At 44.2% G+C, this 288358-nt stretch overlaps 4 protein-coding genes across 6 annotated transcripts; 2 read left to right on the top strand and 2 right to left on the bottom strand.

The window, feature by feature from the left end:
• Positions 1-76378: 76378 nt before the first annotated feature.
• On the bottom strand, positions 76379-181903 carry ITIH5 (inter-alpha-trypsin inhibitor heavy chain 5; the record flags this gene model as incomplete). The annotated part of the gene is made up of 14 exons (XM_080717217.1): positions 76379-76671; positions 77931-78308; positions 81805-81921; positions 85088-85141; positions 88374-88930; positions 92727-93036; positions 96915-97083; positions 122114-122230; positions 123563-123732; positions 143522-143772; positions 147676-147777; positions 149472-149635; positions 168878-168922; positions 181814-181903. The coding sequence occupies 14 exons, from the start codon at positions 181901-181903 to the stop codon at positions 76379-76381; spliced, it is 2817 nt and encodes a 938-aa protein (XP_080573343.1).
• A 19785-nt stretch (positions 181904-201688) lies between these two features.
• ITIH2 (inter-alpha-trypsin inhibitor heavy chain 2) lies at positions 201689-236903 on the top strand (the record flags this gene model as incomplete). Its single annotated transcript, XM_080717112.1, has 21 exons — positions 201689-201772; positions 204237-204317; positions 206520-206552; positions 209215-209384; positions 211061-211165; positions 213897-214059; positions 215038-215145; positions 216281-216409; positions 219046-219162; positions 220943-221111; positions 222518-222643; positions 224060-224241; positions 224880-225065; positions 225694-225833; positions 227932-228101; positions 229684-229821; positions 230838-230951; positions 232069-232267; positions 233067-233244; positions 234116-234222; positions 236756-236903. 21 exons carry the CDS (start codon positions 201689-201691, stop codon positions 236901-236903), a joined length of 2847 nt encoding a protein of 948 aa, XP_080573238.1.
• A 3468-nt stretch (positions 236904-240371) lies between these two features.
• KIN (Kin17 DNA and RNA binding protein) lies at positions 240372-263752 on the bottom strand (the record flags this gene model as incomplete). 2 transcript variants are annotated; one of them, XM_080717255.1, is made up of 13 exons in its annotated part: positions 240372-240434; positions 242383-242483; positions 244724-244823; positions 245809-245877; positions 247697-247747; positions 250464-250593; positions 251450-251510; positions 252928-252976; positions 253469-253650; positions 254625-254747; positions 254830-254873; positions 259190-259284; positions 263639-263752. In XM_080717255.1, 13 exons carry the CDS (start codon positions 263750-263752, stop codon positions 240372-240374), a joined length of 1182 nt encoding a protein of 393 aa, XP_080573381.1. The 2 variants fall into 2 exon arrangements, with proteins under 2 accessions (XP_080573381.1, XP_080573382.1); XM_080717256.1 differs by lacking the exons at positions 254830-254873; positions 263639-263752 and having other exon boundaries at positions 259190-259283.
• Positions 263753-264021: 269 nt separating this feature from the next.
• Positions 264022-278940, top strand: ATP5F1C (ATP synthase F1 subunit gamma; the record flags this gene model as incomplete). Of its 2 annotated transcripts, none has more annotated exons than XM_080717071.1 (8): positions 264022-264077; positions 273197-273231; positions 273743-273874; positions 275784-275988; positions 276895-277038; positions 277149-277213; positions 278442-278597; positions 278840-278940. In XM_080717071.1, 8 exons carry the CDS (start codon positions 264022-264024, stop codon positions 278938-278940), a joined length of 894 nt encoding a protein of 297 aa, XP_080573197.1. The 2 variants fall into 2 exon arrangements, with proteins under 2 accessions (XP_080573197.1, XP_080573196.1); XM_080717070.1 differs by having other exon boundaries at positions 264022-264092.
• Positions 278941-288358: the final 9418 nt, after the last annotated feature.

Here is a 288358-nt window from a genome sequence, read left to right as displayed (position 1 = left end):
CTCAGTAGAGTTTAGAGTCCAGTCACCTGACAACCAACCCTAGATGTTTAACCCTCTCTCCCTTTCATCAGACTCCCCCCCCAATGAAAGTCCACTTGCAAAATGAAATTATCTTTCCCTGAGTGGATAGATTTCTTTTCTATGGCTGGAGTAACAAATTACCCAAAATGTGGTGGCTTAAAACAGCACTGATTTATTGTATTGTATTTTTGTATGCTTTGATTTGGTGTGTTGTAATTATACATCATCCTGGGGTAGAGTGATAGAAACATTCCCACGCGTGACCGTGGAGCACTGGCCTTGGGGTACCAACCTCCCCCCCTCACTGCACCCCTCTCCGTACAAGTCTTTGAAATTGGAATTGGTAATTTTGTGTACAGATGTAAAAACATAGAAGCTTCACCAATTTGTGTGGCCGTCTTGTGTGGCAGCTGTTCTACTCTTTCCTCTATAGTCCCAACTTTAGTATACATGCTGCCAAAGTGAGCACCGTGTCATGGTTTTGAAGGTCAGAAATCAGAAACAGATCCTATGGGCTAAAATAGAAGTATAAACAGAGACGAATTTTTTTCTTGAGACTCTAGGGGAGTTTATTTCTTTCAATTTTCCAGCTTTTAGAAGCTGCCTGCCTGCCTTGGCTGGTGACCTCTTCTTCCATCCTGAAAACACATCACATCAACCTTTGCTTTGGTGGCCACATCTTCTATCTCACATTGACATCCTGTCTTCCTCCGACAGGACCCTTATGATTATATTGGGTCCCCGGGATAATTATATAATTATATAATTAATAATTATATTGGATCCCTATCTCAAGATCCTTAACTCCATTATATCAGCAAAGTTACTTTGCCATGTGAGGTAGCATGTCTGCAGGTCCCAGAAATTGGGGTATGGCTATATTTGGATGGGACATTATCCCAAGATAAATAAGGAACTAATAAATCCACAAACTTATTTGTCTCATAGATTCTCTAACAGGGGAAAATATTATAATCCAAGTACTTGGGAGACTGAGACAGGAGGATTACAGATTTGATGCCAATGTCAGAAAGTTAGTGAGCCCCTCAGCAATTCAGTAAGATCCTATTCTGATAAAATAATAATAATAATAATAATAATAATAATAATAATAAAACGAGGAGGAGGATGAGTAGAAGGAAGAAGAGGAGGAAGGAAGAAAGGAAGAAGAAGAAGAAGAAGAAGAAGAAGAAGAAGAAGAAGAAGGAGGAGGAGGAGGAGGAGGAGGAGGAGGAGGAGGAGGAGGAGGAGGAGGAGGCGGCAACGACAAAGGACTGAGATGTAGCTTGGCACTAGAATTCCTCTGGTTCAACATCACTGGATTCAATACCAAAAAAGGAGGGGCCCGGGGAAAGGAGAAAATGGGGAGGGAAAGGTGGAAAAGAGCTAGCTTTCTATTTTATTAATTTTTCTCCATCAATCTTTTTTCAATTTCATTGATTTCTCCTCTAATTTTTCATTGACTTCTCCTCTAATTTTCTTCATTTCTTTTCTTCTGATTCCCTTAGTTTCAATTTGTTCTTCTTTTTGTTTCCTAAGGTAGACACATAGATTATTGAGTTTCAATCTTTATTTTTAAATAGATACCTTTGATGCTATTCATGTCTCTCTAAGCACAGCTTTTGCTGCATCCCATAAATTTTGATAATTTCCCTTTTCATTTAGTTGAAAATACTTTTAAATTTCCCTTGAGATTTCTTCTTTGGCCCATGTGTTATTTAGAAGTGTGTTGTTTAAGCCAGGCATGGTGGCGCAAGCTTGTCACCCCAGCATTCGGGAGGCTGAGACCAGAGGATTGCTGTTCACGGCCAGCCTCAGCTACTTAATGAGGCCCTCTGCAACTTAGTGAGACCCTGTTTCAAAATAAAGAATTTTTAAAAATAGGGCAGGGGGTGTCACTTGAGGTTGAATGCCCCTGGGTTCCATCTCCAGACCCTAAAAAAAGTGTATTGTTTAACTTTCATGTGTATCCCAGTTATTTTTTCTGTTATTCATTTCTAGTATAACTCCACTATCCACACAGAGAGCAGACATCGCATAAAGTGAGTAAGAGATTTCTGTCCTTTTCCATGTGTTGTGGTGTGTGCGATGGCCCAGGATGTGGTCTTTCTTGATGAATGTACCATGTGTGCCTGGGAAGGGTGTGGATCCTACCGTCATTGGCTGAAGTCATCTGTGAATGTCAACTACATCCAGTTGATTGATTGATGGTGGTGCTGAGTTCAACTACGTCTTTTCTGAGGTTGCTTCTGCTGCGTCTGTCAGTTTCTGATGTGGGAGACTGAAGTCTCTGACTATAGTGTCAAAATTTCTCTTTGTGGCTCTAGTAATTTTTGCCCCTAACTTTTTGGTGCTCTGTTAGGCACATGCACATTAAAGACTGTTACATCTCCTTGGAGAACTGACCCCTTATCATTATGTGATTCCTCCTTTATCCATTGGTTCCTTTCTTTGCTTTGAAGTCGTATTTGTCTGAAACGAATATAGCATCCCTGCTTTTCTTCGTGAGTGCAGGCATTGTCTGTTTTTCTCTACATATTTACTTTTAATCTATATTTGTCGTTGATTGAGCTGTTCTCAGACCTTTTAACCTCTACATATGTTGTTAACATACCTGAAATTTTTGTTGTGATGGGATTGAATTTACAGACTTCACAATGTTAAGTCATTTTATCTACAATTATAGACTGCATCTCCATTTACTCAGACCATAGGCATGAGTCTTGTACATAGTTGGCTAACTTGTCTGTTTTATGGCTTTAAAATCATTGTGCATAACATCTTATTTTTATTATGTTTCCTAGTAGGTTATTGCTGCTTTAAGGAAATTTTAAGTATTTATTTTCGTTGCTAATCAATCACGATTTTCTAAGTATCTTCTTGCTTCAAACTGTTGAGAAATCTCAAGCCATTCTGAACCCTGATCCTCTGAATGTCACCAGCTCTTTCTCTCTAGAGACTTGTAAAGTCTTCTTTAGCTTTCTTCTATTCTATTCCTCTGATCATTATCTCTATTCTTTTGGGTCTTACTAGTACAATAACCACTTCATAAAACCCTACAGGGTTCCTTTGCCCTCCTCCACCCGTGCACATCCCCCACTACCACTTACCATTCCCTCCGCAGGCATTTGCATTTTACTTGAGTATTTATAGTAATTAATTACTTTTACTCCCACTTTATAATACCAATTTGATAGAAAGTCCTTGAGGACAAAATCAAGCCCATTCTTCTTGGTGTAGACCTTACCCCATAGCATGCTTTACAAGATATTTATGCAATTAAAATATGTGTGGGTTAAAAGAGAAGAATTATATTTTATAGACTGTAGGCTTCAACAAGGCAGCAAATGTCAAAACCTAAACTTTTGGATACAGCCAAGTCAGACTGATGTGTTTGAGTGATGCATTTCAGTGGCCATAATCATCAACAGGGAGTTCCCTGGCTCTTCTGAGCCTAATTAACCAAGACCTCTACAAGAAAAATAACTGTGGAGTCTATCTTCACAGCAACAGGTCAAAATTGCTGATCTACGACTCTTGGCAGGAACGCCTGGCCTTCTGCCAGGGGACACCTCGGTGGCCGCCAAAGAGCCCATTGATAATCTCCAGCCAGATCCACCCAATTTACTCCACTGCGCAGACAGCGCTCCAGGCCCCCACTGCTCTGGATTTGTATAAAATGTGATCGTCAGAAACTCTATAGAGTTTAGGCAAAGATAAGGGTCACCTGGGAATAGCCAGGGCCAGCTATCAGCTAAATCAACACTTCCCATAGTTTACCTCCCAACCTTTGCTCCCCAGTCTCCTGCCCAGGGTCTTTTTACTGCCAGGCTTCTGGTGCCTGCCTGCTGATCCCAGCTGTTTCTTCCCACTCAGCCTGGCAACCATTCAACTCTCAGGTTCTTTTCTTTTATAAAAGCCACAAGTCTCCCTCTTTCCTTCAAGGAAGGGGACTAGAAACCATGCCCTGGTGAAAATTTTCACACCAGAGTGGTTTTGGTCAAACATACTCCTCGCCATGGATGTCTCATTTGAAATGCTGCTTTCTGGACACTGCTTTAATTTTGAGAAATGAAACCTTAGTGGACATTTATATTTTAGAAAAAAAAATGGAGTAAAAATGGGACCTGCCGGCATCTCTTGGAATTTCATTTTCAAGTAAACTTGTTTATCAAGTAAGGCCAGTTTTGTTGGCAAACTAAAATGCATGAAGGGAGGGATTGGGGGAGCGATTAGAAGCACATGTTCAGGTCAGTAGCCTGAGAGCAAATAGGTGAGGAAATTGAAGGGCGAGAATTGTCCTTCAAATGATAACATAGACAGTGTCTACAGCAGACAGTCTTGTTCCAACCACTGGAGCACTGTAAGATTCTTCTTCTCAGCCAGTATTCTTCTCCCAGTACTTGGGAGACTGAGACAGGAAGGTTACAGGTTTGAAGCCAGCCATGGCAACTTAGCGAGATCCTGTTTCAAAATTTTCAAAGCTTCAATCCATGGGTCATATGTTTTCTCTCAGATTCAGAAACCGCAGAGTAACGAGAATACAAGAAGGACTTTATATCATGGGAAAGAAACCTAAGTGGAGTGGTGGAGGTGGTCCACGGGAGGGTAGTGGTGTGTAGGAGGGAGAATTAATGAATGAAACACTTTGGCTGACGGTATACACCGAGGTGAAAACACCACCGCCAATCTCAGTCTCTATGTGAAGGGGGGGGTTAGGGACTGAGCGGGAGGAAAGCCCAGCACACGCTGTGTGAATGTATGCTACCATCCCTCTGAGCCAGATTATGATGAGAACCGAATGCACCAGTAAATGTATTTTAAAGACTTTTAAGAGAGGGTTGGGGTGTAGCTCAGAAGTAGAATGCTCCTGGGTTCAGTCCCCAGTATCCAGTACTCTTCTAAACTTACACATTTTCTCAATATCTTTAATACCTTTAAGAGGCATATAAAAGTTTTTCAAAACTCTTACTCTTATGGAGAATTTTCTAGATGAAATATTTTCTTGCTCCTTCTTGCCCATGCTCACTAAGTAAAAACATAGTACATTTTAGAGAAAAAAAGGTCTCTTTGCTGCAAGATAACCCCAGTGTTACCCACCCTGCTATTATGGTCTGCTCAGTTAAAAATAGCCTTCCATTAACATTAATGTGATAATTAACAATGATTAGTTAATTGCTGATATTATTCATTAGCAATTAATAATGGATTATTATTAGTAATTATGTCATTAATGGATGGTTCGTAATTAATGAGATGATCAAGTGTTCATTTAGGATCTTAACTCTTTTCTCTCTTGCCATTTAAAGTCTGTGTGTCTTTATCATATTTATTTTTCTTCATTAAAATGCACATTTGCCAGGCGTGGTGGCACATATAATCCTAGTACTTGGGAGACTGAGACAGGAGGATCACAGGTTCGAGGGTAGCCCCAGCAACTTAGCAAAATAAGAGTAGCCTCAGCAACACAGTGAGATCCTGCTTCAAAATAAAAAATAAATAAAACAGCCTGGGTTGTACCTACAGAGGTAGCACGCCGCCCGGGTTCAATCCCCAGTCTCCATCCCCAATCGGTACATTTTTCCTGAGCCTTGCATCATGCTGGTTTATTACACAAAAATTAGAAAACAGAGACCATAAAAAGAAAAATTAATTCAGAATCTCATCATCAGGAATTTATTGGAATCATCTTCCAATAAACAAGTATATATCAGGATCACAGTATATTAATGAAAGCTTTCTTCACTAAATAGAGTGTGAATATCTTTTTTATATCGCTAAATATTCTTTTATATAAAATACATGCCAAATCTATCTCTAGTGACTCTATTCTTTCTTCTCACTTGGGACCAAAAAAGCCCTCATACATCATGTGGATGCAACTCACGGCATCTCTTCAGATTCACTTTGCCCCCCACATGTTTTCAGCACTCACCCTTGGTTACACTGAGACTGGATCTGACGCATATCGGGCCAATCCGAGTCCCTTCCCCTGTAATTTGCAATCGAGTCACTGCTAAGGACTGAATGTCTCCCTTAGAATTCACGCAATGAAATCCTAATCCCAATGAGCGGTACCAGGAGGAGGGGCCTTTGGAAGGTGATTAGGTCATGAAAATGGGGCCCTTGTGAATGAGATTAGCAAGAAGACAGGAGGTTGCTCCCTGCCATGTTCCTCAGTCGAAACTAGATCCTTTGCAATTCATCCTGGACTTCTTAGTCTCCAAAACTATGAGAAGTACATCTCTATTGCGTCTAAGTCTCTGGTTTATGGTATTTTCTTGTAGCAGGCAAAGTTGGCTAAAATAGCCATGAGAAACCAAGTCAGTTCGACCATGATGGGGAACTCTGTACTGAACAGTCATGTAGAGTCTGGGCTGGGACTAGTAAAAGCCAAAGGATACACTGCACACAGATGGAAGGTCTGAGGGAGCAGAGGTGTCAGGAGACCAAGCCAGAGGACCAAGAACTAGAGCAGGATGAAGGTAGGGACAAGAGCACAGCGGCCTCGGGAGAAGCACTGAACAGCCCGGGTGTCTGATTCTCACCGGCTTCCACATGACAGGTGGGAGTTGGTGTCTTTAGATGAGATTACTTGTTTTAAACTTTCTATAATGTGTCATTTTACTTAATTTTACTCATTAAGGAGGATTCTACCAGAAGACCATTAAGTAAGACATTCCACAGTGTGTGTGTGTGTGTGTGTGTGTGTGTGTGTGTGTGTGTGTGTGTGTGTTTTACTGGGGATTGAACTCAGGGGCATTCTCCCTCTAAGCTATACCCCAGCCCTTTTTATTTTGTTTTGAAACAGTGTCTCACTAGGTTGCTTAGAGCCTCAGTAAGCTGCTGAGGCTGGTCTTCAACTTGTGATCATCCTGTTTCCGCCTCCCAAGTACTGAGATTACAGGCATCTGCCACCACGCCCAGCTTATAATGCCATTTTTAATAACTGCATGATTTTATATTTTACAAATACACTGTAATTCATTTAATCAGCTTTTGATTAAATGAGTAACAACTTCTTAACAACTTAGTTTATAATAAATACAGTTGGAATTAGATTTTTGCAAAAACTTCCTTAAATCACTAGATGAGGAATTATGGGCTAAAGGAAATTAGTATAACTCATGCATTTTATTGGAAGTTGTAGAATGTCTGAAAATCCTATTTTCTGCATCCTGGGTCAATACCAAGTTGATAATAGAAAGAAAAAGGAAGATTCTACCAATTAAAATAGCTGAAAATGTTGTCTCCAAGTATTCGTTTAGATTTCTTTGGTCCCTGAGGTTTTCAATACGTTCCCATATTGTTGCTCAGTCCCTTTTCCCCCCGTTACAAAATTCATGTTTGTCTTTTACTCATTTTCCTCTAGGTATGTGTTTATTTACATATTCTTGATATGTGAGTGCTCTTATAAAACTAGGATATTAAAATTGTGATACTCGCATGTTTTAACTTTGCCTTCTCCTACTTAGCTATTTGCCTCTTAATTTTGTCTAATAGATATTGGATACACATTTAAGTGTATATAGTTACATGTTAAAGTATGTATACCTATACACATTTAGTATGTATAGTCATGTGTAGAACTATTTTCCCTTATAGAATATATTTTTATGTCATACCTAGAAAATAGTTCATGTACCTAAAAGTATATAATTTCATTTATGGTGGACATATTAAAAACAATAAAATACCATAGCACTTAAAAATCAATATTTATATGGCATAAAATAAAGACACCAAAAGCAACATATGCTAAAGTTAACACAAAATACATCACCAAAACATCTTTAAATTTTAGGCACCTTTGAAAGTCACCAATTATGAAACCATTAGAAAAGCAAGGTGGTTTCAACTCAGAATTAAATTTATTTAGAAAGTTTTTTCTATCCTTAGGTGTACCTGTATTATTTAAGTCATTAAAAATTACCAGGGGAAAAATAGGGCAAGAAGACATTAAGTAATTCATCAAGCAAAATCTTTTAACTATTTCTTTTCTGCGGATAAAGCTAGAGGTAACGACGACAGGAAATTTACTCTAAAACTCCGAATTCATAAGATGCCCTTCCTATATGTGGTACAGTCAGAACTGTCGTGATCCGACTGTTAAATACTGTCACCCAGCGGATCGCAGAGTTCCCTTGACCTGTTTCCTGTTCTGCAAAGTCCCTGGAGAATCTGAATTATTGGTAGCAGAAGTCAGCATGCCATCTCTAACTCACATGATTATCCTTATTATCATCTGTTGTCTTGTGGCTAGAAAGAAAAATATAGCAACACCCTGTAGGTTGCAGGAGTTGTTCCTTTCTGAGATAAAGCAGGAATCAAGGATAGGAGGAGGGGTATAAAAGGCAAAGAGAAAACCAACAATACCAAGGACATATTGTGGACTAGCTGTTGTGAGGTGTTCCGCATCTGATGAAAGTATTAGTGTCCTGTTTTATAGATGAGAAACAGAAATCCAGACGGTCTAGCAACTTCCCAAGGTCATACTCAGACTGGGAGTGAAGGAGCTGAGATTTGAAAAAGCAAGATGCTGGGAATAACAGGACCTAGTGAAGACGCAGAAGATCAAAATCTAACCTGAGACGTGTGGTAGGGAATGGCTTTCTGCTGAATGCTCAATTCTTTGCACTCAAACATAAAAGTGCAAAGCTTAGTAAGAATGCCTTCAACTCTTATTTTCGCGGTCCCTTTTCAAGACGCAATCACTTTATTATTTATTTATTTATTTATTTATTTATTTATTTATTTTTGCATTACTGGGGATGGAACCCAGGGGCGTTCTACCTCTGAGTTACACCCCCAGTCCTATTTTTTATTCTTTATTTTGAAACAGGGTCTCACTGAGTTGCAAAGGGCCTCACTAAGTAGCCGAGGCTGTCCGTGAACCGCGATCGCGATCCTCCTGTCCAGCCTCCCGAATGCTGGGATGACAAGTGTGCGCCACCACACCCGGCTAAGATGCAAGCACTTTAGTGATCTCATTTTATTCTGAGGCCAATCCCAGGGGATGCCCCTGGATCTATTACCAACTCTTTTGCTCCAGAGTCAAAAGTGCTCATTAATTGATTTTATGTAAGAATTTTTAGGGATATGTTAAAATGTTATACTTGAGTATTAAACAAGACCCACGCCTAGGTCCGGATCTTCCTTTATGGAAAATGAAGAGCTATTAGCTTCCTCGGTAATAAACATGTTCCAGGAGGGCTACACACTCCTGTCTACGTTACAGGGTTGCACACAAATGCTCCAGGCATCTCTAGTTTATCTCCTTATTTCTATTCCGTGTCTGCTCTGCTTTTCTCCCCCAAAATAAATGCATTTCCAGGAGAGACACATCTCTTCTTGAGCCTCCTGCTCGGCAGGGTGAATCCTGCTCATTTACAAGCTGCACGGAGTTGTAGAATGGCTCAGGGTTCCGTGGCTGCTGCGGTTCCGCAGTCACTGCAGCAGCCAGATGTTGCCCTTAATTCTCAGCTCATCGCTTCTGCGAAACTTATTGGTTCTGGCTGCTCACACAACACTCAGATCAAAGGAGCTTTAGTTGTCTTCATTTTAGAAAAGGGGAAACAGAGTCCTTCCTTTTGTGAATTACTGAGCTTGAAGCCCTGCTTTCCTTATGGTTCACTAACTCAGATTTAAAATAGGACACGATGCCTCCTAGGCATATATTATTATTTTCATAGTGAAGTAGCTCCCCTTGACCCCTTTCTTCTCTCATATGCAGAACCTTTTCTATTTAAATAAAACCTTTACAGGGAAAGAAGATATATATATATATATATATATATATATATATATATATATATGCCTATGATATATGCCTGTGATGACAATTCCTTCCCTAATCTAATGCTAGAATTTGTGGAATGAATGTCACTTCCCTAAGAGCCTCTGAAATCATTTGGCATTAACCACTTTATGTGGATTAATACTGCCAAGATATGTGCATGCGTGCATGTGTGTATAGGCGTGTGCGTCCGATAAGTTGGGTAAAATTTTTGAATCTTTGCAATATGCAAAAGTAACACCGGCACCTAGGAGTTTTGTTTTTGTTGTTGTTTCTGGAAATAGGTCTCAAACCCAAGGACATTCTATCTCCAAGCTACACCCCTAGCCTTTTTTATTTTTTTTTTTAATTTTGAAACAGGGTCTAGCTAAATTGCTGAGGCTGGCCTTGAACCCGTGATCCTCCTGTCTCAGGCTCCCACGTGCTAGGATTCCAGGTGCGCTCCACCACTTCTGGGTGGCACCTAGTTGTATTCACTTTCTTCCTCTCAGCTGACATGGCTAGTTCTGTCACCATTCAATGGACAAAAGGAGGAAAGAGGGTGAAGAAGAAGGAGGGAAGATGGAGGAGGCACCAGGAGCCCCAACCACAGAGGCTTTCTGCCTGGCTCAATTTCCCACAGCTGCTGTCTTCCCTTTTTTCTGGACTTCCATCCACAACCTGGGACTCTAGATGGTTGGTAATGAGAATCCAAGGAAAGTTTTATTTATTTGTTTGTTTGTTTATTTATTTATTTATTTATTGCAGTACTGGGGATGGAACCCAGGGACATTCTACCTCTGAGCTACACACCCAGCCCTATTTTTTATTCTGTATTTTGAAACAGGGTCTCATAGAGTTGCAAAGGGCCTAAGTAGCTGAGGCTGTCTGCAAGCCTTGATCCTCCTGTCTCAGCCTCCCGAATGCTGGGATTACAAGTGTGTGCCGTCATGCTCAGCTTCCGAGAAATGTTATTGCCTTTCCTCCTTTCTGGTACCTGAAGGCATTATTACCCTTCACAGTAGGGTGCAAGTGTTAGGTGATCTTAATGTATTAGACCCAGAGAACACGAGGGAAGACAGATGGGGTTCCCCATAGCCTTCCACAGCTAACAAGTATCGGGCTAGGGAGAGAAGGCTGATCTCCTGACGCCTCCCCATCCATTCCTGTTCAACTCTTGCACCATGACCCTGGATACTCAGCTTGCCTCCGCAGCATCGCCTAGCTTTAGTCACACCTGTCACACAAAGTGGGGAGCAATTATCACCACATTTAAGGACACACCGGAGCAGGGGTTCCAGTACAGGATGATTTTGCACCCTTAGGGGATTTTTGACAGCATCTGGAGATCATTTTGGATTGTGACGACCAGAGGGAAGGTGTGTGCCACTGGCATCTCATGGGTAGAGCCCAGGGATACAGCTCAGCCTTCTACGGTCCATGCGACTTCCCTCTCCAATAAAGACCCATCCAGGCCCACTTGCCAGTTGTGCTGAGTTGGGGCAATCTGCCGCTGAACATCCCAAGTTCAGTTGGACAATTCTGGAGGCAGATCTGTCCCTGGGATCTTCTGCAGATCTGTACACACCTAAGAGGTTTCGAGGGTTGAGAGAGGGTGAGGATGTCTGAGGTGAGGTCCTGGCCCTGGGTCCACGGGGCACTCAGGAAGACACTGGCTCGGTTCAGATTTCACTGAAAGATCTCTCTGCTCCCAGAGTGGTCACCATCACAGAGATCTGTAGTCATCCCAAGTGGATCGGAGGAAACACTTGGGCAATATCTGCGGCCCTTACTTGGGCTGGGCCAAGGCTGAAACTGCAGGCAAGTTGTTCCCGTTGGCTTTCACTGCAGCCGGGCTCTACGGGCTCCCGGACCACTCACCCCTGCACCTGGCTGCTGGGAGGCAGGCTGCAGCCCTCGCACACACCCCTTTGGAAGCTCTCAGCTTTCCAGCACAATTCCTTCTCTCGTTTTCTGTTCCATGCTCAGCCCCCCAATCCCTTTCTTTACCATCACCATTAGTACCAGGTGAGCCTCATTCAATGCCTCCTGTATCTACTCGTACTGGTGCATTGTACTTATACATTATGGCGAGGTTCGGGTGATACAGGCGCGCACACGGCGCTGGGCATGTTTCCTCTGGCCCCTGCACGCCCCCCACCCTTCCCTGCACACGAGCGGGATTGGTGTGCGACCTACATACAGACGTAGCATTATTTGAACTGTTCATCCGTTCTCATTTCCCTCCCCACCCCTTTCTCCTGTGTCCTTCCACGACATCTAAATAAACTCATCTAACTCATCTAAATAAAGTCTTTCCATTTCCCGTGTACTCTCTAGCTTCTACAGATGAAAGAAAACATTTGCCCCTTGAGTTTCTGAGACTGGCTCATCGTAACATAATATTCTGCAGCTTCGTCCATGAAGGTGCATCCCAGTCCCTGGGAACAGACCCACAGGTCCATCCATTCTCCCACCAGCGCTGCGGCCAGTCCTCAGCGTCACTATGGAAGCCTGGAAAAGGAGGGTTCTTCACCCTCTGGCCTCCCCGGCTCTGGCCAGGCCACCTCCAGTGCTGGGGCCACTCCTGGTGTACCTCAGGACCTCTGTGTCACTGGATTCCCTTCAACTGAAGCTCTTCCGGGAGGACCCTCAAGGTTCTTTGAGAACTGTCATTCAAAACAAAGGTCCTCTTCTAGAAAATTTCTGAGGCCCATAGTGGGTGTATATGGTAGCTTAGGAATGAAGGCTGTTTAGCAAAGATCTGTAACTTAATTTGATAAGTTTCAGCGCCGACAAATGTCAGGCATCCTATTGCTCAGTGTTATAATTGTCTTACTTCTGGACCATGTAGCAGGTTGTAGTTTTCTTCCCATGACTGTGGCACAGAGAGATATTTTGTGTGTGTGTGGTACTGGGGATGGAACCCAAGGGCATTCTACCTCCTAGATACACCCCCAGTCCTATTATTTTAGTCTTTTTATTTTATTTTATTATTTGTGTGTGGTACTGGAGGTAGAACCTAGGACTTTTTCTACCTCTGGGCTATACTCCCAGACCTATTTTATGCTTTATTTGGAAACAGGGTCTCACTAAGTTGCTGAGAGCCTCACTAAGTAGCTGAGGCTGGCTTCGAACCTGCGATCCTCCTGTCTCAGCCTCCCAAGCTCTGGGATTACAAGCGTGCACCACCACGCCTGGCTGTCTTTTTATTTTTTGAAACAGGGTCTCACTGAGTTGTGGAGGGCCTCACTAAGTAGCTGAGGCTGGCCGTGAACCATAATCCTCCGGTCTCTGCCTCCGAATGCTGGGATTACAAGCCTGTGCCATTGCTTTCAGTGAGAGACAGTTCTTACTTCCTCCTATTACTGTTAGTTCCTTACCCACACACCAGAAATTCTCAAAACAGAGGGGAAGACAGAAAACAAACTCAGAAAGATAAAGAAGAAAAAGATGGAAACCAGCCACAAGTTAACACTGTTACTGACCGCAATTCTGAGTTTCACAGAGCATGGCTCTGATTCAGAGACTTGAATTACTTCTTTTTCTCCCCGAGATTTATCCCACAGCAACACTAAGTTAAAAAATAAGCAAGAAGAAGCTTGGCTCTTCTTTTGTATCTTTTTTTTTTTTTTTTTTTGGGCAGGTCTGGGGATGGAACCCAGGGGCATTTGACCTCTGAGCCACATCTCCTGCCCTATTTTTTATTCTTTATTTTGAAACAGGGTCTCACTAAGTTGCAAAGGGCCTCGCTAAGTAGCTGAGGCTGTCCACGAACCACGATCCTCCAGTCTCAGCCTCCCAAATGCTGGGATTACAAGCGTGCGCCACCACGCCCGGCTCGTATCATTTTAAATATACAGATAAGAGCCAGGTATGGTGGTACACACATGTAATCCCAGTACTTGGGAGGCTGAGGCAGGAGGATTGCATATTCAAGGCCAGGCTCAGTAATTTAGTAAGACCCTCAGCAACTTAGATCCTGTTTCAAGCTAAAAGTAAAATAAAATAGGGCTGGGGGTATAGCTTGGAGGTAGAATGCCCCTGGATTCAACCCTTAGTACCAAGAAAAAAATATAGACAGATAATGACACATCCTTCAGGAATCCCCAAGCTCTGAACTCGAGGCAGGAACAATCGCACCAACCTGCTCCCGTGGCAGCTGTGGTTCAGAGCGTGTTCACATGGGAAGCCATGCTCCTCCACCCAGTCTATTCTTTTAACTAATCGATCTCCCCGGGGCAGGAACCAGGGCCACGAATGTTACAGCAGAGAGTCAACCGCCGTGGGCACTTAGTCCCCCAAGCCGTCCTTCCTTCTCCCCAGCAGCGGCTGACAATGGCAGCCGGGAGGCAGCGGGGTTGTCTCTAATTGCAGGGCTCCCCCAGGACGCACTTTGCTTTTGCTGACTCTTCTGCACGGCCGGCCTTCCTGCTTATCCGCCCCACTGTTCTTAGGGCACGTCCGACTCAGATACAAGGGCTTGTCTTTTACTATTCAAAACCAGAAAGGACCAGAACATTTTAAATCAGACCCCCCCCCAAAAAAAAATAGCAGCAACATAAGATGTGTTTTTCATTAATTATACACATTTACACATTTTCCGGGATCCTTACAGTCCCAGAAAAATAAGGGCATGTGAGCACAATTATTGGGCGATCATTTTTGTCCGCGCAAAGCTGTCTTCTGCCAGATGCCCCGGGAACTGACAGGAAATGGCAGGACCGCGGCTTCCTAGTCACTCCCCTGGGGCATGATTTAAACCAAGAAATCTGTTGTTGGGAGAGATGAGGAGGACAGCTCCAGGAATAGCTCCGGAGTGAGGACGAAGGAATTCGGCTCCTTCCCAGTCCCACAAGACTAAGTGAATCTGATCTCTGATTGATTATTAAACACTTGGTGTTAAATGGCTGGAGGATATTCAGCTCATTAAACCCACGACTCTCGGCCCGAGCTATTTCTGCTGGGTTACGTTGTTGGGTACCAGGAGGGGAACACGGATAATGAGGAAGGGATAGTAGTAACTTGGCCAAACTCCCCAGGAAGTTAGAAAACAAAACCCCAAAACTTCTATCAAAAACCTTGCCTGCAATAGAAACACCATTCTTTGCAAGAAGAAGGAATTTGGGGGAACAAATATAAGCCAATCAGCTGGGCATGGTGGCGCAGGCTTGTATATCCCAGTACTTGGGAGGCTGAGACAGGAGTCACAGGTTCATAATCAGCCTCAGCTACTTATGAAAGCCCCCAGTAACTTAGTGAGATCCTGTTCCAAAATAAAATGGGACTAGGGGTTGGCTCAAGAGATATAACATCTCTGGGTAAATTCCTCAGTGCCACACACACAAGAATGTGTATACTCCCATCTGTATCTATATATATGTCAATCACTTTTACTAAAGAGGCTACTTAGCCAGATGTGGTGATATAAGCCTATAATCCCAGTATTTAGCAGGTTGAAACAGGAGGATTGCAGGTTTGAGGCCAACCTCAGCAACTTAGTGAACCCTAATTTCAAAAGAAAAAGAAAATTTTTAAAAAAGACTGGGGATATAGCTGGAAGGTAGAATGCCCTTGGGTTCAATCTCTAGGACCAAAATGAATAGATGAATGACTAAATAAATTACTCAACACAATAAGTGGAAAATGTCAACTGTAATTCCTGTCATTTATTTAGAAGGAACATTGGGTGGGACATTTCTCATCCCTTCAGATTCTTTGCATTAGTAATATAGTAATTTTTTAAAAAGAGGGTTAACATGTTTCTCTTTATTTCGATCATGAATTATTATTTCTGTACCGCTTATTTATGCTGTGTGTGTGTGTGTGTGTGTGTGTGTGTGTGTGTGTGTGTGTGTTTGACTGGGACTTGAACTGAGGGACATTCTACCTCTGAGCCATACCCTCCAACCCTATTTTATTTATTTATATATTTATTTATTTATTTAGTGGTACTAGGGATTGAACCCAGGGACATTCTACCACCAAGCTACACCCCTAGCCCTATTTTTATTTTTTATTCTGAAAAAGTGTCTCACTAACTTGCAAAGGGCCTCACTAAGTAGCTGAGGCTGGCCACAAACCTGCCATCCTCCTGTCTCTGCCTCCCACGTACCAAGATTACAAGTATGTGCCCCCATGCCCGGCTTTTATTTTTTTATTTTGAGATAGAATCTCACTAAGTTGCTGAGGCTGGCCGCCAATCTGCGATCCTCCCGTCTCCACCTCTCAAATATTGGGATTATAGGCACTGACTTCTTTGTGCTTTTTAAAAGAGTTTGCACACCAGTGTCTTACACCATGGTATTTTATTTGTGTGTGTGTGTGGGGGGGGGGTACTGGGGGTGGAAACCAGGGGCTTTCTAACTCCGGGCTATACTCCCAGACCTATTTTATATTTTATTTGGAAACAGGGTCTCACTAAGTTGCTGAGAGCCTCACTCAGTAGCTGAGGCTGGCTTTGAACCTGTGCCATCCTCCTGTCTCAGCCTCCCAAGCTCTGGGATTACAAGCGTGCGCCACCACGCTCAGCACATGATATTTAATTTAAATGAAGGTTCCTGGATCTGAACAGAACACTCACCTTGGCATGTGTGGACAGAGGCCCCATTGTGTCCTTATTTACTTGGTTATTTTTCTTTCTGTTTTTGTGGGTTTTGTACCCCCCACACACACACACACACAGACTTTGCTTGGAATAACATCATCTTCTGTCTATCTGGGGATAAAAGATGATTACGTTTTTGTTCAGCATCCACTGAACTAATACAGTTAGTCTGTGTGTTGCTAGGCAACCGAGCTGGGTTACCCAGAAGTAGCTGACTCTGCTTAGTGTTCCTCCTGTCTTTTTGGATAAATGACCACGGAGAGAGAGTGCCCGGTAGGGAGAAAGAACACGGTCATCAAGACATTTGAGGAACTAGGAACAAAAGAATTAACTGTCCCAAGAGCTGTCAAAAAGTTCTCTCTTAGATAAACCAATTATAGTGCACTCGCACAATAGAATAGTGCTCAGCCGTAAAAGGCAAGACACACCGCAAACTGGATGTGATTCGAACGTACTAGGAAGAAGGTAGACACAAAAGGCCATCTAGCTGGGCGTGGTGGCGCACACTTGTAATCCCAGTGCTTGGGAGGCTGAGACAAGGAGGGTCGCAAGTTTGAAGACAGCCTCAGCAAATAGTGAGACTCTCATCAATCTAGACAGACTTTGTTTCAAAATAAAAATCAAATGGGGCTGGGGGTGTAGCTTGGAGGTAGAGTGCCTCCACGTTCAATTTCCAGGACAACACACACACACACACACACACACACACACACACACACACACCATTTAACAGATGCATTATATCACATGCAAATTATCCCTCAATAAAGAAACCAAAGCTATTAGTGTGCATCGTAATTTACTAAACTTTGACCTTGTTAGATTATTTTTTAGGGGGAAAATACCTTTTCTGTTCAAAACCCTTTTTTTAAAAAACAGGGGAAGGAAATTCGTGACATGTAAGTAAACTGCAATTTCATTATTAAGGAGAGTTTTACCTATTTTTAAAAGGATGTTTACTTGAGAAGTCCTGTAATTAATATTTTTCACTTGACTGCTTTTTTCCCCGTGAATTTAATTTTCATTAAAATTATACATGCAAATCATTTGAAGTCTCCTACTCCTTAGAAACAAGTACCTTCAACCCTTTGCAGCTCTTTCTTTCTTCCTTCTTTATTTTCTGGTGCTGGGAAAGATATTAATTTTTAGTGCTTTGGTGATGATATAACCAGTACTTATTTCCCTGTATCATGTTTCAAGATAGATCCGGAATCCTCCATAGACATTCTACTCCAGAATCACGTGTTTTTGTATCTTGAGTTGACTTATCCTCAACGGATATGTCTTAATTATTAGTATCCAGGAGAGGAAAAAGTCCTACAGCTTACCAGCCTGGGCTGGTAATGGTAATGGTAAATAGGTAATGGACCAGGTACTTAGAAAGCCAGTCATTCAAGTTTCCAGGGCTATGAGTCTAAAAAGATGAACAGCTAGAAACCGTTGGCAGGTGGCCAAGGTCTGGCCCCATGCCTGTTGGAAGTGCATGTCCTTGACTGATGAGACCCTACAAATTACCTGCTAAGTATCAGTATTTTGAAACTGGAGGGGAGTGGGAAAATTTAGACGACTCATCCCTGAGAGGATGAATTCAAGAATTTGTAACAAGAGCTCGAGTGTGGGAATTTTCCATTAAAAAGTACAATTATAGCAATTTGTAACACTTAAAAAAAATACACAGTTGTTCCTTTGGTTGTTGGTGCCATAATCTGGTTTTCTAATTGTGGGCTCAGTGGAAGAGATTCATCTTCAAAGGCTTCCTTTGAAATCGGTCTACCCAGGAACCAAGACGGAAGTCAAAGAAAACTCACTGAAGAATTCATAATTATATGTCACCATTTCTGGAGCAATTATGTTGTAAAGCCCTATGCAAAAGACATCTAAGCAACCCCAAAAGTAAGAGGGAGAATTCTCACTTTGTGAGAAATTAAAGACACCAAACCAACAATCAGCCACCCTTTGCAAACCTACCTATATTATCAATATTACATATCTCTATATTTTTATATATTAAAATATAAAATATTATAAATTATAAGTTGCATATTATAAGATATTATACTATATTTTAGGGCTGAATTTAACATTTTATAGTTCAGTCCCCAGCATCAAAAAAATAAAAATAAAACAAAAAAATAAAATACAATAAAAATTAAAAAGCGTTGTTTATAAGGAGTCTAAAAGTAATTCACACCAAAGTGTTAACTCTATTTTTTTTTCTCTCTCTTAGTACGTGGGATTGAACCCAGGAGCATCTACCTCTGAGCTACACCCCCCAGTCTTTTTTATGTTTTATTTTGAAACAGGGTCTTGTGAAGTTGCTGAGGGTCTAACTAATTTGCTGAGGCGGGCCTCAAAACTGTGATCCTCATCTCAGCCACATTAATACCTGGAAATGAAGACGAGGAATCTTACAGCAGAGTTTCTGGTAAGAGGGGAAATCAGACACTGGAAAACTTGAAAGGACCACAGAGATCATCTGGCCGAGGTCCCTCGCTTTGCGGACAAGCCCTGTGCATAAGTTTGAAGGTGGTTCGCTGGTAAGTAGAACTTGAATTGTCTGCCGACTGCCCCTGGGTTGGTTCCTTTAAACCAGCTCGGGTCTTTCTATGGGAGGGAGGATTTCTCTGTGGCAAAGGAACCTATGACATCCCATAACTGAGGTTTTTTTGAGGGGAGAGGGTTGGGAAGCCCTCAGAGAGGAATCTGAAAGACTGGGTGACCCTAAAAGAGAAAGCTAACACAGAAATGTTCTCAACACTGTAGTCTCCACCCAATCTTCCACGAAGAGGCAGGTAGGAAAGGTTTTTGTTTTTGTTTTTGTTTTTTTGGTGGTACTGGGGGTGGAAACTAGAGGCTTTTTACCTCTGGGCTATACTCCCAGACCTATTTTATATTTTATTTGGAAACAGGGTCTCAATAAGTTGCTGAGAGCCTAAGTAGCTGAGGCTGGCTTTGAAGTGTGATCCTCCTGTCTCAGCCTCCCAAGCGCAGGGATTACAAGCATGTGCCACCGCGCCCGGCTGGAAAGGCTGTATTAAAGTCAAACCTTGGCTATAAAGACTTTGACCTGTGAGCACAAGAAAACCCTTTAAACTGTCTAAATACTTTGATTAATCTTTATTTTTTCTTTTGCAGCACTGGGGACTGAACCCAGGGCCTCACATCTTCTAGGCAAGTGCCCTGCCTCTGAGTTACATCCCCATCTTTTATTAAGCTTATTTCTAATAATGATAGAAAATTTATAGCTCATATGAATTATGATTAATTTCTGAATGCATTAAAATTTTACATTAAAATGCAAAACTATGTTTTCTTTTTAGAAAAGGTTTAATTCAATAGACCTTGTAATGATATCGAGTTGAACCTCCTCAGAGAGGCCCGCAATTTTCTGGTCTTTCTCCCTCTTCTGATCTTTCTTTTTTTTTCCCCCCCTTCATATTCTTTTTACGTACTTAGGTATGGACTATTAACGGCTTGGAATACCAGTGAACTATTCCTACTTATTCTTGTGGCAAATTCAAAATCTTATTTTAAAAAAGCCCAAAATAATTCATTCACTTACAGAAAGATGTAATTCTAGGAAAGATAAAAGAAAAAGGATGTCAGCAACCTATTCTTCCGGAGGCATGAGTAATTTAAAGAAAGATGCCCTTGAACCTGTGATCCTCCTGTCTCTAGTCTCTCAGATACCAGGATTACAGGCATGATGACACACATGTGTAAATGCAATAATGAATGTCCATGCTCCTTAGTAGCGGAACATACATTTTTACAAGTTATCGATTTTGATGGAGCCAATAGTAATGACATGATCAGAACGAGTTTAAACATGCTATTTTCCAATTGTAACTTATGATAGAAATTTTAGAATCTATTCAAAACCCCTTACAGAGCCGGATGTGGTGGCACACACTTGTAATCCCATATTTGGGAGACTGACAGCCTCGGCTACTTAGTGAGGCCTTCCACAACTTAGTGAGGCTTTGTTTCAAAATAAAAAATACAAAATGGGGCTGAGGGTGTAGTTCACAAATAGAATGCTCCTGGGTTCAATCCCCCCAGGAAAGGGGAGGGAAGAGGGAACCCTTACAGTTTTTCCTTCATTTCTAAGTCCATCACCAACATAAGGTTCCCGACTTCAGAGACAACAACCTGTTTCACTTAAGATCATATTCCAGTTCCTCCCCATGTCCTCAAAAATTGTATGAAAACATATGCACACTTTTCAATATGTCATGACTTGCCAAAATTTACTGCAGCATTCTTCCTATAGTTGGACACCTATATTATTTCTTTTTTTAAAAAAATAAAATTGTAAATAATCATGTCTGTTTTTGCATAGTACACATTCCCACAATAGGACAGCTGGATTAGAAGAAAAGGACACTTTTGAAGTTTATAATACAATATATTGCAGACTCACTTGTAGCGGTATCCCAGTTCTCCCCAGAACTGAGAGATTCATCCCAAATCTCTTTGTGGATTTCCATGCCTCAGGGCTGCCCCCGCAAACCACCTCTATGATCACCCATATGGTTCCTGTACTTCAGAAACCCTGTTTCCTGTCTGAATACGTGGGTGAACTGGGGAAGAACGTCCCAAGACCTTTTCAAGGCTGTGTCCCACTGTAGAAGTATAGGCTTGCGTCTCTCCACCACACCCCTGGTGGCTCCCCTTCCTATACCCATGTCTCCCAAGCAGGTGGATGCTAATTCCTGCATCCCGGCCCCAAGGCTACATGAGGATACTGTTGGACCAATCCAGGGCCATCCTACAGAGGCCACTGGAAAACCTCTATGAGTAAGTAGAGAGCTTCCTTTGCCATGGGAAGAACTGTAATGTTAAAATCTCAATACTAGCCGGGCGTGGTGGTGCACGCTTGTAATCCCCGCGCTTGGGAGGCGGAGACAGGAGGATCGTGCAGGTTCGAAGCCGGCCTTGCTGGCTTAAGGGACCCTGTTTCCAAAAAATATAAAATAGGTCTGGGAGTGTAACCCGGAGGTAGAATGGCTTCCAGGAACCCCAGTACCACCAAAAAAAAAAAAAAAAAAAAATCTCAATACTAGAAAAGTGGTCTGTAAGGTTACTGTGAGTTTGGCCTAGACTTGAGCTGTTTGCAAATATATCCTCAAGTACATAAGGAGTTACTGGTCACGATTTGTGTTTAGGATTTGAGGGGTATCATCAGTGTAAGCAGGATGTAGGGCTGGGGACTGCTACTTGGCAAGTTTCCCTCTGAAGGAGGACAGTGTGAGAACTGACTGGGACTTAGTGCCCCAGGACTCCTGTGGAGAACAGGGCCCATCTGGAAGCTAAGTCCTCCTACAGGATCTCCACCCAACAGTGTGCATGGATACGTTGGTGCTGCCAAGAAGCATGTCTGCCAATGATCATGGGTTTATGGTCCCTGGGTCAGTCCTAAATAGAGGGGCTGATTTCCTTTTAGAGATGACAGCCTTTCAGCTAAGCCAAGATGAATAGATGTGATTGCATTTGTCCCTGGGAACATTTGTGTTTCTTATTCTTCGGCCTGTGATTTTCTAGGTCAATAATATTATTTCTCCAAGTTGTGAATACAATCTAGCAGTTTTAAAAATCGGATTGAATGCCAATGGCTTAATATATACTCTTCTCCTGATCTGCTACTATTAAGTCCTCTGAGAGGTCTCTTAGAATGAGAAGTCAAGAAGTGATTTTTTTTAATTGTACAAAGGCTGGATATGTGGAAAATGATTGGTCAGATATAAATGGAATCTTTTCAAGATTAAGAATAACTATATCCTGTTATCTGAAATAGAAAGAAATAGTACAATGGTTGGATATTAACTCTATCCTGGTTTTTTTTTCCCCCCAGAGGATTTTCCAGTGCTGGATTCCAGCATTGTGGAAGCAGAGACTAACAATGAATCAAGACTGGGGTGGCCAGGCATGGTAGTGCACACCTATGATCCCAGTACCTGGGAGCCTCAGACAGGAAGATTGCAGGTTTGAGACCAGCCTAAGCAACTTAGTGAGACCCTCAACAATTTATTGAGACCCTGCTTAAAAAAGGGGGGGGGGGCTGGGGATATAGCTTATTCTTCGGCCTGTGATTTTCTAGGTCAATAATATTATTTCTCCAAGTTGTGAATACAATCTAGCAGTTTTAAAAATCGGATTGAATGCCAATGGCTTAATATATACTCTTCTCCTGATCTGCTACTATTAAGTCCTCTGAGAGGTCTCTTAGAATGAGAAGTCAAGAAGTGATTTTTTTTAATTGTACAAAGGCTGGATAGAACATCACAGGGTTCCATCCCTAATACCACCACCAATAAACAAATAAAATAAAGACCTGAGGGACGAGACATCAGATGGCCAGCCTGGCAGTGTATAACTGAGAAAGAAATTTGCTAAGTGGTGTTGTCAAATGTTTCTTCCCATTTTTGACCTGCTCTTTTTTTCCAAGTCTTTATTAAAAATATTTTTGAGCAATCACAACAATAACAGAATATTCAATAAGAGAAGAACAAGAAAGTTTCACAGTGGGATTTCCTTCTCTTACTCCTGTGCCATGAATTTGCCTGGAAATCATTTTATTCATTCTGACAAATGTCAAAGCACCTCCAATGTCCCAGGCCTCCCCACAGACCATCACACTTGGTGGCCCTGGATTGCAGAGCAGGAAGCTGAGAGCACCACGGGTAGAAGATTGTGGGTGCAGAGTTGGTTTGAACCCCATAAAAACTTTGCATTGACTCCTGCTTTGTGACCATGCCCATCCATGGGCACAGCCCCAATGTGGCTTTGTTGCTGAAAACAGGAGTAAAATCTGAACTGTTCAGTCAGTAACGTGTCCCCACTCACTCAGGTTAGACCAAGACTTAGGCTTCTGTTGAGCCTGGATCCATGTTCTCTTGACTGAGAAGTTGCCCACTGACCTCATTTTATATTTGTCTTTGGCTCTCTGTGTTGTAAACTCCCCGAGGGCAGGATGCTTCTCTCCCAGTGAGCCTCCGGCGTGAGGAAGAAATTCATCCATCTTCTGTTTGCACTGTTCGTAAATGTTTCACTAAATCATAAATATATTAGTGACGGAAATCATTCTTTCTCTTTCTCTCTTTTGTTGTTGTTGTTCTTGGTAACGGAGATAGAACCCACGGGCATTCTACTTCTGATCTACACCTCCATCCCTTTTTATTTTTTATTTTGAAACAGGGTCCCCCTAAGTTGCTGAGATAGGCCCCGAGTCTGCAATTCTCCTGTCTCAGTCTCCTAAGTACTGGGATTACAGGTGTGTGTGGGATTACAGTGTCTCTTTTGTTTAGTACCCCAGAGCAACTGGAAGAATGTTTTGCAACTTTCACCCTCAGGAAACTGACCATCTATAGGTGAGAGTGATACACTCTCTTGTCTTCCAGGTGGCAGGAAGCTTGGAGAACAGGAAACTGGCTGCTGTGAGTTTCCCTGTATGTGCCTGAACGTAGACCTGGGCATTGGGATGCAAGGAGCAGGCTGGGAAATCAGTGTTCCATCTATCCGCAAATCACAGCTGAAGGTTCCCTCATTCTTGACATCCATTGAAGGGATGTAACATGTAAATCAGTCAGTCCCCCACCCCGAATCTGAATCCTGACTGCCTGCAGAGAAATTAAGGATGACTGGAGTCCACGGGGTCCAATTCTCCTGTGAAGCGTGGACTGGGAGGAAAGCCCAGAGTGGGTCACATCTCCATCTCTGTTCTCTTCTGGGCTTTTGGATTGATTGATGTATTTACCAACTTTGGCTGCGTAAGTCAAGCCAGACCATTAGATGCTACCATATTTATGCTCACTGATAAAGAAGTGATGCGTAGCTAATGTAGTAAGAGGCCCCAGACCTGGGATGGCTCCAGTTGATTCTGCTCATACGTATTAATGAGAACTAGTTACCTAGCCATACCTAGCTATGAGGGAGGCTCAGCCATTTAGACGCACCGGGCAGCCCTGCGCACAGCCTTGACCTTATTGTTGTTAATGGACAGAAAGTGGAGTTTTGTTGACAAGCAGTGGTTTCTACTACACTGGCCAAATTTAATGAGAGAGCTGGCCTCATTCCATTTTGATTCTTGCATGCCCTGCCCCTAACACAGGGCTTGACCTTCAGAAAATGCACAAGTAAATATTTGTTGAGTACATGCATGGATGAAAATCAAAGCTGAGGTGCGTGCTAAGGTTTCCTCACCAGCCACGTGTCTTGCTCTAACACAATAGCATTCCTGTTCAGAAAATCCAAGATCACGTCTCCGCAAAGTGAAATTGACCGCTGGTCACAGACTTGCTAATTCAGACCACTTGTTAATTTGGAGAGTGTCAAAGGTTCTCCTTTTTCTCTGTAAATAACAATTATGAGACATTTACATTGTGTGTGTGTGTGTGTGTGTGTGTGTGTGTGTGTGTGTGTGTGTGTGTGTTGAACCCAGGGGTTTTCTACCTCTGAACTACACCCCCAGTCCTATTTTATTTTGTTTATATTGAAACAGAGTGTCACTAAGTTGCTGAGACTGTCCTCAAACCTGTGATCTTCCTGTCTTAGCCTCCCAAGTACTAAGATTAAAGACAGTGTCACCATGCCTGACTCATCCGATATCATAATCTCAAGGTCCCCTTGTATGGGAAGTTCCTATACTTATTACATTAGCACGGAATAAAGCAGCTGACGCTCCCAACTGGCTCAGAGGAGGAGGAATTAGGATTCAAACTTAAAAGGTAATGACCTGGATACTTCTGTTACGCTGCTTCGAGAGTCTATTTAACTCATTTGGTGTAATTCCAACCATTTAATTATTTTTATAATTTAGAGACAGCTATACATGATTAATTCAGAAGAAAGTGATATTTTTCCTAATGTGATTTTTATAACATCCCAGCAAACTTATTCCTTGCTGGTATTTCATCACATTTAAAGATTATCTTGCATACCAGGCTTTGAGATAATAAACTGGATGCAGAGTAGCCTATTTTGAGCAGATTATAAAACTTGTCTAAGAAGGAATTCATGAAAATAATTGTTTGAAAGGGCACCATAAATTATAAATAGAAGTTGTAGCCGTGAGACATCTGAGAGGTTATGAGATTAAAACTTCATAAATTCTCAGAGGCTTCATGGACTCCAGGCTAGTTTAAAGGCTGTTCAAAATCATTTATTTTTCAGCCAAGCATGGTAGTGTGCACCTGTAATCCCAGTACATCGGAGGCTGAGACAGGAAGATCACAAATCCAAAGCCATTGCACAATAACTTAGCAGGATTCTATTTCAGAATTTTAAAAAGTAGAAAAGAAGCCGGGCATTGTGGCGCACGCTTGTAATCCCAGCATTCGGGAGGCTAAGACCTGAGGATCGTGGTTCACAGACAGACAGCCTCAGCTACTTAGTGAGACCCTCTGCAACTTAGTGAGACCCTGTTTCAAAATAAAGAATAAAAAAATAGGGCAGGGGGTGTAGCTCGGAGGTCGAATGCCCCTGGGTTCCATCCCCAGACCCGCAAAAAAAAAAAAAAAAAAAAAAGAAAGAAAGAAAGAAAGAAAAAGAAAAAGAAAAGAAAAAAAGTAGAAAAGAGTCTGGCTCTTTAAAAGTGTGGCTCAAAGGTAGGATGCTCCTAGGTTCAGTCCCTAGTACCAATAAATAAATAAATAAATAATCATACAAGATAGTTTCACCACCCTGAAAATCTAAAAATTCTTTCTGCTTTGCCTATTTATCCCTCCTACCCCCTCACTCCTGGGAGCTACTGACTGTCCTACTGTCTATAGTTTTGTATTTTCCAGAATGTTGTATAATTAGAATCCTATAGTAAGTAGCCTTTTGAGATGGCTCTGTGTGGGTGTGTGTGCACACGTGTGCGCACACACACACATACACACACACATGCTCTACTGAGGATTAAACACAGGGGCATTCTGCCTCTGAGCTAGACCCCCAGAGCCCTATTTAAAAAAAAAAAAACAAAAAAAAACAAAAAAAAACAAGGTCTCAGCCAGGTGTGGTGGCGCACGCTTATAATCCTGGCGCTTGGGAGGCGGAGGCAGGAGGATTGCGCAGGTTCAAAGCCAGCCATGCTGGCTTAAGAGACCCTGTTTCCAAATAAAAAAGTATAAAAACAGGTCTGGGAATGTAGCCCGGAGGTAGAAAGGCTTCCAGGAATCCCAGTACCACCAAAACAACAACAACAAAAAACAAGGTCTCACCAAGTTACCATGCTAGCCTTGAACCTAGAATTCTCTGTCTTAGCCCCCTATGTACTGGGATTACAAGCCAGACTGGTTTCTTCTTTTTGTGTAACTTTTTAGTTTGCACAATCATTTCTAGACTTTCATTGGTGCTCTGGAATCATACCACCTCCTCTGTCCCCTCACATGTTAGTGAAGTTGGCAGCGATACCGTCATATATACACAGTTCCCATGATGTAAACTACTTCCTTCCTCAGTCTTTCTCTCCCTCCGCACCTCCCTCTCCCAATCCCTTCCCTATTTTTCTGGTCTCTCTCCTCATTTGTCTGAAGACCCTTTGTTTCATATTTTCTTTCTAGCTTTTACATGAGAGAAGACATCGGGCCTTTGACTTTCTGAGACTAGCAGTACAACAGGCTCTGGTGCCATCCATTTTCCTGCAAATGACATCTTTTCACTTTTCTTTTTGGCTCAGGGAAATCGCATTGTGTGTATATGTCCCACTTTATCCATTCATCTGTTGATGGACACCTAGGCGGGTCCCGTAATTTGGCTGCTGTGAATTGTGCTGCCTTTAACATGGGTCTGCATGTATCACCACAGTATCCGGCTTTAGAGATTGGCTTCTTTCACCTGATAATATGTGTGTAAGTTTCCTCCCTGTATTTTTACGGCTTGAGAATTCATTTCTTTTTAGCAGTGAATTAGTAATGGTGCATCCATTATCTGGATGCACCATAGTTTCTCTGTTTGTTCACTTACTGAAGGATGTGTCGTTTTCTTCTAAGTGTGGACAATTAGGTATAAAACTGCAACCAATCTCCCTAGGCAGGGTTATGAGTGGACAGAAGTTTTTAATGCATTCAGTAAATACCAAATAGTACAAATATGGGATTGTATGGTAAGTGTATGTTTAGCTCTGTGTGAGACTGCCACACTATCTTCCAAAGAGGTTGTACTGTTTTCTTTTTTAATTTTTCTGGTGGTACTGGGGGTGGAACCCAGGGGCTTTCTACCTCCGGGCTGTACTCCCACACCTATTTTATATTTTATTTGGAAACAGGGTCAAACTAAGTTGCTGAGAGCCTCACTAAGTAGCTGAGGCTGGCTTCGAACCTGTGCGATCCTCCTGTCTCAGCCTCCCAAGTGCGGGGATTATAAGCGTGCGCCACCATGCCTGGCCGGTTGTACCATTTTCTATTCCCACCAGTAACAACTAAAAGTTCCTGTGGCTCCGTGTCCTCACCAGCATTTGATGTCAGCATGTGGACTGGGGCTATTCTAATACATGCAAAGTGTCACCTCATTTTAATTTGCATTTCCCTAATGCTGCCTCATGTTAAATATCTTTTCATATTTTTCTTTTCCTTCTGTGTATCCTCTTGGGTAAGGCATCATAAATTTTTGTCCCGTGTTTTAATTGGATAGTTAGTTTTCTTATTGTTGGGTTATGAGGGTTATTCATATATTTTAAATAGTAATCTGTGACTCCTTGATCATGGGTGTCTTTTACAAATAGGTTCTCCTGGTCTGTGAACCCAGGGGCATTCCATTGCGGAGTTAAACCTCCCAGTCCTACTTTTTATTCTTTATTTTTGAAACACTACATTGTGGAGGGCCTCACTAAGTAGCCGAGGCTGGCTGCAAACCTGCGATCTTCCTGTCTCAGCCTCCCAAGTACTGAGATTACAAACGTGTGCCACCATGCCCGGCTGACAGTGTCCATCTTAAAGCAGAATTTTTAATTTTAATGAAGTCCAGACTGTCAGTTACTTCTTTCATATTTTATACTTTGAGTGTTGTATCTAAAAGTCATCGCCAAATCCAAGGTCATCTAGATTTTCTTCTACATACTAGTTTTTTCTTTTTACATTTAAGTCTACGATCTTAGGTGTCTGTGTGTTACTAAGGATCAAATCCAGGGGCGTTCTCTGAGTTCCACCCCCAGTTCTTTTTATTTTTTTGCTTTTGAAATACGGTCTTACTAGGTTTCTGAGAGTCTTCCTTCAATCTGTGATCCTCCTGTCCCAGATTTTTAAGTACTAGGATTACAGCTGTGCACCACCACCCCTGACGCGATAATCCATTTTGAGTTAATTTTTCCAAGAAGCGTTAAGTAAATTCTGAATATAGATTTTTGTGTGTGTGTGTGGTGCTGCGGATGGAACCCAGGGGCTTTCTACCCCTGGGCTACACTCCCAGACCTATTTTTATATTTTATTTGGAAACAGGGACTCACTAAATTACTGATAGCCTGAGTAGCTGAGGCTGGCTTTGAACATACACAGTCCTCCTGTCTCAGCCTCACAAGGGCTGGAATTACAAGCATGTGCCACCACACTTGGCTAGACTTTTTAAAAATATGAATTCCAATTTCTAGTTATTCCAGGATCATTTGTTGAAAAGACTAAAAAGGTGATTTTTTTGCCTGTTTGTTTTGAAGTACCTTTTACTAGACTCTAGCCTTCTGGGTAGTCAAAGGCATAATACCGAGCATGGTCCAGAAAAAGCTGTTTTCTACAGATGGGGCTAACCTGCATGATCTTATTATATCTGATTATATCTAACTATATATATAAAACCTACATTTATACATATCTGATTATATATAGACTATATGCATAATATATATGATATATGATAATATATTTTATATGATTATGTATTTAATTATATAGAGATATGATATAGATCTGTAACCTGGACTCACATTCTCCAAACCCTACATACTGACTGATATCCCCTGCCACACATCTCCCTGGCCCTGGTTCTCGGAGCCCCTGGTCCCCATACGTCCCAGGTCTACTCATGGCTCAGTGCCTTGAACATCGTTATCCGCTGACTCCTCGGCGACTTCAGCTGCATGTCCACCCCCAGAACATCCCTGGTCTTGCAACTCATTCGATGATGCTACTGCACAAACTCCTGAAAAGATGGCTACCTTCCCTCCCCGGCTTCATCGCTCGGTAGTACCAAGAACAGTGTCACTAACTCGCTGCCTTCCGTGCGGCTTCGTTAGCACAGACCTTGACACACCGTTTAATAAACACTTGTGAGTTAATTGACTGGGAAATTTCTTGTGGGAAAGGATGGGTAAGTAGCTGCTGACCTGTGGAGAAAGCTATTTCACCACGATCATAAACACCGCACAAGAACCCATGGCCTTTATCAAAGCAAGTGAACCCAAGTTCTTTTTTATGGGCAGCTGTATGACTTTGCAAATGTCAGAGGTGCAACAAGATGGCTGTCAAATAAAAGAGCTTTTGCTTCTCTCTCTCTCTCTCTCTCTCTCTCTCTCTCTCTCTCTCTCTCACACACACACACACACACACACACACACACACACACACACACACAATGAAGGGGAGGGGAACGGCATATAGAAAAAAATTCCAATAAAAAAATTTTAAAAGTTTAATAGATGTGTAGGGCTTTAGGGTATTAAAATTTTCTCTGATTTCTCTCTCCCTTCCTCCCTTCCTCTTTCTCTCTTTCTATATATAGAATATATGTATGAAAATATATATATATATATATATGTGTGTGTGTGTGTGTGTGTGTGTGTGTGTGTATGTATGTATATATACTAGGGAAATATTTGATGTTTTCTTTGTACATAGTAATGATTCAAAACTTAGCACAGTTCCCAAAGTTAAACATGTTAGCGGTACACATTATCCTAACATTCCCTCTGGTTTGAGAGCCAGACTGGCACAGATCCTATTCTGTGGATTTAAAGTATGCTGCTATTATTAAAAAAAATTAATGTATCTGAAGTAATTAATACAAGATCAAAAGAGAGCGTTTTATGTGCATTCTATTGATCCAGAAAGAAGGCTGTCCAAAGATTTAAAAAATGCTTCCTGCCACCCTTTCCTCCTGGTCTTCCCCGCGCTCTGGTCCAGCCTCGTTTGCTGGGAGTCAGACACGTCCCTGGGCTATTCAGCAGAGGCCCCCCTCGGCATAATGTCTTGTTTCCCGTGTGCAGATAAATGCACGGCTTTTTAACAACATGTTGTCGCAGCCGCAGAGAGATCTCCAGCTCCAACAAAGCAGGCCGTTTTTCTTTCCCTCTGTGTGGACAGGAACTGGATCAATAAAGTAAAAGTCTAATGACTTGCTCCGCTTTATTTTAGTAGGTTATCTGATACTGTTTGCTTTTTCAGTCTTCGTCAATATTGGTGTCTCCGGGGAGGTGGGCCTGATAACTCTTCCCCAAACCCATTTTCCTTCACAATCTAAAATAAAAAGCCAGCCCGGACAAAGGACGCTGGCCGGGGCCGGGGATTTTGAGAGGGGTCTTGCGGCTGATGACAGCTCAGGCTCATTTCTATCATAACAACATCCTCCACTCTTCCTGTGAGCAGGGAGCTCCCTCTCGGTCCAGTTAACAATTAGGACGAGGTTTTGAGGGTAAGGAGTGAATGCATGGCCAGTTTCTAACAGAGGAAAAAGGAAATTCCCCCACTAGCACCCTCCTTTTCTCAGACTACAACAAGCTCTTTAGTTGTGGGGGGTGGGGAGCAGCAGGCATTCCCCTCCCTCAATCTCAATTCTGAAAAAAAAATCTCCTTCCCTCTCTCCCCACCCCCAACTCCTGATTTCTATAAGCCCTTATTTCAAAAAATTAAGATTTTCTTTCTTTTTTTTTTTTTTTTTGTGTGTGTGTTACTGAGGATTGAACACAGGAGCATTCCACCTCCGTGCTACATCCCCTCACCCCTATTTTATTATTTTGACACAGGGTATCTCTAGATTGCATACGCTGTCCTTGAACCTGTGATCCTCCTGTCTCAACCTCCCAAGTACTAGGATTACAGGCATGTGCCACCACGCCTGGTTTAAGAGGTCCGTTCTTTCTTTCTTTCCTTCTTTTTTTTTTTTTTTTTTTTTTTTTTTTTGTACTGTGGATGGAACCCAGGAGCATTCTACCTCTAAGCTACACCCCTAGACCCATTTTTTATTCATTATTTTGATACAGGGTTTCAATAAGTTGCAGAGGGCCTCACTAAGTAGCTGAGGCTGTCCACGAACTATGATCCTCCTGTCTCAGCCTCCCAAATGTTGGGATTACAAGTATACGCCACCACACCTGGCTAAGAGGTTCTTAAATGAAGAAGAATATTGCCCCCCCCAAAAAAAAGAATCACTTTTCTAGGGATTAATTTCTAGGACTTGACTCATTGAAAAATTATTATTTCTTTTTTTTCTGTTGTTTTAGATGGATTATTGGATTTGAAATAAGGTCTTTATTTGAACTGCAGTATGCACAGTTTAGAAAGATCCCTAAATTTCTGAAATGTCCACTTTGTATATTAGAACTTTTACCAGTCCAGGAAGTTCTATTTGCTAAGTATCTCGTGACCCATTTAGTAAAGGTTAATATGCTGCATTCCTTGGTCTTAATAAAATTGCTTTATATAATGAATTGTGTAAGACCATGAGCACCCTGGGCCTTTAACTTCTTTTCAAAATACTTGGCTTTTGGGAACATGGTTACCTGTTTCTTCTTTCTTTACCGAGCAAAAATGTTATAAACCCTCTTTTCTGCTTTATGGCTGAACTACCAAATCTCATCTCTTTGGTGTAATATTTATAAATATATTATTTCTTCCTTTCTATATGCCAGTTTTGAATTTTGACCCATGCCAAATGAATAAAATGGGGGAGAAATGGGGAGAAATTGAGTAAATAAAAAGAATCATAAAAAATAATCTGACCCCAACAGAGTGATTTGTAATCTATTCCAGAAAGTTCTCTTCTACAGGACACAAAATTGAGTCATCCTTAGTATAGTTGCATTAATAAATTTGGACAATAGGCTTTAAACAGACTCCTCATGGACACTGAGATTTAAGAAAAGGATATACTTGGGAGAAAAAGAAAGTCATCCTTCTAGGCCAGACTGATGGAAACTTTGCTGGGTGTGTTCAGGTTCTTAGTGGAAATCCCGAGAGGCCAACACTGAGAAGGCTGAGTGAGGAAATGCTGGGCCACGTGACCCCAAGGCCTTCATCTCAGTGAGCAGGTGAGGCCCGTGAAACACCAAGGACGTGGTAGGTAGCTTTAAGGCAACTCTCATAATTCTACGGAAAGTCAGAAGAGGACTGAGCTGGGGGCCCTGAAGCAGTGTGTGTGTGTGTGTGTGTGTGTGTGTGTGTGTGTCTTAAACCCAGGGGAGCTCTATCACTGAGCTACATCCCCAATCCTTTAAAAATAATTATCACTTAATAACCATTATTAATAATAATGGAATAAATATTAAATAATAATTATTTAATGATTATAACTTTAATCATTATCATTATTGTGGTACTGGAGATTAAATCAGGGGCATTCTACCTCTGAGTTATACCCCACCCCTATTTATTTATGTATTTATTTATTTTTGTTTGTGCTTGGTGCTGGGGATTAAATCAGAGGCATTCTACCTCTAAGCTACACCCCCCAGACCTCTTTTTATTCTTTATTATGAAACAGGGTCTCACTTAGTTTTGGAGGGCTTAAGTAGCTGAGGCTGGCCAGGAACCCCGATCCTCCTGTCTCAGCCTCCCAAGTACTGGGATTACCAGCATGTGCCACCATGCCTGGCCATTTTTTATTTTTTTTTTTTGCTTTGAAACAGGGTCTCACTACGTTGCTGAGAGTCTGAGTTGCTGAGGCTAGCCTCAAATTTGTAAGCCTCCTATCTCAGCTTCCCAGATACTGGGATTATAGAAAGAAACTCAAATGTCCAGCTTTTTAATTATTATTTTGAAACAGGGTCTTACTCACATGCCCTCGATGGTTCCAAACCTGTCATCCTCCAGCCTCAGCCTCCCAAGAGCCCATGCGGTTAGAGGTAGGCGCCACCGCGTCCAGCTCCAGACAGAATTCTACAGATGGATGGGATGAGGCCCAAGTGTTGGAAGCTGGGCACCCACACAGCAGAGCCCATGAGACAGAGAGGTCCCCAGGAAGGGGTGGAGACCAACCGGGAAGTCACAAAGGAAGCTGGGGACAGGGTCTGCCTGGGGCTGCTGCAGGAGGAGGAAGGAAAGCCCCAGCCTCAGCCTCCAGGGAGACCTGGAGGTGCCACAGCAGAGAGAAAGAAAATACTGGAAGGCCCAGAGGGAGAGCGGGAGAACAGAAGATACAAGGTGAGCAGCCTTATCTACGTCCACGGCTGCCTGCTGCAGTCAGGGCTTCCCAGAGCCAGCTCGTTGGGGCGACTTTGTGGCTTTATGGAAAATGCTTCCCAGAAAGGCCTGGTAACACACACCTGTAATCCCCATCACCGGGAGGCTGAGACAGGAGGATTGCAGGTTCAAAGCCATCCTCAGCAACTTGGTAAGGCCCTCGGCAACTTAACCAGACCCTGTTTCCCAATAAAAAATAAAATAGGGCTGAGGGTGTAGCTCAGAGGTAGAATGCTCCTGGACTGGATCCCAAATGACACACACACACACACACACACACACACACACACACACACGCTTCTGTGGTAGCTTCTCAGATAATTAATATAACTCCCAGTGATATTTTGATCCTCTTAACCAGTTTCTTTCCAGGGACAGAGGACTCTGACATGGATAAACATCTTCACCCACTCCTAATCACTCAGCCGGTTACTAATATATACATGAATTAAACACAATTGATGTTCTCATCAATATAGTTTATTCAGGATGACTGATTTTTTTTTGCAGTACTGGGGATGGAACCCAGGACATTCTACTTCCAAGCTACATCCCAGTCCTATTTTTTATTCTTTATTTTGAAACAGGGTCTCACTGAGTTGCAGAGGGCCTCACTAAATAGCTGAGGCTGGCCACGAACCTGGATGCTCCTGTCTCAGCCTCCCAAAAGCTGGGATTACAAGCGTGCGCCACCACGCCAGCTGACTGATTTTTTTTTTAATATGGATTTCTTACCTTTGTCTCTGTGTACTATTCAGAGTCCATTTAAAAGGGCATGGTCCTGCTAGGTTTGGTGGCTCACGCCTGTGATCCCTGTACTTGGGAAACTGAGACCGGAGGATCCCAGGCTCAAGGCCAGCCTCAGCAATTTAACGAGACTCTCGGCAACCAAGTGAGACTGTTTCAAAGCAAAAAAAAAAAAAAAAAAGGTAAAAAGGGCTGGGAATATAGCTTGGAAGTAGAACACCCTGGGTACTACTTACTGCAACAACAAAAACAATAATAATAATAATAATAATAATAATAATAATAATAATAATAGTAATAAGGTGTGGTTCCAAATGATGGTGTTCCCAGGACCCTCCCCGCTGACAGGTGAGAGCCCCACCCCTGCTTCTCAGAGCCTGAGGCCCAGCAGCTCAGCAGATACCCTATTAGGCAGTTAATTATTTCTCTTTGATACTGCCTTTTTATCTTTTTTTTTTTTTTTTTTTTTTTGGTGGTACTGGGGTTCCTGGAAGCCCTTCTACCTCCGGGCTACGCTCCCAGACCTATTTTATATTTTTGAAACAGGGTCTCTTACGCCAGCCCGGCTGGCTTCGAACCTGCGCGATCCTCCTGTCTCCGCCTCCCAAGCGCTGGGATGACAAGCGTGCGCCACCACGCCCGGCGCCTTTTTATCTTTTAATGCAACAGTTTTACTGTCTCTGATCATTACTCTGCCTCCAATAACTCTTTTAAATCTAATGAGGCGTGGCGGGCTCTGCTAACAAGGCCACACGCCACTGAGTTCCGCCTCTTCATTTGCCAGTTCTCACCTCAATTACGGTGCCGGTGTCCGTGTCGCCAGCCAGAGGCTCAGCCCGTCGCTCGCCACCTGCGGAACGGTGCCAGGTGACCTGCTGTCGGGCCAGCTCGCTGCGCTACTTCATAAACTTCCAGGGGGCCACACAGGACCCCACATTTTACCCTGCACAGCCCGGCAGGAGGGGATGGCTGGCACTGCCCAGCTTACTATTTACTGCAGAGAAGATGCCTGGGCAGTGGCCGCTGGTTTCTCTTCTCCTACTTACGAATGTAAATATTATTATAATCATTTTGCTGTTGTTGTTGTTGTTGTTATTATTATTATTAATTATTTTGCAGTACTGGGGATGGAACCCAGGGGCATTCTACCTTTGAGCTACACCTCCAGCCCTATTTTTTTATTCTTTTTTTTTTTTTTTTTTTTTTTTTTGCGGGTCTAGGGATGGAACCCAGAGGCATTACCTCCAAGCTATATCCCCTGCTCTATTTTTTATTCTTTATTTTGAAACAGGGTCTCACTAAGTTGCAAAGGACCTCACTAAGTAGCTGAGGCTGGCCACGAACCACTGGGATTACAAGCATGAGCCACCACGCCTGGCTTTTTTATTCTTTATTTTGAAACAGGGTCTCACCATGTTGTGGAGGGCCTCACTAAGTAGCTGGGGCCCTCCACAACGTGATCCTCCTGTCTCATGATCCTCCGGGAACCATAATCCTCCTGTCTCAGCCTCCCAAATGCTGAGATTACAAGCATGCACCACACCCAGCTTTGAATCTTATTAAAAGGTTGTAATAGAACCAGGCATGGCGGCTCATGCTTGGAGGCTGAGACAGGAGAATTTAAAGTTTGAGGCCAGACTCAGCAACTTGGTGAGGCCTCTGCAACTTAGTGAGATCCTATTTCTAAATAAAAAAGGAAATAAAATAGGGGGGAAGGAATGGGAGGGAAGTGGGGAAGGGCTACATGCGTGATGTATGAATATATGCCTCTACCATCTTGTACCCCCATTAAGATGTATTATTACAATGTACTGATAAAAATTTTAAAAAAAGAAAATAGGGCTGAGGGTATAGTTCAGAGGTAGAGTGCCCCTGGGTTCAATCCAAAGGAAAGGAGGAAGGAAGGGAGGGAGGGAGGGAGGACAGAGAAAGAAAGGAAGGATGGAAGAAGAAAAGAAAGAGGGAGAGAAGGAGGAAGGAAGGGAGGAAGGAAGGAAGGAAGGAAGGAAGGAAGGAGTGTTATGTTTCTGAAGTCCCTGCTAGGAAAGCATGAGGAGGAGTGTCTGAGCAGCGCTGTAGTCAAAGGCTCCGCGTCTCCATCTAGCACGTCACCGCCTGTGTGGACTTAGGCAGACCACAAACCTCTCTGAACCTGTTCTTTATCCAATAGCAACATATATCTGAGGATTGTCTTGAAAGTTAGAAAAGGTGATCGCTCTCTTCATTATAAGCCAGTTACCCTGAAGAAAAAGAAACGTCGTTCCATTCATCTATTTGGGGATGAGTTAGACCATACATAAATATGGGGACAGCCGGGCGTGGTGGCGCACGCTTGGAATCCCAGCATTCGGGAGGCTGAGACCGGAGGATCGCAGTTCACGGACAGCCTCAGCTACTTAGGGAGGCCCTTTGCAACTCAGTGAGACCCTGTTTCAAAATAAAGAATAAAAATTAGGGAAACAGGGTCTGAGTCTCTGAGGCTGGCTGTGAACCTGCGATCTTCCTGTCTCAGTGTCTCCCGTACTGGGATTACAGGCGGGCGGCTCCCCTGTATTCTTATAAGGACATCAGCTGCCCTGCGTTACTCTCAAGACTCTTTGAAAGCCTCCGGGACTCTTTCCCATCCTCCCGTGTCTAGCGGCTGTGCCCGTTGCCTATGAGCTGGGGTGGTCCCCGCGGCCGAGGGAGGGACCACCGCACTTGGAAGCAAGCATCCCTGAGGAGTACAATACTGCAAATTCACACAAAGGGAAGAGAAACAGGAGGGTGAGTGCTCTCTGCTTCTCTGATCCCATTACCTAGAACAGTGAGGCCCGTCCTCTGTCTGCACTTCAGGGCCAAAGTCCTAATATGGATATGGTGGGTTTAGAGTGACCGCGTCCAGGGAGAGACGGGGAGGGTCACCAGATACTCTGGGGAACACTTTTGGAGAAAGGATGTGTAGTGTGGTGGCAAGTGTAGATTTAGGGTCAAAAGACTGGGTTCTGGTTTTCACTCCCACCGGCAGTGTAGAAGAGTTTCTATTCCCCACATCCTTGCCAACATCCGCCACCATGGAGATCAGTGTGGAGATTCCTTAGAAAACTGGGAATGGATCCACCATAGGATCTGGCTATACCACTACTAGGTATCTTTCCAAAGGGGTTGAAATCAAAGAACTACAGTAACATATGCATACCCGTGTTCATAGCAGCACAATTCGTAATAGCCAAACTATGGAACCAGCCCAAGTCTCCATCAACAGATGAATGGATTGCAAAATTATGGGAAATACACACAATGGAATTCTACTCAGCTATAAAGAAGAAGAAAATCATGTCATTCGCAAGAAGATGGAAAGACCTGGAGAACATTATGTTAAGTTAGTTAGCCAAGCACAGAAAGAGAAGGGGCGTATGTTTCTCTAATATGCCCAAGCTAGGGAGTATTAGGGATACCAGAGGGACTCCCGGTAATGGAGGAGGTCCTCAGTAGAGCCAGGGAGGAAGGATAGGGGAGGAGGAAGACGAGGTTCATTAATGGAAATAATGCCATCGACTGTGTGTATACATGTGAATATACCATTGTCAGTCTGGGTACTTGGGAAGCTCAGACAGGAGGATTGCAAGTTTGAGGCTAGCCTCGGCAACTTAGCAAGACCCTTATCAACTTAGTGAGACCCTGTTTCAAAATAAGAAATAAAAAGGGCTAGGAGTATAGCTCTGAGGTAGAATTCCCCTGGGTTCAATCCCTAGTACCAAATAACAAAGAAACAAAGACACACAGAAGTGGCGATGCCTCCATGCAGGATTTGAAATGTCTAAATGCTATAAAATCTAAGTTGTGATTGGAACTGTTAATACAAATTTGGGCCAAATTTCTTGGGCTAGAGGTCCCTAAAGGAATTACTTGTAGTGGAAAAGGGTGCTTTTAGATGATGTTAGCTCTGTCTGAATGACGAGGAGAACCACAATTTCACACAAAGAGCCCTCTCTCCCTCCGCCATCTTTTCATACCTGTTTTCTCCTTTTCCTGCCAAGATCCCAGCCAGGTCTGTTTCTATCAACGCACGCCAGAAGCAAGATTTTAAGGAAAACTTTCCACCTCGTTAGGATGGCTGCTGAGGGAGTGCGTGCGTGCGTGCGTGCGTGCGTGTGTGTGTGTGTGTGTGTGTGTGTGTTACTGGGGATGGAACCCAGGGGCATTGTACCTCCAGGCTATACCCCCAGCCCTACTTTTTCAGTCTTTTTTATTTTTGAAACAGGGTCTCACTGAGTTGCGAAGAGCCTCGCTAAGTAGCTGAGGCCGTCCGCAAACCGCCATCCTCCGGTCTCAGCCTCCCGAATGCTGGGATTACAAGCGTGCACCACCACGCCCGGCTGCCGAGGTTCTGAAATGAGTCTCAGGCACAGATCTTTAACAGAAGGTCCATTTTCACCTGAGCACACAGGCCTGCTGTTTCTGGAAGCTAGAACTGAGGTCAAGTCACTTATCACATATTTTTCAGATTATTGTCTTGTGAGTCCCATCGCTTTACAATAAAAACTAACGTTATGGATTGGATGTGCCCCCGGAAAAGCGCAGATGTTGGCAGTCACCAATGTTCAGACGCTAAATCACTGAATCTGAGCTGTGACCTCATCAGCAGACAAATCATCGGAGGGTTAATAATTCAAATGAACTTACCGTGTGGTAGCTGTAGGCATGAGGCTGTGACGGGAGGAGGCAGATCACTAGGGGTGTAGCCTTGGGAACTGTCCTTCAGCCTCTCTCTCTCTCTCTCTCTCTCTCTCTCCCTCCCTCCCTCCCTCTCCCTCTCCCTCTCCCTCTCCCTCCCTCTCTCTTTCTCTCTCTCCCTCTCTCTCCCTCTCTCTCCCTCTCTTTCTCCCTCCCTCTCTCCCCCCTCTCCTCCCTGGCGGCCATCATCTGAGCAGTTCCTCCACCACACACTGCCACCATGGTGTTTCTGCCTTGGAGCTGGCCAACTGTAGACTGAACCTCTGACCATGAGCCAAATAAACCTTCCCTTCTCTCAATTCTTCTTGTCCAGTATTTTTGGGCACAGCAATGAAAAAGCTGATTAACACAACCAAGAAAACTACTGTTTTATGCCTCATAATCGGGAAAGATCACAGGATAATCACCGTCAAACTCCCTTCCGTAGGCCGGGAAGAGGACCGCGTGGAGAGGGATAGGCGTGGAAATAGGGCCAAAGCCTTGCAAATGGTAAAAAAAGAAAATACAGGGAATATTGCTGGACCCCTCAAAGAAAACCACGTCCGCTTCTATCATGACTTCCTAAAGCACCCACGTGTTTCCCGAGTGCTCGTGTCGTATCTGTTCTCTATGACCCGGGAGTCTCTTTCCCCTTAGAGATGAAGGAAGCGGTGAGCTATTCTGGTCCCATGAGCATCGTGCCTTGTTCATGAGACAAGAAGCTTCACTACTCCACGCTCCCAATTTCAAACAGGAGCCACAAAACTCCGACTCGCCATTGGGATTTCATTGGTCTATACTCCTGTTCCTAGGACACTCGCCCCAAAAGAACTGGGCTGCAAGCCCAGCCGAGGGGTGCTGCCTGGGGAAATCCCCGGGAATCCCACCCACCTCATATGGAAGGCCCCTGGGCACCGGGCTACCTCTGTTACTTCTGTCCTGTCCTCCTGTTTATCCATAGTGCTCCCTGGAATGTCCGCATCAGGCAACCGCCAGCAAGTATCTCTGGAGGGAATGAATGAGGATTCCCACCTGAGTGCGATGAGTAGCCGTCCTTGAGTGCCGTACTACCCACAGCTGTGGGCCTTGACCATCTTCTCCACCCATCGGGTCCTCCATCCCAGATGCCCTTTAGAATGTTGTCTAATAGGAGATGCTGCGTACAGAAGCCTCTGCAGGTGCGATCATCGGTCCTTCTTACTGAATTCACCTGCTCATTCATTAATTCACTCTTTCAACAACATTCGTTGAAGCCCCTGCAAGACTATTCTTTTAAAAACCCATAATACAGCCGGATGTGGTGGCGCACGCTTATAATCCCCACGCTTGGGAGACGGAGACAGGAGGATCGTGCAGGTTCGAAGCCAGCCTAGCTGGCTTAGGAGACCCTGTTTCCAAATGAAAATATATATAAAAAATAGGTGTCTGGGAGTGTAGCCCAGAGGTAGAAGGGTTTCCAGGAACCCCAGTACCACAAAATAATAATAATAATAATAATAATAATAATAATACATTCACATGACTCAAGTTCCCAAAACAGAGGCTATCAACTAAGTCCTCCCATTAATAAGATATGACTTATTAGATTTTCATTGAGACAACAGGTTTAGCTCAGCCTGTCTTTGCCTGTTTTCTGTTGCTATGACAATACCACAGAGTGGGTAATTTTTAACGAAGAGAAATTCAGTTTGCTCATGGTTGTGCAGGGTGAGGAGCCCAAGGTTTAGGGGTCACATCTGGTGGGACCTCTGGACTGTCTTCACGGATGCAAGGGGAGCCAAGCACATGCAAAAGACCAGAGTCACGGGACCTAGACTCGCTGTAAAATGACCTGATACCCAAACAACAGCATCAGTCCCTCCAGGAGGATGTAGCCCCACAACCTCTTACAGGCCCCACCTGCTCTTGCTGTTAAGGGGCAATTAAACTTCCGTGTGAGTTTCATTGGGAACCCATATTCAAACCATCACAACCCCACCTACAGTATAAATTTGTTACACTTTCCCAACACCTACGAGGCATTCTCACAGCGCATTCCTTGTGAGAATCATAGTAAGGGAGATAATTCACAGCTTTGCGATTTTATCACTGATGGATGAATTTTAAAAATCTGTTAAGATACTTATCTAAAAGAGCAGTTGTACTGAGACCTCCTTTTTATGGAGATAGGTCTCAAACGTACCCAGTTCAATACAAAATAGATTCGTTTCAAATAAGTGAAGTGAGAACTGTATACACAGTGAAAAAAATAAACATATCCGTTAGTAATAGGACATGAAAGCCTCCATTTGATTTAGCTTCGATTTGGTTTAGGGTGCTCTGCGGCAACGATCCACTAGATGGTACCATTCTCCCGCGTATCTGCCTCTGCGTGGCGCTTCCATTGATTTGAACTCAATTTTGAGATTTGAAAGCTAGAGGGCAAAATTTCCTTAGAAATGACTTAGCAAGTTTACAAAAATGATTTTTTTTTCAAGTCCCGTGAAAGTTTAAAAAAAAGGGGGGGGGGAGGTCCTGAAGTTCCCAGATTTCAAGTTGCCAGGCTCAGCTTGCAGCTAGAGAACAAGACGGGACTTTGTAATGAAACAGGGGCCACCATTTTCTCGAGATGGGTCAGGAACCATTATGGGGGGAAGAACCCCCCCCCCCCCACACACACACACACACACGCGGTCCCCCGGCTGCTGCTGGAGCGAGGTCTCGGGTCCGCGCCCGCATCCCCGGCCATCACTCCTGCCAGGCGGGCGTCCCCACGCGGCCAGCGCGCCGCGCAGACCCCGCTGCAGCGGAGAGAGACTCCATCTGTCATCTGGAAGTCATAAAAACCACTCTTGGAAACACATGATGTCCCTTTGGGTGACCGTGGTCAACCAAAGGCCCCTCCTGGGGTCTGCCCCTGAGGCCGAGCCGGCCCAGGAGTCACGGGTCTCTGCGGGCTGCAGCTGCAGAAAGCCTGGACCCCAGGCTGCGCCCTCCAGCCCTGCGCGCCTGCCTGTCCCAGGGGTCACCGATTTTCCTCCAAGATTCACATTATATATATTAAGTGCTGCAAATTATACATATTATAATGTATATAATTCTCAGGTGCAAATATTATATATAAGTATATACTATATTAATGTAATATAAATATATTATACATATATATGTGTGTATATATACATATATATGTGTGTGTATATACATATATGTGTGTGTGTGTGTATATATATATTGGTGTGGAGATGGGTAGGTTATTTCAGATTCAGTGAGAGCCGAGCTGGTTTCCCAGCCCTCGCCCAAAGCCACTTCTTACGCTGGGAGTGGGGGGCGCAGAGGTCACCGAGGCCGAGGCGGGGGCGGGGCGGGTGCTGCTCTGTACCAGGCTGATGAGATGCAGGTGACAGCTCCCCCCAGACCACCCCGGCGCCGTCCGCTCTGATTAGCGTCAAAGGTCCTAATGGCAAAGCTGCTTAAGGTCCCCGGGAAAGGACTCCGACACAGACACACAGAGGAGAGGAATTCAGGCAAAACGACGAAGCCCCCACGCGCGTGTGGCCCCCACGGTCGTCTGTCCCGAGCCCCAGGCCTGGCTGACTTAGCCCAAGTTTTCTTAGGGTGCTCAAGTACGTGGCTTTGCAAAACTGGCTGTATTTATTTATTATTTATTTACTTATATATTTATTTATTTTAAGTTTTAGAAAATGGGAGGGTTTGGGGAAGTAGGAATAAGTGTCTGCAGCCTCCAAGATGTGAGCTGCAGTTTCTTTGCCTAAGTCAAATCCCTGGAAGAGAGAATTGAGTGTTTATTTGATTTAACAAAACATATAGATAAATAAGAGGATAGTATATAGATGATGCCTGATACATAAAGAATAATAAATGATGGACCGTGGATGATAGGTGTTAGATGACGTAGACAGGGTATAGACAGATAAGGAGTCAAGAGATGCATGGTAATAAACAGACGCTAGATACTGATAAACAAATATATAATAATAGATAATTGTACATTGATAGATTGGTAAGATGGACGGTAGATACAGACAGGTTATAGCAGGGTCTTTGGGAAGAGCCCTCCAGGGGCCACTGGTGTCCCTCTCTGCGGAGCCCTTGAGAGGCAAGTTGAAGGTCATCATGACCTGCAGGGCTTCTTTGAGCAGTGTGGACCCCAGAGTGCTCTGCTGGTCAGCTGACCACCGGGGGAAGATGGACTACTTTGACGGGGCATATCACTGATGGGGGGAGTTGGGACCCTGGTGTCCAGATGCTAAAATATTCAGCTTGAGGTCGCCTTAGAAAATGTCCTTGGTAAAAAGCCAGGCGTGGTGGCGCACGCTTATCATCCCAGTACTGTGGAGGCTGAGACAGGAGGATCGCAGGTTCGCGGCCAGCCTCAGCTACTTAGTGAAGACCTCCGCAACTTAGATCCTATTTCAACATAAAGAATAAAAATGGGGCTGGGGGTGTAGCTCGGAGGTAGAATGCCCCTGGATTCAATCCCCAATACCACAAAAAAAAAAAAGAAAAGAAAAAGAAAAAGAAAGAAAACAGTAGTGCTTTGGAAGACTTAGCCTCTGAAGCCACTTTAAAAAATAATCATGATTAATTAAGACTAGGCCCACCCAGCCGCTCTGCTTTGTTGAAAAGGACCCCCAAACAACAGATTTGTTGTTTTATGGGTTGGTTTAGACACAATGGGCTCACTTTATTACAATGCCACATGCTTCAAATATTTTTACTGAAAGCGATCAGGCCACAGGGCGAGTGTGGTGACAGGGCAGGCCTGAGGAAGCCCCAGGGAGGAAAGCAAGCGGGCTTCAAAGGTTTTGGTCTTGTGATTACGAAGAAGGAAAAAGACTCTACAAATGTCCAGAGTAGAAGTTCCGATTTTCTTTCTTTCTTTCTTTCTTTCTTTCTTTCTTTCTTTCTTTCTTTCTTTCTTTCTTTCTTTCTCTTTCTTTTAATCCCTCACTATGACTTTTCTACCTCAATGACTCTGAAAGCATAATTGTGAGGTTCTGAGTTGTCATTTTCCTTGTCTTCTAGTAAGACATGTTAAGGAATTGAAGGGCAAAAGGCGTCTCGAAGGGAGAAGGAAGTCCGTGGAGAATCTGGTTCACTTTCAGTACAAGGAACTGTACTGCCAGTGTCTGGAATTTCTTTCCCAGTGAGCTCCGTAGCTTGTTACCCCTGAGAGCTTCAAAGAAGACACATCTGGGGCAGAGGTGTTGATTTTTCTTAGATTACACGTTAGCCCTCACCACAAACCAAGTTCTGATTGGTGTTACATACCACGCCTGAAAATCAAATGAGGTAAACCGTGTGTCAGAAACTATTTCAAAAATATTTACCGATTTTCCTTAACTTCCGCTTAGTTTTCTAAAAAGTGCCATTGGTTTGGGTAGGTGAATGTAGCCCGGATTTTTATTTATCCACTGCCCTGCTATTAGTCTGAGAAGGATCTTAACCCCTTTATAACTCGATTTTGTGAAAAATAAAATGGCATTATTACTTATGACCAAAGTTACTGTGAAAAATTAAATAAAGTATAAATACTACAATTCACTTTCTCCAGCGAAGTCAGTGGAACAGACAAAAATTCTTAACACGTAGAGAGTTGTGATGTCTAGGTTTTATGGCCACCAGAGTCATTTTTAAGTGTTGGCCCCACAAATGACATGAAGTTGAATATTATCGGTAGATATATTACATAGAACAATACAATGTAGACTAGTCACAAAATTATTTGAAGAAACCTATTTCTAGATTCTATAGTACCTAGAAATTTCACTAACATCTACCTATCACATCTTATGAAACAGTTTGCAGAATCTCTCTTTAAAATATGCCATTTCGCCGGGCGTGGTGGCGCATGCTTGTAATCCCCACACTTGGGAGGCGGAGACAGGAGGCTTGCGCAGGTTCGAAGCCAGCCGCGCTGGCTTAAGAGACCCTGTTTCCAATAATAAAGTATAAAAATAGGTCTGGGAGTGTAGCCCGGAGGTAGAAGGGTTTCCAGGAACCCCAGTACCACCAAAAATAAAAAAATAAAAAATAAAACATGCCATTTCCCATGTAACCAAAATCAAGCACATTTTCCATATACACAAAAATGCATATGATGTACACGTTTCATTCATTATTGTACAGCAGAAAACTGGCTCAGGGTAGCAATTAACAGTATCGAGTGTGTTTATGACTGGCATCCAGTTTTCCTTTGGCACCACGTAGCGCTTTTTGAGCAGGACAACCTGGTGATAAGCTTCTCCTTTTCTTCAACCCTTATTTGACTAATAGCACTTACTAGTAAATGAACATGTCTTTGGAAAAACAGCTCAGTTCACTTTCGCCGGCTATGCTGCTTTGCAATCCGCCTTTCATCTGGGAAAACGGAACGACCAGTTTCTTTGAGAGCTATTGGAGAGATGGTCTTCATCAGAAATAAAACAAGCGGGCGTGAGAACATTCAATTCCACAAATATCGATCGGTGACAACCACTGCCCGCCAGGAGCTGTGCTGGGTGTGGAACACGTAGAAATTAATTACTCTCTGCTTCTGGCTCAGTAACTAGAGGCATCTGAGTCTTCTGGGTGTGAGGCTCCATCTTTGTCTATTTATTCCTAAGTATAATTAATTCCTCGACACACTTTCCTCCTAAAATTCATTCATCCCTTCCGTGGATCTCTATTTAATGCCAGGCACTGTGCTAAGTCCTAGGGAGTAAAACAAGGCGTGAATCAGACCTGGTTCCTGCTGGTAGAACTTGTACTTTAGCAGCGGAGAAGATGATAACCAAAGAGTCCTCCTGATCGATGTTAGATAGCACCACAGCAGGAATTTTGTAGGAGACGCAGGTCGGTGTGTGATGCTGGGACGGACAACACAGCCTGTGATCTGAAGGTAGAGGAGGGACCATGTCAGCACGGAGGGAGGGAAGTGCTCCCCAACCCTGAACAGAGACTCTGATAATGAGACTGAGCAGAGAGGAGATGTAAGAGCAGGAACATAGTTTGGGGCAAGAAAAAGGAGCTAGAATCTCACTGGTGAAGTAGTGACAGGCTCAGATTTTGACTGGGGGAAAAAAATCTCTGGCTGCAATGCAGAGAATCGTAAAAGGATGTTTGCAGGAGGTTGTAAGTCCAAGGGGTTTGTGACACCTGAGTAAGAGCGTAAGAACGTGTGCTCCACGCCCAAGCGAAGTGACCTCCATCGCCCCTCGTGCCTGAGGGGATACCACCCATTCTGCAGACAGGATGGCTGGCTTGCTCTTTATAACATAATTTGCAAGGTAGACACATATTTTCTCACGCTTCTTCGCTTACCACCCTGTTTTCTGAAACCAAATTACTCAGCACCCCACTTCTAACATCCTCTTATTTTTCAGTCAAGCCACTACCCCCCATTGTACTCAAAGCTACTACCATCATCCCCCTGGACCAGTCCAGCATCTCCTCACCTGGGTAGCAGTATCCCAACTTTGGAGGTGTATGGAATAGACCACTGACCCTGGGAAGGAATTTACCTCTAGTGGCACATGGATAATATGGCTTCTGCTCATTATCTTTATTTAGGAAGAAGTTATAAAAACATGGCAAAATGAATGAAATGGTAGGGGGAAAAAAAGAATATTGTGGGCTCCTAAAATTCTTCATCCTTGGCAGACTACTCTGTTCCCAGGGGCCACAGACGTATTGTCATTGTCTGGAAATGATAGCACCCTCGTTCTTTCTGCAAAGGATGATGGGGAAAGAATGGTCTCTTCAAATAATGCTAACCATTGCCATGATTAGAACTAGCTGCCAGTATCAAACCTTGACATTTGCCAATGTTTTAAGGACGGGGAGCCAGGGACAGGGAAGCTGTGTCCTCCACTGCAGAGATATATCTCTGTGTCTTTTTTTTTTTTTTAACCAGCAAAGCCTGGGACTATTTAAAAAGCAGTTTTTGTTCACTTTTCTTTTTGTTTAGCTGCTTGATGAATTTTCCTAGGAGACTGCTACTCGTACAGCCTGGGGTGAAGTTAGTGTTCCCACGAGCAGGATATTGGGATCATTCCTCATTGGTGTTTGGCGGGGATGGTCAGTAGCAAAGGAAATCCAGGTCGGGCAACTTGAGCCTTGTGTCATAGAAGGAGACAGAGAGACGCAGTTCCTGCGGGCTTGGGCTTCAGCTGAATTTCCCGCACGGTGGGCCTCCACAGAAGGCTCATTGTTGGATCGCTGCTTCACACGTGCTCAGCTCACAATAGGAGCTTCGGGATCTGAAATGACTGAAGTCTGTGTCGGTCAGGGTTCACTTGGAAAGAACACAGCTTGCCCTGGCTAGTTTACACAGAGGAGGGTTTATTACAGGTGTTACATGACTCCCGGGACCATTGGTAGGATGGAGGAAATTGAAGAAATTCCAGGCTGGGTTTTCAGGAACGACTCCCAAAGCCACACGGCAGAAATGAGCCACCAAGGAGCTGTGATTCTATCACTACCACAAAGTGACCTTCTACCTCAAGTGTGCTCTGGGTGTGCACCATTTCTGCTGCGTCTACACCAGCACCATGGGTACCTTGCATCCTGCCCCTCTCTCTAAGTCAGCTCAGAATTCAGTTTGCAAGTAATTGCTCCTGATTGGTGGAATGTAAATCACATTAAGGTTCTCCAGAGAAACAGAGTCGATAGGGGACTTGTGTCCATACTTATTAGAAGGCGTCAACTCACGCAGTTATGGAGCTTTGGCAAGTCTACAATCTGCAAAATTGGTTAGCACGGTGGAGACCCAAGAGAGCTGATGGTCTAGTTCAAGTCCAGAAGCCTTCTGCTGGAGGAATCCTTTCTTACTTGGAGAAAGGTCTTTTGTTCTATTTAAGTCTTCAAATGAGTGGATGAAACCCACCAATGGGGCAGATTCCATCTCTCAAAGCCTCTCCCTTCCCACCAGTATGGGTACAAACTTGTTTCTTAGCTCAATGCCTCTATTAAATGTCTTGGAGATATTGGTACAAGGATGCTTACTCTGCAGCATAAATAATTTCTGGGCTTTAGGAAAATTCAGTATCAGCCGGGTGTGATGGTACTCACTCCTGATCCCAGTACTTGGGAGGCTGAACCTGGAGGATGGCAGGTTTTGGACCAGCGTCAGCAATTTAGAGAGGCCCTCAGCTAAGTTTTGAGAGGGCCATCTGCTTTGTTCAAAGTCCATTAATTTAAATGTTAATCTGAATCTAAACACACCCTCACAGAAATATCCAGAATGATACTGACTACGTATCTAGGCAGGGCAGACCAAATAAGTTGTCAGATAAAATTAACCATCATGTGCTCCCCTACCAAGGAGTCTAACAAATGTCTCCATCCTCCCAAAACACACACTGTACCAGAAGTCACCCCAGAGAGAGGCTATCATCGATGTTGCGTGAACCAGTCTGTAGAATCTGCCAGATGTCCATAGAGTCATCCTTGGGAAATTTGAATAAGTCTTCTAGAAAAGTTTGTTTCTGGAATCTTCTCAAAACCCAAAGTTAAAGCATCCTTAGTAGGTTTTGGTCTGTCCCATTATTATGTAATCTTTTTATTTTTTATCTTTTATAGTACGGGGAATGGAACCTCTAAGCTACACCCCAACCCTCATTTTTAGTCTTTTTTTATTTTTTGAAACAGGGTCTCACTGAGTTGTGAAGGGCCTCGCTAAGTAGCTGAGGCTGTTGGCGAATTGCGATCCTCCAGTCTCAGCCTCCTGAATTATGTAATCTTAATGGAAGGTGAGCTATTCGATTTAGGTTCTAGATGTGGGGAAGAGCTATTTCCATCATTATTAGCAAGCTTGTTTAGGGTTACAGAAGCAAAAGTAAGGTCACAGTTACAAGATTATCAACAAGTCACCCAGCCTGAGTCCGCGGCATCCCCTCTGAGACAAAATTGGAAACTTTGCCAAAAGTTCACTTAAATTCATTCTTATTGAAAACGTATTTTAGGTATGCTCTCTTTCTGTTTCAATATTTCTCAGAGTCCCACAAGAGGGCAACAACAGTTCTTGGAATAGCTGGAAAGTCTGGCATGGGCTTTCTTACAATAGTTATTAGACATTCTTTATTCCTAACCAGATGAGCAAACTTAATATTTATGAGTTTCATGATAAAAAATTTAAGAAGATTTGCTATCAGTCACTTGGAATTCTGTTTAACTGACTAGTATGAATTGGTTTTTTTTCCTTTCTTTCTTCTTTTCTTTTGTGTGTGTGTGTGTGTGTGTGTGTGTGTGTGTGTGTGTTACTGAGATTGAACCCAGTGGTATTCTACCTCTGAGCTCCATCCTCAGCCCTATTTTACTTTTATTTTGAAACAGGGTCTTACTAAGTTACCGGGGTCTCACTAAGTTGCCGAGGGCCTCATGGAGTCGCCGAGGCTGGTTTTGAACCTGTGATCCTTCTGTCTCAGCCTCTCAAACTTTCAGATTACAGGCGTGAGCCACCACTAACCCTACACCCAAACTGTTTTCTATTAGAAGTATATGCTAGCCAGGTGTGGTGGCGCACGCTTGTCATCCCAGCATTCGGGAGGTTGAGACCGGAGGATCGCGGTTCGCCGACAGCCTCAGCTACTTAGTGAGGCCCTTCGCAACTCAGTGAGACCTGGTTTCAAAATAAAGAATAAAAAAGTGGGCAGGGGGTGTAGCTCGGAGGTCAAATGCCCCTGGGTTCCATCCCCAGACCCGCAAAAAAAAAAAAAAAGTATATGCTAAATGTTAAGGTTTATTCTCTCACCACCACCTCGTCTTTTCTCTCTCCTGCTGTGATTTTGTTACTATTTTCTGGTCTTTTATTCTATAAGGTTGTATGACATAATGTCATGCCACTCTCCAGCGTCAAGTTTCCGTCTGTCCCAGGAAGGACTATCTTCTCACAGGGACTCCTGCTCTCCATCTTTGGGGCTCACCCACCCCAGCCCCAGGCCTTCTCTGGCGGCACTAGTTCACAGTTTTCTTTCTCTTCTCCGAACTCTTACTCTATAGCACTGAAAGGGCCCTTCCTTCTATTACAAGTTCATTTTCCTGAGTGTATGTTTGCCTTTCAAGAAAATAACAAGTCCTGGCGTCTCTCACAAAGCCTCGTACAGAGTGGCCATTTGCCACACGGTTCTTGATTTTATGAAGCATCGCTACATCTTTGTAGAGATCTCTGCATCTCTGTAGAGTTGGTCTCCCTGTTATCCATCAGTATGAAAGAAATCCGTAGCCCCATCATCTATCCCGAAAGTATGCCATCTTACTGGAGTGCTTGGTTGGCCTTCAAAGACAGGAAAATAAATGCCAAATTTGTCTTGTTTCTTGATCTTCGTGTAATCATGCTTTGTATCTGTGGGGGTGGGAAGAATTGGAGTATTTCATAATTGTTCAGTTAGGCATAAAATCACTGTGGTATTTAGCTCTATGGTGATAAAAGGGAAAGGAACTGGGAAGGGTGGAATTAATGGAATCTGGTTGGGTGCTCCTCAAGTGCTCCTTTGTGTGGGAGAAGAGCAGATGGTGGAGACTAGAAGGATGGCTATTTCAAGTTGCTCCAGAAATTTGGGATGGGTGAGAACAGAGTCGCTCTCGGGTCAGGGTCAGACTGGTGAGAGTTAGTGCAGCCAATGAGGGAGAAACTTGGCATTTATTTCTTTGGAAAGAGTTTAAAAGTTCTTCCAACAAAGCTCTCCAACTTCATCTAATGAAATATTATGCCTGGTCACAGGCGATTTCCATTGACTTCTCTGTAGACTGAAGGTTATGTGTCTTTCTCAATCTGAACAGCCCGATGTGGTCGGAATTTCTCTTTCTCTCTCTCTCTCTCCCTCTCTCCCTCTCTCCCTTTTAAATCCATTTAAAGACAACAGATTTTTTTTGTATGTGTCTTTAGTTGACAAATAATAGGATACAATCGATTTGAAGGCTAGAAAATTTTTATTCTAGCACATTCGATATACCCTTCACGCCCTCCACATTGTTAAAAACAAAGAAGGAGGTCCAAGGCGAAGCCTCATTTGATAGTCTGCACTTTTGAAGGTGACCTCCTTGCAGAGAGAGAGTCGTCTCTTTGAAGAAAATTCCATGCCACGTCACACACCATCAGTCCTATAGCAGGTGTGTAGACGACAAGGACTTGATGTCACAAGCAAACAGCATGATGAAGCCGGGCGTGATGTTACACACTTGTAATCCCAGTACCTGGGAGGCTGAGACGGGAGAATCACAGGTGCAAAGCCAGCCTCCGTTACTAAGTGAGGCCCTCTGCAACTTAGTAAGACCCTGTTTCAGAATAAAAATAAAAAATAGGGCTGGAGGAATAGCTCAGAGGTAGAATGTCCCTGGGTTCCATCCCCAGTATAGAAAAAAAAAAAAAAGAGCAAAACAAGAGTGTGGCATAAACTCTTTTTCTGATTCAAGAATCATAATGAAGCGGGGCGTGGTGGCGCACGCTTGTAATCCCAGCATTCGGGAGCCTGAGACAGGAGGATTGCAGTTCATGGATAGCCTCAGCTACTTAGCAAGGCCCTTTGCAACTCAGTGCGACCCTGCTTTAAAATAAAGAATAAAAAATAGGGCTGGGGGTGTTGCTTGGAGGTCGAATGCCCCTGAGTTCCATCCCAATACCAAAAAAAAAAAAAAAAAATTGCCAGGGCTTTTTTAGGTGTAGTGGGGAACGCCTATAATCCTAGTGCTTGGGAGGCTGAGACAGGAGAATAACAAGTTTCAGGCAGCTTCAACAATTTAGCGAGACCCTGTTTAAAAAAAGAAAGTTTGGGGGTGTTGTAGATCAGAGGTAGAATGCCCCTGGGTTCTGTCCCCAGCATTGCAAAAAAAAAAAAAAAAAAAAGAATCCTAATGATATATTTTGTTCAGATGAAGATGGAGCTAAAACAACGCGTAGCTCTTGATCTTGCTTGTTTCCCACAACTCTGTCTATAGGTGTGGGCCTCGGCATCTGCAGAGTTGTCCACTGCCCCAAACACCTGGCGGTCACTCCTTAACTAAGTCAGGCGGGCTCTGCATGTGGCTGGTCCTTGGCAGTCATGCCCTGTGGAGGCGGGGATGCTGTTGGTGCCGTTGCTATGGCACCGTGCAGTGTTTCCATAACAAGGTCTTCCCACCGGCTCCAAAGCCAACTTGAACGGTCTGCTCCACATGCTGCTCGTCCGGCTGGACGTCGATCAAGGACCTTTCGGGGTTGATATTCTGGGTTTCGTGTCTGAACGTTTAACTCTGGCTAAAGTGAGGCGTGCACACAGGCCCAGATGCAAGCTCTAAAAGCGAAAGGACCGAGTGTGCTCTGCTTCCTTTCCTATCTGTGGTGCCGCTGGGAATTGTCAGGGTGTCCTCAGTGCTTGGGCCAAAGGGGTTCTCGTGAGAAGAAGAGACGGCGGTGAGCTCAAGACATGTGGATAGTCAAGGGCTGGCTTTTGTGACCCAAGAGTTTAGAAAGGGATTTTCAAAGCCAGATGTGGCATTGTATGCCTATAGTCCTAGTAAATGGAAGCCTGAGACAGGAGGAGCACAGGTTCATGGCCAGCTTCAGTGCCTTAGCGAGGTCCTGTTTCAAAATTAAAAAAAAAAAAAAAATGCAATAGGACTGAGCGTCTAGCTCAGAGGCAGAATGCCCCAGGGTTCAATCCCCAGTAGTGCAAAAATGGAATGAACAAATTTGTAAAATTCCCTGTTCCACCTAGGCATAACAGTGCACAACTGGAATCCCAGTACTTAGGAAGGTTGTGACAGAAAATGGCAGTTCAAGGTCAGTCTCAGCAATTTAGCAAGACCATTAGGAGCTTAACAAGACCCTGCTTTGGAATAAAAACATAAAATAGGACTGGGGGTATAGCTCAGAAGTAGAATACACTTGGCCGGGCGTGGTGGCGTACGCTTGTAATCCCCGCGCTTGGGAGGCTCAAACAGGAGGATCGCATGGGTTCGAAGCCAGCCTCAACTACTTAGTGAGGCTTTCAGCAACTTAGTGAGACCCTGTTTCCAAATAAAATATTTTTAAAAAGTCTGGGAGTATAGCCCGGAGGTAGAATACACTTGGATTCAAACCCCAGTACAAAAAAAAAAAAAAAAAAAAAAAAAAAACAGAACAAAACACTTCCTTAATTCAGGTTCGAAGCCAGCCTCAGCTACTTAGTGAGGCCCTCCGCAACTTAGTGAGACTGTTTCCAAACAAAATATAAAATAGTTCTGGGAGTGTAGCCCAGAGGTAAAAAGCCCCTGGGTTCCATCCCCAGTACCACACATACACACAAAACTTTCTTACTCTTTTCTTTCCAAAAAAAAAGAACTTTTTAAAATTATCAACAAAATAAATGTGTGTCTGGTTCAGGGACTTACACTTAGTAGACAGCCAGCAACATGCTCGCGTGAATAAGTAATCAAAAACCCCAAACTACCCGTGCAGCAGTGCGTCATTCTGGGGCCCTCTGGCCCTTTGGGGCACGTGCCCTACTTCGGGGAACTTGCCCTTCTCTGAGAGTCCTTCTTCTCATGTGGAAATTCTAGAGGGGCTTATTTCTTGGGGCCAAGTTTCAACAAGTTGACTTCGGTGTTCCCACCCTGATTTTCCTCATTCCTGGGGTCTGCTCCAGGACCCAGCCTTACTTCTTTTGGAGAAGGTCTTTTATTTTTTTGGTGGCACTGGGGGTGGAACCCAGAGGCTTTCTACCTCTGGGCGATACTCCCAGACCTATTTTATATTTTTATTTGGAAACAGGGTCTCACTAAGTCCCTCCGGGCTGTACTCCCACACCTATTTTATATTTTATTTGGAAACAGGGTCAAGCTAAGTTGCTGAGAGCCTCACTAAGTAGCTGAGGCTGGCTTCGAACCTGCGCGATCCTCCTGTCTCAGCCTCCCAAGTTGCGGGGATTACAAGCGTGCGCCACCATGCCCGGCTCTGGAGAAGGTCTTTTAGTTAAGAGTTCTGTAGTCTTTGAGGGAGACCTAGACATGCATGGTGGAGCTGCTGTGTAGGAAAGAGGTTTAGACACTTACTACTCAAAGTGTGGTCAGAGGGCATCAGCCTGCGCCTCCCTGGGAGATCTTGGAAGCGGAGAATCTCACATCCATCCTTCCTGGCCCCCAATCAGAACCTGCACTTGAACACGTTCTGCAGGTGATTATAAGCCTTTTAACACATTTGTTTGTTTGTTGATACTAGGGATTGAATCCAGAGGCATTCTCCCTCTATGCTATATCTCTAGCCCTATTTTATTTTTATGTTTTGAAACAGAGTATCACTAAGTTGCAGAGGGCCTCGCTTAATTGTTGAGACTGGCTGGGAAACTGCGATCCTCCTGTCTCAGCCTCCCAAGCGCTAGGATGGCAGGCACGCATCACCACGCCCAGCTTTTCTTGTTTATTTTAAAGTAATTCACATCCAGCCTGCAACCTGCAAGCGCTACATCAGAAAATAAAGTGAAAATTGGGCCTGAGAATTGCCTTCCTCCAAGACTGTACTAACGACAGAAAGCGGTGCTGACTCTGGAATCAAACCGCCCGCGTTTGAGTTTCAGCTCTAGTTATTTACCAACTGTGAGATCTCAGGAAAATGCCATAACTTCTCTCTGCCTCAGTCCCCTCAGCTGCAGAGCTGAGAGGTCGGCAGAGTTCTCATGAGGATTCAGACTTGAGATGTGAAGGCCCTTTAGAACCACGGGCACACATAATTTTTATGTGTTGGCTGTTTTCATTCTAATAATGTCATGATTTTTCAAGTTTAAAACCTTAATCCATTTGGTACTGCAGAGTTAGGAGTCTGGGAAAGAATTAAGAATTAATTCCCCTGGTAGGTAAAAAATGAGTCAGCTGTACCGACGCAATTCTTTGGCTCACCCCTTCTTTTGGGGCGGGGCACTGGAAATTGAACCCAGGGCGTTCTACCTCTGGGCTACAGCCCAGTTGGATTTTGTTTTTTATTTTGAAACAGGGTCTTGCTAAGTTGCTGAGGGCCTCTTTAAGTTGTCTGAGGCTGCCAGGCGTGGTGGCGCACGCTTGTAATCCCAGCATTCGGGAGGCTGAGACTGGAGGATCAAGGTTCGTGGACAGCCTCAGCTACTTAGTGAGGCCCTTTGCAACTCAGTGAGACCCCATTCCAAAAGAAAGAATATAAAAATAGGGCTTGTGGGGGGGTATCGCTCGGAGGTAGAATGCCCCTGGGTTCCATCCCCAGTACTGAAACGGGGGTTTCATGAGAGGAAACCCGGCATTTCCTTGAGATGAAAAGGAGTTTCCTAAGAAGTAATTTGACGTTTCCTTACCGGGTTCTTGTCTACGGTGAGCAAAGAATGACACCTGCAGACCTCAGGAAGGGGAGTAAAAGGTTTATTGGAAGCAGCAGGGAATGGGGGGAGGGTGGCTGAACACCCCCAAAGGGGCTGGAACTCTGGGTCCAGCAGCTGCCTTCAGGACAATACTTGAGAGTAGCCCAAGCCGAATTGCCTTCAGGTGCAGGCTGCTTTCCTCCAGAGTCCACGCGATCTGCCAGAAGGGAATAAAGAAAAGTGGCCGAACACCCCAAAGGGGTTGTTGGGTCTCTGTTGTCCAGTAGCTGCCTTCAGGGTCACTACCCGAGTGTCGCCCGAGCCAAGTGCCCATCAGTTGTAAACTACTTTCTCCTAGAGTTCACGCAATCTGCCAGAAAAGAGGTGCAGGTCACCCCTAGGGGCCTGGTCAGCCTTGATGTCCAGCAGAGGCCTTCAGGTTACTACTCGAGAGTCGCCCGAGCCACGTGCCCTCAGTTGCACTCTGCCTTCTCTCAGGGCCAACACAACCTGCGAGATAGAACAGCTCCCCAAAGGGGAGGGGGTCCCGAGAGGGAAAGCCCCAATTGCTGATCCCCAAGGGTCATTGCCCACCGCTTGCAAGTCCGCTTTTGGTTAGGGTGACTTTGGGAATTCTGGGAAGCAGCTTTCAGGATTTGCATAGGGTATTTGCAAGTCCTTTGAAGGGTCTCATCTCCTTTTATTCAGTAGGAGTGTCCCCTTGCTCTGTGCTGGCTCCTGGGTTTGTTGATTAGTAAACAGATGGCTTTGTGAAGCTCTGACCTTCTTATTCTGAGCCTTTGGAGTTTCAGGTATCTGTCGCCCCTCAGGAAACTCAGGAAATTAACTTTTTTTCTACTGAGGCCTTTTTCCTGTCTGCCTATTTCCTTTCTATCTCCTCAGTACCACAAAAATCAATCAATCAATTAATAAATAAATAAATTGTCTGAGGCTGGCTTCAAACTTACAATCCTTCTATGTCAGCCTCCCCAGTACTGGAATTCTAGACATGCACCACCATGCCCAGCTAATCCCTCTTTTCACATCTTAAGGATTCAATGTGTTACCCCAAACAATACACTGATGGACTCCAGGACCTCAGAATGTGACTTTATTTATTTATTTATATTATTTATTTATTTATTTATTTATTTATTTATTGCGGTACTGGGGATTGAACTCAGCGGCATTCTGCCTCTGAGATACACCTCCAGCCCTATATTTCTTCTTCTTTTTTTTAAAACAGGGTCTCACTGAGTTGCAGAGGGCCTCACTAAGTAGCTGAGGATGGCCACAAAACCAGGATCTTCCTGTCTCAGCCTCCCAGATATTGGGGTTATAAGTGTGCGCCACCACGCCTGGTTTGTGATCTTATTTAGAAACCATGTTGTTAACCAGGGATGGTGGCTCACGCTTGTAATCCCCGCGCTTGGGAGGCTGAGACATGAGGATCACACAGGTTCGAAGCCAGCCTCAGCTAACTTAGGCTCTCAGCAACTTAGTGAGATCCTGTTTCCAAATAAAGTATAAAATAGGTCTGGGAGTGTAGCCTGGAGATAGAAAGCTTTTGAGTTCCACCGCCAGTACCACCAATACATAAATAAATAAATAAATAAATAAATAAATAAATAAATAAATAAATAAAGTTGTGATTCGTTAAGACGAGACCATGCCAGAGAAGAGTTGGCCTCTAATCCTGTGGACGGGCCTCTTTTCTAAGAAGAGGAAAAGACAGAGACACATAGCATGGACAACCACATGAAGAGAGAAGTGGAGATTGGAGAGAGGCTTTGGTGGGCCGGGGGACGCCAGGACCACAGAGGCCTGGAAGGGCTCTTCCTGGAGGCTTAGAAGGAGCATAACCCTGCAGGCACCTTAATCTCAGACCTCTCGCCTTGGAACAGTTAGACAATACATCTCTGTGGCCTTAAGCCACCATGTGTGTGACAGTTTCTGAAGGCCACCCCAGGGCGGTGACTATGTAATAGATACGTGTTTGTTCTTATTCCTGCACCTTCTCAATAGGCTTTAGTGATTACCAAATTCATTGCAGAAGAAAGAGGTAATAAAAATTCCCAGGATTCCCTATAGAAAGCTTTTGAGATAAAAACTGACCTCTGGATCGGAGAGTGGCATATCTGTAATTGTTATTGCCTGTTGTAAAAATTCTTATGCTTTTCTGAAACTCTGTGTCCTGAGGCCCCCACTACTCACAGCCCAGGTCATTTCATGGCTCCCAAATCTGAGACTCTCTCCCGTATGACACTGAAATCAAGGATTTTACATCTGAGCTTCCTGATCCATGGGAACTTGTAAACCTTAATGGTATACAGTTGGTGATTAATAAGCTCTATTCCTAGATAGAAGTGAAGACAGTTGGTGCAGATGAAGTCTTCATTCCCCGGATTATGACGATACTCATGTTTGTAAAGTCTCTCAGCAGAGTTGGAAAGAAAGAGTACCAGTGCCAGGTTCTATTCCACTTGAGCCCCCCAAAATCAGATTAAAATAATGAATGACAACCCAGGAACTCAGCAGCTTCCTGGGGGAGCTAACGGTGGTCCATGGGACCTTGGCGTGAGACCCCCTCTGGGGCATAAATAGGGATGCATTTCACAGCAGCTACGCGTCAGGAAATATGCTTTTAATTATCACTTAAGATGTAACCTGTCAGAGGTATTAGTATCACCGGCGTTTAATGAGAATTGATTTTGAGATTGCCTTACTTGGGAAGCTGAGGGTTTATAATGGAAGGCGTTCACTCTTTCCTGAGACCTTTAGTCACCTTGCCATTCTATGCCTACGCGCCCCCACATCAGCAACCCCCAGATATCCAATCTGCCCGCATGCGGCCCGGGCAGAGCCCTGCACTGCCTCAGAGCATTGCTGATGAGCGAGACTCAGGAAGTGGAGCCTGGCAGTTTCACTGCAAGGTGAGAAAGCCCCGGAGAACACAAATTAGGGGCCGCAGTTTTTACTGAGGTTCCCAGACAGCCCTGTCCGTGCAGCATATAGTGCGGAAACAGCGCGTGGGAGAACCATGCAACTGAGCGATGCCGACCTTGGACTCGACCTTCCTCAAATGGTCAGGTGAATTCCGAAGAGACAAGACCGTGTGGATGTGTGGTGGACAGTGCGGAGAAGGGAGGGTGCTTTCCAAGTTCAATCACGATATTCACGATGGAGAATTATATTGCATGGTAGCAAAGATAGGCATTTTTATGTGTTGCTTATATTTTACCTCAAATTAAATTGTAGATATAGGGTAATAAATAAAATTCATCCATGCCTTTCAGAAGGGAGAGTGCTTTCCAAACTCAAGTCAAACCTATTCCTCCTCCTCCTCCTCCTCCTCCACTTCCTCCTCCTCTTCCTCTTCCTCCTCCTCCTCTTCCTCCTCCTCCTATTCCTTCCTTCTCCTTTTTCTCTTTTTTCTCCTCCTATTCTTTCTCCTCCTTTTCCTCCTCCTTTTCTTCCATCTCCTTTTGCCATGAACTTATACTACCTTGACAATTATTTGCTTAATATTTTCCTCAAAGCTGACTTGGTAGCCGGGCGTGGTGGCACACACCTGTAATACCAATACTTGGGGGGCTGAGACCCGAGGATCTCAGGTCCAAGGCCAGCTTCAGCAACTTAAACCCTCAGAAAATTAGTGAGACCCTGTTTTAAAATAAACCATATAAAATAAACCATATAAAAATACAATAAAATAGGGCTGGGGGTGTAGCTCAGAAGTACAACGGTACAATGACCCTGGGTTCAACATTTTCTCTTAGCTCACTGACCCCTGCTCCCCATCCTGGTGTTCTATGCCATTTGTAGGAGAATCTTACATGTGTGGAGATTTCACAGACAAAAAAGAATTGTAAAATACCAGCTATAAAAAGCTAGAGTATGTGATGGCATAGAGTTTTCATTAGCTTTATCACGATATTCACGATGGAGAATTATATTGCATGGTAGCAAAAATAGGCATTTTTATGTGTTGCTTATATTTTACCTCAAATTAAATTGTAGATATAGGATAATAAATAAAATCCATTCATGCCTTTCACACACTAAAAAAAATATTCTCTCTTATTCTCTATTTCTCTCATACACACGCGCGCACACACACACACACACACACACACGCACGCACACACAAACATAAGCTGAGTTGGTTAACTTTATAAGTTCATTTTGCAAAAGAGACTTATAACACTATAGTAAACCGTTCAGTTCTATTGGTTTGAAAAGAGCACATCTTCCACTCATGAGTTGATCTTGTTGCCTCATGGGCAGCCTTGTTCTACTCATCCCAAGGAGACCAGTAAGAACGCAGGGGATATTTCTGCCCACTCTATAGACCAGTAAGAATGCCTGGGACATTTCTGCTCATTCTATAGGCCAGTAAGAATGCCTGGTACATTTCTGCCCACTCTATAGTCTAGTAAGAACACCCGGGACATTCCTGCCCACTCTATAGACCAGTAAGAATGCCTGGGACATTTCTGCCCACTCTATAGGTGAGTGATTAGGAAAGTGGTAAGGTTGGAGCCAGGAGAAGGGTTAAGTCTGGCCAGCTCTTGGCTCTCAAAGCACAGATTACACAGATTTAACCTGCTGCTGACATTTGATTTGAATTATTTCTATGGTCCTCTAGGGAGCTAGAAACCAATCCCTCTTATGAATTGTGAAGCAGTTTGGGAGAAACATTTATTAGAGCAGAAAGTGAGCCCTCACTTACAGTTGCCCTGAGGTTGGGAGAAGTTTATGGGCTTTATGGATCACCTCTGCTCACATTGCTATTAATAACTGAGAATCCCCCTACCAAGTCTCAGTGAACTGCCCCCAAAGCATCACTCCTCCATTCGCCATCCTTAATTTGGAGCTCTGTGTTTAATAGTTCTGTTTCTTTGTTTCTTGGCAAGGTCCCCATCGAGAGGCTCCTAAGATTCCAGGATGGAGTCTATCCTTTGCTGTACCCAGTACCTTCAAGAGGTTTCTTTGGACTATATCTCAGACCCCCACCTGGGAAGGAGCAGTTGTTGTTCCCTGTTCTCATACGTGTGCCTGAAGAAGTTTCTGAAAACAAAATGAACAGCCGGATGTGATATCACATGCCTATAATCCTAGGACTTAGAGACTTCATCCCTTGAAGTAAGACATGCTTACATGCGAAACATGATACTGCCAACTCGTCCTTCAGAAGGGTGGCACCAGCGTTCCCTCCCACCATCAGCCTATACACTGTCCATTTTTCTGGGGATGATTCTGTCTAATGGGTGCTAGACCGGGGCTTCAAGTCCAGGGTGACTTAGAACAAGACCCGTGTATGTGGGGAGCTATCCAAGTCTCACTATTTTGTTTTGTGGCACCGGGGATTGAACCCAGAGGCATTCTACCTTTGAGCATATCCCCAGCTTATTTTATTTTGAAATATGGTCTTAAATTGCCGAGGGTCTCACCAAGTAGCGGAAGCTGGCCACAAACCTGTGATCCTCCTGTTTCAGCCTCCCAAGTACTGGGATTACAAGCGTGTGCCACCACACCCGGCTTCAAGCCTCACTATGGCTAAGCAAAAACTCTCTCTCTCTCTCTCTCTTGCTTTCAGAGTGCATTAAGTTTGGGATGCCAGTTATTATTATTATTATTTTACTAAAGGGTGTGTTTCTTCTCCTCTTAACCAATGGGGTCAGATCTTAATCATGGAACCAATTTGTAGCCAGGGCTCATAAAACATGTATTTCCACTCTATTGGTCTCCTTCCTAGTAGAAGAAGCCCATGGGGCCTAAGAGATTGACAGCTTTAGTGGACAAGACAGGAGTCCAAGCCTCCTCATTCCCAGCTGATTGCTTCTTTCTATGGTTGTTGGTCTAAATTGCTCTGGCATGGCTATTTCACGAGTTTCTTGGATTTAGGAATGACAGGATTGAGTTATAATCTACAACAAAGCCCATAGGAAGACTAAGCATCACATAAATGAACCAAGCATCACATAAATAAAACCAAGACAAAGGTTCCTCTACATAATAGACAGGAGTGAGGTCGCTGGCTCCCCAGGTGGGTGCAGATAGCAGAGATGCAGCCCACTGGCCCATGCTTTGCCTACTGTCCATCCCACTCCTCCGGGCTACAGCCAGCATTGGGCTGGGTTGACTCTTTCTCTGCTGATTGGCAGACTAGTGAGCCACTCAGTTCTGTTGCTGGAGCTTAGCTCCTCCCCTGACAGTGATATGTTGCCACAATGTGTGGGATGAAGTAATTATTTCCCCAGAGCTCAGTGCAGCAGGGAAAGCTTCACAGCATCCTCTCAACGCCACACACCCACCCTTCCTTGCATGTGGTCCAGGGGGTTGCACACTTGGTGTCCAGCAGGGCAGGAAGATGGAGGCAGGATGAGGATTCCTCCACACTACCACTATGCACACTCTTGGTCATTTGCCAAGAGTCTGAGAGCCTGAGGGAGGCGCATGGCCTCAGAATGAGAGAGAGAGAGAGAGAGAGAGAGAGAGAGAGAGAGAGAGAAGAGGGGAGAGAGAGAGAGAGAGAGAGAGAGAGGAGAGGAGAGAGAGAGAAGAGCGAGAAAGAGAGTGAGAGGGGAGAGAGAGAGAGAGAGAGAGAGGAGAGAGGAGAGAGAGGGAGGGAGGGAGAGAGAGAGAGAAGAGCGAGAAAGAGAGTGAGAGGGGGGGCGGGGAGAGAGAGAGAGAAGAGAGAAGAGAGAGGAGGGAGAGAGGGAGGGAGGGAGGGAGGGAGAGAGAGAGGGAGGGAGGGAGAGAGAGAAGAGCGAGAAAGAGAGTGAGAGAGAGGGGGGAGGGAGAGAGAGAGAAGAAGGAGGAGGAGGAGGAGGAGAAAGAAAGGAAGGAAAAAGGAAGGAAGGAAAAGAAAAAGAAAAAGAAAAGCAATACAGAAATAAAGAAATAATGAAAGAAAGAAAGAAAGAAAGAAAGAAAGAAAGAAAGAAAGAAAGAAAGAAAGAAAGAAAGGCAAAAGGCAGCCTATTGAGAGTGAGCTACCACCCCTTGGTTATACCCAAGTCTTTCAGAAAGGTAAGTTAGCACCAGGATCCTAAGTACCCAGAGGCTTTAGCAATGACCTCAGGAATATTTGACACATGTGTGCTTTGCAGAAATTCAGCCTCTTCCCATGTGTGGGCTGGGTATCTTTTTGCTTGTATACTTAGGATATGCTAGATACGGCACCAGGTTTTCTCCCTACATTGGCTCACTGATTTCCTTTTCCACAGCTGGGCACAGTCATTAGCATCTCTAACTTACAAATGAGGGCGCTTTCAAGGTGGTACTGACTTTTCCAGGCACATGGTCAGATATTGCCTTGGTAGAATGAGGATGTTGGTCCTTTATCTCTCATTGAGTCAATATGATGCTGTATTTGTCTCTTCTAAGGGTCAAACAGATATTTGATAGTGAGAAACAGGATCCAGCTTTTTGTGATAAACAGAAAATCCAATTATACTTGACTATTAGGAGCCAAATATTTTTATTTTAGCAAAATTTTTATGACTCTTTTTTCTTTCCATCCATCCAACCCTCCTTTCCTTCTTCCCTCCTTCCTTCTTTTCTTCCTATTTCTCTCTTCCCTCATCTAGCATTGGAAATCAAACCCAGGACCTTGTACTTGATAGCCAAATGACTGTTCTACATCCCCAGCCCACAATCTCACATCTGAGAAAACATTTCTTGACATTGACTGGCTTGGCTCCTGAAACTGTAAGGTAAGATGTTTTATTCCTGACAGATAATCTCCTGGAAATAGGTCTCTATTGAAAAAAATTTTTTTTTCCGAAAAGAAAAAAGATAAACGGTCAAATTAAAAAGAAATTGATTCTTTGTGGTCTCCTATATTTTCTTAGATTTCTTTTAACAGTGAATATGTATTATTTCACCATCAGATACAAACTGTGCTTTGTCACTGAAAATGGAGAGCTATCAGCCCGGCTACCAATGGGTAGCATTTCAGAATTTATCCCCCAACCATCCCCCATTTCATTTCTTGGGATGGCTGCTTGTAATGCTCATTTAGAATGCTAACATTTATGCAAGGTCTTCCAAACAAAGAGGAAAGCACCTCCACGCCCACTATCTCTTACTGGTTAATCACAAGCGAGAGCTAAGTCCTTCCCAAGAGTTAACGGATGACATATTAGAACGGAGCTCTAAACACCTTTGTTCTGTAACTTTAGAAGCAACTTTGGAAGTAGGGATATCTTGAGGGTCTCATCTCAGAAACCCACACTGACCCAGGACCTTCTAACTTTTTTTTTGGAAGGGGTACAAATGGTTCAATCGGTGATCTGAACAATAGTCCATTTTGATTTTTGTGGGGATAGTACTGAGGATAGAACCTAGGGAGGTTCTACCTCTAATCTACAATCCCAGCTTTATTTTATTATTTGGAAACGGTATCACTAAGTTGTGGAGGGCCTAAATTGCTGAGGCTGACTGCAAACTTGTAATCCTCCTGTCTTAGCTTCCCAAGTATTGGGATTACAGGTGTGTACCACCACGCCTGGCCATTTTGATTATTTCTAATTATAACAAATACCAGACATTAAAACGTTTTTTTTTGGGGGGGGGCAGGGTGTGGTGGCGCACACTTGTGAACCCAGTACTTGGGAGGCTGAGGCAGGAGAAGTGCGGGTTCAGAGCCAGCCTTGGCAACTTGACGAGACGCTCATCAACCTTGTGAGACCCTGTTTCCAAATAAGAAATAAAATCGGGCTGGGGGAGTAACTTGAAAGTAGAATGCCTTTGGGTTCAATCCTCAGTCCTAAAAAAAATGTTTGTCATGGTTTAGATCTTGCTTAGGTCACTCACGATGTTCTGGGTTCGTAGATGGTCCTAGGAGGTCCAGGAACCCCTCTCTTGATCACACCTAAGGAGGTCCAGGAACCCCCTGTCTTGTTCACATTGACACCGGGACATGGAAGCCTTTGCCTTCACCCCATATATGCAAGTGTGCCGTTTAGACTGAATCAAAAGGTGGAAATGTGAACTATGATGCTCTAAGGCAGATGTGCCAGCTGTTGAGTGGTTTAGTAAGCAGGACGGGCGCGGATGTGATCTGTAGGCATTTCATAAGGAGCACAACACTCGAAAGATGGAAACAAGCCAGGCATGGTGGCGCACGCTTGTAATCCCTGCGCTTGGGAGGCGGAGACAGGAGGATCGCACAGGTTCGAAGCCAGCCTCAGCTACTTAGTGAGGCTCTCAGCAACTTAGTGAGACCCTGTTTCCAAATAAAATAGAAAATAGGTCTGGGAGTATAGCCCGGAGGTAGAAAGCCTCTGGGTTCCACCCCTAGTACCCCAAAAAATAAAAATTAAAATTAAAAAAATAAAAAATAAAATAAGAAAAGAAAGATGGAAACAGAAAAGGAGGAGAAGAACCACCCTACTGTGACCTACAGAGACAGTAAATAATGCTTTTCAGACTTGCAGAAGTGTTTTTGGTTCTGTAATTCACTTACGTGTTTTTATTTTCAAGGGACTTTGTCCATAACAAGGAATTACAGATAAACTTTCTACTTAGTGCTTCTCACTAAGAGCCTGAAGGTCGCGACCTTTGTGCCAAACTGAACCCTGAGTCCCCAACACCCTAGCAGTGTGTGAAACTCTAGAGTCCACCCCGCCCCTCTGATGGAAGGTGCTGGACAGTTCCAGTGGTGCCTGCCCAGCTCACGGCCTCCATTCTCCAACCTGCTCAGCCCTTGAGAATTGGCTGAGATAGTAGAGAATTCAGAGGATATTTTTTTAACTGTGCGGAGGTACAGAAAACACAAAACTTACTTTTTAAATCATTTTTGTGTGTTTTTCTTTAATGTCATTAGATTTTGTTAACTAAGTGTTTTAAAATTTTGTATCAAGGTTCATAAATAAGTTGTCTATGATTTTCTTACTGTGCAATTTGCCAAGCTTTATTATTACTTTCTTTCTCTTTATCGCTCTCTTTCTGTGTGTGTGTGTGTGTGTGTGTGTGTGTGTGTGTGTGTGTGTGTGTAGAATGCTCACGCCAGGAGCATTCTACCTCCGACCTACACTCCCAGCCCTATGTTTTGTTTTTTTTTTTTTTTTTGCAGGTCAATTTTTTTTTTTTTTTTGCAGGTCTAGGGATGAAACCCAGGGGCATTTGACCTCCAAGCTACACCCCCTGCCCTATTTTTTATTCTGAAACCGGGTCTCACTGAATTGCAGAGGGCCTCACTAAGTATCTGAGGCTGACCGCGAACCGCTATCTTCCAGGTCTCAGCCTCCCGAATGCTGGGATTACAAGCATGCGCCACCACACCCAGCAACCCAGCCCTATTTTTTATTCCTTATTTTGAAAAAGGGTCTCACTAAGTACCTGAGGCTGGCCACAAACCTGCGATCCTCCTGTCTCAACCTCCCAAGAACTGGGATTATAAACATGTGCCACCACACCTAGCTTCTGTTATTTTCTTTTCTCCCACTTTTTTTTTTTTTTTTTTTTTTTTTTTTTTGGTGGTACTGGGAATGGAACCCAGGGACTTTCTATCCCTGAGCTATACTCCCAGACCTATTTATATATTTTTTATTTGGAAACAGGGTCTCACTAAGTTGCTGAGAGCCTCACTAAGTAGCTGAGGCTGGCTTTGAACCTTTGCAATCCTCCTGTCTTAGCCTCCCAAGCACTGGGATCACAAGCGTGCGCCACCACGCCCGCCTCCCCCACCTTTTTATGGTGGTAAAAACCACATACTGTAGACTTAGTCATCTTCACTCTTTTCCAGTGGACACTTCAGTGGCCTGAAGCATATTTACAATGTCTCTCTGGAACGCTCTCATCTTCCCAAACTGAAACTCGGTACTTACTGAACAAGACCTCCCCATCCCTCCCCACAACGCCCGGCAAGCCCTCTATTTTCTGTCTCTGTTACTACCGGGCTTTCCGTGCTGTCGCATGCTCCAGGATGTCCTTCTCTCGAGCTGTCCAGAGCAGCCACATTTTCCTTCCCCATTCATCCATCCATGGACTTTGTGCTTTGTTTTTGTAGAACTAAGGATTGAACCCAGGGACTTTCTACCTTCGACTTACACCCCAGCCTCTTTTATTTGACTTGTTAGGTTTCTGAGTTTCACTAGGTTGCTGAGGCTGTTCTCGAACCTGTCATCCTCCCGTCTCAGCCTCCCAAGTATTTGGATTACAGCTGTGCCACCAGGCCTGGCTCATCCGTAGACTCTGGGTCACTCCTACCTCTCAGTTATGGGAATAAAGCTGTTACAAACACGGGTGTGCAAACATCTCTCCAAGACACCACTTTCACCGGCATTCGGCGTGAGATTCGGTGGTGTTAAGCACATTTGCTGTGCTGTGCGTGGACGCTGTGCTCTGAGATTGACCACAGAAGTCCTGATTCCAATGGGAAGAGTCTGCCTCCAAATCCAGGTCTGGAAAGGGAAATGCGGGGCATTCCAGTGGCGAGCTGGGATCTTCCAAGGGTAAGTTTCTTTCTAGCTGACCTGGGTGACTCAGCAGCCATCAACGCGCCAAGATGGCACCCACTCCAGGCTGTGCTCAGGACCTGGATGACCTGGCGCGCCCACCTCGCCCTGTACCATGCAGACCATCACCAGAGCCAGAGGCTGCACGGCCCAACTTGGGGTCCTGAGCCGAGCTGGCCCTCCCCCTACCTCCGCCAATGCTTCCTCCAGCCCCATCTCCCCACACCCCTGCCACCCCTCTCTGCAGGGTGCTAAAGTTTCCTCTGGCTTCAGGGGTGCCTGAAAAGTGCCTTTGGGTTTATCAGAGTTCATCGGACTGTCTAACAGCAGGCGCCGGGCTGCCAGCATCATTGCCCAGACTTGAATTTCAACCCGTTTTCTCTACTTAACACCTCCCCAGCCCCCCTTCTGCCCCCACATAAAAAGCTCCATTCTTTCCTGGTAAGCTGAGCAGCCCAGGGACCTGCCGGGTGGGGACAGGAATTGACTCTACTTAACTTGCTGGTTTCTCTCTTTCTTTCTTTCTCTTCCTTTCTTTCTTTCCTTTCTATTTCCTTTCTTTCCTGGTTCCTTTCTTTCTCTCTTTCCCTCCCTCCCTCCCTTTCTTCCTTCCATCCTTCCTTCCTTTCCTTTTCTTTTTTTCCTGGTTCTTTCCTTTCTCTCTCTTCCTTCCTTCCTTCCTTTTCTTTTTCTTTCCTGGTTCCTTCCTTTCTTTCCCTCCCTCCCTCCCTTCCTTCCTCTCTTCCTTCCTTCCTTTCTTTTTCTTTCTTTCCTGGTTCCTTCCTTTCTCTCTTTCCCTTCCTTCCTTCCTTCCTTCCTTTCTTCCTTTCTTTCTTTTTCTTTCCTGGTTCCTTCCTTTCTTTCCCTCCCTCCCTCCCTCCCTTCCTTCCTCTCTTCCTTTTTTCCCCAGTACATTCAGCAGTAACCCCAGCAGGCCCCAGTCCAAGAGTGTCTTCAAGGCTGTGGCTTCTTGGAGGGAGGAGACGGGTGTGAGCCCCACCTAGACCTGCATTTTTTTAAAGTTTGAAACAGGGTCCCACTGAATTCCTGAGGCTCACTCAAACCTGTGATCCTCCCATCTCAGTCGCCCAACTACTGAGGTTACAGGTGTGCGCCACAACCCTGGCTGGCGGCTCCCAATTTGATTTGTGCCATGCCCTGTGAATGGGCTTCGGAGACCAAGGATGTGCAAGGGAGACCAGGCAATGACACAGGTCCTTTTTTCAAAGCATCTTCCCTTGGACCACAGTTTTCTTTGCCACGCTGTCCTTATCGCTGCAGCTGACAGGAACTCACCCTCCCATTTGCCAGTCACCCCATCTCAAATTTACATTCACCTCCTAACTTTCTGGCTCCCTGCAAAACTCCCCTGGACTTGCTTATCTTCTCCACAGAAAGTAGGGAGCATCCTCCAGCACAGTGGCAGGAGACTGACAGAACGGAAGTTCCTCCTGCCTCCACCTCCTCTGCTTGCCGCGCTCTCTGCCAGGTGCACCCAGCCGGCTCATTAATCACGCCAACAGTGGCATTGTCTAGGTCTCTCCCAAGAAGACAAGTGACATTTAAAAGCCACTCAATATGCATATGAGTTCTGCCCCGCTCTCCATGTATCTAACCCCTGCCTGGCTCTCCACTCCACGAACCCCACATCTTTCCATCTCTAACTGAGACTTGGTCGACAAGGCTAGTGACCGGGAGATGCTCCTTTTATGATGTAATTCCTGAGAGAAAGGGAGAAGGGCGGATTTGGAGCAGGCCTGTGGTCTGCTCCATAAAAAATTACACTAAAAAATTACCTACAGGGCTGGATGGGAAGGATCCCCTCTACATACCTAGTAGTCATTTAACATTATCTTTGAGTGGACGAGTAAGTGAATGTATCTCTTTTGAAGCATTTTCTCTGCTGGAAAAATTGCATGGGCATTTTGGAATGTTACTGTCATTTAATAATGTACAAAGTTCTAGCCTGTGATTTTTTTTCATCACACCACCTTAAAGCATTCTGCCTTAGATTTTCAGACAGGCAGATGAAGAGACTGAAAGAATGAGGAGTTATCTACACACCCTAGAGCTTTTTGTTTTTAGAATATTCCTAGACCTTAGCTCTCCTTAAAAGCAAATACACTTCACTTACGAGTTTTCAACTGTTTCTGCCTTCCCGTGAAAAAGTTTGGTTTTTTTCTGTAACTTTGCACAGAGGCCCTTGAAATAGAAGCTGGACTTTAGCGGCGTGAGCCTTTGTTTTTTAACATTTATAGAGATAATGTTGACTTCATGGCTGAAAGATCGTAGAAATGTGAGGCAGATTTCCAGTTGAAAACTTAACAGGACAACGGAGCATGTGGTAGCATTCAGGCCTTCATACACTCTCAAATATGCGGAATATTGTGTTTTCTACATTGCTTTTTATACTTCAAAAGACAACTTCTTTTTAAAACTATATTCAAATGTATTTACAACTAGACTTGGTGGTGTACACCTGTAAGCCCAGTACTTGAGAGGCTGAGTCAGGAGGATTGCAAGTTCAAAGCCAGCCTCAGCAACTTAGTAAGACTATCAGCAACCTAGCGAGACCCTATTCCAAAATAAAATAACAAAAAGGGCTGGGAGTGTTCATCAGAGGTAAAATGCCTCTGAGTTCAATCCCCAGTACCATGTACAAACACAAAACATGTGTTTACAATGAACTTTATACTCAGAGTTCAATAAAGTTATTTAATGGGCATGCCCATAAACATAGTACATGTGATTTTTCAACTTTTATAACTAGAAATTCCCAGTGGGCCATTAGGACATTGGGTCTTCTTTTGCACAAACACAGCTGTTGTTGTCCAAAAATAATATGATTAACTAGGAATTTTTCAGGAAAAACACCATGTTGATAGAAATTAACTTGGCTAGGTTTCCTATAAAATGCATCCAGCACATAAATATATATTTCCACATTTATTTGCAACATGAATAAAAAGCCAAGAATGGGACTAGAACTTTTCTTTCCTTTTCTCCCAGGCCTCCAATCCCAAATACTTCTATTGTCAATGTAGATTTTTTTTTTTTTTGGGGTGGTACTGGGATTCCTGGAAACCTATTTTTTATACATTTTTTATTTGGAAATAGGGTCTCTTAAGCCAGCGAGGCTGGCTTTAAACCCACGCGATCCTCCTGTCTCACCTCCCAAGCATGGGGATTACGAGTGTGCACCACCATACCCGGCTCAATGTAGATATTCTGATGATGGAAAGTTTGCTTTAGTTCTGGAATTTGAGATGAAGCCAGAATAACCAAAGGGAATGAAGTCCAAGGAGATATCCCCACTGCATATTCACATGCAGGAGCCATCTACATGTCCAGAGCCACGTGTAGAAACCCTCAAGGGGATGACATTACTAAAAGAGAGAGTGCAAGCCGGGCATGGTGGTGCACACTTGTAATCCCTGCGCTTGGGAGGCGGGGACAGGAGGATCACGCAGGCTCGAAGCCAGCCTTGCTGGTTTAAGAGATCTTGTTTCCAAATTAAAAAAAAATATTTAAAAATAGGTCTGGGAGTGTAGGCCGGAGGTAGAAGGGTTCCATCCTCAGTACCACCAAAAAAGAGAGAATGCAGGGGGCTGTGTTAGTCAGCTTTCCATCACTGTAACCAAAACGCCTGACAGGAGCAACTTAGAGGAGAAATTATTCATTTTGGCTCATCTCAGTCCATGATTGGCCGGCTCCATTGCTCTGGCCCTGAGGAGAGGCAGAAGATCATGACGGAAATGCATGGTGGTAGAGGCGAGCTGCTCTGCTCCTGACAGACTGGAAGGGGGAGGACGGCAAGGAGAAGATAAAGCCTTCTAGGGAGCACTACTCCTCCTACTTCCTAGTGACCTACTTCTTTCAGCTAGGTCCTATCTCCCCGTACTCCATTCAGTTATCAATGGATTAATCTATCAAATGGACCTATTCACTCTGACAAGTCCCCAGGATCCAATCATTGCCTAAAAGCCCCACCTGTGAACTCTGGGGGCTATGCTTCCAACACATGAGACTTTGGGGGACATTCCAGATCAAAACCATAACAGGGTCCAAGGAGGAACCTCAGGGAAAGGCCACAGGTTGCAGAGGGGAAGAAATCCACCAAAGGAGAGTAAGAAGGCTTTGAGAAAGGGTCACATGAAAGAAGCAAAGAGACCCAGCATTTTAAAAAGAGGACAAGGCCAGTGAGGTCTCGCTCAAGTTTCATGGCTTTCTGAGCCCTAATCAAGTGTTGCTTTATCCAGAATTTAACCCAGTTCAATCGGAAACTAAACAAGATGCAGCAGGACCATGTAGAACCGGAGGTAAGAATGTCAAAAGGACCAGCTAGATGTGGTACCCGAGGTCGGACATGACCTTGAGCTAAACACAAGAAGCAACAAGGAAGAGAGGGTAAAACATCTGCAAATGGGTGGCCCAGTAAGACAGTGATACGCATTTGGGATGCCGAAGTCCACAGATGGTGATGTGATGAGAGGTTTAAGTATGTGACAATTTGACAGTTTTATAGAGCGCACCTACCCAAACCCAGATGGTAGAGTTTATTATACGCTTACGCTATATGGTAGATTCTATTGCTTCTAGACTACAAGCCTGAACAGCACGTTACATTATTGAATCTCCTCAGAAACTGGCATATGGTATTTGTGTCTGTAAACACAGCTAATATTCAAAGGTACAGCAGAAATATGGGCAATAAAAATTTTTCATCTCTATTGTAATCTTATGAAACCAGCATCCTACACAGGTCCATCATTGACCAAAACATCATTATACAGCTTATGACTGTAATTCCGAAATTCCTGCAAACAAGCAACACAGTGAGAATCATCAAGTTTTATTCTCCACAGCCCCGATTCCCTCAAAAATTAAACATACAATGCTGTTTGTTTTAGATGACATTTTCTTACAAATTTTAAGAAGAATGCTTCTTGAAATTGAACTATCTTGTACCCTACCTATTATTTAAAGCAGACCAAAATAAATATTTAAAGTTATATTTCTAAGTATTTGCTTAGCTGCGTTGCGTCATTTGCTGTTTATTTTAGCTGGATTGTGTTCTTATGGTTCCAAGGGTTCTGTTCCTTCCTTCCTTCCTTCCTTCCTTTCTTCCTTCCTTTCTCTGTCTGTCTGTCTGTCTGTCTGTCTGTCTGTCTCTCTCTCTCTCTCTCCCTCTCTCTCTTTCTCTCCCTCTTTACTGAAGATTGAACCCAGGGGCATTATACCCCTAAGTTACAACCCCAGCTCTATTTTATTTTTATTTGAAACAGGATTTCACTAAATTGTGGGAGACCTTGCCAGGTTGCTGAGGCTGGCTGCAAACCTGCAATCCTCCTTGTTTCAGCCTCCCAAGTACGGGGATTACGTGGTGTGTGCCATCACGCCCAGCTCTTTCTAATTTTAATCATAGTATTGCTTGTGTACATTCTGAGTAGCTTCAAGAAAGGGGAAAATTATATTACTAATGATTTAGTGGCTTACTCAGCCTGGGCTGATATACCAAGCATACCCTACTAGATGGCTTAAATAATAAGCACTTATCTCTCATGGGTTTAGAGTCTGAAAAGCCAAGATCAAGGCTCCTGCAGATTGTGTCTGCCTACGGCTCGGCTCTCTTTCTGTTTGCCAGTGACCATTTTCTCATTATATCCTTACATGACAGGAGAGAGATCACCTGTCTCATGACCTGTCTCTTCTTATAAAGGCCCTAATCCCATTCAAGAGGCTCTGCTTTCAGGACCTAATCACTTCTGAGAGGTTCCAACTCCAAGTACCATCGCACTGGGAATTTAGACTTTAACCAAGACATTTTGGAAGGACACCACCATTCCGTTCAGACCACAGCATTCAGTTTAGCCCCAAGACAAAGAATCCTATTTCTAACCCACCCATAAAGATACACGACTCAAGTACATAGTCAATGTGACTTCTGATAGGAGGATGGAGGAGCTCTTTCCCAGGCCTGGACACTCAACTGTGACGGAGCGCTATGATGGTTTCTCCTTCCAAACACCCCAACCCTCCAGCCTGAGGTGGTAAATAATCAAGTCAAATGGAGGAATATAAAGCACCTACTATGGGTGGGTAGGAACGCTCAGTCCATTTTGTTCTAGGAGAATGAAACGTTGAAGGAGGAGGCCCTCGTTTGGACAATGCATGTGGATTCCTTTCTTTGTAGAGCACTGGACCCCAGTGAACTGGCTCCAAGACCCCAGTAGGTCCATTATGACTCTAACATTTGCTATTATGACAACAATGAGATTTATCTCCACGCATTTCTTCTATGCCTTGCAATTGTTTATTTAGTAACCTCCCACTTATTTATCATAAAGTTTAAGGAAAACAAATGATGGGCCGGATGGTGCAAAAACACCAAAACTAACATCAAAACTAACTAAAGGTTCAGCCCAGCCATGCTCTAAGCCTTTTCCATAACTTGAGGAACATCATTCAGCTGCATTCCGCCTCAGTTTCCGCACTTGAGAAATTTCCGCTTTTCTTTGCATTTTTTTTAGTGGTACTGGAGACGGAACCCAGGGGCATTCTACCTCTGAGCTATGCCCCCAGTCCTTTTTTCATTGTTTTGAAACAGCATCTTACGTTGCTAAGAGTCTAGTACATTGCTGAGGCCGTCCTGGAACCTGCGATCCTCCTGTCTCAGCCTCCCAAGTGCTGGTATGAGACAGGCAGGCGCCACCACACCCAGATGCATTTGATTTTTAAAGAGCTTGCTATTCCCAACATATATGACCGATAGAAAAATACCATTTTTTTAAATCAAAGTGAAGATCTGACATATTACACTGACACATTACATATTTTAGACTCACAGTATGAATAGCCAGGTAAAACATAAAACTAAATGGTAAATATCTTTTGCAAATGAAATCTACATACAGTTAAAGAAGAGAAAGAAAAGTGGTATTGGTCTAAAGTAAAAACATAGCTTTAAAAAATAAAAGCTCCCCTTTGATATTCTCTAAGGTTTTTTTTTTTTTTCTGAGTAGGAAGCTAGTCTCATTGTAATATATTTCTCTGCTCTTAGACAAGGAAACAGCAGAAGCCAGAGTAAGGGATCTTGCCCAATGATATCTCTCTGCATCAAAGGCCAACACCTGCAACAATATACCATGCTCCAAAGGCAACACAGTGGACGGGGCCTCTTGGCTCCAGGGCTGTCTGCCCAGCTGGGATTTATATACCACGAGAGTCCCGGGGAGCCTGGCCGAGCCCCAACTCATGCTTTCTGAGCTGCAAAATATGGAAGCATCTGTCAGCAGAATGCCCTGGTCATCTCTGCACCTCTGGCCCAAACAGGCAGCTGTGTTTGGGAAGATGGGATTAGACACACAGCACCGCTGGAGGCCATGGTCTAGCGGGTCGATCAAGCAGAGAGAGAAGGAGACCGAGAGGGGACAGTCTGGTCACCCAGCACTAACTGGTCCTTGAAGCCGCGGGGTCCAGCAGGAACATGCGGATGTCATCTCACTGCTCCAGTGTTTGCCATGGGAAGGTAAACATGACAATCTTCTCGACTCAGATCTCACTCCAAGTGCTAAGAACCCCTTTCCAGTTCCTGCGGTGGCTGCCCGGGCATCTTGCCTGGTGCAGGAGCCTCCCGTGAGGCTAGCACAAAGCCGTCGCTCTGGCCCCTCCAAAATACTCTTGTTTCCCTGACCACATTCTTTCTTTCTCTGCCATTTGGCTCAATTGCTCCTCGGGTCCATCTGCTTCCGCCCAGCGGCCCCGAGAAAACAACGCGGAGTCCAGAGTAAGAACTATTGAGAAGAAAGAATGGAGGAAGAGGGAGATGGAGTGTAGCACCCTGGTTTTCTCTAAGACTGTGACCACCCTTTACCAAGGGCACTCAGACGAGAAGGTAACCTTCATCCATGGGCCTCTTTGAAGGCCCTCTGAATCTCTGAATGTGTGTGCATGTGTGTGTGTGTGTGTGTGTGTGTGTGTGTGTGTGTGTTGCTAGGCATGAACCCAGGGGCATTCTACCTCCACACCCCCCAGCCCTATTCATTTATTTATTTATTTATTTTTATTTGAAACAGGGTCTCCCTAGGTTGTTGAGAGTCTTGCTGCACTGCTGAGGTTATCCCTGAACCTGTGATCCTCCTACCTCAGCCTCCCAAGTACCGGGATTACGGACACGCACCATCATGCCCGGCTGCCCCTCTGACTTTAATGTTGTTCCCCAAAGGATCGGGTTTGTCTGGAACCAATGCCCCTCGCCCACGCTGATTTCCTGGCCCATCTGAGAAGTGAGAATCTTTTCTAGATTCTCTGCGTCATGTGTGCTCTTCTCCCAGCTGACACTTGTAAGCACCTTCTTTCTCTCTGGAGGCAGATGCACTCGCTCTGTGCAGGCTCCAGGGCAGGTCCTCCCGGGCCAGGACCGAGCATGCGCAGTTTATCATCTCCTAGAGGACGAGGGTGAAAACGGTCCAAAAATTAAAACAAAACCTGAAGGGTTCCAAGTAAAAGACTCGCTGTGCAGCCGGCCAACTCCCCAGCACCGGGACAGGCTGATGAAAACCGTCTCGTGGAGCTGTCCTGTTTACTAACAGCACTTAGCTTACTGGAACGAATTGGACAAAGTCCACCAGCAGAGTTCAGTGGTCTACCAAGTCCTTAGTAAGAATCTGGTATCTGAAATGTAGATGCTTCCATTTTTAATCTCTTTTTTAAAATGAAAAGTACGTGTGTTTGTCTCACTAGGTTGTTGAGTCTCACCAAGCTGCCGAGGCTGCTCTTGAACCTGCCAACCTCCTGTCTCAGCCTCCCAAGAACTAAGATTACAGATGTGCACCACCACGCCCAGCTCAAACCTACCTTTTAAGGGTAAGATAACATGGCAGAAAAAAATCCTCTCCTAAGACTTAATCCTAGACAACAATCCAATTTACGTACTGTGTGAGGGACCAGTGGCCTAGATTCAGCTGGAAGTTTTGTCTGGGGAAGAGGTTCTTCACCCAGGAAACAAGGCAAAAAACACAGGGCTAACAAATTTTCTGGCAACTTTGCTTCCTCAGAAAGGGCTACTTATGGTCGGCTACCAGACGGACAAGCCAGACAATAGACAACATAGGTGGTCTTGCTTTTAACTGTGACCTTTCTCCTTTGGTGCTACTATTTTTCTCTAGATGGGGGGTTGGAGGAAGGATGGAGGAGGAGATGGAGGAGGAGGAGATGGAGGAGGAAGAGGAGGAGGAAAGAAGGAAGGAAGAGAGGAAGGAAGGACAGAAGGAAACGATGTTTTACCCTGGTGCCTGCCCCCAGCCCTTGCTCAGTGGACATCAGGCCTCTGCTCCAGCCCAGGGAGGCCCCCAAATCCAGCTCACAGCAAGAGCAGAGGCACACAGGTGCACAAGAGCTGCCACAGTGTCCCCAAAGCCTCTCCCCTCACACGCTCTCAATTAAGGCTGCCTCCTGCCCAGAGTCATCTCCGTGTCAAAGGGGTGTGAGGCCAGGTAATCTTTATAGTCCCCATCGATCAGCTTGGCCGCGTTGTTCCGGGCAAACCAGCAGTCTATCTGCTCTTCCCCGTTGTAAATCCTCCTCTGTTTCCACACCACGGGGACTCGGCGCCCTTTCACCTTTAGGATGGTCTCAGGAGCCCCCACGGCCTGGGGGAGGGGAGGGCTAGTGAGGTTCTTGCTGCGCCCTGTTGGCTCTTCAGTGAGCTTGGCATCCTGGTTCAGGAACTGACCTAAAAGGACAAAAATGGGCATCAGTGTCGGAGTGTGCGAGGGGTGGGGCGGGAGTAACCAGACGCAGCCCTACGCCAGAGTCCCCGGTGGCTCTCACACCATCCAGCCCAGCCATGGACTGAGCTCCTATGAGCTGGAGGAGAGGAGAGAGCTGCGTTCCATTCAGAGCGATCTGCCATCTCTGGATGCTGCCCACTTACTAGCACTGCCAAGTGCCCCAAGCACGGGCTCCTACGGAGACCAGAGTAAGGGAGGGGCAACAGAGATGGAGGGACTAGGGCCAGGTCCCTCTCCCTGTTGTGGGCCCCCACTCTAGTCCCTTGGGTGGGTGAGTGTGCTCCTGGTGGCTGTGCAAAATAGTCAGTTCGTTTCCTCATGTTCAGACACTCTCCAGGTCGAGCCGGGCATCGCTCAGGTCAAAGGGGCAGACCCGAAGCTGTGAGACAGGGCTTACGCCAGCAGCCAGGCACAGCGAAATATGGCCAGCTCAGAGGCCAGGAAATCCTGCTTCCTAAACTGAGCCCTGGCGATGGCTCATTCTTTATTTTGAAGCAAGGGGCCCCATGGAATTAGGTGTTGAAGGACACCCAGCAGAGTGGTCTGCGCAGCTCACAGGAGCAGTGCAGGTAACCCCTAAGAAAAGCACCCTCCCTACCCCCTCTTTTCATCATACTGGTTGCTGGGCCATGGGCTTCCCTTTGTCTCTATCTTCTAGACCTTAAGATGTTTATTCTTCACTGCCTTGTCCGTTCTCCCACGGGACAGGAGAGAACAGGCTTCTAACACTCATTCCTTTTCCACAGTCATTAGGAGGCAAAAAGAAATCTACTTTTCATATTATATATAAGGTTAGCCCTTCATTTGTATTGATTCTGCATCTGTGGATCCCATCAACTGTGTTGCAAAGATACTAGGGGAAATGCATCTGGAATTTTTTCTTTATCCTCTAAACTATACAAAATAACACGGTTCACACAGCATCGACACTGGATTAGGTATAGTAAGTACTGTACAGAGGATGCACCAAGGGTGTATAGGTTTTACACTATTTCCATAAGGGACCCGAGCATCCTTGCAGTTTGATGTCCTTGGGGATTCTGGAACCACACCCCCAGTGGCTACCGAGGGACAACTGTATATATGAACTGCATTCCTACTGAATTTTGCCATCAAGCTAAAGATACTGATGGTAAGGATTTCTGTTTGGGAAAGCTAATTCTATCCTCTAAACCCGACATGAGGAAGAGCGTCTGCCTACCCAACAGCCCGTGGCAGTGGCTGGAGAGACCTCCGCTGTTGGAGATGTAGAAGCCCAGGTGGTTTCGCTGGAAGGGTGCTGGATTTTTGTAACGGTGGATGAGGATGACGAAGACTATGGTGCCCTGGACGGTGACGGTGACGTTGGCATTGGCAGACACGGACACCTCCAGCCCCCGGCTCCCCACCACCACACTCTGGTTGCAGGGGAGGACCAGCCGGTCTCCACCATCCAGGATCACCCTGTTGGGAGTGATCTCCAGGTACGATCTCTCGGGCTTATTGACGAGGATGGTGATGGTGCCGAAGTAAGTGCGCTGTTTCTTGTGACCATTTGGAGGAGCGGGGGCCCCAATTAACTCTCCATTCACAGTCACACCTGGAAGGCGAGGGACAGAGAACGGTAGTTAGAAAACTACCCCTGAAGCCGGGCGTGGTGGCGCACGCTTGTAATCCCAGCATTTGGGAGGCTGAGACCTGGAGGATTGCGGTTCGCCGACAGCCTCAGCTACTTAGTGAGGCCCTCTGCAACTCAGTGAGACCCAGTTTCAAAATAAAGAATAAAAAACAGGGCAGAGGGTGGAGCTCGGAGGTCAAATGCCCTTGGGTTCCATCCCCAGACCTGCAAAAAAAAGAAAGAAAGAAAAAAAGAAAGAAAGAAAGAAAAGAAAAGAAAACTACCCCTGAGCCAGGCATGGTGGTGCACGCCTGTAATCCCAGTGCTTGGCAGGCTGAGGCAGGAGGATCGCAGGGTTGAAGACCTCAACAATCTAGTGTGATCCTGATTCAAAATAAAATATAAAGCCAAGTATGGTGGCGCATGCCTGGAATCCCAGTACTTGGAAAGATGACTGGAGGATTAGCAGGTGAAGGACAGCCTCAGCAACTTAGTGAGAGATCCCATTTCAAAACAAAAAAAAAATTTTTTAAAGGGCTGGAGGTATAGCTTAGAGGTAGAGTGCCCCTGGGTTCAATCTCCAGTACAGTCTCCCCAAAATGAAATAGATAAAAATACAGCCCTGTGGCTGAGCTCAGAGGTAGAATACCCAAGTTCACTTCCCAGTACCAAAAAAAAAAAAAAAAGACATCATAGAAGATGATTACACATCTGTGTTTTGATTCCAGTCATGGTGGTAAAACATTTTAATGGCCCTGACGTGTATTGTGTATCTACCAGTAGCCACTGACAGTAATTTAGAGGTCCTTTGGGGCTACTGAGCAGTGTGGTAGAATGCAGTTAGGATCTTTTATTACCCCTCAAATACCAGTTCCCCACTTACAAAGTGTTCATCCATTGACAAGTCATTTAAGCAAAATGAACCCTTGAATTACCATTCTTAAAAAATGGAAATAGAAAAAACTACCAAAGCCAGGCGTGGTGGCGCACACTTGTAATCCCCACGCTTGGGAGGCGGAGACAGGAGGATCGTGCAGGTTTGAAGTCAGCCTCGCTGGCTTAAGAGACCCTTTTTCCAAATAAAAATAATATAAAATAGGTCTGGGAGTGTAGCCTGGAGGTAGAAGGGTTTTCAGGAACCCCAGTACCACCAAAAAAAAAAAAAAAACCTACCGAAATTTTTTGTGGGGAACCACAAGGGTAGCATATGGATAGGCCGTCAATTGCCACTAAACACAACTCTTGCTTTCTCCTGTGCCATTATGAACACCATCATGGCCGGGAACCGAGCTGGCCCCGGGCTCTGCTGATGGGATGAATAGCAAACAGATACAATGGCATGAAAGATGTTTGGAAAAGAATTAGGTGACGCGTGTTCGGTGTGTTCTGCTCTCGGGCAAAGAGATTGCTGTATTATTGACTCTTATTTTCTCTGCTTTGAGGATAGTCTTCCCAGTGAAGCTTGGTTCCTAACTTCTTAGATATTCCAGGAGAAAGCGCATTCCCTGGAGCAAGGATGAGGTGGGGCCGGGGAAGGCGGCCTGAGCAGAGCCCCTGCCCCTCGCCCTCGAGCTCCAAGCATCTTCAGCTGTTCCTGCCTTGAGCCCCTTGCAGAACGCCCAAGTCATGAGACAGCTCCTAGGAGAGGGGGCGCTTCCAGGGAGGATCAGAGTGAGGCCCCTATATCTCTTGCACCCTAATGTGAGGCTACACTGCACCAATAAAAGATAAAGAAAAAAGAAGGAAACATTAGATATTTGGCTCTGAACCTAGAATGGCTCGCAAGAGAAGAACATGATACAGAAAACCCAGGATGGAACTTGACATAATTGCGCCATATCTCTCACCTGGTTGGGGGACCCACTGCAACCTGACCTGTCAAAACATTCACTTTCCCAGCACCAAGAAATAGCAGAAGGTCCACTCCCAAGCTTGTCCACACAAAGGGGCTGTGTGGCTGTCCACGGGGTTGTCCCGGAGCCCAGTTACCTGCTTTGAACTCTCAGATCTTTCTGTGCTAGTTTCTTACCCAGTCCCCTTCCAGGCCATTGGGGACCAGGGATCTTTAATATCTGTGCCCCCCACACCCAGGCTTTATGTCTGAGTCACTGAGGAACTAAGATGTCCAAAGTTAGAACTTTTGTTTTTGAGTTTCACGGCTTTTATTTATTTTTGAACTTTAAAGATCTGATTTACTTGGAGGAAAAAACACAAAACAAAAACCCCACAATCCCAAAGATGGGACTTTATATCTCAAGATGTCTCCCGCATAGTAAGTCTACAGGTTACAAATTACTTTCACAGATGGTATTTTTGTTTTACAAATTTTACATGTATTCAGAATGAGACATAAATCAATCTGTTTCCTGTTTTAAAAAAAACACAGGAGGGCAGGGGAGGGGAGGGCAGGGGAGGGGAGGGCAGGGGAGGGGAGGGGAGGGCAGGGGAGGGAGGAGAGTAGGACAAAGATTTTGTTGGACATAAACTATTTGGAAAGGGAGTAGATATGAAGGCCAACTCGACCTGATTATCTGCACCCAACGACTTAAAAGACAAACCGTGCAGTGTGAGGTATCTCTCTAAAAGCCCACTTCTAGCTCCTAACCGGTCCTGCCAATTACTTGAGGCTAATCCACTGGGAAAACCTTTGCCCACTCGGTAGGTCCGGTAGATACCCACCTCTGAGGCACACAGTAGCCTGGCAGGGCAACCCACCCTTCACAGCTTGTTAATGGAAAGACAGTGATAATAGTATGTCATGAATTTCTCCTTCTTTCCTCCTTTCCTTCCTCTCTTCTTTCCTTCCTTCTCTTCTTCCTCCCTTCCTTCTTTCCTTCCTTCTCCTCCTCCTCTTCCTCCTCCTCCTCTTCCTCCTCCTCCTCCCCCTCCTCCTCCTTTTCTCTCTCTCTCTCTCCTCTCTCCCTTCTTCTCCCTCCCTCCCTCCTTTTTTTTGGGCAGAGAAAGTACTGGAGACTGAATCCAAAGGCTTTCTACCTACGAGCTATGCCCCAGTCCTTTTTTCCTTTTAATCAAAGCCTCACTAAGTTGCTGAGAATGGCCTCAAACCTGTGTTCCTCCTGTCTCTGCCTCCCAAGCTCTAGGATTGCAGGCGTGCACTACCACATCCAGCTGCTGGGAATTTTATGGCACTTGAGAGTGTATGAAGCTATTTCACATCTATCATTTAGTTTAATCTACTTCATAAGGACCCCGTGCATCCAGCAGAAGAGCACCGTCTCTGTTTCCCAAGGGACACGGCAGCAGCCAGAGGCCACACAAGGCTAATGTCAAAGTGCAGCTTTGGATGTGCGCCTGTCTGACTCCAAGTCCAGGAACGAAGTCCACTTCCCTTCATCAATCACTGGCGGGACCCACAGAGCATCCTCCACATGTCCCAGATGAACTGGTCATTCCCCTTAGGAGCAGAAGGAAGACAGAATGCACCCTGGTCCTTCTACGAGGGGAGGGCGGTACTTACCGGAGTCCCTGTGATCAGACACCAGCCGAAGGATGTCCCCGGGCTGCCCGTCAATGTTAAAGCAGACAGTGAGTTTGCTCAAGGGGAAATCGACCACGAAATGAGGGTCACCATCCACTGCAGACCGGGGCAAAGAGAAGGGAAAGAGGCAGGCGTTAATCGGCTGTCCTCCATGCACAAGTACCACTTGATATTTTCTCACGAGTTATTTATTTATTCTCAACGAAAACACTGGAAGAAGAGCTGCCTGGATCTCTAAATAAAGAAGATGTGTGGGCCGGGCGTGGTGGCGCACGCTTGTAATCCCCGCGCTTGGGAGGCAGAGACAGGAGGATCGCGCAGGTTCGAAGCCAGCCGCGCGCGCTGGCTTATGAGACCCTGTTTCCAAATAAAAAAAAATATAAAAAATAGGTCTGGGAGTGTAGCCCGGAAGTAGAAGGGCTTCCAGGAACCCCAGTACCACAAAAAAAAAAAAAAGATGTGTGGGAGGGAAACGACCCCCAAAGCCACCCAGTTAGTTCATGGTCAGGTAAGTATTGACTTCAGAGCTCCTGGATTCAAATCTAATGCTCTTTTCACTATTCCTCAGCTAGACTCAGACAGCTAGGCTTGGAGCTGTACGGCGAATGTAAAAACAAAACAAACACAAAAAAAGCAAGGTATTTATTCCCTACACCTGCGGTGGTGACCAAGTCCAACTTTCCAGTTCTCTATGTGGTTCCCCAGATCATTTTCTTTGTCTTTTATTTATTGTTGTTGTTGTTGTTGTTGTTGTTGTTGTTGTTGTTATCAGCAGCAGCAGCAATCTTTGGTACTGGGGATTGAACCCAGGGCCCTTCTACTTCCAAGCTACATCCTTTTTTTTTAGTTGTTTTTTTATTAGCTCATTATAGTCACATCATCATGTCAATCATGTTGACGATGACATACACGTACACACTCTTGGTGCCCCCTCCCTGTTTCCCTCCCTCCCAATACGGAGCACCCAGATTGACGTTGGTGTATAATCACACATATACACACAGTCTACGGTAGAATTTCTATTAATGAGCCTCAGTCTTCCTCCACCCCTACCCTTATATCATCTCCTCCCTGGCTCCCCCGAGGTTTCTCCTCATCATCTGGAGTCTCTCTTGTATCCCAGTTACTCTATCCTGAGCATATTAAAGAAAGCATATGGCCCTTCACTCTTTGTGGTTGGCTAATCTGACTTAACATAATGTTCTCCAGGTCCTTCCGTCTTCTTGAACATGATGTAATTTTATTCTTCTTTACTGCTCAGTAGACTTCCATAATCCACTCATCTGTTGATGGAGACCTAGGTTGGTTCCATAGTTTGGCTATTGTGAATTGTGCTGCTATGAACACAGGTATGCATATACCCCCCTATCCCTTTTTATTTTTGTTTTGGAACAGGGTCTCTCTAGGTTGCTCAGGTTGGTCTTAAACCTGTGTCTTGTCTCAGACTCCCAAGCACTGGGATTATAGGCATAAACCACCATATTTGGCTTTGCTTTATCCTTTAGCTGCCTGTAGGAAGACCCTTCCTTGTCTATGACAAAAGCTCTGTGGCCCATCTTCTTTGAGGAAGACACGGACCGTGCCGTAAACACTCAGTGTCTGCTGTTTGCAGTCTTGGTACAGGCACCAACTGGGGCGCTGACAAGTGAAGCGGTGTAGTCAGAGATGATGGAAGAAGTCACTTCTCTGGGTCACACCGACATTGCTTCTCTCAAATTTGTGTCCACAGAGAAGATCCTGATGTCCAGCTGGCCCCGGTTCTTGGTCTGTTTCTCCACATTTCCCCTCTTATTGTCCACACCAAGACTTTCCTAGAAGTCTGGATCAATCTCTTTTCTTACTAGACTGGAGGTTTGGCTTCTCTTTAATCGATGACACGGCAGGTGTCAGAAGACCTCTCTACTTTTCACATCTTACACGTACACGAGAATGCGCCTGTGTATGGAGGAGGTGTGGATGAGGAGGGACCCAGGCACTTCAAGCTGCCAGCAAACGCGCGTCCTCCCAGTAACTGCAGAGAAACCCCTGCTGCCTCCAGCGTCACTCAGAGAAGCTCTGGAGGGAATCTGGCTGCTCTCTGTGTGAAATCCTTCAGGCCCCTTATGAACGGCAAAATATGAAGAAATACAAGGTGCCCGTCTCTGGATGATGGGACGAAAAACAACACCCAGAGGAGGCATCAAGTTCCCACCCACACTTCCAGCCCTCTTTGGGTACAATTAGAGCTTATCTGATGGCTCTCTGAGAGTTTCTGTGCAACAACCACATCCTTTCTACTCGAATCATCCAAATCCCTTTACGAGGAAAGATGTTGCTTGTTCCCCAAAAGTGGAGAGGCTTTCAAAAGTCATCACCGCGGGCAGTGTTCAGAAGGAAGGTTTTCTTGCATTCCTCAAAGCACATGTGTGCAGAGGGACTGGATCCTGTCCATGGGAGGCTACATTTCGGTCCCCAAAGATCATCTCCAGGAAGTCCCTGGCCTACAAACTCGCACGTAGAGCACAGCAGCAGAAAGGCATTAACGACACTTGGAAGATGTGTACATCGGAACAATGAAACTTAGCCCCGTGCTCCACTTCTTGTTCCTCCATCCAGATTTTTTATTATGTCAGGAAACTGCCAAAAAGGACACTTGATGACATTTATAATCTCTTCTTAATGTCTAAGGCCAAACATTACACAACAACAACGTTTTTGCTGTTGAATTTCTTTCACTCCAAGACTTTTGGGGGGTGTACTGGGTATTGAACTCAGGAGCCTTCTGCCTCTGAGCTACACCCCCAACCCTATTTTTATTTTAATTTTGAAACAGGGTCTCACTAAGTTGCTGAGGCTGGCTGCACACCTGCGATCCTCCCCTCTCAGCCTCTCAAGGACGGGTATTACAAGCATGCACCACCACACCTGGCACTCCAGACATTTTTATAACACCACTTTTATATTTTTGGCAGCAGAAACTGGAACCCACACACCTCTGATTTTAAACTGATGCCTTGAAATCCATAATGATCAGAGGCGTCTCTGTTGTCTTCTTCTACCTGGGCTCTTGCCAGACTTCGCAGAGCCAGGGTTTATCTCCTGGTGTTTCTGTAACGGCTCAGGATGGCTCTGGTTCTCCACCTGGGCCTCACGCTGCTGGCTCGAGTCAAATAAACGTGGGTCGTGATGCCCTTTTAACTGGCTTCAGGGAACTCCTGGCAGTGCGGTCTCTAAGCATCCCATACACCCCATCCCCGGCATCAAGCCACGACCCTCCCTTCACCTGATGTCTTGGAGATTCTGATCCTTGGGTCCCGAGTTTTCTTGAGAGTGGGCCCTGGAAAGAAGGGAGAGGCCACTGTTGTTATTTGTCAAAGACACAGAGAAAAGTAGTCTGGGATGAGTAACACACAGCTTTCAGAGACATTCCTAACAACTTAAATGTCCTTAAAACATCACCTAAAACTCAGCGTGGTGGCGCACGCTTGTAATCCCAGTATTTGGGAGGCTGAGACAGGAGGATCGCAGGTTCAAAACCAGCCTCAGCAGCTTAGTGAGGCTCTCAGCAACTTAGTGAAACCCTGTTTTCAAATAAAATATAAAAATAGGTTTGGGGGTGTAGCCCAAAGGTAGAAGGCCCCTGGATTCTATCCTCAGTACCACACACACACAAAAATCATCTAAACCAGGCATGGTGGTGCACCCTTGTTATCCCAGTGCTTGGGAAGCTGAGACAGAAAGGTCTCAGGTTTGCAGCCAGCCTCAGCAACTTAGTGAGGCTTCTCCATTTAGTGAGACCCTGTTTCAAAATAAAGTCAAGGGGTGTAGCTCAGTGGTAGAATGCCGCTGGGATGAATTTCCAGTAAAACACACACACACACACACACACACACACACACACACACACACCCATCATCAATATTACAGAGTGAAGAATGTGGAGGATAAATTATTTTATTCCTTTAACAATTAGACAGCATTTTTCATTTTGTAATCTTTCTGTATATAGTAGGGGGAAAGTGTCTATGATGCTCAGATACCATTCTGGGGAGAGGAGAATGGGGAGTTAGTCTAATGGGGACAGAGTTTCAGTTCCACAAGATGTAAAAGTACTGGAGACCTGTGTTCACAGCAAGGTGAGTATATAAAGCTCACACTATATCACAGCACGCTTAACATTAGTAAAGATGGTACGTTTTATGTTATTCTGTTTTTACTGCAATAAAAACAAAAATCAAAAGCTATTGTCATTCTCCGGTGCACACAACTGTGTGTGTAAGCTGAAATCAGAAAGTACTTTGAAACATCAGGTGTTCACAGTGCCCTTTGAATAAATATTTAAAGGATAATCCAAAAGTCAATTGATTTCTACAAATAAAATTTTGTTAATACATGATCAGAAGCAAGATATTGATTTTATTTATAGGAACCACTGGATTTTTCTGGGAATGGGAAGTAAAGATAAAGTGGGGCTGGAGATGTCCCTCAGAGGCACAGCACTTGCCTAGCATGCCCAAGACCCTGGGTTCCATCCCATTTCTTAGAAAAGAAAGCAAAAGAAAGATCAAAGACTCTAAGCATTTTATAAGCACCTCTCCTTTCCTTTCTGATAGTGGGGATTGAGCCCAGGTGTAATCTACCACCAATTTATACACTCAGCTCTTTTTATTTTTAAATTGGGTCTCAGTAAATTGCCGAGAGTCTCACTAATTGCTGGCACTAGCCTTGGTTCTGTGATCCTCTGCTCTCGACCTCCCAAGTACCGGGATTACAGGTGTGCACCTCCCCCCTGGCTAAGAGTTTAATCCTTATTCATCTGTATTTAATCCTTTCAACAAGATCCCAAATTTGCCAACAATGAAATGGAAAAGTTCTGAAAATGGCCCCAGGCCTCACGGCTGCCCAGGAGGGTCCAGGTTCCTAACTCTCTGCCCCACACCGGCCGCTTCTCACAGTCAAGGCTGTGAGGAATAGACGAGCTGGCGTTCCTGAGCTGCCTCGGGGGGGCCGGTGAACGTCAGCGCTCTTTCCTGGGAGACAGAAACTTGACGAAATCGAATAAAAACGTTACTCGTAAAAAATAAAAACAACATAACTCCTTTCCCCGGCGGGATATCATCAAGCGTGCAAGCCTCTGATTTGGTCGAAACACTTTTCCTTTCTCCCCTTTCTCTCTTTATAATTCCCCCCGGTCAAGCTGGCACCATGACGGGGCATCCCTGCATCTGTTTGGCTCTGAGTGGCAGGCGTGAATGAGCGGATACTCTCAAGAATCCATACCTCAGTTCTTGGCCAGCTTTCTCAAGAAAGTAAAATCAGGCACCTACATGAAAAAAAACTCACTTGGAGGCACTTCCACACACCGACAGCACTTGCACCAGACGTTTTTGTCTAGGTGTTGCCCTCAGCGCCTCCAATTAGTGACTGGCATGTGGCGGGCTCTTCTTTTATTGGTGATTTATTGTTGGGATGACTGCACTGGGCAACATTTCTCAGCCACAGGCCATTTTTTTTTTGTTTTCATTTCCCAGGAGCTACTGTTTATAAAAATACAAACACAACAATCTAAGGTACTCTCAGAAAACCATGTTCTGCCTGTGGGTTCTTGTTTATAAAAATTATAATTTAAATCCAGGGGTGGTGGTGCACGCTTGTAATCCCAAGACTTGGGAGGCCGAGAAAGGAGGATTGCAGATTTGTGGCCAGCCTTAGCTACTTGGTGAGGCCCTCTGCAACTTAGTGAGTCACTGTTTCAAAATAAAGAATAAAAAATAGGGCTGGGGGTGTAGGTCAGAATTCCCCTGGGTTTGATCCCCAGTACTGCAAAAATAAAAAATTATAATTTATATATGTTATAATATTATATAACAATACATTAATATCACATATTAATTATATTATAATATGATAAAATATATTTATTATGTAATGACATATAAGTGTTAGATATTGAGTTATAATAGTGTACTATAATATTAATATATAATATTATGTGGTATAAATATACAGAGATTCAGAGAATAGGATGTGGATTGGCCTTTTCAAAAGTCACTTGTGTGAATGACCCAGGGTCATTCTACCTCCTCCAAGATGCATTCCAAGCCCTACTTTATTTATTTATTTATTTACTTATTTATTTATTTATTTATTTATTTATTTATTTATTTATTTCTGTGATACTGGTGATTGAACCCAGGGGTATTCTACCTCCTAGGTACACCCCCAGCCCTATTTTTTATTCTTTATTTTGAAACAGGATCTCACTGAGTAGCTGAGGCTGGCCGCAAACCTGCGATCCTCCTGTCTCAGCCTCCCAAGCACTGGGATTACAAGCGTGCACCACCATGCCCGGCTTCCGATATCTCTTTTCCCCTAACCATTTACTGTGGTAAAAGCCACATAGTGTAGACTTTACCATCTTCACTCTTTTCCAGTGGACTGGGATCACAGGTGTATGTCAACCCCTGCCCAGCTTATATTGAAAATGTAATCACAAGATCAACTCTTTGCCGAGCTCGCGTGGCCTCCCAGGATGGGCACCGAGGACCCTCCTCCCTCGCCCGCCTCACCTGGCTGCAGGTCCGCCCCACGCAAGCTCTGCATCACGGTCTCAGGTCCTACGGCTGCAGACATGCCCCGCGCGTCCTCCAGTCTGTCTCCACGCAGCACCAGCCTCTTTAGCTTCATAGTGGTGAAGGGACTGAGAAAGTGGTAGTTCAGGGCCAGAGCCTGTGCCTTCTGCCTCAGTTTCTCCTTCTGCTCGTCGTTGCTCTGAAGCCAGGCATTCAGCAGCTCCTTCACGGTGAGGTAGCCCCAGACATGCTCCATGGGGTTGGGGTCCTCCTTGCCGTCCCCTTTGGGCTGGGGGCCTCCTGGGATGTCACTGCCCACCCTCTGGGGCTCCACGGGCACGTCTGTCTTCAGTATGACGAATTTCTTACTATTGCTGGCGGTGACCTCCACGTGCAACTGACCCAGCTTCCTGTCCGCCAGCTTCCCGGCAATGACGATCTCCGAGCCATTGAAGTAGTTGGGAAACAGGGTTTTGGTGACGTGCTCCACGGAGCCCGGGGGATAGTCGACGCGGATGTCGGAAAGGAGAGGGGTCCTGATCTCATCATAGAACCTGAGTGCAAGAAGAGAGATGACACTCAGGAGGGGCGATCTGAGCGCAGCGGTGATCAAGCCCAACGCTGCCCCAGCCCAGCATGCCGGGCAGCAAGCAGGTCGTTCCACAGAGCATGCCCTGTCTTGCACTATCTCCGGGCTCCCTTTTCAACTCTCTGACCATGAAGAAAATCTCATTATGATAGATCAAAATCTTCCCCATGAAATTTCCACCCAGCAGTCCTAGTTTGGTGTCTTGAGCAAATACAGAAATGGTCTAATCCATTGTCAACACACCAGCTGTTTAGATGCTCAAAAACACTGCTGGGTGTCCCTTGCAGTCGTGTGTGTGTGTGTGTGTGTGTGTGTGTGTGTGTGTGTGTGTGTGTGTGTTGTACTGGGGACTGAATCCAGGGGCATTCTACCTTTGAGCTATACTTCCAGCCCTATTTTGGTTTTTTTTTATTTGGAAATAGGGTCTCACTAAGTGGCTAAGGCTGGCTACGAACCTGCGATCCTCCCGTCTCAGCCTCCCAAGTCCTAGGATTACATACAGGCGTGTGTCACCACACCCAGCTTGAAGTCTTTTCATGCTCCCTAATCAATCCCAGTTTTCAAGAATAGTTTTCAGCTCTCCTTTCTGGGATACAATCTCAAGATCCCCTTAAACACTTTTGATAAGTGTCTTTGTATAAACCTAATTTTCTTGAAGGGACACTTAAAACATTTTTCATAAAACCAAATGCACAGGACAGGTGTGGTTTTTTATTTATTAATTTTTTGTGGCACTGGGAATTGAACCCAGGGGTATTCTACCTCTGATCTACACTCCAGCCCTATTTTATGTTTTTATTTGAAACAGGGTCTCATTAGGTTGTGGAAAGTCTTGCTATGTTGCTGATGCTGTCCTCAAACCTGCCATGCTCCTGTCTCAGCCTCCCAGGTACTGGGATTACAGGCGTGTGCCACCATGCCTGGCTATGGGTACCTTTAAACAGCACAATATACTTGAGAAATCTGCCTTTGACTTTAACAATGTGCTTTGTGTGATGGAACATTTACTTCTATTAGCTTTTCTTGTAGGTCTGTTTTCTGGTTGCTTCTTGCTAAGCAGGGATGTGATTAAAACCCCTTTCTTTTTTTTTTAATTTTATTTTATTGGTGCACTGTATTCATACATCATAGTGGGATACAAACTTTTGTAGACATACATGCACACATCGCCCAGTCAGCCCCCACCCGATCCCCACTCCATTCCCTCCCCATCCCTCCTTCCCATGCTTGGCTTAGTGGTTGACATCTAGTATTATAGCAATTTATCCAAAATTAAAAATGATAATCTCACATAACAGTTTCATTTGTCTGATACCAAGCGTTTGATGATTTAAAGATAGCATTTCAATATTTCTTTTTGCTTTCTTTCTTACTAGAGCATATTTTTTTTCTGTTTTTTTAGGTGAAACTATCATATATTTATATATTTATTTTTCAGAAAAAAATCTATCCTAATATGGAATATGAATTCTAGATACCCAAAACGATCTTGAAAAAGAACAAAGCTAGCAGATATATATTTTCTGATTTCAAACCATATAAAGCTACAATAATTGAAACAGTGTAGTACTGTTCTAAAGGCAGATATATAAACCATTGGAGTTAAATACAAGCCTAGAGCTAAATTCTTCCCTATATTGTCAAGTTATTTTTGACAAGGTTTCCACGAACATTTGGTGGTGGAAATAATAATCTTTTAACTAAATATTGTTGAAAAATAATAATTACATGGAAAAGAATAAAATTGGACCTTTACCTAATCCCTTTCTAAACGTCTAAAGAGCACAGGCAGTGAAGCTCAACTTCCATCTCAGCCAGTTCTTTGCTGTGTGTCTTAGGACATGTGAGTTAACCTCTCTGAACTCTACTTCTATAAAGCTGAGAGGCTGACTGTCCTGCATTGTTTGACCACTAGCAGTCTCCACAAGTCCATGCTCCCCTTCTTTTCTATTAGAGTCCAACTAGACACATGTCCATCCATCGACAAAATACACATCCATTTTGGCCAGTTATGGCCATGTGACTACCATCTCACTGAAGAACTGTAAACAGAAGAGTTTTGTGGAAATCCTAAGATACTTTCTTAAAATCAAATGGCTTGCCCTGGTCTTCTTCTTCTTTCTCCCTTGTTGGGGCTGTGGATACAGACATGCTGGGAACCCAGTTTCAACCTTGCAGTTGAGGACAACACCTAAGAGCAACAAAATGGACAGAACCTGGGCTCCTGAGTGACTTCCTGAGGCAGAACCGAGCTTTACCCAACTAGGAAGGAGAGAGAAATAAGTAACTTTCTCAGTTTGGCCTTTGAATTCTGTCACTGCTCTATGGGAGCATCTTTTCTGCTCTAATGCACTTATCTCTTAGATATTCTAGGAGGAACACATGAAATAATGCATGGAGAAATGCCTGGTGTGTTCTAAGTCCTTAGGAACTGCTGGGTATCAATAATATTTTTAGTAGAATGACAGTGCAGTTGATTAATTTCAAGGTAATTGCTTTTGAAGCCCTTGCTGAATCTCAATTCTGTGGATACAGTGCATTAGGTTCTTCCTTGACATTCTCTCTCTCTCTCTCTCTCTCTCTCTCTCTCTCTCTCTCTCTCTCCCTCCCTCCCTCCCTCCCTCCCTCCCTCCCTCCCTCTCCCTCTTCCTCTCCCTCTCTCCTCTTTGAACCTAGTCTTGAATAATTTTTTTCTAGTGTTAAAAGCAAATCTGTGATTTCATTTAAATCACTCATAAAAACACTGGGAGAAAAACAGTGGCCATTCTCATACCAATCAGTTGTCTTTCTTGTTCATTTTTGAAACCCTCAGCAAGATTTATCATTAGCAAATTTCTTTAGTTATGGCTATCGAACACCTATAAATCCACCTCAACTTTGCTTTTCCTTTACACTATATGCAATATATATACCACAATGCAGATGGCAGGCATTGGATGCTGAAGCTTCTGCTTGGCTGAGACCACAGCAAAGTCACACACTGGGTTTAGCAGCAGGGTATAATGAAGCAAGGTACTTGTACATGAGAAGACCTAAATTCTAGTTTCTCCTCTGCCTCAAAGTAATAATTTGATTATTCACTTTTAACTGGCCATTTTGCTTCAAAATTAAAACAGTCATCGTTACCATTTGGGTCTGGAAGGTCCCCAAAAAAGATTATGTGTTAAAGCCTGGTCTCTAATGCAGCATGGTTCAGAGTTGGGGCACAGCTGGCAAGGTGGGTCAGTCTCTGTCACTCTCTCTCTCATTCTGCTTGCAGATACTGTGAACAGCTCTCCTCCAAATGATCTGCTACCATGGTGTTTTTGCCTTGGAGCCAGCCTGCCATGGACTAAACCGAGCCAAACATACCTTTCCTCCTATAAGTTGATCTTGTCAGTTATTATCACAGTAATGAAAAAACTAAGACAAATAATTATTTAAGTAGAAGGCGATTATAACCACAGAGCTCACTGTATACCCATTACATGAGAGCCATTTTGTCAATGCTTTACATAGTTGGGGTTCTTTCCCCATTAAATTCCTCTAGTCAACCATAATCTTCATTGTACAGATGAAGATAACTATGGCATAGACAGTCTGAAAATCTCACCTAAATTCCCAAAGCAGAACTAGAATTTGAAACATAATATGACATCTGCCAGTGCAATCACCTATCATCGTTTCTGCAGATGTCAGCACACCAGAAATATCCTCATCTCTGCCTTTCTCACTAAGTCCAACCCTCAGCCCCTTCAGCCAGCCCGAGAAGGACCACAGACCCGATGAGCTGCGAGCCGGCATCTTCCTCCTCATGCACACGCCGTGTGAGGCCACAGTTTTCCAGCGACAGCTTCTCCAGCAGCTTGAAGTCCACATCACTGCCAATGCCGATGGTGAAGATGCAGATCTGCCCCCGGGCGGCCTCCTTGGTGTTGCTGAGAATCTCAAGGGTACGGGTTTCCCCGACAGTCGGTTTCCCATCCGTCAGGAAGATGATGAGGGACACGCTCCGGTCCTCAATGTCATTGTGGGCTACGTAGTCGTTGAGCAACCTGATGGCCGACTGAAGAGCCCCGTTGATGTCTGTGCCTGTGGGACATCAACACGTGACAGCTCACACCTGTGTGCCACCTCCTGACCCCAAATGCACGCTCACAGTTAGAGTGAATTCACAATTGTGCCCAGCTGGAAGAGCTTAGCTATAGAGGAGGGAGAAGTTCCCTGCACATATACATTGACTCAGGTTTATGGCCTGTCTAGAAAGTTGACAAGTGTTTACTAATGAATATAAGTGGCACAGAATTACCCCACTATAAGAACCTCCTTCTGATGATCTTAGCTCAGAAGTCCTCTGTACCTTAGCCTTCATGGCTTCTAGAACTTTTTCTGAGAATAGCTCTGAAAATAACTGAACAATATGTGTGTAGGAAATTGAAGAAAAAAAGAGGGGAAAAGGAGTCATAGGAGGAGATATTAGAGAACAACTGGAGCTGATCTTAGATGGCTTTAAATGTTGCCCAGGTTGGACAGTGCTGGCTGAAAAGCTAACTAAGCACCTCATATCTCCTTTTCTCACTTGCTTCCCTTTTGGAATTCCTCTGCTTGTTAGAAAACCCAAAGGGAAGAGGCATTAAACAGTATGTTCCCTGACCCTGCCAATTCTTCTTTAGAAAGGTGCTTGTCATCGGCGGTTCTGATGCAGAACAAGCTTTGTCTTGATAGGTGGAGAGGTGGGTGGTTGGTAGAGGTTGAAACTGCCCACTAACATAAGGATTCTGAATTAGCCATGAATTTCACTCAACTGAGCAACATTGCTTTACCATCAAGTAAAACTGCAAGTTATTACTGTTGCCAGGCATGGTGGCACACACCTGTAATCCTGGTACTTGGGAGACTGAGATAGGAGGATCACAGGTCCATAGCCAGCCCTAGCAACCTAGCAAGGCCCTCTTCAACTTAGTGAGACTCTGTTTCAAAAATAAAAATAAAATAGGGCTGGGGGTGTAGCTCAGAGGTAGAATGCCCCTGGGCTCAATTCCCAGTACAATCAATCAATCAATCAATAAATAAGTAAATAAATAAATATCTTAACAATTACAAATAACTATTTCCTCTACTTGCTAGGTTTTATTAATGGTTTGAGATAACAATTACATACCAAAGCATTGCCCATCCTCAGCATCCAATTCGTTACTTTTAGTAAACAGTCATCACCGTCCTCGTCACCCTGTCTAGAGTAATCTTTAGCTAATTACAAAATGCGCCATGTTTGAAAGAACCAGCTCATTTCCTCTTGTTGCTTTATATCCTCTAGAATTCCTGGCATAATAAAAAATAAATAACTCAATGCCTGTGAAAATCACGTTCATAATTCTCGCTAAAATGCACATAGAGTCCAAACGGAAGGGAAGATTATGTCTGGGACAGTCAGTACTTAACATTTCTTTGGAATCGTGAATTCGCCTTTCTTAATGCTCATCAAATTTAATGCTACCTCTGGATGTGTGGGCATGGACTAACTGGCAGGTGTTTGTATTCTGTGTAATCTGCACTTAGCAACGCTGCCAAATCTCTTTCTTCACTTTAAAGCCAAGGAGAGCCAGGGCCAAGGCATGGATTCAGTGCTTATGATTGCTCACTGGTGCCAGGAGCACCGCAGGGCTTGGAATCAGATCTCTGTTAAACCAGAGCAAGAGCGGGAAGCGCTCTGCAGGGCGAGTCCTACAGAACTGCCTGACCATCCCACGGAGAATTCGTGCACATCAGCAAGGGAGTCACTCCGGCAGGTAGAGGAGTGGTCACGTCTGAGGCCTATGGGGATTTCCTACCTGCGGGCCTGTTCTATGCTCTTTAAACATTCTAACTCATCTCATCTCAAAAACAACCCCATCACTGTCTGCACTATACAGACAAGGAAACCAAGGCATGAAAAGGGCAAACACCTTGTGATCATGAAGCTGGGGTTCAAATGCTGGCATTCTGGCTGCAGAATCTGTGCTCCCGATCCGGAAGCTACACTTCTTGGAGAGGAATGGATTAATCGGTTGCTCACGCAACCTGCAAAAGTTGGGGTCCTGAAGTGTGGAGAATAAATACAGGAAATCAACAGGGCTTCCAAGGTTCAGATGCCAAAAGAATATAATTCCTATTCACCGTTATGTGAAATTGTTTGTCACCTCCCTCCAACATGTGCACATCATTTTAATAGTAAGCCAGTGTCATTAAAATCAATTCAGGCCAGGCGTGGTGGTGCACACGCATAATCCCAGTACTTGGGAGGTTGGGACCAGAGGGTCTTAGGTTCAAGACCAGACTCAACAACTTGGTGGGATTTTCTTGGGAACCTAGTAGACCGTGTTCTAAAACAAAATATAGAAAAAGGGCTGAGGGTGTAGCTCAGAAATAGAATGCCTCTAGGTTCAATTCTTAGCACCAAATAAAAAAATAAAAAAGATAAATTTAGCAAATATCCATTGGGCATGCACTGCATATCAAGAACCGTGCTAAGAACGAGGGGCCAAAAGGAGCAAAGAGAGACTTCTCTCAAGAACTTTACCGTCTTGTTGACTTCCTGCCATGGCTACTAACTACAATATGGAACCTAATTTTTTTTAACTTCTTCTATCAAACTATAAAACGAGTGAGTTCTGGACTATCCAGTTTGGGAGACTGGTAAGAAATGACATGGTAAGTCAAGAAATACCATGGTAAATCAAGGTACTGGCCAAGCGAGATCAAGTTCCTGATGGAGCTTGTGTGGGAAATCAGGGCTTTTCTTGGATGGGAAATGACGAATATATAAAAAGTGGAAAGTTCCAGATGGAGAAGACTGAACTGAACATTTCATGTGTGTCCAGATTATCAATGTTGAATTAACCAGCGTGACAACTCTGGAAGATGATGTCTCTGTCGAGGGCCTTTAAGAAAAGGGAAAAGAATCCAGAAGCAGTGACGATACTTCTGTGATCCCAGCATTTGGGAGGCTGAGAACGGAAGATTACAGGTTTGAGGACGACTTTAGCAATATAAGCAGACTCTCAGCAACCTAGGGAGACTCTGTTTCAAAACAAAATAAATTAATAAATAAAAGGGCTGGGGCATAGCTCAGAGGTAGAATGCCCTAGGTTCAATCCTTAATATCACAAAATAATGAATGAATGATTGAATGAATGAGGCAGAAAATAGGAAGGAAGGAAAGAAGGAAGAAAGGAAGGAAAGAAGGAAGAAAGGAAGGAAAGAAGGAAAAAAGGAAGGGAGGGAGGAAGGGAGGGAGGAAGGGAGGGAAGAGGAGGGACGAAAAGTGTAGGTTCGGTCCCATTGAACACTCCAGTACTGAGCATTTCCTATGTGTCTTCTGTGCTGGTGACATAACTGTATGAAAAAGACCCAGACCTGACATTGAAAAATCTTATATGCAGCATAGCTGGGCAACACACTGCCCTGTGTTTCTCATCTTCTTAGAATCTTTTAGGACCTTGTCTCCCCTCTCTTAACATCTGCTCACCTCTATGACACCACACTCAGGACGAGTGTGTAGGGACTCAGAGCCCAGCACTGTCCCATCCTGCTCCCATACCCAGCGCTTTCCAGGTCTCCCAGGATCAGTTCGCTCCCTGTGTTGCGGCCCTGCCAATATGACTCCTTGTGTTACGGGGTTGTGTTGCTCAGGGTGCCCATCAAAGAACGGATCATCCACTTTACTCCTCCATGCAAGAACAATTTAGGAGAGCAGCTTCATGACCCGTGAGAAAAGCTGGGAAAATCTCCAAACACCTATCAAGTATTTCCCTCCATGACTTGTTTGGCTGCGGAGGGATGAGAATTCACAGATTTGGAGTTTAGAGAAACGTGAGCTTCTGAGAAAGCTCTCCCCTGGTACCCTCTTTCTCGCCATCAGCTGGTCTCTGGGCAGAAAATTCCCGCATTATTGTGTGGAAGCTAACAGAAGAGGAGGGAATCATCCTTACCTCCACTGGGCGACATCTGGTGGATGTAGACTTTGCCGTCTCTGACATTGAGAGGGGTGACAGAGATCAAGTGGTCCTTCCACACTTTAATCCGATTGGAAAACCCAATGATATTGAAATGATCCTGGGGCCTGAGGTCATGGAGGATAGTGAAGAGGGCATCCTTGGTCTAGGTAAACACAAAACCAAAACGAATCACAGCCGATCCCATGAGATCACGTGTTCCCTGGCTTGGAAACTTCCCAGCAGGACAATCCCAAATGGCAGAGTCAGTGCCTGCTATGTAAAGGATACTTGGCTAAAGGGCAATGGTCACCTAGCTGGAAAAAAAAAATGGCATGCATATGTTACAACCATATGCAAGACATGAACAAGTGTTTAATATACATTGCTACCAGACATGGTATAATGGGACTCTTTCCTTTTTTATTTTTTAAGGTTTACGTATTTCTTACTGAACCAACCAAGATTAGTATTATGGATCTTTCATAGCTGACTGAAAATGAAGGTGCTTCTTGGAGGTGACCAACTCCAAGAGATACAGCGACCACCAAGAGATACACTTGAGATACAGTGACTGTCAGTATTCCCACTTTGCAAGCAAGGAAATTGAGGCACCGGGGGCTTAAGCATTTTTCCCCATAGGAGCCTGGGCTAGCACACAGGAAGTCTGACCCCAGGACCGACACTTGTGCCCAGGCAGGGAGATCTGCGGCCCCAAGACTGCCGGAGCTGAGAGGACTCTGAATTCTAACCCCCACGGCGCACGGCTTGTTTTGGGATCCCTTCCAAGTCTGTTGCCGGGCTCTGCTCATTTCTTTGCTTCTTTCATTTTATTTCTGGCAGCGATTAATGGATTCATCTCCTACAACATCCTTGCAGGAAGCACGGCATGAATTCTGCATCCACCCGGGGACAAGAACAATGAATGCATTTCACTAAACCCATCTCCTCGTCCTACCGAGGGCTGCCTCCCACCCGGTTCTTCCATTCTTCCAGGAGAAAGGAGCAGCACAGAAAGGGCTTATTTTCACTCGAGGGGCTGGGGAACCACCTCTATTCTTTCTCCACTCATCCGGCACCAGGCCTTTCCTCCAGGGGGGGATTCACTGGTGGCCATTTCTGATCCCTCCCAATCCTGACTCCCACCCCGAGGAACTGTGTCCACGTGTCCTGATGATAAAAGGAATCCACACCCAAAATGGGCTCGCGCTCTCTGCGTGACATTTGAGAGTCTGTAGGATGTTCTACCAACACGGCTGCTATCTCCTTCTCGAAACACTTCTTACTCTGGCCCATACCCATGGTCTTCTGGTCCCTCCTGCTGACCAGAGCTCCCCTGGGCCCTGCTGGTGCCTCCTTCTTCGCCGCCCTTCAGTGCAAAAGTCACAGGGTGATCTTCTCAGCAGAATCCCCAGTTCTACTCTCAGGACAAACACTCCCACCAGGAGAGCTGATCTGTGACAGTGACAGTCGAGTCTGTTTCTTCCTTTCCGGTCAACCTTCTCTCTCATTAGATCCAGACCAAGCTACTCACTGCTAATCCCTGCGTGTCCCACAGGCATCTCAGACCCAACACAGTGAAAACCGGGATCATTAGCCTCTTACTCGACCTGTCTCTGCCCTGCTGCTCTCTCTCTGCTGGGAAACGGCGCCTTTGGCCACGAAAGAGTCCAAGTTGGAAACCCGGACATCATATTGAATTTCCTCTACCCATCTCTCATATCCTTTAGCACCCAATCCTGGAATTCTAACTCCTCCTGAAAAACCCCCAGGACCATAATCTTGCTATTTTTCTACTTTTGTTGTTTTTCTTAACTTCTTTAAATTATTATTTTCAAAAAGGTCAGAAGAAAAATATATGCAATTCACATACTCCTACCCAACATCCTTCAGAAACGTTCCTATGTGTGTCCATGCACATGTGTGTGTGTATATGTGTTTGATTTTAAATAAAATGGGATCACATAAAATGTATATCATGCTGTAAAGTTTTTACTTACTGTGGCATGTGCAGTTTTCATGTCAATAGACAAATGAATGCCACATCATTTTAATAGCAGCACAATATTGTACCATATGCATACACACCTTAACATTTTTAATATTTAAGCAGCATTGCTACGAAGCTCATTTTTCACACATCCTTGGGTCTGTGACTATTTCCTTAGGATAAACTCTCTCATGTATGAAAACAAAGCAAAAAAAAAAAAAAGGTTTGCACTTTTGGAATGACTTAGCATGTCTCCACCTTGCTGTCATAGTTAGATTTTCAATCCTCCTCAGTTGAAAATTTTGGGGGGTCCTCTTGCCCTCAACCTAATCATCAATCTCTCTCCCTCCTTCGCTCTTTCCCCTCCCATTCCCCTCCCCCTCCCTTCCCCCTCCTTCTTTCCTCCTCCTCCTCCTCCTCCTCCTCCTCCTCCTCCTCCTCCTTCTTCTTCTTCTTCTTTCTCTCTCTCTCTCTCTCTCTCTCTCTCTCTCTCTCTCCTCTCTCTCTCTCTCTCTCTCTCTCTCTCTCTCTCTCTCTCTGTCTCCTCTCTCTCTCTCTCTCCATATCCTCCATACAATAAATCTTCTAGTTTCATCTCCTGCTATTTCCATTCCCCTATGCCCACTATAAACACTAAAGTCTAATTTCCACACACACACAGCTTCTCTAAACACGCCATGCTTCTTCACAGCCTCCCCCTCCTCTTCCCCCTTCTTGTGCCCACTGAACTCTGGCCTGTCCTGCTGTTGCCATCAGCACATCTGCCCTTTGGTGAAGCTGTTTGTAGATGCACCATGAAGAACAGCTCTCCCTTGTTCTCTTGTTCTTAGGTCTATACTAAAAGACAACAAAGTTTGCTGGAAACAACTATCCATTCTTTTTTTTTTTTTTTGTGGGTCTGGAACCCAGGGGCATTTGACATCCGAGCTACACCCCCTGCCCTTATTATTTTTTAATTCTTTTAATTTGAAACCGGGTCTCACTAAGTTGCAGAGGGCCTCACTAAGTAGCTGAGGCTGTCCCAAACCGCGATCCTCCGGTCTCAGCCTCCCAAATGCTGGGATTACAAGCGCGCACCACCACGCCCGGCAACTATCCATTCTTTTATCTGAGCAGCCTAAAAATATGGAAATGGTGATCAGAGCAATAAAATGTTCCTGAACAATCTTTAGCTCATGGAGCTGCATGGGGATTTTTAAACCCCCTAGAAAAAGAAGGCAAATTTTATTGGTCCAGATACTAAAAATATAACAATGCCAAGAGCTGAACTATCCATCCCAGGTTTCATTCTCTTAACTGGCCAAAGTCCTGGAAAAACTAAACACAGAGAGACTAAGGACACTCCTTTGGGTAACGAAAGGAAGCAAAATGCACTGTGGCTACCACTGGTACAGACGCACATGTGACCGGCCATCTATCTGGCTCTAGGTCTCGTTGGCAACCACCATGGATGAGAACCAGGTTCAGGACCCAAACAGTGTGTTTCAAGGGAAGCAAAGAGTGAGAGAAGTTAAAAGGATGCTTTTTTCCTCCTCTGCCTTTCAGATGGAAAACTCCCCGTCTTGCCAAAGCCACTAGCACCTACTAAGAGTGTATCTTACAAAACCGGGGATCTGTTGACTCCCAGACACTAAAAATAATATTTTTTTAAAAAATCTGTCCCCTTGCCCCTATCTTCCCAACATGGTAATTTGTACATTGTCAGCTTTTAGTAAAATACTAGTATCTGCCAAGTTGCTATTCATGTTGGTATTACTAATAACTCTTGTCTTGGTTTTGAAAATGAGAGGGATGGAGAGAAAGGAATTTGAAAAAGAAACATATTGGAGGGGGAGAGAGAAAGATGCTGGTGACTTGTGGAGAGAAAGAGAGAGAAATGAGGATGTAATTTTGTCAGCCAATGCAAAGATACGAGAGTGCTCAGCCTCATCCTTAAGACAGACGGTACCTGGGGGATGTGCGGAAGCCCACAGTGGCCCGATGGCCAGACTTCCTGAGAATGGTAACGCGGCTCCCTGCACTCAGCACATGCGGGTGGGGACCCCCGGCATCAACGCAGGTGGCCTCAGCCTGGGAGCCAGCAACCCTGGGCTCCTCGCCTTCCCTTCCACTTGGCGCCAACACTGCCTCCATGAGCATCAGATGGGCTCCGGGGTCATCCCCATCCAACCGTCTAGACCTCTGGGAGGCCTGAAGGTCCACGGCTGGGGACGACCCAGCCCTTTGTGACAATGCTGTCAGGAATGTACCTCCAGGCTCCGCAGGGGCCCAGAGCTGGCCAGGCTGCACAGGCAGGCGAGGGGAGGGGACCCTTTAGAGATGCTGTTTGTTTAGCTGCCGGCATCCCTAGGGACCCTTAAATAGTGTGCTGACGACCTCGAGAGGGACGGGCCTGGCTTTTTTGCTGGTAGTTTTTCCCATGGTGATGGATATTCTGCTGTAGGAATAGTGCCAGCCTCCCACCCTCCTCCCCTGGACTCAGTGATCACAGATTCCTTATGGCCTTGTAAGGCCTCAGCTGCAACTTATCCTCATGTGCACCAAGCAAAGGCGAGCCAGCAGCTCACAGCTGTTCTACTCCAGCCTTAGAACTGTCAGGACGGTCCCCACTGTCACCCCAGAGGGGCCTGGGCAGAGGCCACAGCTGCTCCTTCGCCCCCACGCCATTAACCCTTGCTTGGCTCTCCTTCCCTTTCCATGGGCTGATCGGCCCCCAGAGCTCTGCCTTGCAAATGAGGGAAGAGGAAGGTGCGCGTCCACAGCAGAGTTAATGCGAACGGGCTTATACTGATCTCTCTGCAGTGTTTACATGCTAAAGAGTAACAGAAACCTAGTCAGGCTCCATCCAGGAGAACAGGGTCAGCGCATTCCAGAGAGATCAGAGGAAGCCCGGAGAGGCAGAGAATGTGTAGCCAAAGCTTGTCTGAGGGCCTGAGCCTCCTTGAAGGTCGGGGAGCATTACAGGAAGGGTTGGATGAGATTTCCTTTGGGATCCCTCCCAAACCGGAGATGGGAGGACCACAACTATAGGAACTGTACATTCTTCTAGCATGGCGAGCTGCTACCTACCACCCCGCCTGCATCCCCAAGTGCCCCTTCCAACTAACTGGGCTTGAAGAAAGATACCAGATACCCCAGGAAGCCATGTTCCTTGGACCCCTTCCTCTATCCTGAGAGCTCCCTCTAGTGGCCTTCCATATTGGCGAGACACCAAAGAACCTTCAAAACACGCTCCTTGGAATAATGATGCCTCCCTGCCCCCAGTTAATAAGTGACCCAGGAGACTGGCAATGTCTCCCTTAGAGATCTTCTAACGTAGGCACATACGATGGAGGATTATGCATATCACAGAGTTTCCATAGAGACGAATACAACTGGGCGTGCGGGTCTGATTAGTGAGGGGGGCTGTCTGATACCAGAAGGTAAAAATTGTTCTTTGGGGCTGTAAGAATAGTTTCCAAGTCACCAACCTCATTCATCATTCTATCCCTGGGCAGGACAAGGGCTTATTTGATATGAAAACAGAGGGTAGAGAAGCTGGGGCCATGCACAGCGTCTGCTGGAGAACGAGACTGGACTTGAAAGAGCTGGTAAGTCCTGGGGAGAGTAGGTGATTGTGAAGAAGAAGGAAAAAAAAACCTGTGCCTGGAAAAAAGAAAGTACATAAAGCTGGGGGCGGTGGCACATGCATGTAAGTCCAGTGCTTGGGAGCTGAGTCAGGAGGATCGAGGGTTCACCACCAGCCTTAGCAATTTAGCAAGACCCTCTGCAATTAGTGAGACCCTTTTACAAAATAAAAAATAAAATTAGTCTGGGGATATCATGCTCAGAGGTAGAATACCCCTGAGTTCAATCCTCAGCACCAAAAGAAAAAAAAAGATTATATAAAAGGGCCACTGAGAAGGTGACATCCAGGACTCTTGAGATTCATCAGCAAGGGGCCCCATGGGTTTCTCCTGGGGCCCCCAAGAGCACCAATCTACACTGAACAGGTGTCCATAGACAAGACAGTCTGTAACATGGGTCCACATATGGAATTAGAGAACAACTTTAAAATTCCAGATTGCATTAGGACGGAAGGGACATAGAAAAGCATGCAAGTGCAATTAATAAATGAAAAGGACATATATACATATATACACACACATATATGTGTCATATGAAGTGTGTGTATGTGCGTATGTGTGTGTGTGAAGACACACCTCTGCCTGGATGCAGCATCAGACAAGATTCCTTCTAATCCTAGCTGTTTAGAATCACAAAGCATAGGGATTATTCTCTGCTCGCAAGTATTTGGTGGTGATGAATTGCTCATCTTATGTGTATTTTTCTTGGACCAAAAGAAGAAAGAAAGTATTTTATTTAAAAACAATGCCTTAGAAGTTCATTCTATCTCTGTGCCAGGTTGACTATGAAGTAAGTCTTTTCATATCTGCCCTGTAAATTCTTCCAGGAGCAAAGGCAGGACATAAATACAAGTAAGTTCTCTGCCTCCGATTCTCCATCCACTTGATGTGGCTAACAATGGTCCAGCAGCTCTTTGGGAAAGAAAAGTGTACTGTCCCCTCTAATGGTGCTGTAGCCTGCAGGTCTGGCTCCTGGACACAGGCCCCCTTTCCGTCCTTCACGCCCAAGGAGGGCAGTGTCCAGAGGGCAGCTCTGTCCTGTGTACTTGGGTCTCATGTTGAGCTGCACCAAGGACGAGGGATGGAAGCTTCCCTTCCTCTCCATCTTTTCTATAAAACTGTGCCCAAGCAGCTGCAGGCTCTTGGCACAGCCCTCAAAGGAGTAAGCATTCCCCCATGGTAACTACCATGTCATGGAATAACTACTAAATATTTCCCAAGTAGAGAAGCATTATCTAATAAGGCTCTGAGAGAGAGAGAGAGAAGTCAGTGGAGCCCATGAGAGCCCAGCTGCTGCCCACTCTGCCCCCGACATCCATCAGGGGAACCACTGAATGTGCTTTTCTCAAATATCTCTATGTCCAGCCACACTCAACAGGAACTCATTCTGGAACAGAAGGCTTTTGTACCACAAACGCTAGGTCGTCGGGCACAAGACAGGGGAATCCATGACATCATGGATGAATCCAAGTTCAAGGGAATTAGTGAGTAGCCATTCCATATTTTCAGCACAATGATGGTGCTGTTCCCCCACCTAGCCTCCTCGTTTGCCTCTTTCTAAAATGTTCATCAAGGAGATAATTTTTCTCTCTAACATTAGTCCATACAGTTCTTTTGAATAAGCCCAAGAGAAAGATCTTCTGAGATGCGCAGCTTAAAAGAATCCAACCAAGAAATCAAAGAGTTTCTAAAGTCCGGTTGGAGTTGGGGATTGAACCCTGGGGCTTTCTACCTCCAAGCTACATGCTTAGCCTTATTTTATTTTATTTTATTTTATTATTTTATTTTACTTTATTTTATTTTATTGGTGGTACTGGAGATGGAACCCTTCTACCTCCGGGCTATACTCCCAGACCTATTTTATATTTTATTTGGAAACAGGGTCTCCTAAGCCAGCGATGCTGGCTTTGAACCCGGGCAATCCTCGTGTCTCCGCCTCCCAAGCCCAGGGATTACAAGCGTGCGCCACCACGCCTGGCAGCCCTATTTATTTTATTTATTTTATTTTTATTTATTTATTTATTTATTTATTTATTTTATTAATTTATTTTTTAAATTGGTGCATTGTAGTCATATATCAATCACATTGGAGTACAAGACTTGAGAGGATATACAAGCACACATCATCCAATTAGCCCTCCTCCAGCCCCTGTCCCATTCCCTCCCCCTCCCTCCATCCCACACTTCTTTGGTGATTTACTTTGATACATTTGTTTATGTACCTCCTGCGTTTTAAAGAGGCTCCGTCCTCCAGTATTACATACCCTCTGATTGGTCACATTAGTTGCTTCACTATAGGGCCCTTTCTATAGCTCAACCCATTCCTGTTGCCCTTTTCCTCCTAGTTATTGCTGATTAAGAGAAGCGTCTGATTTTTATTTTCTGCGATATTTCTCTGTGCATGCTGTGTTGCAAGTACCGATCCCACTCTTGATGGTCCCAGTAGTGGCCTGGCTACTCAGTGGACTGATCCAGACCTCGCTGGCTCAAGCAGCGGCCTTGCCTCATGGGAGGCCCCAGTTCTGGTCTTGCTGGCCCCTGCACTGGTCTAACCCCTAAGCTGGCTTTGGTCCCGGCCTTGGAGGCCGCAGGAGTGAACTTGCCTCACGCCAGGCTCCGATGCTGGCCATTGGCCCCTGCACCGGTCTAACCCCTCGGCCGGCTCTGATACTGGCCTCGGAGGTCCCAGCACCGGCCATGCCTCACGGCAGGCCTGGCAGCCCTATTTAATAAATTGCAAGGCCCTCTGCAATAAGTGAAATTTATCAAAATAAAAATAAAATAAAAAATAAAATTTTTTATCAAAATAAAAAATAAAATTAGTCTGGGAATATCATGCTCAGAGGTAGAATGCCCCTTAGTTCAATCCTCAGCACCAAAAGAAAAAAAAAAAGATTATATAAAAGGGTCACTGAGGTGACATCCAGGACTCTTGAGATTCATCAGCAAGGGGCCCCATGGGTTTCTCCTGGGGTATGTGTGAGGCCCCCAAGAGCACCAATCTACACTGAACATTTTTTTATTTTGAAACAGGGCTTACTAAGTTGCTGACAGTGTCACTAAGATCCTGAGGCCAGCTTCAAACCTGTGATCCTCCTGCCTCAGACTCCCAAGTACTAGGATTATAGCATGTGCCACCATGCCCAGCTAAGCTTTCTTTATATAGACAAAATATTGGGGCTAAAAGTTATCATATCTTCCAGTGTTTTAAAAATGACTAGTAAGTGCTAGATAATAACTTGAAATTTTACCTGAAGTAATTGTAGAAAACACTATTTTCTTCAATCTCAATATTTAATGTTTACACTATTCTGAAAAGTATATTTTTTAAAATTAAGCAACACCATAAAGCTCTTTTATTTTAAATAAACCATTTTAAGCTATTATAATTTCATGTATTATTTGAATTCTAATTTTTCAAAAACTCTTTTCTTTTTTTTTTTTAAGGTACTGGGGATGGAACCCAGGGGCATTCTACCTCTGAACTACACCCTCCATCCTATTTTTTATTCTTTATTTTGAAATAGGGACTCACTGAGTTGCAAAGAGCCTCACTACATAGCTGAGGCTGTCTGCGAACCGCAATCCTCCGGTCTCAGCCTCCTGAATGCTGGGATTACAAGTGTGTGCCACCACACCCGGCTCAAATGCTCTTTCAAGGCAGTACTATGATAGGAAATAGTGCAACTCTGATTTGAATCACCTATTTTCATGTTTAAACAAATTGTATAAAAAGAGAAAAAGGTTATGTCTTCATAGTATGATAAAAAGCCTCTTTATTAAAAAAAAAGGTTCAGATCTAACTGCCAACATCACTTTAGAGCTTGTTCTAAACTAGAATAATGTAAAAAGTTAAATTCTGGATAAATTCGTCCTTAACATTAATGAAAAAGACTGACTCGTTTTAGATGTTAGAATATTTTCTGAAAAGTAAACATAACTAAATCCCATTAATTTGTGTGTCTGCATGACATCATTCTAACTTGAGAAGCAAACTATGTCTTGTCTTACCCCTCTGGCTCATGTTAAGATTAGTTACCTAATATTTTGACTTTGCTTTGACAAATGGATCAAACATTTACCTAATAATGTCACTGGACATTTTTCTTAAAAGCTCTTTGCCAAAAATATTTCTCTGATTCTTCGCTACATATTAGGTGCATCCATTTATCACACTTGACATGTAAATAACTCAAGACTTAAGGCATTTCTTCCTCTATTTCTTTTCAGGTAAAATGTTAGAACTTATGAGGATTTCTGCTCATTGTAGATCTCATACTTCTTACTCTAGCCAAGAATATAATCTCACCATAATGGTCTTGGTTGCCTTACAAGAAATATGGCCAATCTCCATCTGTAGGTTCCAGGTAGGCTTACCCATGTACGGCTTCCGGTTCTGGTAGGAAGTAAATAAGAGAGTTCTGCCCAAGAGAGGTGCAGATCTCCATTGTACATAGATAGATAGATAGATAGATAGATAGATAGATAGATATCTCCTTTGTAACTGGTATCTTGTTCAGATAAACTTACTGACTACAATGATCAAGTTTAAGTCATTTGGTGAAATCTTAAAGTTTATGTTGCCTAACTGTAAACTTGGACAACGGAACTCTGCCTCTTTCGTTCTTCAGATTTTCGGTGTCTGACTCATTGGTACCTTTGACCCATTTGACTGGCCTCTGATCCGTTCAACTTTCCCTTAAGTCTGAATTCTCACGATTCCCGCTTCCCTGCCTTACACCCATCCTATAATTCTCCCCGCAAATTCCCAGGATACGTCTTGACAAATACCAAGAAAATAAAACATAAAGATATGGAGAGGCTGAGCAAAAGCCAGTCTAAACGTAAAATCGTGGAACAATTATACAAGAAGTAAACACAGTTTACCAACAAACAGAGACAGAGGAAAATATTTAGAGGAAGTGGAGCCACCCTCTCCCCGGCAGGGACAGTGATGAATCCCTGTGTCTTGCCCGTCTTCCCATACTCTTGCAGTCACCATGAGACTGGGAAGTGAATTTCTGCTGCCAGAAGGAAGGGATTATAGAGACAGTGGAAGCTAATTGATGGGGATGGCTTTCTTTCTCTTGACTTCCTTATTTGTGCTAGGATCTAATCTGGATCTAGTCTGGGCAGCTGGGGGTCCAGAGCAGAGACAGCAGGGTTTTCCTCAGCTTATATGGGAAAGGGGGGGCTAAATGAAAGTTTCCATCTCTTCTGTTGTCTGGTCTGCTGCCCCTCATATGTTGAAATCCTAACCTCTACACTGATATTAGGAGGCGGGGCCTCTGGGAGTGATCAGGTCCAGAGGACAGAGGCCTCCTCATTGGGATTGGTGACCTTATAAGAAACCCCCGAGAGGCTGGCTAATCTCTTCCACCCTATGAACATGTGAGAAGACTCTGCCTCTGAGCCAGGAAGGGGCTCTCACCAGACCCTCAATCTGCTGCCACATTAACCTTGGACTTCCAGCCCCCAGAACTGTGAGAAATCAATTTTGATTGCTTACAACCCACCCAGTCCATGGTGGTTTTTTGTTTTTGTTTTTGTTTTTGTTTTGTAGCAGCCGGGACAGACTTTGACATAGACTCTGACACCATCCATCTAACTATTCTTCAGGAATTAGCAACTAAACTGATGCCATTTTTTGTCAAATGGCTGAAACTCGCATTGAAACCCAGTAAAAGTAGAATGTCAGAGACTCAAAAAACATAATGTCTGTGTCAGTGATTATGAGACCATCCTCATCCTTTAACCTAATTCCGGGGAGGGCTGGCCCGGGGGGATTCTTGGAAGCCAAAATGCCCAGTGCCAAGTGTTTGTCCATCCAGGGGGCGACAGCTTTGTCCTCAAGGAAGCAGATCTGCCTGAGCTGGACTTGAGAAGTGTTTGCCCAACAATTGCTATACAATAACACAGCTGTCCTGGGGCCTGGCTGGGCGAGGCCCTGCCTTTGCCATCCCTGGCTCCCTGGCTTGAAGACAGAGGCCTACGGTTTAGAAACTCTGGGCATTCTCTCCAGCACTGGCCTCTAGCATTCTGTCCCTCCCATGTCCTATCCAGCACTGAATACCGTAGACCTACGGCATCAAACAGGTCACCATGCTCCAAGCTCTCTGCAAGACACAGAAACTGCCCCTGGTGGTCCTGGCAGCTGGCCACGTGAATGGTGGTCGCCCCAAGATGGAGAGTGCTGTCCAGAGGCAGACTTTTGTTACTGCGTTAAATATCCTTACTGAACTCCGTCTTCATTGATTGCAGAATTGATTATCACGTGCACATCACCCTCTTCTATCTGATACCTGATCCTAATATACTTTGAGGATCAATAATTGCTTTCTTATATTTATTTACTCTCTCTCTCCATTCCCCCCTTCTTCCTTCTCTCTCTCCTTTTTCCCCTGCCCCCTCCCACATGGCCCAGTTTCTCCTCCTTCCCTAAAGGAATTTCATCTACTCTTCAGCCACTACTTCTGTGGAGGGATTTCCCAAGTCTATGACTCTAGGCTTAGCTTTTATCCCAAACTTTCATCTGGATGTTTTTATGGTCCCACTGTTATTTCCATATTACTCCGTATAAACCCAATGTATAATATATTTTCTGGCTTCAAATAAGTTCCTCCTTTAGAATTCCATACTTCTTTTGTGTGTGTGTGTGTGTGTGTGTGTGTGTGTGTGTGTGTGTGTGTGGTACTGGGGTTCCTGGAAGCCCTTCTACCTCCGGGCTACATTCCCAGACCTATTTTTATACTTTTTTTATTTGGAAACAGGGTCTCTTTAAGCCAGCGCAGCTGGCTTCAAACCTGTGTGATCCTCCTGTCTCTGCCTCCCAAGTGCAGGAATTACAAGCGTGCGCCACCACGCCCGGCTAGAATTCCATACTTCTAACCACAGTTCTACAATCTTAGGAATACCTATTTTGAAAGCCTATAGAATGGGAGAAGATATTTAGCAGCTATTCCTTTGATAGAGGACTAATATCCAGAATATTATACAAAGAACTTAAAAGAAAAACAAATAATCCAATCAAGAAATGGGAAACTGAATTGAATAGACACTTCACAAAAGAAGAGATACAAAGGGCCAACAGAACGCCAGGCGTGGTGGCGCACGCTTGTCATCCCTGTGCTTGGGAGGGGGAGACAGGAGGATCTACAGGTTCGAAGCTGGCCTCACTGGCTTAAGAGATCCTGTTTCCAAATTAAAAAATATATAAAAATAGGCCTAGGAGTATAGCCCGGAGGTAGACGGGTTTCCAGAAACCCCAGTACCACCAAGAAAAAAAAGAAGGGCCATTAGATACATGAAAAAAGTGTTCAACATCATTAACAATCAGGAAGATATAAATCAAAACTATGCTGAGATTCCATCTAACCCCAATCAAAATGGCAAGCATAAAGAAGTCAAAATAACAATAAATGTTGGAGAAGATGTAGGGAAATAGGAATTCACTGTTGATGAGAGTATGAACTAGTTCAGCCGCTATGGAGAACAGTGTGGAGATTCCTTAGAAAACTGGGAATGGATCTACCATATGATCCGGCTATACCACTCCTGGGTATCTTTCCAAAGGGGCTGAAATCAGAGAACTACAGTAACATATGCATACCCATGTTCATAGCAGCACAATTCCCAATAGCCAAACTATGGAACCAATCTAGGTCTCCATCAACATATGGGTGGATTGAAAATTATGGGAAATACACACAATGGAATTCTACTTAGCGGTAAAGAACAAAATTACATCATTTGCAAGAAGATGGAAGGACCTGGAAAACATTATGTTAAGTGAGATTAGCCAAGCACAGAAAGTGAGGAGAATATGTTTCCCCTGAAATGTGAATACCAGAACTCCAGATAATGGAGGAGAAATCTCAGTGGAGCCAGGGAGGAAGGGTAGGGGAGGAGGAAGACGGAGGTTAATTAATGCAAATACTATCACCAACTATGTGTATACATATGAATATATCATTGTCAATCTGGGCCCTTGGTATTGGGAGGGAGGGAAATGGAGAGGTGGGGGGCACCAAGTACTGTGTGTGTGTTTGTCATTGTCAACATGATTTACATTAGGATGTGAGACTATAATGTACCAATAAGAACAAAACAAAACAAAACAAAAAAAAAAAGAATCCCTTCCCTGTACCCAGCGTGGGGTTGTGGAGCAGCTTTTGCAGAGGGATCCTGTGCGGCCTGACTTATACCATGTCTTTCTGGGCACTCTACCAAGAACCTCTGCATTATCATCAGCCTAGAATTCCTTTACAGGTAGGTTTTCAGACAGTCCCTCGATTACATGATTATAGAAGCTCAATCACCAAACTAAATCTCTTCTGGTCTATTTTGAGGCCAATAGTTATATAGACTATAAGTTATTTGATTATAACTCCCCCTCCCAACACCACATTCAATCACACAGAGAGTTGGACAAACTCCTATGTTATCTTTTCAACACCTGTGGGTAGACGTTTCTCCTGCCACTACTTCATAAAGGATGTGGTTCTTCACAGACACCCACTCTATGCAAAGGTTTGGGGTTCAACTCCTGAAATTGGAGGGCCCACGGTCTCATCCACTGTGCCCGCATGGGCTCCAAAGCTCCAAACCTAGATAGGAAGGTGGACATCTCTCTTGGGCAGCATCACTAATTCAGGCGTTCGCTGTACCATCTTAGCCCTTGCGGTGTGCTCCTCTGGCTTACCAGCTCAGCTATGCACTTAAAAGGCTTCTTTCAAAAAAGCAAGGAAGCCAGGAAATTTTCAAGTTCTCCCAAACCTTCAGACTATAGCACATTCATCCTGGTTTTAGGCCTTTCTCCATATTTTTCCTCAACCAAGAGTTCATCTGCTCCTTCCCTGACAAAAAATAGCATCCCATCTCCTAAGACTAGACTGATTCCTTCCTCTTCCATCTCTATCATCCATCTTTTGCTACCTCAGCTCTTGCTCTTCCTTAAAATTCTTTCCACTCTGTATGGAACAGGATAGATTTGAATTACGTGCGATTGATTGTTCCATGCTTCTTTACTCCAGTGGAATTCTAAAGTGCTGTATTAAAGTGACTCACACACGATGCCTCTACTGAACATACTTGCATACTCTGCGTACTCAAATGTGCTGTCCATCTCTCTGCATGCATCCTCTCCCCTCCTCATCCCGTCCACTCAACTAATTTCTAAGAGAACTTTGAGACTCGCTCAACTACATTCCCCCTGGGAAGCATTCATAACCCTCACTCCTTTCACCCCTAAAACTGATCGCCACGCCATTGTGCAATGACCGCGCCTTACCTATATCTCTACCACACGGAGTGCTTCCTATAGAATTTTTGTCTGACTTTCTCCTCCTCTCTGGGCTTTTTGAGATAAAAGGCTCTGTCTTCGTTATCTTTGGGTCCCCTGTGCCTTGCACCTCTCCCACAGCACACAATCAATATCTGTTTCATTCTTGGAGAAGATGAAGTCTACAGTCAAAGCCAAGATGGGAGCCAGCAGGAGAATCAGGTGTCCTGAACAAGAGAAGGGATGGCTGGGCTCCCTGGCACTGGCGGCTCTTAGGAATTTTACCCAGCTGCAATTTCAATCTGACAGCCAAGGCTGCGCACTCTCGGGGAAGACAAAGCTTTCTGACACTCTGATAGGCTCTTCCGGGTCTGTTATCTCCTTTGGTTCTCTTTGACTTATAGTATTTATCTCAGTGTTACTTGTAGCAAAGTTTCCTTTCAGCTTCTATCTAGCTCTTGGCAGAAAATCTGGCCAATCACGCTTTGAGATATGACTGTAAACCCAGGATGCCAGAAAGGGAGAAGCCAGGCTTTTCTGAAATGTACTGGTGCCATGTTTTCTGATGCTCGAAACAAGCCTGCAACCTGAGCGGGGTAAAACACTAGATTATTCAGAGCTCTCCAATTTTTTTTTTTTTGTAGTACTGGGGATGGAACCCAGGACATTCTACCTCTGAGCTATACCCCCAGCCCTATTTTTTTATTGTTTATTTTGAAACAGGGTCTCACTGAGTTGCAAAGGTCCTAAGTAGCTGAGGCTGGCCACGAACCCAGATCCTCCTGTCTCCACCTTTCAAATGCTGGGATTAAGCTTCTCTTGGTATGATAGCTACAGAGTGCCTACGCTCACAGATACTCAGCATTTTTTAAGCATGATCTCAATTTAATTAAATCTTTTCTGTTTGTTTGCAGTACCAGGGGTTGAACTCAGGGGCATTCTACCTCTGAGCTATACCCCTAGTCCTATTTTATTCTTTATTTTGAAACAGGGTATCACTAAATTGCAGAGGGCCTCACTAAGTAGCTGAGGCTGGCTACATACCTGCAATCCTCCTGTCTCAGCTCAATTTAGTTAAATCTTAACTATCTCAAAAATTTCTAGAAAATATTACCTCCAAGCCGACTGTGGTGGCACACGCTTGTAATGCCAGCAAGGCTGAGACAAGAGGGTCACAGGTTCAAGGACAACCTCCAAAAATAGTGAGACCTCTCAACCCAGTGAGACCCTGTTTTAAAATAAAATAAAATAGCCAGGCATGGTGGCGCACGCTTGTAATCCCCGCGTTTGGGAGGCGGAGACAGGAGGATCGCACAGGTTCGAAGCCAGCCGTGCTGGCTTAAGAGACCCTGTTTCCAAATTTAAAAAATATATAAAAAATAGGCCTGGGAGTGTAGCCTGGTGGTAGAAGGGCTTCCAGGAACCCCAGTACCACAATAAAATAAAATAAAATAAAATAAAATAAAATAAAATAGGGGTATAACCCCTAGAATGAGCCTGGGTTCAATCCCCCCTTTCCCAAAGACAAGAGGAAGAGAATCAGATGTATACTACCACCACCACAAAGTTAGAAACCAGAGGCAAAAATTAGTAAAATTGCCTGCTTTAAAAATATATACTATATGTGGCCAGGTGTGGTGGCGCACACTTGTAATCCCAGTACTTGGGAGACTGAGATAGGAGGATCGCAGATTCGTGGACAGCCTCAGCTATGTAGTGAGGCACTCTGCAACTCAGTGAGACCCTGTTTCAAAATAAAGAATAAAAAATAGGTGTGGGGCTGTAGCTCAGAGGTAGAATGTCCCTGGGTTCCATCTTCAGCCCCATTTAAAAAAAAAAAACAGAAAGAAAGAAAAGAAAAGAAAGAAAAAGAAAAAAGAAATTAAAAATATGGCTGGGGGAGAATGCCCCTGGGTTCCATTCCCAGTACTACACACACATAAAAAAAAAAATAGTACCTCCAGCTTATTGGAAATTATTATTGACCAGGGCAATGGAAGTTCTCACTGATGGCCTGGAAGATATCTTGCCCTCTGTCCATCATTTACTGACTCATATTTGAGTCAGAGACAAAAATCACATTTACCCCACTGACTCCTGGCCCAAGTCCCAGACGCCTGTTTTGTTATATATTCCTGAAATAGGCATCTCCCAGTGGCAATATTCATCTAGGCAACTCAGTAGACAGAATGAATGCTATCATTCAGAACGAGCTCTGATCACACTTCAGTTAATCATTGCTCTAGTTGAGGGCCAGCAAACTAGAGCCCAGGGCAGAATCCAGACCCCTGCTTCTGTTTAACAAGTAAAGTTTTATTGAAACACAGCCACGCCCCCCCCCTTTTTTTTTGCAGTACTAGGGATTGAACCCAGGGGTATTCTACTTTCGATCTACACCCCCAGCCCTATTTTTAATTCTTTATCATCTGGGCTGAAAGTTTAAGATATTTACTGAGCCGGACATGGTGGTGCTTGTAATCCCAGCATTCAGGAGGCTGAGATAGGAGGATCGCGGTTCACGGACAGCCTCAGCTACTTAGTGAGGCTCTCTGCAACTCAGTGAGACCTTGTTTCAAAGTAAAGAATAAGAAATAGGGCAGGGGGTGTAGCTTGAAGGTCAAATACCCCTGGGTTCCATCCCCAGACTTACACACACACACACACACACACACACACACACACACACACACACATAAAGATATTTACTGAGCCAGGCATGGTGCTATACACCTATAATCTCAGGACTTGGGAGGCTGAGACAGTAGGATCATAGGTTCCAAACCAGCCTCAGCAACTTAGTGAGACCCTGTCTCAAAATAAAATAATAAAAAGAACAGGGAGTATAGAGATAGAATATCCCTGGGTTTAATTCCCAGTACTAAAAACGGATATTTACTATCTGTTCCTGAACAGACAATTTGCCAACCTCAATCCAGAAAACTGGAAGAGAAGAGCTAGATTCTTTCATTATCTCCCGGTACTAGGCTTTTGATGTTCACAACTAGGCCCGAATCTCAACAGGCAATACAGGCACCCAAAGCTTCCCACAGAGTTTTGTTGGAGGGTACCACAGATTGAACCCAAGAGAGCCCTACCTCCCAGCTCTACCCCCAGCCCTATTTTATTTTTTATTTCAAAACAAGTCCTTGCCAGGCGTGGTGGCACACGCTTGTAATCCCCATTCTTGGGAGGCTGAGACAGGAGGATCACGCAGGTTCAAAGCCAGCCTCGGCTGATTTAAGAGACCCTGTTTCCAAATAATATATAAAATAGGGCTAGGAGTGTAGCCCAGAGGTAGAAGGCCCCTGGGTTCCATCCCCTGTACCACCCCCACACACAATAAAAGTCCTTGATAGGTTTCTGAAAGTCTTGCTAAATTGCTGAGGCTGGCCTCAAAGCAGCAATCCTCCCATCTCATCTCCCAATTCTTGGGATTACGGGCATGCACCACCACACCCAGTTTCCTTTGATGTTTATTTGTATGATAGCTATGTATTGCTTACCTTGCGATGCCTCCCAGGGCCTTAGACATGCTCTCATTTAGCATTCTGGATCCCTCCTCCTCTCTGAGAGCTTCCATTTATTCTGGAAGTTCTCTGATCCTGGCCAGACCACACATCCTCTAAGACCTCCTGGATTCTACTGCCTGTGTCTAGCATTTCTTCCCCCAGCTCAGGGAACCTCATTCTGTCTCCCTTGAACCTCACCACCTAAGAGTTACTTTCTTCATATTCTAATATCTTCAAGAACCATCCCTTTCAAAATGTGGCAGGTTCACATATTCTTGGAGAGGACATCTAAAATGTTCTATGCTCTGTGACATCACCGACTCCACTTCCTCAATCCAGCCTCTGCTGTCTCCACACCTGGACGCAACCTGCCCAACCCAAGTCTTCAGATGAAAAGAAGACCGAATACCTGGACACACCTCGGGGCGCCTGATGTTAAATAGTAAAAAATGCTGCTCACTGATCAGAGCAGAAGCGGTCCATTGATTTTTCCCCTCGCACCCAGCTATTGGCCGAAGCCTCAGGGCAGGTGAGCTGTGTGTGCACTCACCTGAGGTGCACCACCCTCCTCCACACTACGGGCTGAGGGTAGGTAACGGGCCGTGTCTGATGTTACTGCGAGGAGCTTTAGGGTAGGGCTGACCTGGGCTTGAAGCCTAACTTTCTACCTAAATCTCAGTGTATTTCATCCAGGAAGGAAATACTTTCACCTGAGTCCCGTATACATGTGAAATAACCGATGCCAGTCTCAAGATCACGTATGGGGCAGGGGGCAGGCTGGGGAGGGGGGAGCCCAGCATGCTGGGTGTATGTGTGTTCATCACTCTGAACTGCGTCATGATGTGAGGCTGCAGTGCACCAATAAAAGCATATTTAAAAAAGAAACTGAAGGAGACTACGGGAAAGAGTAGAAATTCAATAAAATTTAAAAACTGGCTATAAAAAACACTTTGCGCATTTTACCATAGTTGCATTATCTTCCTGACCGTTGCCTTTCCATCTATAAAATGGAGATAACAATGTCTATGTCACTGAATTGCTGACAGGTTAGTAAGAGAAAAAGGTACATAAAACCTGTATCTCAGTACTTGGGAAGCTGAGACAGGAGGATCACAGGTTCAAAGCCAGCCTCGGCAATTTAGTGAGGCTCTCAGCAACCTAGTGAGACCTTGTTTTCAAATAAAAAATAATTTTAAAAAACAGTTTGAGGTGTAGCTCGGAGGTAAAATGCCTCTGGGTTTAATCTCCAGTATCTCTCTCTCTCTCTCTCTCTCTCTCTCTCTCTCTCTCTCTCTCTCTCACACACACACACACACACACACACACACACTTGCACACACAAATTTAAAAAAAATAAGCCAGTGTTGTGGCACAAGTTTGTAATCCCAGCATTTGGGAGGCTGAGATAGGAGGATCCTGTTTTGCAGATAGCCTCAGCTACTTAGTGAGGGCCTTTGCAACTCAGTGAGACTCTGTTTCAAAATAAAGAATAAAAAAAAGGTCCGGGGGTGTCACTCAGAGGTAGAATACTGTACTGCAATAAATAAAAATAAATAAATAAATAAATAAGCAAGTCTGGGAGTGTAGCCCAAAGATAGAAGGTACCTGGGTTCCACCCCCAATACTACAAAAGTAAGTAAATAAGTAAGTAGGTAAGTATATAAATAGATCCCTCATAGTGTTGGTAACATACTAAACACTCAGTTCTATCTACTGTGACTTTAAAAAATGCAAGGTAAGTTAAATGCTCATGCACTGGAATATTTTCAACAAATACCACTGCCTACAATGTGTCAGGTATCGCGCTAAGAGCTGAGAACGCGTACTACAATAATCCAAAACAAGATGCCCCCAGATCCACGGGGCTCACAGACGGCTCACCTATAAGGTCACACACAACGTGTCCACACAGCCCTGCGGAGCCCAATGTGGAACAGTGAAGAAGAAACTGGTGCCCCAGAGCATAAAGCAAGTCCACACACGCAGCAAGCAGAGCCCGTCCTCCAATCCCATGAATTCACACTTTCTCTCGTTTTAATTTGGCAACAACAGATTTTTACAAAAAAAAAACAATAACCTTCCTCTTTGTCCTTCAATGCTGTCGACCAAATTAAGTGGGGAAAGACAACATTCCGAAAGCTGCCTGGGGCCCAGTGTTGGCACAGAGTTTCAGTGTGGGAACAAGTCAGGAGAGAGTTGTAGCTTGAAAAATAGTTGGCAAATGATCCATTAGTCGCTGCCTGGTTGCCAAAGAGGCCCCTTCGCCAAGCTCCGTAACGTGAAGGTGTAAGTAGTAGGTCTAATTATATAAATTAGGGGAAAGAAAAAAAATGTATTGCTTTGATTAAGAAAAAATGTATTTACCAGACAAGATACTATCCTTAATGTTCCCAAGAATACACATGCTGCCAAATGCCTCTGCCCTGAACATGCATCTAACGACAAGAAACGGCTTCTCGAGCCCGGCGTGGTGGCGCACGCTTGTGATCCCAGCATTCTGGAGGCTGAGACAGGAGGATTGCGGTTCGCGGACAGCCTCAGCTACTTAGTGAGACCCTTCGCAACTCAGTGAGACCCTGTTTCAAAATAAAGAATAAAAACAGGGCTGGAGTTGTAGCTCAGAGGTAGAATGCCCCTGGGTTCGATCCCCAGTACCACAAAAAAAAAAAAAAAAAGTTTCCTGGAGCCAGGCGCACACACCTATAATTGTAGTGCCTGGGAGGCTGAAACAAGAGGATTACAGGTAAGAGGCCAGCCTCAGCAACTTAATGAGATCCTGTTTCAAAATAAAGAATCAAATCGAGCTGAGACTGTAGCTCAGAGGTAGAATGTCCCTGGGTTTAATACCCTGTCTGTCTCTGTCTCTCTCTCTCTCTCTCTCTCTCTCTCTCTCTCTCTCTCTCTCTCTCCCTCTCTCCCTCTCTCCCTCTCTCCCTCTCTCCCTCTCTCCCTCTCTCATACATACACACACACACACACACACACACACACACACACACCCCTACCCTGATCCTGTTTCCCTCTCAGCTCCCACAATCACTGAGTTTTACAAGCTCAAATTAGAAGGCAAAAATCTTGGCTGACCCAGCCCACAGCCACCTCTCCACATATCCATCTGCAGAGGCCCACGGAAGAGAGACAGCCAAGCCACGTGCCAGCAGCCACGGGAGGCTCCATAGCTGCTCCGGAGCCGGGGAAGCCCTGCCTTCCAGACTTACGCTCCTCCTGGATTAGGACAAGAACCAGAAAATACCAGATGCACAACTTAGGGTGCCCCTGGGTGCTGACATACCCCCCATCCAGTATGCCCTTGAAGGTCGCCCGATCTTTGCAAATCCACTGTTCAAGTAGCTATTAAGAACCAACTCCATGCCCTTCACGGTGATAACTACAGTAAAGTCGTTCAGGCCCGTCAAAGCTGAGCCCAGAGTGGCCAGAATCACAGTGAACGAGTCTTCATGGAGTCCAAGTGGTCCTGTGACAACTGCGTTGCCAAGCTTGTTGACACACCATGAAAGCCCCGTGCTTGGGGGCCATTGTCCTCTTGGCCAATAGACACAGCATCGTGGCCAAGACTCGACAAAGAGCCTGCTGGGCTTTCCACTCAGCGCTGGGCCTGAGAGAAGGGAAGAATTGCTAAAAGAGTCAGCAGCAGTTTTGAAACCCACTCAAGGCGGCAAGGGGCTATAGAAATCGCTCAGACATGTGTTTGGCTGGGCCAGGGTGGTTCTCCTGGAAGGACGCCATGCTGCAGTTTGGAAGCCAGCGGGGCGCATGCCAGACTGTCAGGGACTAGCAAGGGATGGGATTGTAATGTCCAGGAACGAAGGAAGGAGTAGCTGGCGGCTGACACCCGCCACTGCCCTGCTCTGGCGGAAAACAAGGCAATCGCTGCCTCTGCTATGCAGTCTTCTCGACCGGGTCTCGAAAGGTGGCAGTGTGTTGACTAGCAGCTCACAGCTGAGAGTGCAACCACTGCTTACACGGATGCACCACAAATCACAAATCGGCCCGGGGCTTCAGAGTCAGGCCTGGGGATGGAGCCTGGCCCTGCCGTTTGCTATCTACCTTGGCAAACCCTCCATTTCTCCATCAATAAAATGGGATGCAACCACAGGGCCATGAAGATTAATAATCCCCTTACTGCAGAATGACTTTAATGTTATTGGCATAGGAAATGGCATGTTAAAAATGCTTCAAGATAGCCGAGCGTGGTGGTGCACACTTATAATCCCCATGCTTGGGAGACAGAGACAGGAGGATTGTACAGGTTCGAAGCCAGCCTCGCTGGCTTAAGAGACCCCGTTTCCAAATTTAAAAAAATATATAAAAATGGGTCTGGAAGTGTAGCCTGGAGGTAGAAGGGTTTCCAGGAACCCCAGTAACACCAAAAATATAATAAATAAATAAATAATGTTTCATGATATTATATATATATACACACACACACACACACACACACACACACAACCGGGCGTGGTGGCGCACGCTTGTAATCCCCACACTTGGGAGATGGAGACAGGAGGATCGCGCAGGTTTGAAGCCAGCCGTGCTGGTTTAAGAGACCCTTAATAATGTTTCCAAATAAAAAAGTATAAAAAATAGGTCTGGGAGTGTAGCCCGGAGGTAGAAGGGTTTCCAGGAACCCCAGTATTATCTTCCTAAATAAATAAATAAATAAATATTGATGATATATATTTTAAAAATATATACATATGTGTATGTATGCATATACACATGTATAAGTATATATAGAGTATATATATATATATACATACTATAAACATATAGTATATATTTGTGTGTGTGTCTGTGTGTCTGTGTGTGTGTGTGTGTTTTACTTGGGATTAAACCCAGGGCATTCTCCCTCTGAGCTATACTCCCCAGCCCACATTATTTTTATTTTGAAACAAGGGTCTAAGCAAGTTTCTGACATGGGCCTCCAACCTATCATCCTCCCATCTCAGCCTCCCAAGTACTGGGATTATAGTCATGCCCCGGCACATCTGGCTCCATTCTGTGTTTTTAAGAAGTGTTCAAATTATTCTGTGATTGAAGATGGATTTGGGGGGCCCTGATTTCGTTCTTTGGTTTGCTCTGTAAAATTTTGGGCGGGCTTTATCTTTCAGGAGATTGCATGGAAGAAGATTCTTGGGCACTGGGATGCACTAGGTTTGGGTTTGAACCTCCAAGCACTTAAATATCCGAAAACAGGAGTCCCTGAAGCTGCTGCAGCCCCTGGGCGACCGATGCCCTCTGAGTGATGGGCACAGTGGGCCCAACCAAGCAAGTTCTCACTCTGGCATTTCTTAATACTCTATTGGGAAATAATCTAAATGTTATAATTGTGCCGAGTTCTACAAATGTGCACTATTGAAAGTGTCATTATAAATAATTTACATTATTTACAGTTTAAAACTATTGCATTTCTTTAATTATTAATATGTTTGACCTTTTCTTTTTTTTTCTTTCTTTTTTTTTTTCTTTGATGTGTGTGCGTGACACTGGGCCATGAACCCGGAGGCATTCTACTTCAAGCTACACCCCCAGTCCTATTTAATTTGTTTTATTTTGAAAAAGAGTTGCTGAGGCTGACCAAGAACCTGTGACCCTCCTGTCTCAGTCGCCCAAGTATTGGATTAATAGCCTCTGCCCATCTGCATTTCTTTATTTATTAATACATTTGACCTTTTCCCGTAACCTGTTGAATCTTCTCTCTGTCTTGCAGATTGATTCAGAGCCTTTGCTCAAATTCTTAAGCAGGATTCATTTTTATTGATTTTGAACAGCTCATTGCATGTTAAGGATCAACTCGTGTTTTTCCCACAGACAAATTTCCAATCTCATTAACTTTTATATTTTTTTAATTTATAAAAGAAGTTTTAACATTTTTGTGTAGCTAAGGGTATTAGGTTTTGTAACTACTTTTATTGCTTTTAGGCTTAGAACATTTCCCCCCACTTCAAAATTTGTTAAGCATGTGCCTTTATTTTCTTACATTTCTTTGGGTGTGGTTATCTTTCTTTCCCGGTGCATTTATAATTTCTGGTAAAGGGTTTAAGTATTGTAAAATACTTAGAAAACATTTAGAAAATGTTTTCTAAATCAAAACCCACACTGGCCAGGCTGAGACAGTCTCTCTACAACTTAGTGAGACCCTGTTTCAAAATAAAAAATAAAATATACAGCTGGGGGCGTGTCTTGGAGGTAGAATGCCCCTGGGTTCAATCCTCAGCACCACATACACATGCGCACATATGTGCGCGCGTACACACACACACACACACACACACACACACACACCTCAGACTGCAAATGACACTTAAGAGTTTGCATTGCATAAAGCAATGAACCTTGTAGAAAACTTACAACATACAGAAAGGCTGTGAAGCCTGAACACGTCACTTTGATGTGACTAAAACTTTGGGGGGGGATCCTGGCAATTTGAATCCAACTTTCTACTGGGAACAACTGAAAAAGCCAAGGATAATGTATGCATTTTTAAAACTTTTACAGTTGTATTCCTGTCTCGTTCACATTGTCCACTCTGCCAGGGCCCGTTACATCAAGCCCTCTGCTCTCTCAAAACCACCCTATTAAAATAAACGATAGCTTATTATCAATAGCGTAAATGAATCAGTTCAGGAATGTTCTCCGCACTAGGAACAGCTGGGTGGTAAAGGTAGACTTTGAGCATCAACTGAATCTTTTCACAAGGTAGATCGCTGTCCTGGGGACAAAACCAATAAACAGGAAAAAAAAAAAAAAAAAAGCAGGCAGCTGGCACTCACCTGTCGGAGTTTGGTTCCTACCATGGAGGCACTGGTGTCGAGAACAAAGACCACGTTCTTGGGTAAAGGAGGAAGGTCTTTAGGGGCAAAGTAGTGCACAAAATAGCCATTCAGAACCTGGCAAAGGGAAAAGAGAGCCAAAATGGTAGTGCCCAGAGTAGGAAGGAAAATTACCTAAAGTGGATAGTCTAGGGTTACAGTCTATTATCTATGATCCTCAACCCCCCAAGAGAATTGGTTGCTAATTAATCTGTATAAAGACAGATACCTTTAAAATTTACTGATCCTAGGCTAGGAATGTAGTGCATATATATGCACAAGGCCCTGGGCTCAATTTCCAGCACTGCAAAAAAATATATGCACGTACTTACTGCTCATGACAATCAGTTCGAGTTTACTTTTCCATTCTTCTGACTTTGCTACTTGAGAATCCTACATTTTCCAAGCATTGTGCACACGTAGAGACTGCAAGGTTGTCTACATTCCCCATACACACTAATCCATTTTAATATTCCCATCCTGTCTCTGGAGCAATAAAACCTAAAAGGAAATATGCTGTGGAAGAGTCCCTTTTAATTAAAAGTGAAGATGAACTAAACTTCTAACCTCATTTAAAACATCATAGGGAAAATTATATTATAGATTTCCTTTGCTGCCCAAATTACTGGAGCAGGAAATAGGTATTCTTCGTTTCCAGGAAGGGATCATCACTAGTTTCTCTGAAGACATGCTTTGGGGTAAAAACAAATTTACTAAGAACCAGAAAGATCTTTTGCCCTCTGGTAAGTATCAGAATCCACAAGTCTGAGTCTAAAACAAGTATCAAGCTACCAATATAAAATAGAAGCATGGGCCGGGTGTGGTGGCACACGCCTATAACCCCAGAATTTGGGAGGTTGAGGTAGGAGGATCACAGGCTCCAGGACAGCCTTAGCAAGTAGTGAGACTCTCATCAACCAAGCAAAAGAAAAATAACATAGGGCCAGGGGGTGTAGATCAAAAGTAGTGAGACGCTCGTGAGCCAAGTGAGACCCTGTTTCAAAATGAAGTAGGGTCTGGGAGTGTAGATTGGAAGTAGGATGCCTCTGAGTTCAATCCTAAGAAAGAAAGAAAGAAAGAAAGAAAGAAAGAAAGAAAGAAAGAAAGAAAGAAAGAAAGAAAGAAAGAAAGAAAGAAAGAGAGAGAAAGAGAAAGAGAGAAGGGAGGGAGGGAGGGAGGGAAGAGGAGGTGGAGGAGGAGGAGGTGGTGGAGGTGGTGGAGGAAGAAGGAAGGAAGGAAGGAAGGAAGGAAGGAAGGAAGAAAGAAAGGGGAAGGGAGGGGAGGAGGAGGAAGAAGGAAGGAAGGAAGGAAGGAAGGAAGGAAGGAAGGAAGGAAGGAAGGAAGGAAGGAGAGGAAGGAAGGAAGGAAGGAAGGAAGGAAGGAAAACAAAGCCACCACAGAACGTGTTACCTGGATGTCCCCAATGCTCTGATCTCGACGGACATCATACCGAATGATGAAGTCTCCCAAAACCCCATTCTGGGCAATCTTGGCCTGTTGCACCACAGTAGGCTTAAAAACGACTCTGGCAAAAGTCTCGTTTTGATTGATAACAGTAGACGGAGGAGGCCCAGAGTCATCTGCAAACAAGACATAAGCGTAATTAATAACTGAAGACATATTTTCCTAAAAAGAAATAAGAACTGTTTTAGTCTAAACACGGAGGGTTAGATGTCACCTTGTTGCAGGTCTGCAGTTTATAAGATCTCCTATGGTTTTGTACTGTTAATATCACAGTGTAAGAGAATGCTCTCATTTATTTCTCCCTTTTGACTCCTTTTTAACCTTTTCTTTTTGTGTATGATACTGAGGATGGAACCCAAGGGCATTCTACCTCCAAGCTGCACCCCCAGCCCTAATTTTTATTCTTCATTTTGAAACAAGGTCACACTGAGTTGTTAAGGGTCTCACTAAGTAGCTGAGGCTGTCTTCGAACCTGCAATCTTACTGTCTCAGCCTCCCAAATGCTGGGATTATAAACACGTGCCACCACATCCGGCTTCTTTTTAACTTTTTCTTATGAAAAAATGGTAAACACGCAAAAGTAGAAAAAGGAGAAAAACGAGCCTGGTAGAGTGGTGCACACCTGTAATCCCATTGCTTAGGAGACTAAAACAGCAGGGTCACAGGTTCTAGGTCAGCCTCAGCAACTTAGCAATTTAATTAGACCTTGTTTCAAAATAAAAACTAAAGCCGGCCATGGTGGCACACGCTTGTAATCCCAGTGCTTGGGAGGCTGAGACAGGAAAATTGCATAGGTTTGAAGCCAGCCTCAGCTACTTAGTGAGGCACTCTGCAGCTTAGTGAGACTCTGTTTCCAAATAAAATATAAAATAGGTGTGGGAGTGTAGCCCAGAGGCAAAAGGCCCACTGGGTTCCATCCCCAGTACCACAAAAATAAAATAAAATAAAATAAAATAAAATAAAATAAAATAAAATAAAAACTACAAAGGGCTGTAGGTGTAGCTCAGATGTAGATTGTCCCTGTACCAATAAATAAATAAATAAATAAATATTCCTCATGTTTTCATCACTCAACTTTAAAAGTTATCCATACTTTGCCAATCATTTTTGTCTATTTTTAGTTGAAACTTTTTTCTAGAATATATTAAAACAAATTTCAAACACCTCTCTTCATCTACAAATATCTTAGTATATACCAGTATAATAGAACTTTTTCCATCATAACTACAAAACCACTATCACAAATAAAAAACTAATGTTTGATGCCTCAATATTGTCTAATATTCAGCCTTTACTTAAATTTCTGATTCTCTAAAAATGGTCATGGTATGTTTAACTTGTTTGAATCAGGGTTAAATTTCCTATATCACATTGAGTTTACATTTCTTAGGTGTCATTTAATCTGCAAATGTCCCTAACCCCTACCCCTTTTCTAATACTATACATATGTTGTTAAAAAACTGGCCATCTGTTCTAGGAAATTTCTTATATACTGTGCTTCATGCTGTGTCCTTTAACTCATTCTTCTCTTCCTCTAGTTTCCAATATTTAGAATAGCTATTTTAAAAAAATGGTGCCCAGGCGCAGAGATTCCCATTTCATTGTTCTGAGACATAGCCCAGATAGCAGGACTTTGAAAAATCCCCCATGTTATTCTAAGGTATGTTTAAGGTTGAGAACCAGCAGGACAAGGTGGCGCATACCTGTCATCTCAGTACTTAGGAGGCTGAGATAGGGGGATCCCAAGTTGGAGGACAGCGCCAGCAATGTAGTGAGACTCAGCAACCTAGCAAGACCTCGTTTCAAAAAAAAAAAAAAGTTAAATAGGGCTGGGGACACATCTCAGAGGTAGAATGCCCCTGGGTTCAATGCCCCTGTATTATTACTACACTACTATTACTTCTCTCTCTCTCTCTCTCTCTCTCTCTCTGAGAACCAAGCACTATCGCCTATATTTACTAGTGTTCTGGAAGTCAGAGCCAGAAGGTTGGTAAGATGGAGGCTCAGTGATGTTGACCTACTAGGTGATGAACGCCTCCTAGGTGGTTGCCGAGTACCGTCTACTCCATCACACAGAAGTTCCATAACATCTCACTGTCTGCTGTTAGCGGCACTAGTACCAGTAGTGTGCGGGTGTTGGCATGACCCCCCACCACCATATTATACGTTCCCCATTCATCCTTCACTTAATAGTTTTACCAATTATAGACGAATGCTAGGTTCACTGTTTCACTAGATTTCAAAAGGATGACTTCAAATTTTATTATTCCTTCCATTGGAATTATTCCATAAAGGAAACCTCGCCCTCGCCAATTTGGTAACAGAAACACATCATTTTCCAGAAATCTAAATGTTCTTTAAAGAAGCAAAAAGCACACCAAGTGTGGCGGCACACACCAGCAATCCCGGCACTTGGGAGGCTGATATGGGAGGATCACGGGTTCAAGACCAGTTTAAGCAACTTAGTGAGACTCTTAGCAACCTAGTGAGAACCTGTTTCGAAAAATAAAATAAAATCAAAAGGACTGGGGGTTTAGCTCAGGGGTAGAATGCCCTGGGGTTCTATCTCCAGTAACACACACACACACACACACACACACACACACACACACACACACACTCTCCCACAGTTTCCCCCAACATAAATCTTAGGATATAAATTAGAATATAAATTAGAATAAAAGAGTAGCAAATAAATAGATTTTATGTAATTTGTGAAAAATTAGTACAATGCTAGATCAACAAAGAGCATCCTATTTTTTACTCCCAGACTTCATTTCCTATTAGAACACAGACAATTATTTAGCAGACTATCCACCTTTATAAATGCAAACAGTGGGGCCAGGCGTGGTGGAGCACGCTTGTAATCCAGCATTCGGGAGGCTGAGACAGGAGGATGGAGGTTTGCAGACAGCCTCAGCTACTTAGTGAGGCCCGTTGCAACTCAGTGAGACCCTGTTTCAAATAAAGAGTTAACAATAGTGCTGGGGGTGTAGCTCACAGGTAGAATGGCCCTGGGTTAAATCCTGTAAAATAATAATAATAATAGTAATAATAATAATAATAATAATAATAATAATAAATGCAAACAATGCCAGTTTATGTGCTTAACAATAAAAATTCAAATTTTGAAACATGCATGCATCATAAAAATGTAAAAATAAAAACAGGAATTCTTAATCATAAGTATATGCAGAAGCTTTTTTATCCAGATACGGCTCACAGCCAGAATTGAGGCGAAGCATCTGATGTCGTTTCCAAATCTATTCAAGATGATAAGATGGAATAGGCTGACCAGTAATTTCCCATCTCTAATTAGCAGAATGAAGAAAAGCTTAAGGGCCCCAGCAATTTGTCCTTAAGAATAAACTGACTTCCTTGTGCGTAGGTTTAGTAGGCACTAAAGTCAAAGGAAGTTTAAACATTTCCTTCAACAGAACAATTACTTTTCAGAGACAATTTTGGTGCAACCTTGGCAGGAACTACCAGGCTGAACTGATTCTTGTAGTCTTTGCACTAAACAGGGCCAGGAATTTTGGAAGTAATCAGAAAGCATGCCAAATAGAAAATCATCATTTCTTTTTAGAAGGACAGATGTCTAGATGATCACGTGTGCAATAGCTCTGCTCATCTGGAGGACTTGGAAGGTCGCGACAGCACATCGATAATCGTAGCCGTCTACTTCACCAGAAAGGTTGGAGAACCATAGAACCACCACACAGGAGAAAGAAACGGGGGCTAAAAATAGATCCTTGAAAATAGAAAAACGTAGTAAAAAGAAAAAAAAAGTGGAGTCAATCTCACACTGGTGATTCCTGGTAAAACATCAAGAATGAGAGTCGGGGGTTTCTCAGCTAAGAACTCAGGACTCTGAATCAGCAGGACCCGCATTCGCATACTAATTCCACTTCTCAGTAGCTTTGAGACCCTGGGCGAGTTATTGAGCCTCAGTTTCTCATCTGTAAAATGTGTTGGTAGGATCCGATGAGCCAAGGGTGGTGGCGCACGCTTGTCATCCCAGCATTCGGGAGACTGAGACCAGAGGATCGCAGTTCACAGATAGCCTAAGCTACTTAGTGAGGCCCTCCGCAACTCAGTGAAACCCTGTTTCAAAATAAAGAATAACAAATAGGGCTGGGGATGTGGCTCAGAGGTAAGATGCCCCTGGGTTCCATCCCCAGACCTGCAAAAAAAAAGAAAAGTTCTCTTGGTATCAATTCCACACACACACACACAAAAACTACTGGGATGATAAGCATGTGCCACTGTGCCATGGACTTTTAAATTATTTTATTCATTCAATTTTATTTTTTATAATACTCTTATCGATGGTGGGCGTGGTGGTACATGCTTGTAATCCCAGTATTTGGGAGACTGAGACAGGAGAATCACAGTTCACAGACATCCCCAGCTACTTATTGAGGCCCTTTGCAACTAAGTGAGACCCTGTTTCAAAATAAAAATATAAAAACATAGGGCTGCGGGTGTAGCTCAGAGGTAGACTCCCCCTGGGTTCCATCCCTAGTATTGCAAAATAAATAAATAACTCGAATCAGTGCATTATATTCTCACATCGTAATGTAATTCATACTGGTGATGACATTTCTGTAAAATTTCAGCTTGAAAGCTGGGGAACAGAGGAGACTGAACAGGCATTCTCTGGAACGGTATATAATTTGCCCAGCGGGCCCCCATCTGTTTTTTCCCTTGGAATAACTGTGTTTGTGTGGGCGTTTATACGGGGATTAGGTGTATCCAGAGTGATTCCGGTGGGCAGAGTTAGCAGCAGAGATGGAGCAGCCGGGAAGCACTTTCCACGCAGTGGTCAGTAAGCACTGGGAGGGATGTTTGATTGGCGTAGGCAGCTCTTATCTTACTGGACGTGTTTGAGCACCCCCTGGAAAGGCCACCTGCAGGGATGGTGTGGAGCAAAACTCACAGTAGCACCAGCACCACCTGGGAGCTTGCTAGAAACGCCAATACTTGGGCTCACCCCAGAAACTACAAATCAGAAACTCCAGGGATGGCACTTAGCACCATTGTTGTTGTTTTGTTTTTGGTGTGTGTGTGTGTGTGTGTGTGTGTGTGTGTGTGTGTGTGTTACTAGAGATGGAACCCAGGAGTATTCTACCTCCAGCCTTTTTTTATCTTTTTTATTTGAAAGGGTCTTGCTACATCACTATGTTGCTGAGGCTGCCCTCGAACCTGCAATCTTCCTGTCTCAGCCTCCCAAGTACTGAGAGTACAAGCGTGCACCACCACGTCCAGCGCAGCAACACGTAGATTAACACGCCCTCCAAATGATTTGGGTTCTACCCTTGGAAGACTGCCATGAGCCTTATACATAGTTCGCGTGTCTTATAAAACACAGTCAGTAAAATCTGTTGCATGTAATTAGGTAGTGCTTAGATTATCATGGCGATTCTGCGGTAATTAGATTTGATTTTCTTTATACCGTCAGCGTGTTCCTACTCTGTCTTTTCTTCAAATTTTCATCGAAATGCGTCTTACAAGTGCCCTGAATGAATACATTCAGAACCAAATGAAAGCGCTGGGGATTAAGAAGCAAAAGTTCCCTCTTCATAATTCATTGGACTAGGCTCTTTGATATAAGCCACGAGAAACGATAGTGCATTATTATTTTGGTTTCCTACTGACCTCGGTATTTGTCTGTTTGTGATGAAAATTCATGAGATCCCTCTCAATGGGCCTGTTTGCTGGGTGCACAGAGTGGGATGACTCTCAATTTGATTACTCACCAAAAAGCTGAGCTCCTGACAGTGGCTTCCCCCCAGGAAGTACCAGGCAGTAAAACTGACCCAGTGAATTTTCCGCTACCTTTTTTTTTTAATCTGCAGATAACAATTCCAGAGTAATAACTCTAGAAGACAAATCCTCTTTTTATTAGAGGAGAGGGGAAAAATCATCCGCTAATTAGGTTAGTACCAGCTATTTCACAGCTAGCTACTAGAAAAAAAAATTGCAAAGCAGAATAATAGTGTTTGGTGTCCTTAGTGTGAGCTGGGGCTGTACGCTGATCGCACAGAACATTTCACAAGCACAGAAAGCTGTAGTAGCAAGGCCCTGGAGTCCTGGGATGTGTTCTACACACTCAGGGGAAGGGCTTGGGAGCTGATCAGAAAGGAGAAGCATCTGACCTACTTTTCTAATGAGAATCTCATGTCTCTTATCCTCTTTGTTTCTTTCTCTTTTAAAAAAATGATAATTTGGCCGGGCGTGGTGGCGCATGCTTGTAATCCCCGCGCTTGGGAGGCTGAGACAGGAGGATCGCACGGGTTCGAAGCCAGCCTCAGCTACTGAGTGAGGCTCTCAGCAACTTAGTGAGACCCTGTTTCCAAATAAAATATAAAAAAGGTCTGGGAGTATAGCCCGGAGGTAGAAAGCCTCTGGGTTCCACCCCCAGTACCACCAAAAAAAAAATTAAAATTAAAATTAAAAATAAAAAATGATAATGTTATGGGGGTTTTGTAATTATACATATAGTGCGGTTCCAAGTGCACAGGCGACGTGGACACGGTCCGCGGTGTATTTTGCTCCGCATCTGACGCCGCTCCCCACGCCTCTGACCTCATACACATTAATGAGATTGGTATTGATAGCTTCAGATATGGAAATTGCGTTATTTGAACGGTTTTCTTCCTCGATCCTTCTCTTTTCCCTCCCCATCTTTCTCCCCCAACCCCCTTCCACTCTCCTCCCTGGTCTCTGTCCTTGTTATTCTGAAGTCTCTTTGGTTTCTTACTTTCTAACCTGCGCACATGACCCCCTGGCTCTCTCACGCTGAGTGATCTCACTTAGCCTAAGATGGCTCTGGATCCACCCTGTCTCTGTGGATGACATAACGTTGTTCTTCTGTGTATCTGAGTAAAACTCCATTGTGTATAGGCACCATTTTCTTTATCCATGCATCTCCTGATGGACACCTGGGTGGACCCCATGACCTGGCCGTCATGAACCGTGCTGCTATGAACGTGGATAGGGATGCATCACTCTGGCATGCTGGCTTCGCTTCTCTTGGGAAGACAGCGGTTCAGCTGGGTCACCTGGTGGCTCCATGCCTAGTCTCTTAAGGAACCTCCATTCTGATCACCACTTGCCCACTTGGTTGGGGGGAAGGAGCAAACTATGGCGGCTGCTCCAGTGGGGGAGGCTGTCTTCTCGCTGGCTCTGTTTTAATCCAGGCACTGGCGGTCTCACGCAAGATCACTTCAGTGTTCAGACAATCGCCTCTACTGTGGCCTCAGGGAAATTCAGTAACTGCTTTATCCACCCACTGGCTCCTCCCACCTCTTAGACCCAGCATTCCTCTGGTCTCTCTTCTTGTCTACATACGCCTACTCTTTTTGAGCAAGAAACAAGGTTTCAAGCAGGGCGTGGTGGCGCACGCTTGTGAACCCAGCATTTGGGAGGCTGAGACAGTAGGATCGCGGTTCGCGGACAGCCTCAGCTACTCAGGCCCTTTGCAACTCAGCAAGATCCTGTTTCAAAAAAAATAAAGAATAAAAAAAATCAGGCTGGGGGTGTAGCTCAGAGGTAGAATGCCCCTGGGTTCCATCCCCAGTACCACAAAAAATGAAGGAAGGAAGGAAGGAAGGAAGGAAGGAAAGAAAGAAAGAAAGAAAGAAAGAAAGAAAGAAAGAAAGAAAGGAAAAGTTGTCACCTTTAGAAGTGATATCATAGTATCATAGGCTGGGCGTGGTGGCACATGCTTGTAATCCCCCTGCTTGGGAGGCAGAGACAAAAGGATCGCACTGGCTTAAGAGACCCTGTTTCCAAATTAAAAGTATAAAAATAGGTCTGGGAGTGTAGCCTGGAGGTAGAAGGGTTTCCAGGAACCCCAGCACCACCAAAAAAAAAAAAAAAAAGTGATATCATATCAAGAATTCTAAGTCTATTGTGAGTTTGCAGGCTGCAGGCTCCAAATAACTAGCTTAATTTTGTGTGTGTGTGTGTGTGTGTGTGTGTGTGTGTGTGTGTGTGGTACTGGGGATTGAACCCCGGCTCATTCTACCTCCAAGCTATAACCCCAGCCCTTTTTATTATTTTGAAACAGGGTCTTTCTAAGTTGTGGAGGGCCTCACTAAGTTGCTTAGACAACCTGGAACCCGTGATCCTCCTGTGTCAGCGTCCCCAGCACTGGGACGGCAGGTGTGCACTGCTATACTCAGTTTATGGCTTAATCTTCCTGAGCCTTAGTTCTACTTCCATTAAGCCAGAAGCTCCATGATCCTGAGATCACTGTCAGTGTGTATAAACGCACACGAGGAAAGTGTCGGGTATGCAGCTGGTGCCTAATAGTTGCTCAGTACATATTAGTCCCCATCCTCTTCCCCATCAAAAGTCACATCTTATGCTCCTTGTCTATTATAAAAGCAACTCATCGGGCCAGGTGTGGTGGCGCACACTTGTAATCCCAGTGCTTGGGAGGCTGAGACAGGAAGATCCAGGTTTGCAGCCAGCCTCAGCTACTTAGTGAGGCTCTCAGCAACTTAGTGAGACCCTGTTTCAAAATAAAGAATTAAGCTGGGTGTGGTGATGCACGCTTGTAATCCCCGCGCTTGGGAGGTGGAGACAGGAAGATCGCGCAGGTTCAAAGCCAGCCGTGGCTTAAGAGAACCTGTTTCCAAATAAAAACGTATAAAAAAAATAGGTCTGGGAGTGCAGCCCGGAGGTAGAAGGGTTTCCAGGAACCCCAGCACCACCAAAATAAAGAAATTTTTTTAATAGGATGGGGGTGTAGCTCAGAGGTAGAATACCCCTGGGTTCAATACACAGTACCACAGAAAATAAATAAATAAATAAATCATGAGGGAAAAATATACTTTTTTTTTTTTTTTGGTGGTGGTACTGGGGTTCCTGGAAGCCCTTCTACCTCCGGGCTACACTCCCACACCTATTTTTTAACTTTATATGGAAACAGGGTCTCTTAAACCAGCGAGGCTGGCTCCGAACCAGCGCGATCCTCCTGTCTCTGCCTCCCAAGCACGGGGATTACAAGCGTGCACCACCACACCCGGCTTGGGAAAAATATACTTTGACTGCACACAGTTTCCATATTCCCAGAAGAGTCTTCTCTACATCACTGAGAGTATGGTAAAAGCAACTATCATTGGGAAAGGAGGGACTCATCAAAACAACATTCCTAACAGCGCACTAGCTCAAAGCTGTTTACATAAGGAGCAGTCTTTATATAAAGTGTGATGGAGAGCCGGGCGTGGTGACACACGCTTGTAATCCCGGTACTTGGGAGCCTGAGAATGGAGGGTTGCAGGTTTGAAGCCAGCCTCAGCAACTTAGTGAGGTGCTCAGCAACTTAGCAAGACCCTGCTTTAAATAAAAAATGAAAAATTAGTCTGGTGATATAGTTTGGAGGTAGAAGGTCCCTAGGTTCCATTCCCAGTACCATAAGATAAGTACAAAAATAAAAATAATAAAGTATGATGGAGTCAGCGTTCCCACAAGCCCCGTGAAATGACATGCAGAATTCTGCTGGGGAAGCATCTGCAGATTTTCTTCCAAAGAGAGGATCCAGCACTTCCAATATAGCCTCCAAAGAGTCTAAAGAAGGTTAAGAACCATATGTTTAATAATCCTCTGTATGAGTCTATCTATTTTTTTTTTTTTTTTTTTTTTTTGGTGGTGGTGGTACTGGGGTTTCTGGAAGCCCTTCTACCTCCGGGATATACTCCCAGACCTATTTTATATTTTTATTTGGAAACAGGGTCTCTTAAGCCAGCGCGGCTGGCTCCAAACCAGCGCGATCCTCCTGTCTCCGCCTCTGAAGTGCAGGGATTACAAGCGTGCGCCACCACGCCTGGCTGTGTAGTTCTGGGGATTATATACATCTACCTCCAAGCTATACACCCAGCCCGATTTTTTTTCTTTTCTTTTCTTTTTTTTTTTTTTTTTTTGTGTGTGTGTGTGTGTGTGATACTGGGGATGGACCCAGGGGCATTCTACCTTCAAGCTACACTGCCATCCCTATTTTTTATTCTTTATTTTGAAACAGGGTCTCACTGAGTTGCAAAGGGCCTAAGTAGTAGCTGAGGCTGTCCGCGAACCGCGATCCTCTTGTCTCAGCCTTTCAAATGCTGGAATTATTTCATTCTTTATTTTGGAAACTGGGTCTCACTAAGTTGTGAAGGGCCTCACTAAGTAGCTGAGGCTGGCAGCAAACCTGCAACCCTCCTGGTTCAGCCTCCCAAGTACTGGGATTACAAGCGTGAGCCACCATGCCCAGCTTGATCCCAACATTTAATGACAAAGCCCTTTATATACACACATGACGTAAAATCAACATACTTATGTAGTATTTATAATATATATTTGTGTATATATACATACACATATACACAGATATATACATATATCATAATACATACTATACATATATCTACATACCATACAAATAGTGTATATACTATATACATGGTATAAATATAAATATAAATATATGTAGAATTCTATGCCTATTTTTAAACGTATATATAGTGCATAAGGGTTAGTCTATATGGTTCTATTTTATCTATATGATATAGTATATAGTATAATTATAGATATATGTAGTATTCTGTATCTATTATATATAGCATATAAGAATTTATCTATATGATGCTATCTTGAATGAAAAATTTTATCTGTCTTGTAATGATTCTGTTTCATACATGTACATATATGTATATATATTAATATATATACACACAGATACATATATAGATAGATATAGATACAGATATAGATATATAGCTTTTTTTTTTGCAGCACTGGGGATGGAACCCAGGGGCATTCTACCTCTGAGCAACATTTCCAGCCTTATTTTTTATTCCTTGTTTTAAACGGGGACTCAGTTGAAGATGGCCTCAGTAAGTAGCTGAGGCTGGCCGTGAACCTGGATCCTCCAGTCTCAGCCTCCCAAGTACTGGGATTACAAGCACATGCCACCACGCTCGGCTTATATATGGCTTTTTATATATCAAAGGGCTCCCCAACAAAGGGTTCTCCCATATATATGGGAGCGGGGAAACCATATTACAAAAGGGTCAGAGAGAACAAGTTTATGTTCTTAGTTTTATCCCAGAACATGGTTGTTACTCGCAAATAGATATTCGCCTCCTAGACAACCACAGGGGGAAGAGAGGAAGCCCCCTGCCGCGTGGAGTGTCTAAAGGTGACAAGAGGGGCAGCGGACCATGCCCAAGGACATCGGCTGCAAGCCCGGCTCCTCCGGCTCCGTGGACAGAGGGATTTCCTGGCCTCTGTTTCCTGTGGGCCTTGGGTTTGGCTGCGGTTCTGGAAAAGCAGCCAACACCTGAGGCTTTCACAAAAGGATTTCCAAACAAACACTGCCTGCTCATTTCCCCCTGGAAAGGGGCTCAATTGCCTGTGTTTGTTTCTGTAACCCGCTCACCTGGGATCCAATCAGGCTGCTTCTTTCATCTGCAGCACTCAAAAGCACTGTGAACAATTGAGCAACCACCCTTCGGTGGGAGCAATAAAGACAAAACTCATGCCAATCGACATAGTAATGAAAGAAAAACTGGCCAAACCCAAGGAAGAGGAGAATTTGGTTATTTTCCCAAGTCTCCTGCACACAGTTTTCTTATTGGAAAGGGGTCTTCCTTACGTGCTGATGTTTAGTGTTTTAAATACTGTTGGGAAATGGCATCATATAGCTCTGATAACAGCATACAGCATAAGACGATCATGCACAATTACAGTCGAAGGGGTCCGCATTTGACCGTGTTATTTTATCAGCTAAGTGGTGTTTACCCAGATTTCTTAGCAAATTTGCTTTCTTTGCTACTTATTCTGTGCTCGCCCCTCCTGAAATAACACATTCCTGAGCCTCAGTTTCCATATTAGATGGACTTCTCAAATGAGACTCTGCAAGAAGAAAAATGCAAACAGCTCAGCCCACTATCACCTTCAGTCCACTGAGACCCTCAGCCAGTAGCTAGTGAAATGGAGCTCCGTGAGCCCTCGCAGAAAACAGCGCCAGATCCCTGCAAACAGGTCTGTTCAATTCCTGTGAATTGTCCCCTTGCATGCAGGCAGAACACGGCCTCATAGTTGAGAAAAACTGGGTGGCATCTTACAGATTCAATCTTACAGCTTCCTTATTACTCAATACTGTCAACTCTGACACACCCTTTAGTTTGGCCACTGTCCAAAAAGGAGAAGTGTCAGAAAAGAGATGAAGAAATTGGAATATTTGTGCTCTGTTGATGGGAATGGAAGATGGCACAGTTGTTATTGAAAATGGTGTGGCGGGTCCTCAGGAGAACAACAGAGTGACCTTATGATGGGACAATTCCACTCCTGGGTATACTCAAAGGACTTGAAAGTAGGATCTCAAAAAGACACCTGCATGCCCATACCCACGCACTGCAGTATCACTCACAAGATGCACCAACCGGGGGTGTCGGCAGAGGTAGAGCACTTTCCTGACGTGGATAAGGCCCTGAGTTTGGCCCTCAGTGTCACAAAAAAGAACAATAGTCCAACCCCAATATGATGTATGAATATAATGCACCGATAAAAATTTTAAAAAATAAAAAAATAAAACAAAAGAAAGAATAATAATCCAAGAAGTGGAACTGTCCATTAACAGATAAATGAATAAACAAAATGTGGTATCACATACAATGGAGCAAATCAGGTTTAAAAAAGAAAGAAAAATTTCAATAGACATTAGTATTTTATTTTATTTTATTTTTATTTTATTTTATTTTTTTGGTACTGGGGGTGGAACCCAGAGGCTTTTTACCTCCAGGCTATATCCCCAGACCCATTTTATATTTTATTTGGAAACAGGGTTTCACTAAGTTGCTGAGAGCCTCACTAAGTAGCTGAGGCTGGCTTCGAACGTGTGCGATCCTCCGGTCTCAGCCTCCCAGGCTTGGGGATTACAAGCGGGTGCCGCCACGCCAGGCTGAAAGTAATTTAAACATCCTCTAGGATGTGGGTGAACTTAAAGGACATTATGCAAATGGAATAAATCAGCCACAGAGAGACAAGTAGTGCAGGATCCTACTCAAAAGAGAAATCCACAAAGACCAAAGGAAAGTGGTGGTTTCTGGGGGTTAGGAAATGAGGAGTCAACCCCTACAGAGCTTTCGTTTGGGGAAACAGAAGAGCTCAGGAGGCTGGTTGTGTAACAGTGAAAACTCACTTAACAGTAATGAACACCAAAACTCTTAGAAAGGGTTAAGATGGTACAGTTTATGTTGTGTGCTCTTTTACTACACTCTAAAACCTTTTATTTTTCTTACTAAAAATTTTTTATAAGCTTTTATTCATACATTGTAGTCCCACATCATCATCCCAAGTACTTGGGAGGCTGAGACAGGAGGATTGCAGGTTAGAAGCCAGCCTCGGCAGCGTAACAAGTCCCTGTTTCAAAATTAAACGTAAATAACAAATTTTTTAAAAGGAGTGCTGGGCATATAACAGCATGGAATTAAGACGGTCCCTGGGTCAATCCCCAGTATAAAAATTAATAATAATAATAATAATAACAATAATAACAACAACAACAATAATAACAATAATAATAATAATAATAAAATAAAAATCTATTGCTGACTTTGAGTTCTTCACGGACAGTGAAAATGTGGTAGACACGTTTAGGACCCAGGCATCCAGCTCAGTGCCAGACATGTAGCAAAGGTTCAGGAAAGGCCTGTCCAACACTTGACATGAAATGACCTTCACGTCAGCAAGCAGCTGGCAGGTGGACAGAGCAGCCCTTTAGAAGAACAGAAGAGCCTCAACCTGATCTGTTTGGATGGGTATGGCAGATGCTCTTGGCAATCCGCATCACATCCCCATCTCCTGGACCGCCTCTGGTTCCAGCCACAGGTGCGGGGGACCTTGTCAGGCACACTGACACATTCACACCACATGCCAGACCAAGACAGGAAAAAAAGAGTGGGGTCTCATGGGAAGAGTGGGCTGCTCCCCACTTACAGAACAAAAAGAGGGAGCCGACACCTTTGTACCACTCTCCCAGGTCTTTCTGACCATCCTGCTCACAGGTGGCCTCAACCAACTGCACCCGTGGCAGAACACACAAGAAAACGTGGGTTTTCGTGCTGGCAGTATGAAACACAACAAAACCCACGATGCAGCCAAATGATTCATACCCGAGCAATGTCTATGCTGAACAATGCTGGAAACCCTCACCTAACAACCAAACTGTTCCCTGGCAAATGTACAGAGACTGCACTGAGGCCAAACGGGGGCCGTGCCCTTCCCTCTGCTGATGGAGCCTGGATCCGGGGGAAGCACACAGGACAAGGGGCTTAATGGTGAGTCACAAAGCAGCCCTTTAGCCAAGGAAAGGGCCCAGATTTAGAAAATCAAAATACAGGATGCCCAGTAACATTTGAAGTTCTGACAAATAATAACTATGTCTCCAATATCGCATGGTGCATAGTATTTATCTGACCTTCAAATGGAACTGGGCATCCTATTTTTTTTGTCTAGCAACCCTAGCAAAGCAGGGTTTAATCTAGATTTTTAGACCCAAAGGTGAATTATTAATTCTCTCCCCTAATGCCTCCTTCAAATTAAGCGCTAGATCCAACATTTGACGGACTCAACCAAGGTAAGCCAAGGGGTATTGAGAACCCAACAGCTCTGCCGATGCTCATTTATTCCTTGGTTCATTGAACAGATACTTAGCACTCACTTTGTGGCAGGCACTATCCTAGGAACCTAAGAATACAGTCCTTGTAGCAGCAGGCCATGCAGACCATGCAGCAGCAGACAGTCCTGACGTTAAGGGACTAAAAAAAACATGAATAAAACTTGGGACCAGATTCCACTCAACCTCTCATTAGACATGTATGAATAGAAGCTACTGTGTTAGTTTCAGGTCAAAAGTGACTTAACCTTGCATCATGCATACATGGGAATCTTTAAAAAAAAAAAAAAAAAAGAAAGAAAACACCAACACCTAGTTTCCATCTGCAATGATTCTGATGCAATCAGCCTGGGTGAAGTTTGAGCAGTAGGTTTATGAAAACTTCCTGTGTCATTCAAATGTGCATCAAAGTTTGAGAAGAAATGAGATGGGCAATGGAACTGTGTAAGCGGTCAGGATGGAGGCTCACACTACGCCAGACTGGAGAGGGGGCATGTGTCCATCAACATTTCTACAGCCATAATCTAAACACCTGACCACGTAACTTAGAGGAAAGAAGATTTGCTCATGGTTTAGACCATGCGAGGCCGGGGACCGAGGGTCTCAGGGCATGGCGGAGGAGGCAGAGAGCACATGAGCTGTGGTCTTCACATCATGGAGGCCAGAAGGGAGCGAGAGAGAGAGAGAGAGAGAGAGAGAGAGAGAGAGAGAGAGAGAGAGAGAGAAAGCTCAAAGGGAACCATGTATAATCCCCAAGGCTTCTCCAGCCACACCCTACTGGCTTACTAGGTACCACCAGGTAAATGCATTACAATGGACTTATCCACTGCTGGGATTACAACCCAAATGATTCAATTACACCAACTCCAAACACCAATATGTGAGCTCTTCAAGGGACCATTCTCTATATCACCATTAACAAGATAGAAGTTTTATCTTCCACAGAAGATGGGCAAAACTTAGAAGGATTGAGGAAGGAATTAGTTCAAGTCCAAGAAACCATGGTGGGGACTGAATAAATGAGAAATGAGAGTCTTTTCTATTTCTCTTTTTTTGGGGGGAGCAGATATGGAGAATTAACTCCAGAGGCATTCTACCTCCAAACTACACCCCTCTCTTCGTTTTTAGAAATGGAGGCTAAGTGGCTGAGGCCGACCTCGAACCTGTACTTCTTTGGTCTCACCCTCCCAAGTACTAGGTTTCCCCTGGATTTCTTTTGATGTCCAGACCAAAAAAAAAAAATCACAACATCTTGTGGTTCCATGCTTCATGCTGAAGAGGCTACCATTTTGCAGGAAAAATAACAGCTGAACACAAAGAGTTGGGAATACGGAATGAAGGACAGCAAACAGGGCATCGGTCCACCGCACCTGGCTCTGGGAAATGTTTATGAAATCTCCATGTTCTAGAAGGAAGAGTATCTGTTTTGGTACAAAAAAGCAAGGAAAACAGCTTTCTTAAAAATAAACAGATCTCAAGAGATCAGTGGTCTGGAAACAAAATTCCTTTGCAATACTAAGAGGCCCTGGATATAAACAGTAAGCCACTTCAGCTGATAATCCTGATTCATTATTCCTCCAAGGATAACACACAAACACACCACACACCGCCGCATGGACACAGCTCTGAGGAATTCAAGTGGTTGAGAAAACTAGGCAAGGCTCAGGCAGTTAGTGTTACAGCACGATCATCCCAGAACCTTCTACGGACACATTGACTGACCCCAGCGAATTCATCCCAGAGTTCACAGATTCTCTTGCTCTCTCAATCCCAAGGAATTTTCTTCTCCTGGAAAAAAAAATACTTCTTCCATGTAGTTGAACAGAGGAAAATGTCCTTCTAAATTGTGATTAGAGAAAATGAAATTTTAAAATATTCTTAGTTGTTTGTGTATGTATTTGCTTTTCTTCTCTAATTTGAAGATACTCAATTAGTGACACACTGGGCTAGGTCTGTCATGGAGACAAAGGTTAATAACACACAGATCTGCTTTCAAAGGCACTGTGAAGCCAGGCATGGTGGTGCACACTTGTAATCCTACTATGTGGGAGACTCAGACAGGAGGATCACAGGTTTGAGGACAGCCTCAGCAACTTGGTGAGGCCCTCTGCAACTTATTAAGATCCCGTTTCCACATAAAACAATAAAATAGGGCTGGGGCATGTAACTCAAATGTAGAATGTCCATGGGCTCCATCACCAATAACACACACACACACACACACACACACACACACACACACACACATACACACACACACACCACTTGTAAGCTTATCAGGAAGTTGCAATGTGCATAAAAGGACAATAAATATAAAGTGATCATAATAATGACAATAACAATACTTAAAAATTATTAATCTCTTTTTCTGAGCCAGGTGTATTACATACACTAAAATCTCACCATAGCTCTATGAGATAATGACCTCTATAGTACAAATGCACAGGGATACAATAATATTTTTCAATGTTACAGTCAATAACTAAACTACCACCCACATGGTTTTATATAGCTAGTTAGACTACCTATAAATACCACACACATGGTTTTATATAGCTAGTTAGACTACCTATAAATACCACACACATGGTTTTATATAGCTAGTTAGACTACCTATAAATACCACACACATGGTTCTATAGACATTTAGAATTCTTATAACCACCAGCCACATGGCTATATACATAGTTAGATCACCTATACTACTATCTGCATGGTTAAAACATAGTTAGACAACCTATAACTACCACCCATGTTTTTAAATATATAGACTATAACTACCACCCACGTGGTTATATACATAGTTAGACCACCTATACTACTAGCCACATACTTATATACATAGTTAGACTACCTATAACTACCACACACATTGTGTGTGTGTGTGTCTGTGTGTGTGTATATATATATATATATATATATATATTTAGACCATCTATAACTACCACCCACATGGTTATATACATAGTTAGACTACCTATAACTACCACTCATGTTTTTAAATATATAGAATACCTATAACTACCACCCATGTGGCTATATACATAGTTAGATTACCTATACTACTAGCCACATTGATTATATATATATATATATATTCACTTAGACTAGCTATGAGTATCATCCATGTGGTAACTAACTATATTACATACCTGGACTACTTGTAACTACCAGCCACATGGTTATAACCATACCTGGACTACCTGTAACTACCAGCCACATAATTATATCCATACTTGGACTACCCGTAACTACCCGCCACGTGGCCTCGGCATATGCTGCGTCCCCTGCCCTCTCCGGATGTCAGAGACCTTGGCGATAGTTTTGCTTTCTCTTCTGGATCTGAAATCTCCAGCTCAGTGTTTGCAGTCACCTATAACGAAGGACCTGGTGGACCCAGAACCAGGGAATATGACCTCTTTGAGGATGGACAACCTGGGGTTGAACCTGAGGCTGTGCAGTCACTAAGCAAGCTGTGCGCAGGAGAGGAGCGTGCCTCCTGCGCCCACACACCACCAGGCCTAAATATTTTTGTCTCAGGGTGTATCCCTGCTCCTCTGACCCCACTTGTCTATCCACTTCTCTCCCCTCCTGCCCATCTCCTTCACATACAGCCTGTCCAGGAAGCCTCCTGGCCCCTCTAGACCCCACACGGCCACAGGCCCTGCATCCAGATCTCACAATTCACTCAGTCACTCAACATCCAGCACTTCTCCGCCCTCGATGTCACAACCCCTGGGATCTTGGCGTTCCAATTTTGGTGAGATTTTTTTAATATAACTGTCTCATTATCCAAGTTGACATTAAGTCTTCCTAGTACAGAGCCCAACGCAAGCAAATAGTTATCATGAACTATTAGTTGGAATTGGTACTGACTGAAATTAGACTCTTACTGAATTTTTCATAATTATTTCAATAAGTGGAATGCTATTTTAAAAATCAGAATTTTGTGTGTGTGTGGTACTGGGGAAGAAACCCAGGGACATTCTATCTCTGAGATACCACCCCCAGCCCTATTTTTTTATTCTTTATTTTGAAACAGGGTCTCACTGAGTTGCAAATGGCCTCACTAAGTATCTGAGGCTCTCCGCGAACCTGCAATCCTCCTGTCTCAGCCTCCCAAGTACTGGGATTACAAGTGTGCATCACCATACCTGACTAAAAATCAGAATTTTAAGAGAAACTTAAACCAAATGGTACTACTAGTGAGCCAAAATGTCTGTATATTAAATCATATCTATGGAACACATTCCTCATTATTTTAGAAAGAATATATTTTATGTTTAAAAACAGATATTCAAATATGTGTCATTCAAGATGTCTATTTATTTAGAAATAAATTTAAATGAATGGCAAAAAAATAAGTAAAAACAGATTAGAAAGCAACCCTATGATTCCCCTGGCCCTAATATAAAATGATTAGTATTTTACATGACTTCCTAGTATTATGTCGCTTTCCATTTAATATAGTTAACTTATATTCAAATTTGCACATGCAAATTTCTATGTATGATTTTGTTTCATGTTTATCATATATTGTATTATTTCTTTATCACTGAATGCTTAAGCTGATGTAAAGATTTTGCTACAATAAATATTACCATACAGATGCCTACATGTAACACGGCCCAGCGTTTTAGATGCTTTACTTAGGAAAGATTCCCAGGAGTGGGATTACTGTGTCAAAAAATAAAGAAATAACCTTAAACATATTTTAACCTCCTGATGGAGGCTGCCTCTTTATTTTTTAGCCTGCTTTTTTTTAAAACAAATTTTTTATTGAACATAAATCATATACATTTAAACTATATTTGGTGCCCTCAAAGCTGCCTCTTTAAAAAAAAAAAAAAAAGTAGTCCCAGCCACCATCTTTGTTTTGCCGCTATCTTTACAACTCCTACAAAAATTCAAAGCCTTTATAGAAGGGGCACTGTTTCTTTTTTTTTTTTTTTTTTTTTTTTTTTTGCTTTGTTTTGGTTGTTTGGTGCTGGAGGTTAAACCCAGAGGCATTCTACCTTCAATCTGCACCTCCAGCCCTATTTTATTTTATTTTTTTAATTTTGAAATAGGATCTCATTACACTGCTGAGGGTCTAAGTTGCTGAGGCTGGCCTTGAACCTGAGATCCTCCTGTCTCAGCCTCCCAAGTCCTGGGATTGCAGCTGTGTAACGCCACGCCCAGGTAAGGGGTGTCAGGGCTCTGAGTTAACCCAGGAAGTCTGAGCAAGCAGTACTCACCGTCCGCCCTTCCGCTGCCCTTCTGCCGGCTGTTGTGAAGCGGAAGCACCTCCAGGGATGCGATGCCTGTCTTTTCCAGAACATTCACTTCCACCGTCAGCCTCCCCACCAGCTGCTGGGGCCGCACACTTATGCTGTGTTCGTACTTCCCCAGCCGCCTCTGCAGAAGTTCTTCATAGCTTAGGAGGAAGACGGCTTTGTCCTTGCTGGGAATCACCAAGGACGCTCTGAACAGGTCTGTCCCCTTCTCCCTGTCAAGAAGAAAAAAGGGGACCACAGGTAGGGTTGAAAGTAGGGAAAGCCGGGCTCCCTCGGTCCCCCCAGGACACCTGCGTTGCCTCCAACCAGCACGCCAAGGGGACCGGTGGGTATAGCACCACGAATCCTTAGGCAAAAAAATAAAAAGTAGTCTTGGAAGAAGTAGAGATCTGTACTTAGAGGAACGTTAATTACTAAGAATACTGAGTAGAGAAGAATCGAAAGACTCAGACCCAAGCAGCAAAGGAGAGGGGACCTGTACGGAGGTGAACTTCCAGAAGAAGGAGCCTTGGAGTCAGGCTCCCCCTTCACAGGGATGGCCAAGCCAGTGAATACATGAGGATTTTGCACCTTGATTTGGCAGTTGTGTTCAGGGAGAAATACAGAACTGCAAAGCTTAGAAAAAAATAGAAGATTTTCCAAATGCTGTCAGCCCTGGAAACCAGGGTTCTCTGATTCAAGGTGGCAAACTGACCACCGAAGGTCGAAAAGTGGGAGGGGCAATAAGGCAGCACATTTCCAAAATGCTTGGGGGATGAGGTTGGGCGACAATTTCATCCCTCAGAACATACTCCAAGGGGCTGTAGCAAAGGAGAGACCCAAGGTGCCTGGCAGAACCTCAGAGACGGCTGCCTCCACCTTCAGAAGGACACTGTAAGATAGGGGTGAGAACGGGAGATTCTATAAAAGGGAGACAATTCTAAGTCCATGAATGAATGAATGAATGAATGAATGAATGAATGAATGATGAGTGAGCTGACAGGCTTGGTTCTCCATACGTCTCCTTTCCAAAACTGGAAAGAAACAGAAGTATTAAAATGGAAGCATTTTACTGAGCAGTGATGTTTAAAGGACTGACAGCCAGATCTATAATGGAAAACCTTCAGAATATCAGTCAAAGAAAACGCATGACAGGAATGATATTGGGCCACATGGGACGCACGTCAGTGACTCTGGCTGTTATAAGACATTGGAGTGATTCCTCAAAGCTCAGAAGGAAAAGCTCTCTGGCCTTCAGTTCCAGATAAAAGCAAAGTATTAGTGAAGGGCTTATGGAGTTCATCCCTCAAGAATCCGTTCTGAGGACATCACTTCAGGACATACTTCAACAAAGAAAAGGTGAAAACCAAGAAGGGGGGAAAGAGGAATCCAAGAGAAATAGAAAAAACAAGCAGAAGAAAATGAAAAGAGATTCCAGCAAAATGTTTTATAACAAGGCTGAAACGCATGCCAATATTGCATGGATCCAGAGACATCCATTTTTTTGTTGGTGGTGTTTTTATTTTTTTTTTAATAGTACTGGGGATGGAACCCAGGGGTATTCTACCTCCGAGCTACACCCCTGCCCTATTTTTTTATTCTTTATTTTGAAACAGGGTCTCACTAAGTTGCAAAGGGCCTCACTAAGTAGCTGAGGCTGGCCGCAAACCACGCTATCTCCTGTCTCTGCCTCCCAGGTACTGGGATTACAAGAGTGTGCCATCACGCCTAACCAACATTTAACAGCTCTGAAACTGGAATGTCTCCCAATCAGGGTTAGCTCTCAGTCGCTGGTTCAGGCTTCAGGGTAACAAGGGTGTCCTTGTTTGCAGTGACTTGGTTCTAACTATTCACTTTGTACCCATTTCAAACAACTGTGTGTCTTGCTCGATGTTAATAGTGACAACATTAAACTGTATCTCATAAAAAAAGAAAGGCAATTAGAAACTCCAGGAAAAACAGAAACTTATGTCGTGATCCAGCTAAAGTGAACTCTATGATTCTGAGCGATTTCACTATAGACAACTTGAGAAACAGGCACATTTCATAAGAAGGAAGTTTTAATAATTTGCTGCAGCAGGAAAACCATATCCCAGAGGCACCTCGAGGTATCAAGGGAAGAGGGCAGGGCTTGGGGATCTTAGGATGGGTTGGGCTTGGGAGGAGAGCCACGATTATTCTAGGACTGGAGAAAGAATGGAGCGTAGGTTAAAGTTTAAGGAAGCGGTATCTGCACAGCTCAGAGCAGAGCAGGGCTGTGTGCAAAACCATTGTCAGTCTGGACCAAGGAGATTCAAGGATACTCTAACTCTAAGGTAAATGTGGAATTTTGTGTCTAAAAACCCCTCATCTGAGCCTCTCAACCTCACCCACTTTTCTGTATTCAAGTGAACCCATGACTCGTGTCTTCCAGACAAAAATGAGATATTCCACTCTCAGGAACAGGATTCCTGACAGTCTGTGGTTTTAGAGAACTACTTTTCTTGAAGCTTTAATTAATAAACAAAATCAGGCTTACCAGTTCACACCATTTTAAGTAGATATTAAGATCAATTTTCTGCACAGGGAAGGGAGGCCTTTATGGTAGCAGAAGAAATACAATCTTAGTGTACTAGGTGGTGGGTCAGTTCGTGTGATTTATATAGTCATTAAAAAGCAAATGCTAGCTGGTTGCAGGGTGCACATCTGTAATCCTAGTGCTCGGGAGGCTGGGACAAAAGAATCGCAGGTTTGAGGCCAGCCTCGGCAGCATAGGGAGACTTTCAGCAACTTAGATCCTGTTTAAAAATAAAAATAAAGGGCTGGGGGTGGGTCTCTTAGGTAGAATGTCCCTGGGTTCAACGCCAAGTACCAATAAATAATTTTTTTAAAGAAAGAAAAATGTTATTTATTGGTTTTCAATGTTTCGATTCAGTTTATAGACAAAACAAGGAATGCAAATATTATCATAAACCAGAATTTTAAATGGCAGAACTTTTACAATGCAAACGTGTTTATATAACAAAAGTAGAAAATGAATAAAGAGAGATGATACAGTGACAGGAAGGAGAAGGCATATGATCATTCAAAATAAGAAATAGTAGAGGATAGTCTAAGCATTTAGTGAAAGAAGAAACAAAATAATATAAAATTTAGGATGCAAACAAAAAATACAATTATTGTAAATTTGCTAACTCCTCTTTCTTCACAGCAGAGAGTCAACAGATAATGTCTTATTTTTATTAAAAAATCAAGAAAAGCTGGGTGTGGTGGTGCACGCTTGTAATCCCAGCATTTGGGAGGCTGAGACCGGAGGATCGCAGTTCATGGACAGCCTCAGCTAGTTAGTGAAGCCCTCCGCAACTCAGTGAGACCCGGTTTCAAAATAAAGAATAAAAAATAGGGCAGGGAAAGTAGATTGGAGGTCAAATGCCCCTGGGTTTCATCTCCAGACCCGCAAAAAAAAAAAAATTAATTAATTAAAAAAATTAAAAAATAAAAAAATCAAGAAAAAGCAATACTATCCTACTGTTGGAAGTCAGGGTGGTAACTATGAAGCAAACAGTACAGAAATATCAGGAGATGTTTCTACGAAGTAAGTACTGAGGAATGGGTGTATTAAAGTTTTTCTTCTTGTTATAAATTCTTAGCAACTATATCACTAATCATGTATATCCACTATTTTGATAATAAAGAAAAACATTTAAGCTTGGCATGGTGGTGCACTCTTATAACTCCAGTACTTGGGAGACTGAGACAGGAGGATTGCAGGTTTGAGAGCTGCTTCGGCAATTTAGTGAGGCCCTCAGCAACTCAGCAAGACCCTGTTTCAAAGAAAAATAATAGGGCTGGGAGTGCAGAATGGCCTTAGATTCAATCCCAAAAATGAAGGAAGGAAGGAAGAGGAAGGAAGGAAGGAAGGAAGGAAGGAAGGGAGGGAGGGAGGGAGGGAGGGAGGGAGGAAGGAAGGAAGGAAGGAAGGAAGGGAGGGAGGGAGGGAGGGAGGGAGGGAGGGAGGGAGGGAGGAAGGAAGGAAGGAAGGAAGGAAGGAAGGAAGGAAATATTTGGAGGAAGGGAAAGAATAGATGGCCAAAAGGTATAAAATGGTGAGTGTGCTTGATTAGATTTTTAATTCCTTAGCAAATAGAAATACTTACTGGTTATCTTCTGTGGTCTCGTTCCTTTTCTCTTTCACCCTCTCACCACTCTTCTTTTCTCTCTCTGTAATTTCACCCTGATACACCTTGTCTCCGAGAAGCCTGAAACACGAGGGGCAGCTGTGTCACCGGCCTGAAGTTCCAAGACCGATTCACACAAGGTTCTCCGAACCGCGGCGACCCTAGGCAATATTTCTATTGGCCTCCGTGATACGCAGACCGAACACATCCCACGGGGGGCACCAGCCTTGGCTCACTCTGGGGCAATTTTCAACGGGTTCAAATGGGCGAGACCCAGCCCAGCGTGTCTCTGTGGTTCTCCAAGAGGAAAAACATCACAAGATCTACACCAACTATCTTGCCCAGACCAAAAGTTAAACCCAAACACCTACCTTGCTTTGCACGTCTTGACCTCTTGAATCAGAAAAAGAGAGAATATATTCAAATCAGCAATCGAAGTTTTTATTGTCTGTTGTTCGATTCTTATCCTAACTGTGGCCCTTCTGCCTCTCTGATTTCCCTGCCCACGGAAGCACCACTACCATCACATTATTATGTAATAATGTGGACTATCATTGTATTATTTTAAGATAGGAATCAATACCGAACTCAAGAGATTATTGGGGAATTGGAACTGCCCCCAAAGGGAGCCTTCATCTGTGCTAAACATTCTCTACTGCCCCAAAATGCCCTTGTTTCTTGATTTGTTTACTTGTTGATTGACTCTTTCTCGCCACTGGAATTTCTATGCTGTTCATAGGAGTCTATCAATCCCCTAGAAGAGTTCCTGGCCCCAGGAGAGAAGGAAAGAAAGATGAGAGGAAGGGGGATAGAAGAATGGGGGCAACCCACAGAGAGGACAGAAAAGAGGAAGGGACCGAGGACAGGGGTGTGCCAGGGCCCATTCTGGAGCTCCCAGCTCTGGCAGTGAACACTTGGCCTGTTTCAAAGCGGACACTTCGCCCTCCTCCCCTCTTTTGGTCTCCCCCTGTTAACAAGTAAAATGTTCTTATCAGTTTAGTGAACAAAGGAATAGAGAATCGGTGCCCACTTCTCAAGGCCAACTGGACCTGAATGGTGTGTTTCTGATAAGCCCACCAGTCTGGCGGGCTAGCTCGTAAAGGGACATCCTTCCCACTGGTTGGGGAGAATCGGGGTGTTTTCCTTGAACCTGCGTCCACTGATTTCTCTGATTTGCTAGCAAATTAATAAAATTCCGTTTTCCTTTTTCCCAACGGTTGGTCCAAATCATTTGATTTGGTAAAATGGGGCAAGTACCAAATTTCCAGTTGGAGCGAGAGAGAGGGAATAAGAAGAGGGAGGGATAGAAATTCTCAGTCAGATGCCACGGATCTCACATCATCTCTGGCTCACCGCTGACCACCCACGTAGAAATCCCCACCTCCACGCTATGCCAAGTGACGTTAGCCAATCTTGCGAAAATGAAGAGTTGTATGTGTTCTCTCTTATGTGGGAGCTGGGGAGGAATTGGTTAGCAAAAGGGACCACAGATAAAGGAGGAGAGATTCCAGTGGCGAGATGCAGAGGGTCTAGGAGAAGGAGGAGGGTGGGCAAGGAGTTGGGATGAAGGCAAGTCAAATCACACCATGTACATATACGGAGTTATCACTACCGATCTCAGGAAGGGGAGGGAGGGGGGTGGGTTTTGGAGCGAAACACACCAAGCGCAATGCACCTGTGTTACTACTGCTCTATACCTCGGTCCGATGTCTAATTACAGTGCACTAAGAAAAACATGTTTCAAAAGCCCCGCCTCTGGCCAGCATGTCACCTACATGGTGAAGTTGGTGATGAAGGCTGCGGCCGGAATCTGCAGCTGGAACTCAACCTCCTGGTCCTCAGAAGCTCTGTTGAGCATCCTGCAGGAAACCGTCGTGAAGGCATAGCGAGAAATAATGGTAGACTTCACGGAGAACTCGGTCATCAGCGGCTTGGTTTTCTGTTGGAATCAAAGCACAGTATTCTTGGTGATGCGTGAACTCATGCATCAAAATGTTGGGCTGCGTGTGGGTCTTTTATATAAAAAGATTATTTAATCTTCAATTTGAGAGGCTTTGGCATGTGATTCCTGTCTCCTTTCTCATCTCTATTTTTCCATTTTTAACTCTTTTCACTTATATAATCAACCTCAAGCCTGGATGTAGTAGTGCAAGCTTGTAATCCCAGTACTTGGGAGGCTGAGACAGGAGGATCGCAGGTTCAAAGCCAGCCTCGGCAATCTAGTGAGGCTCTCAGCAACCTAGTGAAACCCTGTTTCCAAATAAAATATAAAATCAGTCTGGGGGTATAGCTTGGAGGTAGAATGCTTCTGGGTTCAATCTTCTGCATAAAAAATTAACCTCACCCGGGCATGGTGATGCACGCTTATAATCCCAGCATTTGGGAGACTGAAACCAGAGGATCGTGGTTCACAGACATCCTCAGCTACGCAACTCAGTGAGACCCGGTTTCAAAATAAAGAATAAAAAAGAGGGCAGGAGGTATAGCTCAGAGGTCGAATGCTCCTGGGTTCCATCCCCAGGCCTGCAAAAAATAAATAAATAAAAATTTAAAAAATCAACCTCAATTGAACCCCCAATTCATGATATAGAAATGACTCTTCTATACTAACTTTAACAAGAAAAAACACTTGCTTAAATATTGCAATAATTATCCCAATTTTACAAGTAAAATAGGTACTGTGTATAACACTTCTCTGTTGCCAACTTTTAGGTCAGCTTTATAGAACCACTAAGTTGACAACATCAAACCCACCTAAAGAAATTCCCACGTGTTCAAATGTGTTCAAAGTCATTTCAACACATTACTGGGGAATCAGAGCCCAGAAAAAGAAAAGCCTCCGTCTATGCTAAATTTCCCCCCAAAACTTCTCAGAAGGGCAGCAGCTGATGGTACAAATTTAAGAGCCTCATAAAACTATTCAATATTTGTTCTTCCTAGTCTCCACAATAGTGCTATATCTGATAATATCTGGCAACAGAAGCCCAAAGAAGGAAGAAAACATCTGTAAGCAAAGCCACTACGAACAGTGATTCTCTAACCCTGGGAACCGCTCAGCCATTGACAGGCACGTTATGGGCTGTGTGTCCCCTGTGTTCGCATATTAAAGGCCTACTCTAAGATTCTATTCTCTCCCCTTCAGCAATACCTGGACATTTCAACCCTTGTCTGCTTTTATTAATTAATTTACTTATGGCCCTAGAGTCACTTCATTTTCTTTTTCCTTTATTTTTATTATTTATTTATTTATTTATTCAGTACTGGAGTTGAACCCAAAGGCATGCTACCTCTGAGCTACATGTCCAGCCCTTTTTCTTTTTTTATTTGGAGACAGGGTCTCACTAGGTTGCTAAGAGTCTCGGCACATTGCTGAAGCTGGCCTCGAACCTGCAATCCTCCGGTCTCAGCCTCCTAAGTACTGGGATTACAGGCATGCACCCTTACACCCAGCTCCTAGGCTCATTTTCAATATATATATATATATATATATATATTTAAGGCAATGACCTGTTGACATCAAGGTATGCTGTTCCTATGATAGAAAAGGTGACCAAAAACCTGTGTCCAGAGGATCACCACACAGGGTTATTCTGTTTAAACAACAGTTAAACAAAACCTTTAAGTCAAATCACGCTCAGCACAGCAAACCACAAAAAGCTTGAAAGATATTTTATATGATGCAGGAGAGAAGTGGGTAGACGCAGGGCGTATAGCTAAGAACAACTCAAACACCCAAGAGAGAGCGAGCCGCCAGGGTCAGAGCCAAGCACATGAGTAAGGACACGAGACGCGAGGGTGTCAGGAATATTCATCTTTGTAATGGTTTCTGGCATGACTTCTAATCTCGGTGGCCAAGGAAAGCTAAAGGCAAAATGGGAAGGACTTAGAAAAAAATGTTTGCAAAATGCACGTCTTTATAGGAAAGTTGGAAGAGATAAACATACAGAGTTAATGCATGACCGAGTTCAAAAGAAAAATACCGGAGCAGGTTTGAAAGAATTTTACCTAGAAGAAAAACACTCTCTAGTTTGGTCTAAGAAGGAGTCACTTCCAGGTGATGGTTTTCAAAGTGTGGTCCCCGGGCCAGCAGTAGCAGCATCACCTGGAAATGTTTGGGTTAGATTCTCAGACCCCATCCCAATCTACAGAATTGGAAACCCAGCGGACGGGGCCAGCCATCCGCGTGACTCCACTGTATGTACAAGTTTGAGAACCAGTATTTTAAAGTAATTAACAAGGGAACCGTCTTTATATATGTCTTCATCTATAAGTGGAGAAGGCTTGAATAAAGTACTAAAATTACATCCACTTCTGACATCCACAGACTTAAGATAAAGCCCAAAGTAAAGACTAAAACTTTGGGGTTTAAAAAAAATAACTCCTGGATCTAGAAATAATTGGGTTGTACACCATTATTTTGTGAAAATCTAGTCTCTTTAGAACAGGATCTCTCTCCCCAGAAGTGATCTGGATTAAAAAGAGATCCCAGAGGTAGTTTAGCCAAATGCATCTGCTAAATAATTTCATGAAAAACATTGAATATGCTTCAGTATTAAATAAATGTGAGGAGGAGTAGGCTGGGGTGGGTAATGATAATGATCTTAACAGCTTCCAACCTGTTGGGCTTTCTTACAATTAAAACTTGTATCTCATCATCTTTCAAAAAAAAAAAAAAAGAACCCTAAGGTAAATTAAACCCTGAACTAAGATAAAGTGTTGGCTTTGATCTGTGTTATTTCTGGAAACAGGTTTTCCTCCTAAATTATGTGCAATTAAATATGTTCTTTTATCTCTAAATCTGCGCCTATGTAAAAAAAAAAAAAATGGTTCAGAGCTATGTTCCTGTGAGTTTGTGAGGAGTCTTAAAATACAACTGCATGTAGTTCTGATGTCCACATACACCCCGGAAAGTAAATAAGATTCAATGCCAAAAAAAAAAAAAAATGTGAACTAGAAAAATTCTAGTTCTACCATTCTCCACTTTATTTAAAATGGAAACTTCTTTTCAAGAACTATTAAGCAACATATGCACATGGTAAAAATTTCCAACTCCACTGAATGTAAAATGAAAACTAACAGACACCCTCCCACCCTGGATCCAGGTTCTCTCCTAAGAGATAATATTTGGCCATTGCTGGCAGATCCTTCCATAAATCGATACTATGCTTTCATTTCACCAAATAATAATATAGTAATGTGTTCATCTTTCTTGACCTGTGTTCTAGTTATCTTCTGCAGCATAACAAATAGCTCTGAAACTCAGTGTCTTTTGTGTGTGTGTGTGTGTGTGTGTGTGTGTGTGTGTGGTATTGGGGGTGGAACCCAGGGGTTTTTCCACCTCTGGGCTATACTCCCAGCCCTATTTTATATTTTATTTGGAAACATGGTTTCGCTAAGTTGCTGAGAGCCTCACTAAGTAGATGAGGCTGGCTTCAAACCTCCACCATCCTCCTGTCTCAGCCTCCCAAGCGCGGGGATTACAAGTGTGCACCACCACGCCCGGAAACTCAGTGGTTTAAAACAACAACAATCACTGTATCTCCACACATAATTTCTGTTTGTCAGGAATTCCAGAAGGACTTGTCTGGGAGTCTGGCTCATTTGCAGTCAACTGATGGCAGAAGCTGTAACAGTGAGATGGCCGGCATCTATTGTACGTTGTCCTGGGGCCCCTCTATGTCTTCCTTCCAGTGAATAATCTTAGTCTAACTTGTAGCATGGGCTACCTCACACATTGGTCAAAATAATTTAGCAGTGGTTGGAGACTTCACTGGTAACAGGGCATCTTTCCCAACAGTGAGGCGGAAGATATACCTATTCTATGCTCTATCCTCAAAATAACATAGTATTACTTCTATCGTCCTTAATTGGCCCAAACAGTCACAAAAGCACATTCGATTTCAATGGCAAAAGGCCCAGATTCTCTCTCACTGGGAGACACATGTGTCAAAGTACCGCCATCTTTGAAAATGAAAATCCTTTACCACTGGACTAAAAGATCTCCCTTATTCTTTCTTAAATAGTTGCACAGCCCAAGAACAATAGTTAATGTTTAAAAGAGCTCCCTTAACAGCTCAGTGAGGTGTAGGAGCTCCCTGCATGGGCCAAAATAGAAAAAAAAATAGTTGCCTATAACATCACATGTTATAGGTGATTTATATTTTCATTAGCTGGTACCTCCTCATCCACTGACGTATCATAATTATGTTTCATTATTGTCTGAAACTCCCTTTAGATGCTCCTACCCTCTTATTCCTCTTATTCATCTACCCCTACCCCTACCCTATGGCCACAGGCCACATGCTTTCATAAATAAATCTTTTTTGTGTGTATGGTACTGGGGTTGCTGGAAACCCTTCTACCTCTGGACTACATTCCCCGACCCATATATATATAATTTGGAAACAGGGTCTCTTAAGCCAGCAAGGCTGGCTTTGAACCTGTGCGATCCTCCTGTCTCTGCCTCCCAAGAGCAGGGATTACATGCGTGTGCCACCACGCCCGGCTATAAATAAATCTTTATTAGAACATGGCTGCATCCATTGATCTACATGCCATCCACAGCTCCTTGCTATAATGGCAGAGTAGATGAATACCCACACTGTTAGAGACCACATGTCCTATCATGTCTAAAATATCGACTATCCATTCCCTCTGAGAAAAGTTGGGCTGAGAAGATGATACCAATACAAAATCTATTTAAAGGCTGGGGTCCTGAAAAGGGACCAGAGTTCCATCTTTGGGCTCTCCAGCGGGTGTGCCAGCACACTGTCTTTACTCCTCTTCTCTTTCTATTTCTTACTGATTTTGTAATAAGGACTTGTTAAAGCTGCCAAAAAAAAAAAAAAGACAGAAAGAAAGAAAAGAAAGAAAAGAAAAGTTGGAACTAATATAAGACCCTGATTTCGGTCATTTACATATCTTTACTGTGTTTCGGGAAAAGATCTCAAGTTATATGGCTCATAGACATTTTATTTGACTTGCAGTCTTTTAAAATTTCTTAAATTTAGGAAACATTTAAGAATTGAGAAGTTTTACCTAAAAATCCGTATCACCTATTTCTGTAGGAATAGAAAGTGCGGCGATTCTGGTTCCCATTCCCACACATCACAGTCTGCCAGGAGGGACGATTGGACCCAGAGCCGTGTCCCATCCTCCCAGCTCACCCCAGGCCAACCCCTACTGGCCCTCGGAGCCTGAGGCCGACTGTCAGAAGTCAACTTGGTGTTGTCGCTGGGATTTTTCTCACTCCCATCATTGGCTCATGTTTAGCCTTTGCTCCTCTGGAATAAAAATAGCCATGATCTGTCCACCCGTGTTTAGAGTAGTATTCTTCACAATGGAGTGAAACCCGCCCCACATACAGGAGCAGAAAAATAGATAAAGGGAACGAGGTGGGTAGTAAATGTAGTAAAGTTACCGCCCTTAGTATAAAGGGAAGCTTCTATGTGCTTCTGTACGTAGGGAAAGCCTGGAGACAGTATGCTGAGTCGCGTGTTCCGGACACAGAAAGGTAAATACTGTGACTGCACCTATCTAAGGTAGCTGAAGGAGGCTGAGTATTCATTGTCTGGTGGGAAGAACGTTTGGATTGTTTACAAGATTGAAAGAATTCTGGAGACAGACGGTGGTAGGAGTTGAAGAATGATCTGAGTGCACTTAGTGACACTAAACTAGATACTTAAAAAGGGTTAAGAGAGCCGGGCGTGGTGGCGCACCTTGTAATCCCCGGGCTTGGGAGGCGGAGACAGGAGGATCATGCAGGTTCGATGCCAGCCTTGCTGGCTTAGGAGACCCTGTTTCCAAATAAAAAAGTATAAAAATAGGTCTGGGAGTGTAGCCCGGAGGTAGAAGAAAGGGTTTCCAGGAACCCCAGTACCACAAAAAAAAGGGGGGAAGGGGGCTAAGATAGCGATTATATGCATTTTAGTACAATAAAAAATTAAAAGAAAAAAAAATGTGGCATTCTACTTCTGAGCTACACCCCCAGTACGATTTTATTTCTTATTTGGAAACAGGGTCTCACTAGGTGGCTGAGAGCCTTGCTAAGTTGCTGAGGCTGGCTTCGAACCTGCCATCCTCCTGTCTCAGCCTCCCAAGTTCTGGGGGTACAAACCTGCACCATCATGCCTGGATTAGTCATTTCTTACGTCCGTTTATTGGTGCGTTGTAATCATACCTCATAGTGAGATTCAAACCTAAAATATACGCACATGGAGGTTACTCGTTTTATTAGTTATTTCAAATTCTATCCTATTTCTGATGTGTGGGGTGTTTGGTTTGTCGTGTATTATAAAGACCCAAAATGACCTTGGAATCTTTTTGAAGAGTCACCATGCGAATTATAAAGACGAAATATGCAGAAATAAAGAGACTTTCTGAGTCCAACCTCTTTGCTTAACCAGTGCAGGTCATGGTCATTAATTATGCGATTTTTCCGGGTCCCAGGGGTAGGAGGGTGAGGGTTCACAGTCATCAAGGATGTCGTCCAGGCTGACGGTCAACAGCCGCTGATTTCCAATCCTGCCTCTCTCAGGAAAGGATTTCCAGAGGCAGCCTGGCAGCCCAAGGCGTTCACGCTGATAGGTAGGTAGCCAATAAAATACAGAATTCCAAAAGTGTTCTAAAAATAACTTGTCTCTGTGGCTGATTCCAAATTACCCGTGAACCTCGGTTACCATCTCTGAAGTTACAGATGTTGAGGATGAATCTCTGCTGCTCTGTTATTATATTCTGACATTTCCCCCCAAATTTTTCTCAGCAGCCTATCATAAGCGCTAAGTTTACACAGCAGTAGGGTCCTTGTGAGTCGTACAGAGCTTATTTAAGTTTGTATCTTAGTCAAACAGAAGTTTATGGCTCTAGATGCCTGGCAAGCCAAATAAAACTTAGCTCCGTCAGGAGACTTGTTGCTTGCTACTATTTTTAAAATCATCAGAAATCTTTGCTTGGTACACTGAAGTTACTTTGGCTATCATGTTGACTTGTTCTTATTTATAAGAATAATATTTTCGAATGTAAACTGTAAAAAATAGGAGACATCTGACACATACTAAGTTTATTACAGGATATTCATAGGCTTTAAATTTAGACTATGGATGTCATAGAATTTTCCACACTATGACATCAAAAAATATGAAGCACAGTTTATGGGCCCAAGAGACACACTGAGAAGTTTCAAGAAACTATTTTTGCTTTCTGCCTCTGCTCAGTTACTGTTTTCCCCGGCGTTACTCACAAACACCGGCCTTTCCTCTTGGCACAGCGCTCCTGTTTAAAATTATCTCCAAAATTAACTGTGCAGTCTTTAATGGCTTCAGCCACCAATTCCTCACCCCTACTGTACTGTAAAGACATGGAGAACAGAAAACTGATAGGAAACGACTTTAAAAAATATTTATGGGATTGAACTAAATTTTCCAAATCTTTTTTTTTTTTTTTCTTTTTTGGTGGGAGAGGGTACTGGGGTATGCATCCAAGAGCATTCTACCTCCAAGCTATACCCCCAGCTTTTTTAATTTTTTATTTTAGGACTGAGTCTCCCTAAGTTACTGCCGGTGTTCCTAAGCTGCTCAAGGTAGGCTCACCCCTGTTTTCCACTTGTCTCAGCCTCCAAAGTACTGGGATTACGGGCCTGGACCACAACACCTGGCTTAATTTTCAATCTTGAAAAATTAAAAAGAAAAATATAAGCTGGGCATAGTGGCACACACTTGTAATCCCAGTACTTGGGAGGCTAAAATAGAGGAATCACAGCCAAGCTTGGCTACTTAGTGAGGCCCTCTGCAACTTAGTGAGACCCTGTTTCAAAATAAAGAATAAAAAATAGGACTGGGGGTGTAGCTCGGAGGTAGAATGCCCCTGGGTTCTATCCTCAGTACTGCAAGAAGAAGAAGAAGAAGGAGAAGGAGAAGGAGGAGGAAGAAGAGGAAGAGGAGGAGGAGGAGGAGGAGGAAGAGGAGGAGGAGGAAGAGGAGGAGGAGGAGGAGGAGGAGGAGGAAGAGGAGGAGGAGGAGGAGGAGGAAGAGGAGGAGGAGGAGGAGGAGGAGGAGGAAGAGGAGGAGGAGGAGGAGGAGGAGGAAGAGGAGGAGGAGGAAGAGGAGGAGGAGGAGGAGGAGGAGGAGGAAGAGGAGGAGGAGGAGGAGGAAAGAAAAAGTCACAAAACATTGAAGGGAAGAGGTTCATAAAAATCTGTCATAAAACAAGTGGATACAGTGGCCTACATAAATAATCCCAGCGCTTGGGAGGCTGAGACAGGAGGATTGCAGGATCAAGGCCAGCCTCAACAACTTAGTGAGGCCCTCAACAACTCAACAAGACCCTTTTTGAAAACTAAAAATATAATAAAAAGGCCTGGAATATAGCTTAGAGGTCGAATTTCTTGTATTCAATTCCCAGTACCAAAAAGAACCCCCCCACACACACACACCACACTAAAAATTTGCCATAAAAAAGCTATAAAAGTTACCTCAATCATCCCAATACACAGTTTTAAAAATATAACATGTTTTTCCTATTTATATTTAAGTAATCATTTTTGCTTGGGGATGTCAACTGGAAAACAGGGGCCAAGAAAAATCTCTTCCTGTGACATGATATAATTCCTTCATTATTTTTTCCTACAAAAGCAAAACAGATGGAAAAGGAGTTCGAGGCAGGGAGCGACTTAATTAGCTGCCTGAGGGACCAGAGCTTTTTGTGTGACTCATGTGAGTGTCTTGAAATCGAGCCGCCCAGAGGATGTCCTGAATTACCCAGTCGCCATCTGGAAAGGCAACTGCACAACGTGTAGGGCGGTCGCCAGCCCCGGCCCCAGCGCCTCTGCCTACAACATTAACCTTTTGTCGTTTTACTGTGGTCTAGCCATTCTTTTTATTTGCTTGCTTTAAAAAAAAAAAATAGGGATTGAACCCAGGGGCATTCTATCTCCAAGCTATACCCCCAGACTTTTAATGTTTTTGTTTTGAAGCAGGGTCTCCCTAGGTTGCCGAGAGTCTCACTACTTGCTGAAGCTGTGCTTGAACCTGCGATCCTCCTCTCTCAGCCTCCCAAGTACTGGGATACAGGTATGTGCCACTCTGCCCGGCTCTAACCATTCTTTACAGCTCATTCAGATAAATAATTTGGGAGGTCCTCTACCCCCTTAGAAACCAGTTAGCTCAGCCGGGCGTGGTGGTACACACTTGTAATCCCATTACTTGGGAGGCTAAGACAGAAGGATTGCAGGTTCATGGCCAGCCTCAGTTGCTTAGTGAGGCCCTCCGCAACTTAGTGAGACCTTGTTCCAAACTAAAGCATAAAAAAATAGGGCTGAGGTGTAGCTCGGAGATAGAATGCCCCTGGGTCCAATTCCCAGTACAGCAAATGGAAGAAGAAGAAAAAAAGGAAAGAGAAAGGAAGGAAGGAAGGAAGGAAGGAAGGAAGGAAGGAAGGAAGGAAGGAAGGAAGGGAAAGGAAGAAATCGTCTAACTCCATAACTCCCCATCTTATAGACAAGGCTGGAGTGTGACAGTTGGTTGGCTGGTTGACTTTGGGCCCAAAGATCTTCAATTTTTTTTTTTTTTCAGCACTGGGGATGAAAGCCAGGGGCATTCTACCTCTGAGCTACACCCTCAGCCCTATATTTTATTCTTTATTTTGAAACAGGGGCTCACTGAGTTGCAGAGGGCCTCACTAAGTAGCAGAGGCTGTCCGCGAACCGCGCTCCTCCCGTCTCGGCCTCCCAGCTGCTGGGATGACAAGTGTGCGCCACCACGCCTGGCTCTTCACTAAATCTTAATGCCTCTCCTTTCTGAGGAAAACCACAAAGCTACACCTCCAGACCTATTTTAATTTTTATTTTGAAACCAGGTCTTGCTAAATTGCTGAGGCAAAACCTGTGATTCTTCTGTCTCCGCCTCCCAAGTATTGGGGTCACAGGCAGGCACCACCATGCCCAGCATTATCATCTTTAGATGGTGTGTGTGTGTGTGTGTGTGTGTGTGTGTGTGTGTGTGTTAGGAATGGGGGGATTCTAGACATCTAATGAACAGGATATACACCGATGGTCACAGCTAAAGATAAGAGACAGACACGTATATAAGTAGCCTCGAGCTGGGTGTGTGGTGGCACAGATCTGTAATCCCAGACCTTGGCAGCTGAGACAGGAGGATCACAGGCCCACCATCGGGCTCAACAAAGCCATAAAGCACACGTTGAGCCTCTCAGCAACCTAGCCAGACCTTGTTTCAAAATAAAAAAGGGCTGAGGATGTAGCTCAGAGATAGAATGTTCCTGGGTTCCATCTCTAGTACCAAAATTAATAATAATAAAAATAATAATAATAATAATATCATGGATAAGGTAAAGTAGGATGGCTACTGGGTGTCAGCTGTGTTCCTAGTACCCTAGCCTTTGGGGCTTTGGTTCTAAAGAGAACAACCCTCGCAGGACTAGCTCATCCCTAGAGAGCAGATGAGCACCTGCTAGCACACCATCAGTACACAAAGCAAACCACACCGGGCCCACACCCCCAACCCGCTCGGCCATCAAACCTACACACACCAGTACACAAACCAAACCACACTTGGCCCACACCCCCAACCCGCTCGGCCATCAAACCTACACACACCCTGCCCTAAATCACCACAGGGCCAGGTACCAACCATTAGAGCCCCAAGCTTGTCCGAATCACTCAAACTCTCCAAGCCTAAGCTCGCGCCGCAGGCCCACCCTGCCTGCCCCATTCCTTCCCGTGGGCCATGCCTGCCATGTTTCCCTCCTGCCCCTGACACACAGCGGTGGCGTGAGCTGGCGCCGTGGCTCTAATTTCCAGGGACCCGAGAGTATACGCTTCCTGCTACATGACGATCATTTCTGTGTCTGCTGGTCTACCTCACCTGAATAAAGCAAGTCTACCTCACCTGGTAGAATCTCTGCCACCAAAGAGACACCAAATTGGGGCCTCTGCTGTCTGGAGGTGAAACAACAGCAGAGAATTGTTTTAAGAAAATTAGAGCCAGGCATGGTGGTGCACATAAGCCTATAATCCTGAGACAGGAGGATGGCAGGTTCAAGGCCAGCCTCAGCAACTTAGTAAGACCTTATTTCCAAATGAAAAATAAAATAGGGCCGGGGGTGAGGCTCAGAGGCCTCTGGGTTCAATATCCAGTACCACAAAAATAAAAATGAAGGAAGGAGAGAGGGAGGAAGGAACGAAGGAACGAACGAACGAAAGGAAGGAAGGGAAAAGAAAAGAGAAAAAAGGCCAATATCTGCTAAGCATTGTAGAAACACAGACACAAAGATACTGCAAAATGTAAATGTGTGTGTGCGCGTGCATGCGTGTGTGTGTGTGTGTGTGTGTGTGTGTAGCTAGGGAGCTTTATAAAAAGAGTAATTCAGAATAAAATCAAGCAAATTCCTGCAGTCCAGGCAACAGCTGCTGCCATCAGCAGTCTATTCATTGATGGAAGTGTGGAACATTCCAAGACCTCCGGTCAGCATGGGAAGGGGGAGTGCAGAATACAAGGAGACTGGAGAGTGAACTGAGGCTCGGCAGGCAGGGCCAGATGGCGCAGGGTCTCAGGTGTCTCCGGAGTTTCTCCTACAGATAATGCAGAGTCATTGAGAACAGTCACACCCAAGCGTGATGAGTCAGGTCTGCAGCTGGAAGGATCATCCTGGAACCAGCTGAATGTTAAGGTAATGTGAGTGTTAAAGTTTATATTACATGTAAAAATAAGACTCTGAGCATTCTAAGAGGGTTCTAAGAAGCCTAAGGGATTTTATAAACAGCCTGAACCAAGGGAGTCAAGAAACTCTTTGTTACCAAGAATAAACATTTAGAGGCTATAAAGTATAAGATAAACTTATGTGTTGCTTCAGAACTTGAAACTTTTATATGGCAAATAGAGACAAAGTTAATAAACCAACACAGATTTATGGGGGAGAGGCAAAAGACAGAGGGGAACATAACACACAAAGATCTCTGACAAACTGACAATTAGGGGGTTTGAAAATACAAGACCAAGATGTGCAAAGGACCAGAAAAAATAGTAATTTTGAGAATTACTCTGAACGGCTAATAAAAAATTTTTTCCTATGTGTGTGTGTGTGTGTGTGTGTGTGTGTGTGTGTGTGTTACTAGGGATTGAATCAAGGAGCATTTTACCTCTGAGCTACAGCCCCAGCCCTTTGTATTTTTTTAAATAGAATCTCAATCAGTTCTCAAAGCTGTCCTTGAATCTTTGATCCGCCTGTCTCAGCCTCCCAAGTACAAGGATGACAGGCAGGTACCACCATGCCTACCTTCAAAAGAGAGTTATTAGTAGCGCTGCTTAGAGGGGTGAGGGTGAGAAAATTGGAAAGAAACAGAGTTCATCGTAGAATGCTTACTAAATCATGATGTGCCAGCGCCATGGAATATTATTCACCATTTGCAAGTGGTAAAGAATTGTTGAGTGGAAATTAAAAGGAATAGGAAAGTACATATAATTGAGAGAGCAGCTTGGCATATTAGTTAAGAGCATGGACGTGGAAGCTTCCGGGTCAATGGGACTCAATCCTGGCCCTACCATCTCTTACCAACTATACAATCTTGGGAAAGTTACTCAATCTTTCCAAACCTCAGATTTCTTGTCTGTACGATGCTGCAAAGAACTTTTATAAGAATCACTGAGCTAAGGTATATCAAGCACTTAGAACAGTGTGTGGCCCAAAGTAAACACTAAGTAAAAATCGGCCAGCATTACGTCCCTGTTGCTTAATCATCAGAAATCTCAAATGTGCCGATGCACATAAGGTCCCCGCTGCTGTGTTGTTACAGTGGCATTTGTTATCGTCTCAGTTACTAAAACCCTTTTTTTATTTTAAATTTATTTGTCCTTTTTTTTTTCCCTATGTCTGTCCACTTTTAGAAGTCTAACTGTGTGAATGGGCATTTTGTCTGTTTTGGTATTATTGTATCTCGATACCTAGGAAAAGTACCCGGCACTTGAAAAATAATTTGTTGAACAAATGAATATGTATATATTTTTGGGAGACTGCTCTGTAAGTCTCTGGGATTTCTGCACCTTTTGCAAGCAAGGGCACTGGCTGCCTTTGTTCAGAACTACCTTTTTAAGAATATTTCTATAGGAAACAGTCTTGAAAGACAGGTGTGATCTCCCTCTAGAGTAGAAGGCAAGTTAGCTTAATGACCAGAAAAATAAAGAGAGTGTCTCCATTCAGGGCCAAAGGGGAAGGCTAGTTTAATGCTGTCCCAGTCAACATTCTCACCGCTACAATCCAGAACAACCGACCGCACAACTTAGAAAAAGAAAGCTTTGCTCGCTCACAGTTTCTTGGAGATTCTGGGTTCAGTGCATATGAAGCTGGGGTCTGAAGCTCAGGGTTTGGCAGTGGGAGTTGGGGAGAGACAGACAGACAGACCACTCTGATCAAGTAAGAAGCTTCAAAGATAAAAGCATAGTCCCTAAATCCACACTACTTTCTCTAGTCACACTCCACTGGCCTAGGTTACCACCCAGTAAGTCCGTTATTATGGTGGATTTCTCTACTGATGAGATTACAACTCTCATCATGTGACTACATTAATCTTGAGCTCCTCGAGGGACCACAACAAATGCTGTGTGTGTGTGTGTTACTGGAGATAGAACTCAGGGGCATTCTACCTCTGAGCTACAACCTCAGCCCTATTATTATTTTGTTGTTGTTGTTTGCTTGAAAACAGGGTCTTACTAAGTTGCAGCAGAACTCACTAAGTTGCTGAGGCTGGCCTTGAACCTGCAATCCTCCTGTCTCAGCCTCCCAAGTCCTGGATTACAAGTGTGTGCCACCATGCCCAGAAAATGTTCACTACTATGGAGTCCGTTTGTCTAAATTTAAGTGTGGTCCCATGGAACACAACCAACCACATGTGCAGGTATCATCTGGCCCTCTGTATCACCATGTGGGAATGAGGGTCAAAGAATAAAGCCAATGCTATATATACCCTCTGCCTACTGCTATTATTATAAGCAATAAGGCATCCTTTGTCTCTGACCCAGAAGTCTCCTATTTTCTGCCCGATAACAAGCTTATTAGCCTGAAAGCAGGACAAAAATCTCAGATGCTTCATAATTCTTGACATGGTTATGTACATCTGTTTATTATTTATGATTACATAAATGTAGAGAAAAATGTGACACAACGAATACTAAGCTAACAAAGTTAGGGACGTGGGGAAACAGGACTGGAGGACCTCCGGAGGAGGACAAAAAAAAAAAAAAAAGAAGGCAAAACCCGGTCCAAACAAAGGTGGTAATCGCCATGCCAGTGTTCATGGTGAGAAATCTGAATTGACTGAAACACCAGCCAGAAACGGGGAGGCCTCAAAGCCAGGCCTCGGCGACGCCGCAAGGGCCGGGCCCGGCCGCAGACTCCCATACGTCACTGACAGACAGTTGCGAGGAAGGACTGAGCCATCTCACACCAGCACTTGGACTTCCTGATTGCCTGTGCAAGTTCTGATCTATCAGCCTCCGACATGCACTGGGAGGGCGCCCAGCCCCCTCGCAGGGCATTTTCATCTACAGATGGGGGTGCTTTGTTTTTTTGCTTCACAATGAAGCGTTTATTTCATGGCCAAAAGTTATATTTAGAGTCGGTTGTTTTGTTTTTGTTTTTTTTTATTTATTTTTTGAGAGCTACACCTCCAGCCTCATTTTTTTCTTCTTTATTTTGAAACAGGCTCTCACTGAGTTGTAGAGGGCCTGAGTAGCTGAGGCTGTCTGCGAACCACGATCCTCCTGTCTCGGCCTCCCAAATGCTGGGATTACAAGTGTGCGCCACCACGCTCAGCTTTAAAGTTTTGTGTTTTTTTTTTTTTTTTTTAAGAAAATCTTTGAGGCGGAACAGCCAGGCGGGATTTCTCGCCGCAGTTAAAATCTAAAGCTCCCAGTGGCTGAGCTCAGCACAAGCTGCAGGGATTCAGAGTGGAAATCAAAATCAAGAAGAAATACGCCAGCCTCACGGCCGAGGGCATAGCAGCAACGCCATATTGCCACCGGCGGCAGCAGCAGAGAATTCACCGAATCCAGTACAGCTACATCTGCGTACTCAAGAACAGTGAGTCAAATTGCGGGCCACAGAGGAGAAATCCCAGTACTGTACTCGCTGGGACTTGACCCAGTGGGGGAGGGGCGGTGGCAGAGATATCACACCATAGGAGAACGTGCAACCTGGCACCCCCCACAGTCTAAAGCAGCCTCTATCGACTCTCTGGGTCGGAGACTCTGTGATACAACCCAGTAAAGGAGTAGTGGGGTCTGAGATACTACTGACTGGAGATCCAGAACACCTTAAGTGAAGTCATAGTGACCCAAGGGAAGAACCCAGAGAAGGCACAAACTTCCGAAATTATGGGAAAGAGGAATAATACTGGCGCAATGAATACCCACAACCCCACAACATCAGAACCCGATAAAACAGAAAATCAGAGATTTCTAGAAGATCAAATCAGGAAAATAACTGTAGAAATAATAGAGGTGCTTCAAAAAGAACTCAGAGAGAGCCAAAAAGAGATAAAGGATGCAATTAATGAAGTAAAGGCCTCAATTCAAAGCACAAACAACCGATTAGACCACATGGAGAACAGAATCTCACTCTTAGGAGATGATCATTCCAAAAATGAACGCATAGTTTCTAATCTTGGAAAAAATATCCGACAGCAGGAATCTGATATTGAAGAAATATGGGCCCATTTTAAGAGAGCTAACCTAAGAATAATTGGAATAGAGGAGGGAAAAGAAAGTGAAACCAAAGGGATCAACAATCTCTTCAAGGAAGTAATAAGCAGAAAATTTTCCAAACATAGAGCAAGAGGTTGATACACAGGTCCAGGAAACTTATAGAACTCCCTTTAGACAGGATCGGAGAAGAGGATCCCCACGCCACATAATTGTCAAAATGACCAATGTGGAAGCCAAGCAGAGAATCTTAAAGGCAACAAAAACAAAGGGCCAAGTGACATTCAGAGGCAAACCAATTAGAATCACTCCAGACTTCCCAAACCAAGTCATGAGAGCCAGAAGGGCTTGGAGTAACATATTCCAAACTCTGAAGGAAAACAACTTCCAGCCAAAAATTTCCTACCCAGCAAAACTTTCTATCAAATTAGATGGAAAAATAAGAAGCTTCCATGACAAACAGAAACTGAAGGAATTTATGTCTTCAAAACCAGCACTAGAGAAAATACTCAAAGAGATTAACTACAAAGAAGAAATAGGTAACACACTCCAGAACTAGAGAAACAAGAGTTTCCATCCAACAGTCAACTAAGATGGGTTATCTGTGGAGATTCATTACTTATGTTAGTCTTTTACCTATCTCTAAATGGTATTGTTTGCCTTTATTGTTGTTAATTTTTAGGATTTCTAGTTGGAATATTAATATACCTTCAGATATAGCATTTGGAAATATTTTATCCCATTCTATTAGGAACTGTTAACTCTGTTTACATTGTCTTGGGATATACAATATTTTTTTTTAGGGAGTTTGTATACTCTTCTGTTGCCTGTGCCATTGAAATCATATCCAAGAAATCACTGCCAATTTCAATGTTGTGAGGTTTTATGACCCAGATTTTCTCCTAAAAGTTTATAGTCTTAAGATTTATATTTAGGTCTTTTATCTATTTTGAGTTAATATTTGTATATGGGATTAGGTAAGGGTCCAACTTTATTCTTTTCCATGTAATTATTATGTTTCAACAATATTTAGTTAAAAGATTATTATTTCCACCACCAAATGTTCGTGGAAACCTTGTCAAAAATAACTTGACAATATAGGGAAGAATTTAGCTCTAGGCTTTTATTTCACTCCAATGGTTTATATATCTGCCTTTAGAATAGTATTACACTGTTTCAATTATTGTAGCTTTATATGGTTTGAAATCAGAAAATATATATCTTCTAGCTTTGTTCTTTTTCAAGATCGTTTTGGGTATCTAGAGTCCATATTCCATATTAGGATAGATTTTTTTTCTGAAAAATAAATATATAAATATATGATAGTTTCACCTAAAAAAATAGAAAAAAAATTATCTGGTAAGAAAGAAAGTAAAAAGAAATATTGAAATGTTATCTTTAAGTCATCAAAAGCTTGGCATCAGACAAATGAAACTGTTATGTGAGATTATCATTTTTAATTTTGGATAAATTGCTATAATACTAGATGTCAACCACTAAGCCAAGCATGGGAGGGAGGGATGGGGAGAGAATGGGGTGGGGATCGGGTGGGGGCTGACTGGGAGATGTGTGCATGTATGTCTACAAAAGTTTGTATCCCACTATGATGTATGAATACAGTGTACCAATAAAAAAAATAAAAATAAAAAAAAGAAAAGAAAAGAAAATCTTTGAAACTCTATGCTTTTATTTTTATTATTTCTGCAGAAATAATCAAATCTTCCTTCCTTTTTTTTCTTGTGATCCTGGGGTTTGAACTCAGGGACATCCTACCTCCAAGGTATGCTCCCCCCAGCTCTATTTTATTTTTATTCTGAAACAGGGTCTCATAGGTTGATGAGAGTATCACTACTTGTTGAGGCTGTTCTTAAACTGTGATCCTCCTGTCTCAGCCTTTCAAGTACTGGAATTACAAGCATGTACCATTATGCCTGGCTTTTCTTTCTTTCTTTCTTTCTTTCTTTCTTTCTTTCTTTTTTTTTTTTTTTTTTTGTGTGTGTGTGTGTGTGCTGGGGATGGAACCCAGGGACATTCTACCTCAGAGCTACACCGCCAGTCCTATTTGACTATTTTGGAAACAGGGTCTTGCTAAGTTGCTGAGTGCCTCGGTAATCACTGAGGCTGGCTTTGAACCTGTGCTCCTCCTGTTTTAGCCTCCCAGGTACTGGGATTATAGGCACATGCCACTATGCGCAGCTAATCAAATCTCTTTCAAGAAAGAAAAATCTGCTTAAAGAAAACTTATGAAAGAATCAGCTTCCATTGTTATTTGGATTCTTTATGCTTGCCACTCTGAGGATGTGGGGAAATGGGAACTCTTCTGCGCTGTTGGTGGGAGTACAAACTAGTTCAGCCATTATGGAGATCAGTGTGGAGATTCCTTAGAAAACTAGGAATTGATCCACCGTGTGATCTGGCTATACCACCACTGGGTATCTTTCCAAAGGGGCTGAAATAAGTAACATACGCATACCCACGTTCAAAGCAGCAAAATTCATAATAGCCAAACTATGAAAACAACCTAGGTATCCATCAACAGATAAATGGATTGCAAAATTATGGGAAATACACACAATGGAATTCTACTCAGCAATAAGGAACAAAACCATGTCATTCGTAAGAAGATGGAGAGAGCGGGCGTGGTGGGGGACGCCTGCAATCCCAGCATTTGGGAGGCTGAGATAGGAGGATCATGGTTCGCGGACAGCCTCGGCTACTTAGTGAGGCTCTTAGCAACTTAGCGAGACCCGGTTTCAAAGTAAAGAATAAAAAATAGGGCAGGGGGTGCAGCTCAGAGATAGAATGCACCTGGGTTCCATCCCCAGACCCTTAAAAAAAAAATAAGATGGAGAGACCTGGAAAACATTAGGTTAAGTGAGATCAGCCAGGCACAGAAAGAGAAGGGACATATGTTTCTCTAATATACTCAAACTAGGGAGTATTAGGAACACCAGAGGGACTCCCGGTAATGGAGGAGGTCCTCAGTGCACCAGGGAGGAAGGGTAGGGGGAGAGGAAGACGGAGGTTCATTGATGGAAACGACTGAGGTTCATTGATGGAAACGACTGAGGTTCATTCATGGAAACGACTGAGGTTCATTGATGGAAACGACTGAGGTTCATTCATGGAAACGCTGCCTGGGACCATGTGTATACATGTGAATACAACATTGTCACCCCGGACACTCAGTATGGGCAGGGAGGGAAAAGGAGAAGGGTGAAGAAACACCAAGTACTGTGGGATGTATGCCATTGCAACATGATCCTCATTATGATGCGAGAGAGACTGTAATACAACAATTAAAATAAGTACATTTCAAAAATCAAAGAATCGGCTTTGCTCCTTCGCGTTAGAGTTCTTCTGTGAGCAGCCTTCTAGGCTTTGGAGGAGCCGTATGCCAAGCGGGTACCAGGTCCAAGCTAAGCAGCAGACGGATGGAATACACTTCCGAGATGCTCGGCGGAAATACGTACCAGCCTCTGCAACAGCCGGAGCTGCCTTGGGACCCTGAGTCCAACCTAGGAACACAGAAGAGACATGGAATTATATTGTGGGGCATGAAAGGGGGTTCAAAGCCATTCGTGTTCAGCAAAGGGACTGTGCACTATGAAGGCAGCAGTGAGTCCCCATCAGTCTGTTCTCAGACCAGAACTAAAACGCAGCCCCGGTAGGCCTCGCTGGCTCTTTGGCGTTTGTTTTGGCTTGGTTTCTTGTTGTTTCTTTGTTTTTGTTTTTTGTTTTGTTTTGTTTTGTTTTGTGGTGCTAGGGATTGAACCCAGAGGCATTCGACTTCTGAGGTACACCCCAGCCCTGTTTTTATTTATTTTTTTATTATTTTTGGTAATGGGGATCAAACCCTATATGTATATTCCTGGCCTTGTCTTATTTTTATTTTGAAACAGAGCTCAAGTGGCTGAGGCTGGCCTCGAACCTGCGATCCTCCCGTCTCAGCCTCCCGAGTGCTGGGATAACAGACATGTGCCTCTACACCCTGCTGCTCTGGTTGGTTCTTAACCCGTGAGGTCGTGCTACCTGCCGCCTGCTCTGTAAGAGCACAGGTGAACGAACAAGGATGGAGAGGTCCTCAGAATGTTTGCGTTCCGTCTCGTTTTACTCTGGGCCTGACGTTAAGCTCTCTACTCCTGTGGATGAGTAAAGGTAATCAGCCTTCTCCTGATAGGCTCATTATTCATCTCAATAAACTGAGAAACTCTAGAAGCAAACCTGAACTAGCCTTGAATTTTCATGTTGTGTTCTTTTACGGATGGTATGTCCTGTTTTCCAATACGCAGGAGAAGGGCATAGAAAAGTGATAAAAATCATCTCTTTTAAAAAAATCACAATAAGCCAGGCATGCTGGCACACATCTGTGATCCTTGGGAGGCTGATAGAGGAGGACCACAGGTTTGAGGCCAGCCTGAGCAACCTGGCGAAATGCTCAGCAGCCTAGCCAACACTCTACTTCAAAGTAAAAAATAAAGGGCCAGGGATGTACCTTGGAGGTAGAATGCCTCTGGGTGCAACCTCTAGTTCCAAAAAAAAAAAAAAAGAAAGAGGAAAGAAAGAAAGAAAGAAAGAAAGAAAGAAAGAAAGAAAGAAAGAAAGAAAGAAAGAAAGAAAAGAAAAGAAATCACAGTAATAATTAACTGGTCCTTTGGCTGATGAAAAGTTTGAACATTTCAGCCAGTTGTCGAGCAGTACTGGTGACAAATCTGTTTGACTAACAGAAGCGTGAATGGTTATTGCTGAAATAAAGTTTTCCTTTCTGGAGGGCAATTTGACAATGTAAATCAAAACCTTGAAGAGAGGCCCAGACTGTGTGCATGGTTTAAGACAGCTCCATGAAGTATAATTTACATGAAATAAAATCCATTGATCTTTGTAAAAAAGTTGTGCAACCACTGCTGTACTCAATTTGAACGTTTTTATTATTCTAAAAAGAACCCCCGCACTCTTTGGCCAATCTCCCCTGCCGTCCACCCACTGGCAACCACTAATCTACTTTTCCCTGCAATGTTTGCCTATTCTGATCATTTATTATAACTGAAATCGTACAATAATATGTCAAATTTTGTGTTTTTTTCTACTTAACGTAATGTTTCCAAGGTTTAACCATAATGCAGCAAGATTAATCTTCCATTGTATGAATGTATTACATTTTGTTTATCTGTTCACCAGTTGACATTTGGGTTTTTTCTACTAGAAATAATTCAGAACTTGAATGACCACTAGGCCATCCTTTGTGTTGGAGGTTGTGTTTTTATTTTCCTAAGGGTAAAATTCCTAGATCTTATGGTAAATCAAGATCTCACTTTTTTTTTTTTTTTTTTTTTTTTTGGTGGTGGTACTGGGGATGGAACCCAGGGGCCTTCTACCTCCGGGCTACACTCCCAGACCTATTTTATATTTTATTTGGAAACAGGGTCTATTAAGCCAGCTGAGACTGGCTTCGAACCTGCGCTAACCTCCTGTCTCCACCTCCCAAGCATGGGGATTACAAGGGTGCGCCACCACGCCCAGCAATATTTCAGACAAACTATTTTCCAAAGCGACAGTAGCATTTTATAGTCCCACCTGTACTCACATCTCGTGATTTAAAAATTCTACTTACAAAAACAGTATCACAAGAAAGAGAAGTGAATAGAAGAAAATGAATGGATGAGAAAATCATTTGCAACTTTTAAAACAATTGTTCATGCTTGGAAATGGTCTAAAATGTTCTTTAAGAGTGGTTTGGAAGCCTGGCATGGTGGCTCACGCTCGTAATCCCAGCATTCGGGAGGCTGAGACAGGAGGATCGTGGTTCATGACCAGCCTCAGCTACTTATAGAGGCCCTTTGCAACCCAGTGAGACCCTGTTTAAAAATAAAGAATAAAAAATAGGGCTGGGGGTATAGTGTGGAGATAGAATGCTCCTGGGTTCCATCCCCAGTACCTAAAAAAAAAAGTGGTTTGGTTAAATATATGATACACTATTTAATTACAACACAGCTATTAAAAGTAATTTGAGAGAATATATTTCTGCTGTTTTAAGGCACTCAGATTTTAGTACTCTGTTACAATAACCATAGAAATGTAAGTGATAAGGGATGTGACTTTTCTGCCTTTACTCTCTGCAGCATGATTGGTTGTGGTTTCTCTGGATTGTGCTACCTGTTATAAATTAACCATTCTATGAAAATTTAGACAAATTTTGTATTCCCTCTGAACTTCAGACTTTCGAATTGTTACATCTTATTAATAATGTTTAGTCTCAGACTCATGTAGCTTAAGCAAAATAAAATTTGTAAAATATCAAAAAAAAGTAATGATCAACAAACGCTCTTGTTACTGGGCTTCAATGCTACTCGTCAAATGTTTTTCTAGCTCCCATCCAGGAAGATTCTCACCCCCTGCAGGTATGTGGGGCCATGTGACCAGCTCTGGCCAATCAGTTGTGAACTTAGGTAGCATAAGCCACTTCTGGACCAAGTATCAAATTACAGGTGTCCTATCCTCCAGAACCGCCTCTCCATCTGGCACAGTAATCAGCGATCTTTGGAGTGGTGCCTGCTCCATCAAGCCCAAGTTCACAAGTGACCACCATGTGCACACTGGCTCTACAGCCAAGCCAAGGAAGAAATGTTTGTTATTTAAGATGCTGAGATATGAGGGTTGTTTGTTACCAAGCATAATCTAACTTATCCCAATAGACGGACTCATGACACATTTTGTGTGTGTGTGTGTGTGTGTGTGTGTGTGTGTGTACACTGCTGGCTTGCTCCCAGGATCTTTGTATCTCTTAAGATACATGCCCAGCCCTATTTTATATTTTATTTTGAAACAGGATCTCACTAAGTTGCTAAGGTTTGAGGGCTAGCCTCAAACCTGTAATCCTCCTTCTCAGACTCCCAGGTACTGGGATTATAAGCATACACCACCATACCAGATATAACACATTTTTAAGTACTAAACCAGGTAACAAAACACTACCTTTACAGGATTCCTTTTATAAGCTTTTTATATGTAGAATGTACACCAAAATGCTAATGGCTGTCAACTTTGGATGGTTCCGTTCTTTTTCTTTACATTTTGTTGTATTTTTAATTTTTTATTGGTGCATTGTAGTCATACATCTTAACAGGATAGAAGGTAGTGGAGACATACATGCACACATCACCCAATTAGCCCTTCCCCAGTGCCCATCCTATTTCCTCCCATCCCTCCTTCCCTTACTTGGCTTAGTGATTGATGTTGATATGTTTAAGTACACCATGTGCTTTAGAGAGTTTCCCTCTTCTCCCCTCCCATCCCCCTTAGTTAGGCCTTATTTGCTCATCTATAGAGTCTCCTGCTTCATCTAGAGTTCCTCCTGTTACCCATTTCTCCCTAGCTTTCCCATATTAGGGAAAGCATCGGATTTCTTATTTTTTGTGACTGACTAATCTCACTTAGTATAATGTCCTCCAGTTCCATCCATTTCCCTGTAAATGATACAACTGTATTTTATTTCTTTTGTGCTCAAAAAATTTACCTGTATTACTTTTCATCATAGAAATATCAATAAAGATATTTCCTTTTTATGTGTGTGTATGATATTGGGGATGGAACCCAGGGACATTCTACCTCCAAGCTTCACCCTCCAGCCCCATTTTATTTTAATTTATTTTATTTTACTTTAAACAGGGTCTCACTAAGCTGCTGAGAGCCTTACTAAATTGCTGAGGCTGGCTAAGAACCTGTTAATCTCCTGTCTCAGCCTCCAAATACTGGGATTCCAGGTGTGCACCACCATGCCCGGCAAGATATTTTCATTTTGAAAAATGAGAGCCTAACAGAAATTGTTCAAGCCCACCCTCTCCTCTATCCCCCAAATATGTGTAGATGCACAGATGTTTATAAATGAATGCTAGAAATCACCATAAACCTCCCATTTCATAGACCAGGAATAGAAAGAAATGGTACAGAATTTAGGCTGGCCACCGCCTGACTTCAAATGCAAACCAAGCATCTCCGTGAAGGATGCTGGTTTCTGATTCCTAAAATAAGGTGAGAAGTCTGAGGGACCAAAGGAAAGTCATGACGAAGCCGGGCTTGGTAATCCCAGCGCCTGGGAGGCTGAAACAGGAGGCTCATGGTTTGCTGACAGCCTCAGCTATTTAGTGAGGCCCTCTGCAACTTAATGAGACTCTGTTTCAAAATAAAGAATAAAAAATTTGGGCTGGGGGTGTAGCTCAGAGGTAGAATGCCCCTGGGCTAAATCTCCAGCAGAAAGAAAGAAAGAAAGAAAGAAAGAAAGAAAGAAAGAAAGAAAGAAAGAAAGAAAGAAAGAAAGAAAGAAAGAAAGAAAGAAAGAGAAAAGAAAGGAAGGTCATGATGAGGACGCTGGGTAGGTTCTTCCATTCTGCAGGTTCACCTCGGGCCTTTCCCTCCCTGAAATTGTGCAACAGTCTGGGGACCACTTAAAATAACTATAATCAAAAGGAAAAGCCAAGCCCGCTCAGGTATTAAGTTCTCTGGTTGATGTGAAGTATTTTCTCTGAAGTCTCCTCCTTTGTAAAGTAGGGTTTCCAGGAAAATAAGCAGGCACTGAGAACAGAGAAGACCGGCTTTTGTTTCTGAGATGCCGACCGGTGTCTCAGGGATCGCCCTGCCGCACTTCCGACCAAGCTAAACTCAGACTGACCCAGAACCCAAACTTCCCGGTACGGACAGACTCCTGGTGCCAGGCAGGATTGGAGGTGGAAATAACACCAACGTCATCATCACCGCTAGTGCTTAGGGATTCCTGGTCCTTCTTTATTGTTGAGTGTTTGGCCACTGTCTTCTAAGAGTCTTGGAGTGGGAACTGGGAACAAAAAAGTAGCTGACTTCCAGCTCGGTGACAAGAAGAACCATAGCCACCCAAGAGCCTCGTTATCATACACTTAAGAGATGACCCAAGTAAGACTCCGGTTCCAGCAAGTAGAGTTTATTTCTCCAACACGAAAACAGAAGATGCATGGATTATTCTATGTATTAAGAAATATAAAGCTAGAGCTGGCTGTGATGGTGTGTGCTTGTAATCCCAGTACTTGGGAGGCTGAGACAGGAAGATCGCAGCTTCAAGGACAGCCTCAGCAAGTAGTGAGGCTCTGGTCAACCTAGGGAGACCCTGTTTCAAAATAAAACTGAAGCCGGGCGTGGAGGAGCACGCTGGTCATCCCAGCATTCGGGAGGCTCAGACAAGAGGATCGTGGTTCGCAGCCAGCCTCAGCTGCTTAGTGAGGCCCTCTGCAACTCAGTGAGACCTTGTTTCAAAATAAAGAATAAAAAATAGGGCTGGGGCTGGGTGTGGTGGAGTATGTTTGAAATCCCTGCGCTTGGGAGGCGGAGACAGGAGGATCACGCAGGTTTGAAGCCAGCCTTCCTGGCTTAAGAGACCCTGTTTCCAAATAAAAATATAAAAAATAGGTGTCTGGGAGTATAGCCCAGAGGTAGAAGGGTTTCCATGAACCCCAGTACCACCACCACAAAAAAAAAAAAAAAAAAAAAAAAAAATAGGGCTGGAGGTGTAGCTCAGAGGTTGAATGCCCCTGGATTCCATCCCTAGCACCATAAAAATAAATTAATAGAAAATAGGGCTGGCAAATGATATTGGACTAGAACTCTGAAACCAGGAGCCAAAATAAGTCTTTAAAGCCTTTTTTAAACTAGATTATCTGAGGTACTTGTTATAGTAACGTCGAGTTGGCTAATGATGAATGGAACAGGCGGGGAGGCCCGGCCTAACCCTAGAGCACCGGCACCCGCTTTGGGTCCTGACGCTGGACTGACCCCCGCTGACGACAGCGTGTGAAGGTGAGCTCAGCTCCCTCCACGCCTCCAGATCCATGGCTCCAGCCCCACCACGCACCTAAGAGGTGCTCCAGCTAGTCCAGCCTCAGCCAGACCTGCAAACACCTGAAGCCACCATCCCTAGAGGACATGTGGGGGAGCTTGATATATATTTTTACAGGGCCAGGAATGAAACACAGGGCCTAGGGCACATTAGGCAAGCACTATTTAATACATTATTATTATTATTATTATTATTATTATTATTATTATTATTATTATTTAGAGGCTAAGAGAACATAGTGGAGGCTTTCTCACTTGTAACAGGCCCCTAACACCTGATGATATGTGGGCTGTCAGCTTGATAAAATACTTAATTTGTTGTGTTTTATCCTTCTAAATAAATGGTCACTTTAGAACCTGCTTTTCAGTCATCATTTGATATTCTTTCTCTAAAAGACAGCCCTGCAGGCCTGCGTATAGTGGTGCATACCTGTAATCCTAGTACTTGGAGGGCTGAGACAGGAGGATCACAGGTTTGAGAATAGCCTCAGCAACTAAGCAAGTCTCTCTTAATTTATCAAGACCCTGTTTCAAAATAAAAAGGGATTGGAGGGAGGTAGGGTTGTAGCTCAGAGGTAGAATGCCCTGGGTTCGATCCCCAGTACTACAAAAAAAGGGGGGCCTTACAAATTGTATATACTTTATTTCCCTTCAAAAACCTAGATTCACCCTGCCTATGCAATAGGGACTATTAACAACTCTTTCTTATAGATGATAAAACTAAGACCCACAGAGGTCAAGTTACTTGCCAAGTCCACACAGCCAAAAAGCGGTGGGGCCCAGATTTGAATCCATGCCATCTGTCTATATTTGGAATGCTATTAATCATAGTACTTTATTGCTTATTACTTTTACATAAAGCTTTTAACAAAGTCTCTGAAAGAGTCTGGCTACCTGATAACTGGTGGCTGTTATTATTTTGTAAAGTTAAAACTGTCTTTGTAATAATAAAATATAGTTCCATCCTTATTTAAATTTAAAAGTTTGAAAACAGATAAAGCCGCAGACTGTAGCCATCTAATTTTATACAGATTTTCTTTTTTTTGGAGGGGGGGGGTGTTTGTTTGTTTGTTTTGTGTGTATGTGTGGTACTGAAGATAGAACCAAGGGGCATTCTACCTCCAGGCTACCCCCTCAGCCCTGTTTTTATTTTTTTATTTGGAAACAGCATCTCACTAGGTTGCTGACAGCCTCACTAAGTTGCTGAGACTGGCTTCAAACCTGTGATCCTCCTGTTTCAGCCTCCCAAGTACTGGAATTACAGGCGTTCACCACCACACCCAGCAGAAGATTTGCTAATTAAAACTAATTTCCAGCGGGGCGTGGTGGCGCTCGCTTGTAATCCTTACCCTTGGGAGGCGGAGACAGCAGGATCGTGAGGGTTCGAAGCCAGCCGCGCTGGCTTAAGAGACCCTGTTTCCAAAAAATAAAAAAGTATAAAATAGGTCTGGGAGTGTAGCCCAAAGGTAGAAGGGCTTCCAGGAACCCCAGTACCACAAAAAAAAAAAAAAAGAAAAAAGAAGAAAATAAAACTAATTTCATAGTTGGGCATGGAGTATATGCCTCTAATCCCAGTACTTGGGAGGCTGAGACAGAAGGATCAGGGTCCGCAACTTAGCAAGGCCCTCAGCAACTTAGAGACTCTGTTTCAAAATAAAGAATGGACCAGAGGTGTAGCTCAGAGTTAGAATGCCCCTGGGTTGAATCCCCAGTATTACAAACACAAAATAATAATAATAATTAAAACTAAGTTTCCTGAAAGATTCTTTTAAAAGTGGTATTGTAGTCACTCCACTTTGGGGAACACTGTTTACAGGAGGGTGGGAGGGGAGAATAGAAGAAGAAACTTGAGTCTAAAGTGTTACTAGTATATTTCCAGTTACAGGTAAATGACAAGATTTGAAATGCAGGTTAATGAGCAGATACAGCTGCATTAAAATATGCACACCAGCCAGGCATGGTAGTTGCACACCTATAAACCCAGAACTTGGGAGGCTGAGACAGGAGGATTGCAGGTTCATGGAAAGCCTCAGCAATTTAGTGAGGTCCTCCGCAACTTAGCAAGACCCTGTTTCAAAACAAAAAAAATAAGCCGGGTGTGGTGAGGCACACTTGTAATCCCAGCATTCGGGAGGCTGAGACTGGAGGATCTGTTTGCGGACAGCCTCAGCTACTTAGTGAAGCCCTCCATAGTGAGACCCTGTTTCAAACTAAAGAATAAAAAAATATATATAGGGCAGGGGATGTAGCTTGGAGGTTGAATGCCCCTGGGTCCCATCCCCAAACCAGCAAATAAATAAACAAAATAAAATAATAAAATAGGGGTGGGGATGTAGCTCAGAGGTAGAAGGCCCTTGGGTTCAATCTTTAGTACCACAAAAAAAAAAAGGTCATACTCTTTGACTTTTTAAAAATTAAGTTTATATATTTCAAAGACCATAATTATTGACAATAGAGCACTGACTACATTCCCAGAATCTTTTCCAAGATTTAAGAATATGAGTTCTTTCACTCTTCAGAACCCACCTAAGTAATCTCACCCTCCTCACGAAAGAGACAGAAGCTCAGAGACCTTAAGTTACTCTTCGCCAGGACCTGAACCCAGGAAGACTGGAGTGGGAGCCTGCCTCTTAAACCTTGCATTGAAAAAAAAAAAATTTTAATAGTGTCAGAAGCTAATGTAAAATTGCCCGTTTTTGTAGAATTGTAGACCTTGCAAAGTTTGTTTTTTGTTTGTTTTTGTTTTTGTTTTTGTGGTACTGGGGATGGAACCCAGGCTCATTCTACTTCCAAGCTACACCCCCAGCCCTATTTTTTAGTCTTTATTTTGAAACAGGGTGTCACTGAGTTGCAGAGGGCCTCACTAAGTAGCTGAGGCTGTCCACGAACCGTGATCCTCCAGTCTCAGCCTCCCAAATGCTGGGATGACAAGTGTGCGCCACCACGCCCGGCTACACGGTTTTTATTTATTTATTTAGTTAGTTAGTTAGTATTTGTAGTCGTTTTCAAGCAAGGCATTGCCATGGGTTGAGGACGACATGAAATCACTAAAATGGGCCAAATCCCTGTTTGTCTAAGATGGGGCGTTTCGGGAGCGTTAAGCTACTTGGACTTGTGGCCATTAGGGCTTTAGTGGGTCCTCCAAGTTCATAAACAGAATTTTTGTCTCAGTCCCTCCCCCCCTCGCCCCACCCCCAAGAAGTTTTATGATCTGTACTGTAAATCCCTCTCCCTCAGCTCCTCTGCTGCACAAACCCACAGCGACAGCTGAGAAGACGCGCCAGCTCCGGCCTCAGCACTCTGGGCGTACGAACTCACGCAATCCTCACACTTTAAAAGACAGGAAACTGAGGCACTGAGGCACCTGCCCAGGGTCACAGAAAGATGTAAGGGACAGAATCAGGGCTGGGCACAGAGGCCCAGGCCTGTAATCCCAGAACTTGGGAGGCTGAGACAGGAGGAGCGCAGGTTTGTAGCCAGCCTCAGCTACTTAGTGAGGCTCACAGAAACTCGGACTCTTTCAAAATAAAAAATAGGGCTGAGAGCCGGGTGCGGTGGCATATGCCTATAATTTTAGTACTAAGGAGGCTGAGACGGGAGGAACGCAGGTTCAAAGCCAGCCTTGGCAATTTAGTGGGGCTCTCAGCAAACCAGAGAGACTTTAAATAAATAAAATAAAATAAATAAAATAATGAAATAAAAATATCAAATAAAATTAAAATAAAATAAAATAAAAATATCGGGCCAAGGGTATCACTTGAAGGTAAAATGCCTCTGAGTTGAATCTCTAGTATCACAAAAAAGGGGGTCTAGGGGGTGTTTCTCAGAGGTGGAATGCTCCTGGGTTTAATCTCCAGGAGAATAAGAAGGAGGCCGGGTGCAGAGGCACACGCCTATAAACATAGTACCTGGGAGGCTGAGACAGAGGATCACAGGTTCAAGGAAAGTCTCAGCCACTAAAGACACTTTCATCCATCTAGTGAGATCCTGTTTCAAAACAGAAAATAAAATTGGGCTAGGTGTGTAACTAAAAGGTAGAAGTCCCCTGGGTTCAATCCCCAGTGCTACACACACACACACACACACACAGCAAAAGAAGAGGAGGAGGACCAGTTATGTCGATGAACCAGGCAGCCACTTATTAAAACATCTTCCATGGCTGGGCGTGGTGGCGCATGCTCCCAGTACTTGGGAGCTGAGACAGGAGGATGGAACATGTTCAAAGTCAGCCTCAGCTACTTAGTGAGACTCTGCTTCCAATAAAACATAAAAATAGGTCTGGGAGTGTAGCTCCAATGTAGAAAGCTCCTGTGTTCCATCCCCAATACCACCAAAAAATTAAAATTAAAAATAAATATATAAATATATAAAACATCTTCCATGGATAAAGGGCCCACTGAATAGCAGGACCTGAAAAGAAGCCAGCTGAATCCTTACATATGCTAAAAAGGAATCCTGTGGTTTGTGCCTGGAATCCCAGGCCCTTGAGGAGGGGGCTAAGGAAGGAGGCCAGTGTGGGCAATTCGGCAAGATCCTGTCTCAAAATAAAGTTAAAAGGGAGCCAGGCCTGGTGGTGCACACCTGTAACCCCAGGACTCGGGAGACTGAGACAGGAGGGTCACAGGTTCAAGGACAGCCTCAGCAAGTAGTGAGACTCTCACCAACCTAGCGAGACCCTGTTTCCAAATAAAAAAATAAAATCAGCCCAGGGGTATAGCTTGGAGGTAGAATGCCTCTGGGTTCAGTTCCCAATATCACAAAAAATAAAAAATATATAAAATTAAAAACAGAATAAGACTGGAGTGTGATTCAGCAGTAGAACACCCCTGGGTTTAAATCCAAATAAATAAATAAATAAATAAATAAATAAATAGAAAAAGGGCTGGAGATGTAGCTCAGTGGTCGAACACCCTTGTTCTCATTTCCCAAGTATCACCATACACACACACACACACACACACACACACACACACACACACACCAAAAGGAATGTCATTCCCTGCTGTGCACAACCAGGATGGAAAGATTACACAGTTTGCCCAGGCAGCATAACTGTCAGTGGCACTGAAGGACCATCTTGTCTCTGGCCGGGAAGCCCCCACCCTTCCTACACCACCACAGAAGCCTCTCGGGACTTTTACTGGTTCCTCCTCCTGACAACCCCGGATGGAATTACCACCACTTCGACAAGAAATCAGATGCTTTCAGATGCTTTCCCTAATATGTGAAAGCTAAAGAGACGTGGGTCATAGGAGGAGCTCTAGATGAAAAAGGAAATCCTATAGAGGAGCAAACAATACAACCCAAATGAGGGGATGGGAGCGGGAAGAAAGAAACTCTAAAACACCCAACGTACTTAAACATACCGAAGTCAAGCACTAAGCCGAGCAAGGGAAGGAGGGATGGGGAGGGAATGGGGTGGGAATTGGGTAGGGGTGCATGGATGTCCACACAAGTTTTTTTACCCCAATATGATGTATGAATATAATGCACCAATAAAAAATAAAAAGAATTATCACCACTTCGACTTTATAGATAAGTGCAATCCTAAGACACCGTCAGCAAAGAGCCAGCTGACCTTTAGGCAGATTCCACTTTCCAGATCTGCTTTTCCAAACAAGGGGCTGATAAGGGGGAGACGAGACGCCCCTCCTTACATCTCTCTCCCATGATGCAGGATTCAAGCTAAAGGGTTGATCCTTAAATGTTATGCGCGGCCAAGAGTCCATCCCGCAAGGCTTCCTCAAATCTGGACATTCAAGGCTTTGAGAAGTGTTAGTTGGGAGCTCAAAGTCAAAACAGCACTGTCCACTTATCTATTTCCACAAGGTCTTTTTACAGCGCTCCTTCTTAACCTACTTTCCAAGGGGCTTTCCTAGTCATCAGACACCATATTAAGATTTCATATTTACAGGTTTTATTCACCCGTAAGGCTGAGCTAATGACAATTTAAGAACCCTGGCAAAGGTACCGAATACTGATTAAAGGAACTAAGCCGTGTTGGCTCTTGGCACTGCCTAACCATCTTTAAACTGCTAACCCGTTGATAAGGCCCGATGGAAAAGCCACGTTTTCCTGGTTTTCGGATGGGGAACAGCTGAGGCGTCCAGGAGTTTGGAGTTTTTCCCAGATTGGCCATTCTCCCTGGATCAAGGGCAGTAACAACAAACTACCTCACAAGCCCAGCAGAGTTGAAATCTTGTCATTAACTCGGGGAGAGCGGTCCCCGCCTCAGAAATCAACAAGGACGGGCAGAAATCTGCGCAGATAAACCGGAGCCAAGAAGGTAACCTTGGCTCTGCAGGACTTTGAAGTAGCAGGCACAGTTCTGCGAGAAATCTCAGGCTGGCACCTCGGACCACGAAGTGACCCACAGGTGACCAGTAGGGAAGCTCTTGGGCAGGAGGCTGGGGGAGTGACCCAGTGGGAGAAGGGGAGGCGATGCCTCTCTTCCTCGTGTCCGATCCCTCCAAGGGAGGCTGTCCAGCAGCCCGGGGCCCAGGGAGGGACCGCAGCCGCGCCGGGGGACCCCCTCCAGCTCTCCAACTTACTTGCTCCGAAGCATCACCCCAGCTGTGCGCCTCTTCCTGCGACCCCGCGCACAGGGGCAGCCCCAAGCACAGCCCCAGGAGCAGGAGCATGGCGGGGCCAGAGCGCCGCGATCGCACTGGGACCCTGTGGAACCTGCAGGGAGCTGCGGGTGCTCGGAGCGCAGCGCCAGACGCTCCGGCCCCGCCCCGCCCTGGCCACGCCCCCGAGTGGCCACGCCCCTTGGGTGGCCACGCCCCGGAGCGCCGCCTCCCGGAGCTCCCCCAGCCCTCCAAGCCTGCACCGCGCGCCACTGTGTGCACGGGACTCCTTCCCTATGGAGCCTTGTCTGCCTCCACCTGCCGGCACGGATTGGATTAATTCCTGTCGCCAAAGGACCGAGGACAGGGCGCCCTGGCCCTCGGGATGCAGTGCACCCTCCTCGCCTGCTAGCCAAAAGCCAGAGGGGGCTTTTTTTCTATGCGGAGAACAGCACATTGGAACTCTGCCGGGGATGTTTAGAATCAGGATTAAGGGATGTTGGCAGGCCCTGTACCTGTAATCCCAGTATTTAAGAGGCTGAGACTGGAGGATCTTGGGTTTGGCAGTTTAGCAAGATTCTCGGCAATTTAGCAAGATCCTGTTTCAAAATAAGCAATATTAAATAGAGCTGGTGTAGCTCAGAGGTCGAATGTCCCTGGGTTCAATGCCCAGTACCCCCCCAAAAAAAATTAAAAGATGCTAGATAAAGCCAGGCATGGTAGCACATGCTTCTAATCCAAGCATTTGGGAGGCTGAGACAGGAGGATCGCGTTTCTTGGACAGCCTCAGCTACTTAGCAAGGCCTGTCGCAACTCAGTGAGACCCTGTTTCAAAAAATAAAAAGACTATAACATATACATAACTATATATAACTATATATAACTGGGATATATATATATATACATATATATGTATATATATATATATATATATATATATATATATATATATGAGTGTAGCTCGGAAGTACAATGCCCCTGGGTTCCATCCCCAGTTCCTCAAAAAAGAAATTAATTAATTAATTAATTAATTAAATGACCGCCCTAGATAATGGAGCATCCGACCTGGAGGATATTAGACAGCCATTATGGGACCATGGTGAGGTCCAGAGAAACCCGGCAGACGTCAATAGTGCAATCAGATGGAATCACACCGCAAAACTGTATCAACAGCATGACTGTATTAAGGTAAAAAGACATGAATGGACGTAAGAATTAAAAATAAAAAGCGACAAGAATGGATGTGCTCCCTTGAGCTGATATCTCCTCTTAAGACATTTTAATTACTCCTGTTGAAATGTTGTTTGTTCAACAGAGAAACTAAAAGAGGCCCAAACAAACTTGTTGCTACTGTGGAACAAATGAAAGAAAAATCTTTGTCATTAGCAGATAATCATTAGCAGAAAATCTTTGTCTTCAGCAGATAACCACTGACTAATTAAAAGACACATGACCAACAAGAACTGAAGTAGCTGGTTCACGAGGTTTCCAAACTGTGTAGCCAGCAAGCTGCACGCACACCCTCTACTCATTTCTTAACCAGGAAAGACGACCCTAAATCTCATAAATTCGTAAATTCCTCCGCTGGGAGGAAAAATAACTATTTGTGAACTGCAAGTTGCACTGGTCAAAGGCAGATTATTAGAAAGGAGACAGTAACAGCTACTATTACCCAACACTGCAATGTATGAAACGCACCATCCTTGCCCTTCCTTCCCTACCATCCCTGTCTCTTGAAAAGCTGGGAGAAGCCAGGCGTGGTGGCGCACGCTTATAATCCCCGCGCTTGGGAGGCGGAGACAGGAGGATCGTGCTGGCTTAAAGAGACCCTATTTCCAAATAAAAAAGAATATAAAAATAGGTCTGGGAGCGTAGCCCGGAGGTAGAAGGGCTTCTAGGAACCCCAGTACCACACAAATAAATAAATAAATAAATAAATAAATAAATAAATAAATAAGAAAAGCTGGGAGAAGCTGCACTCAACTAATCTCTCCCTAAGGTCTGTTTATTTCCTTTTCTCATGAGCAAGGGTCGTATCATGTTTGTGTGTGTGTGTGTGTGTGTGTGTGTGTGTGTGTGTGTGTTGGTACTGGGATTGAAACCCAGGGGCATTCTACCTCTGAGCTACACCCCTACCCCTAATATTTTATTTATTTTTTAAATTTATTTTACTTATTTTATTTTTAATTTATTTATTATTTTTCTTATGTATGTATATTTTCATTTGGAAATGGGCTCACTAGGTTGTGGCAGGCCTCACTAAGCTGCCGAGGCTGGCTGCAGAACTGCGATCCTCTTGTCTCAGCCCCCCAAGTACAGGGGTCACAAGCGTGCGCCACCACGCCACGTCTCCACTTCATGCTCATCGTTTTTAATCCCCGGTGTCTGGCACATGCATAGACAACAGTAGCTGTCCAGTATGTTTGATGAAGGAGTGAAAGTTCATATATTTCTAGTTGCGGGAGATAGAACAAAACTGTTCTGTGTAGTCCGTGACTTAGAAGAATTTACCATTCAGCCCTGAAGGTGGATCTAACACAATGGATGTAATTTGAGCTCAGTCATAACATACTAAAAAGAGAGGCGGCTGAGCATCTGACTGTGGACTGGAAGCCTTCATGCCAGGAGTGGGAATCCATCTCCGTGTGAGCCTGATATTGAAAGCCAAGTGTAGAGGGGAGCCTGAGGGAGACATAGGAAGACATGGGTACGAGACTGGGAAAGGCTTAGATAGGGAAGAAATGATGGCGTGAGACACGGGGGAAAGCATTTCGTATGAACACTACGCCCAAACACCTGATGAGAACGACTTAGAGGAGGAGAGGTTTATTTGGCTCTTGCCTCCAGAGGCTCAGTCCATCAGCGGCCTGCTCCAAGGCAGAGACATCATGGTGCAAGGCTGTGACAGAGGAAAACCGCTCAGCTCATGGCAAGCAGAAAGCAGTAAAAGAGAGATGGACAGACAGACAGACAGACAGACAGACAGACAGACAAAGTTGTCAGAACCACAGCTCCCCCAGCCATGCCCTACCTCTAAACCTTGTCACCTTGGAGACCAGGCCTCAACACATGAGCCTGGGGAGTGGGGGGCATTTTAGATCTAAACCATAACAAGTTGCCGGGCATGGTGGCGCATGCTTGTAATCCCTGCGCTTGGGAGGCCGAGACAGGAGGATCGCACAGGTTCGAAGCCAGCCTCAGCTACTGAGTGAGGCTCTCAGCAACTTAGTGAAACCCTGTTTCCAAATAAAATATAAAATAGGTCTGGGAGCATAGCCCAGAGGTAGAAAGCCTCTGGGTTCCACCCCCAGTACCACCAAAAAATAAAAATAAAAATAAACCATAACAAGCAGTTACCTATGAAAAAATGTTGAGCTGGGCATAGTGGCACACGCTTGTAATCCCAGCATTTAGGAGGTTGAGACAGGAGGATCACGGTTCGTGGACAGCCTCAGCTACTTAGTGAGGCCCTCTGCAACTCAACGAGAGTTTAAAAATAAAGAATAAAAATAAATAGGTCTGGGGGTATAGCTCGGAGGTAGAATGCCCCTGGGTTCCATTCCCAGTACAGAAAAAAAAAAAAAATTCAAGCCCAAAGATGGGACAGTAAACTGTAGCGGTTCCTAAATACAAATCTCTGGCCCAGCATGGACATCTGCTAACATGTTCTCCCAACTTCCTTGAAAAATAAAGTCACTTTATTTTTATAAAGATAGTTAACTTCTTGAACTATAAAGAACCATCATTTTCTCTGCTCCAAGCCTTTGGCTATTCCCATCAATAACAGCTTCTCACTGGGAGCCCTTGGGGCAGGGGATGCAGGGGAAATACGTTTGTGGGGCAGCAGGAAGAAGATGGTGACGTCGCCTCTGAGGACACAATGGCAGAAGCCTGTCTTTGGGCAAAGAATCTCCTTGACCCCGTGGAAATGTAGCCCATCCTCCCTGCACACATTGTACTGTGCATGTAGAAGTTATAAAAACGACTGCCATTTCTGCTTTCTCTGCTGGCTGTCACTATCAATACTATAGAGTGAGTCGTTGAACACAAATACTTTTTTAATGATGTCAGTGCTAATGGCTCTCCACCCAGGATTCATCTAAGCTGATAATGACAAACAGTCCACAGCCCATATATGTAAAAAGCTCTGCGGATCTATGTGATGGGTCTCATAATGAAAAGCAAAGAAATGCAAGCCCCTCCCTGGGAGCCATTGCTCTCAAATTTACACATGCTTGCCTCTGCTCCTTGCCCATCAAGTCCACTTTGGAGAATTAACCCATGCACGTACAAGGTTATTCGTGACAGCCTGAATTTGTTTATCATACCCGGTGACTAGAAACAGCTTAAAAGAAGTTCATTAATAAGAGCAGAGTTGAATATGATGTGATAGTTTGAGCTGTGCAAAAAAAGGAGTTTTCTGTGTGTTGCTAAGAAAGATATCCAGTATTCCATAATCAAAAACAAAGAGCCATCCAGGCGTGGTGGCGCACGCTTGTAATCCCAGCATTTGGAGGCTGAGACAGGAGGATCGCGGTTCGAAGACAGCCTCAACTACTTATTGAGGCCCTTTGCAACTCAGTGAGACCCTGTTTCAAAATAAAGAATAAAAAAATAGGGCTGGGGGCATAGCTGAAAGATAGAATACCCCTGGGTTCCATCCCAGCACCACACACACACACACACACACACACACACGCCAAAAAAATAGAGCATATGAGCAGCGTGATGCACATCTGTAATCCCAGTATTTGTAATCCCAGCATTTGGGAGGCTGAGACAAGAGGACTGCAGAATTGAGGCCAGTATATGGTAACTTAGTAGGATCCAGTCAAAATAAAAAATAAAATAGGGCTGCAGTTGTAGCTCAGAGTCAGAATGACCCCCCACCCCGGTTTGTTCTGAGAGATAGGAGAAAAAAAGGAAAGAAAGAAAGAGAGAGAGAAAGAGAGAGAGAGAAAGAGAGAGAGAGAGAGAGAGAGGGGGGGGGGGAAGGGAAGAAGGGCAGGCTGCTTTTGATGTAAGAAATCAGAAAATAAGAAAGTGTATTCAAGCCGGGCGTGGTGGCGCACGCTTGTAATCCCCGTGCTTGGGAGGCCGAGACAGGAGGATCGCACAGGTTCGAAGCCAGCTGCGTGCACTGGCTTAGGAGACCCTGTTTCCAAATAAAAATGTAAAAATAGGTCTGGGAGTGTAGCCCGGAAGTAGAAGGGCTTCCAGGAACCCCAGTACCACCAAAAAAAAAAAAAAAGTGTATTCATATTTACTGGTCTTTGCATAAAGAAATTCTAAGAAACACAACAAACAAAAGTAATTCTGGGCCATGGGGCGATAAGAGGATGGGGAGAAGGCAGATTCAAACTAGAAGGGGAAACACTTTTTTCCGTTTGCTTTTATATATTTTAACACTGGGGCTGTACTATCCATTTGCAATTAGTGAAGTCATGTAAAACTGCAGCTTCAACAACAAGAACAAGAAAGACCGTGACAGCGATGGGAAAGCTGGCTCCTAGGGCATGTCTCACATGGGGAGATCTGTCTTGGTTTCATTGGGTAAACATGAACCTCCGCTGAAAGCGGTGGGAGGGAGCTGGGATCCCCACCTCATCCTACCTCCTGGACCTCTTCCAACACACACACAGGCGCGCGTACATACGCACGCACGTGCACATTCTAGCCATAAACATCTTCCGATTTCCTAATCATTCTCGCTCTTTTTGGCCTTCTTGTTTGCATAGATCCTTCTCTGTAATACCCCCTCTCTACCCTCCAGTGCCATCCTGCAAAGGCCACTCCCTCCCAGGTGCCTCTGGAACGTCCCTGGACTGGCAGGTGCTCTTCCGGTCTCTAATGGAGCCCTGGGCTCCATGTCGATATGTCTGCCTTGACTATGACCCACCAAACCAGGACCCAGGAGAGGGCAGGCTCCGCGTTCTCCTCCTCTCTGTGCCTCTCATCTGCACCCGGCGTGTAACCCGAGCTGGAGAAACGTTTGCTGACTGAATGAGGAAGACTCACGATATATGCTCTTTACGTTGTATATTTCATTTGCAATTTCCGCAGCACCAGACTGCATAGCCACTGCCGAGGTAGCAAAGTATTTACCTCACTGCGGGGCAGTATTTTCAAAGAGCCGCAAAATATTGATACCTCCGTTGTCAAAATATTTGAGCCATCCACTATGGTGGCTCACACCTCTAATCCCAGTTGGGAGACTGAGACAGAAGGATTGCAGGTTTGAGGACAGCCTCAGCAGCGCAACAGGACTCTCGGTAACATAGCGAGAGCCTGTTTCAAAACAAAAATTTTAAATGGCTTGGTTGTGTAGCTCGGGAGTAGAATGTCCCTGAGTTCGATCCCCAGTACAAAAAAAAAAAAAAAAAAAAAAATAGAAAGAAAGAAAGAAAAGAAAAACATCAGAAGAAAACATTCGAGCCAACAATTTTCCCTCCGTATTATGGCTTTATCTTGTGGGTATTTTAAGAACTAGAGGAAGACAATTGAATTTTAGGCCTTCAATATAATACTGTGGCAGATGCTTAATATTATTAGATTATGCTTAATATTTAAGCTTAAGATTATTATATTAATTATATTAATATATTAATTATTATATATTATATGAATTATATTAATATTATTAGATTATGCTTAATATTTAAGCTTAATATTAAGCTTAATATTATTAGTGTTAGATTCCTCATGGACTTGAATTCTACAAGATGAGAGAAACAAGTTCTATGTTCCCATAATGCCTCTGTGTGTGTGTGTGTGTGTGTGTGTGTGTGTGTACATGCATGTGTGCCTGTGTTACTAGGAATTGATCACAGGGGAATCCTATCTCCCAGCTATACCCCCAGTCTTATTTGTTTTTCCTCACTGGGGATTGAACCCAGGAGCATTCTACCTCTGAGATACACCTCCAGTCCTGTTTTATTCTTTACTTTGAAGCAGGGTCTCACTAAGTTGTGGAGAGCCTCACTAAGTAGTTGAGGCTGGCCGTGAATCCTCCTGCCTCAGCTTGCTAAGTACTGGGATTACAAAGGTGTCTACCATGCCCAGCTCTATCTCTATTTTTCTATCTCAAACCGTTTCTCCTTTGAGGGTCATCCCCCCAAATATCTGCTTTCAGAAATTGCTACGACCTTCTCCAAACACATGTGCTAAAAACCTCTCTCTCTCTCTCTCAAAAAAGTTTAAGGTTTAAAATATATACTATTAGCCCCGGATGTGGTGGTCCATGCTTGTAATCCCAGAACTTGGGAGGCTGAGACAGGAGGTAGTGAGGCCCTTCACAACTTAGTGAGACCTTGTTTCAAAATAAAGAATAAAAAATAGGGCTGGGGCTGTAGCTCAGAGGTAGAATGCCCCTGGGTTCAATCCCCAGTGCCACAGATAAATAATAAATAAATAAATAAATACAAATACATTTTCATATATTCCTGAGGGCTGCAGACGGCACTATTAGCATTGGTTTTGTCTTATTTCCCAAAGGGGCACACATAAACACACACACTAAAAAAAAAAAAAATCAAAGCCACAGCTTCACTCTTTGGCATCAGCTGCAGAGAGCTATCTTTACTTTTCTTCATCTGCATTCACGTGTAATTCAAAGCCTTGCAAATAGCTCCCTAGAAATATTTATCAGTTGAGCAATGTTTTATGCCTAGAGAAATATCGATTAAAGACTGAAAACGATCTTGGTCCACAGTGAAGAGTCATTTTTGTTTACTTTTGGAAAGCTGCCTAGAGCATCAAGTGGTGGCCTGGTTTCCTGGCCTTGCATCTGGGCTCCCGGCGCAGAGCGTTTGCCAACGCTGCGGAGTAAGACGCGCGTTCAGTTCCACCTGCCGCCAGGCCCAGCCCTGCCTCCTCCTCCCCAGTCCCTCCCGTGGCTACGAGGCACGAAGACAGAGAAGCCAGCTACATCTGAAGTCCATCCATGGGCTGCGGATTCAACAAGGAGACCTGCCAGATGTGTTTCAGACAGATGTTGGGGGACCTCCAGAGAGCGTCCACGGAAAGTCACAGGTATGTCTTTGGAAGGGCTCTGGCTAAAGCAAGCAATGTTGGTTTTGTGGCTGGCACAAAATAGAAATATAAATATAGATAAAAGGCACTTGTGGAAACCAGGAACTAACAGTGCCGTGCCGTGGGTTGCAGGCGGCGCCGATGGCTTGCTGCCCACCTGGCTGGGAGGAACCCGTGCCGCGGGTTCGGTTCCACAGGCACTGACTTGCTGAGCAAATATGCAAACCTTTCTTGGCTTCTCCAGCTCTTCTCCATTCTACAGTTCTACTCCCCAGGTAGAACAAGCTCTACCCTTACTCTTGCCAATTCATGAGAAAGCCCTAAGATGGATTTGGGGTTTTTTTGTTGTTGTTTGTTTGTGGTACTGGGAATTGAGCCCAGGGGCATTCAGCCTCTGAGCTACACTCCCAGCCCAATTTTTTATTCTTTATTTTGAAACAGGGTCTCACAGAATTGGGAAGAGCCTCACTAAGTAGCTGAGGCCGGCTGCAAACCGCAATCCTCCTTCCTCAGTCTCCTGAATGCTGGGATTACAAGCTTGTGCCACCACGCCTGACTTTATCTTTTATTTTGAAACAGAGTCTCACTAAACTGCAAAGGACCTGGCTAACTTGCTGAGGCTATCCTCATACCTGCAATCCTTCTGTCTCAGCTTCCCAATAACTAGGATTAAAACATGCGCCACCACACCCAGCTAAGATGGTTATGCGTTTTGTTTACAAATCAAATTATTGTTTTCTTTTTATCAACCTAAGATTCTTAACTTCCTACCGATCCTCTAGATTGGGTCTAAGTTCCATGAGGTCATTAAGGAACAGGGAGGTCGGAGGGCTTATTTCCTGCTCTATTTACTGTGTGTTTGTGTTTGTTTATATGTTTCTGTGTGTGTGTTTGTATACGTGAACATGCCTATGTGCATATGCATGTGTGTTTGTGTGTTTAGCTGTTGCATTTGTTTGTGTATGTGGTCTTCTACCTTCTCTCTACCAGAATTACTCCGGAATCAATCACTTTGACATAGCCATCCCTGGACATTGCTGGCCAGTGAGGAGGTCCTGCCATACAGAGGTATTCCTTAGCTCTGCCTCTGCTTATTAAACTTAACCCCTGTAACAATCTCAATATTTCCTCTCTCTCTCTCTCTCTCTCTCTCTCTCTCTCTCTCTCTCTCTCTCAATTGCTAAGATTTTCAGCCATCTCAATAGGAATAATACGTGTCTCCCTTCTATCAAAAGTCCTTCCAAGCCGAGCATGGTAGCACATGCCTATAATTCCAGTACTTGGGAAGCGGAGACAGGAAGATTGCAGGTTTGTGGCCAGGTTCCGCAACTTATTGAGGCCCTCTACAACTTTATGTGACCTTGTTACAAAAATTTAAAAATAGGGCTGGGGTACTTGTCTTTTCCAGCCTGTCTCAACAGTGATCTCCATATCTATCTATCTATCTATCTATCTCTCATCCACTCAGCAACCAGCAATGTCTAGTACATCATAGATACTCAAGACACTTTGGTCCTATTGACCCCCACCCCCAGTGAGTTGCTTTCCAGTGAAGACTCGGGTTTTAACAGTGATGACTTACACTCGTGTGGCACTAACCACACCCCAAGCAATATTTGGAATCCGTGTTAAAGATCAACTCTGCAATAGCTCTGTGAAGTAGGAATCATTTTTCTTGTTCTACGCATGGAGAAACTGAGGCACGGAGAGGCAAACATGCTCTCGGTCATAGCTAATAACTGGTTAGAAACTCGGGAACCAGCTCAGGTTGTCTGGCCCCAAGGACTATGCTGTTAGCCAGTAAGCCCACTGCCTGGGTGCCATAGAAACCTAAGTACGTGGCCTTCACATGCGGAGTTTCCCATGAATATTGGTCGGGTGGGTGTCTGCTTGGTTTACTGCAAAGAGTTATCTACATCTTCTATTTGGTGAGTGCAGTTTCTTTCTTAATGATACCTTCTAAGTGGTTCACTCATGTATTGGTTACGCATATACATGTTATATATATTTTTGTCACACTCAATCTATATTAATAGTTGTAATCTGTGATTAAATGTTTGGGAACAAGCACATGATGTACTTAAACATATCAAAGTCAATCACTAAGCCAAGCATGGGAATGGGGTGGGGATGGATGGTGTGTGAATATATGTCTCCACAAGTCTTTTATCCCATTAAGATGTATGACTACAAAGCACCAATTAAAAAAAAATTAAAAATATATGTTTGGGAACAGGAAAAACTAAGTGCCTACCTCTATTGAAATACATACCGGCTATCTAATGCTGCTGCGGTAAAGCCCTTCTTGCATTCTGGTGTGACCTAGTCCTTCATATCCCCACGCACCCCCCTCTGATCTTGTCATTTCAAGTTCTTCCTCCTCTCCTCTGCACAGGTCCTTTGTATCCGCTCCACATTGGTGAGCACCGTACGCCACCTAGTGGAGACACGTTTTGAAAACATTCCAAGTGACCTTAACTACCCGAGGAGTCTCAGGTCCACATAATTCAAAAGCCATCTTTGAAAACAACAGAAACTTGGAAGAAGAAAAGAAAACTGGAACCTCCCCCAGCATGTAGCTGCTCTAACGATATCGTTGCTCCTGATTTCACTCGGCCCCTTCCTGCTGCAAACACCGTTGGTGTTTCTCAAAGATGGCTGGGCTGATCTGTTGCCCACAAAGATTTTCTTTCTCTACTGTATAAGGGGATGCTGGCAGGGTCAGAGTTGCTGCGCAAATTCATGATTCCTAGGGGCCTTTCTCTGCTGTTTGTGTAAAGGCTACCAGAATGGCCCTTCTGTATTCAATGGCAAGTTCAAACTTCCCCAGATCTTGCAGACTCTGGGACTGGTCCTCATGGCCGCAGAGATTTTTCTTCATGTTCATCTGGCGCTCTCAGCAAGATTTCCTCCCGTGGTGGCTACACCAAGATCCAGTTTCCTTTTACTGCCGGCGATGGGAAAGATGGCAAGTTCCCCACCACCTTGAAATTAAGCAGGACCGTGTGCCTTGTTGTAGCCAATAAAACCATGAGTAGAAATGACACACATCACTGTGTAGACACGCTTAACCAGTGCACTCGTCCTGTTTTCCCATTCTCTCTGCCATGGGCCACGCCTCTTTCAGCCTGGCCTCTGAGTAGCGTGGGCTCTCTCCCACCTTCCATAGACAGGTCATAAGTACAAGAAGCAAGCGGACTTTGTGTATTTATTTATTTATTTATTTATTTATTTATTTTTGGTGATTACTGAGGATTAAACCCAGGAACATTCTACCTTTGACCTACATCCCCGACCCTTTTTGTTGTTGTTGTTGGTACTGGGGTTCCTGGAAACCCTTCTACCTCCAGGCTACACTCCCAGACCTATTTTATACTTTTATTTGGAAATAGGGGTCTCTTAAGCCAGAGAGGCTGGCTTCGAACCTGCGTGATCCTCCTGTCTCCGCCTCACAGGCACGGGGATTACAAGTGTGCGCCACCACGCCCGGCTCGGAATTGTTGTTTTAAACCACTGAGATTCAGAAACTGTTACCTAAACATAGCCTAACCTATAATAATATACTCTGAAAGTCCTTCTGTCTCCTCTCTCTCTCCCCTGCATTAATCTAACCATAAAACATAGCTCTTTATTTTTTTAATTCTTCAAAACACCATTCACTAAAAGTTTCTGTAACTATAGAAAACATTTTTCCCCCCTTTGGTACTGGGGGTTGAACCCAGGGCCAGGGCCAGGGCCATTCTGCCTCTGAGCTATACCCCCAGCTTTATTTTATTTTATTTTATTTTATTTGTGAAACGGGGTCTCACTAAGTTGCTGAGCCTGGCTTCCAACCAGTGACCCTCTTGTCCCAGCCTCCCAAGCACTGGGACCCTCTTGTCTCAGCCTCCCCGGCACAGGTGTGTGCCCCCACACCCAGCTATAGGAGACACCTAAACTAAACGTTATCCATTCTTACAGGGTGCAACTGGACAGGAAGAACAGCTTCTAATCTCCTACGGCACTTTCCACGGTGCAGGTATTTCTTCTACAACCACATTCAAATTCAAATTTCCCAGCATAATCAATTTCCATTTTCTTCCTGCACTTTCTTCTTTATGGCTCATCCAATGATCCAGTTTCGTAAAGCATCACATGGGTTTATCACTGCACTGTAAGGAAGAATAAAACACACAGGCGTTTCTGCCTGCACGGGAACCCCAGAGCAGACACACAGGAAGCATCACAGGCATCCTGGGAGGGAAGCGGCGCCATTGCTCCCCCGGCGTGATCCTGTTATTACACGGTGTTTTACAAACTGAGGAGATGGTGGCCGCGCGTGCTGTGCTCAGCTCTTCCCATCCATGTGCCGAGATACTGGAATGCTAGCTCCTGCTGGGAGCTGTTATTCACCTAAATGGTGGCAAATGAAATCCATGCATGGGAAACAATACCTGTATTCCCTGTACACAACCACATTTTCTAAAGCGAGAGAACACACCAGTCCCTTAGGGGCCAAAGCAATTCCAACTGGTTGCGATTTTAAGGGTCTTTTTTCTCCTATTCAGGAAGCTGGAACCCAATGTAATGATGAATGAATCGACAGCCTAACCTTTACCTGAAGTAATAAGACCAGGTCTGTATTAAAAGGCCAGGCTCTATGGATAGATACATTTTTTTCTTTCTTTTGTGTGTGGGGAGAGGAGACAGGGCGCTGGGGATTGAACCCAGGAGCATTTAACCTCTGAGCTACACCCCCAGCCCTTTTTATTTTTTGTTTTATAACAGAGTCTCACTAAGATGCTGAAAGTCTCGCTAAATTGCTGAGGCCGGTCTCGAACGTAGGATCCTGCTGTCTCAGACTGGGATTACAGGTGGTGCTACCACGCCCAGATCATAAATACATGTTTTCAAAGGCCAGTTGATTTGCTTGTTTGCTCTCACTTGCAAGGTGCCATAGAACCGCAGTAAGCCCAAATACTTCTCTTTGGGGTCTGCATTCTTATGCTACCATGTATTCTGATACCTTTTGATCTTGGCAAAATACAGGTTTAATCTGGCTCGAAACAGGTTAGTCCGATTCTGACCAGTTCAATCTAGCTCATATTAGATTAAGCCATCTCAATCCAGTTCTACTTTGTGCAGGTCCAGTCCAGTTTGTGGCCAGTTTATTCTGCTGGATCAAGCCGGTTTGAACCAAATTGAGCTACACGGAACCGATTCAAGCCTGTTTGAGCCAAACCGGCCCGGATAGAACTGAATCTAACCAGTCAGAATTGGATTGAACTGGGTAGGGCCTTATTGAGCTGCTTGGAGCTGGAGTGGTAGTACTGGATCAAGTAGAATCAGATTGAACTAGTCTGAATGGGAAGGAGCCAGTCGAAACAGCAACGAATCAATTTAGAACTGATCACAACTGGATTGAGCTGATCAAGACCGGATGGAATTGTATTGAGCTGGTTTGAATGAGTCAGAACCAGATGGAACCAGTTTGGACTGGCAGAACTCCAGGAGCTTGTTGTGACTGAGATTAGTGTGACATTTTACCTGTAACTTACCAAGATTAAAAAGGAGTCTAATAACGCATATTGCAGAATTGTCCAGTTTTGAGTCTGCTTATTATATCTCCAGGGTGAACTTTGACATATTATTCTGTGCTCTGTATTTCTTACAAATTAGTACTTGGATGTACAAGTTTACCCAAACTCGGATTTGATTGATAGACTTTATTTTTATTTTTATTTTTTTGCAAAACAGGGACACTCTGGTTAGCCGCCCCAGCTGAGAGCTCTGATGAGCTATTTGACCGCTGAGTCTCCTACTGACTGTGGGCCCAGCCTGGAGCAAAAGAACCTCCCCCCCTTCTGAACTCAGCCACCTGCAGCCTCAGGAGAGATATTAAACTATTGTTTTTAAGCACTAAGTTATGTGGCAGTAGAGAACTGGAACATTCCAGGTATGATATGACCCTCCCAAAATACACTGACTAACGCAGTCACAGGCTAGATTCACCCTGCTCTTTCTTCTGCCGCCTTGACTGGCCTCCTGCCCAGCTTCTTCCAGCTTTTGATTTCCTTTCCTGGATTCTGACCTTGTGCCTGCATTTTGGTATGGAATCCCCATAGAATAATAACTCTAAATAACCTCTCCTTCGCTCTCAGACAGATGATTGTCAGATCCGCCCCAGCTTCTCGTTGTCAGATGGCTTTTCCCTTGAACTGTGCATTAATATTATATCCTCATATGGCGCTGTTTGCAGAGCTCTCTCTAGCCTCCTAGCCTCCAAAATTTTCCCTCTAATTTATTGAAATCCTATCTAATAGTTCATTCAGAACTAGACACAGTATTCCAAGCCCACACTAGAGAATGCACTGAGACTTGACTGATTCTAAAATTTATGCTCGGCACACCTTCCGTTTTATCACTCAAATAAATGTATTTCAACTCTATCTTTATTCAAGCAGATTCAGTAAGCGGACCTGTTCCCCCCCCCACTAAACTCAATTCCTTCAAGGTAACCTCACCCTATTCATCAAAGCTTTTCTGATCGGATTGGTTCAAACAATTAGTTCTATAATTAACCGGATGAAATTTATATTACCCAGCAAACAGATAATCTTTAAAGAATTTACCACAGTCGGGTGCAGTGGTGCGCGCCTGTAATCCCAGTACTTGGGAGGCTGAGACAGGAGGATCACAAGTTCCAGGCCAGCCTGGGCAACTTAGGGAGACCCTGTCTCAAAATAAAAAATAAAAAGGGCAGAGATGTAGCTTAGCTGTAGAATGCCTCTGGATTCAGTTTCTAGTGCCACACACACACACACACACACACACACACACACACACACACACGAATCCATATGAGAAGGAAGAGCATGAGACCCCAAACATATGCAGAAAGCAGACCTCCTCCGTAGTCTTCATCCAATTTAGTGAACAAGGAAGTAGGGGTCAGAGATAGCTATTTGTTGGCTCCGCTTCAACTTCGAACTCTTTTTAAAAATTTACTCAGCCACAATGACTGAACTAGAACCGCTGTTGCTCTACCTCACAATAACATTTTCAGAGTAACGAATCTCAAGTTCTCAGAATTCTCAATGACCACTCAACGACTCATGAGTTTGTTCAAACACCACGAAATATTGTGAAACTTTCTTTCTCATAGATTTCTACTGATGTTCATGTGTGTGAAAGTGACTGTTCTCGTGGTATTCATAGTAGTGGTTTTTATCTTTAAAATCACGAGCATTTAAGACAGAAATGCTATCTGTTCACCACGTTATAGCCCCCGCCTGGGTATGGGAGGGGAAAGAGAAGGGTCTCAGTGTCAGGACCCGGTGACCTGAACACACAACCGGCCCCCTGGGAGCCGCTGTGCTTCTGAACATCAAGAGAGAGCAAACATGGTGTTTTTCCTGAGACCTTGGAATTGAGACAGGCCGTCAGCATGAAAAGAGAAGCGTGAGCCAGCCAGGCTGCCCCTGGTTTGGTTTCTTCCGCGGTAATTCTAAATAGCAGTTTAAAATCTTACCCAAGATGAAACCAGGCATGGTAATCCCAGTACGTGGGCGGCTGAGACTGGAGGACCGCAGGTTCACAGCCAGCCTCAGCTTCAGCTACTTAGTGAGGCCCTCTGCAACTCAGTGAGACCCTGTTTCAAAATAAAGGATACAAAAATAGGGCTGGAGATGTAGCTCGGAGGTAGAATGCCCCTGGGGTCTATCCCTAGTTCCGAAAAAATAAAATAAAATAAAATCTTACCAAAAATAAATAGATGCTCCATACAAGGGACGAAAATGTTGATGTTAAAGACCATAATTACGTGTGTGTGTGTGTGTGTGTGTGTGTGTGTGTGTGTGTGTGTGTTACTGTTACTGGGGATGGAATCCAGTGGCCTTCTACCTCTGTCCTACTCTCCCAGCCCTTCTTTATTTTATTTGGATAAAGAGTTTCCCTAAGTTGCTGAGGCTGGCCTCAAACTTGTCATCCATCGGTGTCTGTCTGTCCTCTCTCTCTCTCTCTCTCTCTCTCTCTCTCTCTCTCTCTCTCTCTCTCTCACACACACACACACACAAAAAAAAAAAAATTCTGTTCTGATGTTTCATTTTTCTTTCTTTCTTTTTTGTGCTGGGGATTGAACCTAAGGGAATTCTACCTCTGAGCTACATACCCCTAGCCCTATTTTATTCTTTCTTTTTCTTATTTTATTCTTTATTTTGAAACAGGTACTCACGAAATTGCTGGGGCTGGCTGTGAGCATGTGATCCTCCTGTCCTGGCATGATGTTTTATCTTATAATGATATTAATCCTATCCGGTCACAGCCACACTTTATTTATTTATTTTTTGGTATTGATGATTGAACACAGGGATTGTCTGGACAGCAGGGGCATTCTACCTCCGAGCTACACCTCCAGCCCTTTCTTTCTTTCTTTCTTTCTTTCTTTATTTATTTATTTATTTATTTATTTACTTAATTTTGGAAAGAGGTCTTCCTAAGTTACTGAAACTGGCCTAGAATCTGCAATCCTCCTGTCTCAGCCTTCCAACTACTGGGATTACAGGAAATGTGCCACCACCCCCAGCTCAGGGCCCCATTTTTATGATCTCATTAATTACTTATTTAACTCCAAAGATAGCCGTATTGGGGGTTATGACCACAGCACATGAATTTCGGAGGCTCACAATTGAGTCTCCAGAGATAGGGGAAATCATTCTTACATCACACACGAGGCTCACAGAGAACAAGGAGGCTGACCGAAATCAAGGCCAGTAAGTAACGGAGCAGGATCATGACTGTGACAGGATAGACTCCAGGCTCCATGGTCTTAAGCAGCACCTCCTTGCTTTAATTGGTCACGAACCCACCACCCAGACAACATGTTCTTCCACATGGTTTCTTGGGTATTTGCCAATTTACATATCTTTTTTTTTTTTTTTTTTTTGCGGTACTGGGGATGGAAACCTGGGGCATTCTACCTCCGAGCTACACCCACAGCCCTATTTTTTTATTCTTTATTTTGAAACAGGCTCTCACTGAGTTGCAGAGGGCCTAAGTAGCCGAGGCTGTCACAAACCCAGATCCCCCTGTCTCAGCCTCCCAAATGCTGGAATTACAAGCGTGTGCCAACACACCCGGCCGACATGTCTTTCTTACTACTATCATTAGTCTGCAAAACTTTGCACATACACTTGAGATATCAAAAGAGCATACTTTTCTGAGTGTGGGGTGCACACCTATAGCCCCAGTACTTGGGAGGCTGAACCCGGAGGACCACAAGTTCAAGGACAGCCTCAGTATTGTAGCAAAACTCTCAGCAACCTAGTGGGACCCTGTTTCAAAATTTAAAAATAAAATAATAAGAAAGGCTGGGGATATAGCCCAGAGGTAGAATGCCCCTGGGTTCAATTCAAAAAGAAAGAAAAGAAGAAAACAAGCAAGCAAGCAAGGAAGGAAGGAAAAAAAATAAAGAATAAAAGCCAGGTGTAGTGGCGCACACTTTTAATCCCCGTGCTTGGGAGGCGGAGACAGGAGGATCGCACTGGTTCGAAGTCAGCCTTGCTGGCGTAAGAGACTCTGTTTCATAATAAAAATATAAAAATAGGTCTAGGAGTGTATCCCAGAGGTAGAAGGGTTTCCAGGAACCCCAGTACCACAAAAAATAATAATAATAAAAGAAAAGAAAAGAAAGAAAGAAAGAAAGAATAAAAAACAGGCTAGGGGGTAGCTCGGAGATAGAATGCCCCTGGGTTCTATCCCCAGCATTGCCAAAAATATTTTTTTAAAGATTAAAAAATAAAATAGGGCTGGAGATACAGCTCAGAGATAAACCCAATTCCCCTCTCCCCTCAAAAAAAGAGCCATTCATGAAGAAGCATCCTCCTGAAAAAAATTGAGCCCTTGTGTCCTGTATCAGCTTGCCCAGTTCTTTATGTGTAGCAGATAACTTAGTTATCAAAGAGAGAAGATAAAACATCACCCATGAGTGCTTTGCTCAGGACACGGTTTTTAAAAACATATACTGTATTGGTGCGTTGAAGTCTCCATCATAATGCAGTTCAGAGTGATGAGAACAGATACGCCCTTGGTGAGCTTCCCGGCTCCCTCCCCGCTCCCTCCCGTCCCCATACATGATATTGAGACTTGCACTGGTAATTTCATACATGCACATTGCACATTCAAGAGTGGAAGTGTTTCCCGTCATGAATTCTCCTCTCCCCCACCCCGCCCGCCCTTGGGTCCCTCCATCACCTAAGGCCCCTCTTCTCCCCTAATGGCTCCCCAGCTCCGCATCCGAGAGGAGACACACGGCCTTCGCTCTCTATGACTGCCCGATCTCCCTAACGTAATGTGCTTTGGGTCCTTCCATTTTCTTGCAAATGACAGAAATTTGCTCATTATTGGTGAGTAGAATTCCATTGTGTGGCTATCCCATAATTTTGTAATTATGTCCATCCACGCCGATGGACGCTTGGGCTGGTTCCATAATTTGGCTGTTGTGACTTGAGCTGTGATAAACACAAATGTTCATGGATCACTATAACACTCTGATTTCTACCCTTTCGGAAAGATGCCCAGGAGTGGTAGAACTGGATCATACAGTAGGGCCATTCCCAGTTTTCTGAGGATTTTCCACATTGATCTCCATAGTGGTTGCAGTAATCTGGAATTTCACCAACAGTGTGTGTATGTATGTATGTATGTATGTATGTATGGTACTGGGATTGGAAGCCAGGGGTTATTCAACCTCTGAGCTACACTCCCACCCTTAATTTTATTCTTTTTTTTTTTTTTGGTGGTATTGGGGTTCCTGGAAACCCTTCTACCTCCGGGCTACATTTCTTATGTTTTTATTTGGAAACAGGGTCTCTTAAGCCAGCACGGCGGGCTTCGAACCTACGCGATCCTCCTGTCTCCGCCTCCCAAGCACGGGGATTACAAGCGTGCGCCACCATGCCCAGCTTAGTCGTTTTATTTTATGAAACAGGGCCTCACTGAGTTGCAAAGGGCCTCACTAAATAGCTGAGGCTGGCCATCACCCTGTGATCCTCTGATCCTCCGGTCTCAGCCTCCCAAGTACTGGGATTACACCATGTCCCACCACATCCAACTCCAACAGTGTGTATAAGTGAAAGTTTTGCTTTCAGAAACCTTTCACTTTAGCTTGTTTCTTTTTTCTTTTTTCTTTTTCTTTCTTTTTTTTTTTTTTTTTTTTGTGATACTGGGGATGGAACCCCGGGGCGTTCTACCTCTAGGCTACACCTCCAGCCCTATTTTTTAGTCCTTTTTTTTTTTTTTTTTTTGGAAACAGGGTCTCAATAGCTGAAGCTGTCTGCAAAACTGCAATTTTCCAGTGTCCACCTCCTGAGTGCTGGGATTACAAGCCTGTGCCACCATCCCATCCCAGCCACTTTTTTCCCCCTGGCTCTACTTCTTGGCTCCAAAATCCTCACTTAAATTTTTTTAAGAGGATAAGAATTAGCTTTAGCTTTCTCTGACTTGCAGATGAGTGAAAATTAGCAAAAGCAAAAAAAAAAAAAAAAAAAAAAACCGCGCAACCCTCTGACCCCAAGCCCGACCCTGACTTTCCCCACAACTCAGCAACCGCTTCTGGCCCTGCTGTTTGAATAACCTCTGGGTGTCCTGTCCACCCCCACAGCCCAAGTTTGAGCTTCAGAACAAATATTTGTCCCGGTTTTGACCAGAAGTAGAGAGCTCTCTCCTTTTTCTTCTTTTTCACCAGGGACTGTGCTCCTCTGTTCTTTCTCTGAACTGGATTCTGCAGGAAGGCGTGGAATTCTGTCCAGACCGTCTGACCCGGCGAGCTTGGCCAAGCCGCCTCGCACAATGGATCGGCTCCCGTGCTTTCTCGTCTGGTTGTTTTTCTTGGAAGCACAAGCCTTCGAGATCCCCATAAGTGGACTTCCCGAAGTAAGTACCTCCAGCGGCCTCTTGCTGTGGCCCTAAACAGATGTCCAGTAAACAGCTCACTGCAATTTGCTGTTCAGTGCCAGTCTGTGTAGAGCGGGAGCTGGGGAGACTCTTGATCAGAGCGCAGTGTTCACCGTTACAATGGCGGGTTTCGCAGGAGAATCAAGTCAAGTTCAAGGGCCAGGCATCACAGTGTAGCGTTAATGGAGCACGTTGCCCTTTCCTTACCTGAAAATGGAGTAGAACAGACTTAGCCTGAAGGATTATTATGAGACTAAAATGACGTGTGTAAACTACCTAGCACAGTGCGTGGATAGCAAGTGCTTACTAATTATTAGCTATTCTTATTAAGAAATATGAGAGCTGGGCGTGGTGGTGCATGCTTTTAGTCCCAGCATTCAGGAGGCAGAAACAGGAAGATAACTCAGTGAGACCTTTTTCAAAATAAAGAATAAAAAAATAAGGCCGGGCATGGTGGCGCATGCTTGTAATCCCCGTGCTTGGGAGGTGGAGACAGGAGGATCCTGCAGGTTCAAAGCCAGCCTCGCTGGCTTAAGAGACCCTGTTTCCAAATAAAAATATAAAATAGGTCTGGGAGTGTAGTCCAGCAAAGGGTTTCCAGGAACCCCAGTACCACCAAAAATAAATAAATAAATAAAATAAAAAATAGGGCTGGGGGTGTAGCTCGAAGGTAGAAATGCCCCTGGGATTCATCCCCAATATTGCAATATATATATATATATATATATATATATATATATATATATATATATATCCCCAGCATTGCAAAAAAATTTTTTAAAGATTAAAAAATAAAATAAAAAAATTTTTATTTTATAAAAATAAAATATTTTTATTTTATAAAAATAAAAAAATAAAAATTTTTTAAAAAAAATTTTTTTAAAGATTAAAAAATAAAATAGGGCTGGGGATACAGCTCAGAGATAAACCCAATTCCCCTCTCCCCTCAAAAAAAGAGCCATTCATGAAGAAGCATCCTCCTCAAAAAAATTGAGCCTTTGTGTCCTATATCAGCTTGCCCAGTTCTTTATGTGTAACAGATGACTTAGTTATCAAAGAGAGAAGATAAAAGAGAGAGATTATATATATATAATCATTTACTGGGCACACACCTTTAACCCTAAGAGTCAGAAGTTTCTAAATAAAATATCAATTAGGGTTCGGAGTATAGCTCAGAGGTAGAACACCCCTGGGCTCAATCTCAAGTATGAGAGAGACAAAGAAGGAAGGAAGGAAGGAAGGAAGGAAGGAAGGAAGGAAGGAAGGAAGGAAGGAAAGAAGGAAAGAAGGGAGGGAGGGAGGAGTCACGCTTGCAATCCCAGTACACAGAGCTGCGGCAGGAGGATCGCAGGCATACCAAAGTGAACATGACTTTTAATACAGATTTTCTAAATATTTCAATGAAAGCAGAAGACCTCAAGTCTCCTTGAATCCCCAGGGAGCTCGCGGTCTCTGGCTTGGATCCTTCGCCGTCCCAGTGCAGGGAAGCCTTGGGCTGAGTCGCTCTGAAAGTCCTACAACAGCTACTTAGATGCCAGAAAAGCAAAAGGCGTTACGGGGCCGTCCTGCGAGTGCAGAAAGCTGTGCTGCTGGCGGACCTGATTAACTACCACTGCTAAAGAGTCCGATGGCATATCTGGAGGGAGGAAAAATCGCTCCTCTTAGAAACTATCTTTTTTTTTTCCCCCTAACACTTTGAAAGCCGTCAGAGTGTGTTAGGAATCTCAGATGGAAGCCAATTCTCCCAAACGTGTTTGTGCTTTTTCAGTCATTCACATGGCACTCCTTGCCAACCTAGAGTTTTAACTCAAGATGAATGGCTCCCGCTTGTCCAGCCCAACGCTGCTAAGGCCCCCTAGACCTGCCCAAATACTTCCCCGGGGCGCCGACCTAAGCCCTGGGTCACTCTGACCGCCACATGTCTGTCCCATCAAACTCAGGACTATAAAGTCCTGCATCCCACAAATCTGAGGTGTTAACGGCCATTTACTCACCTCTGACCTAACAACAGACACAGATACAGTGAAAAAGCCGGGCGTGGTGGCGCACACTTATAATCCCAGGACCAGGGAGGCTGAGACCGGAAGATCGCAGGTTTGAGGCCAGCCTTCAGCAACTTAGCAAGACCCTGTTTCAAAAAATTTAAAAAGTGGAGGGGGGACTGGGAGTGTAGCTCAAAAGTAGAGTTCTCCTGGGTTCAATCATCAGTTCGGGTACCAATATGTATATATGAAACCATTACATAGATATCTAATAGATATACATGTGTGTAATGATTTCTTAATGATACAGATAGAGATATGAAAACCATTGCACAAAATAATGAGATGATTGGCCCAGAGGCACTAGAAGAATATAAAACAATATAATAAATACGTCCCACTCTCCCTTGTGCTGTCAATAGTTTTAAATAGAGATAAACCTCCTAAATTCTTTTCTTAAGTTTGCAGAGTATGATGATCTCGGTCTTATGGAACTGGCCCCTGGCGAAGTTGGATTTATGTCTGAGAATCGGCGCTATCAGGTACGGTGAGCTTTACTTCCAAAAGGGTAAATAAGTGAAAGAGATCCTGTCTACAAAGAGGTAAGAGGAACCCGGCATGGTGCACACGCCTGTACTCCTAGGACATGAGAGGCTGAGACAGGAGGATCACAGGTTCAAGGACGGTCTCAGCAACTTAGTGAGGCTTTCCACAGCCGAGTGTGGTGGTGCACACCTATAATCCCAGTCCTTGGGAGGCTGAAACAGGGCGATTATAGGTTCAAGGCAAGCCTCAGCAACCTAGCGAGGCCCTCTGCAACTTAGCGAGACCCTGTTTCAAAACAAAAATAAAGGCAGGGCTTGGTGGCGCACGCTTGTAATCCCCGCGCTTGGAAGGCGGAGACAGGAGGATCGCGCAGGTTCAAAGCCAGCCGCGCTGGCGTAAGAGACCCTGTTTCAAAAATATATATTAAAAAATAGGTCTGGGAGTGTAGCCCAGAGGTAGAAGGGTTCCAGGAACCCCAGTACCACAAAAAAATTAAATTAAATTAAATTTAAAAAGGGCTGGAGGTGTAGCTCTGGAGTAGAATGTCTCTAGGTTCAATCCCCAGTACCAGAAAGAAAGAAAAGGAGGGAGAGAGAGAGAGAGAGAGAGAGAGAGAGAGAGAGAGAGAGAGAGATGTTGTTGACACCTGTTGTCTTGGGATTTTCTCCAGAGCTCAGTTCTTAGCTCCCTGGTTTCCTTCCCCCACCCCCCAGTGGGAGCACCATCAGGGTGGGAGGACCATCAGGGAGAGATCGAGCCAGACCTCCATTAGGTTCTCCAGCATTCTCCAACAACGGGCCTCCTTTTGTTTCTAGGGGATGCGTGGCCATGCATCTTCTGCAAACTTTAACATCATGGGATGACTTTGTTCTGTTACAAGACAGAATTCCCTATTAGGAGGGTTTTTCTCAACCCCGTGGTGACGGGTACTTCTCCCGCAGCCACCCAGTCTCCTTCCTCTGGCCACTCCGCCATGGGAAACAGCTCAGACAGCACTTTGGGAAGAGAACCGGCCTCTCTGGAGCCTCCTCCGGGGGGCCGCAGAGGCAGCACGGACACGATCCCCCAACCTACGGGAATGAGCGCTGTGCGATGCCGGGAAGGGTCTGGCTTCTCCCACACGCTGAGACAGAGGCCTTTGGGGAAGACACACTAAGCTGACTGAGGACTAACTTTGTATGAATATGAATGCTTGACTTTCTAAAGTCCAGGTCTTTTGTAGATCGATAATATTAAAACCCAGCAGGCCCATGTCAGAGTTTTTATTGGCTGCAGGAGAGAAAACTTGATTACTGAGACATCCAACACTGGATTTTTACATTTTTTTTATTTTTGTGGTATTAGGGATTGAACCCAGGGCATTCTACCTTCAAGCTATACCTCCAGCCCTATTCTATTTTTATTTTGAAACAGAGACTTGCTAAGCTAATGAGAGTCTTACTACTTGTTAAGGCTATCCACAAACCTGTGATCCTTCTATCTCAGCCTCCCAATTACTGGGGTTACAGGTGTGCCCCAGCACACCCGGCTTAAAAATATTTCCAGCACTATATCATAAAGTGATGTGCACGTATCCAAAAATGGCTGAGAGACTCATTCAGAAAAATCACCAGCAGGAAAATAGTTTTTAAGAATATTTGAAGCAGGGCATGGTGGCGCACACTTGTAGTCCCAGTCCTTGGGAGGCTGAGATGGGAGGACCGCAGGTTTGTGGCCAGCCTCCACTACTTACTTCTCTCAGCAATTTAGTGAGACCCTGTTTCAAAATGAGAAATTAAAAATAGGGTTGAGGGTGTAGTTCAGAGGTAGAATGCCCCTGGGTTCAATTGCCAGTACCACAAAAAAGAAAAAAAAAAAAAACTGTTCAAAAGCCAAGGGGGATACTCAGGAGGCTGAGACACAAAATTCACAGGTTCAAGGCCAGCCTTTAGTGAGGCTGTCTGCAGCTTAGTGAGACCTTGTTTAAAAATAAAAAACGAAAATAGGGCTGAAGGTGCAGCTCAGAGGCATAATGCCCTTGGGTTCCATCTCCAGTACCAAAAAAAAAAAAAACCACTTGATATATATACATATATATTTCTCAGCCCCAATGAATGAACTGATTATTGAAGGGAATTTTTTTTCACTGAGACAATAGTTTTTGCCTGCAAGAAGAGCACCGCACAGTTGGAGAATGATTGTCTAACTTCTTTCCACAGAGAAGCCTTTCTGACGAATCAGGAGAGACGCTGGTGAGCGCTTTGGTTCTGTTACACGCCGGTATCTGAACGATTTTCCTGTTAATGGGTAGCTGAAATCGATCCATTCGGTTTCCTCCTTTGTCTTCATCCCGAGAGTGTTTACCTGGCCTTTGAAATACCCCCTTGCCCAATTCTGTTTTGAAGTGTTTCTAAAACGCAGCATTGATGAATGCAGTACTCCCCAAAAGACAGATGTCACCAAGGGCTGAAAAGAAGCCTCTCTTTATTTTCTTGAGTTTTGCCATCAGCATAGGTTTCACCTTTCAATCATCTTTATTTACTCCAATTTAACAGTTTTGACTTAAAATATGACACCTGACGGACATGGTGGTGCACACCTGTAACCCCAGTATCTGGGAGGTTCAGGTAGGAGGAGTCCAGCCTCAGCAACTTAGCAAGACCCTGTTTCAAAACTTAAAAGTAGAGCCGGTATAATGGTGCATGACTGTAATCCCAATAATTGGAAGGCTGAGACAGGAGGATCACAGGTTCCAGGCCAACTTTTGCAACTTAGCGAGACCCAGTTGCAAATATAAAAATAAAAAATAGGCCGGGCATGGTAGTGCATGCTTGTAATTCCAGCATTTGGGAGGTGGAGACTGGAGGATCGCAGTTCACGAACAGCCTCGGGTACTTAACGAGGCCCTTCACAACTCTGTGAGACCCTGTTTTAAAAATAAAGAACTAAAAATATAGGGCTGGGGGTGTATCTGGAGGTAAAATTTCCCTGGGTTCCATCCCCAGTACCACAAAAAATAAAATAAAAAATAAAAATAAATAAATAATTTAAAAAGGGCTGGGGGGGTGTAGCTCAGAGGTAGAATGCCAATGTGTTCAATCGTCAGTAAAAAAAAATATATATATATATATGAGAGAGATTATATATATTATATATATATATTATATATATTATATATATAATATATATATGAGAGAGAGAGAGAGAGAGAGAGAGAGAGAGAGAGAGAGAGAGAGAGATAGAGGAGAGATGCCATATATAATATATAGGCTGGGGTGTAACTTGGAGGTAAAACACCCTGGGTCCAATCCTGTATACAAATAAAATAATAAAATAAAATATACCTGACAGGTTTGGAAAGTGAGGGATGAAAAAGTCTCAATGGAACTGTCAGGCATGAAATGGCCCGATTCCTTGACACGTTCAAACTAGACCTTCCGGTGGCCAGAGACCGTCCAAAGGCAGTGGGCTGTGCTCTGCGTCCTCCCCTGGGCTTCTTGGGAGTTCACAGTGAAGGGGGAGCGGGCGGGGAGAAGGGTGTGTCCAACCCCAGGGCTGCCTCCTTTCCCTAGCTCTGTCCCTGCATTTGAAGTTCTTTCCTGGCCTTTCTCAATCCAGTCTTCCTTCCCACAACCATTTTCTACCTGGATTCTTAAAAAAAATGGGTAGGACCAGGCACATGCCTATAATCCCACTACTTGGGAGGTCAAGTCAGGAGGATTGCAGGGTTCTTTGCTTTTTTTGTTTTGCTTTGTTTTGTTGCGGTACTGAGGATGGAACCCAGAGGAATTCTACCTCTGAGCCACACCCAGCCCTATTTTTTAGTCAGGACCTCACTGAGTAGCCGAGTCTGTCCGCAGACCTCAATCCTCCAGTCTCAGGCTCCCAAATGCTGGAATTACAAATGTGCACCACCACATCCGGCAGGACGGCAGGTTTTAAGGCAGTCTCAACAACTTAGCAATACCCTCAGCGACTTAAAGAGACCTTGTTTCAAAAATTAAAAATAAAAGCCGAGTATGATAGAACATACCTGTAATCCCAGTGCTTAGGAGACCAAGACAGGAGGAATGCAGTTTTGTGGCCAGCCTCAGAAACTTTAGTGAGGCCCTGTTTCAAAATTAAAAATAAGCCGGGCGTGGTGGTACACGCTTGTCATCCCCGTGCTTGGGAGGCAGAGACAGGAGGATCGCACTGGTTCAAAGCCTGCCTCGCTGGCTTAAGAGACCCTGTGTCCAAATAAAATATAAAATAGGTCTGGGAGTATAACCCGGAAATAGAAGGGTTTCCAGGAACCCCAGTACTACCAAAATAAATAAATAAATAAATAAATAAATAAATAAATAAATAATAAAAATAAAAGCCAGGCTTGATGGTACATGCCTATAATCCCAGGGAGGCTGAGATAGGAGGGTTGCAGGTTCTCAGCCAGCCTCAGCAACTTAGTGAGGCCAAAAATAAAATAAAATAAAATTGGGCTGCAGGTATAGCTCAGAGGTAGAATGCTCTTGGGTTCAACCCCCAGTACCATAAATAAATAAATAAATAAATTAATTAATTAATTAAATATAGGGCTGGGAGCGTAGCTAAGAGGTAGAATGATCCTGGGTTTTATCCCTATTACCCCCCCCCAAAAAAAGTAGATAGATATATGTCACATAAGTAAGTGATAGATAGATGCAGATATTGTCTCAAGGAGCTAAACACCATCTCAAAATGTCTCAAAACAAAGGCCAACTTCTTCCTGCGCATGTTCCAAGAGGTTAGGAGTCTGCTTAGTCGCTGTGCTGTAGATCTACCAATGCCCTAGAATTGTTCATAAGGGATAATAGACGCTGCTGTGGACTGTCAAGAGCATGCTGACACCCGCGTGAGGCTTCTGTGAGAACCGTTTCGCCTTCTTGCCGATCGCAGGAGACCGTGGATCAAGTGACTCTCTATAGCCATAAAGTCCAGTCCACCATCACGTCTCGCATGGCCAGCACCGTCATCCAGAGCAAGCTCGTGAACAACTCCCCGCAGCCCCAGAATGTGGTGTTCGACGTGCAAATCCCCAAAGGCGCCTTCATCTCCAACTTCTCCATGTGAGTAGCTCCTCTGCGCAGCCAGAAACCCACGTTGCGCCACTCACGGTCAACGTGGCTCCTGGTTAGAAACCACCTTCGTTAGTTAGTTTGTGGTGCTGGGGTTTGAACTCAGCGGTGTTCTACCTCTGAGCTACATCCCCAGCTCTATTTTATTTTTTATTTGGAAACAGGGTCTCTTAAGTTGCTGCAAGTCTTGCTAAGTTGCTAACGCTATTCTGAACCTATGATCCTCCTGTCTCAGTTCCTAAGGACTGAGATTACAGGTGTGCGCCACTACTGCTCCTCTACAAAGCAAAAGGAGAAAGAAAGCTTTCTGTGGTGGTATTATATGATATCTAGAAATCACATGTTTTATTATAATTATAATTTTTTGGTAATGAAAATTGAACCCAGAGGCATTCCACCTCTGAGATACAGCCTCAGCCCCCCCCCCTTTTTTAACAGAGTCTAAGTTGCAGAAAGCCTTATTAAGTTGCTGGGGCTGTTCTGCAACCTGTGATCCTCCTTTTTTAGCCTCCCACATACTCCTGGGATCACAGGAGTGTGCCACCATGCCCAGCTTAGAAATCACACTTAATGCTATTTAAATAAATTCTTATATTTAAATCATAATCAGAATTTATTCTAGGTATCTCTTTGTTCTGTTTTCCTTTATTCTCCTCCTCCTCCCTTCTCATCCTGTCTAAGGTTTGATGAGACAAAAACAGAATATGAAATATGTATTTATTTTGGTCTTACTTGGCACAACTTAAAATGAGCTGTGTAGACCCTCACACTGGCCAAAATATGTTTTCTATCTTTCATCAAGGTTCCAAGTATTCTAGCATGAAAGATGACGTCCTTTGTCTTAAAAACTTAGGCCAGGTGTAGTGACCACTAGTAAGCCAGTACTTGGGAAGCTGAGACAAGAGGACCACAGCCTTAGCAACTTAGGGAGACCCTGTTTCAAAATAAAAAATAAAGCTCAATGTGGTGGCGCACACTTGTAATCTCCGCATTTGGAAGGCTGAGACAGGAGAATCATGATTCGTGGCCAGCCTCAGCTACTTAGTGAGGCCCTTTGCAACTCAGTGAGACCCTGTTTCAAAATAAAAACTAAATAAGCTGGGCGTGGTGGCGCACGCTTGTAATCCCCATGCTTGGTGTGTATATATATATATATATATATATATATATATATATATATATATATATATGTTAGGTCTGGGAGTGTAGCCTGGAGATAGAAGGGTTTTCAGGAACCCCAGTACCACCAAAATAAAGACTAAATAATAGGACTGGAGGTGTAGCTCGGTGGTAGAATGGCCCTGGGTTCCATCCCCAGTACCGCAAAAAAAAAAAAAAAAGATAAAAAATAAAAAGAATGGGGAGAGAGACTGCCCCTGGATTCAGTCCCCAGTACAAAACACACACACACACACACACACACACACACACACACACACACACACACAGTATGTGAGGAAACTTTTTAGGATGGAAGCCACCCTAGCCCTCTCAAGTCGCACAGCCAGATAAAGGGAGCCCCAGCCATGAATTATTCAAATGCCTCCTACAGATGTGAAATGGTCGTTGCCCCATTCATGAAATCAGCCTTGTTGGGTTGTTTGTTGTTCATTACTTTTGCTAAGACTACTCTCCTGACCACCTGGTCACCTTCTGTCACTCTCCAGGACTGTAGATGGCACGACCTTTACCAGTGCCATTAAAGAGAAGACTGTGGGCCGGGCCCTCTACGCGCAGGCAAGAGCAAAGGGCAAGACGGCAGGACTGGTGAGGTAAGCCGGGTGCAGAGCTGGCCTGGTCCCTCCAGTGCCAACCCCCAGGCGCCCGCTCCAGAGAGACACCCAGCTCGCTCAGATGGAAGAATTGGGCAGCAGACTTTCTAGTTCCCTGTGGGCCCATCTTCCACTCCTGGGTTTGGGATCTCAAGTAGGTTGGGTCTTGCAGGGAGATACATACTCTGTGAATAAACATTGAGGGTTTTTTGTAAGTATAGATTAATTTATTAAGAATATTTAGCTGGGAGTGGTGGAGCATGCTTGTGATCCCCACGCTTGGGAGGTGGAGACAGGAGGATCGCGCAGGTTCAAAGTCAGCCGCACTGGCTTTAAGAGACCCTGTTTCCAAATTTTAACAAGTATAAAAATAGGTTCTGGGAGTGTAGCCTGGAGGTAGAAGGGTTTCCAGGAACCCCAGTACCACAAAAAAAAAAAGGAATATTTATAGCCAGGTGTGGTGGCGCATGCTTATAATCCCAGCATTCGGGAGGCTGAGACAGGAGGATCGCAGGTTCGTGGCCAGCCTTAGCTACTTAGTGAGGGGTTCTGCAACTTAGTAAGATCCTGTTTCAAAATGAAGAATAAAAAATGGGGCTGGGAGTATAGGTTGGAGGTAGAATACCTCTGGGTTCAATCCCTAGGACTGAAAAAAAAAGAATATTTAGGCATAAACTCTTGCAAATGTGTTGATAGGAAGAGAGTATGGTGGAAGATCATGTGTTCTATTGTATGAACTCTTTCATTCTTCATCTTCTGGCCCCTGAACATCTTACTGATTTTATTTCATTGGATAGTGGAGTAACCAGAAGCATTAAGCATTTCTTCAACTCTTTCTAGTCATTTGCATTAAAGTATACCAATTCTGAATAAAGAAAGAAATATTATTTAAACGATTATCCAGGTGCTCAGTTCTAATCTCCTTATTAAAATACTACACAACAGAATTAACAACGAATGACTAAGGTAGCATGCTTTATATCAGAGTCTTGATTTCCTTTCTAAAAAGTGCAGAGATCTACAGAAATACAGTAACGATGATCCCGATGCATATCTTACTGTCTACAAAAAAGGACAGCTTTGGAGTTTGCTTTAATGATTTATTGGTAGATTTTTAGAAGACAGGACCTTTTAAAGCATCAGTTACTAAGCTTAGACTCTGAGATTTTTTTTCTTTATGGTCACATGAAATAATGGGAAGGAGAAACCACCTCAAACCAAACCAAACACAAACAGCCTTTCGAGCAAGAAATTTCAGGGGAGTCTTTTGTGCATCATTTCTTACACTGCATACCTATCTTCCTCCAATGGGTTTTTATTTTCCTCCTTGTCTCCCTTCTACACCCTTAAACTTAGCTCGAGTTGAAGCTCCTTTCATTTTGCTCCTGTGTTTGTTCATTCTACAGAAAGGCACCAAATGTCAACGTGGTACCCAGTTCTGTTAGAGGCAGCAGCATCACAAAGACAAAACACGGTCTTGTGAAGGATGCACGTGCAGAAACAGTAGCTGTCACGTGGCCAGAGACAGGTGCTCAGCTGGAGGGGTGCAGAACGCTCTGGGAGTACCAAGGATGTAATTCTGTTTGGGAGGTCCAGAAAGTCTTCAGAGGGGACTGATGTTTTAGCTGAGCCCAAATAAATACCTGGAATTGAGCTAGACAGAGAAATGAAAAAGGAAAATTCCAAGCAGGAGAAACACCTCCAAATATCGCTACAAGTTAATCCATTTTTTACTGTCTTGAACCATTTTGCCATCTTTACCCATAATCTGGTCCACATCATTCATTCATTTGTCCATCCTATGAATAATTCTTTTTAACAGAAACTCTTCTAGGTACTGGAGATGTGTCAGAACGCAGAGCTCAGCTTCCAGCCCACTCCTAAGATAAACATGCCCTTCCCTGCATGTTCTGCCTCAAAACTTTGCACCAGGCCATACTCTTCTTTTTTCTTTAACTATCCAACATTCAAGCACACTGTCTACAGTACTTCCCTCATCCTAAGTGGGCTGGTAATGCATAGTCTTGCCTTGCTTCTTTAGTTATCTCATTCAGAAGCATCATTCATTGATAATCCCGATACTGGAATCACCCTCGCTGAACAATCCTGCTGTTTCCTCTTTAAAACCATATACACCTCAAGATCAGTGATCACTTTGGATTCATTATATATAGTGACTAAACTCCCTGCATGTCTTATGCTGGAAATAGGTGTGCACTTTGACAAAATAATGGAATTCTCTCTGAGGACTGTCAAGAATATAGACTCCCTAGGATATGTCTCAAAATGCAGCGTAGGCAGCTAAACTTGGGTTTGAGTCCTGGAGCTACAACTGGAACCTCAAGCTGTTGGGTCTTGAGCAGGTGACTCATCCTCCACAGTCCTTACTGCTTACCATCTAAAAACCGAGAGTGACAATGTCCACCCTTCAGGAGTACTATGTCAGGGATGATGTGTGTGAAGTTCTTGGTACCCACTAGGGACCAACCAATGGTAGCTTTTTTCTCATAACACTTAAATCAGTAAGACGCTCTGGCATCAAGTCGGGTAGAAGACTGAATCTCTTGGTAGGATTAAATTGACCTACAAGTTGTGCTCTATTGTACCTATTTCACGAACAACCTAGCAGCTCTGGTGACCCAGGTATAAAGCAGATGCCCTCCACCTGGATTCTGGGTCGTGCTGCTCCATCAGGTGTGTGATGGCTTATGTGGAGGGTTCCTACACCTAGGAGCAGAGCTCTTGATATGGAGAACTTCAAGACAGAAGTAAACGTTGTCCCCGGAGCAAAGGTGCAGTTTGAACTTCATTACCAGGAAGTGAAGTGGAGGAAGCTGGGAAGCTATGAACACAAGCTCCACCTGCAGCCGGGGCGGCTGGCCAAACACATGGAGGTGAGCGCTGAGCTTGCAGAGTGCGTTACATCAACGCCCGTGGTTCCCAGCCCCGGTTTATTGACTTTCCGTTTGTGACCGCTCTCTATGTGCTGATTTATACAGTCACTCAACTCTGCAGAACACTGTGGTGTACTGAAAAGACTTGGGTTCGGAGTCAACCACACCATGTCTTTATAGATTTTAATACCAGATCAGCCCCTTCTTGGCTATATGCTGTCCAAAGCAAATAGACAAAGGAGGGACAAAAAGGCAGAAGATACAGGGAAATTTCTCTTTTGGACAGATCTAGGAAGTAAATACAGAATAACTTAAAAATGGCTCTCCTCTTTTTCTCCATCCTAATAACATAAATGCCCTTATAAATAAAAATATAATAGAATGAAAAAGGGTGTATTGGTACATTTTATGAGGCTATAACAAAATACATGAGGCTGGATATTTTGTAAGCAGGGAGGTTGATCTGGCTCGTGTCCCTGGTGACTGGAGGGTCCAAGCTTCATGGTGCTAGCATCCTGGCTATATCACAACACAGTGGAGAAACGGAAGAAAACCAGGCATATGCAGAGTGGGGTGGCACTTGTCTTACAACAACCCATTCTCTCAGGAGTTCCTGTCCTCCACAGACCAGCATGAATCTCCCGTGTGGTTCTCCCATCACCTAATTTTCTGGCATTAGGCTCCACCTCTTAAAGGGACCAGGCTTCCCGCTTTGAACCTGAGGGGATACACTGAAACCATATCCAAACCATGGCAAAGATCCTTAAACCCTGAGACAGTAGAAAGAGTACCAAGTTGCTAGAAAAAGGTTAAGCCTGCCTGGGAGAAGATTTATATCCCAGGTGACTTAGAGAACTCTCAGAAGGGATCATGGAGCCATGCTGGGAAGACGTGCAAGTTTGTTGGCAACTTTATTTTTTGCTTAAAAAGCCTTTATAGACTTTTGATGCTATGAACATCCTTCTTTCCCATCTCTAGGTGGACGTGTGGATTATTGAACCTCGGGGAATAAAATTTGTTCATGTTCCTGACACATTTGAAGGCCATTTTGAAGGCGTTCCAGTCATATCTAAAGGACAGCAGAAGGTACCATGAGCCACAGTTGTTGCCAACCATCGAAGTGGCAGCTCCCTGCCGGGACCCGTTCTTCTCTACTCTCGAGACCGGTGTTGGGCTGAGAGCACCATGAGAAGGGCAGTTGTCCCTGAGTGGAAGCTAGGTTTTGCTTTGTTTTGTTTTGTTTTCTGGGTCTTTTTGTTTTGTTTTGGTTTTGGTACTAGGGGTTGAACATGAGAACATTCTACCTCCAAGGTACACCCCCATCCCTATTTTATTATTTTATTTTGAAGCAGGGTCTCAGTATGTTGCAGAGGGACCTACTACCTTGCCGAGGCTGGCCGTGAACCTGCAATCCTCCTCTCAGCCTCCAAGTACTGGGATTGCAGGCGTACGTCACCACGCCTGGATGAGGTTAGGGTTTTCTACTGAAAATATAAGGCAAAATTCCCATTCCAGTTTGACCAGTGACTATCTCTTTTGGAGATTCATTTCTCCAAAGTCATTTCCTTGACAGGTAGCAAAAGACAGCTTTCACCTAATAATACACAGTGGATTTTCACAAATCACAGCAGAAAAATATCCAGCCTAATTCCCTTGGTCTTAATGGCCAAAGAGAAGCAACTATGAAGAGATCAAACTTCTCTAAGAACCTTTCACAGACTCTTTCCAAAGCTGGTAACCATCTTTTTCATGGTGGATGAGAAAAATTCTTTAAATTTCTTTCTCATGCACTCTGTATTGATTTATTATTTTATTTGGTAATGGGGATTGAACCCAGGGCCATTCTACTTCCAAGCTAAACTCCCAGTCCTTTTTTGTTTCTAGTTTTGAAACAGGGTCTCACCAGGTTGCTAAGTCTCACTACACTGCTGAGGCTGTCCTCAAACCTACAATCTTCCTGTTTTGGTCTTCCAAGTACTGTAATTACAGGCATGCGCCACCATGCTCGGTCTGAATCTCTTTTTAAAAGGCCTGAAACCTGGCAAACAACACCACCGCCTGGCAGGTGCTCCATCCCTGACTTCAGTAAGAGGCCAACTGATGTTAATAGGATGCATGGTGGCCCCTAGGCCACACCCCCTCACCTGTGTGCACAGCAGGCGCACCTGCCCAGCCCTTACCAAGAGCAGAGACCAGAGTCTGATCTTACTGTTCTATTTAGGCACACATCTCCTTCAAGCCCACAGTCGCACAGCAGAGGAAATGTTCCAACTGCTCCGAGACCGCGGTGGATGGGGAGCTGGTGGTGACTTACGACGTGAACAGAGAAGATATGGCCGGTGAGCTGGAGGTGAGCGCTGGTATAGCTGCTGAGCCCACGCCGTGGAACTCCCTGGCGTGTGGCTGGTTTCTAGCTGCTGAGCAAGTATTGAGGCTGCGGAGAAGGTACTAGAATCATATTTCTCTAAAAGAGCACAAAGGATTATTTTGGTGTCATAAAAACCAAATAAAGGTTCACTGCACCTTGCATAAGTCAGCTTCCCAGCCCTATAACAAAATGCCTGAGATAGTTAACTTACAAAAAGGGTCGTTTCAGCACACTTTTTTTTTTTTTTACAAGGTTTTAGTCCACAGTCAGGCAGACCCATTGCTTTTAGAATTCTGGTGGGGGTGCCAGATAGCAAAGGAAAGTGTATCATAGAATAAACTCCTTATCCGTGACCAAGAAACAAAAATGAGGAAGAAGAAGAGGCCAGGGCCTCATAATTTCTCTCCAGGACATGCCCCCAATGATCTAAAGATCTCTCCTAGACACCAGCTCAGAAAGGTCCACAGAACCTCCCAAAAGAGATACCCTAAGGAACAGGCCTTTCACTCGTGGACTTTTGGTGTGTACCACCCATATTTAAATCAGAGCAAGTCCAAGAAGGGTGTTTCTAGACCTCCTATGAAAAACAATAGAATATTACGGAATGGAAGCCGGACGTAGTGGCGTACGCTTGTAATCCCAGCATCCGGGAGGCCGAGACAGGAGAATCACGGTTTGCAGACAGCCTCAGCTACTTAGCAAGGCCCTTCGCAACTCAGTGAGACCCTGTTTCAAAAATAAAAAGACTAAAAAATGGGGCATTGTAGCTCAGAAGTACAATGCCCCTGGGTTCCATCCCTGGTACCACAAAAAAAAAAAAAAAAAAAAAAAAAAAAAATATATATATATATATATATATATATATATATATATATATATATATTAGAGAATGGGACTGTGGCTACCTCCCAAGGTCCTTTGCCATTAGATGATCAAAGCAAACACAAAGATCGTGAAGCACAGAGAAAAACACAAGCAAAGCCCAGAGCAAGAGCCGGCGCTGGTGGTGAATCCCACGGGCCATGTGTCTTGTGAGAGTCCTTGAAAACTTTCCCTTCTTCTTACATCGCATCTTAGACATGGGTCTCCATTTCCCTCATGCTACAGTCGGCCCCCCTAGAGCACACTGAAAAGCCTGTGAGTGTCCCTGGAGATAGAGAATAGAGAGGTATGCCGGATCGCTCAGGCACACGACTACAGCTAAGGACATAATGCTCTGGATAGAAGAAACCAGAAAGGAGGGGAAAGAGAGTCAGCTAAGCAGCCCGATTTTATCCCCCCCCCCTTTTTTCGGTACTGGGGATTAAACCCAGGGGCATTCTACTTTCAAGTTACACCCCCAACCCTATTTTTTATTCTTTATTTTGAAACAGGGTCTAAGTTGCGGAGGGCCTCACTAAGTAGCTGAGGCTGGCCACAAACCTTTGATCCTCCTGTTTCAGCCTCCCAAGTACTGGGATTACAAGCATGCACCACCATGCCCAGCTTATTTCTCTCTTTGAAACAGGATCTCACCAGCGTTGATGAGTCTTAGTACATGCTGAGGCTGTCCTCAAACCTGTGATCCTTCTGTCTCAGCCTCCCGAGTGCAGGAATTACAGGTGAGCCACCACGCCCAGCTCAAGCTGGTCTTTAGAAGACAAAGATGGTGGGCAAACCAGGCATGGTGGAGCATGCTTGTAATCCCAGTACTTGGGAGTCTGAGACAGGAGGATGGCAGGTTCGCAGCCAGCCCCAGCTACTTAGTGAGGCCCTCTGCAACTTAGTGAGACTCTGTTTCAAAATAAAGAATAAAAAGTAGGGCTGGAGGTATAGCTTAGAGGTATACCTGTCCCTGGGTTCAACCTCCAGTGCTGCAAAAAAAAAGAAAAAAAAATGGCAAGCAGGATTCTATCTGAATGGCCTCCTACCAACCTTAAGAAAAACCCAAATTCTCTAAAGTGGCACATGAAGGTCCTTTGTGATCCACCGTGCTGACTCTCCACCAGATTTCTTGCATTTTTAAATTTTATGGCTCCATCTTGCTGACTACTTAGACCCAAAGAGCCACATTATTTCCTGCAGATACCTCCACCCCAGATCAACCCAACCTCCACAGTGACAGGCCAATTCTAAGCTCATCCGGGGGCTCAGTGTGGCTGCCAGCTCTTTGAAGAAGCCTCTCCAGTCTGAGTTAGATGCTTCAGCACCGGAATGTCTCGAAACTCTTTGCTTTTCTGATCTGGTGTGTTACATGCCCCAGCGCAAATGGCATTGGCTCATCTCTGTCTTTTGTTGAGACGGTGAGTCCCAGGAGGGCAAGGATAGTGCGTGACTCGCCATTGGTTATCGGAGTCTGGGACAGACTGGAACCAAGATAAAGACTGAAGAAGCGGAGTGAAATGGGGTGCAGTGGAAACTCGGCTGAGAAGGTCTGGACGCCCACGGACACATTCAAGAAAGAGCAGGAGGAGAAGGGAGGGGCCACGTGCCCACGCGTCCAGCTCTGTCCTCATCTTTATCAATGCCATGCCTCCTTCTCCACCACCCACCTCTCCTCTGCCAGTCCCTGTTGTCCCCATGTCATAGCTTCTAGACACTGCTCATAATCCGACTCACACCTGTGTTCTATTTTGCAGGTATTTAATGGATACTTTGTTCATTTCTTTGCTCCTGAAAACCTGGAGCCAATTCCCAAAAACATCCTTTTTGTCATTGATGTTAGTGGATCCATGTGGGGAATTAAGATGAAGCAGGTGAGTACCCCTGGTTTGCAGTGACAGGTGGGACTCTTGGCCTTCTATGTCCCCTCTTACAATGCAGTGGTTCCCGGCCCTCCCCTTCCATCCTTTGGGCTAAGACTCAGAAACTATGGTCACTAACTGAGAGTGTAAACTCTTAAGATTTTGAGATTATTTTATGTTTACTAAATGTATGCCCCAATCATTTCTTCCTTGTGCATTTTCATTTCTCTTGTCTCCCTATCTCCTGCTTTTTCTTTCTTCTCATTTTTATTGTCCAGTATTGGCTTGAAAATTTATCTCAGAATTTACCTCTTTGAGCTGGGTGTGGTGTCGCACGCTTGTCATCCCAGGATTTGGGAGGCTGAGACCGGAGGATCGCAATTTGCGGACAGCCTCAGCTGCCTCAGCTACTTAGTGAGGCCCTCCGCAACTTAGTGAGACCCTGTTTCAAAATAAAGAATAAAAAATAGGGCAGTGGGGTGTTGCTTAGTGGTTGAATACCCCTGGGTTCCATCCCCAGACCTGCAAAAATTCAAATAAATAAAACAAAATAAAATAAAATAAAGAATACAAAATAGGGCTGAGAGTATAGCTTGGAGTTAGAACGCCCCTGGTTTCTATACCCAGTACCAAAAAAAAAAAAAAAGAATTCACCTCTTTGAAAAGTGTCCTCTCTAAGTAACCCCTTCCTACACTGATCACTCTTCTACACCACCTTTCCTCAATTCTTCTTCATGACATTTGGCTTTACTATCTTGCTGTTATCCACAAGTAAATTTAAATTGTTAGATGCCGGGTGTGGTGGCGCACGCTTGTAATCCCCGCGCTTGGGAGGCGGAGACAGGAGGATGGTGCAGGTTCGAAGCCAGCCGCGGGCTTAAGAAACCCTGTGTCCAAATAAAAGTATAAAAATGGGTCTGGGAGTGTAGCCCGGAGGTAGAAAGGTTTCCAGGAACCCCAGTTCTACCCCCCCCAAAATTTAAATCATTAGATGCATATTAATTTTAAGTACGTTGCAGTTCCTTGAGGGTGGCTGTCCTTGGCTCATGTCTCCCAAGTCAGAGCTCAGTACAGGCTCATTCGGTGATAAGTAGGGTAGAGGCAAATCTAAAGAATAAATAAGGGAACTTCTTGACGCGCTCACTAATCCATCTATTCAGTCAATAAATGTTCCTTGATGCAACAACAATTTTTGCCACCCAAGTGTTTGCGACTGTTCTAGGTCTCTAAGAAATCCCATGGAGTTCCTCGTCTTTCTTGGGCCAGACACCCCTAGTTTGATTCTCCATTACAGGGTTTCTTTCTTGTTTTTCTTTTCTAATTTTCTTTTTGTGACATTGGGGATTAAACCCAAGGGCATTTTGCCTCCAAGCAACACCTCCAGCCTTTTTTTATTTTTTATTTTAGGTTTATATTTTGAAACAGGGTCTCACTAATTTTCTGAGGATCCTGCTAAGTTGTTGAGACTGTCCTCGACCCTATGATCCTCCTGTCTCAGCCTCCGAAGTATTGGTATTATAAACCTGTGCTGCTATCCCCGGCTCCATTTAAATTTTATAAGTGTCCTATATATGGGATACTGAGACATAATAAACACTTAAAATTTAAGCCAACCATACAGGTTCAGAATACCCAAGGGATAGATGTATGTTGATGGAGGTGTGTTAACGAGATTTTCTAGAAGTTTAGCTTTCCATACTTGAAAGGTGACTAGAACCCATAAATGATCTTCTAGCCCTTCATAGGCTGAGAGCTGTATGCTAAAACCCTTCTTTATTTTCCACTGGGATAGACTGTGGAAGCCATGAAGACCATATTGGATGACCTAAGAGCCGAAGACCATTTCTCTGTGGTTGATTTCAATCACAACGTTCGAACCTGGAGAAATGACTTAGTTTCCGCCACTAAAACACAGATCGCAGACGCCAAGGAATACATTGGGAGGATCCAGCCCAGCGGCGGTGAGTGGATGCGGCTACGCTCTGGGGAAACTTCCCTATAGGTCAGGTCAGCTTCGCTGAGGCTTAAGGCCACCTCCCACCACGGGGAGACCGCGATCTGGTCTCTGCCCGTCTGCAATGGTCTGCCCCAAATAATACGCTGATTGGGAAATGATGGATACCATTTGTGGCGAAGATGTAACACATAATCCATCCTGCACACGTGTTTAACCATTTCACCCTTTTATGTTTTGTTTGTATAATTTCGTTTTTGTTTTTGATACTGGGAGAATTACTAGGGATTGAACCCAGGGGCATTCTACCTCCGAGCTACACCTCCAGCCCTATTTTATTTTTTATATGGAAACAAGATCTCACTGAGTTACATACTGCCTTGCTAAGTTTATGAGGCTGGCCTCAGACCTGTGATCCTCCTGTCTCAGCCTCCCTAGTGTTGGGATGGAAGGCCTACATCACTACACTGATTTTGTATTTTGAAACAGAGTTGTTGAGGTTGTCACTAAATTGCTGAGGCTGGTGGTGAATCTGTGATCCTCCTGTCTCAGCCTCCCAAGTATGTGGATTACAGGTGTGCACCACCACAACTGGCTTCAATGTTTCCACCCTTCTACAAAGCAAAGGTTCAGTAAATGACTCTAGCTTTCTCTGTTTCTCAAATAGCATAACATCTGAACTGTCTGCACAGGACCTCAGTGACACAGATCCAGATTTCTTAAATTGACTGTTTTACAAAATGACAAAATGATGCTTTGAAGGCTTCTTCACCTCTAGGGGGTCGTTTACATTGTTCTGTGTGTTCGTGTGTGTGGTGCTGGAGACTGAACCCAGGGGTGCTCTACTTCTGAGCTACAACCCAGCACTATTTTATTTTTTATTTTATTTTTTGCGGGTTTGGGGATGGAACCCAGGGGCAATCCACCTCCAAGCTACACCCCCTGTCCTATTTTTTATTCTTTATTCTGAAACCAAGTCTCACTGAGTTGCAGAGGGCCTCACAAAGTAGCTGAGGCTGTCCACAAATCGCGATCCTCCTATCTCAGCTTCCCGAATGCTGGGATTATAAGCGTGCGCCACCACGGCCGGCTGTTATTTTTATTTTGAAACAAGCTCTCGCTGAGTTGCTGAGGCTGGCCTTGAGCCTGTGATCCTCTTGTCTCACCCTCCCAAATATTGAGATAACGGGTGGGCACCACCATACCCATCTGGTAATTTACTTTAAATATTTTACAGCACTGAGAGGCCTTGACCTGGCAGACCTAAACCAATGTCACTTGGAAAGCAATCAGATTATTTTAACATTGAATAAATTTTGCACAAGTAATCACTAGACAGCTGAACCTGAATCCAAGACGTGATTTTTGTGTGCGAGCAAAGTGTATGTAACCACACATGTATTACTTTCACAGGCACAAATATCAACGAAGCACTCCTACGAGCCATCTTTATTTTGAACGAAGCCAACAGCATGGGACTGTTGGATCCCAACGCGGTTTCTCTGATCATTTTGGTTTCTGATGGAGACCCAACCGTAGGCAAGTAGTATTTCCATTTTCCCGTGGCAAACATATTCACCCTTGTTTCTTAGGAATGTTCTTTGTCTGCCGTGCAGAATCTAAGGATATTTGTCTGCGTTTCTATAATATTTTAAGTCTCAGCTTCCTAAAGGTCGTCTTCTAATCCCGGAGGATCCGCCCCCTAAGCCCGTCTGCAGACACTTTGAGTGGCTGACAGGGATAGAAGTGCCTCAGCTTCCCCTCAACACAGGGCAGGCTGAGTCTGGATTCTCAAGGTGTATTGTGAAGAGTTGCTGACGCACTCTAGTGACGTGCATGTATCTCCTGAAGTTTAGGGATGGAAAGATACGTTGTGGAAATTGTAAATGATGCAGAATTATCCCGTTCTTCATTAGCCTCCCAGAGGCCACAGGAACGCCTTCCCTGTTGTTCCCCCAAATTCTCCCAGTTGCACCTGGACAAACAAATGTTCTCTGATGCAACCTTCAAGTGAATCTTTCTCCCTTTCTTTCTTTCTTTCTTTCTTTCTTTCTTTCTTTCTTTCTTTCCTTCTTTCTCTTTCTTTCTTTCTTTCTTTCTTTCTTTCTTTCTTTCTTTCTTTCTTTCTTTCTTTCTTTCTTTCTTTCTTTCTTTCTTTCTTTCCTTACTGAGGTTGGAACCAGGGACATTCTATCTCTGAGCTACACCCCCAGCCCTATTTTTTTATTCTTTATTTTGAAACAGAGTCTCACCGAGTTGCAGAGGGCCTCAATAAGTAGCTGAAGCTGTTCGTGAACCACGATCCTCCTGTCTCAGCCTCCCGAATGCTGGGATGACAAGCATGCACCACCACACCCGGCTCTGTGTATCTATTTATTTATTTTTTATTGTGGTGCTAGGGATTGAGCCCAGGGGCATTCTACCTCTGAACTATACCTCCAGCCCTATTTTATTTTTCATTTGGAAATAGGGTCTCACTAGGTTACTGAGAGCCTCACTAAGTTGCTGAGTTGGCTTTGAACCTGTGATCCTCCTGTCTCAGCCTCCCAAGGACTGGGAACTGTGTTCCTTTAATAATTGGGTAGCATTTCGCTGTTTAAATGTGCCCTCCGGTTTAACCAATCACCTTTCTCAGTGTATATTTATTTCTAAATGTTGCTATTCCCAAATAATGCTGCTACACACCACTGCTCATACTTCCCTTTGACCTGTCTGAGTGCATCTGTCAGAAAAATTCCTAGGTGTTGAATTCCTGGGTTAAAGGGCAAAGTTGAATTCCTGGGTTAAAGGGTAAAGTTGAATTTCTGGGTTAAAGGGTAAAGTTGAATTCCTGGGTTAAAGGGTAAGAGCATTTTTAATGTTGACAAATTTTGTGAAACTACCTTCTCTGGATTTTCAAAAAAACTTATAATCTCGGTTCCTTGTTCCTTTCCCTTCTGTCAATACCAACCTCAGGTGAACTAAAATTGTCAAATATTCAGAAAAACGTGAAGCAAAACATACAAGACAATATCTCACTGTTCAGCTTGGGGATAGGATTTGACGTCGACTATGACTTTTTGAAGAGACTCTCCAACGAGAACCGGGGCATCGCACAAAGGATTTATGGGAACCAGGACACGTCCGCCCAGCTCAAGGTGACGCTGCCCTCGGTTCTTCCCCTTACTGAAGATCAGCCGGCTCCCCACTCCAGATGCCTTAAAGATGGCGCAGTGGGCCGGGCGTGGTGGCGCACGCTTGTAATCCCCGCGCTTGGGAGGTGGAGACAGGAGGATCGCGCAGGTTCAAAGCCAGCCGCGCTGGTTTAGGAGACCCTGTTTCCAAATAAAAAAGTATACAAATAGGTCTGGGAGTGGAGCCTGGAGGTAGAAGGGTTTCCAGGGATCCCAGTACCACCAAAAAAAAAAAAAAAAAAAGAAAAGAAAAAAAGAAAAGAAAAAAAAAAGATGGTTCAGTTGCAAGAATCAGGGAAGGAGACCGGAGCGCAGTGGTGCAGGCTTGTAATCCCAGTACTTGGGAGGCTGAAACAAGAGGACTGTAGGTTCAAAGACAGCCTCAGACAATAGCAAGAGAGACCCTTTTCCAAAATAAGAATAAAATAGCACCAGAGGTGGATCTTGGAGTTGGAATGCTTTTGTAGGTTCGATCTCCAGGGCCAAAAAAAAAAAATAGTATCTTCTAAGTATGTGGTAAGCCTAGAGGGAAAATTCTTTCGATCTACAAAGTGTCTTAAAAATAATTATTTCTCTATTTTTCTTTTACTTATGAACTATAGAAATTCTACAACCAGGTTTCCACTCCCCTGCTCCGAAACATCCAGTTCGACTATCCCAACCCGTCGGTAACAGACGTCACGCAAAATAATTTCCACAACTACTTCAGAGGCTCAGAGATTGTGGTGGCTGGAAAATTCGATCCTGATAAGTTGGAGCAAATACAGGGCGTCGTCACTGCGACTTCGGTACCTCTGCTTATTCTAAAGATGCTAAATGCCGGACATGGTGGCACATGCCTGTAATCCCAGTGCCTGGGAGGCTGAGACAGGGGGACTGTGGAGCCCTGGCCAGCCTCAGCAACTTAGCGAGACCCTGTTTCCAAATCAAAAATAACTTAGGGCTAGGGTAGAATGCCCCTGAGTCCCCAGTAACCCACACACACACACGTGCACACACGTGCACACACGCACATACACACACGTGCACACACGCACATACACACACGCACACACACGCACGCACACACACACGTGCACACACGCACGTGCACACACACACATCCTCATCCTTCCTTTATTTCTCCTTTCTGTGTATTTCTTATGTACTTCTTCTATGTATTTATTTCTTCTATACCACCTTAACACCAGAAAATTTCTGCCATTTCTCCAAATAGTACGTAAATTCTGACTTTCTGAGCCAAGTCCAAGGCCAGCTCCAGGGTGGTGTGCTCAACAGAGGCTAGCTCCCGTTTCTTTCCCGATCCCCCAAAGTGGACGGTGTCCTGATTCACTCACGGCACATACTCCAGATGTGATGAGCTATATAACTCGGTTCATCCCTTTGGCATCCTGAACGGCACTTTCTGTCCTCTAGGAGAACACTGAGATGGTCTTGGAGACCCTGGCCCAGATGGACGACCTGGAGGCTTTTCTATCAAGAGACAAGCATGCGGATCCTAATTTCACCAAGAAACTGTGGGCCTATCTCACCATCAACCAGCTGCTGGCGGAGCGGTAAGGAGACAGAGTACACATCACAGGGGGTTGCAAGAGGTTCACCTACCTTTTTTTTTTTTTTTTTTTCTTCAGCACTGGGGATGAAACCCAGGGGCATTCTACCTTCAAGCTACACCCCCGGCCCTGTTTTTTATTCTTTATTTTGAAACAGGGCTTTACTGAGTTGCAAAGGGCCTCACTAAGTTGTAGCCGAGGCTGTCCATGAACTGTGATCTTCCTGTCTCAGGAAGATTTATGATTGTGCAGTCAAGATGTACCCCAAGAAAGGGGTCCCTGGGATTCTCCTTATCACCTCTGGCTTCTGGGTTGAGCAGCGTCTTCACTCTCAAACATCAAAACTGTATCTCTACAGTAATACGTGGTTCTTTGACAACCTGTATCAGAATTTCATGGGGATGTTTGATAAAAATGACCCTTCCCAAGACCCACCCCTGCTATTAGAGCAGATTCCCAGGAAGATGAAACAGGACCAACTGAACTAGGTTGGGAAAGTAAAAAATCATTGTAAAACGACTCCCAGAGAAAATCCTAGATGTCGATAAGATTTTTGGGGAAAAAAAAAAGTACACAAGGTCGTAAATTGTGGCTTTGAAGTAAGCAAGAAATATCTCTTCCCTTTTGACAGAAGCACTCTGAATGTCTTTGAAGGGATGGGGCAGATCGCTGCAGAAGTTACATATTGATTTTTTTAAATCCCAGATTAGTGGCTACCAGGGTGCAGAGGGAGAATACAATGACTGTTTGGAGCCCTGTATATTTTCCGGGCAGTGGAAATTATTCTGTATGATACTACAGTAAAGGATAAATGGGATGCATTTCTCCAAACCAGAGCATGAGTAAACCCTAATATAAACCACTGGCATGTGTATCAGTAGGCACTCATCAAATGCAATAAATACTCTAACTCAAGATGTCTACAATGGGGGGCAGTGGGGTAGGAGGTGCATGGAAATGGAAATCTCTCTTCTGCCCAATTGCACTGTGAACCTACAACTGCTACCCCCACCCCCCAAAAAAGTCTTTTAAAGCTGGGGGTGCTGGTGCATGCCTGCAATCCTAGTACTTGGGAGGCTGGAAAAAGAGGATCACATATTCGAGGATTGCAGATTCAAGGCTGACCTCAGCAATTTAGCAAGACCCTGTTTCAAAGTGGAAAAAGAAAAAGAAACTGGGCATGGTGGCGCACGCTTGTCATCCCAGTACTTGGGAGGCAGAGACAGGAAGGTTGTAGGTTGGTTTTCAGCCTCAGCTACTTAGGGAGGCCCTTTGTAATTCAGTGAAACCCTGTTCCAAAATAAAGAATAAAAAGCCGGGCGTGGTGGCACACGCTTGTAATCCCAGCATTCGGGAGGCTGAGACCAGAGGATCGCGGTTTGCGGACAGTCTCAGTTACTTAGTGAGGCCCTCTGCAACTCAGTGAGACCCTGTTTCAAAATAAAGAATAAAAAAAAATTGGGCAGGTGGTGTAGCTCGGAAGTCAAATGCCTCTGGGTTCCATCCCCAGACCTGAAAAAAAAAAAAAAAAAAGAATAAGAAATTGGCCTGGGGTGTAGCTCAACGGTAGAATGTTCCTGGATTCAACCCCCAGTTTTACAAAAAATAAGGCTGGAGGTATAGAACCCTCAAGATTCAATTCTCAGTACAAAAAATAGTATAGTGGCACACACTTGTCATCCCAGGACTTGGGAGGCTGAGATAGGAGGATTGCAGGTTTGCGCCAGCTTGAGCAACTTATCAAGGCCCTCTGCAACTTAGTGAGACCTTGATTTAAAAAAAATAATAAAATAAAAAAGGGCTGGGGATATAGCTTAGAGGTAGAACTCACCTGGGTTCAATCCCTAGTAACACACATAAACACACACATACTACATGCATATATGTGTAAAAACAAAATTCCTTGGAAGTGCATAGCTAGACAAAACCCTAAGCTTCATGAGGCGGCTCGTTCTGCCCCCCACGCCCCATACCATGTGCTTCGCTGCGCCCTCTGCCGAGGGTTCTGCAGGACAGCAGAAGTGGAGGTGTGCGGGTATGGGGCTTGAATTTGCCCTTGGATGCAGCGATGTCCTCTCTTCTTTCTGTTTCCTGCGTGCAGAAGTCTGGCTCCTACAGCGGCGGCTAAAAAGAAAATCACCAGAACCATTCTTCAGATGTCTATGGAGCATCACGTCGTGACCCCGCTCACCTCAATGGTGATCGAGAACGAGGCCGGGGACGAGCGCATGCTGGCCGACGCCCCCCCGCAGGATCACTCCTGCTGCTCAGGTGAGTGTGCGGATCTGCTGGAGCAGAGGTAGGGAGAAACTGAGGCTGGGTAACTGGCATGTGGCTCTGGGAGGCAGGGAGGCCGGCTGGGGAGCAGAAACCTTCCTTGTGCATCGCAACATCACCGATAGGGGGCGTCTTTGGGAATCCACATCAGTTCAACCTGTTCCGGTAATTTCCAGGAAGAGGCGCACAGTCGTCTAGGATGTGGTCTTTCCCAGCCTAGGCTGGAAGCGCGAGGGTCTTCCCCAGCCCTGCAGAGCTGTTTCTCCTACTACAGACCCCCACTCGGTTTCTGGGTGCTGGGAGAACCGTCATCCCAGACTTGGGAGGCTTAAGACAGGAGATCGCCTTTCCTAAGATGATGCCAGAGAGATCAAACTCTGGAAGAAAAATGGAGAAAGGACCAGTAATGTAGCTCAGTGGCAGAGCGTTTGCCTAGCATGTGTGAGGCCTTAGGTTTGATCCTCAGCACAAGGAAGGAAGGAAGGAAGGAAGGGAGGGAGGGTGGGTCAGGAGGTGGTAAAACCTTAGCCAACTGGGCGCAGAGAGCCTGTCCCAGCCAGTGACAAAGACTTGGGTAAGCCCAGCCCCTGCCTGCTAGCCACAGCAGGCTGTCTGCCTTAGACTCAATGGAGCTGAAGGCTGCACATTCTGCTTACATCTCTAGCAGGTCTGCCACCTTGAGGCTGGACCTGGTTTTTGCTCCTGGGGCCAAGACAGAGGTTCCAGCTTCTAGTCTGTTCTCTGGTTCTTTGGAATTAGGTTCAGTTCACACTTCCTTCTCCATAAGCTGAGCTGCTAAGATTTTATTAATAAGGTCAAGGCAGGTAGAGCCTGGAGATTGCTGGGCGTGGTTGCACACACCTGTCATCCCAGTACTTGGGAGGATCGCAGGTTCAAGGACAGCCTCAGCAAGGTAGTGAGACTCTCAGAAATCTAGAGAGACTCTGTTTCAAAACAAAAAATTAACAGATATAGCTCAGGTGTAGAATGTCCCTGAATTCAATTTCCATTATGAAAAGTCAAAATAATGGCGATAGACACACTGATGCCAAGGGTTACAAAAATGGTAAGAAATACTTTATTATAACCTTACAACATAAAATAAAATAAAAGGTCCTAGCAAAGCCAAGCACAGTAGCACATGCCTGTAATCCCAGTACTTGGAAAGATGAGATAAGAGGATCTCAGGTTCAGGACAGCCTCAGCAAGCAGTAAGACTCTCATCAACTTAGCAGGACCCTGCTTCAAAAATAAAAAGATAGGCCGGGTGTGGTGGTGCACACATGTAATCCCAGCATTCAGGAGGCTGAGACCGGAGGATCATGGTTCGCGAACAGCCTCAGCTACTTAGTGAGGCCCTTTGCAACTCAGTGAGACTCGGTTTCAAAATAAAGAGTAAAATATATGGCTGGAGGTGCAGCTCGGAGGTAAAATGCCCCTGGGATCAATCTCTAGTACCATTCAATAAATAAATACCCTTAGCCAAGAACTTCTGGGAGCTGCAAAACAGAGTCTGGAAATTGTGCGTATGGAGAAACAGCCCCGGGATCTGATGGATGCGCGTTCCTCTGCACAGGCGCCCTGTATTATGGCAGCAAAGTTGCTTCCAGCTCCATCCCGTCATGGGCCAAACCTTCCCCAACGCCCGTGATGGCCCTGCCGGCCGTAGGTGGGCAGCTGCTGGAGTCGACGCCCCCTCCTCATGTGAACAGAGGTAAAGGGGCCCTATCCTCGCAACCCTTCAGAATCCTGTGCGCCATTCATCTTGATAAAATCACCGTGTCCCGGGAAACTTGGCGACCCATACAGACATGGTTGTCTTCCATTAGAAGAAGGTTGTTCTGTGCATTAGTTGCTGGGGTTACCATAACAAATACCACTCACTGGTACTTAGTGAGGCCCTGTTTCAAAATAAAGAATAAAAAATAGGACTAGGGGTAGATTAAAAAATAACTCTGAGGTAGAATGCCCCTGGGTTTCATCCCCAGTACTGAAAAATAAATAAACAAATAAATCCTTAACAAGCTGGATATGGTGGCTTATGCCCATAATCCTGGCACTCGGGAGGCAAAGAAAGGAGGATCACAGGTTTGAAGCCAGCCTCAGCAACTTAGTGAGGCTCTCAGCAACCTAGCAAGACTCTTTTCCAAATAAAAAGTAAAATAGGTCTGGGGGTGTAGCCCCAGGATTCCATCCCTAGTACCATCAAAATTAAAATAAACAAGTAAATAAAATATATCCTTATTAAGCTGGGCGTGGTGGCACAAGCTTTTAATCCCAGTACTCAGGAGGCTGAGACAGAAGGACTGCAGGTACAAGTCCAGCCTTATCAACTTAGTGAGACCCTGTTTCAAAATAAGAAATAAAAAGAGATAGCTCGGAAGTAGAATTCTCCTGGGTTCCGTTCCCAGTTCCAAAAAACAAAACAAAACAGAAATATTTCTTTTTTAAAACAAATAAAACACATCCAATGTGTGTTTCTGCTATGTTTGCATTTATTATTCCTTGTATCTTTTGTATTCACTTCTATCTCTAGTATCTAGGCTAGTAAATATGTGATAACTATAAAATAGAAGACAATGAGCCACTGAATCCCAGCCCCTAGAACAGACCCTAATAAACAGGAGAAGTCCAATACACATTTATTCTGGTTAAATTAAGGAGGATCAGGAGTAAAGTACTGTCCTTTTTTATTTTGTTTTGTTTTCACTTTTCTTATGTGTTTTCCAGTTGAAAATGACCCACATTTCATCATTTACCTACCCAAAAGCCGGCAGAACATTTGCTTCAATATTGACTCAGAACCTGGAAAAATCCTCAACCTGGTTTCTGATCCAGATTCAGGTAAAATAACAAGAAACTATGTTTAAATTAGACAATTAGATAATTGTAATGTTTCCTTGTAACTACCTGGAATTACTTTTTTTGTCTCTTCTAAACAGAAATTCTATGTTTCTCAAATTCTCATAGTGAGAAATTATATTATAAATGTGTTCTTAAGTGTTTTGAACAATTTTAGTTCAAAATGTATACTCTGAGGATGAACTGGCTGGTTTTATTGTGCTATAATAAATAAATATAATATAATATAATATATAATTAGCTAATAATATATAGTATACAATATATAATATATATATATATATATATATATGACATATCAGCCAGGCATGGTGATGCATACCTGTAATCCCAGTACTTAGGGGGCTGAGACAGGAAGATCGCAGGTTCAAGGCTAGCCTCAGCAGTGAGGCCCTCAAAAACTTAGCAAGACTCTGTTTCAAAACAAAAAATAAATAAGTAAGAATGGTTGGTAGTGTAGCTCAGAAGTAGAATGTGCCTGAGTTCCATACCTAGTATGAAAAATATAAAAAAATTAAATGAAAAACATCAGTTAAAATTAGATCTATAAAGAAAATACATAAATTCTGCAGCAAAATAATAATTTGCTTAAATTGTCAAGTTTCTTAATATTAAGTAATGGTGCCCAGCCATAGAAAAAGAATGGTCCACAAGAGAACAAAATGTCTCTTAGCCGGGCGTGGTGGCACACGCTTGTAATCCCCACGCTTGGGAGGCAGAGACAGGAGGATCGCGTATGTGCAAAGCCAGCCATGCTGGCTTGAGAGACCCTGTTTCCAAATAAAAATATTAAAAAAAAAAATAGGTCTGGGAATGTAGCCCGGAACTAGAAGGGTTTCCAGGAACCCCAGTACCACCAAAAAAAAAAAAAAAAAAAAAAAAGTCTCTTCTTAGCCAGGTGTGCTGGCACACACTTGTAATCCCAGTACTTGGGAGGCTGAGACAGGAAGATCTGGGTTCGTGCCTAGTCTCTGCAACTTAGTGAGACCCTGTTTCAAAATAAAAAATAAAAAATAGGGCTGAGGGTGTAGCTCAGAGTTAGAATCCCTCTGGGTTCCATCCCCAGTACCCCCCCCCAAAAAAAGTCTTTATTCTATAGGGATTTTAGTCAATGGTCAGCTTATTGGTGCCAAGAAGCCCCAGAATGGAAAGCTAAGCACCTATTTTGGAAAACTGGGATTTTATTTCCAAAGCGAAGACATGAAAGTCGAAATCAGCACTGAGAGGATCGCTGTGAACCGTGGTTCTCGAACGACCATCTTGTCTTGGTCTGACACAGTGCGCGCGGCTCATCAGAGGCAAGTATTGTTCCATCTGAATTGGTGGCTGGGCCTGACACAGTTCTGCACAAACAGACCCAGACATCAGCAGCGTCAATAGAGGACTTAAGATCCCCATGAAAGCATAAGCGCTTTGGGGGATTGCTCTCTCCTATCGGTCTGTCCCTAGCTGCAGGGACCATGTGATTTGGTCACCCTTGTATCTTAGTGCCCAACATGCAATAAGCACCTCAATACCTGGGTGTTGGACCAGGGAACAAGTCCATCAACTGAGAGCCATAGCCAATGCTATAAGAGAGTACACTCCAAACACTTTTATTGCCGTGCCTAGAATATCTTCCCAGTTAGTATCTGTTAATTATTTATCTACAAAAACATAGATTGAGCTAGGTGTAATCCCCAGTCCTTGAGAGGCTGAAAAAGGAGGATCGTAGGTTCAAGACCATCCTTAGCAACAAAGTGAGCCTCTCAGCAACCTAGTGAGACCCTGTTTCAGACAAACAAGCAAACAAACAAATGAGGTAGAAGTCCCTGGGGTCAAGCCATAGTACCACAAACAGCAACAAAGAAACAAAAAAAAAAAATGTAGACGGACAGAATTTTAGAGCTGCAAATTTTTTTTAAAAAAGCATTTCTTTAAAAAAAAAAAAAACATGGGAAAGCTCTTAGAAAATTAGTGGGATTGTGCTGGAAGGAATGGATAGAAAACTAGTGGGATTGTACTGGGAGGAATGGATTTTCCATAGTCAGGTGAGCAGAAAGGGTTGCTAAAAAGTCTCTTCTGGAATTCTTTACTCCCTGTTGACTTTCACACTAGGGTGCTTGTCTCCGTGAAGAAAGAAAAAGCTGTGACTCTCACCCTGGACAAGGAACTGTCCTTCTCTGTTCTGTTACATCGCGTTTGGAAGAAGCATCCTATCAATGTAGACTTCCTGGGGATCTATATTCCCCCTGCAAACAAGTTTTCACCTAGAGCCCATGGGCTCTTAGGTAAAGTGTCTCCCAACCATCGGGCACGTGGGGGGCCACACTGGGGCCTTCATGACTTGGGTGATGGCAGTTAGAAGGTGTGGCCCGCCGGGCGTGGTGGCGCACGCTTGTCATCCCCGCGCTTGGGAGGTGGAGACAGGAGGATCACGCAGGTTTGAAGCCAGCCTCTCTGGCTTAAGAGACCCTGTTTCCAAATAAAATATAAAATAGGTCTGGAGTGTAGCCTGGGGGTAGAAGGGTTCCATCCCCAGTACCACCAGAAGAAGAAGGGGGGGGGACCACACTCAGCAACTCAGCAAGATCCTTATCAATTTAGAGAGACCCTATTTCTAGAAAAAAACTAAAATAGAGCTGAGGGTATATCGTTTGGAGGTAGAATGCCCCGGAGCTCAATCCCCAGTACCACAAAAAGGTGTGTTTGGGGGGTGGGGGATCACAAACTGGCAAGTTAAGAGAAGGGTCAGAAACATTTGCAGTTTTGTTCTGGATATTTTTTTTTTAACTGAAGAGAGAAGTGGCTTAGGAAGTCTCCAGTAATAGAGGACCCAGAGCAACCTCGGTACGTAAAGCAGGGCTCAAATGCAAGCACATGACATTACAAACATGCCCCTTCGATGTGAACTCTGCTCTCCAGGGCGACCCCACTCCTGCCGTCAGATGGTCAGTCTACTCCAGGAGATCAGTGACAATGCGGGACCAGAGCTCAGAAGAAGCCCGCCTCCCATTGATTCTCCTTTTCTCTCTCGATGTGTCTTTCTACCCTAAAAATTCTGAAGTAGGGGCAGAAAGAATGTCACTTGCAGCCAGTGATGGGCCTTTGTCGTTAACCTCGGATTCCCTGTAAACGGGTGTCTGGCCTTTGTTTCCCTAGGCCAGTTCATGCACGAGCCGACCATACGCATCTTCAATGAGAGGCCGGGAAAGGACCCCAAGAAGCCACAGGCAAGCTTGGAAGTGAAGGGGCAGAAGCTGACAGTCACAAGGTAGGCCTGGACGCTGGGACGGTGACAAAGAGCGCTCTGTAAGACTGAATAGAAGAGCAAGAAAAGCCGTGTCCACCACCGCCTCTGCCAAACGCAATGGTGTGTCAGGAATAGACACGTAGGACGTCTGCATTAGGACACTTCAGAAGCCTACCTTAAGGCAAAGGATGGATTCACCATGACGCATATACGCATATGTATACACAGCTATATACACATATATATACACATATGCGTATATGCATCACATATACACATACATTTGCATATATGCATCATGAAATGCCAAGATTATTCCTTCCTTTCTTCCTTCCTCTTTCTTTCCTTCTTTCTTTCTTTCCTTCCTTTCTTTCTTTCTGCAGTACTAGGGATATAACCCAGAGGCATTCTACCTCCGAGCTCCTCCCCAGCCCTATTTTTTATTCTATACTTTGGAACAGGGTCTCACTAAGTTGCAGAGGGCCTCCCTAAATAGCTCCGGCTGTCTGTGAACCTCCAAATTCTGTAATTACAGGTGTGCATCACCCTGCTCAGGTCAATATTATTCTTATCTTCATACATTAGAAGCCCTGTGAGGGCAGGCGTGATGGCGCACACTTGTAATTCCAGTACTTGGGAGGCTGAGACAGGAGGATTGCGCAGGTTCAAAGCCAGCCTCAGCTACTTAGTGAGGCTCTCAGCAACTTAGTGACACCCTGTTTCCAAATAAAATAGAAAATAGGGCTGGGAGTATAGCCCAGAGGTAGTAGGCCTCTGGGTTCCATCCTCAGCACTAAAAACAAAAACAAAAACAAAAAAACCCTCATTCTAGCTGGGTGTGGGGCACGTGCCTATAATCCCAGTACTTGGGAGGTTGAGGCAAGAGGAGGATACGGGTTCATGACCAGCCTCAGCTACTTAGTGAGGCCCTCCGCAACTTAGTGAGACTGTTTGAAAATAAAGAGTTGAAAATAGGAGCCAGGCGTGGTGGCATATGCTTGTAATCCCAGCATTTGGGAGGCTGAGACAGGAGGGTCGTGGTTCTCGGCCAGCCTCAGCTACTTAGTGAGGCCCTTTGCAACTCAATGAGATCATTTCAAAAGAAAGAATAAAAAATAAGGCTGGGGGTGTAGCTTGGAGGTAGAATGCCCCTGGGTTCTATCTTCAGTACCACAAAAGGGCGGGGGGGGGGCTATAAAATGTCCTTGGGTTCAATCCTCAGCATAGATTTGTGATCTAAAACTTCATGTTTCCACTCGGCTGGGACTGGTTTACTAGGTAGAGAACAGTGAGTTTCCAGTGGGTACTGGAAGGCGTGATGGTGAAATGGTGAGTGCCAGTTACCAAAAGCATAAGTTCTGTGAAGCCCGTAAAGGAGGATTTCTTGTATGGCACAGGGCCAATGCGAGCCTCAGCCTATCGGCTGCAAGCATCAGGCGGTGCGTAGCCGAACGGAGCTGACAGGTGCTATTAAGGCTTACTCCCTTTCCAAAGCACCGGCTTCTGTGTCCGTCCAGTGGAGGACATGAATGTGCTCAGAAGCAGCAAACAACCCTTAAATAAAACACTCATAAAGTGAAGGCAGGCGGTGGCGTGGGTGCTTCCTTCAGGGTAACCCGTGGAGTTCTCCAGCCTCACTGTGGAACTGTCTCCCTGTCTTCTTTCTCCGTGTGCATTCACTGCAAGGGTCCACCTGGGTCGACCTCTCTGAGGGCTGCTTGAGTGACTTATGGACACACTGCTTGTTATTTTTCCTTCCAGCACCAATCCCAGACTCTGCCTCGGGGAGCAGGGCGAGGTGGGGGATGGGCCGGGGTGGTTAAAAAAAAAAGGTTACAAAGAACTGCAAGGAAAAGTGGGTGTCTAGCAGGAGGATCACAGGTTTGTGCCCAGCCTCAGCTACTTAGTGAGGTCCTCCGCACCTTAGTGAGAACTTGTTTAAAAAATCCACAAGCCAAGCATAGTGGTGCACGCTTGTAATCCCAGCCTTTGGGAGGGCGAGTTAGGAGGATAGCGGTTTGGGGGCAGCCTCAGCTACTTAGTGAGGCCCTTTGCAACTCAATGAGCCCATTTTAAAATGAAGAATAACAAACAGGGCTTGGGGTGTAGCTCAGAGGTAGAATGCCCCTGGGTACCATCTCCAGTACTGCAAAGAAGTAAAAAAATAAAAATAGAGTAAAAAATAGGGCTGGGGTATAGGTTGGAGGTAGAATGCCCTTGAGTTCAATTCCCAGCATCGTACAAAAAATAAAAATAAATTAAAAAAGGGTTTTTAGCTGGGCGTGGTGGCACACACTTGTAATCCCAGCATTTAGGAGGCTGAGACCAGAGGATCGTGGTTCGCGGACAGCCTCAGCTACTTAGTGAGGCCCTCTGCAACTCAGTGAGACACCGTTTCAAAATAAAGAATAAAAAATAGGCCAGGGGATGTAGCTCGGAGGTCAAATGTCCCTGGGTTCCATCCCCAAACCCGCAAAAATAAAAGGGGGGGGGGTTTCTTGTTTCTAACTACACCTGGCCTGTTCCCTAACCAAGCATACTGTCTTCCTTGCAGAGGTGTACAGAAAGACTACAGAACAGATATAGTGTTTGGAACAGATGTGCCTTGTTGGTTTGTCCACAACAGCGGGAAGGGCTTCATCGATGGCCATTATAAGGATTACTTTGTGCCTCAGCTCTACAGCGCACTCAAACGGCCTTAAAGGTTTCCAGTTTGGGGAATTTTAGAAATAAATATACATCTTTGCTCTTGGTATTTTATAGTCATTCTCCGGTTTGGATTATTACAAAGAAACCCAGATAGTTTGTAAATCCTCTTAACACATCTAAAGAAATAAATATTTTGCAAAGAAGCTCTATGATCTTGTTGCATTTTTTCTTTTCTTTTTTTTTTTTTTTTTTTGGTGGTACTCAGGGTGGAACCCAGGGGCTTTCTACCTCCGGCTATCCCCCCAGACCTATTTTATACTTTATTTGGAAACAGGGTCTCGCTAAGTTGCTGAGAGCCTCACAGGGTAGCTGAGGCTGGCTCTGAACCTGTGCGATCCTCCTGTCTCAGCCTCCCAAGCGCTGGGATTACAAGCGTGCGCCACCACGCCCAGCTTGTTGCATTTTTCAGAATGCAAAGGTGTCTTAATTGAGGTGACACAAAATAAAGTTGGTCTGGCACTGAGTTGAATCCCAGCTTGCGGGTTTGGGGGAAGTAGATGTAATTTGTCACATTTTTGAAAATTACACTCTTATCAAGAACTATTCTCTTTATTGAAACTTTTCAGGCCAGATTCACACTAGGGCTAGGCTTCAAATGCTTGGCTACATTCCCAGACACTACTGAACACCTATTTTTGCCAAGCTATATGGTTGACAGTTGGTATTTTCTTTTTTTAAAACCTTATTCTCTGCCGATTGACCCTACAGTGACACATTCTTTGTGACAATTTATATGTTATAATTTTTTTTGGTACTAGGGATTGGACCCAGAGACATTCTATCTTCAAGTCTTAACCTCGGCCTGTTTTTATTTATTTGAAAACAGGGTCTCACTAGGTTGCTGAGAGCTCGCTAAGTTGCTAAGCCAGCTTTGAATCTGTGATCCTTCTGTCTCAGTCTCCCAAGTACTAGGATTACCAGCATGTGCCACCAAGCCTGGCTTACACTCCAAGAACCTTAACTTTCTAAAATTATGTCGCAAGTGAATAGAAGAGCTACTATTGAATTTTAAATCTGCCCAAGCCATGACCCAGTTGTTTTCCATGATACTATACAGCAGTTATTTTTGAAGGACTCATTCCTGAACATTTTCTGTAAAGCTACTGACATCTCTTATTATTTGTGTGACTGTGTGTGTGTGTGTGTGTGTGTGTGTGTGTGTTACTGGGAATTGAACCCAGGGACATTCTTCTGACCCACTTCCCCAGACCTATTTTATTTTTTTTGAAACAGGGTCTCACTAAGTTGCAGAGGGCCTCACTAAGTTGCTGAGGCTGGTCTCACACCTGTGATCCTCCTGACTCAGCCTTCCAATGTTGGTATTACAGGTGTGCAGCACCTCGTCTATTACTTTTTCTTATCCTGCCTCTTACGTTTCCACATATACTCTCCTATTTTCCGATAGCAAGAGTTATCAGCCCTCCTCCACTTTCAGTTCGGACGAGAAGGTCCGAAGCCTGGCCAAGCCCACACCCCACCCTTTTCTTTGAGGGATTTGTCAGGTATGGTCCAATAGGACTCTGTTCCAGGCCTTTTGCTCGAGTCACTGTAGAAGACCTTAGTCCCTTTTCCCCTGGTGCTACTGAAAGGCAAGATGTGCACTTGGAGCCACGGAGTCATCTTGCTGTTCTAGGAGTGCCCGAGAGCGGGGCCATCCCAGAGACAGCCAGAGGGCAGAGGGCAGCCGGCCCCGCTGCTCCGTTTCCTTACAGGAACCAAACTGTCCCGTTTTGGTGGGCGATAGGCACAAGCAAGTATGAAGTGTTTCTTGCCTTTTTCATCCCAGAACAACACACTCCTCTATTTATTTAAAAAATGGACAGCTGAACATTGCTGGTGGACACAGTGGCCTTGTGAATAGTTTAGCAGTTCTTCAAAATACTGAACGTAAGTTATGATCCGACTGCGGTCCTCCTAGGAACTGGACACCCTGGACGGGAATGCCAGAGCAGCATTATTCACAATAACGAAGGAGAAACGACCCAAATGGCCGTCACTCATGAAACATAAACACAACGTGATACATCCACACACGGAATGTTATTTGGCAATGAAAAATTCAGTACTTCTAATGCTACCACATGGACAAATCTTGAAATTATTGTAACTATAAGAAGACAGTCATAAAAGACCACATTAGATTATAACATTTGTTTAAAATGACCAGACTAGGCAATTCATGGTCAGAATGTAGATTAATTATTGCCAGGGACCAGGGAGGGGTGAGAGGAATAAAGATTATGTACAGGATTTCTTTTTAGGATGATAAAAATATTCTTTTTTCTTTTGCAGTACTAGGGATGAAATCCAGGGGTATTCTACCTCCAAGCTCCACCCCCAGCACTATTTTTTATTCTTTATTTTGAAACAGGATCTCAATGAGTGGGAAAGGTACTCACTAAGTAGCTGAGGCTGTCCTTGAACTGCAATCCTCCTGTCTCAGCCTCCCAAATGCAAGGATTACAAGCGTGCGCCAACATGCCCAGCTGATAAAAAAAATATTTTATTTTTTATTTTTATTTTTATTTTTTGGTGGTACTGGGGTTCCTGGAAGCCCTTTTACCTCCGGGCTACACTCCCAGACCTATTTTTACATTTTTATTTGGAAACAGGGTCTCCTAAGCCAGCACGCGCGTCTGGCTTCGAACCTGCGCGATCCTCCTGTCTCTGCCTCCCAAGCGCGGGGATTACAAGCGTGCGCCACCATGCCCGGCTTAAAAAAAATATTTTAAAAAATTAGATAGAGCCAGGCGTAGTGGTACACACTTGTAATCCCCGCGCTTGGGAGGCAGAGACAGGAGATCGCGCAGGTTCGAAGCCAGACGCGCGCGCTGGCTTAGGAGACCCTGTTTCCAAATAAAAATGTAAAAATAGGTCTGGGAGTGTAGCCCGGAGGTAGAAGGGCTTCCAGAAACCCCAGTACCACCAAAAAAAAAAAAAAAAAAAAAAAAAAAAAACTTAGAGATGATTGCACAACTCTGTAAATATACTGGAAGCCACTGAATTGGACACTTTAAATGGGTAAATTGTCTGAGGTGTGGATTATATCACAATAAATCTGCTATAATGTTGATAGTTTTTTTTTTAATTTAATTAAACTTAGAGTTCAACTTTACTAGTTTACTGCTAAAAGATTAATTTAGAGTGTATGAAAGATTTCCTCCAATTATGTGATTCTAAACTATCTAATACAAAACACTTTACAATAATATTCTTTAGTGAAGATAAAAATATCACAAAGGAAGAACAACACAGGAGAAAATTACATAGTTTATACTTGAGGAGACATAATTAGATTTTTCCAAAAGTTTAGCTAAATAAACAACTATACAGTAATATTTAAATAAATCCATTTGTTTTATATAAAAGAAATACCCTAACACAGTAGAGTCTCATAATGCGCTGGCAAACACCAATTTGATGCTTCAGGATTTTCATATATTGTTCACAAACTTTCAAACTCAGGCAAGTTTAGAAATGTCTTCATAGAGAATTCCTTCAACTCTGCGTCCTTTTAAAGGGCCCTATAAATTAATTTTTAAAAAGGTTAAAAAACACACATGTACTTAAAGTTAAAAAAATCATACTATGGCTACAAATTTACTCTCTCTCTCTCTCTCTCTCTCTCTCTCTCTCTCTCTCTCTCTCTCTCTTTTGGTGGTACTAGGGTTCCTGGAAACCCTTCTACCTCCAGGCTACACTCCTAGACACCTATTTTTTATATTTTTATTTGGAAACGGGGTCTTATAAGCCAGCGAGGCTGGCTTCGAACCTGCGTGATCCTCCTGTCTCTGCCTCCCAAGCGTGGGGATTACAAGCGTACGCCACCATGCCCAGCATCCTTTTCCATATCTCTAGAACATTACTGAGGTAACTAACATTTCTATACACTTATGGATTTTTAAAATAATCTATGGTATTCTACTTAAAACCACATTTTCTTCAATAAAATTTTATTTATAATTTGTTTCTTTTGTGGTACTGGGGATGGAACCCGGGGCATTCTATGTCTGACTTTCACCCCCTGCCCTATTTTACTCTTTTATTTTGAAACAAGGTGTCACTAATTTGTGGAGGGCCTCACAAGTTGCTGAGGCTGGCTGTAAACCAGCAACCCTCCTTCCCTGGCTCCTACACACTGGGATCGCAGGTCTGAATCACCACCTCCTACTGGGATCGCAGGTCTGAATCACCACCCCTGGCTTGAATGCCCACTTTGGACTTTTCAAATTCCCACTGTCTTTGTGTCATTGTCCATTTTTTTTTCTGTAGCAAATATTATAAAATCAACTTGTTTGTCTAGTTTAATTGGGAAGGTTAGAGCTGGTTTACATTACTGAAAATGGGTGTAATTTTAAATATATTTTCTTCCTTTCTTCATAGCCAGAAAAAAAAAAAATTAAAAAATGGCACTTGGAGAGCAGATATAATCTGAGCACACCAAGGCCATGATTACAGGCTCCTGACTCAGGCTGCCCAATTCTACTCCTATCCTTTCACTGCACCAGTCTGGGCTACCTTTAAAGTTTTTTAATTCATTAAAATACGCCAGGCGTGGTGGCGTACACTTGTAATCCCTGTGCTTGGAAGGTGGAGACAGGAGGATCAGGCAGGTTCAAAGGCAGCCTTGCTGGCTTAGGAGACCCTGTTTCCAGATAAAATATAAAATAGGTTCCAGAGGTAGAAGGGTTCCATCCCCAGTACCACTAAAAAAATAAATAAATAAATAAAGTCTGATAGCTATAGCTCCTTCCCCATTAACCACAACTGTATTTTCCTCACTAATTTTACTATGGTAAATTGCATTTTAAATTAGATGTGAAGGAAAAAATTTAGAATATAAAACAGCTATTCTGATATAAAATTTTATATATATATTAAAAAAAAAGACTAGAAAGGAACAGACTGAAATTCTACCTCTGAGCCACACCCCCAGTGCCTTATTTTTTTTGAGGGTCTGGGGACATTTTTTTTGAGGGGACATTCAACCTCTGAGCTATACCCCTGCCCTATTTTTTTTTTTTTTATTCTTTATTTTTAAACAGGGTCTCACTAAGTTGCGTAGGGCCTCACTAAGTAGCTAAGGCTGACTGTGAACTGTGATCCTCCAGTCTCAGCCTCCCGAATGCTGGGATTACAAGAGTGCCCACCATGCCCAGCTCCCAACGTCATTTTAGATGTGAAACAGGGTCTCACTAGGTAGATAAGAGTCTCACTACTTGTTGAGGCTGTCCTTGGGCCTGCAACCCTCCTGTCTCAGCCTCTCAAATCCTGGGCTTATACCTGTGGGCCATCAGACCTGGCTTACACATTTCTTTTGTAATGAGAAAACAAAAGCTTCGAGGGCAGTCTCTGGAGAAAATGAGCTGAGAGAGAGAGAGCAAAGGCAGCAAGAGGCTTAAACTCTAAAATAAAGAGCAATCCGATGGACAAGAACTAAGCATAGTCCACATTTTGTGCAGGCCGACTTACAGTCTCGATGACTATAGTAGCTGAGAACGTCTTCTCGTTGATGGATTCCAGGGTGCCTTCATTGCCTCTGTAGCCTCCATTTAAAACTAGAATTCTTTTTCCTACAATAGAAAAGAATCTAAAACTCAGTGCAAAAAAAGTCTACTTTTCACTTCTACCTTGTTACAGCCAAACCAGCTACAGCACTGAATGAGAAGGATGAAACCAAAACTCTTCCCTTAGAGGTTCTGGCCGTGCAGCGATGCTCAGGTACAGTCTGCAAATACCTTCATTACTAGAACAGGGCGCGACTCCTCATTTTTCCCGCTTGTTAAAGGAAAACGGTTGCATTTTAGGTTGCAAGGAGTTCAAGGGACGTGGAGAAAATGTTCAGAGTCCAGAAGGATCAGAGAAAATTTAGCTTCCTTTAATATATCTCTTTTTAAAATTCACAAGACGGTCTGGCAGTTTTGTAAAAGTTTAAACTTGTGCCTATCATATGACTGAACCACTAGAGATGTTCCCCCAAGAGAAAAGAAGCCACAGAGCCACCCAAAGCCTTTGCACGTGGATGCCCACAGCAGTTTTGTCGGTATCTGTCAAAACTATAAACCCCAACGTGACCGGTGAACAGCCCACAGGTGGCTGGGTGAACACACTGATGTGTCCATGCCAGGGCACATGCCTCGGCAATAGAGAATGGACTATCAGTACAGGCAGCATGGCTGGATCCAAAGTCATCACCCGAAGGGAAATAAGCTTAGACAAGAAAAAAGACACATGCTATGACTTTGTGTGTTTTTACATGAGATTGTATATAAAATTCCACAAAGACAATAGAATCAACACTGAAAACAAGGAGATCTGCAGTTTCCCGGGAAGATGGGAGGCAGGAGCAGAGGAGCAAGGGGTAGAAAGGAGAATGAAGAGTCAGGTGTGGCTGAGCATGTCTCCAACCTCAGTACTGGGAGGCCAAGACAGGAGAATCGCAGGTTGGTGGTCAGCCTCAACAACTTAGTGAGACCTGGCTTCAAAATAAAAAATTAAAAGGGCTAGGGTGTAGCTGGGAGGCAGAATGCCCCTGAGTTCAATCCCCAGTACCACCACCACCACAAAAACAAAACAACCAAAAAACAAAAACTAGGGAAATGAAGGGTCATATTCATTATTTTGATTATAATGATGGTTTTACAGGAATAGTTACACATTAAAACTAATCAAACGCCGAGTATGGTGGCGCACACTTGTAATCCCAGCGCTTGGGAGGCTGCGACAGGAGGCTCGCACAGGTTCGAAGCCAGCCTCAGCTACTTAGTGAGGCTCTCAGCAACTTAGTGAGACCCTGTTTCTGAATAAAATATAAAATAGGTCTGGGAGTACAGCCCGGAGGTAGAAAAGCCCCTGGATTCCACCCCCAGTACCACCAAAAAAAAAAAAAAAAAAAAAAAAAGAAAGAAAGAAAGAAAAAGAAAAAAAACGAATCAAACTGCATTTTTATATATGTATAATTTATTATACATAAATTATATGTGAGTAAAGTTAATAAAAATTTCTAATGTAGAATAATAATATTATTTTAGGGAGAAAGAGAGAATAATGGACAGGGTTAGTGGATGTTTCTGACATTAACATTATCACTGCGCTAGCAAAGGTATCCCCAAGAAGATTCTGGGTTAGAGGTAACAACTTCACCCAAGGGGTGTTTACTCTTAGACACGAATGAGGTCCAAGGACAAAGGCAGCTAAGGGGAAACAATTAAATAAAGAAAGAATTATGGAAGAGACTTTTACTTGGTTACCTCAGGAAGCTAAACAAACATATTAATATTAAACCCAAGGCCGGGCGTGGTGGCGCACGCTTGTAATCCCCGTGCTTGGGAGGCAGAGACAGGAGGATCGCGCAGGTTCGAAGCCAGCCGCGCACGCTGGCTTAGGAGACCCTGTTTCCAAATAAAAAACGTAAAAATAGGTCTGGGAGTGTAGCCCGGAGGTAGAAGGGCTTCCAGGAACCCCAGTACCACCACCAAAAAAAAAAAAAAAAAAAATAAAATAAAATAAAATAAAATAAACCCAATAGGATTCATTTTATCCATTTGTGTCTGTGTTTTGATTCAGAAGAAAAATAACAAAAAAAACCCAAAAGTTTTCCAGGAAGGGAAAGTTCATCCATGCCAGACAATAGCTTCCCCAGAGGACTGGTAAAGCACCGTGCCACAGGAAGTCAGTGGAGATTGGCGATACTGGCAGGTAATATTTCTGGAAACGTCTATAACCATCATGCAATGCCCATAAGCTATGGCTTCAAGAACGGGCCCACTCACTTCGATGGCGCGCACGGTGCGTGGTCCGCAAACAGATTTACCTGGTGCTGGAATGACCGTCTCTAAATGAGTCTGGTCAAGTTTCAGCTTGTCTCCAGAGTCGATCATCTTTACAACAGCTGTGTACTTGTCAATTACTTCCTGTCGTGCAAAACAAACACTTTTATAATAGGAGAAATATGTGAGCACTAAGTTAAAAGGACAAAAATAAAAACAAATGAAATCCCAATCTAAAGAGCAGAGTAACGTTTATAAATAACACAATTTGCCAGGTTCCATAAACAATTGCTCAATCTAGGGTTCTCAGTAAGGAACTCAATTTCAAAGCTTGGTGAAGGTTTCATCTGGAAAGAAGAGACTGGTGATCTTAGAATAAGACTTTTTTTTTTTGGTACTGGGGATGGAGCCCAGGGGCTTTCTACCTCTGGGATACACTCCCAGACCTATTTTATATTTTATTTGAAAACAGGGTCTCACTAAGTTGCTGAGAGCCTCACTAAGTAGCAGAGGCTGGCTTCGAAACTGTGATCCTCCTGTCTCGGCCTCCCAAGCGCTGGAATTACAAGCGTGTGCCACCACGCCCAGCAGAATAAGACTTTAAGAAATCCTGCAGGAGGGGTAATTTTGCCTAACATGAAGTACAGAAGAAGGGTAAGTTACACAAGTACAGGGCGGGGTGCTAGAAAGAAACTATACTCAGGAAAGGCAAAAGGCAGAAAAGGACTAGAATTTCAACACCCTAGAGCAGCCAAAAGATTGTTTCCCAGGCAATAGAAAAGAGCGTCCTCGTGAGGTCTCTGGGGGTAAAATGATACTGTCCATCACTCATAAGAGAATGGCCTTGCTGATTGGTTGGCAAGGCATACACAGAGTTTTTAAACTGGTACTGATGGGATTTCATACACACTGTTTTCCCCAGATCACAGTTAAGTATAAACTATGGTTACTAAAGAAGTATTTCTTCAGAAACTATGAATTCAGATTTCATTTTATAGAATAATCAGAACCTTAGACACAATACTTCTGCCACACACAAGAATTTGATTTCCAAGGAATAGCAAATGGCTTCACTCTGTCCCCCTTCAGCTTTTATTCATGATTCCCATGCAAAACGTTATAAACTTACCTTAACAATACCCTTTTTCTTATGATATTTCTCGCCAAGTTTTTTGGTTATAATTTTCACAATGATTTCCTAGAAAATAATAATAACAACAATAAAATAAAGATGAAGAAAAAAACAATTTTTTTCCTATTTATTTCTTCCTTTTAAGCCGTGTTCATCAAATAACATATTTTTTAAAAAATTAATATTTTATTCTTTCTTCCTTTTTGTTCAACTTGGTTACCATGTGGAGATATATATATATATATATAATGACAGCGCTCCACATCAGAGGTCTTAGAGGTCTAGTACTTTTATCTGCCAAGCTCTTCTCTTGGGAGTTTATGTCTTTCATAGATGGCTTCTTCCTTTCCATTCAAGACAGCAGGAAATGAAAATATTATACTGTTGGCAATCACTGCTGAAAAAACTCAAGATTGCAAGAGTTTTACTGGGAACTGCACAGCGCCGAGCCTTTGGGCTTATGCTTGACGCTTTTCCCAACGCTCTTTTCTTGTTAGGCTGCTTTGAAATACTGTTTCCTCCCCCATCCCCAATACCTGGGATCACACAAGCTAACCAAGCACTGCAGCACTGACCTATAGCCCCAGCCCTCTGGTTTCGAGTTAGGTGTCTCAAACTTGAGACCCTCTGCTTCAGCTATGTGCCAACTATCTGAGACTGTGATACAAATGGAGCCCTGCAGATCAGCTCTAGCTGAAAGTATCGTTCTCTGCAACATCTCATCTCAGACAGGAGAGCAATCCCGGCTCACTTCATACTAATGAATTCTCAGTTTGCTGCTTGTGTTGTTTTCATGACCGGGATCAGAGCTAGAAGCTGATGATGAAAACTAAACGGCCTGACCTCACCCATGGCACTGATGCTACATCTGCTTCTTCAAATTCAATTTCAATGACTATAACAGCGTTGGCTGCCAGCGCTTGACAAAGCCGGGCTGACACCCTGACAGAAACAAGTGAGGACTTAGGGGAGGATACTGAACAGCAGAAAGGCACGGTTAAGAGAAGACTAAAATGCTCTCATTCTTAAGCCTCTGTTCTACTACAACTTTCTAAAGGAAGCCAATTAATGCCAAAACATCTTCTGTGATGGAGTCATACTATTTCTAGGCTAAATTTCTCAAAGGCTCTCATGGGTTCACACTGTGGTTATTTGAAGATAACTCATATGCCGCTGTTCTTATTGACTCGTGCCTATGAAATATTTCTTTTCTAAGTTTAAAAAATAAAGCCACCCAAGCCCATCTCTAAGGGCTGCTGGCCATTTAGCAAATGCCCATTTCAAAGTGGGAGAGAGACATCAAGTCATCAGTGCACTTGTTATCTGGATGTCACTTTTAACATAATGCTCCGTGAGAGAAACTGGGAAAACATATGAATTTGCTGCAAGAGAAAATTACCAAATAGAAAGTAAAAGTTAACTGAAAGTACCGCCAATAGGAACAGAGTTTAGGAGGAACTAAAACTTGAAACACTCTGTATTTTTTCCTTCATTCTTTCTTTTGCTGGTTTGCTTTTTCCTTTACACCAACGGTTCTTAGCCAGTGGCACACACACATCAGACATACATGGAAGCTGAATAAAAGTCTGTAGTTCACCCTAAAGGTCTGAATACTATTAAAGCATATGCATTTTGTAAAAACAAAACACTTCTCCAAGAAGTTCTGAGTTATTTTCTGGTTAATAACTATTGCTTTAAGCAAAATTCTTAATAACACACACACACACACACACACACACACACACCACACACACAGAGAAAGGAAAGTCACTACAGAGTATAACTAACTCTATATAAGTAACCAACACATATTTGAGACACAGTCTGTTCCACTCACTCACTACATGTCAACACACAACTTAGGGAACTCCAACTGAATACTCACAGGCTGCAGCCAATAGTCTGTCCGGGCAGTTCTTTTCTTTTCCTCTTCAATCTACACGACACACAAAATGTCCATTAAAAAATGCCTCTTTAAAACACTTGATTTATTTCACAATACAATTCTATTTAGCAAAATCACACCATAAAATCCATTACTTCACCAAAGACTAATGATATACTTTGCAAGCTCTGATCAATACAGATAAACATAACTTGTAAATAGTTTTTAATTAAAAAACAAACACTCTGGATTTTAAAAAAGAAATGTGTAGCCGGGCGTGGTGGCGCACACTTGTAATCCTCACGCTTGGGAGGCGGAGACAGGAGGATCATGCAGGTTCGAAGCCAGCCTCGCTGGCTTAAGAGACCCTGTTTCCAAATAAAAATATAAAAATAGGTCTGGGAGTGTAGCTCGGAGGTAGAAGGGCTTCCAGAAACCCCAAATACCACCAAAAAAAAAAAAAAAAAAAAAGAAAAGAAACAAAAGAAACGTGTGATTCAGCAAGTCAACGGACCCAGGTAAACAAAGACCCTACTTAGTCAACTAGTCAACACTGCGAGGTCACTGGCCAATACCGTGGTAGCCTCTTCTGTGTTCTGCCTGGCACCTGTCATGAGCTGGGAACAGGTGACCTTGTCTTGTGGCAGAAACAACACAGAGACCATTTTTCACAGCAGTCAGGGAGGCAGTCTAACAGCAAAGACAGGTCCCTTGCTTGATCATGGTAAGAGTTCATGAATGAAAGCGATAAAAAGCACCGTGGGAGATTAAATGCAAGAGTGGTCATCATGGCTCCAAGTCACACCTCTGTCTTTCTCAGCTGCTGAAAATGAACCTCAAATACCAACTTCCAACAAGATCCAACAGTGTGAGTCTTTGATTCTGAATCTCACTGTAAATTCTTCAGTTTTGTAGTATGAACGAAGAACATTGTAAACAAAGTATGCACCATATTTAAAGTAGGCAGATCTGGCTTTCCATTTGCTGTGACATAAATCCAAAATGTCGCCAACAGCATGCCTGCCCTGTGTGGCACTGCCCTCCTTCTCTAACCCCAAGGCTACATCCTCACACTTTCCATGCTCCAGCCTCCTGACCTCAGGTCTCTGCTGCGTCAGCAAAGTGTACAGATCTTCTCTTTACTCCTTCCCTTATGGCTCCTTGGCGCTTAGCACTGGCGATTACTAACTTATTAGCTCCCTCGATAGAATGAAAGCTTCATGACAAGCTATGTTTTCCTTATAAAGACTCAGGCCCTTGGACAATGCCCAGCGCATGATAGCAACTCAACATCCACTGAACGACAGAAAGGCGGCGCCATGGTGTGTCCATCGAGGATGCTGAGCTTCCTAGACTGCACTAAGTGTGAAGACGAGTAACAGAGAGGACGGCACAGCTCTCTCCAGTCCCCTCAGATGAGATGGGGAGACTGAGGACATAATATTATAAGGTAAAAAATTGGCTTTAATCTCCATGTATTTGTTCTTCTCCATTTCCTTTTCCTCTTCCATCTATTTTATTTTTTGTGGTGCTGGGATGGAACCTAGGGGCATTCTACCTCCGAGCGACACCCTCAGCCCTATTTTTTATTCTTTATTTTGAAACAGGGTCTCACTGAGTCACACAGGGCCTCACTAAGTAGCTGAGGCTGCCCACAAACCCGAGTCCTCCTGTCTCAATGGATTTATTTTATAAATCCATTGAAAAGATAAGGTTATGAGCTAGAAGGAAGACAGAAATATTTAGGAGTATATTAAGAATGTTCTGCAGAATTTCTCTAGAGTTTTGGCCAACGTATGGCCCTACATCCCGATAACCATTTTCAGTGACTCATCACATAAAGTTAGCCATCAGGTCAAATCAAGCATGGTGAACATGTTGCAGGTTTCTCCTGCTGGCTTGGAGCTGATACACAGTCAGAGGCAGCAGGAGAATACAAGCTGGAATACAAGCTGGAGAGGCAGGACGTCCACAGAGGCTCCGATTTCAGTGGCCACTAAAGCCCTTCTAATTGAGCTCTGCTGACCTAACTGCAAGCAGACGTTCAAAGACAGCATCTGAGGCATGAAAGTAAACATAACTGACGGGGCTCCAGCTCTGTCCAGAGGAAGTGGCAAGTACGCTTCTTTCCCCGAACCTTGTATATAACTTTTTATAACTTTATATTAATTTAATAAATGGCGAAACTGTACACCTTCCCTTAGGTTTAAAAGACATCATTCCTCCAATGGCTAGCACGTCCATAAGTGTTGGGAGCCATTAAGGCCTTCCCCTAGATTGGTGTCTCTGTCTCAGCTGACTGTCCTTCGCCCAGAGTCAACAAGGTTTGGGGTTATGGAAAGTTCAAAGAGGTCTGAGAGAGGATCAGGTGGTGATGACACGAGGGTACTGATAGGCCTATCTGTAATATGTGTTTCGTATTGGTCTTTATTGTATTCTGGTGGTGGTAGCACGAGAATGTTGATTGACCTGTAGCTGTGTATAAATACCTCTGGAAAAACAAACCCAGGGTCGGCTTCGGCACAATAAAGATGAGATTGACCCAGAAGCTGCGTTGGCCAGGAGTGTCCGCGCGATAGAGAATACTGACCCAGGCATAGTCGTCGACCCGTAGGAAATATTGACCCACGAACAGGGGTCGACCAGTAGAGATAGTAGGCTGGCGGCTCCCCCACGTTAGAGTTAAAAACTCTCATCCTCACGCCTCACTTCAGAACCTGTACTCTTGCCGGCTGGCTCCGGCACATCAGTAGTCCGCCAACTGTACCTCCATGATTTCATCCAGTGCAGATTTCTTTTTCTTCTTCTCTTTGGACTGAGCTGAGCTCTGGGAAGGCTCCTTCCGCTTCACGGTCGCCGTGCTCCCCAGCGTCTTCAATGCACTTGGTCCCAAAGGGCTGATGGAGAGGAGAGATGGCCGTTCACAAGAGCTACAGACAAATGCTCTCTGTGTGCAAAGTTAACAATACGGAATGAATGGTACGTGCTTAATTTAGAGCAGATCAGCCAAAACAATGGAGTTGCTGCCTGGGTACAGAGCTTCAGTTTGGGAAGAGGCAAAAGTCCCGGAAATAGATGGTGGGGTTGGCTGCATCAAAGTATGGATTAACTTAATATGACCCAACCATGTGTTTAAAACTGGTTAAAATGATACCAACATTATTTTAGATATATTTTCACACACACACACACACACACACACACACACACTGCATTAGGTTCATAACTTAGTCTTTGTTTTCAGAAAATTTTAATAGAGAAGGTAAAACAAAAAATGCACAACTCAGCTCACATCTAATCTGTGGTATGTGGGCTGTGATAGAAAAACACAGAGTGCTATAGGACTGCAGAAGGAACTGCTAAACAGAAGGTTTTATGAAGAACCACAAGTTTATCCACCGAGCATTTCATCAAAGCGAGCCCTTCCTACCCGGGCACAGTAGGTAGTCCCAGCTACGCAGGAGGCTGAGACAGAAGGAGCGTTTGAGCCCAGGAGCTTAAGGCCAGCCTGGGCAACACTACAAGATCCCACCTCATTCAAAAACAAAATAAAACGAGCCGTTCCGCAAAAGAAAAGAACCGTCTCATCACAGGGAAGTAAGAAAAAAAAAAGAACTGCAAAACAAAATAACACCAACCAACCAACATGGACTCGAATGAAACCGCAGCCGGAGTAAATGATTCACAGCACTTTAAAATGCAATAAGCAACATTGCACAACACTGGAAAGGCCTGAAAAGGTTTGCAGCTCACCCTGCTTTGGAAGATGTCGCTCCTGCTGAACTACATGCTCCTTTATTCAGATTAAACGTAACTAGAAGAAAAATTGTTATTCCATATACATATTTCAGGAAAACTATAATACAACTTTTAAAATAAAATTCCACAGGTATTCATGTAGGTTACCATGAACTTTTTCTTTTTTTTTTTTGCAGGTCTGTGGATGGAACCCAGGGGCATTCTACTTCCGAGCTACATCCCCTGCCGTATTTTTTAGTCTTTATTTTTTGAAACAGGGTCTCACTAAGTTGCAGAGGGCCTCACTAAGTAGCTGAGACTGTCCGCGAACTGAGATTGTCTAGTCTCAGCCTCCCGAATGCTGGGATTATAAATGTGCGCCACCACGCCCAGCTAACCATGAACATTCCTTTTTTTTTTTTTTTTTTTTTTGTGTGGTACATCCGGGCCACACTCCCAGACCTATTTTTTATATTTTTTAAATTTGGAAACAGGGTCTCTTGAGCCAGCACGGCTGGCTTCGAACCTGCACGATACTCCTGTCTCCGCCTCCCAAGCGCGGGGAGTACAAGTGTGCGCCACCACGCCTGGCTAACCATGAACATTCTTAATAAATGAGATTAAAATGCTCCTCTCTAGGGTGTCCTGGGCTGCTGCTGTGGCTGGGAGGGACCCACATGTCACACTGCTCTGGCAGATGGCGCTGGCTGCATCTTTCCTGCACCTGCAAGCCTCTTCACCTTTGGGTGTTCACACCTTTTGGCTGACACTCGGTATTAAGCATCATCCTCAGCTCTGGGGTAAATTCTGGTTGGTGGATGTGTGACACAGTTCTGGCCAATAGCAATCAAGACGAAGTCCACTGGTGGAAGAAGTAGCTTTCAGAAAGTTTCTTTGCTCCCGAGAGGAAACCAGAAGAGATGCTGTCCGCCATCCTTTGGCAAATGCTGGATGCAATGGCAGGAAAGCTGGCAGCTACCATGTAGGTCACTATGCCAGGCAGAGCCACCTTACTGCTGGGGGGCTTATTCTCCAGATATCCCAAGATATTTCCTTACTATGTAAAGCTAATTTTATTCAATTGTTTCTTTTGACTGAAGACATTCCATCCAATTCATAGTATTAACTTTTAATTGTAAAGATTAAAACAGTGCAACCCTGAAAGATTAAATGCTTTGTTTCCAGACATGTTGCTAGCTCTCAGCAAAGCCAGCACAAAAGAATCCATGCTTTAAAAATAAGAAAGAAAAGCTGGGCGTGGTGGTGCACGCTTGTAATCCCAACATTTGGGAGGCTGAGACAGGAGGACTGCGGTTCGCGGACAGCCTCAGCTACGTAGTGAGGCCCTTTGCAACTCAGTGAGACCCTGTTTCAAAGGAAAGAATAAAAAATTGGAGCTGGGGGTGTAACTCGGAGGTAGAATGCCCCTGGGTTCCACCCCCCAGTACCACAAAAAATTTAAATTAAAAAAAATAAAGAAATATACAAATTACCTTTCTCTTCATCATTTTCTCTACTTAATTCTGTAAAAACAGGGGTCTCCTTAAAAGAGAAAGAGAAAGTGTAAAGATATTGGTTTATGGTGCATTTACTATCAATATTCAATAGGCTTAAATTATGACTTGCTAACGTCTGTTGCAAGACAACTCAAAGATAAAACCCTGAGGCCATTATAATCCTCATTAAGATGTGACATGTATTTCAAATATTCTCCAATTACTATTCTAAAGAATAAAAAAGTAGCTTTTATGTACCAAACTGAAGAGGTTGCCCTACATTTTTATATGTATTGTAATCTGTAGAAGAATCAACCACAGAAACAGAAGGCAGGCCAGGCGTGATGGCATACCTCTGTAATCCCAAAACACCAACTCTACCACTGAGTCACACCCCCAGCCACGTTTTATTTTTGTCTTTAAAACAGTGTCTCCCTAAGTTGCTGAGGAGAGAGCCTTGCTGACCTCGAACTTGTGATCCTCCCGTCCCAGGCTCCCCAGAGCTGGGATTGGGCCTCTGATGGAGACTGTGGCCCACCTGCTCCTTGCCCTTCAGGCCTCTTCTGACTTGTTCTTCAATGAACTTGGCTGTTTTTTCTTCATCGTCAAGGTCCTGCTTCTTCTTTTTCTCTAGCTCCAGTTGCCGGCGAATGGTTTCTGGGTCTCTGTCGATGTACTGGATATACCAGCCTTTGGGGGTCTCGTCCACTTTGCACAAGCCTTAAAAAACCAGCTGGCACCATTAACTTGTATGTGACCAAGACAGAATGTACATACAAATGAGTTCCGTCTCTGCAAATTCACTCATTCATACAAAAGCAATCAGTAGACACAAATACATGAATTCATCAAACACATAAATGTTCCCTATTCACAATTAATTCAGATACAAGTGGAATAGTTTCATTATCTCTTCAAAGAGAGAAAACCTTAGTATTCTGACTTTTACATTGAGGCAAACAGTGTTTAAATAAGGAAAACTGATGAAAAAGGTATTATTATGCACAATAATTATTCTACCATATCTAAGTACTTAATATCCAATGAGTATATGATGTTCTATTAAGATAAAGTACTACATTCAGTAAGCAAAATATTGAACATAAATTTTTTCCCTAACTTTTTATCTTATAAAGATTAGAAATAGAAAAAGAAAAGGCAAATGTTAAAAAATTACCCTAAGAGCCAGGCGTGGTGGCTCACGCTTGTAATCCCAGCGTTTGGGAGGCTGAGATGGGAGGATCTCAGTTCGCTGACAGCCTCAGCTACTTAGTGAGGCCCTTTACAACTCAGTGAGACCTTGCTTCAAAATAAAGAATAAAAAATAGGGCTCAGAAGTAGACCGTCCCTGGGTTCTATCCTCAGTACCACACACAAAAATAAAAATTACCATAAAATAGGGTAAGAAGTTTCCTCCTAAGTAAAATGAATACAGGAGGGAGGTTTAAAAGAGATGGCTAGTAGCTCTTAGCCTAAATGAGAGGATGCTTACATGATCGATCTTCGTATCATAAAAGGAATTAGTCTAGGCGTTAGCATTTCACTGTAATAAGTAAAAACCAATCCTCCAGGAGTCTGCTCCTCCCCTCTAGTTTTTAACTGCCCTGTGCATTCCCTTTTCCGTGAACTTAGAAACTGGCAATGCTTTCTCTCCTACGCTGAAGTCCTAGCAACTCTTCAGAACCTCTCCTCACCTTCCCTGCCCAGCCACTTGGTGAAGTCCGTCAGCGTCTCCCACTGCGTGGCGTTCATGTGGATATGCTCCCGGTGGCTGATGTACTCATTGTAGACAATGTTGTTGTGGACTCGCTTGGTGCCTAAGGGCAAAATGTGACACTACTGACCTTCAGAAGACCATAAGGGTTAAGTGATCTCTTGCACAAAACTTAAGATGTTTACCAAAGCGTCTCCTGAGAAGTTCTAGAAAGTCATTTCGGAATTCCCTGGTTGAAAAAAAAAGAAAAAAGACAAGCATTGAGGTATTTTCTATATTTTCTATAGCTACATGACATTGTCTTCCTGAAATCTAAGTAATACAAGTTTTAGTGAGTGAATGATCTATGAACCATCTATGGACGGTTAGGCATCTTTAAAATTGAACAAGACCCGGAAGGACCCCGTGGTCCAGGCCCCTGGGCCCCCGACCCTGGGCGGGTGGGCAGGCGCTGGCGGGGCACCCCTAGGCAACCCCTCTCCACCCGGAAGGACCCTGTGGTCCAGGCCCCTGGGCCCCGACCCTGGGTGGGTGGGCAGGCGCTGGCGGGGCACCCCTAGGCAACCCCTCTCTCCTCCACCCGGAAGGACCCCGTGGTCCGGGCCCCTAGACCCCAACCCTGGGTGGGTGGGCAGGTGCTGGCGGGGCACCCCTAGGTGACCCCCCTCTCCTCCACCCGGAAGGACCCCGTGGTCCGGGTCCCTGGGCCCCCGACCCTGGGTGGGTGGGCAGGCACTGGCGGGGCGCCCCTAGGAAAACCCCCTCTCCACCCGGAAGGACCCCGTGGTCTGGGCCCCGGGCCCCGACCCTGGGCGAGTGGGCAGGCACTGGCGGGGCGTCCCTAGGCGAACCCCTCTCCACCCGGAAGGGCCCTGTAAGAAAGGAAAAGAAAAGGAAAAAAGGAAATTATCGGAGAGGAGTCAAGGAGGTGGCAGATGACAAGATACTGGAGATGCAGACAAAACTTATCCAAATAAACTGTAATTATTGGAAAAATTCCCCGCTAAGGAGGACTGCTTCTTCTCTATATTGTTAAGAATCTTGGACATCACCTGTAAGGAGAGAGACTTTAGCGGAGACCAAGGAGAAAGGCGGTGCTGAAAGCGGTCTCCGCGTTGGCGGTGGAGAATTGTATTCAGGAGAAGCAGAAATCGGAGCCTACCAACCTTATTTATTTATTATTTTTGGAGAAATTACACCAAAGGTTGAATGCTACCATCGCGCCTGCTTAGGAAGACTTGAAAACATTCAGAGTAGAAAAAGAGCTTGGGAAAGATTTGAAATGGTGGAGGCAGTGGCAATGGCAGTGGCTAGTACTCAGGGGAGGCAGAGATCTGATACATTACACCTGGAACCTTTAAAGTAATGACCCCAAAGGCAGAATGCTACCACTACCACGCACCCTCGAGAATGGGCGATAAATAGTTGAGCAAAGAGGGTGCTCGAATTAGAGCCTGCCGAGGGGTGAGGCTGGCGACGGACACAGCAAAACTGGGATTGGAGCCTGCCGTGAGGCAACGGCTGGAGCCAATGGCCAGCATTGGAGCCTTCCGTGAGGCAAGGCCGTTACTGAGGCCTACGAGGCTGGGATCAGAGTCTGCCAAGGGGTTAGGCCGGTGCTGGGGCCAGCGAGGCCGGGATCAGAGCCTGCCGCGAGGCAAGGCTGGTGCTGGAGCCTCCGAGGCCGGGATCAGGGCCTGCTGAGGGGTTAGGCCGGTGCCGGGGCCACTGGCCAGCATCGGAGCCTTCCATGAGGCGAGGCCGCTACTGAGGCCTCCGAGGCATGGATCGGAGCCTGCCGAGGGGATAGGCCGATGCCGGGGCCATCGGCTAACATCGGAGCCTGACGTGAGGAAGGCTGGTGCTGGGGTCCTCGAGGCCGGGATCAAAGCCTGCTGAGGGGTTAGGCCGGTGCTGGGGCCAACAGCCGGCATCGGAGCCTTCCGTGAGGCAAGGCCGTTATTGAGGCCTCCGAGGCCGGGATCAGAGCCTGCTGAGGTGTTAGGCTGGTGCTGGGGCCAGCGAGGCTAGGATCGTAGCCTGCCGCGAGGCAAGCCGATGCTGGGGCCTCCGAGGCCGGGATCAGAGCCTGCTGAGGGGTTAGGCTGGTGCCGGGGCCACTGGCCGGCCTCGGAGCCTTCCATGAGGCAAAGCCGCTATTGAGGCCTCTGAGGCCGGGATTGGAGCCTGCTGAGGGGTTTGGCCGGTGCCGGGGCCACTAGCCGGCATCAGAGCCTTCCGTGAGGCAAGGCCGCTATTGAGGCCTCTGAGGCTGGGATTGGAGCCTGCCAAGGGGTTAAGCTGGTGCCGGGGCCAAAGAGGCAGGGATCAGAGCCTGCCGTGAGGCAAGGCTGGTGCTGGGGCCTCCGAGGCTGGGATTGGAGCCTGCCGAGGGGTTAGGCCGGTGCTGGGGCCAACAGCCGGCATCGGAGCCTTCCATGAGGCAAGGCCGTTATTGAGGCCTCCGAGGCTGGGATCAGAGCCTACCAAGAGGTTAGGCTGGTGCCGGGGCCAAAGAGGCAGGGATCGGAGCCTGCCGTGAGGCAAGGCTGGTGCTGGGGCCTCTGAGGCCGGGATTGGAGCCTGCCGAGGGGTTAGGCCGGTGCTGGGGCCAGCGAGGCGGGGATCGGAGCCTGCTGCGAGGCAAGGCTGGTGCTGGAGCCTCCGAGGCCGGGATCAGAGCCTGCTGAGGGGTTAGGCCGGTGCCGGGGCCACTGGCCGGCATCGGAGCCTTCCGTGAGACGAGGCCGCTACTAAGGCCTCCGAGGCCTGGATTGGAGCCTGCCGAGGGGTTAGGCCAATGCCTGGGCCATCGGCTAACATCGGAGCCTGCCGTGAGGAAGGCTGGTGCTGGGGCCTCCAAGGCCGGGATCAGAGCCTGCCGAGGGGTTAGGCCGGTGCTGGGGCCAACGGCCGGCATCGGAGCCTTCCGTGAGGCAAGGCCACTGCTTGAGCCAGCGAGGTCTGGATCAGTCCACCGGGTAGCCAGGCCACAACTGGGGCTGTCAAGAGTGAGATCGGTATTTGCAACGCAGCATGCACAGAGAAATATTGCAGAAAATTAAAACCAGATGCTTCCCCTAATCAGCAATAACTAGGAGGAAACGGGCAACAGGAAGTGGTCGAGCTATAGAAAGGGTCCTATAGTGAAGCAATTAAGGTGACCAATCAGAGGGTATGGAATAGGGGAAGATGGAGCCTCTTTAAAAAGCAGGAGGTACATAAACACATGGATCAAAGTTAATCACCAAACGAGCATGGGATCGAGGGAGGGGGAGGGAATGGGATGGGGACTGGATGAGGGCTGATTGGATGATGTGTGCTTGTATATCCTCTCAAGTCTTATATTCCAATGTGATGTGTGATTACAATGCACCAATAAAAATAAATTTAAAAAAATAAAAAAATAAAAAAATAATAAAAACTGAACAAGAGCCGGGCGTGGTGGCACACTTGGAATCCCAGTACTTGGAAGGCTGAGACGGGAGAATTACAGGCTCAAAGCCCACCTCAGCAATTTAGTGAAGCTGTCAGCAACAGAGACTCTGCCTTTCAAATAATCAAACAAAAAGGGCTGGGAACAGAGCTCGGAGGCAGAATGCCCCTGGTTCAAGCTCCAGTAACACGCACACACATACACACACGCAATGAACACAAAATGAACTCTGAAAGATTATAGCTTCAAGGATTAAAGGTAAAAGTTTTGAGTAAAATAGCGCATAGGGGGGGAGGTAGAGAGGAGAAAAAGGAGGACCGAGGAAGCAAAGAGTTAAAATAATGCTGCCCCATATACAATAGTATCACTACCAATCTCAGCAACATGTATGGGGAGGGCGGGAGCAGGATGGGATCTGAAGGGAAGCACAGCAAGTGCTGGGTCAACTCAGTACTGGGGACTCTGCTGAGCACTTTATGTGTTAACTTGCTTTTTTTTTTTTTTTTTTTGCAGTACTGGGGATGGAACCCACTGGCATTCTACCTCTGAGCTACACCCCCAAGCCCTATTTTTTATTCTTTAATTTGTGCAAAGGGCCTCACTAAGTAGCCAAGACTGTCCTTGAACCACGATCCTCCTTCCTCAGCCTCCTGGAATGCTGGCATACAAGCATGTGCCACCACACCTGGCTTTAGTTAAGCTCATTTCATCGGCCTATAAACCTGAGATGAATCAACAAGAGTGCTATTTGCCGTGCCATGTTACAGGCGAGGAGACACACAGAAAAACTCAAGGGGCTCATCCCAAGGCACACTCCACAGCTCTTACGTCGTGAAGGGCTGGAGCTCGGAGATGGGAGCACCGCCTCCTGTGTTCTCAGTCACAACTGTGTGAGAATGAAAGATACTTTCACATGTTTGAAATAGAAAGAAGGGAAGACCATTACTTGAGAAAATTGATGAATTTTGAAAAGATTGAAAACCGGGCATAGAAAGAATGCAGCTATCATGTTATCATATAAGGAATAACATCTTCTGTGTATAAAATAGTAAGCACCTATTTTGTGACCAACTGAATAAAGCTTATAAGAATGTCTTTGAGTTACTTACTCTGAAAAATAATCCATAAACTGCTGAGGATTTTCTGAGGCCAGCAATAGTTGTCTCTGATGAGATTCAGACATACAATGACACTTAAAGCCATTCTATAAAAAAAAAATGTACAGGCAGTAGTTAAACTGTGATTTAGGTCATTGAAATGGACCCCTAATAGAAGTATTAAGTTAAGCCCTAAGATCTGCTCCCTAAAGATAAATTATAAAATATAATCGTATCACTAGCTGTAACTACCCTCCACTTTATTTTCACTTTTAATGGGGTTGAGTTTTACAACTCTGGTCATCAAAGAACAATTCCTGAAATCAAGGAGACAGAAAAATAGTGCTATAAAACAAACAAAGGAAAACAAAAAAAAAAGAAAAAGAAAAACACACATAATCATTAAAAACACTACTAGGCAAAAGGACAGAAGAGTGATTTCATTTTTTAAACTCAATTTAAGCTGGGCGTGGTGGCGCACGCTTGTAATCCCTGTGCTTGGGAGGCTGAGACAGGAGATCGCAGAGGTTCGAAGCCAGCCTCAGCTACTGAGTGAGGCTCTCAGCAACTTAGTGAGACCCTGTTTCCAAATAAAATATAAAATAGATCTGGGAGTATAGCCCGGAGGTAGAAAAGCCCCTGGGTTCCACCCTCAGTACCACACACACACAAAAATATAATAAACTCAATTTAAGCTTTTTTTTTTTTTTTTGCAGTACTGGGGATGGAACCCAGGGGCACTGTACCTCCGAGCTACACCCTCAGCCCTATTTTCAGTCTTTTTATTTTTGAAACAGGGTCTCGCTAAATTGCGAAAGGCCCTGCTAAGTAGCTGAGGCTGTCCGCGAAATGTGATGCTCCTGTCTCGGCCTCCCACACACTGGGATTACAAGTGTGTGCACCACGCCTGGCTTTAAGCTGTTCTCACTGAGCCCCTACTTCATAGTGTTACGCAAGGGCTTGGAGGACTAATATGTCATTAGTGAATTTCTACCAGAGAATTATCCTGACTCCCTTTTTTCTTTTTTGTGGTACTGGGGATAGAAACCAGGGGCATTCTACCTCCGAGCTACACCCCCAGCCATATTTTTTATTCTTTATTTTGAAACAGGGTCTCGCTAAGTTGTGGAACGCCTCACTAAGTAGCTGAGGCTGTCCGCAAACCCGGGTCCTCCTGTCTCAGCCACCACACCCAGCTTGATTCCCTCTTTTCTACTTCAGCTCATTATCCAAAAATACACCGTGGACTAATGTATAAAACTCATTAAAATATTGTATCCGTACATTTTTAAGATGATTGTAAAGCCAGGAATGGTAGTGTACAATTGTAATCCCAGCATTTGGGAGGCTGAGACAGGAGAATTGCAGTTCAAGGACAGCCTCAGCTACTACTTAGTGAAGCCCTTTGCAACTCAGTGAGATCTTCTTTCAAATAAAGAATAAAAAATAGGGCTAGGGATGTAACTTGGAGGTAGAATGCCCCTGCATTCTATCCCCAGTCCAAAAAAAAAAAAAGATTGTAAAAAAATACAATTTTTGACTATTTATTTCTTCTACTTACTATCTGAACCTGACCATTCACAAGTACGTAGTAGAAATGACAAATACATTTCTTCTCTACTCCCCATCTCAGTGAACAGCAATGTCGTACACTCAGTCATCCAAGGTCAGAAACCCAGACAGCATCCCAGATTCTTCTTCCTTGAGTCAGTTTCTATCACTACGTCTGCTCAGTCTGAATAACTCATATCCTCAACCCCACTGCCACTGTGCGGATTTCAATACTCAATCTTGCTTTGCTCCTAATCCTTGGTCATCCACGGACCACCTACAATTTCTGCTCATTTACGTACTACCTGTAAGAACCACAGTCACTTAAACTTAACTTTAAAAACGTTGGTATCAGTCTCATATATGAAAACCAGTATCATTTTCCATAAATTAAAAAAAAATTTTTTTTTTTTTTTTGGTGGTACTGGGGTTCCTGGAAGCCCTTCTACCTCCGGGCTACACTCCCAGACCTATTTTTACATTTTTATTTGGAAACAGGGTCTCCTAAGCCAGCGCGCGCGGCTGGCTTCGAACCTGCACGATCCTCCTGTCTCTGCCTCCCAAAGCGCGGGGATTACAAGTGTGCGCCACCACGCCCGGCCATAAATTAAAATTTTAATACAGCCATACATGGTGGTGCAATACTAGTACTTGGAAGGCTGAGACAGGACGACTGCAGGTTCAAGACTGTTCTCAGCAATATAGCAAGACTCTCAGCAACCTAACAAGATCCTGTTTTGAACAAAAAAATAAAAGAGGGGTGGGGATGCAGCTCAGGGGTAGAATGCCCCTGGTTTCAACCCCTAGTACCAAAAATACATACATATGAAAACAAAATCATGGTATTCAATTCCAGAAACTCAAAGGACTAGACGAGGGCAAGAAGAGAAACCCAAGCTCAAACTCCAATGTTCTAATATTGTAAGGCAGAAGACAGAGATGAGACCCTGCAGGGTCAATTTACCTCTCCCCTAGACCACCCTCCCAGTAGGAAAGGCAATGAATGGATCTGAGGTTAGAAAGGCTCAGAATCCCAAGAGCCTTACTTTGAAAATTAGCAGTGAAAGAAAATGATCATTTTCCTTTTTCCATAGAAACTGCATTTCAAGATAATATTTTAGGCTAACAAAATAGTCCTACTTGATGAGCAAAAGCCGCTTTCTGGGGGGGGGGAGTACAGCTGTGCATAATGGACATAGAAAGAATTAGAAAAATAACCACTTTGCAACTTCTAATGAAATAGCTGATGTAGACAAGGGTGTTAGGACACAGAGGCTGATGGAAAACTAGACACAAGGGCATGATTTCAAAATATGACTCCATAGTTACTTGCTCTCACAAGGGGAAATATTACCTTCTAACATTATTTTACAGGCTGTGGATTTTACTCAGTCATCTTAGCACTTGCTACCAAACATTCTAGGTGCCCTCACACGACGCGATGTGAGGACAGTATTCTTCCCCCAAAATGTTTAACCTGAATCTAGTCAAGCCTTTAGATCTAAGTCTCCATTGACAGAACTATATGATTCAGAGAAAGAAGGAAAAGATTCAGAAAGAAATAATTTAACATACTGGAACACTACAGGTCAATTGACGAGCTTAGTATCTTCAACAGTCAATGTCAAGACAAACAGGGTGCGGTGGAGGAGAGTGGATCTGAGTCTATATAATTTTGAGAGAATTAAATTTAGAGGAATAAAAATCCTAATAACCCACAGCATGGACAATTTTTAGAAACTATTTTGAAAGCTACTATATTGGCGGGCACATGTCTTTATGCCTTTGTCAAAAGCCCACAGAGGGTACAACACCAAAAGTGAACCCTAATGTAAACTGCACTTTGGGTACTAACGCGTCAAGGTGGGTTTGTTCACGTAACAAATGCATCACTCTGGTGTAGTATGTTTCTTCAGAGAAAAAATGCTGGCATCATTAGCCTGCTCTTTATTTTTCCATAGGGCTTCACCATTCACCTCATTAATGGGGAAAAGTGTAAACTTCATAGTATGATGTACATGGTTTCTAAAGACCTGCCTGTCTCCCTGAGCCACTTTACATACAATTCACGTATTTAAAACTCAACAACAGCCGGGCGTGGTGGCGCACGCTTGTAATCCCCGCGCTTGGGAGGCAGAGACAGGAGGATCGCGCAGGTTCGAAGCCAGCCGCGCGCGCTGGCTTAGGAGACCCTGTTTCCAAATAAAAAATGTAAAAATAGGTCTGGGAGTGTAGCCCGAAGGTAGAAGGGCTTCCGGGAACCCCAGTACCACCAAAAAAAAAAAAAAAAAAAAAACAAAAACTCAACAACAGCATTACAAGTAGGCCCAATTATTATACCCATTATACGGATAAGTAAACAGGTAAAGAGAATGTAAGTAAACTGTCCAAGATCACATGTTTTTAAGGGGCGCAGCCTGACCTTGATTTTGACAGGCTGACTCCAAGTGAGCCCACGAGTTTAATCACAGTATTATTCTGGACCTAGCACACTGCAGGTACTCAATAGATGTTTGTTAGATGAGTCGCGAAGAGGTGTGAATCCTAATTAATGGTCCTGTTTTCTCTTGAGTCAAGTCAGAGATGATGGTTATGACTGTAACTGCTCAGACGTCCCGCGTCGCACGCACTATCCACATCCCTAAGACAACAGCAAAACCTTTTGATTCGCCCCTTTGGGGGTTGGGGTGCAGGAAGGGGAGGTATGAGGTGTGTAAGACCCTGGTGCTCCGCCGGGTCCAGAGACTGCAGGGAAGAACAGCTCTACTGAGTAGCTGGCTCGCTCGTGTCAAATCTCGGAAGCCTCGGGACTGCGGGCTTCCCGAGTCCAGGTCCCTCAACCGCGTCTGGACTTGAATCTCAATTTCCAGCCGGGCCTCCCGGGGTCTGGGGCCATCCCAGGCCACTTACCTCGTCCCGGCACTGCTTCTGGCACATCTGACAATACCAGCGCAGCTTCTGAAGCCCTTTGGATTTAATCCTGTTGGCGATGGCCTTGGGAGTAAGAAAATCTGACTTCCCCATCGCGACCACCGCAGAGACCACTTTCTGGAGCTCAGCGTCCCTCCGACCGGAAGCGGAAGTGGGCTGGCGGGGGATGTGGGCGGAACCAAGATGACAGCCGAAAAGGGTGGGGCCTGGGAAGACTGGGCCCCCGAGTCTCGCGAGACTTCCCCTGAGACGCGAGAAAGCGAGACTGAAGGCGCCGGCGAGGTGGGCGGGGCGCGCTGGGACGCTCCAGCGCGTGCGCAGTGAGGCCCGTCTGCCCGACCTTCAGCAAGGCCAGCACCACCATGTTCTCCCGGGCGAGCGTCGCTGGGCTGTCGCCCTGGGCCTTGCAGCCGCAATGGTATGGCAGCTTGCGGGAGGATCGGGGAGATTGCAAGGGATGGGAAAGCTCTTTGGGCTGGGGAGGGGATGGGGTCGGCGTGTAGGGCCGACCCGGGTCGCAGGGCCGAGTTGGGCCCGGGTCCTGCGGGCGCCCTGCAGCTGGGGCGGCGGAAGCAGCTGCGGGGCGGGAAGGGCCGGATCGAGGATCCCGGCGAGCAAGGTCACGCCACGGCCCCAGAGGCCAGGAGGGCCCTCTGGGACCTCACGACTGAGACCTTGGACCCAGTTGGTGTCGGGGCGGTCTTGAGCTCATTCAGCCCAAAAATACTTTCTCTTCCGCTACGTACCAGTCACTGAGTCCCGGGAAGGCTTAAGCAGGACCTGCAGTGTTAAGGGGGGACCCGAGAAAAAGCCGAGGGGAAGGTTAAGTTGTGCTTTGTGTCCTTGGCGCCCTGGGAAACACCCCAGCGCTGAGCAGAGTGACCCTTTAAGATCTGAGCGGCTCAGGGCGCACATTTGTCACATAAGGGACCTCGTGGGCTCGTGGTCTTCATGCAGAAGGAACTTTGAAGGTCTGTTGGCCAGAAGGGACAGGCACCTAGCACCACCCTCAAACCATATGCCAAAGCGGTAGCCCTGCAAGGTCATGGAATTGTACCCAGGTCCTAGGAGGAGGCGGTAGATGGGTTTTAAGGGTCATTTGTTAACTGCCATGCTGGTAAATGGGGCTGTCAGTTTCGACAATTTTCAACATTAATTTCCTGGAGCGAAAAGTATATATCAGAAGACCTAGGAAAAGCCAGATAAAACTTGGTTTCTGGTTGGCACTGTGTAATAGGATGAAATATATTGGAGCTAGACAGTCTGCAATAATTCTATACGTAGTGCTAAGACGATTGTTAGCTGTAGGCTCTGTCCTAGCAATTCCCTGGCTTTACAGTATGGGGGATTTCTGAGGAGCTGCAGCACTGAAACTAGATTCTTGTATCCTAAGTTACTTGAAGGAACTATAAAACATTAAGATAGATGGGTCTTTCATTAAACAAAGACTTTATAGCAATATACAACAGTGTCTGGGTAATGAGAAAACTATGTAAATTATCTACATAAAAGCTCTGGTGGATTAGCTTTGGAAGTAAATTATCTACATAAAAGCTCTGGTGGATTAGCTTTGGAAGCCAGAATATTTTTCTAATATTGAAAAAGAATACTGTGGGAATTGAGAAGTCACAGTAGTTGGATTCTCAGTTGTGCAGGTTGTCTCATTTGTTCCAGTGTTTGTCCTGCATCTTTTGGCACCACAGCAATGCTAAAATGTGGTGGGAACACACAGATAGAGCCTCTGGCTTCCTGGGACTGTTCCTGGCAGGCAGTGGTGCTCAGCAGATTTCAACTCCTCATCCGACGTTTCCATCTTGCAGCATATTGTTATCTATCAGTATTAGTAGACCCTTAAATAGTATCCAAGTTGATCTTTAAAAAAAATATCAAGAGAGGCTCGGTGGCATACACCTGTAATTCCAGCAGCTTCGGAACCTGAGGCAGGAGGATCCTAAGTTTGAGGCCAGTCTGGACAATAGGAAGACCCCGTCTCAAGATTAAAACGGGTGGAGAAGCGGGGCATGGAAGCACGGGCCTATGATCATGGTACTTGGAGCCCAAGACAGGAGGATTGCAGGTTCCAGATCAGCTGCGGCAACTTTCAACAACCTAGTGATACCCTGTTTCAAAACAAAAATAAAATAGCATGGATGAGGGTACAGCTCAGAGGTAGAAGGGCCCTGGATTCCAAAAAAAGAAGAGAAAGAAAAAAGAGAATTTCATGGAAGAATGCTCCTGGTGGTTTGATTCCCAGGACCACCATGGAAAAGAAAAGTTTCTGAAACAGCAAAATGTACAACTCTAGAAATAGCTTCTTATATGTCATGTGTAATATAATTTGAAGATATTTCAATAAAGAATGCTTTCAATAAGAGTTCTCAGTTGGGAAATACTACTATTAGGAACTTAAGTTGTAACCTCAGCTGGCAAATAAAGGGCATAGTCGTGACCTTTGGAGTGTGGTTCTCAGTGAGTAGGTGGTGAGTGTTCAGCAAGCACCTGCATTCCACCATGCAGAGCATGTTCTATCCTTTTGCTTTTCCCGTTCTCCTTCATTCTTGGTGCAAGGTGTCTTTCCCACATCTCTGCCCTTGCTCTTCCCATAGAGTTGCCTTTGGAATTTAGGAGCTAAAGCCATAATGTCTCACATTCCCGCAGAATTAATTTGGAGGAGGAGGAAAAATTCCTCGCTTTCACAGAATCACAAAGGGACATTTCCTTGGTTCCATTTTGGTTACTGGAAGCTTGTAGAAGGTATAGTTGGCTGGTGGTATAGCTTTTTTTTTTTTTTTAAGAAAGGATTTTGCGAAGAAGAGTTCCCTATCATTACTGTCTTCAACTATGGAGGAAATAGAATTCCCTAATACTCAATTTTTCTCTGAATCCAAACTGTTGTATGGTAGGGTATCAGTAACCATAGGCCAAACTATATGCACCAAAACCAAGAGGTGGCGTTTCAGGACTGGAAAGGCAGGCGGTCATCTGAGAATTGAGAGCACATTTGATGCTGAATGTAAAGGTGTGAGGCAGCAGAGTCTAGCAGAGCAGAGGGCGCTAGGGCCAGGCTGCAGGGTTTGCATCTCTGTGGGGAGGGTACTAAGGATTGAGCTCAGGACATTCATCTCTGAGCTACACCTCTTACCCTTTTACTTTTTGTTTTTTTCAAAAGGTCTTGCTAGGTTGCTGAGGGTCTTACTACATTGCTGAGGCTGACCTGTCTCGGTCTCCCAAGTACTGGGATTGCAGCCAGGCACCACCATGAGCTTGAATTTGATTCTTGACACTGCCGCCCGTCTGCCTTTGCCCCCTTGGGCAGATTACTTGTGTCTGTGCCGTTGGCTCCTCATCTTATGTGGAGGTGATAATCCTAATTGGGGTTAGTGTGAGGATTAGTGAGTATTTGCAAAATACCTAGGACCATGGGGAAAATGCTCATGTGGGTTCGATATATCAATTGACAAAAATGAAAACAAGGTGTTTTTATTTATTTATTTTGGTGGTACTAGGGATTGAACCTAGGGGCATTCTACTCTGAGCTACACCCCTATCCTGTTTTATTTTGAAACAGGCTCTCGCTAAGTTGCACAGGGCCTCTACGTAGCTGAGGCTGGCTACTTAACCTGTGATCCTCCTGACTCAGCCTCCCAAGTGCTGCGACTAAAAGTGTGTGCCACTATGCCTGCCTTGGAAACAAGTGTATAAATACAGTTTCTGTATAAAATATATAAGAAGGATATTCTTCCTGCCAAATGAGGAAAAGAAGAACACTCAGGGTAAGAAGCGTGAGGTGGTGGCTTTTTGATGTCAAGGCAGGTGATAGAATTTTACCTTGTGCTTGATTTCAGAATTAGACATAGTTCATACTTTTCCTTGAGAATTAGCCAAAGGAGCTGCTTCCTTAATGTTTATATTATACTAGCATTATGCACTCCTTAAAAATTTCTCCAACTGCAATCTGTGTGTGTGTGTGTGTGTGTGTGTGTGTGTGTGTGTGTGTGTGACTGGGAATTGAACCTAGAGGCGTTTTACCTCCAAGCTATACCCCCAGAATGATTTTATTTCTTACTTGGAAACAGAGTCTCTTCTAAATTGCTGAGGCCAGCTTTGAACCTGCAATTTTCCTGTCTCAGCCTCCCAACTACTGGGATTACATGTATGGGCCACCACACCTGGGTCAACTGCAATTTTTTGAGCAGTGGATTATTCCTGACTCCCCACTTTACTGATTTCAGGTCTTCTGACAATCCTATATGATCATGGTAGATACCGATGATCTACAATCCAGGTGAATCTTCATCCACTGCATTTGATACATTTCAGGTTTCTCAAAAAATCTCCTGAAGCTCTCTCAGGCCATGATGCGGTGTTTTGAGAACTTGAATGCCAAATCTCTGCAAAATTCAGTAGATGAAGCCATCCCTAAAGAGACTTCAAGCAGCTTTGTACAATTCACTAGTCAGATTGTACTTAAAAAATAAAGTAATGGTCATCTTTAGAGCAAAATGACAGCTAAACGTGAGAGTACTTCAAAACCCATGAAATCCTAGCATGTGTGCAGTGCAAAGAATCAAAGCTGATGGGTGTTTCCTCTTCATACCCCATTTGGAATAGTCGGGGAAACCACAACACGGTGTTGATCCAGATACAGCGTGGAAGTCAGCTGTGCTGCGAGCAGTGCTCTAATGAGAAACTTGTGTCCGTTAAGTTGAAGTGTGTGCCGAAAACCATAGGCCCAAATGTCATTTCTGACAGCCTATAAATTACAGAGAAAAGGCATCATTCTAAAAAAAGAAAGCCATCCAAAAATGCGGTTACTTTTCAGATGCCATTTGACTAATAGACCAGTCATTATGCCCAATAGTCTATGCCCTGAAATAAGAGGCTCAGCATTTTCCAGTTTTTATTGTTGTCTTTAGTACATCCGTTTCTACAACCAAACCTAATTTAAGCCGGATTAGTTGATTTTTTTTTTAAACTGTGTGTGTGTGTGTGTGTGTGTGTGTTACTAGGGGTGAAACCCAAGGGCTTTCTATCTCTAGGCTACACTCCCAGACCTATTTTTATATTTTATTGGAAATAGGGTCTCGCTAAGTAGCTGAGGCTGGCTTCGAACCTGTGTGATCCTCCTGCCTCAGCCCCTCAAGTACCGGAATTACAAGCGTGCACTACATTGCCTGGCCTTTTTAAAACCTTTTGATTTCGACCTTCCAGGCTTATTTTTATGCGCATAAACACATAATTGATACATTAGCACTGACTAAGTCTGTAGTTTGATAAAGCATCACTTTTAGTGCCATATGGAGTTTTTTCCCATGGGTTTTGAGGAATGCAGAATGACATAAGTCTACCATTAATCTATGGAACAACTCCATGCCCTAAAGATCCCTCCTCTCCTCTCTCCCCAAAGCCTTGGCCGTCACAGCTTTTTACTACTGCTGTAGTCTTTTGGGGCATGTAGTTAGAATTGTACAATATACAGGGCTGGGGACGTAGCTCAGTGGCAGAGCACTTGTCCAGCATGCAAAGCCTGGGTTTCATAGGCTATGCCTTTTTCAGGCTGTCTTCTTTCAGGTAGCAATATGCATTTAAGGTTTCTTCCGGCTTGATGGCTCTTACTCTTACTGCTACATAATATCGCATTGTATGGATATTACCGAGTTAGGTGTCTGGATGCCGAAGGGCATCAGTAAGTGAACACACAGGTAAGTTGCAGTTTTGCAGAGTCACCCATGATGCTGCTGTAAACTTGTGCGCGGGTTCAAGTTGGGTAAATACCTAGAAGCATGGTTTGGGGCATATGCTAAGACTACACTCAGCTTTGTAAGTAACTACGGACCCGCCCCGAGGGGGCCGCCCAGTGTGTGTCCACAGCGAACAGCTCCTCTTGCTCGCACCCTCCTCCTCCTCATCATCATCATTTGTTGTCAGGGTTTTCTTTTCCTCTTAAATCCATTCTTGTAGGTGTGTGGTGCTAGCTCATCTTTGTGATTTGCCGTTTCCTATAACATGCTACTGAGCTTCACTTTGTGTGCTAAATTATTTGAGTCTCCTGTTTTTATACTGCTGTGTTTTAAGAGTGTTTTAAGAGTATTATATTATATTATGGGTATTGACTCCCAGTCTGTGGTTCAACTCCATTCTCTTAACAGTATTTTTCACAAAGCCAAAGTGTGTGTTTTTTTGTTTTGTTTTGTTTATTTGTTTTTGGTGGTACTGGGGATGGAACCCAGGGGCATTCTACCTCTGAGCTACACCCTCAGGCCTACTTTTTTATTCTTTATTTTGAAACAGGGTCTCATTGAATTGCAAAGAGCCTCACTATTTGAGGCTGGCCACGAACTAGACCCTCCTGTCTCAGCCTCCCAAATGCTGGGAGTACACCTGCGCCACCATGCCAGCTTTTAAAGCCAAAGTAGTAGTGAGGCTCTCAGCAACTTAGTGAGACCCTGTTCCCAAATAAAATATAAAATAGGTCTGGGAGTGTAGCCCGGAGGTAGAAAGCCTCTGGGTTCCACCACCAGGACCACCAAAAAATAAATAAAAATTAATAATAATAATAATTCTTAATCTATCATGGATCATGCTTTTTCTGTATTATCTAAAACTCATTGCCAAAACCAAGGTATCTAGATTTTCCCCTATGGTATGTTCTGGAAGTTTTATAGTTTGGCGTTTTACGTGTTGACCTATGATCCGCTTTGAGTAGACATTTAATGTCTGTGTACATTAACCTTATATCCTGCAACCTTGCTAGAATGGCTTATTGATTCCAGGAGGGTGTTTTGCTGATTCTCTGGGATTTTCTCTAGAGACAATCATTAAGGTAGTTTTGCTTCTCCCTTCTCACTCCGTTTACCTTTTACTTTTCTTGACTTACGGCCTTTGCTATGACTTGAGTAAGTGGTGAAGGGAACATTGTTCCCTTCACAGTCTTAGGGGGAGTTCCCAGCTTCTCGCTGTTAATTGGGTTTCGTAGGTGTTCTTTGTCAGGTCGGGTGGTTCTCTCAGTTTTCTGAATGCTTTATTGCAGATGAGTGTCAGATTGTCAGATTGCTGTTTCTACAACTGTTGACTGGCTGCCTGCTTTTCTCTTTTGACCTGTTGATGTGTGGTAGATTATATTATTTAGGTTTTGAACACTGAATGAACTTTGTGTACCCAGAATAAGTTCTACTTGGTTATGATATATGATTCTTTTTACCAAGTTGCTGGATTTTATTTGTCAAGTATTTTTGCATCTATTCTTGAGAGATGTTAGTGTCTGATTGTCATTCCTTATAATGTCTTTATCAGGTTCAGTATTAGACTAATGCTTGCTTCCTGGAATTGGAGGGTGTTTTCTTCTGTTGTAATTCTGTGTGCTGTTGTTGGGTGGGTTTTTTGTTTACTTTGGTTTTTGTTTTAGCATCAATTGTCATATTTTCTGAGATATAGTTTTGAAATTCATATCATCTCTTAGAGCCCCTCTTCTTCCCATTGGACATTTCCACCCAGCCCCCCAATCGCTGTGTGTGTGTGGCACTGGGCATTGAACCCAGGACATTCTACCTCTAAGTGACACTCTCTGCCCTTTTTTTATTCTTTGTTTTGAAACAGACCTTGCTAGGTTGCTGAAAGTGTTGCTGTGTTGCAGAGGCTGTCCTGCAACCTGTGATCCTCCTGTCTCAGCCTCCCAAGTACTGGGATTACAGGCATGCGGCACCACGTCCAGCTCCCCTAATCTTATTAACAATAACTTCCAGTCAGGTCATTAAATTATAAGCCTTGGGTCAATTTGCTGTCTTCTTTCCATTAGGAATTTGTCAGTATGTCTGGTTTCCTCTTACATCACCCACACCCTTAGCCCAGAGTCTTGCTGTCTCTTTTCTGGAAGTTGCGCAGCCCATGTCTCCATATCGTGAATATTTGTTAGTATCCTAACCTCACTTCATCCTTGTCACTGTCTTATGAGCTGAACTGATCTGAGGGGTTACAACACTCCTCCCTATGACTACCTACACAATAGTTACACTGACTTACTTAATATTGAAAATGGTGAAGCTGGGCATGGTGGCGCTTTTAATCTCAGCATCTGGAAAGCTGAGACGGGAGGATCTTGGTTAGCAGACAGCCTAAGATACTACTTAGTGAGGCCCTTTGCAACTCAGTGAGACCTTGTTTCAAAATAAAGAGTAAAAAATCAGGCTGGGGGTGTAGCTCAGAGGTAGAATGTCTCTGGGTTCCATCCCTAGTACTGCAAAAAAATAAAATAAAATAAATAAATAAATAAATAAATAAATAATGTTTAAGGCTAGGTGTAGTGGCACACACCCATAATCTCAGTACTTGAGAGGCTGAGACAGGAGGATCGCAGGTTTGAAGCCAGCTTCAGCAACTTAGCTGTTTTGTGGGGGGGAGCTGAGGGTTTAGCTTGGAGGTAGAATGTCCCTGGGTTCAATCCCCAGTACCAAAAATAGGTAAATAAACAAAATGATGTTTAAACACAGCCTGTGCCTTCAACTTCCCCTGCCACATCCAGCCTATGACATTGTCTTCCAAAGCTACATCCTGTCCTGAGTGTCCATCTTTGTCTCTTTTATGCACAATTTTATTGATTCTTTAATCCTCTTGTGTAGCTTTGGCTGCCAACACAAGTACTTTGTATGGATTTAAAGACTTAAAGATAATATTTTATAACATACTGTCTTTGACTAACATTTCATTTAAATCTAATCATTTTTACTTTTCTGCTTTGGCACTTAACTACTAAAGACCACACATATTTGATTAAACTATGTGTATCTGAGTTTTCATGAATCTAGTCTATGATAAGAAAAATAATGTTTCTTGCTGTCAGAGACCATGTCCTATTATCTGTACATGGAACACTGTGTTTATTGATTTAAACTTTTTTAAAATTTTTTCTCTTTTTTGGTGCATTAGTGTCACATCCTAATGTAAATTGTGAGCAGTGACATACGGTGCATGCTCTTGGTGCCCCTCCTCCCCTTTTCCCAATACGGGGCACCCAGATTGACATTGTATATGTTTATTCAATAGAATCGAGTTGAAAAAGTTAAAAATCAGTTTTAAATAAATGTACTTCATACACCATACACGTGGACGCGTTAGGTTGTGTAATTGTTCCTAAGTATTATTTTTAGAGGTTGTTTTGCCTAAGCAAGTCAAAGGTTGCTTCTTAGATGACTGGTCTTGATTTTAAGTTTGGACAGCTTAACAAGAGGAGGGGCTTTGCTGTCTAGGAAGTCAGAGAAGCAAAGTTACGCAAGTGGGAATGGAGCCATCTGTGTATGCCATCGTGACTTGAGTGAAAACGTTAGGTTAGGGTTACGCCGTTTAAAATGAAGCTTTTGATAAGAGCTTGGTATCACTGTTGGGGCTTTAAATGCACAATATGTCTATTGATATATATTCATAGTCTTGTATTTAATAAGGTCTTATGGGGTACATAAGTAAATACGTTATCTCTGAAGGTTTTTCTTACATAGTGGAGCTATTTTTCAATACTGAGCTTATTTTTAAAACTTTTATTCTCAGGATTCAAGTTCGAAACATGGCGACTTTGAAAGATAGTAAGTATGCTGTTTTTCTTAGTTTATGAGTTAAGAAAAGCTAAATTCTGACAAATAAAAATATTTTGTAAAACACACCACATTAGCCCATTGTATATTGGTCAACATTGACAAAGTGAGTCTACATAACATGTGTGGGATATTGGACTTGTTTTAAGTATAAGGTGACTTGAGAAAGTCTTGTTCTAATTCTGTTGTATGTAGAATGATAAAATTAGAAAAAAAAATATTGTGTGTGTGTAAAATACAGACCACGTGGGTAAGGCCGTTTTAACGTACTTAACGTTTTAAGTGTATGGTGACTGTTCTCGCCGCTCTCTGTCTGTAGAGCCAGCCCACCATGCCCTTCTGTTAGCACCGTGGTAACACTGCCTGGCATAGAATCGCGCTACTTTATTGCTAGCCTGAGTGCTGATTATCCTACCTTGCATGGTAGAAAATTGTTTCAGTGAGCTCAGGAATGAAATTATGCTACAATGTCATTGTCTAACATAGCTCTTTGATTTTTCAGTTACCAGACGACTAAAGTCAATCAAAAACATCCAGAAAATCACCAAGTCCATGAAAATGGTGGCAGCAGCAAAGTATGCCCGCGCCGAGCGGGAGCTGAAGCCGGCCCGCGTGTACGGGACAGGGTCTCTGGGTAAGAGAGGCGAGCTGGGGAGGGCAGCTCAGCGTGCAGGGTCCCCGCTGATCGCAGGTGGCTTCTATCCTCAGATCATTCTGAGCACTTTACATGCACTCATTTTTCATGTACAGACCCTTTCCACGGACTCCTGGCAACCCCGCGAGGGGACGGTAGGGCAGACTGATGCTAAGTAACTCGCCCAAGTCACACGGGCAAGAAGCCTTTGTGTTTTCTCACCCAAGCCTGTGGATTAACCACTGTGTAACATGTGGGTGTATGTGTGTGGGGGGGGGTAAAATTATTTTAACCATGGCCTTCATGGAAACTTTTATTTATTTATCACATGACTTTCTTCCTACACTGCCTGCTGGGTGTAGTGGTCCGTGCCTGCAGTCCCAATACTTGGGAGGCTAAGACAGGAGGATCACAGGTTTGAGACCCATAAGTTAGGGAGGCCTTCAGCAACTTGGAGACCCTGTTGCAGTGGGATGTACCTCGGGTATAGATGCCTCAGTTCAACTCTCAGTACCGGGAGGGAGGGGGAGGAGAGAGATACTTTTAAAGAAGTATCCTCTGTACCCCTGGATCTTAAGAGTCGAGTATTTACTTCTCTCTGCCTTTGTGGGATGTTCCCAGGTGTTCATTTGTGATATTCACTGTCATATTTAAAGAGGAAATAGCAGTTGTCTTGAAGAGGTGGCTCTGAAAGTGCCCCTTGCAACTCCAGGGCCCAGCTCTCGGCCAGGCCGGCCTTCCCAAGGGCTGAGCGCAGGCCTGTTGGACACACGGACTCCCGACAGCCTTGCTGGTGTTTCCTGCCGCCCGCTGCTCTAGGAAGCCGCCGCGCTCCCACAGGTCGGCCTGTGGCGCGGTGTGGGGCCCCGTGGCCCCGTTCAGCTTCCTGCTGTTCTTGACTCAGCGCGCACCGGGACAGTGGTGTGTGCTTCCATCCCCTTTAACCTCCTCTCGACTTCATCTTGGAAGACTAGACAGAGCTGGTTAAAGTACTGCTGAAATAAGACAGCATTCACGACTTCAGTATCAGTAGTTCCTTATTATATGATCGCCTCAATAAATATTTGTTCCCTACTTTAGTTGTATGCTAGAAATTTGCATTCTGTAGAAGTCTGATCCCTAGATAAGTAGGTACCTCTGTAATTCTGTCCTCATTACACATTTTTAAATTGTACTGTGGATTTCTTTTAGTCAGTATTTAAGAAAACTGACGATCAGTTGAACTTTGGGAACCTTTCTTTTTTTTCTTGTCCTTTTGTTTTCTCAGTGTTTTTTTTTTTTTTTCCAACTAGGGACACTAGACCTCCAAGCTATATCCCCAATCCTCTTTAATTTTTATTTTGAAACAGGACATTAAGTTGCCAAATATCTCCCTAAATGGTTGAGGTTGGCCTTGAACCTGCAATCCTCCTAATCCTCCTGTCACAGCCTCCCAAGTACTGAGATTACAAGCATAATCGCACATCTCACTGTGCCCAAGAGAAACTTTTATTTTTGGTAGTACTACGGATGGAACCCAGGGGCTTTCCACCTCCAGGCTATACTCTCAGACCTATTTTTGATATTTTATTTGGGAACAGGCTCTAACCAAGCTGCTGAGAGCCTCACTAAGTAGCTAAAGCTGGCTTTGAACCTGAGTGATCCTCCTGTCTCGGTCTCCCAAGTACTGGGATTACAACCATGCACCACTATGCCCGGCGAGAAGCCTTTTTTATATAGATTTAAATCTTTCTAGTTTCTAGTTTGGTTTTAAATACAGTATATAAACACTTTTGATAATATTTTTTCAATTGCCACTTAAATGTAAATGCATATTTTGAAAATAGTACACTCTTGCAGAATTAGGAATTTTGCTTTATTTAGTATAAACTGCATATTAAAAAACCTGCTCCTCTCTTTTATTTTTAAGCTCTGTATGAAAAAGCAGACATTAAGCCACCTGAAGACAAGAAGAAGCACCTCCTAATAGGCGTGTCCTCGGACCGGGGGCTCTGTGGCGCGATTCATTCTTCAGTCGCAAAGCAGATGAAGAGCGAGGTGGCATCGCTCACGGCAGCTGGGAAGGAGGTGATGCTGGTTGGAGTTGGTGATAAGCTCAGGGGCATCCTTCACAGGTGAGCTCATGATTGAGGCCACGTGCTGTTCATGACCTGAAGGATGCAAGCGTGATAAACGCAAGTCCTTCACAGATTTCATCCACCCTTTCTGCTGTACTCAGGGGTTTATTTTTTATTATCTGAATGTACTGAATATATACTCTCCTGTTTTTCACTTGTATTTGGTTTATTTGGATCTGTAACCACACCAAAAATGAATGCAATGCATGAAGCTAACCAAGGAACCTAAGGAGGTGTCAGTCTAGAAATGCTAGAAAAGAATTGCCGGCTTGGTGGCACATACCTGTAACCCGGTACTTGGGAGGCTGAGACAGGAGGATCGCAGGTTCAAATCCAGCCTTGGCAACTTAGTGAGACCCTGTCTCAAAATGATAAAGAGAGATGGGGTTTAGCTCAGAGGTAGAATGCCCAAGTTCAATCTCTAGCACCAAAAAGAAAAGAAAAGAAAGGAATAATAGTTTATTAGGATTAGGAGGAGAGACTTAAAGACACAGAGAATATAAACACAAGGGCCAGGCATGGTGGTACAAGCCTGTAATCCCCGTACTTGTGAGGCTGCGGGAGGATTGTAGGTTCATGGCCGCCTCTGCAAGTTAGTGAGGCGCTGTTTCAAAATAAAAAATAAAATAGGGCTGGTGCTTACAAGTAGAATGCACCTGGGATCAATCCTCAGTCACACACACACACACACACACACACACACACACACACACACACACTGAAAGGAAGGGCTGATTTTTATTTCTTAGTTTGTGCAGGTGCTGAAGAAAAGGAGTAATGGTAATGTTAGGGAACCATCACCACCCACACCCAATAAACACTTGGTCCGGTGGTACTTTTTTCCTTGTACTCTATGTTCTTGCGACACAAGTATCCTATTAAGCCATCCCGTGTGATTCCTAGGACTCATTCTGACCAGTTTCTGGTGACATTCAAGGATGTGGGAAGAAAGCCCCCTACTTTTGGAGATGCGTCGGTCATTGCTCTTGAATTACTAAATTCTGGATACGAGTTTGATGAAGGCTCTATCATCTTTAATCGATTCAGGCAAGAAACATTTAGAATTCAAAGCTCCTTCCTGTATGTTTTGAAAGAACTACATGTCTGTGTCATTTAAAAGCTATTTTGAGACTTTTGTTTGCTTTTATGGTTTTTAGGTCTGTTATCTCTTACAAGACGGAAGAAAAGCCCATCTTTTCTCTTAATACCATTGCTAGTGCTGGTAAGTGGCTTTGACATGACGAGGAATTTTAGACTTGGAGTGGAGGCATCTGGACACCAAGGGGAGTGATCTCTGTCAGGGTGTCCTGTTGCCGCTGCAGCAGAATGATCTGGGCTTTGTACGGAGGAGCCCTGCTGGTGACCTCCGCGCACCTCACTCTAGGTGTGGTGTGGCGGCTCCCCCTCCATTCCTCCATGAGTTCAAATGGTGACTCTTGAAGGACCGCCCTGGGCGTGCGCTGTGGTCAGGACTGAGGAGCCTGCCTCGCGCTGGCTCTCCGTCCAGTGCCTGCCAAACTGCAGCACAACCAGAAGCTCCAGCAAAATCTGAGTAGTGGTCACAGCCAGTGACATGAGCCCACGCGACTCTTCTGTTAAAGTCATCATCCTAAGGCGATTCTGGAACTCTCCCATATATTTAGGAAGGTTTATCCTGTTTTTTCTAGGTTGGCACTTTCATATTTCCCAATAATTGACGGCCGAGTGGGGATTTTTATATCATTCTACACAGGGGTAATGAGGGAAGTAGTTTGTGTGTGTGGTGCTGGGGATTGAACTCAGACATCTACCTCCGAGTACCCAGCCCTATTTTATTTTTATTTTGAAACAGGGTCTCACTGTGTCTCTGAGAACCTCACCACTTTCTAAGGCTGTCTCTGAACCTGCTATTCTCCTGTCTCAGCTTCCCAAGTATTGGGATTCCAGGCATGTGCCATCACACCTGGCTGGGAGTAATTTTTTTATTGAAAAGATATTGAGTGCTTGCTGGCTTTTTGACTAACACTGTCAAAGATCCTATCGAGAGGATTTCAAAATCATGAAATTGTCGTTAATTTAAAAGTTAGCTTCTTAAGCCTCTTAAGTAGAATATAAAAAGCTTTGTTTACAAATTATATCTTGCTGAAAATAAGCTTTAATTTGTAGTGTGGAATAGATAACTTTCTCAAGCCTGTAATCCCAGTACTTGGGGGTCTGAGACAGGAGGACAGAAGGACAAAATGTCGCAGCCAGCCTCGGCAACTTAAGACACTGTCTCAAAATCTGAGAAGGGCTGGGGGCGTGGCTCAGTGGCAGGGTGCCCCTGAGTTCAGTCCCCAGGACCACACATACACACAAACACAAAATCACTTCTGCTCTGTAATCACAAAGGATTTATTCTAACAAGCTGCTTTTTGTTAAATCCGTTTTCTCTGTTTAACTTAAAAGAAACATCTCCCTTGGTTTAACAGAGAGCATGAGCATCTATGACGATATTGATGCTGATGTGCTGCAAAACTACCAGGAGTACAACCTGGCCAACATCATCTACTACTCGCTGAAGGAGTCCACCACCAGCGAGCAGAGTGCCCGGATGACGGCCATGGACAACGCCAGCAAGAACGCCTGTGAGTGCCGAGTGCATGCCGGGTGGCCTCGGGGACCTCGGCACAGTCCCCCCACTGAGAGACGCACGTTGCTTGATAAGGAGTAGCTTTGCAAGACCTGTGAAAGGTCGCCTCTGGATCTTCATAGGATTCTCTTTGAGAGGCCAGTTGGGAATCTCTTACTTTTCAATCAAGCAACAGAGGTCAATTAACAAACTGCTCTTTTCTTGTTTTAATTTTGTTGCTTAATCTTTTGTTTGTAGCTGAGATGATTGATAAGTTGACTTTGACGTTCAACCGTACCCGACAAGCTGTCATCACGAAAGAGTTGATTGAGATTATCTCTGGTGCTGCAGCTCTGTAAGTAATCATAGATGGCCGCATCCCGGCCGTCTCTCACCTCCCAGATCTGCCTGTTTAATCTGTGGATGCTTAAATGTTTGCTTGTTTGTTTCGTCTGTTAAAGTTGAAATAACTCATTCTACATCTTGTGTCTTTACACTTAAGCCCAGTGTTGGTACTGGACATCTGTTATCTCAATACTTGAGACAGGGTCACAGGTTCCAGGACAGCCTCAGCAAAGGGTGGGTTTTGCCGGGCGTGGTGGCGCACACTTGTAATCCCTGCGCTTGGGAGGCTGAGACAGGAGGATTGCCCAGGTTCGAAGCCAGCCTCAGCAACTTAGTGAGACCCTGTTTCAAAATAAAATATAAAATAGGGCTGGGAGTATAGCCCGGAGGTAGAAAGCCTCTGGGTTCCACCCCCAGTACCACCAAAAAAAAAAAAAGGTGGGGTGTAGCTGAGAGGTAGAATGCCCCTGGGTTCAATTCCTCAGTATCACAAACACAAAAAAGTTAGCTATGCGGTATGGTGGCTGGATTGTTATATGCACAAACGTGCATGCTCTATTACTACTGTAACCTAACCTATCTATTATGATTGAAAACCTTAATATTTTATACAAATACACTTGGCTATTTAGTAATAAAATTGAAAGCATGAAAAGTTTTAAGTTTGAGGTGCCCAAGTATGAATTTCTCAGCTTAAAATTTTTCATTATGTTGTGTACTTCTTATAAAAAAAAAACTCAGTAATTTAAATTATGTTGTAAGTTAAGTCTTGCCCATTTGCATGAACATGTTTTTATTGCTTCTAACTGGATTGGGATCTGGTTAACTCTTTGTATAACTGAGTTGATTTTAAAGGAATGTTTTGTGAGTATTTATATGATCCACTCATAGTAGCATGTAAACAATGTACTGTGACTAACTGGCATGATTGCTTCTTGACCTGTGTGTGTTTGTTTTCTCCTTCTAATAAAACAACCAGGGATTAATGAAAATCAAGTTCCATCCCCAGACAAGAGGTAAAGTTCAAGTTCTCTTCCCAGACCCCTTTAGAAAAGGAACCTAGCCAGATAGAACCGAAGCCAGTGCAGCAATAATGAAATTGCTCCTAAGATTTTATATTGGCAGGGCAATTCATAGTAGATTTTATTTTGGCAAAGCTAGTAGGCTTTGTTTGGGTTTTACATTTCTTTTTCTTTTTACATTTATTAAATGTGTTAGTCATAGAAAATGTAGATCTATAAAAATATAAGATTAGGGAATTAGCATTATTTAAGGTTAGATGTAAAGTAGTGAAGACTGCCGATGTGGTCATAGAACCCTTATTTCATAGAGATGGCTTGACTGTCATCTGTTTCTTTGTCATATTGTTGTGATGTCACACAGCATATAGCCTCGAGAAAACTATCTTATGCTCTGAACAAAATGAGAATGAAATAAAACCAAGTAATGCCAGTGTTAGGCAAACAGTTTCGCCCCCATGAACCCCGTGAAAGGCCCGAGAGCAGAATTTGAGAACTACTGGGACACTGTACTATCCAAATTCATTTGGGTTATACCCTGATTAAAATATGTGTCATCCCTGGATGGCTTTACTTTCCAAAAATACACTGTTTGATTTTTACTTGTTCTGTACTTTGTCTTTCAGGTAAAGAAGAGAATTCTGTGAGCTGCTTTTTTTAGCTTTTTGCTGTCTTTGTCAGAAGAAATGTGGTCCATTGTTTGAATTAATAAAGACAGCAAGATGTTTGTAAATTATCTTACAATAAACTTGCCACAAGAAAATCACTGGTTTTATAATTCTTTACCAACCTTTAGCGGTCTAACTTCTTTGGCCTAGGTAGGAGGAGCTGCAGGTCACAGCCTCGGCCTCAGCTCCCATGACGTGAAAATGCTGCGGGGCCCTTGTGAGTTCAGGACTCCAGGTACTTACTTGCTTTATTTTTATTTTATTTATTTATTTATTTGGTGGTACTGGGGGTGGAACGCAGGGGCATTCTACCACGAAGCTATACCCCCAGCCCTACTTATTTTTATTTTTGATTTTGAAACAAGATCTCACTAAGTTGCAGAAGGCCTTGCTAAGTAGCTGAGGCTGTCTGAGAACCAGTGATCCTCCCACCTCAGCCTCCCAGGTACTGGGATTACAAGCTGCTCCACCACCACCGGTTTACATATTCACTTTAAATAAGCTTTTAAAAAGCTTTTTGCATTCATTAAGAAAACACCGAAGACATGATGTGGCCCAAGCTTGTTATCCCCGCGCTTGGGAGGCTGAGGTGGGAGGATCGCACAGGTTCGAAGCCAGCCTCAGCTACTTAGTGAGGCTTTCAGCAACTTAGACCCTGTTTCCAAATAAAGTATAAAATAGGCCTGGTGGTATAGCCTGGAGGTAGAGAGCCCCTGGGTGCTGCCCTCAGTACCACCAAAAAAAAAAAGAAAACAATGATTTAATCATTAATCATTTAATCATTAAGATCGAATGCCTGAATTGACTCCACATGTCATGTTAGCTATGCCAAAATGTCATTTTTTCACTACAAATACATGAATTTCTCCCCTCCCCCAATATCTAAGCTATATAAACCCATTCTCAACAGTTGAGGCTTTTTTTTTTTTGGTACTGGGCATTGAACCCAGAGGTACCTCTGAGCTACACCCCAGCTGTTTTTTTATTTTTTGAAGCAAGGTCTACAATCAACCAGGGCCTCCAACCTGTGGTGCTGCCTTCCCGTGTCAGCCTCCCCGGTACTGGGAGCACAGGCATGCACCTCCACGGCCGGCCACTCCTCCTCAGTCTCAGAGCCAGGTCTGCCGCCGGCTCACCCTGTTACACTGTGGCTCGGTAGGCTACTTTGAGAATTAGCTCACACCTTACTGCTTACTAGAGGGGAAAGGGCAAAGGTCACAGGCCACGTTTGGACAGTTGGGATGTCCCTTTTCCTAGGAGGAAAGCGGCTGCTCTCTTCCACTGCAGAATCAGAAGTTCTCGCCATAGGTTTATTTCCTGGTCTCCACTGTTCCCAATTTTAATTCTTCTACTGGAAGGAGCAGATTTATTGGTATATAATTCACCCTTAAAAAGGGTGACATTTCAGCTGGGTGTGGTGGCACACGCCTGTAATCCCAGTATTTAGGAGGCCAAGACAGGAAGTTCATAGGTTAGAGGCCAGCCTCGGCCATTTATTGAGAACTAAGCAAGTCAGACCTATTTCAAAATATAAGAAGGGCTGGGAATCTCAGGTAGAATGCTCCTGGGTTCTCTAGTACCAATAAAAGTATACTATCAGTATTTTAGTGTATACAGTTGTGCTCTGATTCATTGCGTGTACCACTGTGAAACGAGTTGTTCGCAAAAGCATTTTCTTAGAGAACACTGCCTGCCTGCTAGTGCTGTATCATATACTGGATGCGATGAATGCAGCTGCCACCCTCTAGAGTTTATGGCAATGAATACAGGGACAGAAGGATGAGTTTAGCTTTGGGTGCTCATCAAACGTTAAATGTAAGGTATATATGGGAGGTCCGGCAGGCAGACATTAGTCGTCAGGTGCAGGGAGCCAGGCTGGTGTGACATTCAGGAGAAATGTGGGCTAGAAGTGTGACATGAAGGAGTGGTCTTTATATAGCTAATGACTAAAACGATGGGCTGAGCCACCTGAAGAGAGAACACTTGAGCCACTCCGGCCACAGGATACAGCGGCCCTTTGGTAGTACTGAGCCAGCTCTCCCTTGGGGAGAGATCACAGGTTTCCGCTTCATTAGGGGCATTGACGTGTACTCAGAAACCTTAATAACCGCGAGTTTCCTCGTTCTGTCCACTTCAATGTCCCTGTAGTAACCTAGGTCAGCTAGCACTCATGTCTTGGTTCTAAATACTATTCCTCACTAAAAAGAACCAGGGCCCTTTGGGGGAGGAGCCCTTCCAAGTGGAGGGCTGGGAAAGCACATGAGCCTAAACAAGTACCACAAAGCAAGGAAGTGCTCAGTGCGCCGTGGCTTGGTACAGGGACACAGTGGTGGGTGCAGAGAGGCTCGAGCTGGCCCAATGAACAGCGCTGTGATGCCAGTTTGTAATCCCAGCCAGATCTGGGGGGGGGGGGGTCACGCGGGTTCCTCTTCAAAAATAAGTTACCATCAAAATATCCCATCAGTTGCGCCAGGCAAGTGATGGTTAAGTAATTGCTGCCAGCAAAAGACAAATTTTGACCCGTAAGACTCGCTTATTAAAGTCTTCCTGGCAATGGCTTTGCAAGGGGATGGAGTTCTAGTCGGGAATCTGGGTTGGCGCCCCTTCCCCACCCCACCCCCAGCTCCCTGCTGACTGGCTGGTGTCTACTAGGGCCCGCTTCAGTTGAGTGGGTCCAGCTCCACGGCCTGGGGAAGAGTCTGGAGGTGGCTGGCTGGAGTCCTCCTGAATTACTCAGCAGAAAAAGTCCGATGGCGGGCGCAGTGGTGCAGGCCTGTGATCCCAGCTGCTCTGGAAGCTATGGTAGGAGGATGGCAAGTGTGAGGGCAGCCTGGGCAACTCAGCAAGGACTCTAAAAGGTTGGGAGTAGGGATGTAGCTCAATGGCTGGGCATCCCTGCGCGCCATCTCCAGTATCACCCTCCAAAAAAGAATTGTGATGGTAACGGCTGATAATACATTGAACAAAGAAAAGGTCCACAGACTAAAAAAGGTGGAGGAGCTCTTCTTTACAGAAGACTGCCTGGTAGTAAATGCAGAAGAAATGGCACCACTTTGAAAAATCACCACCTTGTAAGCACCAATGTAAGAATTCATGAGCTGGGCGTGGTGGTGCATGCTTGTAATCCCAGCATTTGGGAGGCTGAAATAGGAGGATCAGGGTTCAAGGACAGCCTCAGCTACTTAGGCCCTTTGGAACTCATTGAGACCCTGCTTCAAAATAAAGAATAAAAAATAGGGCTGGAGTTGCAGCTCAGAATGTCCCTGGATACCACAAAATCCCCAGTACCCCCCCACACACAAATAATAATAAATAAAAATTCAGGTAAAGAGAAAAAAAAAAACTCTAGGGTCAAGGGTCACAGAAGCAGGGTGTATTTGTGTGCATGTGTGACCTGGGATTGAGCCCAGGCAAGCACTCTATCATGAAGCTATACCTCTAGCCCCTTCTTAAGATTTTATTTTGAAAGCCAGGTGTGGTGGTACATGCTTGTAATCCCAGTAATTTGGGAGGCCTAGCCTTCCACAATTTAGTGAGACTATTTAAAAATAAAATTAAAATATCGGGCTAGGGGTGTAGCATGGAGGTAGAATGTCCCTGGGTTCAATACCCTGTACAGGGAAGAAAAAAAAAGAAGTGGGGCATAGTGGCGCACACTTGTAATCCCAGCACTTGGGAGGGTGAGACAAGAGGATCGTGCAGGTTCGAAGCCAGCCTCAACACAGCAACGCAGTGAGACCCTAGTTCCAAATAAAATATAAAACACATCTGGGAATGTAGCCCAGAGGTAGAAGGCCCCTGGGTTCCATCCCCAGTACCACACACACACACACACACACACACACACAAAAGAGACATGGTCTCACTAGTTGCTGAGGCTGGCCTGCTCCTCCTGGCTTTGCCTCTCCCCAAATATGGAAATTGAACCTAGCAGCATTCTACCTCCAGCCCGATTTTATTTCTCACTTGAAGGAGGGTGCTGCTAAGTTACAAAGGCTGGCTTCCAGTCTGGGATCCTCCTGCCTCAGTTTCCCCACCTACGGGGATTACAAACCTGTGCCACACAGGGCTCAGAGGCAACTTTTTCAGAGTTTCAAAATATAACTTCACAAGCTACTTATTAATTTCAAAGTAAGAAAAGGTGACTTTACAACAGAGATACCTGGCACTTACCACTGTTACAAGTGACCAAACTTTGTTACCAAGAGACAATGCGACTTCCCTGTGTGATACCGTCCACTTCCAATCACTGGGAGCGCACAGGCCTGATCCTACCTGAGTCAGAAGAACTCCAAGGGACCACTGAGGCTTTCAAGCTCTCTGTGGGGCTGGCTGAGGCCTTCCTGAGTGTGGGCTGCAGCCCAGCACCTCCCTACTCCACCCAGCCTCCTGTTCTCATCTTTCCTTACCCTTCTTCCCCCAGTCCTACTTCCTGCCCTGCCTTCCTCTGGGTGGCGGCCCCAAGGGTGCCCCTTGCAGGCTCATCCCTATCTCAGACTGCCTCTTGGGGTGCCTCTTTGGGACAGCTTTTACTGGGTGTGTCAGAGAGCAGATGCTAAGATGGGATTCTGAAGCTGATGTGCCTATCCAGCTGGCTGTAAGGATTCCAGCACTGGAGGTGAATGGAGTACAAAGGTTCTACCCAGCACAGTATAGCAGCTTCTAAATGTGCAACTAGTTAAACTCCCACCAGGGATGAACTGGGATGGTATGACAGGCTTGAACCATGTATGAAATATTCTAAGAACAGGAAATCACAGGACCCTAAAATATAAAGACCAGGTGGCTATGCTTAACTGCTTTTCAGAAGCCAGTAAATGCAATTATCATAAGATAAACATAGAGGGGTGGGGTTGCCTGGTTAGTTGTGGAGAGAGTTCAGAGAACAAGGGATCCTTGCATGACACAGATGGACAGTCGACAATTGAACTACTTGACCTGCACAATCAAAACAATTCAAGGACAGGTGATTAGGTGGCCAAGACCAGTCACCCCAATAAGCACTCATTAGCCCTTGTTTAATTTCTGGGTCAAAGCGAGTTTGCAGACTGAAACTCTGTTGACTGAACGAGGGGCTGAGTCTTCAGGAAAAAGGCTACTACTACCAAATGGCTAAAGAATGACCATCATGCATCTGGAAGGACCAGTCAATGGCTGGTCCAATGACTGCTCTTGCATCTGGTTATGCAGGGGAATATACTTGTTTGGGGGAGGTACATGCTCAAGTGTTTTGGGGTTAAGTGTCAAGAGGTTTGCAATTTATTTCAAACTGTTCTGGGGTAAAATGTTATGTATATATAAATACAAAAATATAGCAAAATGTTAACAACCAGTAGATCTAGATAAAGTCTATCCTGTATTTATGGTTTCTCTTTCAACTTTTCTGTAGGCATGAAATTGTCCCACCTACCCCTCCCCATGCCATCCCACTTTGGCAAATGAAGAGGAAGTGAGGGAAGGGGGCTGTGAAATTCCAGCTATAAGAGAGTTTCAAAATGAATTGTTCAAGCCGGGCATGGTGGCGCACACTTGTAATCCCCGCGCTTGGGAGGCAGAGACAGGAGGATCGTGCAGGTTCAAAGCCAGCCGCGCTGGCTTAAGAGACCCTGTTTCCAAATTTAAAAAATATTTAAAAAAATAGGTCTGGGAGTGTAGCCCAGAGGTAGAAGGGCTTCCAGGAACCCCAGTACCACCAAAATAAATAAATAAATAAATAAATAAATAAATAAATAAATAAAATGAATTGTTCAGCATTTTCAAATAGCTACAAAATGTTCCAAGTAAGGTTAGGACTGAAACGTGTCCCACAGATTTGCCATCAAAAGTGTCCCTGAAAATCTTGGGGACAGACGTGTCAACGGAGTATTAAAGGAATGGAGTCACCTAGTACCTTCCTCCACTGCAGACTGTCATTTGTCTGAAATTCTATTTATTTTTTTCAGATTTGCTGGGTTTTCAAGACTTTTAAAAACGTGAATATTTACTATGTTCAAAGTTATGATATAGTTCCTGTAGGAGAAATATAGAGCTACTCAGAATATTTGGAGGACCCATGTAAACTCATATACAAAATATACATTTACTGCGATAGTAAAGAAGAGTATAATTAAGAGACCAAGTAGATCAGCCTTTATAAACTGGCTATTCACAGGCTGCCTCTAGCTTAACTGGGGATTGATTTGGTTTACAAATTTAAAAATTTAAATTTAGCTGGGCATGGTGGCCCACACCTATAATCCTAGTACTTCTGGGGCGTCTGATACAGAATAACAGGTTTGAGGGCAGCCTCAGTAATTTATGAGATCCTCAGTAACTTGGTGAGACTCTGTTGCAAAATTAAAAAAAGTAAAAAGGGAAGCTTGAGGGTGTGGTGGTGCATGCTGAGGTAATCCTCAGCATTAGGGAGGCTGAGACAGGAAGGATCACAGTTCCCAGACAGCCTCCGATGAGGTGAAAGGATCTCTTGACTGGCAACAGAGCAAGACCCAGATTTGAACTAAACAAGACAAAATTTTGTTCCAAATATTTAAAAATAAAGCGAGATATCACAACATCCCAATTTCTGGTATTTTGGAAAGATCCAGCAATTGCTCAGCTGGAGTTGGAAGGTGGCTCTGGAGTAGGCAATGATTCCCAGAACACAGCCCGCACACGTAATTGTTGTTGTTGTTGTTGTTTTGGTGGTACTGGGGTTCCTGGAAGCCCTTCTACCTCCAGGCTCACTCCCAGACCTATTTTTTTTATTTGGAAACAGGGTCTCCTAAGCCAGCACGCAAAGCTGGCTTCGAACCTGCGCGATCCTCCTGTCTCCGCCTCCCAAGCGCGGGGATTACAAGCGTCCGCCACCACGCCCCGGACGCATAATGTTTTTAAGGTAGTGGTTTAGCCTCTCGAGGAAATTAATCTTCCCATGCCCTAGATAAAGTCACAGTGTCCAGCAAAGTGCAAATGGGCAAACCACAGCCCACCAGCAACCTACCTATTTTTTATTTTATTTTGGTACTGGGAATTGAACCCAAGGGCATTTTACCCCTCCCCCAGCTACACCCCCTACCCTTTTTTGTTTTTTATTTTGAAACAGAGTCGCATTAAATTGCTGAAGCTTATTTCCAAACTGTGATCCTCCGGTCTCAGCCAGTACTGGGATTACGGGCGTGTGCCACTATACCACACCACACCACACCCGGTTTAGTCCCCATCTCTTTGCAGGGGAGAAACAAGTTTTACTGGAACAAGGCTGAGATTAGAAAGACGTGAAAGAAAGCAGGAATTTCTGACATGAAATTCGATTTTTAAAAATGTAGCAAAACATTGTTACCTTGATTCCAGCTTCTGAAGCCCCCTCCCTCCCCCACACTAATTTTTCACAGAGGCCTCCACCTAATTCCAGGTCTACTCTGAAGGGCTTTGAATGACTTACTGAAGACTCTGGACTCTAAACTGTACGGTGGCAAGCAGAACATTTTATTTGCTTTTTGTTTGAGCAGAGGCAAGAGTGGCTCAGATCCGCGTTTCGGGGAGCAGCTTAAATTCCCACGCCCCTACATTCTCACTGAACCCATGCATGTTAAATCTCTCGCATTTCCCCATCATAGACCAGCTCCCTCTGGTTTGCCCTTTAAATCCCTGACTTTGCACTTTTCCTCCTCCGCCAGCCCCTCACCCCCACCCCGAGGGAGACCCCCCAGCACCTGCAGTCGGCCGCCGCATCCCGCACCTCGCTCAGCACGTCCATTTCCGGTCCA

The sequence above is a fragment of the Muscardinus avellanarius genome (assembly GCF_963383645.1).
Source record: "Muscardinus avellanarius genome assembly, chromosome: 20".
In the NCBI taxonomy this organism is placed as follows: domain Eukaryota; kingdom Metazoa; phylum Chordata; class Mammalia; order Rodentia; family Gliridae; genus Muscardinus; species Muscardinus avellanarius.
This window is presented reverse-complemented; position numbering and strand designations above follow the sequence as displayed.